The sequence below is a fragment of the Podarcis vaucheri genome, assembly GCF_965113315.1.
Source record: "Podarcis vaucheri genome assembly, chromosome: 2".
In the NCBI taxonomy this organism is placed as follows: domain Eukaryota; kingdom Metazoa; phylum Chordata; class Lepidosauria; order Squamata; family Lacertidae; genus Podarcis; species Podarcis vaucheri.
The window spans coordinates 42371661-42611799 of record NC_138760.1 but is presented as its reverse complement, the minus strand read 5'-3'; the positions used below and the strand labels follow the sequence as shown (position 1 = coordinate 42611799).

Here is a 240139-nt window from a genome sequence, read left to right as displayed (position 1 = left end):
GGGGCCTGGTGCATCGCCCGCAGGGGGGGTTGAACGCATTCTGGGGTGGGGTGCGCTGCCTCCGGGGCACCCAGGGCACCCAGTGCGGGCGGCGGGGGGGGGGGTTAGCTGCGATGGAACCCCACCGGGCTCATACTGCTGGGGGCGGTGCACTCCCCCAACCCCCTCTTCCTCTGCCAATGATTATCCAGAGATCTGCACTGATTGCTGATTTGCTCCTGGGCCAAGTTATTTTCTGTTACACTAAATAAAGCCCTTAACAGCTTGGGACCAGTTTATTTGCTGGATCATCTTACCCCATAATAATAATAATAGCTTATACAGTGATACCTTGGGTTAAGTACTTAATTTGTTCTGGAGGTCTGTACTTAACCTGAAACTGTTCTTAACCTGAAGCACCACTTTAGCTAAAGGGGCCTCCCGCTGCCGCCGCGCCGCCGGAGCACGATTTCTGTTCTCATCCTGAAGCAAAGTTCTTAACCTGAAGCACTATTTTTGGGTTAGCGGAGTCTGTACCACTGTACATATTTTGCATTAGGGTAATGACAAGGACTTGCCTGAGCATACAGTCTGTGATCTGAAAACAAATACCTCAGAATTCAGTGAATGCATTTTCAAACTACTTCAGCCACACTGGGGTTGTGTAAACTCTGTTTACAGCTGTACCTGTAAAGCACACTTGAGACATATTCATCCCCCCCCCAGGAATTCTAGGCATGGTAGTTTGTTAAGGGCTGCTGGGAATCATAGCTCTGTGAGGGGTAAACCATACAGTGGCCGGGATTCTTTGAGGGAAAGAAGGTGCTTTAAAGGGGTAGTGTGTATGAGGCCTAAGAAGAGCCTTGCTGGGACAGACCAAAGGCCCAACCAGTATTAGTTCCATGCCACCCCACTCTCCCTAGCGTTGCAAGATACTAGGGGCTCCAGGCACTAATCCACGGTTCAGTTTCCTTGGAATGAGGGACAACAGAGATGGTGCTGTGTTTATGATTATGGCTTATTTACACATATATGCAATCTGAGCCTACAATGGAGGGGCTCACACCATCGACACCCCAGAAGGCCTTGCTTCTCCCGTAGTCACAGCAGAATTCAAACATGGCTCTCACTCTCTGGCTTTTGCCTGCTTCTTCTTCTAGCCCAGCTCACACACAAGTCTTTCTCACCACCAGCCAGGTGAGGGAGGAGGCCCACCCATTTGCCCCCTGGCACAGAGCCACTTACTTTCTTATGCAAAGGACCGTGCTTAGGGGACATTGTGGCTGTTGCCTGAAGGAGTTCAGGCATCATACAATCAAACTGCCCCCCTCGCCCCAGAAGAACAAGATGCATGTTCTAGTAACCAGCTAGATGCCAATGGGAAGCTCAGAAGTAGGGCTGCTTCCAGATGATGTGTTTATTGAAGAGTCACCCTAATTTGTTGGCACAAAATTTGTAAGTTAAACAGTGCCAGCTATTTATCAAGCATTTATTCTGATTTGTTCGCTGGAAAGTTAGATGTTGTGTCAAGCAAATGTCACCCTGCACTTCTCAGTACATTTTCTGACCACTTTCCTTATTGCAAAATGTCTGATTTTGTGGGGGGAAGTGTTTTCATTGTGCAAGAGAACTGCACAACCGGAATTTTTGGGGACGTGACTGAATCTCATCTGAAAATAGTGACAGACTAGAAGTGCCGTGAGCCATGGGTGCAATGAAATTCTCCAGGGTTTCTCAACATAGGGGTTCCTTCTGAGGTGTGCCTATCTTGAAACTTACCTGTTGCTAGGACCAAGCAAAGCTTATTTAGGAAGTTCTTCTGTAGCTATCCTAGTTGCCTAGGGAGTTAATTTCTGTTTTATTGTGAGTTAACTTTATTTCCATAGCCATGGGAATACACAAAGTTTCAAACAAAACCCATGCACAAAACAATATGAAAATTCATTATCCATAAAAATCATAAACATTCTCATCAATAGTTCTTGTTGGCATCTCATAGCCATTAGAGGAAGTATAGCCACACTACAGGAAATATCTTTACTCATTTTAATTATATTTTTTTATTTCTGCTGTCTGGCAGAGAAAAACAATTTTATGCAGGGGTCCCGCTGTTCAATGACTGCTACAGAGTCTTTAAATTTTACATGTACTGACTATGTTTTAATTTAATGATGCAATTTTGGCGGCGGGGGTGGGTAGTCTTACTATCTGTAGTGGCACCAAACTAGGTCTACCCAACTCACCACGCACCCGGAAAGCGTGCCCGCATGACACACGTGTTTGATGAATTCACACGCATTTGGTGATTCAACACCCTCCCTCTCCCTCTTTCCCGTGTGCATCACAACCATTTCACCGGTAAGTCCGACGCCGGATTCCTACCGATACAATGCAAGTGGGCGAGCGAAGAAGCGCAAAAATCCTGCTCGTGTTTGCCAGGGGCGGCGGGGAGAAACAACGGGGGCGAAGAAGAGGCGGAGGCGCCGCTGCCCCGTCCCGTCCCGTCCCCCTCTCCGCGCGTGCAGAGAGGGCGTGCAGCCTTGGCTGGGACTCCGGTGTGCGTGCGCGTGTGAGAGGGCGGGCGCGGCGGCGGTCCGCCTGTCCCAGGGGGCGGTGCGGGGAAGCGAGGCGGCCAATCCGCCGGCCGGGCTGACGGGGAGGGACGCGAGGGGGGCCAGGCGAGCAGGCAGGCAAGCAGGCAGGCTCGCTCCCGGCAGCCAGAGGCGCTCGGCTCAGCAGCACCTGTGGCGGCCAGAGCCGAGTTAGTTGGGCAAGTCGCTGGCTGGCTGGCGAGGGGATGCCGCCGCCCGGGCAGGAGCGGGCGCTGCCGGTGCTGGGCGCGCGCTGCAGGACCCTGTACCCTTTCTCCGGGGAGAGGCACCGGCACGGGCTGCGCTTCGCGGCGGGGGAGCTGCTCACCGTCCTCCAGGCGGGGCCCGACGGCGGCTGGTGGGAAGGGGAGACCGCCGAAGGGCTCCGCGGCTGGTTCCCGGCCAGCTACGTCCAGCTGATCGAGGTGAGGGGCAGGGCAGGGGGGGGCGGTCGGTCTGCAGTTTAGCTAGGGGGTGGTGGGCTCGGGTGATGGCAACGGGGCTGCCCCGTAGGGCAGTGGGCAGACTGTGGCATGTGGAGGGGAGAAGGCGCTGGCCCCGAATTCAGGTCTTGCCAAGTTTGCTCTGCGGTGCTGTTAGGCGCCCCGGCGACGGGTTTCTTCACCTTGTGGGGATCGGAAGAGTGTTGGTTGGGGAATTGTTGGGGTGGTTCCATGAGGTGCCGGCGTGGGGTTACTTGATGGTTGCTGCTGCTGCTATTATTATTATTATTATTATTATTATTGATCACGGGTTTGCGTGGGGTGTTTTGAGCTTGGCTGGCTGACTGCCTTGCAGCGAGGGAGGCGTGCATCCTGCCTGGTGGCCCTCGCTGTGGAACTTGGCCGAAGGGGTTCCCTTTGAAGGGGCATGTGGAGGTGGTGTGGCTTGCAGAGTGGTGCAGCCTCTTGTGCAGTGTGCAGAGCTGCTGCTGTTGTGGGATGTGTGTAGTGTTTGTGGGGTGCTGTGAAGATGCTCCCTTTGGTATAGCTAACCAGAGTGCCTGTTTTGTGGGTGTCTCTTGTTTACAAGCAGTATGGCCAGCAGTATGGTGGGATCCTCTTAACTGCTTCTCCAGCGTGAAGAGGAGCTGCCTCTTTCTTCCACTGTGTGGTTTCCACCTCACAAGAGCCCTCCACATTCTTAAGCTTTGTTTTCCCAAGGTGTGTAGGTGGGCTGCTTTCTGCATGAAGTGTTTGTTCCATGTATGAACCATGGGTGAGAAACATGCGCTGCTGAAGACCCATTTCGTCGCATGATGAGATGAGTAACTTACTCATTCCCTCCCCCTCAACCCAGTGGGAAGGGCTGCAGCTCTGTGGTGGAACCCTTCATTGGTAAACAGAAGGTCTCAGGTTCAATCCATGGCATCTCTAGGTAGGGCAATTCCATCACCTGAAAAACCTTGGTGAGCTGCTGCCAGCTAAGAGCAGATCTTGACAACACTGATCTTGATAGATTAATGTCAAAAGCTGCCTGTGAAAATGGGCCGCTTCTTCACCATATTTCCAGCCAGATGTGGATTCTTCTTTTTCTGACAGGATTGCTGCCTGCATACCATGTTTCCCTGTGGTTGAGTATGATGAATTTTTTAAAAAAATATAAAACCCCAACAGATTATTCTATACTAATCATAAATTTACTGTCTCCAGACTTTTATTGGAAGATAGCAATGTTTACATAAGAGGAAACTTCGGTAGACCACACCACTGATGAGAGAAGAGAAGAGCCCTCTGTTTAAAGCTATGCTAAGCACATGTGACATACCGTATATGCCAATCAGTGTGCTTGAACTTTTACTTTGGCGGGATTTATTTCTTAAATAATCAGCTCAGCTCAATGCAATTTGGTTCTAGGATGTGCTCTGCTGCCCAAGTGCAGCGGAATGGTGTTGATGTAATATGGTCCCATTGCACAGCTGAGCCAGGATCATCACTTACATGTTTATTAATTTGGTGTTGTCATTTATTGCTTAGGAAGGCTGTTGGCAAAGCTTTAAGCTTGGTATGGGGCAGTCTAGTGACACCCTGGATTCCAGTTAGGAGATGTGCCAGTTGTTGTCTCTATACACCATCTTTAATGATGCTTTGTAAGCATCTATGGCACAAACAATCTGTCAGGATTGTGTTTTGACATATGGTTTTCAGAATCCTAAGTATTTCCAAGTAAACTTTCAGCACCACAAATTTCCCATCGGTGTTGTTCTTTAGGATGTATCACCAAAAAATGCCAAACTCTGCTGCCAAGAAATGCAAGATTTGCTAGGCCTCTATGATCGGACTAGACAAGCCAAATAAAATAAATTGATAGATGAATATATTTGATTTCTTCTGACTGCAAAATGCAGATTAATTGGCCATCATGCAGTTTGCAGTATTTTCCTAGGGATAAAATATAATGGTGGTCAATGTGTGTGCTTTTTTAGGGAAGGCTCTGTAGATATTAGGAAGTCTGTCGCTTTGTTTTCCTGTCTGCTGTATAAGCACACAAGGAGAAGGGCAAGTATAGTGGGGGTAATTTAGAACAGAGTGTAAATAACCACTTGTGTGGTCACCTGTGGTGAATTAGAATCAGGATCCCCTCCAGGAAACTTGACAGAGAATCTTCTTGAAACTGTTTAAAGGGTAAGTCCTTTATTCTCTTTGGCTGTCAGTATGCTACCAATGACTTGAAAAAGGTATTTGTGAACAGGTGTTCCTGTAGAATATTGGAAGTCTGGCTCAGGTGAGTCAAAAGCTTCCAGCACATTTACGGTTGCATCCTGAACATTCCAGCTTGTATTGTCAGTACTGTACAGTCCTCTTGCACTAGGTTTGCTAATAAGGACCTTGAATTGGTTGGCCAAGCTATGGAGAAGAGTTCTGGTGTGTATTTTTCTGTAATAAAGCCTGTCGTTTTGTAGAGCAAATACTCAAATGTGTGCATTTCTGCTACCACGGTCCTTCCCCAAGTTTCTACCTTTTTGTGGAGAAATATGCTGTTGGCATTGCTGCCACCTGAAAAATGATTCAAAGGGTTTTCCTTGCTGCGTGTAATCTAGTCTAGACGAAGTTGCTGTGCCTGCTCTTCAGAGTCGTGGGAGGCTGTGTTCTCATATGTGCCTCAATCCAGCTGATATGGGGGAAAGCAGAATGGATACTGTCCCATTGGCATTTGGAGATGTATCCTGCAAGTAACAAACTGCTGGTTGGGACATGCACAGTGATGAAGTGGAAAAGAGAAATTTCATCCATACACAGTTTGGCTTTGCTTTCTCAACCCAAGTTCAGAAATTCCATTCTTTTTCTCTTTGCTTATTTTTGTGCTTGCATCCATGCAGTGAAATAAATGTCTTCTGCACAATTACTAGGAAGAAAAGATCATTGGTGTGTTTAACAAACCCTTGGAGTGGGGTGTTTGTTGTTTTGGAATGCAACCTTCTAACCTTTAGCTGATGACAGTTTGCAGAAACATGTATATTTGAAATAGAGCTCTCTCTGGGCTCAGATTTAGGTAAATGCTGAAACAGTTGTAGCTTTATACAGTGTTTGATTTAAAACACACACACACAAACACACCACCCCATATATTTAATCATCTTTAGGTCCAAGTTGTAAGGGATACTTAAGAAAGTACATAGGTTCTTTCGCATATGAAGGGCACTTTTCCGAATAATTTGGTGTACACTGACTGTTCACTCCCTTTCCTGTTTTTAAAGCTTAAAACCCTTTTGCTGTGGCAGTAATATGTATCTCCTTATTACTGCTCCAGGCTGGCGCTGTTTCTGAAGTGGTTCTTATGTGTTGTTTGTTTCCCCATCAGAGTGTAATTCCTCTCAATGACTTCATTCCTGTTAGGCCGGTTTGAGATGACAGGGTAATAATGACCATAACCCTATTCATGCTATAAGGCCTCCAAATTCATATATAATTTGATTTGCATCAAAGAACTAGGGTATTGGACAGAAGGAGGAATGTATAGCAAGAAATATGGGGTGGGGTGGGAATTTCCTTTGCCAAATATTGGGAACTGGACTTGGTTCAAGGGCAGATATCAGGAACCCAAACTCTTAGTTGATGAGGTGAACAGTAGCTGAATCAAAATTGTGAGGAGCAATTTGGCACCTGGCTTGCAGGAAGAATGTGATGCCTATGGCAGAAATATGATAATCCTAGATATCTGTTTATATAAATTTCTAGCCCTCATGAGAGCAGGGAGTATCTTGTAAAAATATCTGGAAACAGAAGAAGGGAGAAAGGCAGAATGTTCTTCCAACATTATGCAGATGAAAACTAGGTCTTTTGTGTAACACTCGTACTCTAACAAGTTGGGTTTTTTTTTGGTTGGCATCTGTCTGTCTTGGGAGACAATGGAAGAGTGTACCTTCGGAGGTGAAGTCAAACCATTGGAGAGTTACAGCTGACTACAGGCACCAGGCCTGTTGGCACACCAACTCAGTGTTACAAAGACGTCTGCAAACATGACATGCAGCCTGGCAGCGTTAACACTTACAAGTATCGTTCTCTACGTGAAGTCTTTTCTCCCACTGTGGCACATAGACAAAGACTGTGTTCCACCTGCTCTGACAAAGCCTGTTCTGAGCTGAGTTGAAAGATTCACAAGTAAAACATGTTTGTCCTACAGCTGCTGTGTTCAGACACAAGGCCAAACCATGGTTCAATGCTATGAGAACATGTGGTGAGCGTCAGGTCCGCGTGCCCTTCATCCTTCATGTACAAGGGGAGAAAATCTGAAATGAAAGTACCTTTAGTGTTCAGTGCACATAACATGTAATTGCATGCCCCTAAACAGGGTCCTATGGGACGCGGGTGGCACTGTGGGTTAAACCACAGAGCCTAGAACTTGCCGATCAGAAGGTCGGCGGTTCGAATCCCTGTGACGGGATGAGCTCCTGTTGCTCGGTCCTTGCTCCTGCCAATTTAGCAGTTCGAAAGTACGTCATAGTTCAAGTAGATAAATAGGTACCGCTCCGACGGGAAGGTAAACGGCGTTTCCGTGTGCTGCTCTGGTTCGCCAGAAGCGGCTTAGTCATGCTGGCCACATGACCTGGAAGCTGTACGCTGGAAGCTGTACGCCGGCTCCCTCGGCCAATAAAGTGAGATGAGCGCCTCACCCCAGAGTCGGTCATGACTGGACCTAATGGTCATGGGTCCCTTTACCTTTAAGCAGGGTCCTGCTGAATTGCAGTTTTCTCTTATGCACCTTAGGTGAAGAAGGGAACTGACCTGCAGGCCCAGCTGCAGGCTTGGGGGCAGGGTGCCCTGGGCAAGCTGCCCTTGATATCACTTAGTAGTTGATGGGAGGAGGTGCTGAGCAGAGCCCTGGACTCATATGGCATATCTGTGCTCACCAGTGCCACTATATTATGCTGCCCCTATCCAGGATGTATGTATGTCATGTGGTAAGTTCTCATGAGGTGAGTACAACTTCATGGGCTGGAAGCTTAAGATGACTGCATAGGCCCAACCACCCTCCTGTCCCTGCTGCTACTTGGCTGTGGTGCTGCTGGCAGCCCGTGGCAGGAGCAGTAGGCTCCCTGGTACGTGTTGTGGTGGCACCAGGCCTCCTGGTGTGCAGAGAAAAAGGAAGGCAGTGTGTGGATTTGGCCTTCTCTGGAGAGACATTTTAGCTTCTGCAGCAGCCTATAATTTGAAAGTGACACATAACCTTATTTCACCACCTGTCCTTAATTTACTATATGTTGTTAATGCAGCGCAACCCTACACATGTCTATCTGCAGTTAAGTCCTATTGTGTTTGTTGGGTCTTGCTCCTTAACAAATGGCAATAGGATTACAGCCATAATAATAATAATAATAATAATAATTTTATTACTTATACCCCACCCATCTGGCTGGGTCTCCCAAGCCACTCTGGGCGGCTCCCAACAGAATAATAATAATAATAATAATAATAATAATGAGCAATAAAACATTAAACATTAAAAACTTCCCTGAACAGTGCTTTATTCTGATGGGAGGGCGTTCCACAGGGCGGGTGCCACTACCGAGAAGGCCCTCTGCTTGGTTCCCTGTAACTTTGCTTCTCTCAGTGAGGGAACCGCCAGAAGGCCCTTGGCGCTGGACCTCAGTGTCTGGGCCAAATGATGGGGGTGGAGACGCTCCTTCAGGTATACTGGGCCGAGGCTATTTAGGGCTTTAAAGGTCAGCACCAACACTTTGAATTGTGCTCGGAAACGTACTGGGAGCCAATGTAGGCCTTTCAAGACCGGTGTTATATGGTCTCGGTGGCTGCTCCCAGTCACCGGTCTAGCTGCCACATTCTGGATTAATTGTGGTTTCCGGGTCACCTTCAAAGGTAGCCCCATGTAGAGCGCATTGCAGTAGTCCAAGCGGGAGATAACTAGAGCATGCACCACTCTGGTGAGACAGTCCGCGGGCAGGTAGGGTCTCAGCCTGTGTACCAGATGGAGCTGGTAGACAGCTGCCCTGCACAGAATGGACCTGCACCTCCATGGACAGCTGTGAGTCCAAAATGACCCCCAGACTGCGCACCTGCTCCTTCAGGGGTACAGTTGCCCCATTCAGGACCAGGGAGTCCACCATAAATCTTATGTTCCTTTACTCCTGAAATTCTGTAAAGTTTCAGTATATTATACCATTTTTAAAAATGGACTTAACGTGTCAGCTGATAGGTGTCTGCATGCCAAGCCTAGGGTTGAATAGTGAGTTGACCTAGTATGGCTCACTGTTTGCATTTGATCCTGGAATGGTGACACCTGCACATCATTAATATCTTGCAAAGGGTTATTTGGACATTATTGGATGCTTGATGTTTCTTTGACTGATGGCTTTGGGAAATCACTTATGCAAAGAAGCAGCAGCCAATGTAAATTTTGCTCTTCTGAAAACTGTCAGTACTTTTTATAGCTACTGTCGCCTCCCATAGTTGCACATCTCTCTTGCGAAGCATAATGTCTCATTCCAGTGCTGAAGGAGACAGCTTGGGAATTGGAACTTCTGCCAGCACCCATCCATTTGCTGAGAGCTGCTGTTGTTTTCAGTGGGTATCAGTTTTATATATGGATTGGGGGGGAAAACAGATTTTCAAAATAGTTTTGCTTGTCAGGCATCTAAGAGATCAGTTGTTTCCTGTATGTCGCCGGCATGCTCACCTTAGCAAAGTATGCGTGTTTGTTTTGCGATATTGGGGTGACTCATTTGTTACTCTTTTGCAGGTACAGAATGATATACCACAGTGGCTGCCCAAAATGGCAAAATAGGTAGTCCAGGGATTCTCTTGCACAGTGATAAGCAATATGTGTGGACCACTGTCTGCAAACGTACTGCATTTATTCCCTGTGTAGGGAACTCCTGTACAGTGAACAGGTGTGGAAGTGGAGCACCAAAGAATGATGTGGTATCCTCAGTATCCTGGAGAAGAGAATCATATTTTAATATGCTGTATGTTCAATTTTCATCTTTCACTTTGGCCTTGAAATTACAAACTGGCCCAGGGTTGAAGAGAGTCAAGGGATTGTTGCGGCAAGGCAAGTGACCACATAAGTAAACCTTTCATACTGTTGTATCCTGTGTGTGCAGGGTCAGTTAACACTTCACTCCCCTTTGTGTCTTGGCTTTGCACAGGTTTGAAATCTGAGCTAAATGAGGGAATAACTCTGGCAAGCGGTTCTGTCTCCATCTACACTGTTTTGGAGCCCTTTACTAGGTTTGTGCCAGAAATCAGTGGGAAGAGTTCATGTTGTTAGTCCTTGTTTGACTTAGAAAATGCTCCCTGTTGAAAATTAGTCATTAGCTGGGGCTCTTTTAAGCTTTGTTTAAAAGTCATCATAAAGTGTGGTGGTTTCGTGGAGGCTAAAGTGGAACAAACAATCCTGAGAATTCACTGTGGTTTAGTTAGAAGTAGTGGGATTCAAGCCTTGACTGAACTACACCCTTTTCACCTGAAAGTCAGGTCCCTTAATCCCAGCTGTTTAGTGTAGGTGGTGGCTCCTGAAGGGGAAGGGAAAGTCAGGTGTGCATGTTCAGAGGCATGACTTGAGTTGTGGGTACCTGAATGACAATCTTTTCCCCCTACTCACATGCTAAGATCTGGAAACTTTGCTCTGGGTGCCTCCAACCTTCTGAAGCCTAGCTTTGCTGATAGAAAAAACATGTTCTATGTGGTTCATTTTTTGAAAGAAAGTCTTGTGTGTGAGCTTCTCCTGCTATATGACACAAGGCAGCATCATGGGATGTGGTTTCCTGTTGCAATGACACTGGCGATGTTGGTGGAAGCCAAGGGTGGGAAAAACTGGCATGAGGAACTGGGATAAAGGACATGAATGCACAGCTTTGATAACTCACGGCTGATTCAAACAACTGTTTTTCAACAAAATGAAGTCACTGTATGATTTGGCTTTCGGGTGGGAGATACTTTAACAGTGAAGCTAGGATTGTGAATGCTCAGACACATGCCAATATTAAGAACATTCATATAGCCCCCCGCCATGTGAGGCCAGATGCCCAGCTCTCTGTGTCCAACAGTGGGGAGCAAAAAAGCACAGAACAAGGTTATGATGGAGACACCTCTCTCTCTCTCTCTCTCTCTCTCTCTCTCTCTCTCTCTCTGTGTGTGTGTGTGTGTGCAACCATTTTTGCAACCATATATGCAACCATTTTTAAAGGTACAAACTGGTTTGGGTGCTGGTGGCGTGGGAGTTGCTACTTGTCACTAGGCTAGTAATATTGCAGGCACTATCCATTCAGGCAGTCATAGTCCACAGAGCATTGCTAGGGAAGTGCTAGCTGGAGAGAATTGCATTTTTCTAGCAACAAAACATTATGGCTTGAGTGCTGGGAAAATGCACCCTGCTACTTAATTCTAAGATATCTGGGCTGCATCATCTTCAACAACTGAGGAACAAAAGTGCTGTTTTCTGGAAAGGTGTATTGGCTTGGATTCTTTACAAAAACAAATAGCTGTGAAGCTTTGTGCTCAAATCAGTAAACTGGTAAGACCCCCCAGAGTGGTTTGTTTGCGATACATTTTTTAAAAATAAAATTTCACACCATTTTCCTCAATGAAAACATTGCAGCTCCAAACAGATTCTTTTATTGTATGTATTGTCCTTGCATGTATTTTATACAAAGGGGTTCATTTGCTAAACTCTATAAATCTAGAAGAATCCAGGAAAGAATAACACTGAGAAGAGGTCCCTGGGAGAGGTGCATAGGAAATGCCTCTTATTTGGTAATTGTTTGGATCAGAGGTTTCCTACCCAGTATTCTATGAACCTACCTATTCCATATAGTAGTAGTATTTGGAGGAATGCAGTGTAGTCCCTAGTCTGGTCCAGGAGTATCTGGATTGCACAGGTTTGGGAATGCTGGTGTAATGTGTGAAGTGTGGTCCTAATTCTTTTTTTATACCCTTCCCAGTAGTTTTTTTACTTGTATAAAATGTGTATTTTCAGTCAAAAAGAGAAACAGATGTCAAAATCTGGTGTTTTGCTAATAGAAAGCGCTGTTTAAGATACCTTAAGAAAATGAGCATCTCTTCCATCAAACAACTTGCACAAAACATGGGCCAATTGCAAACCATTTGGATGGCTTTGTGTGGGAAGTTGCTAAGGGCTGGTGTTGCTGCACCTGCAGGTCAAGCATGCACTCGTCCCTCTCTTGGTCCTAGCCCTGGTAAGGTTTGACTGAGATTAAAGGTAAAGGGGCCCCAGAAATGGAAACAAGAGGAAATACCGATGATAGAAGAGTGGAGAATGAAATTGACAGACTATGTGGAATTGGATAAATTAACTGGGAAAATCAGATATGTGCGAGACCAAAAGTTCATCGAAGACTGGGGAAAGTTTGTAGAATATCTGAAAAGTGTATGTGATGTACAAACAACGCTAGTGGGGTTTCAAGAGGCACTGTAAAAGTTGAGATGTATTGTCAAAAAGAGATAGAAGGGGGAGGGAAGATAAATGGCAATACAAATGAAGGGAATGCGTATTGAAGAGATAAATACGGATGATTGCCAGGGAAGCTGAAGGAAATCCAAAAATTTGGATAAAATTTTGGATAAAATGTTAAAATTTGGATAAAAATGTACAACTGTATTGGAAAATTAATAAAAAATTATTTTAAAAAAAGAGATTAAAGGTAAAGGGACCCCTGACCGCTAGGTCCAGTCGTGGACAACTCTGGGGTTGTGGCGCTCATCTCGCTTTACTGGCCAAAGGAGCCGGTGTACAACTTCCGGGTCATGTGGCCAGCATGACTAAGCCGCTTCTGGCGAACCACAGCAATGTATAGAAATGCCATTTTACCTTCCCGCTGGGGTGGTACCTATTTATCTACTTGCACTTTGACATGCATTCGAACTGCTAGGTTGGCAAGAGCAGGGACCGAGCAACGGGAGCTCACCCCGTCATGGGGATTCGAACTGCTGACCTTCCGATTAGCAAGCCCAAGGCTCAGTGGTTTACACCACAGCGCCACCCGCTGAAAATTAGGCACCCCCTGAAAAGAATGTGTACCTTTCTTGTAGGTAAGGAGATAAGCATAAGGGCAGGGCGTTTGAAAGAGGTGGGGATCATAGCTCAGTGACTCAGGGATTCTAGTTTCAGTCCCTGGCTTCTCCAGGTTAGGCTCTTAATCTCAGGGTCGTGCATTCTAGTCCCACGTTGGGCAAAGAGATTCCTGCATTTTGATGTTGTATGTCTGTGTTAAATGAGCATGATGGGGGTGGGGGTGAGCACACTAGCACTTGCATGGAGATTGGACAACTACAGTGGGAAATGGAACCCTTTATTTTTTCTTGGTTGGGGAGAAAAAAACATTTCTGTTTTCTAGTAATTGTGTACAACTTTTGGCCTAAGCTGTGGGCTTGGTTTTGCAGCTTCAGAAATTAACTTTGACTGCTGTTTTGGGCTGTGTGTGTGTGTGTGTGTGTGTGTGTGTAAAAATACAGCAAATGTTGGCTGCTACTTATGTTCCCCTTCACTTACCCTCGGCCACAAGCTGCCCCCACGCCCACATGCTAGGTGTGGCTGTCTAGAAAGAAAAGCCTGCATGTGTCAGCTTTCCATGTGTTTGGGAATCCTGCACAACTGGGGAACTTCCAGAACACGTGGAAAACACATAGGTGATCATTTGCAGACATCTGCACCTACATTACCATGTGACCTCAGGGCCAGGGGTGTAGCCCCACAGTCCCACTCTCTGTGTGGTACTACTTCATGCAATGCATAATGGAGAGGCCTTTACTTGGAAGATAATCCTGTTTATTTCAGGCCAACCTTTTACTCCCGATGTTTGGTTGTGTATGGGTGAAGGGACAGGGAAAATAAGATTTGACCTGAAGCATGAAACGGTTTAAGGGGGATAGAGTGCTTCCTAGAGTCATGTTTGCATGATGGTGAGAAGCAGCTATGTACAAGCATCAGCTAATCCCTGATTTTCACTGGGGGAACTGCATATGTTTGAAGTACCTCTTGGACAGTGGTGTTCATCTGATCTCTGGTCAGTGGAACGGCTAAGGGAGCTGGGCATGTTTAGCCTGGAGAAGAGGAGGTTAAAGGGTGATATGATAGCCATGTTCAAATATATAAAAGGATGCCACATAGAGGAGGGAGAAAGGTTGTTTTCTGCTGCTCCAGAGAAGCGGACACAGAGCAATGGATCCAAACTACAAGAAAGAAGATTCCACCTAAACATTAGGAAGAACTTCCTGACAGTAAGAGGTGTTCGACAGTGGAATTTGCTGCCAAGGAGTGTGGTGGAGTCTCCTTCTTTGGAGGTCTTTAAACAGAGGCTTGACAACCATATGTCAGGAGTGCTCTGATGGTGTTTCCTGCTTGGCAGGGGGTTGGACTTGATGGCCCTTGTGGTCTCTTCCAACTCTATGATTCTATGAGTGCTGCTGCTTACTGAAAAGAAGAGAGGAAGGGGCAAGGCTGGTACAGAGCCAGTCCAGCACTCCTGCGGCTTGCTGCTGCCCCCTCCCTCCAGGTAATCAGCAGTGACACCCCCCCGCCCAATCTCACCATCTGATACTGATGTACACCTTGCAACCAGAACATTAGGCATGTACCTCTAAATGCCTTGATGCAGTGAGAGAGCGGCAGCCATGGTTTCCTGATTCTGTCATTTGCATACCTGTGTGTTACACCTAGGGCAGTGGTGGGCCTTGGGGTCTCAAATTTCAGTGGTGCCCTGTGCAATGCCAAAATTCAGCACCTCACTGCCTCTCACCTTCCATTCTACATAATAGTTGTGGAGCTGCCTGCAGCGCCCCCGAAAATTCCACGACCAGTACAACTGGTTGTGCTCCCCTAAATCTGCCTTTGGCTGGAGTTCTGCTCACTAAAATGGATGAGGGAAGAGCGGTGGAAAACAAGATTGGGGAGGGCACTGGCAATACAGGTTTGCAGTGGCTGTATTCCCTACTGGGAAGCTTGAGTGGGTGCATTCTGTGACCAAAGGGCAAGGTGGCCTCTTTTATTGCGCTTGAAGCTACAGAGATGTCTAGAGAATTTTACTGATGAGCGGCCACATAAACTTCAATAATTATAGCAGTAAGTATTCACACCATTAACAGAAGCCTGAGATGAAGTTACAGTCCTAAACCAATCAATCCTAAAATTTCACATCTCAGACTATGTCCTGGGATTTTTAAGAAGCCAAAAAGAGGATTTCCTCTTCCGAATATATTAAGGGTCTGTTCAGTTATGTCAGTTTCTTGAGTTGGTTTAAATCTTATAGATATGGAACGTTTAGTTTGCCAAGAAATGCATTCTCTTGATTTACTGTCAGCATGTTTTCTAGGGCAGAACTTCCTTTATGTTCACTAACCAGCATTTTGCTTTTATGGGAGTACAGTGCTGTGGATTGTGCTGTCTAAACTGGCAGTATAGTTATAATTGCAGGTATTTTATTAGGATCTACTCTTTATTTGTGCTTATAAATATGCATCATAGTAGTACGGGATTATACCTTACTTTGATTGGCACTTTGGGATTTTGCAATTCTTTTCACTTGGAATGTAACTAGGCCTGTAACTCACAGATACGAGCCTCTCTTGTGCAATAGAGCTATGGGTATGTATTTCTTTACAGCAGACAGAAGCTTGCTTAATAAACGAGTCTGTATGAGCTGAAATGACAAGTACGGAAGTTACTCAGCATTGCTAATTTGATCTTCCCTTGATTATTCTTTCCCCAGCATCTAGTGTGTATATATTTGGCTGAATGACTAGCCGGATTGGTTATAGAGCAGCAGAAAATGGGGATTTATTGTGCATCATCTGGGAACTGGAACAAGCTGTGAATTTGAAGATGGTGCAACAGCTCTGTTTATAGGGAACAGAAGCTAATAGTTAAGTTGGGCTTCTTATGCTGTGCTTTTATGTGGTACACTTCAGCATCACTTCTAATGTTTAATGGGATATTGAAGAGATGTGTTTGAGAGACCTAGGAAGATCACCACCAAGCATGTGAGTCAAGGGTGTGTGGGCACATTTTGCATTCTGTTCATGATAGGCGTGGGTGCTTGCCTACACAATAGACAGAATGCACTTATGCGACTCTTTCTTCAACGCAGAAGGGTGTTCCCAGCAATTGTCCCATCACCCCAGGCATGTGGCATATTGTTGTTACTTTAGCAAGACGTGCCTTTATGAGTTTGTGTGCTCCTAATCAAAGCACCTATAATGAAGTCCAGTCCTGGATTAAAAGTATGTAAATAATTGCATCATCCACCATAACTGTGGAAGGGTAATTGCAATGTTTTTAAAAGTATATTTTGCTTTGCAAGAGTGTGCTGTGCTATAGCATCATGGAAGTATCTGAGACATTACAGATAGGCATTTTAGAATATTTTCTTGAGGTAACTATGGACATCAGGCTTGATGCTTTGTAAAATGGGATATCACAATCTTAGTGAATAGAATTTAATTATTGGGGGGGGGGGCAGAGCATCAAGTGTATTAATGTTGGTGTGTATATGCATGTCTGTCTATTAGGTAACATGGCTATTGTAAAAAAAAAAAATAATCTTATTAGCTCCTTAGGATGACCCAAACCCAGGGATTGGAAGACTTACAATTGTGAACAGTTAATGAAAGCAGTTCTGTTTTCTAGGAATCTCTTACAGCACAAGTTTGCATTGTGATATATTTTTAACAAACACAACAATCTGTATTGTGTCATTTTGTGTACCAGTACACGGCAAGGGCAGAACAAATGATCTTCTTGTTAACGGAAGCATCATGATCAGTGATGTATAGCAGAAAAATGCAACTTTTCAAGCTGCATTGCAGTGTTCATAGACTCTGACTCAGTCCAGCATCTCATTTGAAAATGGGCAACAATGGAGCTTCAGTACAGGGGGAAAGTGTTTGTGAAGTGAGTGTTCTAGATTCAAGCAAAACCTTCCTATTGATTCTCAAAGGTTTGACATGTGCTATGCTCCGAAATACAAATTGTGCTCTAAGTAGTGTGTTTTAAAATTATTTTCTAGTTTTAAGTTTCTGGGTATAAAAGGTAAACATGCTTTTTGTGCTCACCCCGCTGCACAGGCTGAGCATCATTAAGGGTAGAGACTTAGTCTGGAACAGTCTTAGTTGCCTCTAAGGAGTTGGGTTAGGTTATCACTGGCAGTCTCAATTCAGATTCTATTATCCATGAGTGGCTTCATTATATTCCTTAGATAGTCCCAGAAAAGTGGAAATTAATTAGTCTTCACTATTGCAGGGCAGCAGCAGCAGATATATCATGGATCTGGCTTTGGTGAACAGATGACTGGTAAATGGTTTGTGTGATGGCCTGGGATTCGGATTCAGATGCTGAACCTGAGGAATCCCAGCCTGCCACAGGATTCCCCGCCTCCGGGACCAGCTGAGCCAGGGCTGGGGCATGAGCCTGAAGGGTCCTCACCTGTGCTGGATCCTCAGGTGCAGGCACCAGCTGACTCTGCTCTGACTCCTGAGGGGATGGAGGACCCATTGCCTGCAGGTGCTCCACTCTCAGCCCCGTCAGAGGAAGGTGAAGTTGCCTCTGGGTCCGGTAACCCTCCAGCCTCTCCTGAGCTGCAGAGGCTCAGGGCAGAGAGGTGGAGGGAACTAAATTCCCACAGGAGGAGTGCTAGCCTCCAGGCCAGGAGAGGTGAGTCACCAGAGGATCGGGGCCGCCTTATGCCTCGGGGCAGATAAAAGCCAGCCAGCCCAAGTCCCAAGTTGTGGGAGCAACATCGTTGGTTGTCAGTTCCTGCCTGAACCCTGTCCTGCTTTCCTGCCGGAGCTCCTGACCTCACCCGACTCCCTGCCCTGCACCCAGCTTCAACTTCTAAGGACTGCCTCCCTATTGCACCTTCGATCTCGGACTGGACTCGGACCTTGCCTCTCGGTTAGCCCATGGGGCCAGCACAGTTTGGTTGTGGTGGTTCAATTAGCCCATTGTTATGGATTTAGGCTTTTGGTAGCAATGACTCCCTTCAAGGTATAGGTATAGTGGGTGTCTGCCGTGGAATCTGTGGGATTCCTGAATGCTTTTGGGGATCTCCCAGTTAGCATGACTGGTGCTCTTCCATAATCTTTGTCTGTATGTGGAACAGAGAAATGGAAAGGGTCATTGTGGCCCATCTGTTCTCATGGATGTAAGAAGGCCTCCTTGATTTTGGGGAGAACTCCAGTTGACCAGACAATAGCAAGTATTGTACCAAATGCATTTAGAATAGTTGAGAGTGCACTTTTGTGCCTACCATGTGGCAGTGATGGTGGTGAAAAAACTTGCTTCTCCAACACCTTTGCATCTTCAAGAAGCTATCTGGGAAAGCTTTCCCCAGTGATGAAGGGGCTGCTGTGATCATTCCACAAAGGCACCAAGCAGTTGGAGGCCTGCTGCTGTAATAGACAGAGTCCTGAATGGTTTGAGACTCATTTAGCAGAAAGACAGTACAGTATTGGAGAGATGCTCTATGTGTTGGAGGGAGGCTCTGTTAGTAGAATGGAACATTCTCCCTCTTGAGATGAAATGGGCACCGGCACTGAATGGACTCCAGTTTGGGGTTACAAAGTTTATCTTTCATTGAATCTTTGAGCAGTAAGAATGGTTATATAATGGTCAGATTAAGGTTCACGTATATTGATTTTTATCAGAAATGCTTTACTCTGGGCATATTGATCCATATTGTTGTTTGTACGGTATCTGTAAGCCATTCTGAGAATGTGTAGTGATGCATGGGATATGAATCTACTAAATGAATAAATGGGACTTGGTACAAGTTAGAAAACCTTATCGCCCACCTGTATTTACCGACCCATGAAGACACATCCCAGCAGTTCATACAGCCATGATTTGTCCTGAATCTCCACTTTGAACCAACCGCCTGTTTGTAGCTGGACATCAGTGTCAAGTTGGAGTTATAGAAAGGCTGCTAAGTCCATATAAGTGGTTAGAACAAAGCAAATGTTGTTTACTGCAGTTGCGGAATTGCACTTAGATGAGTGGATTACAAGATGATTTATAAGACTTGGCAGACACGGCTCGTGTAATGTGAAACCTTAGGTTCTCGAGCAGACGATTCCTGGGGTCCCTTACATCCTCCCCCTCCCTTTTGGTGCATTTAGTTCACAGTGTAACACTGTGTAAGATGTGAGGCACACTTATGAGTTGGCATGACATTTTTGCACGTAGTTGCAACCAAGACCTGCGATTCAAAACAGGAGAGGGGCTCTTTGCAATCTATGGTGTCAACAGCTTCTGACTTCCTGTCTTGCGCCACCTGTGTCCTAATAGGACTAACTCTTTATCTTAAGCCAAGTAATCACTTTCAATAGTGAAATCTTGGCAAGAGTTCAGACTCTGTCCTCTTGCATCCTGTGAGATTGGGTTTTACAAATAGTAACCTCTCAATAGGATTGTGGTAAAGTTATTAGTGCTCCTGTGATGTACACAAGTGAGTCCTAACAGTACATGCAAATGTTTGTTTAATTGCTCATGTCTGATGGAGTCTGTGCCTGTTATGGTTCAAGCTTAAAAACATGTTACCATTGCTAAAAGTCATCTCCATCTCCTAAATGTAGAAATGGATAATGACTTGCAAATGAAAGTCCTGGGTCTATTTCCTTATCTACAGTAGGTCTCATTTGTAGCAGATTGTTACTGTGGTTTGCCATATCTCTTGACTGGTTCTGTATTGTTCTTTACATATCTGCTGGACTTACATGCTTCCTTGGGACAATAAACGTGGGATACTTTTAAAGTTATGTTAAATATGTGCAAATACTTTAGTGTACTCCCATGTACCAATGACTTACATGCGTGTAACAAAAGAGGAGAGATGAACTCTGAAAAGCGGTAGTATTTGTTCCCTCTTGTTGAAGCAGCTTTCACAGATAGGCCTGACTGTAATCTTCCTAAACAGCTCAGAGATCTTTTAATGACTCCTTACTAGGGACATTGGAGAATTTTGATGGGAATGGGGGGAGAAATTGTCAATGTTCACTTATTCATCCCTTAAATCAATCCAGCAAACATGACTGGCACTGCTGCTGCTGTTGCTTTCCATCCACAAATGATACATCATTGATTTCACATGCACCCTGTTTTGCATTGAGTTCCCTTTGCATTTAAATGAATGGGGTGGAATACCGTACATAGCACAATTAATTGTGTAGGTTAAGCAACAAATAGTGTAAGTTAGGTAATTTTGCCATAGTGGACTGGAAGACAAATGGTGTGGTTTTTGGTAGAAGGCTAACTGCAGTGAAATGGAAACAGTGCTGCACGCAATGAATGCAGTACGGAATGAGGGCAGGGGAGGAAGCCTTCTTACATTCCCAGCCTCTACCCTCTTTTCCCCCTTGGATAGTCACTTTTCTGCAAAGGGTCGGAGAGAAATGTTTGATTCTGGCTGGCACTTTGATTCTAGGCCTAAACTGTTCTCACAGCGCTTGCTGAGATGTTGTATGTTCCACAGCAAACGATTCAGCATGGGGCTTAATTCGTCTTCCTCTCTGGCGGCTGCTTGCCTAAGACATATGAGTCCTGCACATCTGGCTCACATGGTTCTGACATTGCAGCTGACACACCATGCCAGGTCTTTCCAGATGATCATTTTTATTGAGATGGAAATGTTTAGCTTGGTGGCTTTAGGCGTTTTTCATACCTGAAGCAAAAAGTCAAAATGACAGCTCTTCGTTACTAACTTAAAAAAACAAAATAAAAAGCTTGGGTATGATTCCACATGATGAGTTAGGGGAAGAAAATTGTGATTTCTTAGGAATTTGCTGCACAGAGTGAGTGTTCCACAATGCTTCATTATAAGGCTGTCTCTGGGTGTTACTGAGTTGGAGTGGTGGTTCCAGATGACATTTTCCAATGCAATTGTGATGAAATCACTTATTATTTAATGTTTGGGTGCTGGAATATGCTGTTATTCCCTGCCAGTTACTTTCCTTTCAGTCACCGCATGTGTGATACGCTGTGATTTGGTCTTCATTTGGCCAACCTTTGCTTTGAAAGCCTTGCTATAGGAACACAGGACTCTCTGCCTTATGTTGAGTCAGACCATTGGCCCTGCACTGAAGGGCACCAGCTCTCCCAAGTTTTCAGGCAGAGATTCTTTCAGTTCTTAATCCTCCCCCCTCTTAGACAGAGAGCTCATGTAGTCTTAGGAAACTCCTGAGACCTGGAGTGCACACCTTTTACAAGCAGAAAACTGCAACCAACCAGCCATCCCCAAGTGGAGCAATCGTTCGCAGCAATTTTTCCACAACTCCCCCCCTCCACCCCCAGGGAAATTGCTATAGCTTGGTGGTAGAGCTCATGTACTGCAAGCAAAAGGTCCCAGGTTCAATCCCTGGGATCTCAAGGTTGGGTCGGGAGAGATCCCTGTCTGAAACTCTGGAAAGGACCCCTGACAGTTAAGTCCAGTCACAGATGATTCTGGGGTTGTGGTGCTCATCTCGCTTTACAGGCCGAAGGAGCCGGCATTTGTCTACAGACAGTTTTTCCGGGCCATGTGGCCAGCATGACTAAGCCGCTTCTGGCGCAACGGAACACCAAAACCAGAGCAGCACACGGAAATACTGTTTACCTTCCCGCCAGAGTGGTACCTATTTATCTACTTGCACTTTTTTGGGCGTGAGTTTGAACTGCTAGGTGGGCAGGAACTGGGACCGAACAACAGGAGCTCACCCGTCGCGGGAATTCGAACCACCGACCAGCAAGCCCTTCTCATAGCAATACCTTGCTTGAAAAACCAAGCGCCGGTGAACTGCAGTCATTTCTTTTCAATGCGTAAATCCAGCTTAGAAGCCTCTACAGTTAGCAGGAATAAAACGAGCCATTGTGTATCCGGCACATTATCTGAATGTGAGATTCACCATTCTATTGTTTTCCAGCAACCTCCTGACCCCCAGTCCTGTTCACACTAAACATTGCAGGGGAAGTTTGAACTTGCGATGGAAAATAAAAGCTTTCCTCTCCCTGCCGTTTAGGCGATGAGAGTTCAATTGCAAATTGATTTCTTTTATATTTGCTCTGCCGAGCAGCCCCTGACCACAGGTTTAGCTCTGCTTAATTAGTAGCTCAGTGATGGCTCCTGTTGTGTGAAAATGGCTTCACCTTGGTTTTGTGATGCTGAGGTTTGTGTTTCCTTCAGCCGAAGGAACAAAAAAATGGGAAAGCCAGGGCACTTTTCTATTCATTACTCAAGTGCTGGAGAAAGGTTTCTTCCTGGGTGGAATTACTTGGTGTATTGATTATTTAATGTTTATGCCGCTTATTATGTTAAAAAATATCTCAATAAGCAGCGTACAAAAAACCCCTGAAGCAACAGACAATCTAAAGAAAATACTACACAAATGAAAGAGTGTCTCTTTGTGTTGCTCTGTGTTCAAAGCAGCCTCAGCAACTTGCATCTCTGGGCCAGGTCTGATGCCACACACAGAGCTATGGAAGCCCCAGCAACCAGCTGCTTGTTGGCAGCCCAGGCAGTGTTGCAGGAGTTGCTGGTGGGCAGTGTCTGCAAAAACTCCCCTGAGCAGCTGTATCTGTACTTGTTATTTATGTCATGGGTATCCCTCCCTTCCTCCCGAAGGAGCTCAGAGCAGCAAACATACAAATGATACAACAATTAAAACACATCTGAAAACAATTCCAGTATAGATGCATGCTGGGAAAGATCTTCAGTTGGTGCTTAAAAGGTGGTGGCCCCTGCCGAATACGTAACAGGAAGTCAGTCCAAAGAAGATGCCATGGCACTAAAGGCCTGGTTTTAGCCCTTGGGGGGGGGGGAAGGCAAGTCCTGGGTTTCACAGCTCCCGCTCTTGGTGGGGTGGGGACAAACAAAGGCTAGTCAGGCTGTTGCTTTTTGTCTCTTAACAAAACCATTGGCTGGTTTTTAAAGTGTACTGGGGAGAAATCTGGAGCTCCTTGTGGCTCTTTGTTTTAAACATCTTGGACAGCAGCTGCCTCCATCAAGCAGGGATTGATCTGTCAATTTCAGTTTCTCTCTTTTTTCATTTTTCTCCTCTTCAAGTAAGTAGTCATCAGCATTTTAGCACAAATTTCTCCAAATGCACACATTTTGAAAAACAACTTCCCCTGATATAATACCTTTCTGTGCTCATTTTTTGCATACAGTAAGTGGCTAAGGGAGCTGTAATGAAAGATTTGGCTAAATGCAAATTTTGAAAGATGGGTGTGTTTTGGTTTGGATATTGTTTCAGAAAGTTTGGATTAGGGAGCAATTAGGTACTTGAACTGAATCAAATTTCTTGCCCATCCTTGTCTTCAAGACAAGCTGCTGCTCTTTCTCTTTCTTTCTTTCTTTCTTTCTTTCTTTCTTTCTTTCCTCCTTTCTGATAGGAAGAGGGGGAAAGAATTTTCATTGCTACATGATTACTTACTGAACCAGTTTCTGCCTGCACTGCTTTAAAATTTGCAGAAGGCTGGCCAGGATCCTGACCTCCTGAGATCCTGACCTCAGAGGGATAATGTAGCAGGCTGCTCTGCCCTTCATGTAGGTACAGTGGTAACTTGGGTTACATACGCTTCAGGTTACAGACTCCGCTTCAGGATGAGAACAGAAATTGTGCTCCGGTGGCGCAGCGGTAGTGGGAAACCCCATTAGCTAAAGTGGTGCTTCGGGTTAAGAACAGTTTCAGGTTAAGAAGGGACATCCGGAACGAATTAAGTACTTAACCCAAGGTACCACAGTACTTGGTTAGGCATTGAAACAAGGCAGTGAGGAGTGATGGGAAAGAAACTGTTGAGAGTAGCTGTGGGAGAGCAGTTGTTCCAGGTGGGGACAGTGACCAAGGTGGTAGTGGGCTATTGAGAGCACCTCACCCAAGTCCCTCAAAGCATAGCTACTGAAAAAGAAGCCCTGCTGAATGTTTTTATACATCACAATGTAGATTTAAGGTAACGTTGCAACTGATGCTAAGAACTGTTTTATTGCCCCCTACCTCACCACCGGAAGTCAAATTTGTGAATATGGTTAATTGGCGATCACTTTTTCAAATGGTCAAAGTGGCTACTAAGTTCAAAAGACCTGCTGTACAAATAGATCTGGTTCAGGTAATCGTATCTCAACTCACTAAGTGGCAATGAATTCAAGCTCTTTTCTGGTATAGAGAACCCCTTCACTTGAGCTGTGCTTAAACTTGGAAGTGTCTAACCAATCATTAGTTTCCCATTTCATCCAAACTTGGAAATGATGGTCGCCAGTTTAAGAACATCTGCTGCAGCTAGTGGTTAAGGAGGAGAGAACTTAACCGCAAGCCTGGGATGGGATGCCACACTAAGCCATATCTTGGCTTAGCTGCCACCCAACACTGATTTAAAAGGACCGGAGAGGCGCAAAGCGGCTGCAATCTCATCCCTGGTAGCTTGCATCTTCACATATTAGCACTAAGCTATGGTTTGGCTTGCCATTCCTTGCAGATTTAGCCATTATGAGGTATACAAATAAAATAAGCTATACTGCTTTTTGCAACCTTGACTGTAGATAAGGGTATGTCTCTTAAAGCTTTCAAAAATAGTACCCTGTATGTGTTTTTGGCCTGTTGCTTGACATTTACAATAGTAAAAATATGTAGGAGGAATAGAGATGTCATATGCATCCTGAATCTGCTATGTGGCCCCATGAAGACAAGGGGAAATATCCGTGTGCACTGTGAGATTATTGTACTGGAAAACAGCCTGTGACCTCTCCCACACTAAGAAAATGGTGCATGAAGCATTACTAAGGGCATGAAAACATCAATATATGAATGTGCAAATATTAGCATTGTGAGTCATCGCTACCCAGACCCAGGAAACTTAAGCATCTCACAAGCAATATTACCCTTTCCAGGTGCTTTCCCTAGATGGTGGCATGTGCTACTCAGCATGTGCTGCTTAGCTTAGATACTGCAGCTTTCAGGAAGTGATGGCCTATGGTTAGAACTTAACTTGAACCTGAATTTATAGAAGAAGTCTGGAAAAAAGCGGCAGGAGATGCAGGTCACCAGCTGGACTGAGGTGGTGGCACACCTGTGATAAGAAACCTATGAACTATATTTCGGCAAATCTGTTAATATAGCAGGTAAGGTGCAAGGCTGTGGAAAATCACAGTTCAAAGGTTGGAACTGAGGCAAGTGTAAACTGCAGGCCTAAGCATGCTTACTTGGAAGTAAGCCTCCCTGAACTCAGTTGGAGTTACATCCAAGTAAGCATGCAGTAAAGCCAGGTAATTGGAAGCAATTTAGCAGAAACTCAAGTGTAAGCAAAGAGAGACTTCTAAGGGACCAGCTGCAGGATTCAGAAGGAAGTGACATTGGCTGTTTTGCCTGGATACTTCTGAAGAGCTGCCTGCCGCGGTTCCACACAGAAATGGTCAGTAAATCAAGAAAGTGACATGTTGGGCATGCATTTTTGATAAGGTTCTGACTGCAAGAAATTCCTTGTAGCTGGTTTTATTAGAGTGGGGGACGAAAGTCTGGCATGATGGAATATCCTTGAAAGATGTTGTTGCATATCTGCTGGATGCTGTGCCGTAATGTACAAATTGATAGCATGTTCTTTTTCTTTGCCCTCTCCCCCACGTCTGTTTTCCTTGATCAGGCAAACAGCATTCACTTTATCAGACTGTGTTACAGCAGAGATTAATATTGGTCCGCCTCCCTTTAAGCCCCATCCCTGATTTACACCAGCAAGCTTTTTCTTCTCTGTTGGACAATGGACAAGAAGAAGCATGAAGGTACCTCAACTTCCTTGTGTTTAATCTTTTCAGGACAAGAATATCCCAGCCCAAGACCTGTCACTGAAAAGCAGCTTCATAGCCCAGCCCTGGCTGCTGAAAGAATATTCCTCCTCTGATGTTTACATCTTGCTTTTCTTTTAACTAGTAGGATGCATTCCAGACTGTCCCTTTTTAAGAAACTGGTAACCTTTATAGAACTAGCTACAAATCTATATGCTTTAAGAAGCGAAAAACACAGTAATCTTTAGAGGACAATATTAGCTGTGTTGCTATGGTGCAGTGTGGGGGCGGCTAATTAGACACAGATACATACAAAGTTTTCTGGTGTCCATGGCAACTATCAGGCATAAGAAGAAGAAGAAGAAAAATACAGTAACTTGAAATGGTTCCCCCCACACTTTATCCTTCCTGGATAGTGTAGCTTTTGTGTTTTGCTTCTATTGTGAAATTTTGCAATGATGTTTGAAGGGAGAATTCTGCTTTCATTTCAGTAAGAGCCTTTCGACAGATGGGACAGGTTTAGCCTGTATACACTTGTCACCTCCTCCCTGACAGTTGCAAGGAGACCTATTGATTACAGTAGAAAGGTAAATTTGTGACAGAGGGAGGTGACTTCGATACAGTTGCACTGGATAAAATGCAGGTGAAAAGGGAGATCCCGGACTGGGGTTGAGATAAAGCCAATTCAGGTGAGATTTGTGTCTATGTGGGGGAAGAACATTTTTTTGTGTTTGTGTGTGTGGTGTTTTAATTCTAGTGGCAAATTATGACCTGTGTTCCTGAAGGTTGGTTCGTTAGGCTGCTTCATTATGCAAATAATTCTGTCCAGCCTGCAAAACACCGACTCATCATGCACCCAGTAATGGTGTGCACTGACCCCAAGTTGCAATGAACGCTTATAAGTGAGAAGGCAAGAAAATGTTTTCTTCCTTTGCTGCATGCATAGGATCTATATGGAGATATAGGATTTGTTCCCTATTTCAAGCATGCAGAAAGTCTTAGGTAGCAGAACTGGGAAAGAAATGTGCCTGAGGCCTTAGGAGACCCACCGTTGGTGGGAGTTGACAGTACTGGGTTAATACGTTGACAAAGAAGTATTGTGAAACTGCTGTGTGGAATTCATTAGTGGATTTGACACTGTCAGACAGGCTCAGTTGAGACTGGGAGTGGCCAGCTCATCACAGAAAGTTATTGTCTCTCTTTCGTTGTCCATATATACTTGCTTTTCTAATTCATTACCAGTCAGGAATGGGTCACACCCACTTTGATTGGATCTTTTCCTCTTTTGAATGAATCTCGTTTTCCTCTGTGTGCTTTGTAGTAATGGGGCACACCCATCTCTCGCATTGCTGGGCCTCTGACCTCACTTTGTAATAACATCCACCACTTTCCCCTGACCCCCATTGCCTGTACCTCTGTGCATGTGTGTGTGTGTGCGCGCATGCTTTTATATGCCAACTGAGGATAGCCATATGTGTCTCATGGAATGGTCTGTGGCTCACATAAGCTCTCGGAAAGAAGCTGAATGGCATTTAGTTCCAGATGAGTTCCAATGGCTGTGGATCCAAAAGTTGCATGATTTAACACTGTACTGTCACTTAAAATAGAACCAGCCCATTTCTGTGGGATCTCTTTGTGCTGGAATTTTTTAAAGCATATGTTAATTGTTGGGCTTGTAAGGTAGCTTTACAGATAATTCTGTCTCCTCCCCCCCAAAAAACCCCCCGCCTTAAACTAGATGGGACCTTTTAATATCTTTGCTTTATGGAACTTTAACCAAATAATGATTGAATATACGCAGGAACCACCCTTTAAGGTATAACTGTAATTTAAATTGATAGGATGATACGGTGTTCTTGATTGGTCAGTCTGCAAAACTGAAATCCTGGACTTATTTAGGAATAATAATGGAAATGGTACCATGAGGACTTGAGCAAATTCAGGCAACATCGTAAAATATACATTGCCATTCATGGCTACTCTTTTTAAAGACAGGTTCTGTGCTGGTTGGCTCTGTTCAGTGTTGTGTAAACCATTGTGCACATTCTGATACATGAATGATCAACGTTGCAGTTAAGTTGGAAATAAAGCAGCCAGGCTGTGCTCACCTGGTAAAAAGTAAAGAGTTCTGGTTGAGCAGAGCTGAGTGTCGGAGACTTAGAGGGCAAGAAGTGAGTGTGTCCATTAAAGCATGCCATTTCAACATTGATTTCAAAGATCTCCATGTTCGGCTTATATGACCAAATAATCTTGTACATTATGCTAATGCCATGTGGCCTCTGCAGGTTGTGTTCCTCTTCAGAGAAAAAGTTCCTAGTTTACTAGGAAAGATGTGACAACACGGTTGCCTTTTTGCTAGTTCTCTCCCTATTCTAAAGTTGTACTTGATGATAAATACAGATAGGTAGCCGTGTTGGTCTGCCATAGTCAAAATAAAAAAATTCCTTCCAGTAGCACCTTAAAGACCAACTTAGTTCTTGGTATGAGCTTTCGTGTGCAAGCACGCTTCTTCAGATACACAGATACTTCAGATACTTCTTCAGATACTGTGTATCTGAAGAAGTGTGCTTGCACACGAAAGCTCATACCAAGAACTAACTTAGTTGGTCTTTAAGGTGCTACTGGAAGGAATTTTTTTATTCTGATGATAAATACTTCAGTGGAAAATGAACTGAAACACAGCTCTTCTTTGAAATTTGCACTTGCTCAATTTTTGTGATACAGTTCTCCAAACATATACTGTGTGCATAAGTTGTGTACATTTAGGGAAAGTGTGCATAAAATGCACATATTGGTGAATATAACATACAAATATGCATATTTTAGGGAAATTTATATACTATCAATCAAAATGCTTTGGTATTTTTGTTTTGGATGGAGTCAAGTAATTGGGACCATTTTAAGGTGGCACATTTTTGTTTCTTTTCAGCCAGAACAAAGTGATACTTTCTTTTCATCAAAGTAGGAAGGTTCTAGTTTGGTATGGTTATCTATGAAAATTCAGCGCAATTTTCTTTTAAGTTGAAGACATTCATCATCAAACCAGGAATTGTTCTGTTTTTAAGTGCCCTGACGTTTGGTGGAGTGTTAAGCTCTTTTGAAGATTTTACTATATACTTGCAGAATGTCACTATGAGTATTGATGTTCTTTAGATTAAAGAGTACCTGGCTTCTAAAATCAAATGCAAGTTTTTGCCCCACTGCTACACTTATTTCCTGGGACCATTTTAGTTGGATCATTTGCTCCTATTGACAAAAATGAGTTTTTATCAAGAGTATCTCTTAGAGTGGTGAATGACACTATTTAGCGGGAAGAAACTCCAATGAAAATCCTCATTATTACATATTTTTACATGACTGTTTATTTGTATATATTTTAAAATTTTATATATGGCTGTTTTATGATGTCCTATGTTTGTAATGCCTAATAAAGGTTTGGCGAAGTAAAGTATGTTTCAGTGATTTTATTGTATACAGCAATTATATAGTTGGTTTAGAAATACCCTTATAAATAAACAATGAAATGAAATATTAGTAGAAATGTGCACTAGAATGCTGATGAATTCTCGTGGGGATTTTTATTTTATTTTTTAAATTGCAATCAGTTGTGGAAATGTGGCAAACTGAACTTAATACTGAAAAAAATGATAGTCTGAGAGAACCCCAAAACTGACAGGTTTGTCTTTCACTAGATGGAAATAGATGCTTCTGTCTTCCTTTAAAGGTGTGAAAGAAGTGTAGGAAGTGAGGATCAGGCAATGGCAGCATTGTAGGGGATGGTGGCTGGAGGAACACGTGGCTGCCTTGCTCGTTAGATTCTGTGCAGAGTGTCAGATGTTGCAAGCATGTGTCTGCCTCAGCCCCTTAAGGGACTTGGCAAAGACTAAGCAGGCCAACGTGCTTGGAACATATCTGAGGTCATAGGTTTGTGAAATCTATGCATAATGCGATGCAGGCCTTGTTTGGGCTCATGCTGGTGTCATCTGGAGTTAAATGTGAGTTGTAAATAAAAGCTTCCTTTCCAATTGGCTTGTTGAACTGTGTTTGGTGATAGCGGTTTTGCGAGGCTCTGCGTTGATCTGAACTTTTGGATGCGTTCCCAGGCCTTCTCTCTTTCGCCTCTCCCACCCAGTCATGTTGTGTAGATCCTCTGTGAATCAGGCCTGTCCACTGCCTCAAAGAGCTGAATGCCGAATGGAGCATTGTAGCAAACCATGGAAAAGGACTGAACATGACTATGCCATCATTATAGAATGGTGGTGGAGAGCTTTCGCTGGAGATTGTCAGCATGTCTCTCTGCTGATCTCACAAATGCCAGCGTTGTATTCACTCCATAAAGGAAAAGATGATCTCCCCCTTTCTTTTCTAAATCCTGAAATCCCAGTGTTTTAAATGAGCAGGTATTGTGCTACAGGTGGGGACCAGCATGGATGTTTTGATTTTTAAACAATGGGGCTGGTGTGCTGGTGTTTAAACTGTTCACAGAAACGGTTGAATGCACATCTGTTGGCACATCAGGTAAATAGTCCCCGCTTATCTGGCTATCATTCACATTTTAAAGGGCTGTTTCCTGCCTTTAAGATACCATGACAACCATGTTAGCAATTCAGAAACAAGCGAGGTACTTGCGGGTGGGAACTTTGGCTTCTCTGGGTAGCTTGTGAGAGCAGCCGCAGAGCTAGTAGGGACTCAGAGAGTTGTTCAGTGCAGCACAAAGGCAAGGTCAGCTTCCCACAGGAACAATATGCAAAACCCTGGTCCTAGAATGTGCCAGGAGCAGGTTGCTCTACAAAATGCGAGAGGAACTTTATACGTTGTAAGCTAACATAAACTTATGAGGTGGGGCAGGCTTTGCATTTCAATACTTTGTGCGAGGAAATTCCTTTTGGAGCTGCAACAAACCTGCTCCCAGGGTCTCTGAACGTTGATGTTGTTTCCATAAGCCAAATAGTTGCTGAATATTCAAAGCCAGTATCTGTGCATATTTGATTTCAGCATATCTCAGGATATTTGGCAGCCAGCAACTGATATGCAGTGGTATTTAGTGTTGACATATCAGTTATCAGTACCTGACAGTGGTTGTCAGTATCTGATAGTTTACACTTTATGGCATTGTTGTTTGACATCTTGATGAGCAACAGGGAAGTCTAAAGTACTTGGATTTAAAACTTTGATGGATTTCAAAGATATACAAAATTTCAGCCCCACAGAGTAGATTCTGTTCTACCCTTAATCCAAATGATTTATGTTGCTAGTTGATGATCCACCTTCCAGAATCACTGTGATCAGCATTGCAGGTACTCCGTGCCAAAGGGAACAAAATTCTCCTCCAAAACAAACTACGAAAACTAATCAGATTTGCAAGCATTTATTTAATTCAAATAGATGGTGAAGTTGTTCTTTAAAAAGCCTGCGGGTGTTCTGTTATGGATGTGTGGGAAGAGAAGGCATGTTAAGTATTGTGGCTACAAGAAAAAGGCAGAATGATAGAGACACATAATATAAAACTTTTGATAATCCAGCAATTCAGTTGCATGACATTCTCCATTGCCCTAATGGCTGTAAATGGTTTAGATAAGTCACTGCAAGTTAAGATGCTTGGAATTCCAGATTTCTGCAGCAGAGTCTGTGCTCATGTGGGCCAGGATCAACCTGAAGAATATCCTGAGATGGCCATTGAAAACTCCTAATGAATTCTCAGAACATCAGAGAAGGTGGCTGCAGGAGGAAAACTAATTACACTTCCTTGCTCACAGTTTTGGGGTTGCAGGGCATTGTGTAATTGAAACAGGCCTAAATATAGAGCAGGAGAAACTCTGTGCTTGGAGACAAGAGCTGAGCCTCCTTGCAGCTGAGCTTCACTGATGTAAAAGCTCTGTCCATCTTTCAGCTGTAAGTAGAGCACTCTAATGGTACCTGAATCAAAGCTAGAGTTTGCTCTTGTATTCCGTTCTAGATTTCTCCCATTCTGTTGTATTCAATCATTGACTGCCAGGGTCAAGGCCTAACAATGGGATATAAACCATTTGCAAAGTTCTTACTGCTCCTTTTCTGCGAGCAACACTGGCTCTTGAACTTCCAGTAGGGTTTTTATTTTTTAAGTATGGCTCATTTTTCAAACTGGGTGACTTCAAACCTCATGAACTGGTTTGCCCTTACCAGCTAAGTCAAAACTTATCATAGCTACAAAGTTAATCTAATTATTTCCCATGTTTTAAGTGCAATATAAATATCCTTGCGGTCTGTGTAGGGAAAACTTAATTATTATTTTTTTTAATGAGGCGAATTGAATGCTGGTAAAAATTGTTGACTCTGGAGATTTATACCCAAAGTAATCATCCTACCCCAACTTTTAATTTTTTTCTAAGTCAATCTCTCTCTCTTTCTCTCTCGGTTAATATGTTGGGTATAGGTTACTACATTGAACAGTATGGCTTGCAGAGCTGTTCTCATTGCAGCTACACCTGACATTCACACTGGGTGGTATCCAACTACAGTAACTAATTTAATCAGTGCATGGATTTCCGCTTGCACAACAGAACTTCCCCCCCTTTCTTTCCTCATGCACTTCCTAGATCTGTTCTGAAAGTTCCTCCAACACCCCAGAGTAGGTTTTTTTTTTGGGGGGGGGTGAGTGGGACGGGAGAGTTTCATTGTGCAAGCAGAAATCCTTATGCTGATGGAACAAGTTAGTTGGATACTTCCTATTTATTTATTTTTTGTAGTAAATTTATTGTTTAGCAATAAGCCATAGCAGCAACAACAAAACAGGAACCTTCAGAGTTGAGCCAGAATTTAGCTCTTCATTACCTTGTTACCAGTGCAAATAAGGGAACAAAGTAACATAGTTTTCAGATAGCTCCCCCCCCAAATACCTTGTAAATTTTTAAAAGTATAGCAATATTCTTCCTGACATTAAACTCAAATATTTTTCAAAAGGATCCTTACAAAGAGGACTCTGAGTAAAATAATGAACAATATCCTCTATAACTGTTCAACAAAACAGACAGAAATGCTGCTCCAAGGGTAATTTTTTATCGTGGCCATCTAAAAATGCAGAGGGCATGACTTTAAATTTTAATTCTGTAAACATGTTCCTACATGGAACTAAGGTAATTCATTCTAAATAGTTACCTTTCTGATGATCTGGCTTGACACCCACATTGGATACTAGTTCTTTTCAGGTGTTTGTTTTAGCTGATAAAACAAATGACTAAGAATAAGTATACCTGAGAAAACATCTCATTGCTTGTGTCCTGTTAGCTTCTCTGAGGTCCACTGGAGGTGCTCTATTAATGATGCCAGCTGTGCTTCAGGTTTAGACACCAAGTGTTCAAAAGAAAGACATCCTTAGTAGTTGTACCCCAGCTATGGAACTACTCATTGCAAGCTTGTCAAAGTTGAACCATGGACATGTTTTGGACCAACGTCCTTTGATTGGCTTTGGCGCCCACAGTTAAATGAGCAAGGGGTGGAAACATGTCAATGGTGTTCTAATAGGATGTCATATAATTTGCTGTTTTCCTTTTCTTGCATTGCGTACTCTGAACTTCATGATCGTGTGTGTGGATTATAAAACAAAATACAGTGGGATGAACTTTCTGGCCTGAAGGGCAGCCATGGAAGCCACAGTGGTGTGCTTGTTTTGTAGAAAGGTTATTTGTATAACACTAAGCCTAATTTATGAAGGGAATGGGTGAACCAGCCATGTGATACTACGTACTACCAGCATCATTGCTATTAGGAATTCCAGACATCACACAGTTTGTGGAAAATGCCACAGCCAATATGTTTGCTGAACATGACATGAAGGACAACCGATTTGAACTGTATCCCTCTTTAAGACACTTCAAAGCTAATCATTGGAAAGAGCTCCTGAAATTCTAAGAATACAAAGATTCCAGGGTTCCATGCTTTGCATGATGGGATGTTTATATGCCCTACCACCTTACAGAGCCGAACCTTTTTTGTTTAAAACAAATCAAGATGTTTGCATGAAGCAACAAATCTTTATGGAATCCTAGGTCAACTATTTAAATCAAGAAGGCTGTCACTCTGCACACGCTCAGAACGACATCAGCATTATTTCTCGGTGTGCTATTTTTTCTTCTTATTGGACATGGCAAATGAAGTCCATCATACAGTTGTGAAGTTACTGGAGCTAAAACCGGATTCTTTTATAATGTGTTGTTGCATGATTGCTTCTCTCTCTCTCTCTCTCTCTCTCTCTCTCTCTCTCTCTCCGTGTGTGTGTGTTTGTGCAAGGACACATGCTCTCCAGCTGCAGGGTGGGATGGGTCATAAATGCTATAATTGTTTTTTCCCCAAGACCTCCCTCCCACTGAATAGTTCTATTTGGCTGATTTTCCCCCGTAGCTGCATTTTTCCAAGCTGAATCTCATTTTGTTATTTCCTGCCCATATTTCTGACCTCTTTAGTTTCCTTTTGCGGCTTGCCTCTTGTCCATAGCACAGTTCTCTGTCTGCAGCTTTTAGTATCATCTCTGTGTACTGAGTTGATTTTTCTTAACTCTCTATGAAAATATGAATAAAGCTTGACAGCTTCCCTTAGTCTGCCCCCACTTTGAAGACTTTCAGTCAGTTTGTACCTTGGCACTGTTTCCTTATAGTTTAGTTTTAAAACAAAGACCATAAACAGGAGTAAAAGCTCCTATCAAGTACTGCAGTGCGTGTAACTGCAACTTTCTAAGCAGTAAACCCCATTGAACAGGGGGAATTATTTTTCAATAAACATGCATAGGATGCCAAAGATACTTTTGGTGCTCGAAAGTGCTTAGTTCACTCTAATCTTTAAGAATGTGGCTTGTCCTATCAAAGGAAAACTCACCAGGTATGTTTTTAGGGTAGGGATGCCCTTGAAGTTTTGGGTTGGAGCCAGTTTTGATTAACTTGCCAAATACTTTTTTTTAAAGTCACCCGTTCCACCTTGCATAAAGTTCCATGGCCAAAGTTAAAAGCAACAAAAGCAAAGGAAACTTCTGGTATTCTGTTCTTTTCAGTTCTGATCTCAGTAATGTCCCAGATAGGTACAGTATTAGATAAATCATGAAACAGGAGTACAGTGGTACCTCGGGATGCGAACGGGATCCGTTCTGGAGCCCAGTTCGCATCCTGAATGGAACGCAAGGCGCGACGGCGTGTCTGCGCATACGCGGGTCGCGTTTCGCCGCTACCGCACATGCACGTGACGTCATTTTGAGCGTCTGCGCATGTCGAGTGGTGAAACCCGGAAGTAACACACTCCATTACTTCCTGGTTGCCCCAGAGCGCTGTTGACTTTTTGCAGTATAGTAACGCTGCAGAGAGCTTGCTGGGGAGATCATGCATTAAAAAGGAAGGACTCAAAAATAACTTAAAGAAGGTTTTAATAAGAAAAACAAAAACTCCATTTACACTAAATACATTAACAAACAAACATGACCCAACCACCAACCCATCCCCCAGGGTAATGGAAGAGCTAGGTGCTGTTCCTTATATACTCTACCCAAATGCTGACACGCCTTAATCAAATACAACTCAGCAGCACCTGCTATGTTTCACAGCTGTAAAGCTGGGTCTCGTTATCTTGCTCTGGCCCTTGCTCTGGCCCCTTAAAGACATACACATGGAGTGGAACAATGATGAACCTTTACATTTAAAGAAAAACCATTCAACATTTCCCCTGCGGTTCATCATTGTGGAACAAAAAACATAAAGCATACTTTACATGTTTTTCATGTGTGATGTAAGCTGCAACCTATAATGTTTGGTATGTTTAAGGTACATCACCACTCTCTTAAGAGCAGAGAAACATTGCATAGTGGGCTTTTCCACACTGTGAAGCATCTTTTAACAAAAGCTTAACTGTTTCATATTTTACACTTGGTGAATAACACAAAATATAATCTTCGCCTGGAATTTGTTGAAAACACCTAGCAACTAATCTCGCCTTGTACCTTACAACTTCATTTTTGTCATTCCTTTTAACTCTATAAACCCATTTTGAATCAATAAGTCTCATATTTGGGGTTTGTGGTACAAGAGACCAAGTGTTATGCTCATTTAAAGAAGCTATCTCAGAGTTCATAGCTTTATACCAATTTACAGCTTGGTGCTTAGGTAAATTCTGAACATCACTGTAGCTTTTTGGCTCAAAAACCACCTTATTGGCATACACAGTATTAAAATGTTCATCTGTGAAACGTTGTGGCTTCTGCCTCTTTCTATCTGAACGTCTCAGTCCGGAAGGAGAGTCAGACTCCTCAGACTTAATGGGACTAAGTTAACTACTAGTTTCAGGTTGTAAATCATCATTGTCAGACTGAAGAGGTGCCTGTAGGCTAAGCTCACGGTCAGAAAACTCAATAGAATCTAACCTCCCCTCGGGTGCCTTTGACTTTAAATCATCAAACAAATTATCAGATTCAACAGGCTTTTTATCTTCTTCCATTAATTCAGAAGCACCATTTCCTGCTATTGCTGCTGCTGCTTCCTTTTCTTCCTCAGTATCATTTATACCATCAGTATCTTGGAAAACAGCAACTCCATTCCAATTTACAGTTTGTGTCATGCTTCTGGTAATATGAAATTTGCCAGTTGCTGGTATGTAAATTCTGTACGCCCCCTGCTGGTAGCCCATTAGTTTTCCCTGAACACTACGTTCACCCAATTTCTGCTTAGCAGGATAATGCATCTGAACCCCAAATACATAGGTATTTCAGATTAGGGCGTTTTTTAAACAGCTTCTCATAGGGGGTGACATCTAAACCAGAATGATAACTGCGATTTCTAACATAACAAAAGGCATTGAGTGCTTCAGCCCAAAACGCTTTGGGCAGATTAGCATCGTGCAGATAAGTTTTAACCCCTGCCTGCAGGTCACGCTGCACAACTTCAACAAGCCCATTTTGCCAGGTACTTCGGGGGCAAGATAACTCATGAGTAGTCCCCTGCGCTTCCAGGAATTTCTCAAAATCCTCAGAAACAAATTCCCCGCCCCGATCAGAAAACAGATTCTTAATTGGTTTGTTAAAGTGCGTTTTTACCCAGTTGCAAAAAACCTTGTACTTCTCAAATGCTTGGGACTTCTCAGCTATTGCATAAGTCCAACAATATCTACTATACTGGTCTATCAGAGTAAGCCAGTACTTAGAACCTCCTAATGATGGTGGGAGTGGCCCAACTAAGTCACAATGTACACGCTCAAATGGCTCAGTTACTTTCCTATCTGAGCACCTACCCTTGCGTGCAACCTTAATCTTATTCTTGCAACAGGATAGACACTGCATAAAGAATTTGCATGGTTTTAAGTTGAGGCCATTGACAATACTCTTTGTCTTAATTACATCAGCAAAATTCAGGTGTCCCAGAATTCTGTGCGCCTCGTGGACACACCCAGAATGTGGTCTTACATTCCTCAACCCCTGGCTTGACTGTGCTGCTCTGCAATTTATAGGCGATTGGGAGTAGGTGCGAAAATACAGTCTATATAAACCATCAGATTCCCGGGCATACAATAGACGTTTGTTCCCATCGAAAAACTCACACATTGAATTTAAGAAACGCACAGTTATCCCTTGATGAGCAAAGCACCTTACTGACAATAAATTGTCCACTGACGGGCAGTAAATACAGTTCGCTATTGTAATGTTTAAAGAGTCAAGTTTAACAGTACCCCTGCCAAGCGACTGCAGGACTTGTGAATTGGCTAAATGTACATTACCAATTTCCTCTTCGAAAGAAATAAACAAGCTTCGATCATTGCAGACGTGCTGAGATGCACCTGAGTCGATAACAAAAGACTTCCACTTGGCACCTTTAATTCTTTTACGATCTGTAGTCCGAGCGTGAAAAGCTCGCGGCTCGTTTCTGTCCCTACTATACAATGCCGGCTGCTGGGCTGACGACCGTGACTGACGAACAGAAACAGGCTTGGGAGTACTTTGCTTTCTTTTGGCTCTGCAGTCCTTTGCAAAATGTCCTTGCTTATTGCAGAACCAACAACGCTTTGCAGCTTTAAATGCAGTTGTATCACCACAGGTTTGCATATGGCGTTCCTCATTCTTTCTGGAAACAGGAGTGCTTATGGCACAAGCCTCCCTTCTATCCAACTCGCCCATTAATCTTGCCGTTACCCCTTCCACAGTTAATTGTGCTGGTGGAACGGCAGATATCTGGCTAGCTATACCATCAAAGTCCTCATTAAGGGAACATAGAATGATAAAAATATACTGAATATCAGGTACCTCCATGTCCCTTTGAATTAATTCGCCGCGTATTGCCTCCAGACGTCTCAAGTGTGCTGCCAAATCACCACCAGGCTGCAACTTCGTCTGGTACAACTGCTTGAAAAACGTCAATGCAGACGCTGACTCTTTTCTAACATGCACTGCTGCAAGACTGTCCCACATTTCTTTGGCAGTTTTCTTATTTCTTATATAGACTACTTGCTGGTCGCTGACTGCCAAATTAATTATCGCCCTGGCTTTCGCATCTCCTTTCGACCAAGCATTAGTTACAGGGTTAGGAGGGTCATCAGTTACATAGGTCCATACTTCTCTAGAGGTCAAAAGCGCCTCCACCCGAAAAGACCATAAACTATAGTTCTCATCTGTTAGCTGTGGGAAGACCAGAGCCTTCTCAGCTTCAGGAACCTGGTCAACCATTCTGGAACTCTTCCAGACCCACAAAAACTACGCTAACAGGAGAAGGAGTTTTCAAACCTTTCTCAGAGTCCAAAAATATGCAGTCATCCACTCAGCAGCTGGGCCCATAACCAAAGATGTTGACTTTTTGCAGTATAGTAACGCTGCAGAGAGCTTGCTGGGGAGATCATGCATTAAAAAGGAAGGACTCAAAAATAACTTAAAGAAGGTTTTAATAAGAAAAACAAAAACTCCATTTACACTAAATACATTAACAAACAAACATGACCCAACCACCAACCCATCCCCCAGGGTAATGGAAGAGCTAGGTGCTGTTCCTTATATACTCTACCCAAATGCTGACACGCCTTAATCAAATACAACTCAGCAGCACCTGCTATGTTTCACAGCTGTAAAGCTGGGTCTCGTTATCTTGCTCTGGCCCTTGCTCTGGCCCCTTAAAGACATACACATGGAGTGGAACAATGATGAACCTTTACATTTAAAGAAAAACCATTCAACAAGCGCAACTCGAATGCGCTCAACCTGAAGCACATTTAACTCGAGGTATGACTGTATAGAATTCTGTATGGCAGGGGGAAAATGGATCTCTCCCTTTCCCTCTCCCTCTCCCTCCCCCTCTCCCATATACAGTGGTACTTCAGGTTACATACGCTTCAGGTTACAGACTCCACTAACCCAGAAATAGTGCTTCAGGTTAAGAACTTTGCTTCAGGATGAGAACAGAAATTGTGCTCCGGCGGCAGCGGGAGGCCCCATTAGCTAAAGTGGTGCTTCAGGTTAAGAACAGTTTCAGGTTAAGTACGGACCTCCAGAACGAATTAAGTACTTAACCTGAGGTACCACTGTATATGTGTGTGTGTGTTTTCATAACTAGAACCTTGAGGTCACTAAAATGGTGCAGATTGATGGCGACAGCTCAGCCTTCAAGCAAGAAGAAGTACTTCTCCAAATAGTGCATTGCTGAACTATGGAGTTTGGTACAAGATGTAAAGATGGGCACCCGCCTTAGGGTGGCTTTAAAGGGGTTAGAGTAATTCATAAATGATAAGGCTGTCCACTCTGAAGGCCAGTTACTGGGAAACATGAGTGGAGAGAGTGCTGTGGTACTCTTAAGCTATGTACACATAGTATATTTAAAGCACATGACTCCCCCCCCCCCGAAAAAAAAGAATCCTGGGAACTATAGTTTAAGGTGCTGAGAACTGTAGTTCTGTGAGTGGTGATTGACAGTTCCCAGGATTCTTTGGGGTGAGTCATGTGATTTAAATGCATAGTGTGTATGATATGCAGCCATATATTGCGTGCGGGTTCCCATAGGCACCTGGTTTACTGCTATGGGAAACATGATGTGGGTCTAGATACACCTTTTGTTTTTACTTAGCAGGGCCTGTTCTTACGATCGTACTGTTTGTTTCATTAAATTAACTCTAGTGCACCCCCCACCCACCTTACAGGACTGAGACTTCTTTTTTTTATAACCACCTTTTTGCAAAACGAAACACAAAACCGCCCACCACATCTCCATTTGAATCCTGTGTTTAAATAGTTAAATCAAGAAATCCCTTGACACAATGCAGTTTCTGTCTCATGTGGTAACTTTTGAAACCCATCCAATCATTTTTCGAGTTTTAGGAAATGTTTGTTAACTTAAAAGGGTTTCTTTCTTTTTATAATACATCCTGATCTTGTTTCATCCTCATTAAAACTCTGTTAAGTAGTTTAGACTGTGACACAGAATGGCTTGTCTAAGGCCACCCAGTGAGTGTTGTTTTCTCCCACGTCCAACCTCAACATATTATTTTCTACATACTAGACTGTGAGTGTAATGCTTTTTTTAAAGGTTCGTAGAATTGTAGAGTGGGAAGGGACCATGAGGGTCATCTAGTCCAGCCCCCTGCAAGGCAGGACTCTTTTGCCCAACATGGTGCTCGAACCCACAGCCCCGAGATTAAGAGTCTCATGCTCTGCCCACTGAGTTCTAACCAGGAATTCTGTTTGGGACTTAAGGGCAAAAGGAGAGTCTTATTTCAGTTCCCTCCCCTGCTTTTCTTTTCTCCAACCCCCCTTCCCCAAACAAGGGGGGTGCTTCCCCACCACTGCTAATGCCGCTGAGATTTACTTAAGCCACCACAAACAGGTATGGGAAGGTTTTCACCTAGCAAATGTTCAGTATCAGCAAGCGTTCCTGAAGCATTCCTTAAGTGCTCGAAGTGGTCTTTAGGGAGAAAAATGCCTCAAGTATAAGTCAGGAGAAACTAGTCTTTGAACCAGGACAAAAGCAGGTGGGGCACGGTGGGAAATATATAGGCAGCTGCTGGGAATACCTTTTTGAAGGGGGAGGCAGATTCAGAGGCCTGTTTTTAGAGTTATTCAAGATTACAGGACAAAATTCACTTAATATAAGAACAGAGGTTTTGGTTGTCGTTATATATACCTCAGGGATGCAGGTGGCACTGTGGGTTAAACCACAGAGCCTAGGACTTGCCGATCAGAAGGTCGGCAGTTCAAATCCCTGCGACAGGGTGAGCTCCCGTTGTTCGGTCCCAGCTCCTGCCAACCTAGCACTTTGAAAGCACCTCAAAGTGCAAGTAGATAAATAGGTACCGCTCTGGCGGGAAGGTAAACGGAGTTTCCGTGCGCTGCTCTGGTTCGCCAGAAGCGGCTTAGTCATGCTGGCCACATGACCCAGAAGCTGTACGCCGGCTCCCTTGGCCAATAAAGCGAGATGAGCGCCACAACCCCAGAGTCGGTCAGAACTGGACCTAATGGTCAGGGGTCCCTTTACCTTTACTTATATATACTTCATATATAAACTATAGCAATGCTACAAATGAAGGCCAAGCAGACAGCACATACAAGTGAGGGCGGAATTGTATGTTAAAAGACATATGATTCCTAGCTTGTTCTTGCCTTATAATGTTAATTGGAGGCATATGAAGGAGAGAATCTGCTGTGGGGCTTAAACCGTCTTCTGTCTGCTAATTCCTCCCTCCCATATGCCCCCCCCAGCTCTTTTTAAATTATGTTCCCCCCATCCTCCCCATTTTGATTTTGAGATTAGTGGTAATCCCTGCCATGGGGAGAAATTACCTCTGCAGGCTAAGAAGGACCATGCAGAGATGCTCACCCACATCCACCGATTTTACTCTATAAATAAATGCTTTCCCACCCTTCCCCAGTTTGTTTCAGTTGTCATTGGAATTGATGAGAAGAAGCGCTGTTACTAGCTCTTCAGTCCCTGTTCCTTTAAAAGTACAGTGGTACCTTGGGTTACAGACACTTCAGGTTACAGACGCTTCAGGTTACAGACTCTGCTAAGCCAGAAATAGTACCTTAGGCTAAGAACTTTGCTTCAGGATGAGAACAGAAATTGTGCGTTGGTGACGCTGGGGCTGCAGTGTTTGTGCAAAGCATATGCAAATTTGCAACTGTAATACATATAATTGTGCAATAAATTTATTGATATGCTTTTTATAGGGTAAAAGCACACAAGTAAAATTCATTTCTGGGCATCCATTTGCTCATGGAGCAGCATGTTCTCATAGATTTACAGTTAGACTAGATGGCCTTTGAGTCCTTTTTAACCCCTTGCTGTCAAGAAACTACTGTGTTGGTATACACCAGTTCAGAACTTTAAAGCAAGCTGGATTTGGGTAAACATTGAACAGTCTTCCGAAGTTTCAAAGGAAAATAAGACCCAAAAAAATAAGCTATTGAAACTTGAATGAACAGTGTGTGCTTGATAATAAAGCCTATACAGTGGTACCTCGGGTTAAGAACTTAATTTGTTCCGGAGGTCTGTTCTTAACCTGAAACTGTTCTTAACCTGAAGCACCACTTTAGCTAATGGGGTCTCCCTCTGCCGCCATGCAATTTCTGTTCTCATCCTGAAGCAAAGTTCTTAACCCATGGTACTATTTCTGGGTTAGCAAAGTCTGTAACCTGAAGTGTCTGTAACCCGAGGTACCACTGTAATATTATTCATTTTTGCACGGGGTATCCGTTTTCTGCTCAGTATATTGCTGCTGCAGCAGCATTGTTTATACTTTCTATTGTAGGACATCCGCATACCAAACCTCCACAGAACAAACCCACGCAAGCCAGATCACAGAGGGGCTACAGTTGGAGAAATGTTGCATTGCAGAATGGTGCCGATGGGACAAATAGTTCCAGATGGTGCCAGCAATCCAAGCTGCACATTATAGGCACTTTTTCATCTCCCACTCTTGGTCGCCAAGTAGGCTAATCTGGGGTGTGTATGTGTGTGTGTGTGTGTGTGTGTGTGTGCGGGAGAGAGAGAGAGAGAGAAATTGAAGACGATGGTCTTTTCCCACTGGTGTTCCCCAACCACTGAGACTTGGAGGCACACTGTGACTAGTAGCCCAGCAATGAATCTGCATGTCAGGCATGCTCTTTTGATTTGAGAGAGATGCACTGGAGGTAGAGGTGACAGAGAGCCAGGCAGAGAGAGGTCTGTGTGTAGTGTGTGGTTTTTGTGTATGTATGATCTGCGTGAGAAATAGATGTATACTGTATATGAAGTTCATATATGAATGAGAAAGAGATGCATGTTTGTGCATGTGCTTTGTGAGGGAGAGAGTATGGTGGGACCAACTGGCATATTATTTTCCCCTGGTACTGTAGACTGCTCCATGTTGGATTGTAACAACACAGTTGTATATGTGTGAAATCAGTATTATGTGATCTCCGGGCAGGAACGGTGGTGGACTCCCCTTCATTGGAGGTTTTTAAGCAGAGGTTGGCTTGGGACTTGTCTGTCAATTCCCAACAGCAAGGAGTGGCAGGCTGGGCTCCCTCACCCGCTTGCTTGCTTACTCCAAGGCCACCACAGCTCCTCTCTCAGCCCCACTCACCTCACAGAGTGTTTGTTGTGGGGGAGGAAGGGAAAGGAGAATGTTAGCCGCTTTGAGACTCCTGAAGGGGAGTGAAAAGCGGGATATCAAATCCAAACTCTTCTTCTTCTTCTTCTAAACTGGCATACCCTGGTCAGCCCCAGAGGCACCATTTGCCTGGGGAGCTTGTAGCCAGGGTTGCTGCAACAAACAGCTCCACAAGCTTTTGGGAGGCAGAGACACCAGAGGACCTAGAGGAGGGAGGGAAGGAAAGAGGGACATAGCCCGCAGCATCCCTGACCATCATTCAAGGCACCCCAAGGTGCCATGGCACACTGGTTGAAAACCACTGATTTGACTTATAAAATGTTGATTAAGAACTCCCAGAACCATGTATATTTTACGTCACTATGTGGTGACTTTGCCTTCTGAGGGATGTGTTCATAGTCACGTTCCTATTTAGTTATTTTTGTTGTGTCATAAGTTGCTCTCTATCCTCCTGAAGTTCAGGAAGCTGAACATACTTCATGCCGTGGTGTGAGAGTAACATCAATACCCAAACATAGCACTTTTCAATACATTCACTCTTTAGAAATAAGATGTGTTGTATTTGAGAGGATATACTCCCGAGTATGTACTCCTAGTTATTAACACCATTCTCAAAATTGAAACCCGTGTTAAGATGCAAACAAGACAAATAATGATAGGAACGAGGCAATTTGGTGCTTGGAGATTTTTCAGAATGCTAAAATAGAGCTTATATTGGAAATCTTCCCAAAGGTACATAAAAATAATTTCTATATTGAATCTATGCATGTTTAATACTACTGATTTTAACAGCTGCACTGTTGGTATTGATCCAGGACTAAATATAGCCAGTTCTAGCCATCATGTGCATTGTGCTTTAGAAGAAAATTTCATAAGGATAGATGGGGGAGAGTGAATTCCTTAACTAGACTGAATACTCCCATAAACCATACTGTATATCCCTTTACTTGCTTCCCATCTAATGTAACTTCTTCTAAGGCCAGAGGATCAAGATAACATAGGGGAGATGGCTAAATAAATTGGGTGGGGTTTTGTTTTGTTTTGTTTTTTACTATCTTTTGAAATTCTGGTTTAAAATTTAAAATACAAGGGTATAAAGGCCTATATATACAATATCTTAAGCTGAATCATGAACATCTATCAAACAGCTGCTGTCACATAGAAAAAAAGAGAAACATGGGGGCGGGTCGTAGGGGGTTACGACCTTCTGAGGTTAGCGGTACAGTGCTTTAAATATTTATTCAGAATTAGTCTCACTTAGTTCAGTCAAGTAGGTGGGTATGGGATTACAACCAGGCTGAGCAATGGATTCTTGGACACACATAACATGCTCTTTGCTAGTATGTACTCCCGCCCCCTCCGAGCTTTCTGTGGTTGTAGGTGCTGTCTAGCTGGCTGGTTTCCCTCTGGACCTGGCAGAGGGGTATTTAATCTACTTCCAATAGCTGCTCAGCCAGCCTTTGGCTGACTTCAGGATGGCTGCCTTTAGCATTGTATTATTTATTTATTTGTTGAATTTACAACCTGCTCTACAAAGTGCCTAGGGCAGCATAATACTTTATACAGTAACAGCACAGTTCTCTATATGTGCACTCAGTAGTAAGTCCCACTTGTTTAGGGCTAACTCCCATATGAAGACTTAGTCATGAATTGTCTTCATTGCTGTGGGCTTCTTCCCAGGCATTTCAGCAGAAGCATGAGAGTATACCATGCCAGGATATTCTACTGAGCCCATGTAGGTGATCTTGCACTATTTTATGCCTTCCAATTACCTGAGCTCTGCAGTGCATTCAGTTGCAAATTATAAATTCTTATGAGTTAATATTATGAGCTGCTCCGATAGTCTTCAGACTGACAGAAACAGAGAAAAATACTTGTAATAAATAAATATGACTCTACCAACTGAGCAGCAGAGATACTAACATTCCAATTTATAGAGGCACCATATTTTCCCCTAGTAACCGTCAGCTTGTGCCTCTGAAAAATCCTAGACTTAGCTGCATTCTGTGTATGGTTACTCAGAAGTAAATAAGAGTGCATAGGATCAGTGACGTTGGGCAGAAGATTTGCCAAGATGGGATATCTTTTCCAGTGCTTTATTGTTCCATGGAAAATTTTCTGTTTCATAAGTTCGTTAGTAACAAATGATTGAATGCCCTTTGCAAATACAAAATTAGGCAAGCTTGGCAGTTTCGAACGTGCAATTAATGTTTTTCTGCCAGTTCTCCCAAGCATTGCCTTTAATTATTTACAAGTACTACAAAAACATTTTGACATAGTATAACATTCAAATCATATTAAGCTTTCTTTAATTTCCCCCGCCAAATATTCCAGGTGTACTGGGACAAAATGTTAACATGGGGTACTTTTAAAGCTTTGTTTACAAATCACCAGTAAAAGAAACATACTAAATTACATCACACTTTCTAGCGCATCTGGAGATTTTCCAATGCAATTCACATTAGCCTAATTTGTATAGGATCACCCCCCCCCGGGCAAAAAAACTCAGATTGCTGCATAGGATTGCAGGCCCTTCAACCTTCAAGGATGTGATGTTGCTTACTGATATCCTTGTGTATACAGTGGTACCTTGGGTTAAGTACTTAATTCGTTCCGGAGGTCCGTTCTTAACCTGAAACTGTTCTTAACCTGAAGCACCACTTTAGCTAATGGGGCCTCCTGCTGCTGCCGCACCGCTGGAGCATAATTTCTGTTCTCTTCCTGAAGCAAAGTTCTTAACCCGAGGTACTATTTCTGGGTTAGCGGAGTCTGTAATCTGAAGGGTATGTAACCTGAAGCGTATGTAACCCGAGGTACCACTGTATACAGAAGGAGCCAAGCAGAAATTTGTCTCTTGTCCGTAAGCAGTTATCATTCTGCAGTTCATGTGAGCTGTATTATGTTCCTAGCTTGTATAACCATCATATTCAGATGCAAACCAAAATGTTTTTATGTGTTAAAAGAATCCACCAATAATGCAAATTTCTGCAGGAAATACGTGAGTTCCAAAGTGGGAAACTTAATTTAAAGCTGTTATCTAAATTAGCCTCCACGTGTGATTTTAAATCTGGAATTTAAAATCAATCCACAGGGAAATATCAAAGAAATGAAATAAGACTTTTAATATTTCCAGGAGGTGCCCTCAGAAATTTATTCAGCTGATATAGTAGTTTTGGTATCTGTTAGCTGGGCAGTGTTGTTAACCTTGTTCAAGAATGGGAGGCTGGTGGCATATCTAGGAGTTCTGTTTTTAGTACAGCTGTTGATTCCCACTTCAATATGGTACAATATGTCCTTTCTTCTGGCAGCTCAAGCTCACGAGCAAAGGTTGCTAGGTTCTTAGCTGGGACAATCAGAATAAGGTCCATTATCTCAGTGTTTTTCAACCACTGTTCCGCGGCACACTAGTGTGCCACGAGATGTTGCCTGGTGTGCCGTGGGAAAAATTGAAAAATTCGAAAGATTTTTTTTTTAAAAAAAAGTCAAATTTTCGCCCACTAGGCGGGCGCTGGACTGTGTCCACCCTATTTTCCATCCATCCTGGGTGGGGATCAGATTGGATGAGAGCGGACAAGCAGTCCGCTCTCATCCGATTCCCCATAGAGAGCAGCGGGGCTCTGACATCTCCCTCTCCGCACACAGTGGTGGTGTGCCTCGTGATTTTTTTCATGAAACAAGTGTGCCTTTGCCCAAAAAAGGTTGAAAAACACTGCATTATCTGACTGTTGACTCAGGACCGCAAACTGTGCTTTTAAATTTAATTTTCACTTTCTTCTGTGTACAGTGGTACCTCGGGTTACAGACGCTTCAGGTTACAGACTCCGCTAACCCAGAAATAGTACCTCGGGTTAAGAACTTTGCTTCAGGATGAGAACAGAAATTGTGCGGTGGTGACGCTGGGGCGGCAGTGGGAGGCCCCATTAGCTGAAGTGGTACCTCAGGTTAAGAACAGTTTCAGGTTAAGAATGGACCTCCAGAATGAATTAAGTTCTTCACCGGAGGTACCACTGTGTATTGTAATGTTGTCTTGTTGCCATGGCCATTGGCTGAGGCAAATAAAGTTTTTATTCTATTCTATGGTACAAAAAGAAGTAACATCCATTAGCACACCTCTGCCTTATGGGTCAGTAGTTGCAACATCAGAGTGAAGGGTGAAGTGTAACATGGAGTTTAAAGTATTATTTTTCTCTACCAAATCAATGGACAGATGTAAGTAAGGCAGTGACTAGAAACTACTTTTGACATGATTTGTTCACAACGATTCCTATCATTGCTGCACCTCTTCAAATTACTTACCGGGGGCAGTTTCCAAGGGGCAGTCTGTTACAGCAAAAACAACAGAGTCTTAAGATGGAGCAAATTTATTGTGCCATACACTTTATGCCAACTGCAGTCCACTTCACCAGAGGTATAACGTATCACCCTAAATTCTAGAGGGCGTGACTGAGGTCAGTAGATTTCTGTCATCTTACAGGGTTTGCCGATCAGAAAATCCCCGCAATGGGGTGAGCTCTTGTTGCTCGGTCCCAGCTCCTGCCAACCTAGCAGTTTGAAAGCACGTCAAAATGCAAGTAGATAAATAGGTACCGCTCCGGCGGGGAGGTAAACGGTGTTTCCGTGCGCTGCTCTGGTTTTGCCAGAAGCAGCTTAGTCATGCCGGCCACATGACCTGGAAAAACTGTCTGCGGACAAACGTCGGATCCCTCAGCCAGTAAAGTGCCGCAATCCCAGAGTCGTTCGCTACTGGACTTACTGGTAACTGTCAGGAGTCCTTTACCTTTTTTATTAGATGCCATGAGTGATTAGGGAATTGGGTGATTATAGTGTGGCTGCAACTCACGATGTCTAGCCAACTTGGATGCAACACCCATTTACTTGAGGGGCCAAGATCTTCATGAAGCCAGTGCCCGTATCCAGTGTGAATTGGACTTATCTGGACCCCGTACCCCTCCCCCACCTCCAGGCACCAGTAAGTTCAGTGTGAGCAGGACAAGGGTGTGCTTTGCATTCTTGATTTGCATACTTTAGCCTGTTTTGTGCTAGAAAGGAAAGCATGCAGTAGGTGTAGACAACTTTGGGCCATGGCTTCATCGAAGGCACTCTGAAGCCTAGAAGCCTGGGGCTTGAATCCCATTTTTCTTGCAACTCCCACTTCCAAAATTATGGGGAGTTTCAATTTATGTGCAGCTATGTTGCAGGGACAAGAAGTATGGGAAAATGTAAAAAAAAATGAGACTACTCACTTTTTAAAGTTGCATTAGGCAATGTTAGTTACTTAAAACAACAACATGAGGAAACTTCCTCTTAATTATGTGTTGTGCCTGCCCTTTTTGTTTCAAAGGAACCAAAGGTTTAGTCACTCTCCCAGACTCCTTCAGCTTCACTATTATGGTTTTTTGGCAGCTGTATCGTATATATTGATCTCCCAGGAATCCTTTTTGACATTTGAGGGGTAATCACATTAAAATTTTCTCACCAAGATCTAAAAATAGCTCTTTTAGTTTCTGAACTCTTGCTGACTCCTGTGAATTTTCTGCTGCGGCTTTTTTCTTTTCTTTTCTTTTTTGGTTGCAAACTTCACCATTGCATTTATGGAAGCTAAACTGAAGCCAAAAATCACTGAACATGACAGGGCTTCCACTTCGCCTTTCCCACCTGTCAGGGCTGTTGACACACTTGGGATTTGTGTTCATGATCAGTTGCCTTCCGATAATAAACCATGAATGGGCTTCGTCCTGTCATTTTGTTTATACACCCAAGAATCAAATCAAATGCTAAAGTAAATTGAAAGAAAATCATGAACCCCTGTGAAAATCTGGAAACAATCTTTGCTTGTTTCTCAGAAATAGTAATCATGTAAAGGAGAGTTGTTAACCCTGGCAGTTTGGGGTAGCTATGGAATTCCCATATGGAATTCAGTTTCACAGAGTCTCGCAAAAGGCAGCACTTCTAGACAGTGCAATCCTGTGCGTGTTTACTCAGAAGTAAGTCCACAACTCACTCACTAATAAAGTAGGTTTAGGATGGTAACCTAAAGCTCATTGTTCACGTAGACTGGGATGTTTGCAATAGAGGTTAAATAGATAAGAGTTGTCATATTATTTGGAATCCTCTTCATATTGGAGCCACAATTGTGTATAAATTGGGGAGGGAGAGGGGAAATTCTGACTTCCTCTTACAGCAGCATCATAAACTGAAAGTAGGCTGTTGTGTTCTTAATGATTCTTCCTCTGGTCTCCTTCTTCCCCAGCTCACACAGCAGTGAATCCCGTTGCGTATCAGTTGCCGCACTCAAAATTCATCCAGGACAGACATCTAGTTTGTCTCATCTAGTCACCACGATTTTAAACAAGTGGTGCCTTCCCTGTTGTCTTTTTGTGCCATACACATGTCTGTTCAGTTGAAGCTGAAGCCTTAAAGAAACAAGCTTGTATGTAGAACTCTATTCTAGACACTGTTTTACCTTATAGCAGGAGTGGGGCTCCTCCAGCCCACAGGGCAATTTTGACTCATGAGGCCATTTCCCCCAAGCCATGGTCACCTACCCATCAGCTTATGTCACTGGTGATGTCAGCTGATGGGTGGGAGGACAGGTTTGAATCCTGCATTGGCAGCCAAGGTAGCAGGATTTAATCCTTCCTTTGTTACCGGAAAAATCCGAGGGCTCCCTTGGGCAAAAACAAAGACACCAACCAGGATAACTTGGAGCAAAACAGCAGCCTGTAGGCTTGGCCTTTATTGAACTGTTGCAACAGGGTGTTCCCCTCACTCGCAGGAGAGAGGAAAGACCCAGAAAGATGGTGTGCCAGACCTTATAAAAACTTTTGAAATTCCCCTCCTCTAGGTCAAGCCCACCCCCAGAAACATCATGCATACATTACAGAAAGCAGGGGTTGACATCATGCATACATTACAGAAAGGAGGGGTTGAGGGAAGAGTTGTGGTGGTAACCTGAGTGTCCTGTCACTTGGCTTTCCCCCTGCCCATGAGTCACTTCCAGGAGACAAAGGGGAGTTTGCAGTTTCCTGCCCCCAGAGGGAAGATCTGATCATTGTCCTTTGTTTCAGTCCATGCTGAATCCACTCCCATATGCAAGTTCTTTGTGATCCTGATGGTCTTCTGTCTTGGATCATCAGGGTTGATATAGCAACTGGGCAGGGCTCCTGTGGATGTGCTGGGATGGTGAAGGGATTATGGCTGACCAGAACCAAGCCACCCCCCTCTGATAGTCCTTGTCATATGGAGTAAAATAAAAATGGAACAGTGCAAATCCGATGTATGGTTGATTCTTCTATGAATTTATAACAGAAATGTGGCATATGTAGTGTGTGAGTGTGAGTGTGTGTGAAGTTTGTACAAACAGAATGATTGGGGTGGGGGGGTTCCTGCTACACCTTGTTGGCTGAGTGGGAATTAAACGCCTGTGCAAATGCTCTCTTTGAAGTAGCTTGCTTGTGAATTTGCAGGGGCTTTGAGAAGTCCTGTATTCTGGTTTGAGCCTCCAGCGTGGGGGCTGCCTTAAAGCCTTTGGCAAGCCTGCTCCCTCCTTCTTTAAGTTACTGATCTCAGAAAATTAAGGAGAAAGTGTGGGAAGACTTGGAAAAGATTGGGGGGGGGGCTTAAAAGGGGAGACTGGCAAAGTACAAGGAATTTTGAAAGCTGTCGTTTGTCTCATTGCTTTTGTCATCTGGAGCCATTGGCTTGCATGAACCTCTAGTTTCCTCTGCTTTCTGCTTCTGGCGCTTTTGAATCTTGATTATTAGCTCTGCCACGGGCCATTAGGCTGTGCTGCTTGCTTGACTCTGCCCTCCAAACCCACCCGTTCATGCACAGAAGTGTCACTGCATTTCCTCTGTAAAATATTGGAAGGCAGGCAGCTGCCTCTTAAGCCTAGCCTGTTTTAAAGTGATGGATAATTCCTTCTCCATATTCTCTTCTCCCCAACACCCACCCCAATTTACTTTCTCTTGCAAGCAATCTAATAGAAAACCGCTCAGCTTTTTCCTCTCCACTCCACTTCCCCAGTGGCACAGTCAAATGAGGGAAGCAGTTGGCAATCTTCTTAGGCAGACCAAGGAAGGAGGGAGGGAGGGAGGGAGGAGGAAGACGGAAGACCCTTCCTTTAATAAGGGCTACTACAGGGTGAGAAAGAGAGCAGTTGCACAGCAAAGCACTGCTGGCTGGGGCAGAGAGAACCAGGCCCTCTGCAGCCATTCAGATTCCATTTGTGCTCTTGCTTGAGGCTTGTCGGCGACACTAGGAGAGCTACTGTGCAGCTGGCCTCGCTCTCATGAACAGTAGATGTGGAAGTAAGCTTGAGTCTGGAGTGCAGGTGGGTGCTAAAATGTTTCTTTGGACAGAACTGCAAGCATGCTAAGGGGTAGCCTAGGTTACTGAATCCTTCCCACCTTTCGATCTCTACCTACAGTCTGAAAAGGTATAGGCCTGCAATAGATATATTGTGCTTATCAGGCTTATCTCTCAAAAGAGGCAGCCCTGAATTGATCACCTGTCTTTATTGTGCAAACAAACCCCCTTTCCTCTATATACCGTGCTTCCAAGCCACTTTTAATGTTTTCATATGGATTTTTGATGTGCATAAAACCAAATTTGTGTATGCACTGTTGCACAACTGAGAGATCCTTAAAATAAAATAAAATGTGGGGATGAAGTCTTGCATATGAAATGTCTTTGCATATTGCTGGATGAAATGTATATAAAAACCAGGCTCTTCCAAGCATACAGTTCTTTAGAGGCAAATGCTGTTTCACAGAAAGTGGACTCTTGAGACTCACCTCTGCATCTGGTTCTTTTCTCTGGAGGGCCGGTTGTATCAAAGTTTAATCTTATGCAACTCTTTCCTGTTGGGGTTACCAGTTCTGTTTAGATACACAGACAACTTTGAACCGGAGTGGAGAATCCAAGCAACACCAATTCCAAGCAACACCAATAACTTGACTCTTAACTTCCTATTCATACTCATCCATCTCTGTGTCCTGGCCTAATCTGTGGAAGGGAGACATAGGTTGGGTTCACCTTTGCCTCCAGTGAGGCTGGATGTAGATTTGGTGATGCCTGACTCTTCCCTGTTACAGCAGCCTCAGGGCTTTAGTCAGGCATAAGGGCCACATTCTTTAAAGGGCAATCTGTTGGGGGCCACATACTGGGCCACTCTATTTTCTCTCTTTTGGCTATCTGTCTTCTCTTTTACTGCTATGTTCTCTCTCTCCTTCCCTACGCAGCAGGCTGTGTGTTGAGGGACAGGTTGCTCTTGTCAGGTGTCTTATTCCTTGCAGAGGACTTTGCCCTCCCCCTCTTTCTAGCCCTCCACGACTTCCCTCTCCTCTCCCTAAGGGGTCTCTGCTCCTGTGCGCACCAGCACTGCATACAAATTGTAGCTCTGAAGCACATTCAAAACACATTCTTCCCCTCAAAGAATTCTGGGCGCTGTTGCTTAGCCTTCACAGCATTACAATTCATAGCAACCCTTAACAAACTGCAGCGCCCAGAGTTCTTTGAGGGGAGGCAATGCATTTTGAGTGTGCTTTAAAGGTGGGCACAGCCTAAATTGGGCTGAGGGCCACAGGTTGCCCACCTCTTAAGCAGATCAATAGTGCCCCAGCTGTACCTTATCATTGATAGAATATGTCCACACGTCTTCCACAGCAATGTGTGGGACTCTCAGTAGAGGAACTGTAGAGCTGCTTGCCATTCCTTAACCACTTTCACTCTGTGTGCCAAAACCTGAGGGAAAATAGCCCGCAGACAATGGGCGGCAAGCAAACACTCTTACACTTTATCTGCAAAATAGGGGGTGCTTCCACGCACAACAGAGCACTGTGCTGCAGTGAGAGCCAGTGTGGTGTAGTGGTTAAGAGCGATAGGCTCGTAATCTGGGGAACCGGGTTCACGTCTCCGCTCCTCCACATGCAGCTGCTGGGTGACCTTGGGCTAGTCACACTTCTCTGAAGTCTCTCAGCCCCACTCACCTCACAGAGTGTTTGTTGTGGGGGAGGAAGGGAAAGGAAATTGTTAGCCGCTTTGAGACTCCTTCGGGTAGTGAAATCCAAACTCCTCCTCCTCCTCTTCTTCTGCGCTGCATAGGCTGCTGGCCTGGAGGCATCTGCTGCAACAAACTTGTGCGAGAGAGGGTTGGCCCTGCCATGCAGCAATGTGAAGTAGTCGGCTTTGTGTTGATGTTTTGCACCAGCACTGGCAAGAAACGAAAAGTTAGCACTCAAAGAAATGAAAATATGGAAAAGTCCTGAGGAGAGGCTGCAGGTAAAGAAAACTTGAAGTGGAACAAAGCCCCGTTGGTCTCCAGGGACTTGTAGGGCCTTTGAAAGCTCTGGCATTTGGGCTTGCGATCAAGTGTGTTTGTTATAAATGCAGGCTTAGTTTAGCGTCCATTCAGTTACTGAAGAGGACCATATAGAAAGCCATGTGCATCTAACTGCAGGTCTCCAGACCCGGGTTAAGTTCATCAACTTATGAAGCCTGGATGTGCCCCCTGTTGGGTGATGCTGTGGACTCCCTGAGCGTGTGACACAAGTTTTGGAGCTCTCACTTTGCAGCTGCCCTTGTCTCTCTGCCTTGTGACGCTGACCGTCCAAGAACTGCTGAAAATCAACCAACAATGAGCCTATTCTCCAGAGCTCAAGAGGACAACAAAGCCCTTTAGAGGTGTCCTGCTAACGCCATAGAGTGTGTTTGTGGCGAGAGTGGTATGTGCAGTCTGGGCTTGGTACATCTCTCATTCATTTGGGCAAGTGACTCTTGAAAGGGTCATCAGGGGCTAAGCTGCGCCATCATGTTTGCGCCTCTTGGGTTCTCTCCAACTGTTCAGCTGCTGAATGCCACCCAGTCATAAACACTACAGCAATGCCAGGCTTCTGTTTCTGTTGCTCGTCTTCAACATTGGCAAAACAAGCAATATTCATCCCAGGTTGGGTCCGCTCTCTGGAGCTGAGATTCCTAACAGGGTCATTTTGTTCAACTGTGAATTCTTCTACCAACTGAAAAGAATCTTGATTTGAGTAATTGTAGATAGAAGTTGTTGGTTGCTATAACAACACGAGCATATCTATTTGGGTGCTCACATGATCCCTGTTCCAGTTTCTAAATATAAGCCCAATCTCACACGGTATATCTGATGCCATGGAAACCAAATGTTCTGTAAAGATGCAAGGAAGAACCAAAATTTCAGCAACATGAACATTTAAGGGTGATTGACTTGGGGGGGGGGGAGAGCTGGTCATTGCCACAATCGTAAACTGCATGGTACATACAGTGGTACCTCGGGTTACTTACACTTCAGGTTACAGACTCTGCTAACCCAGAAATAGTACCTCGGGTTAAGAACTTTGCTTCAGGATGAGAAGAGAAATTGTGCTCCGGCGGCGGCAGCAGGCGGCCCCATTAGCTAAAGTGGTGCTTCAGGTTAAGAACAGTTTCAGATTAAGAACCGACCTCCGGAACGAATTAAATACTTAACCTGAGGTACCACTGTAACAGGACTGCCCATGGTTTGGGCATTCATGTTGCATGAACACACTTTTCACGATATTGTTGTATAATTTCCAAGTGTTTATCTTTTCTCCTGACCTGACCAGTATGCTATTTTATATGGAATCAAATAATTCTGGATGTATGTGCTTCAGGGATAGGAAACCTGCTTCCTCCTAGACATTTCAGACTCTCATCAGCCGCAACCAGCATAGCCAGTGGGATATGATGGGAGTCTAACAGTTTCCGGAGGGGCCACAGGTTCTCCAAGACTATGCTGGCAGCAGCTCTCCAAGTGCAAAAGGTCTTTCTTTTGCAGTCCTGGTCCCTGAGGCCCTTTATTCAAGGGGGATGCTGGGAACTGAAGTTTGGATCTTCTACATACAGAGCACATGCTCCCTCTCTGTCCTGTGGTTCTGCTTAGCCCATTCAAGCACTTGGAATTATAGGCTGCAAAGGAACTAGGTCATTTAGTGCAGCTGTTTGACCTGTTTCCATTTTTCAACATCTCTTAGCAGCGCAGCCTGTGTCAGCTACATTGAACCGTGCCAAAGAGAGGGAGTTAAATAGAACCAGCTTTATCATGCTAGAATTCTCTGGAAGACAGTAACAAGTTATATGTAATAAAAAATATACTCAAGGTTTGCAGTCATTGTTTTGCTGGTAAATTGCAGCTAACACAACCATGCACGATTTTGAAAGGTGTTACATTTGTCTGTGGCCTTTTTTGTAACACTGTTTTCTTTTCTTAAACAAAGAAAAAAAGGTGCCTGTTACAATGACTCATATTTTGCTTTTATTGTGCTTCTGTTATTGTATATACAGTAATACCTCCGCGAACGTCCACCTTGTCTAGTGTCCATTCCAGTGAACGTCCGCAGCAAACTCAGAAGTACAGACATGCACATAAGCGCTAAATCGTGCTTCTCACGTGCGCATAAGTGCAAACCGCTCCACACACAGATGCGGCGCTTTGCCCTGCATCCTTTTCAGCTAGGGGCTGGGGCTCCGGAACGGATCCTGGCCTCAAAACAAGGTACGACTGTACCAGCCAGAGATCTGTCTGCACCAGAGGTAGCCAACCATCAGAAGTTACCTGCAATCATTTTATTTATTTATTTATTTATTAAACATGTGCCCCTTCCTTCCTCCCAGAGGAGCCCAGGAGACATCAAAATATTGAAATTTTAAAATTTGTGCAATTTAAAATAAAATAAGCATATCTGTTTTGAAATGTTTTAATCTAAAAACATTTAAAAGCAATCACCTTCACAGTTAGCTAATTTCAAGGTTGCCGTGGTTAGTATCTATTAGCAGTCCAGTGCCTGGGTAAATATCAATTTATTAAAATGTCTCCTGAAAGTGGCTTCTGTGCTGATTGTAGGGCCTGGGATGGTTGATCCTTGACATACTTCAGGGGCTATGGACTCAAGCCGTTTAAGGTGTTGTGCCACTAGCACTAACACATTGAGCCGGGCTCACTGGCAGCCAGTGCAAAGCTGTCAGGACCGGTGACACCTTATCCAGCCAGGTTGTCCTGCTTTCCAACCTAGCAGCCGCCTTTTGCAACTTCAAGGTCAGCCCCATGTAGTCTAAGAGGGAGGTCTCCAGAGCATAGGCAACTGAGGCCAGGCTCAGTCCTTCCCCTCAGTCTTAGTAATTAGTTCTAAATTTGCAGCATGCACACAAAAAATAGCTAATAATAATAATAATAATAATAATAATAATAATAATAAATTTTATTTATATCCCGCCCTCCTCAGCCAAAGCCGGGCTCAGGGCGGCTAACAACAATCATATAATCCAACATTCTAAAAACATTTCACTATAAGAATTAATTAAAATCAAATAGATGGCAACCATTAAACAAAAATTATGTGCAGATTGCCAGAGGAGGGAGTCAGGCTGCGCCCTGACCAAAGGCCTGGTAGAACAGCTCTGTCTTGCAGGCCCTGCGGAAAGATATCAGGTCCCGCAGGGCCCTAGTCTCTTGTGACAGAGCGTTCCACCAGATTGGAGCCGCAGCCGATAAAGCCCTAGCTCTAGTTGAGGCCAGCCTAACCTCTTTGTGGCCTGGGACCTTCAGGATGTTTTTATTTGCAGACAGTAAGTTTATTTGCAGACCATAAGCATATGAAAAGATGTGCCCTCTTAGGTCTCCTTTCTTTGGTGATGCACTTCCTCTTTCTTCTGCGGTGAGTGAGTGTCCCTCCACCTGTTAGGATCATTTTCACAAGTTATGTAGACCCAGCACTAAGTCTGCCATGGACACTCAGTGGGGAGCTGCCATCTTACCTGATCTTTCTGATTAATGTATTTGTCTCTCTCTCTCTCTGTGTGTGTGTGTGTGTGTACACACACATGCATTTATGTGTGTTCACGTGTGTGTGCATGCACATTCCAAACACCTTTTTTTGCATTTGCACTTCACGTTTTTTGACGTAGCACATAAACCCTTTAGTTTTACATATTAAATGCACAAGGAGTGAAAAGGTCTTTTCTACAGGAAAGTTCTTCCTTAGGAGAAATTGTCACAGGAGGACTGTCGTTCTGTACTTCTAGATTTGTTTGGGTTCTAGCAAAGTTTCAGGATCTGGACTTGCTAGTGAATAGTGCAAACTGTACCCCCTTTGCACGAATAACTGTGTCAAGTGCGCAGATGTTTCCTCATCAGGATCCCTCTTTTTGGGGGGGTTTCCTGCAGTTTGTAAACGAGAAGTGGTTTTCTCTGTTGAGTAAGGCTTGAACTTTCGCCATGGACATGCATTCTTTTCAGGATGGGTCAGGAAGTCATGTGCTGCTGTCTTATGTTTCCGCAGGCAGCATAAATCTGCGGTGTCAGCTTGTGCCACCCTAGGCATCTCCATAGGTTCACAGATGGACCACGTTCACAGTTTAGCTCAGCCAAACAGTGGCTGTGTGGAAAGATGTATTATACTTTAATGAGTGTGTGTGTGTGTGTTTGGGTGTGTCCATGAGCCTCACTAAAATGTTAGCTTTGCTAGGAAGAGCTAGAATTCAGTGTTTAAAAACTCTGGGCCAATATAATTCTCATCTATTAAAGGTAAAGGTACCCCTGCCCGTACGGGCCAGTCGTGTCCGACTCTAGGCTCATCTCGCTGTAGAGGCCGTGAGCCGGCGCCGTCTGAAGACACTTCCGGGTCACATGGCTAGCGTGATGAAGCTGCAGCTGGCGAGCCAGCACCAGTGCAGCACACGGAAATGCCGTTTAACCTTCCCGCTATAAAGCGGTCCCTATTTATCTACTTGCACTAAAGAGTGCTTTCGAACTGCTAGGTGGGCAGGAGCTGGGACCGAACGACGGGAGCTCACCCCGCCGCAGGGATTCTCATCTATTAGACCAACATAATTAGATCTCCTTAATGTTAATCATTAAAATTACAATTCAGAATGACTCCTTTCTGGATGTCGATTTTGATGTCACGCGCATGCGCAGACGTGCCGTCGCTAGTTATATTTGCTTCTAGATACGAACGGGGCTCCAGAACGGATCCCATTTGTATCGAGAGGTACCACTGTATAAAAGAAGGTGGGCAGGCACTGAGGTTCACAGAAGCCAAGCTATATATGGTTTATACCATTGAAAGTCCAGTCCAGACTTCACTTGTGTGAGAGACAATCCTCACATCAAGCTTTTCCCTGGAAGATCTAAAGGCTCAGACCAGAGTGTAATGGGGAAGGCATCCTGGGTATCCTGGTCCCAAATTGTTTAGGGCTTTATATACCAGCAATAAAAACCATGAACATTGCTGGGTCACTGACAAACAGCTAATGCAGTTCTTTAAACATAAGGCATGGGTGAGCATCCCTCGGGTCACCACTGAGCACCCTGGCTGATGTGTTCTATACTAGCTGCAGCTTCCGAACTGAGCACAGGGGAAAGCCCACATACAGAGCATTATAGTGGTCTAACGAGGAGGTTGCAAATGTATGGACGGCAGTAGTCAGGCTATTCATTTTTTCTTAGATTCATATCCCACCTGGACAATCCAAGGCAGCGCTTATATGGTTCCCAGGCCATCACCCATCCAAGCACTGACCAGAGCTACAGAAACCAATCCTGTGTCAAATATTCTCAAAACATATTCACATGGAATTGGGGCATTTGTCAGGGCTGAAACAGTCCCTTGCATCCTCCCCTACATTGAACATGTCCTCTGGTTTTCACCTCCACTCTCTGCAGCAGTTCTTGTGTCACTTTCCCCTGCTAGTGGCCTCCTCACATTCCTGTGATTGTAATACACTGCCAGTGCCTCTGCACCATGCACACAGCCAACCAGAGCTGCCTATGTAGTGGCATCACAAAGTCAATTCAGAGTGAATGTGGAAAGGTACTCTCTCTGTTGAGATGCTGGAGGGAAAGCTGTGGTGCAAACATTCTTGTTCTCAGTCTTGCCCTGAGAAAATGAAGCATTTGTTTATAGGGTGCTGGGGGTGCAGACGGGGAAAGAAGTGTTCATGGACCCCCCCCCCACTCTTTAGTTCCAAACGAATAAGTACAGCTTGTCCTCTATATGCCAGATCCCACGTCCTCACAGTGCCCATTTGGTCATGTGAGTTTATGTTTCACTTTGTAGCCCTGAACGCAAGCCGGGTCAAGCTGTGTACAAAGGGTTGGCTTGATGTAAGTTCAAGGGAAAAGTTCCCCAGAGAGACAGAAATAGGGGACACGGAAGGCTAGAGAGGCGAGAACTGAACCAAGGGAAGCTTGACAAAGCGGTCCTTGTTTGTCCTGTCTGTGCATGAGGAGCTGTTGGTCAGTGGTACAGACCCTCGCTTTGTGCTCCCCCATCACCTACACAGACATTTGAAAGCTGGCAAAGGAAACGACTTTCCAGAAGCTTCACATCTGGAAAGCCTCTAGAATGGGTCCTTTTGATTTCCAAAGAACAAAATTGAGAGAAGGGAAGTGCTGAAGTGTTACACACACACACACACACACACACACACACAGGCCCCTTGCAGTTCTTGCCCTTCCTCTGAGTTTTGACACTGGACACTGGCTCATTACTCACACACAAAGCAGAACAGGCAGTGGGTAATTTCCCCACTTCATCTCGCAGAGGGAGAACAAGTTCGTGACCAGCTCCAGCTTGGGACTTAATTTCTACAAAGGACTTGGCAAAATCACCTATGGTAAGATGACATTATTTGGAGAGGAGCCAGGTGCACTGATAAATGTTGATATTTGCAGATATAAATGTTTTACACCCTTCCATTTTGAAGCTTGGCCATAATTATATCTTTGGTCACCTCCATCCTCTTGAGCTTCCCTTTGACGCTGAGCGAGTCTGGGAAGGGCATGGGGAACTTGATGGAGTTCCAAGATTGGTCGTTATGTAACTCTTAGTGGTTTGGCTGAAAGAAACCAGAATGTCTGAAGGGGCAGGATATAGCTAATTTTCTTAATCGCTAAAAAGGCTCGCACATAGAAGAAGAAGGCATCTCCCAGAGCAGCTTTAATGAGTGCTTAACGCTTCATCCATTAAATGGTTACAATGCAGCCAGCCAAGCCCAGAGAGGGTAAGCCCTGGCATTTGAAAAAAGAAAACGAAACCGCGAGGTCTTGCTAAATGAAGGTAAGGGAGAAATCCTGAGAGTGTGTGTGTGTGAGAGTGGATTTCTTTTCTTTTTTTCCATTTTGGGAAAAACACAACCTAATGTTGGGGCGGGTGTATTTATTAACAAGAAGCTGATGATAAAGCAAAAGATCTTCTTGGGCTCCTAGTATAACTTTTTGACTGGGAACAGTGAAGAAGTACCAGCTTGTATGTTTTTCTGCAACTGTTATGGCTGCCCATGTACAGCTAGCCGCCACGATTCCATAGACCTTATCTGTATAGGAATAGTAGCAGGGCAGAATATAAATGTTAAAGTAGTCATAATAATAAGTACGTAAGTGTACCAACACCACATAACATATCCCCTGCAGTGTTTCACTGTGAGCATGAAAACTAAGCACACTGCTGGATATTTACATGCAGTAACCTGCACAAGAGCCCACTTCAGGCAAGTAACACAGGAATTGCATGTACAGTAGATCTACAGTATAGTAGATCTTCACAAAACAAAAGTGCATGTGGTTTTGGGCACTGGGGTGCCACATCACAGTTCATCCTTCCTTCCAAACTCACTGTATTCATCTCTGCTTGTGTGAATTCATTGTCTGTATCAAATTACTGTAGGCAGCACCTGTTGGTGTGTGTGTGTGTGTGTATGTGTGTATATATATATATATATATATGCAGGTTTTGGTGTCTTCGGGTGTCTTCCCGTGTAAGAGTCGGGGTGTCTGTGCGACGTTTCGACGAGGTCTCACTCGTCATCTTCAGGCTGGTGCTTTCGGCTTCTTGTTACTGGAACAGAGCAGAGTCTGGTGTTTGAGTTCCTATAAATACTGTTGAGGGGTGTGGTGTATAGCCTCCAACGTTCTGGGCAGAGAGGAAGTTCCTAGATTAGTGTGCCTTTTCTTCTTTTGTTCCTTAATTACTTGAGGGATATCTTGGGTGATTTCATGAGGGATATTCTGAATACCACTGGGTGGGTCATTAAGTGTAGATTAGTTGCTAAAGCTTTCGTGTCTTGACCTCTTGAGCTTGTGAAGAGTTTTTCTGAGAAGATGGCTGTGCTGCATTTAGTTGTGCTCTGGCTTGGCTTCGTGTATAGGGGCGAGCTGTGGTTTTGTGCCTTGTGCCAGCCAGATCTGTGTAGGGATTGCAGGGGGGTGCAGCATCCGGAGGTGCCACTATAGTTTGGCTACTGGATGGAGTCTGTAATATGTCTGTGGAGAGGGTCTGGGTTTGGGTCTGGTGTGGTTGATTGGTGACGGCGTTCTGTGTGCCTCTGGTTCTGGTGTCGGTTTTTGTGGGGAGGGCTAATTTCCAGATGTCTGGCAGGCGGGACGTGTCGTCACGCTTGTTCATGTTGTGAGGGTGTTTCTCTATCTCGATGGCTTCCATGATTATTCTCTTGTGGTGATGTTCCATGTTAAAGAGCAATTTGGAATCTGCAAAATTAATTTCGTGTCCTGTTTCTTTCATGTGTTGGAAGAGAGAGGAAGTTTTTTCTTCTTTTTTGACGGCATTCTTGTGTTCTGCGATACGTGCATTTATTCGTCTGTTTGTTTGTCCAATGTACGTGGCTGGGCAGACTTTGCAGGGTATTTCATAGACCCCTTGGTTTTCCAGCTGGATTTTGTCTTTTGGGTTTCTGAGGATATTGGCTATTTTTTGGTTGGTGCAGAAGGCTGTTTTGATATTGTGTTTATGGAGGATTTTGCTGATTTTGTCTGTAGTGCCCTTGATATAAGGAAGGAGGGCCATGCCATTGTTTTCTTCTGTGTCTTGGTTTTTGGGGGGTGTTTCTTTTTGGATTAGCTTCGTAACCCTGTTTTTCTGGTATCCATTGGCGATTAACACATTTGAGAGATTCTGTAACTCAGTTGTCAAGTGGTCTTTGTCAGCCAGGCGTTTGGTTCTGGAGATGAGAGTCTTGGCTACGGAGTTTATTTGTGCAGGGTGGTGGTGTGATTGTGCATGTAAGTAGCGGTTGGTGTGTGTTTTTTTCGGTAGATAGTGTGTCCTAGGGAGCCATCAGGTTTTTTGTAGATTAGGACGTCAAGAAAGGGGAGTTGGTTGTTGTCTTCTATTTCCATAGTGAATTGTATTTTGGGGTGTAGGCTGTTGAGATGTGTGAGGAAGCTATCTAGTTTTTCTTTCCCGTGTGGCCAAATTACAAAGGTGTCGTCAACATATCTGAGCCAAAGTTTGGGTTTGTGTTCTGACTTGTCTAAAGCATTGGTTTCAAAGTGTTCCATGTACAAATTTGCGATGACCCGTGAGAGGGGTGATCCCATAGGTGCTCCTTCTATCTGTTTGTATCTTTGTCCATTGTGGATGAAGTACGTGTTGGTTAGGCAGTGGTTGGTCAGGTCCAGGATGTATTTGGGGGGGTTGTATTTGTTTTGAATGGCTGTCAAGGCTTCATTAATGGGCACTTGAGTGAAGAGAGATACAACATCGAAGCTCACAAGTAGGTCATCGGGATGTAGGTATTGTTTCTTTATTGTTTCTATGAACTGGAAGGAGTTAGTAACGTGTGAAGCGATGGATTCTGCATAGGGCTGAAGTTGCTTAGCGAGAAATTTAGCGAGATTTTGTAGAGGTGAGCCTATGGAGCTGACTATTGGTCTGAGTGGTGTTCCTTCTTTGTGTATCTTGGGGAGACCGTAGAGTTTGGGGCATCTGGATGATTTTTCTCTGGGGATGATTCTTAGCTGGATTTCTTCACTGATAGGAGAGGCTTTTATTTTGGATTTGGTGGTTTTTTCCAGATAGGTGGTGGGATCTGTTTTTATAGGTTGGTAGGTAGGGTCTTGGAGTAGATTTGATAGTTTTGCTTGGTAGTCCGATGTGTTCATCACAACAGTGGCGTTGCCTTTGTCTGCTGGGAGAATGATTATGTTGTTGTCTTTCCTCAGGTTGGTGAGTGCTTTCTGTTCTTCTTTGTGTAAATTGCTTCTGGGTGGTTTGCTGGAGCAGAGGATGTTGGTGACTTCAAGTCTGATTTTATTGGCTTCATCTGGGTCGATTTTGGTCAGGCTAGCTTCGACTCCGCATATGATGTTTTCCGTGGGGATGCGTCTCGGGGCGACTGCAAAGTTGAAACCTTTGGAGAGTACTTTGGTTTCAGTTGGGGTGAGGATCCTGTCTGATATGTTATGTACTGTTTGTTTCATGGGTTGTTGTGGAGGGTGGCTGGGCTTCTGGCGTTTCTCTAGTTTGTAGAGTTTGTTGGTGTGTCTGTCTGTCTTATGTGAGGTCTCAGTTTCAGCTCTCCAGACGGCTAGTTGTTTGCATTTGTCCCAGAGTGCAGGGTGGATTTTGTTACATAGTTTGAGGTGAAGAGTGAGCAGATCTTTGTTGGTTTGGTTTAGTAGGTATCTTTTCTTATGTATTTCGTTTCTGATTAGGGATAGTTCAGTTCGTTTCAGGATCCTTTCGGTAGCTGGGGTTTTAGAGTGGAATTTAAGTTGGAAGCATGTGGGAGTTAAGTTGTTGTCTCGGCAGTTGCGTAGGAACAGGAGATCACATAAGATGGTGGCTCTTCGGATTTCTAGTTTCTCGTAGGTTCTTGTCAGCTGGAAGGTTTTCTCCCCGTAGAGGTGAGATATTTGCTTTCGTAGATTTTCACGGGTACAGGAATGCAGGTTTTGGTGTCTTCGGGTGTCTTCCCGTGTAAGAGTCGGGGTGTCTGTGCGACGTTTCGACGAGGTCTCACTCGTCATCTTCAGGCTGGTGCTTTCGGCTTCTTGTTACTGGAACAGAGCAGAGTCTGGTGTTTGAGTTCCTATAAATACTGTTGAGGGGTGTGGTGTATAGCCTCCAACGTTCTGGGCAGAGAGGAAGTTCCTAGATTAGTGTGCCTTTTCTTCTTTTGTTCCTTAATTACTTGAGGGATATCTTGGGTGATTTCATGAGGGATATTCTGAATACCACTGGGTGGGTCATTAAGTGTAGATTAGTTGCTAAACCAAGGGGTCTATGAAATACCCTGCAAAGTCTGCCCAGCCACGTACATTGGACAAACAAACAGACGAATAAATGCACGTATCGCAGAACACAAGAATGCCGTCAAAAAAGAAGAAAAAACTTCCTCTCTCTTCCAACACATGAAAGAAACAGGACACGAAATTAATTTTGCAGATTCCAAATTGCTCTTTAACATGGAACATCACCACAAGAGAATAATCATGGAAGCCATCGAGATAGAGAAACACCCTCACAACATGAACAAGCGTGACGACACGTCCCGCCTGCCAGACATCTGGAAATTAGCCCTCCCCACAAAAACCGACACCAGAACCAGAGGCACACAGAACGCCGTCACCAATCAACCACACCAGACCCAAACCCAGACCCTCTCCACAGACATATTACAGACTCCATCCAGTAGCCAAACTATAGTGGCACCTCCGGATGCTGCACCCCCCTGCAATCCCTACACAGATCTGGCTGGCACAAGGCACAAAACCACAGCTCGCCCCTATACACGAAGCCAAGCCAGAGCACAACTAAATGCAGCACAGCCATCTTCTCAGAAAAACTCTTCACAAGCTCAAGAGGTCAAGACACGAAAGCTTTAGCAATACACCACACCCCTCAACAGTATTTATAGAAACTCAAACACCAGATTCTGCTCTGTTCCAGTAACAAGAAGCCGAAAGCACCAGCCTGAAGATGACGAGTGAGACCTCGTCGAAACGTCGCACAGACACCCCGACTCTTACACGGGAAGACACCCGAAGACACCAAAACCTGCATATATATATATATATATATATATATATATATATATAGTATGAATCTAAATATATCAAATGGTTTGCAAATTCTGTGGAATGGCCATACTTCTTCTTTAGTTAGAGCTATTGAATTTTATATTAAGAAAGGAGCCTTTTGAATAGTCATACTTCTGCACTGATATTTGGTATGCATCTTGAAGAGGAAGGTTACGTTTGGGCAGGCTTACACAAAAACTTTTTTTGTGGGCTACAGAAGCAAATAGAGCATGGTTTTTAAGGTGGCATATGTGATTCTCAACCACCCTGTCTAAAAAATAATAATCTGTGATCTCTGCTAGACTGCTTCTAAGAATTAAGCTGCTTTAACAACCGCATGTGAAAATATCATAGCAAATTTATATTCAGCCATCACAAATCCTTGTAAGATGTTATCCTGAAGTTCAGGACAAAAGCTAGAATTCTTTTTCTGAGTTCATTTCAAGCAAAAGCATGGCTATTCCCAAGGGAGATGAATGTATCGGTGACTAAATGTATATTATACAAAGCTTTCAATATACTCAAGGGAACATATGCCTCAGAACAGAGCTGAAGCTTATTTTCAAAGTCAGGGTTGAATCAGGATCATTTGTGTAGTAGTTTTTTGGGGCATGTACAACATGTCCTTCCTGCACGCTGAGTACCCACAACCAGCTTCTGAACGTGAGATTAGAAGATACAGGCTTTCTTGCTCAGAAGAATTTTCACATGCAGTTGAGCCCCAGAACACTTTGCTCTAGACTTTCGGAAGTGTAGCTGATAAATGCATCCAAGAGTAACATTCTTAGGAGGAACCACCCAGTGGAGCAGCACTGCCTCCTTTCCCCCTGGCAACATGGTGGGAAACAAGAATGTTCAACATGACATGATCACTTACATAGTTGAACCTTCAGCTTATGAGGTGTTGTTCTGTTGCATATTACTGTGGTAGAGAGAAAGAGGAGAATACACAGGGTTGCTAAGTAGCATAGCTAAGGTACACAGGGTAGCTAAGTAGCAGGGAGAACCCGTCTGGTGCCTTCCAGATGTTGTCGGACTACACTTCCCACCATCCATGACCACTGGTCATGCTGGCTAGGGCTGATGGGTGTTGGAGACCAACAAAATCTTGATGGCACCAGGTGTAGTTTCTACCTTGATTTCTTGCCATCCCAGCTGTTTGCACATTGCTTACTGGATTCCTCCTGGAGCAGAAATCCTTTCCCATGTCAGCTTGGAAGTTGTACACAACTTCAGTAGCAATCTCTGAAACAGAATATTTTCTCTTAGCTGGCTGATGTATAGTTCAGCTATTTGGCACACAGGCACAGCCCCCATATGGTGCTTTTGGGAAATGCATCTTACACATAGATGGAGCTGTGTGCAAGAGAGAGAGAGACAGAGACGGATGGAGACGAAGGGAGGGAGGATGGGTTGGAGGAACTCTCACACACAAGTATTTTGTACAGAAAGCTAGATTGTTCATGGACAGATGTTCACAGATGGGTGCTAACAAAGTACAAAATTGCCATTGCTAAATAAATAGACAAAGATTTATTTTTGGTACTGTAACTCGCCTGTGCTGTAGCTTTTGTAGTGTTGGATTACACAGATTTTACTACTACATGTTGTCTTGCAGCTTTGTCTGTTCAGCTTGTACAAAGCTAGGATCCTGAGATACAGGACCGTGATCTTGTTGCAGTGGGCTCCAGGTCACCGTGAAAATGTTACTGAGAACAGTTCCTGTCACTTATTTCCCCCTATCCCCACATGAGAAAGTGGGTTTCCCTGTTGTGCAACCCATGGGTCAACCCTACTGCTCCTGTCTTCTGCTGTCCTTGCTAGTCAGTCCTCTGCCAAAGAACACAGTCCTGGTCTACCAGTTGCCTCCAGGTGCCCAAATATTAATTAGTAGGTATTTTTCTCATCGTTGGCCATGGCAGTCTGTTTAGCCTCCAGCTATCCTGCTGTGGAGCCTCAAAGTTCTCCCCCTGCAGTTCACACCTTCCTGTTTATAACTGCACCTAGTGGCATTTGCATGTTCAAGATACTTCACTCATAGAAGAATATACCTCACCTGATGAGTTGTAGCTGGCCAGGTGAACTGACTGCTGAATAGTGCCGTGCTTGAGGTAGCACTGTGCTGAATTTTCGTGAGGGGAGGAGCTGTAGCTTAGTGCAGGGTTTCCCACACTTCGGTCTCCAGCTGTTTTTGGACTACAACTGCCCTCATCCCTAGCTAGCAGGACCAGTGGTCAGAGATGGTGGGAATTGTGGTGCCAAAACAACAGGAGACCCAAGTTTAGGAAACTTGGCTTAGTGGAAGAGGACGCATGTTGCACGCAGAAGGTCCTATGCTGGTGTCTTCTGGTAGGGCTGGGAAAAACTCCTGCCTGGAACCTTGGAGAGCCACTGATAGTCAGAGACAACACTACTGAGCAAGATTGACCAGGACCAGTGGTCTGACTTGGTGATAAGGTGGTTTGATTTTCACTCTCGAAAGTTGTGTGAAGAAAACCTCACCTTCCATTCTTTCATGCATTTGCACTACGCTGACCTCCCCACTGCCTTGCCCCTCCTCCCCTCCCCTTCCTGACAAGTAGCAGCTGTCAGGAGGTCAGAGAAACACCACCACCCACCATGTTATTCACTGTTATTTGTTTCGAAACACAGTTTAGTGACTTGGGCTTACCACATTGCTCAAAGGTCTGTGTGGCAATCCCCAGGACTTCCCTCCAAAATGCCACTGAAGTACAGTGGTACCTCGGGTTATGAACTCCACAAACCCAGAAGTAGGTGTCCCAGGCTGCAAACTTTGCCCCCGGATACGAATGCAATTCCTCTTCTGTGGCCACAGGAGGCCTATGTAGGGAATGCACGCCTCGGGTTAAGAACGCTTTGGGTTAAGAACGGACTTCCGGAATGAATTAAGTTCATAACCCGAGGTACCACTGTAATTCATTCTTACATATGTCTGAGGTGGAGTTTGAGTCTAACAACATCTGGAGCTCCACAGGTTCCCCATCCCTGCTGTAGATGAACTGACTCGCTGTAAGGTAGCTTCCAGCGTACCTGTGTATTTCAGACTGACTGAATAACAGTAACTTCCCAAGCCTAAAGTTTCAACCTTTTTTTTTTTAACCTCTTCCTTTCCCACTTCATCAGTGGAAAGAGTATTGAAGCTGTCAGCTGGGGGCTCATTCTTGAAGGGTGACTCCCTGCCCTGCCTCCTAGCTGTTGCCAACTTAAAGCAAGGAGAACGAGCCTCTGGTGTTAGTAAAGTGTAGCCGAGGCGGAGAGGTTCAATCATTGCTGGAAGTTGAAGGCCAGAGCTCAAGTTTATCAGAGTCCCCACTTACTGCAAGGGGAGCCCCAGACAGCGGGATGTAGCCTTGGCAAGAGTGAACTATCCAATGGTTTTCTGACTTAGGTGTGGAAACCTGAAAAACACCTGGCAATTGTATGGCGGCATTGTGTGCAGGAACAGTGTTGGCTTGTGTGTGGTGCATACTTTTGCAATGGGTAATGCTGTTATGCTACTATGATAATGAGACTTAAGGGCTTTGGTGTTACCTCTTTGCTGTTCCGTCGTTGACCTACTCATTTGGCAGCTTCATTCCCTGAGGCATATTGTTGGAGCAGGGCTGCAATACGGCGTACGTCACCCCTGACTGGTCAGAGAAGAGCTCCTTCTAAGATTCCCAGCTGTGTGTACATGGCCAAAAGCTATTCATGCACAGCTGCTTGTCATCGTCTTGGAGCCTTGCCCAGGCTTCTCTCTGCTCTGCACCTTGCTGTTTCTAGCCACTGCGATTGCATAAGGAAGTTTATAGGATGGTGAGCTGGAGATCTAATTGGGTTGCCTCCTCCACCCGGTTCCTGCTAAAACGAGGGCGGTGTAATGAGAGTGTCATTCAGATTTGCTCCTTATGACACTCTGTCCCCATGTGACGAGGGCAGAGCATCAAATGTGTAGCTACAAGGCTAGGGTGCGGTGGGAACTGTGGGTGTCAGAGACCATTAGCTGAGGCTGTGTGTGTATGTGTACACATGTATATATACCGTATTTTTCGCCCCATAGGGCGCACCGGCCCATAGGGTGCACCTAGTTTTGGGGGAGGGAAATAAAGAAAAAATATTTATTCCCCCCCCCCAGGCGCGGGGGAAGCCCGAGCTTCCCCCGACCCCAGCCCCCAGAACAGGCTGCTATCCGCAAGCCTAGGGAGCTCGGCGGGAAGTCGCACCGGACTCCCCAGGCTTGCGGATATCTGCCCGAAGCCCGGGGGCATACCCTAGGCTTCGGGATGCAGGCAGCTCTCTGCAAGCCGTGGGAGCCCGGTGCGACTCCCCGCTGGGCTCCCACAGCTTGCGGAGAGCTTCCTGAAGCCTGGAGAGCGAGAGGGGTTGGTGCGCACCGACCCCTCTCGCTCTCCAGGCTTCAGCGAAAGCCTGCATTCGCCCCGTAGGACGCACACACATTTCCCCTTCATTTTTGGAGGGGGAAAAGTGCATCCTATAGGGCGAAAAATATGGTATGTACACACAGCCTTCTTGAGATAAGTGGTTCTCCTAATTGCAGTGCTTTGCTTTTTTACCATAGAAGTTGTTGTTATTTGAATTTATATACCTCCCTAGTCCCAATGGTCTTAGGGCAGTTCCGGGGGTCTCAGGGCTGTTCAGTGGCATAGTGCTGTTTTCCCCTGAGGTACGGTATCAGCCTTCCCCAACCAGATGTTTTGAATAGCAACTTCCACCAGCCCCAGCTAGCATGGCCAATGATGAGGGAAGATGGGAGTTGTAATCCAACAACATCTGGAGGGCACTGGTTGGGGAAGGGTAGTGTAAATATTTGACTGTGCCTTCTGTTGGTGGTTTGCTTATTCCTGCTGCAGCTGTTCTCAGTTCGCACTGCCTCCCCTTCCCCTTCCATGCTTCTCTGGCCATCATAAAAACTCCCTGGTGGTCATTTGAGAAGCCATGCCTCCAGGGTCATTTGCCACAGATTCCAGAGTGTTGGCTGGACCTAGAGGCAAAATGCCGAACTTAATCTCAAGATTTCCCCCAAAGCTTGGAGCTCTAGAATTTTAAATCTTTGTCCTTTATTGCTTCTGCAGGTTTAATTACTGCAAGAAAATTAAAATGGCAAGGTGGAGTCTGGAGTGCTGTTTTGTTTAGGAAGCTTTGGACACACATTTGGTTGATTTGGAGAGGCTTTTTTTAAAAATCCCCTTCCAGAAGCCAAAAGGACACCTTACCTATGTTGACAGCCAGTTGTATGTTTATAGGATTGAATACCACCAGCTGAATATACTGTATTTTTCCGTGTATAAGACACGGGGTTTTTTAACGAACAAACAAAAATAAGATTTAAAATTGGGGCTTGTCTTATACACGGGTAGTGCTGAGGGGTGTTTTCTTAATTTGGAGTACCCAAAAATAGGGAGCGTCTTATACATGGGGGCATCTTATACACGGAAAAATACAGTACATTTCACGGGTGATAACGTAATAATGCTGGACAATCATCATAACTGAGGAGCACCATTAGGTTGTAGGGGGAAATTCCATTTGCCATAGTATGTTTTTGCCTTTGCTGATAATTTTCATCATGCATGTTCTTACAGATGTGTATTACAGTCAAACCTCAGTTGTTGAACATAATCCGTTCCAGAAGCCTGTTAGGCTTCTGAAATGTTTGACAACCAAGGCGCAGCTTCTGATTGGTTGCAGGAGCTTTCTGCACTCAAGTGGAAGCTGCGTTGGACGTTCGGCTTCCGAAAAAGTTCGAAAACCAGAACACTTACTTCCGGGTTTTCAGTGTTCGGGAGCCAAAATGTTCCAAAATGGAGGTGTCCGGGAGCCGAGGTTTGACTGTATAGATGTTCAGTTGGTGTACTGGTGGCATGTTGTGTTTATAATAATGATTTGTACAGCATAGCTATATAACAGAATAGCTGTCTGTCTATGAACCTAGTATGGACACAGAATCTGCTTATATGATTAATTCTCCTTGGAGACAGTGCTCTGTATTTCTGTTTTCCAAAAGTCACATGCAATGATATGTTGGATTGCCAAAGCTACAATACTGGCTCCACGACATTCCACCATCTTCCCTGCCCTTAGGGAATGTCTGTGCTTTACAGAAAATAGTCTGAATACATTTCCCAGGCTGAAGCCTTATTTACCTAGGGATCCATTAGCCACGCCATCCCCTGGACCTCGGAGGGAACAAAAGTACCAGGAAAGCAAAAATCTTCTTTGGAGAAAAGAGTTTATTGAAAATCTGTGCACAGAGACAAGGTCTGTACTCAGAGACAACCAGCTGGATAGTTCCTGAAAATACACTGGCTGTAAAGCAAGTCACTTCAGCACACTTTCTTATACCCGCAGACTTCCCCAATTGGCTAGCAAATATTGCTTGCTAAACACAAAATATTGCCTGCTAGACATTCCTGTCTTTCTGCTAACCAAGCACTCCCTCCCCTCTCCTTCATACACGTGTCTCTTTTGCTAGTTAAGCATTTCCTTCGTATCTCTTCCTATTCTTGCATTAAGCAGAAGTAAAGCAGGAAACATCTTGCTAGTGGTTTTCTAGTTAACAGCAGTTTCTGGCTAGGCAGGAAGCGACCTTCTGACCTGTAGCTAACATCAGCAGTTTCAAATAGCTGGTTAGGCAGGAAATGGACTTTTGCCCTGCCAGCCAAATTTAGCACAGTCACTGGCGGCGTGCTAACTGTCTGGCCAAAATTTGCAGAAGTTGCAGAAGTAAGATTTCTTAGGTACGGAATACAAAGCACAGAAAATATTGAGAGAAACCTTTCCCATCTCCCTTTACTTTTGGTGCAGAAACGTGTAGTTAATATGAAGATTAACCCTTCACTCCATCCTCTTCTTATGAACAATCTATTACTTAGATTCGTTCTGGGGTAGGGGTCTATATTCTCTCATTACAGCAATCACGCGAGGTCCCATCATGCGAGACATCATCTTTCTCATCATATTCTGCAAGCATTGCATCAAGCAGGGAATACAAAAGCAAAGAAGCAATAGAAGCATTATTGGGCCTATTCTTCCCACAAATACGATACCGTTCATGCCAACAGAAATACGAGAGCATCCATATGACAAGGGCGGTACATATCACTCCTACCCACCAAACCGAATATCTTCATGGTTCCTCCCACCAATATTCAGGGGTGTGCTCATTGTTGAAGAGCCCACTGATATTTGTACCCGACTACCTGTTGAGCCTCAAGGATGAGAGCCCACCGGTGAGCTGATGCTCCCACTATGTGGGTCAATTTTTCTACTAGCCCTGTTGGGTGGATTGAACTCTCGTGCTGCCTCCCTAGTGACCAGAACATATGGAAGCTGAAATCCTGGGGTGGCAATTCTTACTGGCACTTGTTTAGTAATTTCAATGCACACCTGGCTAAGGCTCCCACCCCTGCAATACTTGCATTAAGATAGGTTCTGTCTCCTCTATCACCTGGGTTAAGAGTAGGACCTGTTCTATCAACTGAGGTTGGTACAGTGCTCTACCTTCCGGATAACAGTTGACTACCCTCCCACAACAGCAAGAGCGGTACAGAACTAGATAGATTTTCGATCGTCTCTGCAGCTTCCCGTAAGAGTACTGTCCACGCGTGCTGGTCAGTGGTGTGGGAGAGGAGCCACAACGGGGTAGTGGGGTGTCTCAATACGGTAATCTCATCAAACCCCAGTTTCCAATAGCCAAGGAGCACGCCATCTCTTACTACCGGCAAGACGAACCAGTCGTAGCAGAGGCCAGCAGGCCAATAAGGGCGGTATGGTTCGGTAGGGTCAGGGCAATAAGACATAGAGCAAGTCAATAAAGAATATAAGAGAGAAAAGAGAAAGTCTTTGTAACTGTCCTTGTGATGATTAGTCGTTGTCCGTGGCCTAACGCTTTTTCTCCTGGTAGCGTCAGACACAAGGTGATGATCAACTTCAGAGGGTCAGCAGGATTTCTTTTGCAAGTCCAGACACCTTTCTTCAGATGCGTGTGATGTACCCAGGGGATCACCTCGATTACTTTCACTGCAGTTGGGGATGAGGGGGTCGCCAGACGCTGTCACTCAGAGGAACTGGTGAACCGGCTCAGCGAGACTGCCGCGGGACTGCAGGTGTACGCTCGAGGGAATACCTGGAAAGAAAGCAAACACACACAACAAACACAGGGATTGCACTTGTTCTTGGGTGATGTGATCTCCCATCTGCCCCAAACTGGCGAGGATGCCTCGGACGAAAGGGGTTGGCCTGCCATATAGAAGTTCACAGGGTGATAGCTCTCAGTCTCTTGGTTGGCGCACAGGGCACATATTGGGATATAGAATATTCTCCCAAGGTGTGCTTTAGCAGCTGGGCCTCCCAAATGGGTGGACTCGTGGTAATTCTTTACAATTGTGCTGGCCAGATGTTGGGGCACAAAAACATGGCTGTCTGGTCCTTCCTGGAGCGTTGCTCCTTTTTGGCTGGTCCACTGCTGTTCATCAAGGGTGTAACGTGGTTCCACATCATCTGGAGTGAGTTCTGGTACCAATATCAAAAGTTCTGGTGGTGCCTCTAAATTGGCTGGAGAACAAATGTCTACGTTGGGGGCGCTGCCTGCGGGCGCCCCTCCCATCCAATTCTTCACCGTGCGTAGAGATATCAGCCTCTGGAGTGATATCAGCAAGGCAGTCGTCACTGGAGGGGATCCTCAGGATGCTGAGACACAGTCCAATCTGAAGCAGCTTTCCTCCTTGAATGTGGTGGACCCAAGGGGTGGTGCCAGCGATCTTCACAGCTGTGGGTGTGGAGAGCAGATGGGCCCTTCCAGCACGGTTGCAGTGGTGCCTGGGACCAGTCTTATCCACACCTCGTCACTTGGCTCAAACTGGTCACGCAAGGAGTTCGGGCCTGGGTTGAGAGAGAGAATCTCGAGAGAGAGACTGTACATAATTGTTCAATTCCACATCTTGAGCAGGGATAGGTGAAAGCATGCACACATAAGGAACCGGTCTCCCAAACATCACTTCAAAAGGGTGACAAGTGAATACGTTTCAATGGGAGGCTACAGACTCTAAGCAAAGCCAAGGGCAACATGAACACCCAATTAGACCCTGTTTCTTGGGTCAGTGGTTTTTCAAAGTCCTTTTCATCCTTTCTTTTTTTCCAGAACTTTGGGGCCTATATGCAGTACCTACCATCGTCCTTCTTCACTGGCAACAGTGGGGTGTTTCACTGTGATTGGCATTGTTTCAAGATTCCATGTTGAATCAATCGCTTCAAATGCACCCACTCCTTCAGCTGCCTGTCGTGGGATGGGGCATTGGTTTTTATCCTCTGCCCATAGTCCAGGGTCAACATCATGAAGCAGGCTAACAGGGAGGATTCCCTCCTCTTCTTTTACCATCATCAAGCGCCAATTGTCTCTCAGGGGCATTTCTAAAGAAAACTCTCCTGCTGGTCCAATTGTTATCATTACTTCCCCCATTGGTTGGAAGGAAATCTGGGCTTGTAATTTTGTTAACAAGTCTTGGCCCAAGAGAGGAATGGGACACTCTGGTATATACAAAAATTTGTACTGGACTACTTGGCCACCTAAACAGCAGGTAACAGACTGCATTGTGGGTTTTGTTACAAGCACAGGTAAGGCTGAGTGGGCGGCTCCCTTGTTCTCCTTCTCCTACCTGTAATAAGGTAGCTGGGTTAAGGGCTATGGTAATAACAGCATCTGGCACTTCCTCATTTTGATAGGAAATAGGTGCCTTTCATGTCAAGCAAGGCTGGGACACAGTGGTTTTATTATCCCTACAGCTGCCGCCCCTCTTTAGGAGGCTTGGCTTACATTCTACCTATCAGAGTTACCATAATAAAACCACAATACATGCAATTATAATCAATAATATTTTTCTTAACCATAATCCATTAGGCAACCAAGAAAATAACCAATCTCATGGATCAAAACCTTCAGGCAGATCCAAAGGATTATGGGTTATCATTTGGTCCATATCAGTTATATACATACAACAATGAGAATGAATTAAGGCACAAATTCCACCTTTAGAGGCAAAGATTACATTTAAAGCATAAAAAGTTTATAAAACAACTTCTCTTATTTCTGACATTTCTGTGTTAATAATTTTTAAAGCCAAGATAATAGAATTAAACAAGGCTTCGGTCGAATTTGCCAGTCTATCCAAATCACAATAATTCATCCCTACACCTAAAGAGGGAAAAAGAGAAAAAAAAAAATATCTAGAGATGGCTGTTCCTGTATAATGAGAAATAGGTGATTATACTTCCCTTCTGTTATCAGGGGTATCAGTATGCCTAGAGTGTAGGTTCCAGAAGAGGCAAAGGGGATTTCTTTGTAGGCCCTTGTGCCACAAAATAACCATATATCAGATTGAGGCAAATATGCAGATCTACTGCTCTTTCTCATCCTGTTGAACCAAACATAAAAATCTCTACACGCAGCCTGTTGTTCATAAGTTTTATAGGTTGTGACATTATTAACTAAAACTTTTGGCCTATCACTCATAGTGGTAACATTAAGACAACAAGAAGATCCATTAACATACTCATATGTCCAATTACAATATGGATAATGACCTAAAAATATACTTCTATTATGATTAAAATAAAAACAAAGAAACGCTATTTCAAGAAGCGATAAAGACATAGGAGGTGAACTTGTACGATTGTCCTTCATATTATTGCTAATCTTATATGAAGCATTTACTGGATTGCTAAAATATCACCACCAAAGGAAAGGTTTAAAGCTTTGAGAAGCTTTCTTTTAAAATCATTTTTCTCAGCAGCTAAAAGACACCAGCCAAGCATATTCTGCTTGCTATAGCTAAAAAGATTGCAACAAGGTCAAGAACAGAGCCCATTATCTTCGCAGGCCTTGCTAAAGAACCATATTGCGACTTGCTTTCTGTCCGGGAACCATGCCAAACAACTGGAACACACTGAAATCCCTCTCACCCCCTCCCCTGCCAAGAGTCCAGAATAGTTCCAAGACAGCCCTCTGTACATGCTCAGGGGAACACATCACAGGGCAGGACTCCTGAGGGAGGAGAAAAGAGAATAATAATAATAATAATAATAATAATCAGGGGGGGTACTTTGGCCAAACCACCCTGCAGAAATTAATCATCATCAAAGGTGGGATTATAAGTTTTAAAAATCCCTTCAAACAGCTTTATGATCTTTGCTGGATTTTCCTCAAAGGATTGAAGGGGTACAGTTAGGGTTACCCCAGAAAGCCCTAAAAACTGTTTGTGAATTCCCCCCACACCAGCCAGCATTTTAAAAACTGCATTTTCCTCTAAGACAAAATGCATGAGCTAAGCAGTCCTCTCTGTAACAAAAAAACGCTGTAACAAACTCAGAGCTGAAAACAGTAAAGCTTTTCGCTTCCCAGATCCAAAATAACCCTGTCCTTGTACATTGATTTGCAACATACTTCCGGGAACAGAGTCAGAGAACGAAAAGCAACATTTCTATATAAAAATCTGTGAAGGGGGAGAGGAAAAAGGGGTTTGAAAAAAAGGATAAAACCTGCTTGTAAAATGTCTTTTGTGAACTGAATCACACAGGTGCCTCTGCTTGTCCAGCTGGGACAGGGGCTGGTGGATCATAAACCCTCCGAAGGGGCATTACTCCGGCTGCCTGATCCTTCCTGGTTTTCTCATACTGTCTGTGAGACATAACTTTCTTCGCCGCCTGTCCCCACTTCCTCTTTTCAGGGGTGCAGCATTTCTGCTGCCTCATCTAACAAGGACTCACATCCAACTTCTCCCTCAAATGGCTTTACAAACTGCTTTAGTCTCTTTTTCTGTTTTTCTGTCCACATTTTTTCCTTGATTCATATCATCTAGTGTCTTCCTAAACTCTTCGTTATCTTCCTCATCTTCCTCTTCTGCAGGTCCTCCTCCCCCTACACCAGCACCTCCCTGTGCTTCTTGATTTTGGCCTGGGGGGGGGTTGTTGGAGGGGCTGTTGGTGGCTTAATCACTCCCATCTTCTGGGTCTTCTAACACCAGAAGCTTCACTGTACCAATCCTGTTCTGTGTGTTGCTGTCACAGCAAGACTTTAGCCATGGCAGATTCTTTTCTACATTGGTCTTCCATGTAGAGATATAGGGGATCTGGTTTGGGTGGACATTTAATATATTTTGCCACAGGGGGTTGATTTGCCACAGGGGGTTGATTAATTGCAAATCAAAGCCACGCAGTTCCCTGGGTTGGCAAGTCCACCTCACATAAAGTTCTGAGTCTCTGTTCTTTTCAATTTGAATCCCCAAATCATCACTCTTCTCGTTCCTCCCTTTCTCCATCTTCGCCCAGGTCTAACAATGCATTGTCCACGGGATTGGGGGCTGGGCCATCTGTTCCCTGTGGCGGGGGTGGTGCCAGGGCTGTTGCCGGGGCATTAAAACTTTATCTTCTTCCTTCTCTGAATCCTGGAGGACTGGGGGTTGTCCTCCTGTCTTCCTGACTGAGCAGATACGGCTGCCTGAGACTTTTGGCAGCATGACTTTAGCCAAGGGGGGGGGGTTCTTTTCCACATTGGTGTTCCACGTGGAAATGTAGGGGATTTGATCAGAACGGTCATTCAAAATGTCCTGATATTATGGATTAATGAGTTGCAAATCTAGATGGACGGCCAATTTATTCCTTTGGGTAGGCCAGTCTAATTCACAATGTCCTCATCTTCCCCTCATCAGCTTGAATCCCCAAAAGCCTTCCAAGTATCTGACATGCAACATAGCAATAAAGCCTTCCAAGTATCTGACATGCAACATAGCAACATACAACATACAAATCACATCAATATAATTTCAACATGTAACACACTAAACACACCAAATTAACTTCAGCATGCAATACACCAAAATAATTCTGACATGCAACGTGCCAAAAAAACACACACAATTCCCTCTGCCCCATTCCCTTTCCCAAACCTTACTGGCGCCCCATTCCCTCTTCTGTTCCCAACTTCTGCTGGTGGCACTCTCCTGCACAAGCAGTCCCCTTTTATTCCTGGTGGCTGGCACTCTACTGCGCAACCAATCCCCTTATTCCTGGTGGCATTTTATTGCCTGTGGCACTGTACTGCCAACTACCAGGTGAGGCTGATCAGGCCCCTTCGCCCTTTCCATCGGGCCCCCTAGCCCTTTCCCTCGGGCCCCTAGCCCTTTCCTTCGGGCTTACCTTTTTCCGCTGCGGACCTGTCCCCTCGGCGCCGTCCTGTCCTCTTGTTCTCCCTCAACTAGATGTCTCCACTCCAGAACAGTGTGGCTGGCTCCCCCCACGAAACAGGTGGGGTGCGCACGGGAGCCTGCAAACGCTGCTGAGTTGTTCATCTTGGTTGAGCCTGGCCCTCCGGTCCATATTGGGGAGGGGGCTTATCCCGGACGAGCCCCCAGAGAGATGAAGCCTTATTTACCTAGGGATCCATTAGCCACGCCATCCCCTGGACCTCGGAGGGAACAAAAGTACCAGGAAAGCAAAAATCTTCTTTGGAGAAAAGAGTTTATTGAAAATCTGTGCACAGAGACAAGGTCTGTACTCAGAGACAACCAGCTGGATAGTTCCTGAAAATACACTGGCTGTAAAGCAAGTCACTTCAGCACACTTTCTTATACCCGCAGACTTCCCCAATTGGCTAGCAAATATTGCTTGCTAAACACAAAATATTGCCTGCTAGACATTCCTGTCTTTCTGCTAACCAAGCACTCCCTCCCCTCTCCTTCATACACGTGTCTCTTTTGCTAGTTAAGCATTTCCTTCGTATCTCTTCCTATTCTTGCATTAAGCAGAAGTAAAGCAGGAAACATCTTGCTAGTGGTTTTCTAGTTAACAGCAGTTTCTGGCTAGGCAGGAAGCGACCTTCTGACCTGTAGCTAACATCAGCAGTTTCAAATAGCTGGTTAGGCAGGAAATGGACTTTTGCCCTGCCAGCCAAATTTAGCACAGTCACTGGCGGCGTGCTAACTGTCTGGCCAAAATTTGCAGAAGTTGCAGAAGTAAGATTTCTTAGGTACGGAATACAAAGCACAGAAAATATTGAGAGAAACCTTTCCCATCTCCCTTTACTTTTGGTGCAGAAACGTGTAGTTAATATGAAGATTAACCCTTCAAGGCTGCAGATGGGAAGATAATTGGGGTGTTTGAGTTTTTATAAGTGTTTGCCTCTCTTATTTCCCATATCTTACCACCAGGAATAATAAAAGATACCTCAGAATTTCGTACTGTACCTGTTTTGTCCAACCTTTTTATCATTCTTTGGAAGCAAGTTTTAACAGGATTTTTCTGTTGTCCTTTCATCAGAAACCTAGGAAGGTCATTCCTCAAGTCGGAGAAGACGCTCAAAATGGCCACCTCCCACCTGGCTGGCAGAGTTATATGTCTCCCCAGGGGCGAAGGTACTACGTGAACACTTTCACCAATGGTAAGCTTCATTTATGTGATCCTTTTATGCATAAATGTTTATCTCCTCTGAATTCTCTAAAAACTTAGGGCAGCTAATAATTTTTACTGAATTAAAAAAAAAAAAGCTTGATATTTCTCCAGTTTCTCATTCAGATTCCAATCCTGACACATTTCAGGCCTGGGTTTCTAGTATTTCCTCTTCTGCTCTCAAGTGACCACATAGTCTTAATTTGGATTCCGGAGAACAAAAAGTTCACTTTTGCTCAAGAAGATAACCCCAGGGGATGGAAGTTCATAAAAGTTCAGGAGGTTTTTAGCAAGCAATCATCAACTTGAAACAGCAGTTACTTTGCTGCTGCTGGGACAGTCAGGACTTGGAGCTGATTTTGATAGATTTTTGCATTCTTGTGGACAGAATGGACATGCTAGCAGTCCCTGGGAACCTTGCCTGGACTGAATAGTGGCACCTTCTCTCCATGCATCTACATTCCTCTGTTCTTTGTAGACATAGGAGCAGTCTGTCCTCTTCCTTGTCCTTCTCCACCACCACCTCCTCCTTCTTCATTTCCATACTGCCATGTCCACGTCCACCTCCTCCTCCTCCTTCTCAGCCCCCACCCCCATGGTAGATGCATCCACCACTTGGGGGAAATGAGCCAAAACTCCAAAGGAGGGTGTGGGTGAATGGACCAGAGCCAGGAATTTAGTGGGATAAGTTTTGGCGATACCGTATCCCAGGTTTTTGGAATAAGCAACTTTGGATTCTGACCTGGCTTCCACATTACAAATTAGCAGAATGACAGACAAATGGGCTCGCTTAAATCAAAGGTTTCACTTCACTTGGCCCCCAAACCTGGGCCTTGTTAAGGTATGTCTGTGGGAACTTTGAGTGTTGGTATTTCCTCTGGGACGGTTTCTCAACACTGTGGGCAGTGATCTGTGCAAGTTACTTTGAGTGTGTGTGTTTCATTGCTGCCTTTGGGCATTTATGGGTAGGGAATTCATTCCATCCTCAGAAGGGACAAGACTATGGGCTGGAATAGCCCTAATCACATGGAAGTACCAAATAAATAACACTACAGGCCATAGACCTGAAATAATCATTAAAATGTCTGTGGGGCTGTGATGTTTTGCAACCATGGGTGTACTTTTGAAATATGGCCTGCCGCTTTTAAAATAAAGGACGTTTGGAAACTTTGACTTCCCCAAGCATCAGCGCAGGAAATCCGTAATGCCTTACGTGTCCATTCAGGGGGTTTTCTTTGTGGTTTAGCTAAATCTTCATCAGACCAGAAGTGACTGACTGACGGGCTGATCCTTTGCTATGGAAATGTGCATCAGACAGAAGCAGGATTTAAAACTGTTGCAACAGGATGCAATGCCACCTCACCCGCCCACCCCCAACTCTGGTTGGGCTTGTTTGCCACACATTCCATGAAGAATTAATATCGCCCAAATAGTGAGAATTTCTGCTTCAAGCTGTGCCCTTAGCAGCTGCTCCCATTTTCCAAATGAGTAGTGCCTGGGATTGCATCCTACAGGGTGGGAGATGACAGCTAAATTAGGTTTTGAATTTTACAGGAGCCCATGGCAAATTATTTATGTTCAGACAATAAAGCTCTCCTTCTAATTGACAGTTCAGCTTGCATTGTAGCATGTCCCCTTCTCCCCATACTTTCACAACCAACTAATGTACCGTATTTTTCGCCCTATAGGACGCACTTTTTCCTCTCCAAAAATGAAGGGGAAATGTGTGTGCGTCCTATGGTGCGAATGCAGGCTTTCGCTGAAGCCTGGAGAGCCCCACCGCCAGCCCCACAAGCTCGGGGGACAGCAGGAGAGGCGCAGCGCGCCATTCCCGCTGTCCCCCGACTTGGTTAGAAGGCTGGCGGGGGGGGAGCCTGCTCCTCCCCGTCGCCAGCCCCGCAAACTCGGGAGACAGCGGTAGGGGCGCAGCGCGCCTTTGCCACTGTCCCCCGACTTGTCTAGAAGGCTGGCGGGGGGGGGGGGAGCCTGCTCCTCCCTGTCGCCAGCCCCGCAAACTCGGGAGACAGCGGGAGAGGCGCAGCGTGCCATTCCCGCTGTCCCCCGACTTGGTTAGAAGGCTGGCGGGGGGGGGGGAGCCTGCTCCTCCCTGTCGCCAGCCCCGCAAACTCGGGAGACAGCGGGAGAGGCGCAGCGTGCCATTCCCGCTGTCCCCCGACTTGGTTAGAAGGCTGGCGGGGGGGGGAGCCTGCTCCTCCCCGTCGCCAGCCCCGCAAACTCGGGAGACAGCGGTAGGGGCGCAGCGTGCCTTTGCCGCTGTCCCCCGACTTGGCTAGAAGGCTGGCGGGGGGAGAAGCCTGCTCCTCCCCGTTGCCAGCCCCGCAAACTCGGGAGACAGCGGCAGGGGCGCAGCGCGCCTTTGCCACTGTCCCCCGACTTGGCTAGAAGGCTGGCGGGGGGAGAAGCCTGCTCCTCCCCGTCGCCAGCCCCGCAAACTCGGGAGACAGCGGCAGGGGCGCAGCGCGCCTTTGCCGCTGTCCCCCGACTTGCCTAGAAGCGCGCCATCCCGCTGTCTCCCGACATGGTTTGGAGGCTGGCGGAGGGCTTCCTCCTCCCCCAGCCCCGCAAGCTCCCAGAGCGATGCCAAAGCTGCGCGCAGCTTCGGCATGGCTCTGGGTCCCGTTCTGGGGGAGGGGGAAGCTCGGGCTTCCCCCGCCCCAGCCCCGCGCCTGGCGGGGGGGGGGGATAAATTTTTTTGCCTTTATTCCCCCCCCCAAAATCTAGGTACGCCCTATGGACCGGTGCGTCCAATAGTGCGAAAAATATGGTAAATGAGACACTCTTGTATTACTTGTATTGAGCCACGTGGTTTCTGCTTCCTTCTTTTGAGGATCAGGTACGTAGCCAAATAATGCATTTGTCTTTTGGTGACACCTCACATTCCACAAGGGCTCTGATCTCTTATCCTAATGCTTTCTAGGCATTAATGAATTGCAACTTCTGTTCCAGGCTTTTTTGTTATTCTTTGTCGTCAAACATAGGCGGGCATGGAACCAAAGTTTTGTTTTGTTTTTTGGTAGAAGAGATTTCCTTTTAATCAAGCAAGTTAAATGTTGTTCTGTAATGTATTTATTTGTTATTCTTATACCCGCCCTTCCTCCTGCTGGAGCTAGGTGTGAGGTCATAGGGTACCCAGGTGTCCCAGGTGCAAGTCAGATCGAGAATGAAAAGTAGCTATCAAAGAACATGATGACAGTAATTAGAATTGCATTACGTATGGAACAGCTGCATATTCCTGCACTGCAGGGGGTTGGACTAGATGATCCTCAGGGTCCCTTCCAACTCTGCAATTCTATGATTCCATGATTTTCAGCATGGAAATACTGAATAGATTTTCAAAGCAGTAGAAGAAAAGATGTCACCTTACTTGGAGGCTTAGTGGGGGCAGCTGGACAAGCAGAGCAGCACTGCGGCAGCTTCTTATTACTCCTGCTGAACTTAGCAAATCAAATTCAGCCCTTGAGTAGTCTTACCTGAGAAGGAGAAAGCAGGGAGGATGTGATCCTGGCCATCTGCTGCAAATCTGATCATAACAGCCAGCATTTCTTTATTTATTTTACTTTTTTGAACAGCAGCTCTGAGCAAGAGCAGCCTACCTGAGCAGTAACAACTAGGGAATTTCAGCAGCAGTGCCCTTGAGGGTCTACAAACCTGCCTTAGATATTAGCAAACTTCATTTCTCCCAGATGACCGTGTATTGCTAGTTATAAACATAGCTAAAGCACTAATGAGTGCAAAGGAGGATTGTTAATATACACTGAAGTACTGTGTACAATTCTTTCTCCGATTCTATATTAACTGACGAAGCCAATGACCCTTTTCAAATTTGTTTGAATATACTATGCAAATTGAACACAGTTTAATCAAATTCACCTCAGATATATGGCAGACCTGCTTCTGATATACCCAGCATCCTTTGATGGGCTTATTGATCGATTCAAAAACTGTAAGTCCAGGGCTTAGACTTAAGGTGAGAATTCTATTGGATTTGGGTACAGCATGGATTCCCATCCCACCCCACCCATGCTCACATTCTTGTGAAGACATCACCTTCTAAGAGGTTTTATTTGGTTATAACCTGTAATTATTATTATTTTTAAAAAAGTGATTCAGTCCGAAATTTAAAATAAAAAAATTCCTTCCAGTAGCACCTTAAAGACCAACTAAGTTAGTTCTTGGTATGAGCTTTCGTGTGGTATCTGAAGAAGTGTGCATGCACACGAAAGCTCATACCAAGAACTAACTTAGTTGGTCTTTAAGGTGCTACTGGAAGGAATTTTTTTATTTTGACTATGGCAGACCAACACGGCTACCTAGTTTCCGAACTACCTGTATCCGAAATTTTATTGAGACTTTCTGTTTGTGATGAGGAACAGAGAAAATCAAAACTGCAAAGAGCAAAGAGCATCACACTTGATAAAAATTTCTTTGTCAAAGATTTCTGAAACAGAGGTGTTGACATTCGAAACAAAAATCATCAACAGAAAAAAGAAGCACTGTGATTTTTGGAATGTGCTGCAACATACACCCTTATGAAAGTTCTCAGTTGCCTCCTTCACTCTCGCATTTTTTGAGGTAAACTTCTTTTCATTTCATAACAAACGTGTACTGTACTTTCTTCAGATTTCCAATTTCCAGCCATAGCTAGGCATTCCATTTGCCAGTTCGCTGTATATTTACATGAATGCAGGTGCTGAAAGAGGAGAGTGGACAAATTGTACATAAAAGAAGCTCCATACACACTAGCTGCTTCAGTGAGGTCATCTCCCCTCTCCCCTCACGCTGCTCTACACGCCAGAGCGGTGAAGACGTCTTCACCTGATCTGCATTACCTGCTGGGTTTCCCTGCAACTGCAGCCCCCTTGAACTTTTATTCATGAAGCTGCCATCTGCACATACATAACAGCTATCTCAAAAAACCAAAGTTTATGTTTTCAAATCACATGGAAGCTGTTTTGAAGGAAAACATCAGGCAGAAGTATTCCTCCAGAGACAACAGGATAGATATGGATTGTGGCTAATGTCATGTATGCATGGCTCCAGTGTGCTTCCTGAGAACATTTTTCTGATGAAACTTGAACTTTTGAGGTGTGTTTTTTTAATATAGATTTTAATGAGAAAAAGCAAGTTGGGGTTCCCAGCAATAACAAATTGATACTTTCCCTCTCCCGCACCTGTCCTCTCTCTGTTCCCGTATTATGAGTTCCTGTAGATTAAATCTTAAAGTTTGGCAAACTAAGCCAGGAATTCAACAAACACCCACTGCATGGTAGCCACTTGCGGATTTACCTTTACCATGTGACCAAGTGGAGAGCTTTTGGCCTCACATTTAATGGTATCCAGGAACCAATCCAGGGAATTTTACTCTCTTGTGACCAGAGACTATGGACCACTAGCTCTCCATGAGGCTTGAGCTGTCACTCAGTAAATATTCACATGAGTTCACTATGAAGATATGTATATTATAAAGATCTGGAGTGTGTATGGCCATGTTGTTAGGATTTTGCCTCCCTCTCCCCCAAACCTTTTTAAAAGGGTGACACCTATTTTTATTATGAACAACCAATGTAAAGGTCATGGAAAACCAATAGCATATATATTATTGACTGGAAAAATTGAGTTTTGTAGGGAGGAGAGCTTGAAGCAGAATTGTAAAGTTGGGTGTTTCTTTAAAGGGGTCTTTTTGAAAGATGGAGTCATTAAAAATGGTGCTAGGGGTGTTCTGAAAAGTGCTCTCAATTGACTTAACCCAGGGCGGTCCAATGTCTCAGAACCAAGTGGGCTGCAAGAGGACTTAGACACAGAACCCAGAGGCTGCACATTATATCAGAGTGGCCCACAGAGTAATCCTGGTAATGCATTTGATCTTGCTGTTCACAGCAAGCGCTGCGAGACACCCTGCCTTTCCTCTGCATTCTAATCACGCAGTGACCAAAATAATAAAATGAAACCTCCGAAAAAACAGAACAGGCTCCCATAACTTGGTGGAGGAGCGGCCTCTGCTAGTGTGAAGGGAGTGGGGGAGGGCTGCTGCTAAAAGACCCCCATGAATAGCGGGTGTGGCTAGGCTACTGGTGTGGCTGCCCAAGGAGGCTCTTTGGCTTGCACCCTCTCGTGACCCTGCCATCCCAGCTCCTGCTACCCCGGGTGAGCTTAGAGGGCCAGCAGGCGGAGGACTGGCATGTTTGGCCTTACAGGGGCTGAGGGATGCACACCAAGCATCTGTCTGATCTAAGTTTATTACCTACTGATAGTGTGGGGATTTGTTTTTGCACACTCCTAGTTCCTTAGGCATTGAGAAGAGAGGGTTTTTTTGCCTGAGGGTTAAAGGCTGGAGCTGTCCCTCACAGCAGGCAATGGGTGTTTAAAATGATTGAAAAAGGAAATAATTGAATGCATTTTTTTCTGTTCCTTGTTAATCCAAGGTTGTTTCAAACTTGGCAGTGAAGAATGGACTGTAGCCTCTCCTTTGACACAAGATATAAATCCAAATGGATGAAATATACCGAATTGCTTGTCTTCCACAAAACCTTATCCAAACAGGATATATTTCTCTTTCATTTCCTTTTATATACAAAAGCAGTGAAGTCAACTACTAAAAATCCCTTTGTTTCTAATACATTGTTCTGTCGTTTTGGAGCATAACGGTAAGCATTGGGCCTGAACTGCCTTGGGTATCTCGCAGTCTCCAACAGTGGGCTCTTTGCAAGCCTTGTGTCCCATTACTGGGAGAGGACAGTCTTCTCAGAGACGTCTCAGGGTTTCTGGTGGCCTGGTCACCTGGCCTAGTTTATTGCTGGTGGCATTTAGTCGTTTAGAAAATCAGTGGCTGTCAGCGATGTTTTGTCCTTCTTGGAGGAGAGTAATTGTAGCCTTTTAGGGAAATTGCCATGTGGCTTTTGTGTAGTGTTCAAAACATAGCAGAACCTGCCTATTGTGGGGAGAAAAGTCAACACTATCCTGTCAGCTGTCCCCAGCGCACAAAAAGTCCTGATAATCTCCCATTCATGTTTAGTGTCTTGGTCATACATGCTATTGTTTTCTTGTTAATCTCACAGTCTGGTGGGCATCCCTGATGGTTCATATGATCAAGTTGTCCTCCCCCCCCCTTCCCTACAAGGAAGGATGGTGTTTGTGCTCTTCAGTGGAAGGCTGCGGTACCAATTCTTGATTTGTTCTTTTAAAAAACAAAGCTATGGAGAACCTAGAAGAACTCCTCCTTGTGAAATTCCCATAGATAAATGTGTTGTGATATCAAGGCCCGCCTTAGCATGACCCCTGCCCCCAAAGCTGGAATGTACCAGCTCTTTTAAGCATTTCATGCCTGCAGGATTGGCCCACCTCTGTTTCAAGATGTTAGGCTGACAAAGCTCCCATGGAATTCTGATTGTGCAACATATGCAGGGTGGTGGCTCCAGGTGTCTGTAGAAGAAAAGGTTGCTTGCAACAAGCCGGAAGGGCCATTCTGCCGCAGCTTGTGAAAAAGCTCCTGTTAAAGTAGGCCCTGTGAAGAGCCAAGATAAAGTCTCCTCTACATCCCAGGTACCGAACATTTTGGAGTGAATCCAGTGTTAGTCCTACTGAGAGGAGTCTCATTGAGTAACTTGGGTCTATTGATTTTGGTAGGTCTGGTTTCATTATAGTTCTATCTGTGTACAAATTACTGGTTTAAAACACAGTGAGGGGGTTTGTTCTTATCTCACGTTTCAAGTCAAATTTGCCCATCACTGTACACACCAGCAAGGGCTGATGTGTACCGAAGTCACCCGCTGTATGTGTATACCAGTGGGAGAGACCGGACAGTGATATCTTCGTCTGATAAGAATTGGTCGTCTGATAAGAAATCTGGATGGAAAGGAAACTTTCACAGATGAGACTTGAATAAGGAAACAGTGCTCAAGTTGCATTGTGGCTGGCTTGAGGTAAACTGCATTAGAACACAGTATTTTACCAGAAACTACAGGATTGTTCTGGATCCTGGGTAATGTCGTGTGCACATGGTTTCAAAAATGGAGCCAGAGTGAACAGTACTGTAATGTGTACACAGCCCTAATTGGATGAACCTTTTGTCTCTCATAAGTATATTACAGAGTATTAGGGAGGGAAAACACCCAATGGAGAGTCAAAGTTGAACTCAGGAACTCAAGTTCTTGTGGGAATCATTTTGTGAGACGCTTCCCCCTTCTATGATAAAAGTGCCCACCATGCATCTATCGCATCTTGAACAGTTTAGGAGGAAGGGACATAGCTGCCCTTCCAACTTCCATCTTTGCCATGTTCTTCCTTAATGCTTACATGCAAACACACAGGAGATCCCATACATATGGCAGAAGCGGATTGTCTCAACTTCTGTTCTCCCACCTCACTTTTAATTTACTTCTCAGAAACAGAAATTGGAAAGATTTTCTAGAACTGGTCTTGCTGTGCCACTGAAGTTGATCCTGGACTGTCCTTGCTCCATAGACAAGGGAGGGTAAACTGGGAAGATACCTTGTTTCTGACAGTGCCATCTCTGAGTAGATGTGACATAACTTCAGAAGCTGTTGCCATAATGAACACTGTCTTTGTTCCAGTTCACTATGAAGAGCCTGTAATAGTCTTCCTTTTTAATTTTCAAGAGTCCTGTATTTCCCTGCCTCTCCCTAGTGCTTTCTGGCAGTTGTTACATTTGACTGTAATCTGTGTGGGAGGGTTGTGTCTGGTAGTCCGATATTCTCCTGCATGGTGCCCTCCAATATTTTGGGCTACAACTGCCCAGCCAGCACAGGGGCTGTGTTGGCAGGGGATGATGGGAATTGTAGTCCGAAACCCTCAGCCAAAAGGCTAAGATAGCTATTGTGTTCTCTTTGAATATTTCCTCAGCCATGACTACTCTTAAGGTCCTAGTGTGTCTAATTTGTTTGGGCAAAATAGATCATCCCCATATTTTACAAAATATCGCAGTATTCAAATAGAATCTTTCGCTATACTGGAATTTCAGGAACTAAATATCTTTGGGCTTGTTCAGATTGCGAAAGCTCATGTTGTGAGCAAATCGAGATTGACGTGTGCGTAACACAGTGGCAGGAATGAATATAGGAAGAGTTTGTCTGAGACGGAGTTTAGATACTTCATGATCAGTGCTGATGTCTGGATTCAAAGGCAACTTATTCCAACGTATGTGAATTGTATACAAGGGAGAGAAGCAAGGTAAGCTCAACGGAGACGTTAGCTCTTCTCCCCCTCCTCACTTCCATTGTGTGTTGTTGTTTTTTATGCCCTGACCATTAAGTGGAAGAAACAATTGGACAAGTATCATTGGTTGTTTCATAGACCAGTTTCAGTACGGAGTATCTTTTGTACGTCACTTAATAGCCCGAAGTGAATAAGTGTAAATTAGTGGCTGGTGTTGTATGCAGTGTGCTTGGAATCTAATCATCAGTTTTTGTTTGTTTGTTTTGAATGGGCACAGTGATTCCCAAAGTAGATGCAGTGAAAGGATTTGAAATGTACCTTGAAATTTTTTGCTATAATTGTTGGAGGCAGCAATTATGCTTAGTCCTGTGGAGTGGGAAAGACCATTCCTTCCTTGGGAATACAGTGGTACCTCAGGTTACATACGCTTCAGGTTACATACTCTTCAGGATACACACTCCGCTAACCTAGAAATAGTGCTTCAGGATAAGAACAGAAATCGGGCTCCAGTGGCGCGGCGGCAGCAGGAGGCCCCATTAGCTAAAGTGGTGCTTCAGGTTAAGAACAGTTTCAGGTTAAGTATGGACCTCCGGAATGAATTAAGTACTTAACCTGAGGTACCACTGTATATTTGCAGTGATATGGTGATGAGGTTGATAGCAAGATGCACAGGAGTCCCTGATACAGACTATATTGTGTATAATAGGGGTGGTGGTAGTATCCCTGTTGCCTCCCAAACACTGTCCTATGTCTGAACCTAGGGCTGGACAGAGAGAAGGGTGGGACCCCAGGAGAGTTATCCTGGTTTGTTTGTTTTTAAGAGGACTATCCTGCAGTTGCAAGAAGCATGCCTACCCAGTCCCCTTGGAATGGACTAGGAATAATAATATCTTTCTTCGATGCAAGAGTGAATTGAGCATCCAATTTTAAACTGGGAGGAAAAAACCTGTGTACTGGGTATCAAAGGTCTTGGAAGGGCTTAAAATCCACAGAAAGAGAATCTGTATAGTGCCCTAAAAGTTCTTTGCCAATATTTATGTTACCCTGTGAAAATCTGCTCAAGGGGATTCTGTTAACTTAATGATGGGGAAGGCTGCAAATGGAAAATTTTCTTAGTAAGATACTGATGTTTTGAAAACTGGTACAATGCCACTGGCTGTAGTGTAAACGCTGCATTGATGTGATGCGCTTACATAACCTTCATATTTCACCTCCCCTTAAACTGCCATTGAAAATGCTGTGTATGTTGGATATTAGTTAGGGCTGAACTGCAGTGCACCTCCACTCAGAGGTGGAGAGAAGTGGGGGCATGTTGGTAGTTCTGGGGGTGGGGGCTGCAACAAGCACTGGCGTTGGAAGTGTGTTTCCTCACGACCACTGGCTGGCAGCTGCCATTCGTGCTCCCCCCCTCGTCTTGCCTACATCACAAAATAGCATTGTTCTGAAGAGAAAAATGGGGCCCACAGTATTTTCACAGAACTCCTCTCAAAATGAGGTTGCCTCACCTAGAGGGGCTTTGTGGGGGAAATTACTGCTGCTGGCTGATTGCCTCAGGAAGAAGCTATTGCTAGAAAACAAGTAGTGACATAAAAGGTGAAAACTGTAAGCGGCTCTTTCTCAGTCCCAAGCTACCAAAAATCCAAGCCTAGAGTTCTTGTGGAAGGATTTTTGAATCAATTATGTCAACCGGCAAGCTGTAGTTGGAACAGCCCTTTCAGTGTGGTGTAGTGGTTAAGAGCGGTAGTCTTGTAATCTGGTAAACCAGGTTTGCGTCTCCACTCTCCACGTGCAGCTGCTGGGTGACCTTGGGCTAGTCACACTTCTCTGAAGTCTCTCAGCCCCACTCACCTCACAGAGTGTTTGTTGTGGGGGAGGAAGGGAAAGGAGATTGTTAGCCGCGTTGAGACTCCTTAGGGTAGTGATAAAGCGGGATATCAAATCCAAACTCCTCCTCTTCTTCTTTCAAGCCAGATGAACTTCTGTAAGCAGCACTTGTTCAGGGTCCTCCAAGCCACTGTTTGGATGATGGTTTGAATGTAGTCAATAAGTTTACCCCAGTTCTTAAAAAAAACAAAAAACTCTTTAAAAAAGAAATGTTTCCTAAATTGATTGGGAAATGTCTTCCTTGTCCGTGACTCCCTTATGAAGAATGGTTGCAGTGAGTAAGAGATTACATGAATATAAATTTATAACAAAATAAAAATAAAGTATCTGAAGAAGTGTGCATGCACACGAAAGCTCATACCAAGAACTAACTTAGTTGGTCTTTAAGGTGCTACTGGAAGGAATTTTTTATTTTGACTATGGCAGACCAACACGGCTACCTATCTGTAACATAAATTTATAACGTTATTCATGACATAGAGGAAGTGGACACAGAAAAGTTTTTCTCCCTCTCTCATAACACTAAAGCTTGTAGACATCCAATGAAGCTGGATGTTGAAAGATTCGGGACAGATTAAAGGAAGTATTGATTCAAACAGTGCATAGTTAACCTTTGGAACTCATTCCCACAGGAGACAGTGATGGCCACCAACTTGAGTGGCTTTAAAAGAGGGTTCGGTGAATTCATGGAGGAGAAGGCTATTGATCACTGCTAGCCATGATTGATGTGCTCTTCCTGCACAGCTGGAGGCAGTAATGCATCTGAATACCAGTTGCCAGAAACCTCAGGAGGGGGAGAGTGCTCAGATCCTGCTTGCAGGTTTCCCACAGACATCTGGTTGGCCACTGTGAGAACAGGATGCTGGACTAGATAGGGCATTGGCTTGATCCAGCTGGCTTTTCTTGTGTTCTTAATGCTTCCTCTGCTTCAAAGCGGTACCACTTGTTCCGTAGAAATATGATCCCCAGTAGGCTATTCACAAATTCCCTTTCCATATAGATGCTATAAGTCAATCAGCTTGACTAGATGCTAGTCATTGCCAGCTCAGTGTGTGATAGCCCTTTATTTTTCAGTCATGGGGAATCTTTTAAAGAGTGCTTCAAGGTGTTGCTGAAAGTATTGCTCAATTAATTTACTTGAGTTGTACTTTGTGGGTTTAAAATACGCTTTTCATTGTTTACCTCATCCTGTACCCCTTGATTCAGGCAATATGTTCTTAAGATTTGCAAAGGCATAAGTGATGGGTTATGCTATGAGATTTATTTCATATCTGGATTAAGATTCAAATTGGTTATTTTAACATGCAAAGAAATTGGCCATCTTGCTTGTTTTGAGCTGGGGCTTCATATTTGCTATTGGGTTGCATTTGTGTGTCTCCACGAGGGGTATCTATTTTCCCACCAGATGCGCTGGGCAGAGCATGGGAGTTCATGTTATGACCGATCAGCTTGTGCCAGCCATCACTGCTGTTAAACAGTACCATGAAACTACATCACCCTTGCCACCCCATGAATTAGTTCAGACAAACACTGGTGGCAAAAGCTGATCTAGCCACTCTCCTTGTTGAGACCCCCCCAGCACAGAAATTTGAAGTAAAACGGGATTTCCAATGAAAACAGAGGTGGCTTAACTCTGTATGTTGTATGACTTGTATGTGTGTGCTTGGAAGAGAAAGTACCTTTGCTTTCTCCATGAATTAACCTCTTCTCTTGTGTACAGGAAGTTAATGGTTAATTAGGCTACTCTAAACTCATGTCTGAGTCAGTCCCCAAGCATCCAAAATACCAGTTAAAACCGTTTCAGAAATGCAGCGTAGCTGTGTTTTGCCACCACTGTTGTGAGTGATTATTTTTTTTTGACCTTACGCAATTTAGGAAATTAATTGGTTAAAGTGTACTTTTTATGACCAATGTGTTGGGAAGCTGGCTAAGGTTTCCAATTGTGTGGGTGGTGTATTCAGCTGGAAGGCATTTGTCAGCCTGTGAAGGGCTTTCCTGCTGTTGTTGCTGATGCAATACAGCTGTGATCCTTTTCTCTTTTCAGTTGAGGAACAAGCCCTCCAGAGACCTCATCCATTCCACTTTAGATGAATTTGCATTTTTCCTGCCACTGCCAAAGAACTCTCATATTGCCGTCTGAGGTCTGGTTTACCGGATGCTTCCTTTAGCTCCGTTTGAGTCAGACAAGCAGGGGCGACACATTCTGTTCTTGCCACTCGCAGAGCATCTGCAACTCTTTTCCGAAACTGGAGAGTGGTATTCACAGTATGTATGTGACCTGAGGAAGTATCTAATCCACGTCAACGGCTCACTCTGGAAAGACCACACTCGCTGTGCTGAATCAAGAGTGACTAACTCAAGTCCATGCTTGCCGTAGGGATCTCCAGATGCCAAATTTCCTCCCCCCGAAACAAAGTTCTGCTGTCCTGTGCCTTGGCTGCTAAACTAACCTCCCACCCTCCACCCCAAAAAGTACCTGGCTGGAGGCCACCAGGTTGGCCAAGGCTGCTCTTCACTCATGCAGCCCTTCCCTAACCAGAATAGTTTCCCATTACCAACTTCCAAAAGCAACGGTCATGATTGCTAGGTAATGAAATACTAATGCCTGCAACAACTTATTAAAACTCTTGCTTGTTTTTCATTGACATCTTTTCTTTATTTTCTGCATTTTACATAATTGTTCCCTTTGTAAGGCCACCTTTCCAGGGACTGGGTGGTTTCTTCCTGGAACAAGTGAGGAATACCTAAGGGTGAACAAATTAGCCATTATTTGTGGCCATGCGCTTCACTGCGTCCTTTTACACACATAGGGGAGAGGGAGAGAGAGAGACGATTCATGCTCTCATTTCATGCCAGACAATGGGTTAGGTCAGAGAAGAAGGAGGGAGGGAGGGGGACTCTGTGCTCCTGACCGCCCTCCAACCTGGCATGAAGTAAAAGAACAACACCGTTCCTACTTCTCTTAGTCCTCCAAGGGACTTTGCCTATTCAGTCCCTCTTTCCACCCACTCATGTAAACATAATTTGGTACAGATTGTTGTTTTGGAGGCTTGTAAGCGACTCTGCATTTTCCTGTTGACTGCTTAATGTTTGCATTGTACATTTCTGAGGAGTGTCTGCTTTTGTTTAATGGTTTGTCTTTGGGTCTGATTTAGTCTGGAGAATCATATTGCAAGAGGCCCTGCTGCTGTCTAGTAGGAACACAACAGGGTGTTCCCCTTACAAAATCCTGTTGCATAAACTCATGATGTTCCAGATGTTGTAACCTGTTGGTAAGAGTTCCGTCCCACCCCCACTCCAAATTCAGTGCCTCACTCTTCAAAAGCAGACTTTTCTTTCTACCGATTTTGCAGAATGCCACAGTAAAATGCTGCTTCCTATTGCAATGGGTTCTCTTATTTTATGTTTCAGTGTGGCCTTGGTGCAGAGCTTTGAACAGCCAGCTTTGACAGTAGCAGCCATCTATTTTAGGAGAGAGGTACAATGGTACCTCGGGATGCGAAAGGGATCCGTTCCGGAGCCCCGTTTGCATCCTGAATAGAACGTAAGGCACGTCTGCGCGTGTGCAGGACGCGTTTTGCCGCTTCTGCACATGCGTGTGATGTCATTTTGAGCGTCTGCCCATGCACATGTGGCGAAACCTGGAATTAACGCACTCCGTTACTTCAACCCAAAGTATGACATACTCCAACCCGAAGTATGACTGTAGCTGGATTAAATCTACACCCTTTCCAAATACATGATTGGCACTGTCAAACCTGGCTGTCTCAAATGGACTCTCCAAATGGACTCTATTGACTAGAGGTTCATATGACACAAACTAGCAAGAGGGATGGTGTGCACTGGCTGCTCTGTATGGGGATCCTGCAAAAGGAACTGCATGCACGGCAGAGGCTTGGACTAGGTGACCCTCAGGGTCCCTTCCAACTCTGCAATTGTTTGATTCTATAATTTAAAACCCTTTCCCCCATACCGTATGATGTTGCATGGAAGTCTTCTAGATCTTCCTTATAATACTATGCCTCATCCCTTCCACTTTCTGCCCTCTCCTCACCTAAAGAAAACGTCCAAGCCTGCTTTCATCTTAAATATTAATTCTTGCCAGTTTCAAATGGTACTAGGCATCCTGTAGCTAAAGTCTGGGTTGAGTTCTCATCAATATTTCTCATGTCCTTCGGATATATGTGATTTTTTTAAAAAAAAAATCTTCTGGTTACCAGTGTATTTCCTGTGCCCCTACCAAGCCATACACCCTTCACCAAGGAGTTCTGTTGCTTCATGCTAAGAGTGGGGAGTATCATGGGATGTTCCTATCATATGTGGGAAAGTGCCCCCTACATTTATTTATCATTACTTATTGTACACCCAAGCTCTGTATACTCTTAGGCTCTGACTTTGTGTTCAGGGACAGCGGAAAAGCCAGGATCCCTGATGACACATACAATGGGTGGTAATCAATTGTATGCATGTAGGTTCTCTTAGAACCTATGCTGAATACACACAAAGGGGGGGGGGTGACATCAATGAAATACTACCCCTGTAGAAGCATGTACAGTACTGTCCTGTGATGTAAAAGGGAAGTCTCCGGTCAACAGCCCACTTCCTAGTGTGTGTTGGATAGGAAAATAATTGGTGCGTTCTGGCCTTGATCAGCCGACTAACTAGTGGTGTGAGGCTGCTTTTCCTAACAGTGTAGAGCAAGGAGAAGGGAATAGCCATTGCTTTTGGTCCATGCCCCTTGCATCCCTCTATGGCAACAGTACTACCTGCCTTGGGCATGATATATCCCATTCCTCCTTAATGCATGCACTATTTCTGCTGAGGCATTGCTGGCACAAGCTTAGTTCATTATAAGATACTTGAGCACTTACAAACCAGGAAGTTTCTGTTTCCCCTCTTTAAGAGCTCTCTTAATTAAGTCTATTGACTCATAAGAGTGTGGCCTTGATGTTCACTGTGAAGATATTAAGTGAAGGGTTGAAGTCTATTGTTTTGTTACACTGTGACTGGTTCTCCTCCCATTACTAGGGATGGTGGTCTTGTGAGAGGTTTGTGTGTGCCATCTTGGATTTTCCACAAAGCCATTACTTAAACCGGGCAGCGTATTGTCCAATAGCTTCATGCCTGTTGCTAGAATGTGCTCCCCTCCCCCTTTTGCTCTGTACCTCACTATGTACCTCACTACGCCGAGACCATATAACACCGGTCTTGAAAGACCTACACTGGCTCCCAGTACGTTTCTGAGCACAATTCAAAGTGTTGGTGCTGTCCTTTAAAGCCCTAAATGGCCTTGGTCCAGTATACCTGAAGGAGCGTCTCCACCTCCATCATTCTGCCCGGACACTGAGGTCCAGCGCCGAGGGCTTTCTGGCGGTTCCCTCGCTGCGAGAAGCCAAGTTACAGGGAACCAGGCAGAGGGCCTTCTCGGTAGTGGCACCCGCCCTGTGGAACGCCCTCCCACCAGATGTCAAAGAGAAAAATAACTACCAAACTTTTAGAAGACATCTAAAGGCAGCCCTGTTTAGGGAAGCTTTTAATGTTTAGTAGGTTGTTGTATTTTAGTGTTTTGTTGGAAGCCACCCAGAGTGGCTGGGGGGACCCAGCCAGATGGGCGGGGTATAAATAAATTATTATTATTATTATTATTATTATTATTATTATTATTATTATTATTATTATTATTATTCAGAGAAGTATATGTGCCATAGTGTTGTCTAGCAGGAAGACAACAAATATACCTTTGTGGGATTTAAAGCGTGAGCAGTGCTTGCAAAGTTTGGCAGAAAGGTAAGTGTGGAGAAGCCTTAGCTGATCAATGCACTTTTATGGCGAGTTTACCCCACCAGACAACACAAATATTCGTCATAAACCTCCTTCATTTCCAGCATAATATGTCTTCTCTAGATTTTATAGCTATGTGACGAGTTTCAGATGCCTAACATGGCTGCTGGCCTGGCATTCTATAAACCATGCAGTAGTTCTTAGCAGTAGACTTGTCATCTACTCATGTGGTCTCATTGTGATGATCTGATAAAATAAAAACAGGCCACATCTTGGGATGGGGCAAAAGAGACAGCAATTATTTCTCTTGAAAAGAAAGCAAGTGAGCCTTCTCTAATTAGTAGTCTAAGGAGAAAAGAATGCACACTTTATTTCTTGCACAAGACAAACTCGCATATGTTTTCAAATATGATACTAGAAAATACTGCTTCCACTTGGTGGGCGGTATAATTACAAATCTTTAATGCCACAGAATGTTAATAAGGCCTAGAGTTTAGGTAGGTGTCACGGAAAGACTTGATTTTTCTTCTTTATGGCTGAGGGCTGCTTTATGCAATTTATTTCTGCTCCAAGTGAAACAAGGCATAGTCTTCCGTGGGCACGTGTGTTTACATGGAGAAATGTGAAGTGTGGGCGATGGTTTACAGATATTATCAGTGGCAGTTCCCGTGTTTGTGGTGACAGAAAAAATTGCTGCTGAAATTCTAAGAATTGTTGCTGATTATATTCGTGATCCGTGCACATTTTAATTTCTCTGTGTACCTGGTTAAAGTCAGGTCTACTGGCACAGTGGAACCTCGGTTGTTGAACGCTTTGGAAGTCGAATGATCGAGGTTCCACTGTATAGCAATAAAAATTAATTATGTGAACTAGCTTTAGATTTGTTCAAACTTAAGATGCCTTTACAAGTCATGAATAAAATAAGTCAGTGGGTGGTGCGTGAACTAACATCTGCCTGGTCTCCTTGTTATGGGAGAGCATATGTTTCTGTCAGTTGATAGGAGGCCAAACTGATAAAAGTGCGGCAACTTATCCATCTCATATCACTGGGCAAACTCAACACATATTTACTGTTTGCATCTTGTGGTCAATATCAAGATTTTCCAACTGTGAACTTGTGATTACAACTAAGACAAAGGGTGGGATTCCTAACGAACTTGTGCAAAAGAGCTCTCCCCTCTCTTTTTCCTCCCATGATCCCTGAAATTGGTTGGGGGCAGGTTCAGCAGAGCCCCTGGCAAGCTGAAATACTTTCACACACAGAATAGTTCTGCCTTATATCTTTCTTTGGAGGTATGAAATAATAATTACTGCTGCTTTTATGCTGCCTTTTAGTTGAGTACCAAGAAACTATTCTGGTGTGCACAGTGTTTTCAGCAGAGAATGGTAATAAAATGATGGTGCCTTTGTAGCATAGATAAATGTTTACTGGTTTGACATTTCCCTGGCATATCTTCACACTGGAGGGCTGTGGAAACCTAGTTAAGCCAAATGTGTGAAAATCCACTGTGACCTATTGAGAACTGAGCTCAATGTGCACTTAATGCAAATCTCCCCTGTGTGAATATATGGTGGGATGCAACTCAGCTTATACTTGAAGACTGGAGGTTTGCATGGGAGAAAGTAGATAAGAAAGAAGGATGGGGGCAGCCTGTCCCCTTTCACTGCTTGAGGCAAAATGAGAAGTGCCTCCCTGCTCTACCTGCCCCTCTGCCACATCACCACACACCAATGCTGCTGGCAGAAAAGTTGCACCAATTTCCAGCAAGATTTGGAGAAAATCAGCACTGATGCTGGTGGGGCAGGTGGGGCACCTGTGGTGTGCTGCCTGGGGGGCTTCCACTGCCTGATGCAGCTGCTTCACCTCACCTCTTGTGTGGGCCGGCCCTGGAGAGGAACCATCCATTCCTAGAGTGTCCTTTAACCTGGCTGACCATCCCTCAGGTGCTAGCATGATACTCTCAGGGTTGCTGACCTCACTTCCTCCTCCTCCTCTTTTATCTTGGGAGAAGAGACATTTTTGGTCTGTCTCTTCTGCAGAGATGAAAGAGCAAGCTAGTTAGCTCAGATCATGTATTTTCTTTAATAAACTTAGCTTACATATGTATCTAAACTCAGAGGCTCGTTGTGATTGCATCCAGGGCTAAAGCTCCGCCAAGCAAGGATTCATTGTTAAGCTCAACTTCTGCTGATGCATCTGAACTCCAAATGCCATCAAGACAAGCATGTATAAAGCAGGTACAGATCAGTAATGTTTCTCCAGAGCTCTCTCTCACACTGCAGTTTTCATAGTAGTGCACTTGGAGAATAAAGACCTCCTTTGATCTATTCTAACTTCTTTTTTTTGGAAGAGTTTCCAAGGAGGTGATTGGGTTTTTAGTTCCGAGTTAGGAGCTCCTGGTGGGGTTCTTCAAATTATGCTTTCCTGTGGTTTTCTTGTAAAAGCAACTTCTTTAAAAACAACTTTTTAAAACAAGGGTAGCTTCAGTGTAATTACTTACATAGCATTCCTTTCCAAGGAGTTCAGGAATGTTACTTTAGCTGTCAGAGGTGAGTACCTTTGATCAAAGTCTAGTGGTGGCTCTTGCCATATCAACTCTGACTAAACCAGTACTGTGATCACACAGAGAGGGAGGGAGAGGGAGATGGAAATCTAGCCTGCTGTCTAGTTTCAAATATGGGGACGATTCCCCCCTCCCCCAGCCTTCTTGAGCTTAAATCCTCAGACTGCCAATTAATTAAAACAAAGAAGACTTATTGTTTGCCACCAATCCAGGTAAGATTCCCTTTAACCCTCTAGGCTACCTTGATTTCTCATATAAAACCAAAGAAGAACAGAACGGGTTAGGCATGTAGGGCTCATTCACACAGGAGTTTATTATGGATTTGAAGCTGCTGCTCTCTCCCCCATTCTCTCAGCAGCATCCTCCCAATGTCCTCATCCAAATGGCAGCCTGCACTTTCCCCCTATTAAATCCAGATTTTCCAATTTGCGCGATTTGTGGATAACCCCAGTAAGAGAAGAAAATGGCATGTTACCTGGCTGTGGTGCAGTCAAGCTGTTTGTTTGTCATACCCTGTGTTGATGTTTCACTGGGTGCCATCCAACGCTGCAACACTTATTTCCATTTTGCTTCCCGAAGGAAAATATGTAGCTTCTCTTTGTTTGTAACAAAGAAAGGCTACATCTTTTTGTTTTGCTCAGGGTGGCTCTTGCACAAAACAGCTGTATTAGAAATAAAATAAAATAAATTTGCCTGTTGCAGGTACAGGAGACGGGAAAGGAAAGGGGGAGTAGATGGAAGCAGGAGCCTTTCATACTAGTTCCTTGAAATCCTTGCCTGGCTTGGAGTGAAACACTTATTTATTTATTTATTAAGTTATTGACTGCTGTTCTTTGGTATATTGCATTTTTTCTTAAGTGTGCAATTTTTTAAAAAGACATGCCTGCACACATGTCTACAATGGACCTTGGTCAGGAAGTATTAATTGAGGGAAGGAGACTGCGTGAATGCATCTCCTACATCACCACCCATCAGTGTGGATGGGGAAACTTTGAGATAGAAGTCACAGGCATAAAACTGAAAGCACTAAATGTGTGGGTGAAGGTGCACAGGTGCACACATGGAGGCAGCAACCTCCATACTCATTAGTGCCCTAGTGTGGATACATCCATAGACAGGCATTGTGGGTTTAAATTCATAAGCACATTAGAAAACAGAGGGGGAAATTGGAATCACTAGGTCTTCAAACACTTTTAGAAATGCCTTCCTAGAAAACGTTCAGTGCTGTAGGATTGAATAAAGTAGACCAGGAACATGCTTCCATAGGTTATGTGATTCTAATAGTTCTGAGCAACCTCTGTGAGGTTTGGGCACAAGCTAGCTAGAGAACAAGGAAGCTTACTGGGCAATCCTCCTCCTTGCCATGTCAGTGGCCTTCGAAGTTCCAGTTTGTGCCCAGATGATTCAGATCCAAAGCCCCATTCTTGAATAATGAAAAGCTGCCAGCCCTGGTCGAAGCATTTTCCACCTTATGATGATGTTGGCCAAGTAATATTGTATAAGAAGACAAGCGGTGAGAGCTTGTGAAAAAAAATCAATCTGGGATGTTTATACCAATAGCAGGTTTCCATTCTCCGTACTAATGCAGACTCTCTTATTCAATTAGTTTTCTTGGCTAGTAAACTTACTGACCATTTATTGAATCTGTTTCTAACCCACCCTTCATCAGCTGATCTCAGGACAGGATACAATGCAAACAAATATTCCATTAGAAGAATTTAAATAAAACTGCATCCAATAAAACAAATAAAGGCCAGGAGAAATACCATAATTAAAACCACCAATCTTTAGAGGTTCACGCAGAGTGGGCATCGCACTTCTAGCATTAAAAATGACTGATTTAAATCTAATATCCTATGGATGCCTGGATGAGCAAATAAGTTTGTAATTGGTTCTGAAATGGGGGAGGGAGAGTGTTAGCACAAAATGTATATCAGAGGGAGGACGTTTCAGAAATAGGGCTCATGGACACTTAAGTAGAGCTGCAATCCTAACCCCTTTAGAATAATGGAATCATAGAATTGTAGAGTTAGAAGGTACCCCCTGGGTCCTCTAGTCCAACCCCCTGCGGTGCTACTTATCTGGTAGTAAGCCCATTGAATTCAATGGAGCTTATTTCCAAATATACGTGTTTTGAATTGTACTGCTAAAGACCTAACCTATCATGCACATTGCTCATCTCCCTCAAATAGGAGCTTTCAATGGAAGGGTGGGAGCCCCATGGGAAAGATATGTGGTTGTCAGGAGGTGGAGCTCTCCTCTAGTTCTATTCTCCTTGACTTGACTGGTGAATCAGATTATGAGGTTTTGTCTGTTCTCTCACTGTGTTTTTGTGCTGGTGACTAACTTACAATGTCCCAGTGGGTTCATGAGAACCCATGATCTCATAAGCTGCTGAGAGTGTTGCCCTGCCACAATCTTTACATCTTAACTAAAAGCAGAAGGTTTGAAGAGGGGAGAGAGTGACAGTCTGGTGATGATCTCTTTGGTACAGGGCGTATCCACGCTTCTTTAAGTGGAGCTGGCAGACTGCCCTCCTTCAGAAAGAGGCGCTTGGCTATATATAACAATGGGCCTAAGTTCTTCTTTCCTTGCAAGCTCTCTCAGCTATGAGGGACGAGGGTTTGAGTACAAATTGTTTCTGTTGCTGCTGCTGTCAATAATGTGTTATTTTATTGAGTCGCTGTAGCACCTCCTAGGGAAGAGAGAGGAGACCTTTGATACTTTTGCACGCTTTATTCCAGCTAGTAGCTATGCTGGTGTGGCCTCCGTTTGCCATAGGCCACAGGAATAAAGCTGATTCTGAAAGGTAAAGGCTTTGTGCCTTTGCAGACTAGGTCATCTCATATTAAAAATCATTATTCATAAAACGCCTCTTGTGATTTGTTGCTGTTGCTGTTCTTACTGCCCTTATTAGATGTGTTTTCAAAGCAGCTCTGTATGCTGTAATGCTGAAAATTCCCCAATACAGGCCAATATAAGCCTTCATCACTTTTCATACAACTTCAAATTATTTAGGATACAAGCCTGCAAGCGGAGTTCCTTTGTTAGGAATAATACTGCACTGATTGTTAAAAGAGTTCTGTAGAGCAGGCTTGCACTCCCCCTGAAGACTCAGGTTTGCAATGTTGGTGTACTCGCTCCTGGATGCCCAGTTGGCAACGCTGTTTCTGTTTGTTTGTTTAAAGCCACATTCCTACCTGGATAAGGAATGTCCTAGCCATGGTCATTCATACCTCAATCAGGCTAGATTATCATAAAGCTCTGTGGGACTGCCTTTGAAGTTTTTCTCAGAAACTGCAAGTGGTATAGAATGTGATTGCCAGATTGTTGACTCAGGTGTTCCTGAATGAATATAATGGGGCCTATTTCACAGCAACTTCACTGGCTCTTGGTTGGTTTGCAGGTCCATGTCCAAGTGCTGGCATTGATCTTTTAAAGTCCTTTGTGGCCTGGGTGTAGCTTGGTCCATAACCAATCTACCTGTACTGTGCTTTTAAGCACCTTCTCATATGCCCTGTTCCAAGTCCATCGACTATTGGCATTAAAGCAGAGGGCTATACAGGACCCAACCATCCTGACAATGGAACGAAGAATAAGGAACTTCCACCTGGCTTGCTATACCTCCTCTATATACATCATTAGAGACTAGACTTCTAATGCGGTGGTTTTTTAGAAAGCCCTTTAGGGCTCTTAACTTTGGTATTTTTGTGTTTGTGCTTCATTGGTTGTTTCCTGCTGCTGGATCTAATTAATTATCAGTTTCCTGTTGTGTTCCACTATTTACTTTATGTGGTTTGGTTTATTTACTTCTGCAGCATGGAACATGTTAGCAGACCAGTAGACACGATGTAAATTTTTTAATAAATAAAAATGCTTGTCATAGCAAAAACCTACAGCCAGATTGCAGCCTCTTCTGTAATATAGCCTTCAGGGCTTAGATGCAATATATAAATTAAGCAGGCCATCTGAACTTTTTTAAAAACAAAAGGTGCAGTTCAACAGCACAACTCTATAACAGCATGGGGGAACAAACACCCATTGTGTTTGTCAGATCTGCAATACAGAATGCACTCCTTTTCTTTTTATCCAATTCTCTGCAAAGCACCATGTATATAATGGCATATGCTTTTAGTAATATTTATATTAATATTTGTATTTTCCCCAATTGATTTATGCGAAAATGCTGTGGTCCAAATTGGATGTCATAAATTTTCATTTTTTATCACGGTGAACTGTTTCTTCAAATTATTATTATTTTGGAACTTTTCTCCCATATATACGTTGTAATCGTATTTTTGTGCTGATCACTGTGGCTTTTGGCTAGGACTGTAAAGTAAAGTGGGGTTGGGGGGAGCAGATATACATAATAAATAATGATGATAGCATTCCAGTAATAACACACTTTGTTAAATAAATAGTTTATGAAATGCTAAAATATGTGCATACTCATGAATACTGCCAAGCGCAGTCCATAACTCGGCTCCTGCCTGTGATAAAACTGACAGAGGAATTGACTAGCTCAGATTTAACAGCTAAGTTGTTCTGCCCAAATTGTTTGTCTCAATGGGATGCCAGCTTTTTCACCCATTTCAGCTACATGGTCTTTCTCATATGCCTTTTCGGCTAGAAACCAGAACTAATTAACAGGTATGATATTGTATTACAGGTTTCTTTCTTTGTTAAATTTTGGCCCAAAAGAAAGAAAGAAAGAAAAAGACCCAGACATGCCTTACAAAGAATACATGCAAAATTTAAATGATACAATAAAATACAACTTACAACAAATTTAAACAAGCAATAACGTTTACAGCTAAATACCTTACACACAAATAATGCAACTTTCCCTGGACCTAAAAGCAAACATCAGTCCCACAAATATTCCAGAAAGAACCCTTGCCCCCAATTTACCTGGTAGAGAAGTGGGCAGGTATAGTGGAAATCCTCACCCTTGATTGTCACCAACAAACAGCAGCTCCTTATATGTTTCTCAGGCAAGGTGATGGTGCGGTGCAGGGCCCATCATCCCAAAGGCAGCTTTATAAACCTGTATCTGAATAAAGAAAAATCATACCTAACATTGGTCTAACATTGCAATGTAACTGCTACAATTTTAGTGTATAAAGCAGTGGAACATTTCTGCAGGTTGTTGGCTATTCGCACATCATGGTAAACCACAGTTTATAGTTTTCCTTCCATACACCAGTCATACCCTCACGTAACATGGAAGAGGGATGGGAAAGAAGCCACAATCTATGGCTTAGTGTTGAGTCTGAACTGGGAATAATGGTTTGTTTTGCTCCAAATAAACCATGATCTGGAGGCAGGAATTATTCTTGACCTAACGATCCTGGTTTGTTGGAAGAAAACAAGTCACAATCCCCAGTTTGAATGTAATGCTAAGCCAAGGATTGCAGTTCGTTTCTGCCCCATGCTAGCAGAAAGGAGCGAAATAGGCACAACCAGTTTGTTCATGGTAAACCATGGCAGTTTTGGAACATGCCCTACATACTTGCTTTTCTTCAGTACTCAAACACTTAGCACCAACAAGGGAGAGAAAAACCCTTGGCCATCCCTCTGGAAGAAACACCTCTGCTATAGAGGTATATTTCTAGTACCTAGTGCTACAAAAGCACTGAGACTCCTGTCAGACCCCTGCAACCCTGTGCTTTTGAAAGCTTTTGAGTGGATAGACTATGATGATGATATCCTGGAGATGACATACATGGACGACAGCCTTGTGATGAGAAGGTATTACAGAGCGACTCAAAGACCATGCTCATTTGACAGAGAGCCCCTGAGAGGGAGATAGGTCAGACATTATGAAAGAGACAGATGTATGTAGGAAGAAGAATCTTAGGCCCTCCAGAGATGGATAGGCGGCGTGATCTGTCGAGGGAGGAGGTTGTTAGGAAGCCCAGAGCCAGAAGGGAGTGGGAGTAGAAATATGGAAGAGAGAGCTGGGTTAAAGGGTTCCACGGTGACGATAAGCAATATGTGAGCAGGCTCTGTCATTCTTGGGCTTGTCTTCCTGCTGTAGCTTTTCTTGCCATCACAGCCGTGAACTCCAGTGATATGTAGACAAGACAGGGACAAATGACACCTAAATGCAAAAAGCTGTGGTCCCTTAGACGGGGGATACATACAACCCCACCCCCAACTTAGCCAACGTTAGAGGAGGAAGCAGAATCATGCTAGCTTTTCGCACTGACCAGCCACGTCCCTTCAGCAGCTCTGCTTTTGGCCTCGGTGTCAACAGGTCCCATATGAGTAGGACTCTTCCTTGGCCAATCAGAATCCCCCTTCAGGTAGAGCAGCCATATGTGCAAAGTGCCTGTTCTTACTGAAGCCAAGTGTGCAGCCACCAGGCTGGCTGGCGCAGCTCCTCTCTTCCCCTTTCCCAGTTTGTGCATAGCGTTGTGTGTCTGAACACCCTTATTATATCTTGCTTAGGAGCTGCTTAGCCTCCCATAGAGGTGCATCTTCTGGAATCCACTGTATCAGTTGTTTTCCGTTCCATCTTACATAGTTATTTTCTCGTAATTTTCTCATTTCCTGTGCTTTGATACTGCCCTGTGCCCGAGTTCCCTAGGAGTTAAGTAGCATCTGAAATAATTCACAGGCTTGCCAGATCAGTTGAATAGAGCTATTAGTATAACATGTATTGACTTTGGGGAGAGGGGAAAAACAAAACCAGCCACCAGCAACCTGTATTTGTGCCAATTGTCTATAAGGCTTTTTTTCTGGAAAAGCAAACTGATTGACTTCTATTCTGAGAACTGTAATTGTGGACTGCCTTGTTATTTTAGTTACTGCCAGTATATGGCAGTGTAACACTGCAGGGTTGGCAAGGATTCTTATGTTACATAACAGCAAGTCAGGGATGCCAGTTCCTTTCATCTTTTCATGTGTAAGAATTAAGGATGGATCAGCTGTATGATTTCCTTTCTGAAAGCATGAAAATATAAGGCTGTGGGTGTTGGTTTTTTTTGTGGCAAGAAAGGATGATTTTCTGCAACTATTTCGCTGCCTGCAACTTACACAAAGAAACAGATTTGCTTTTGTTAAATATTTCTAAATACTAAATCAGTAGTTTTATTAAAATCAGCCATATCAGATTAATATGCCTCCCTCCCCAAAATCTGGATTTTGCATCATTGCTTGGTTGTTGTTTTTTAATATTGACTGTAAAGGATAAGAATGTGCAAATATTTAGCACTGACAACTAAAACACAGAAACTTAAAAGCAGAATGTCCATGATTCATTTGTATTTTAATGAAATTCAGCTAACATGATTTTCACAAATATTGGAAACATGACACTAGTCCACAGCTGATGGACATATTGCGCTGCTTCTGTGGAACCATTTGTGAAGCTCCTACTGCAAACTTGGTATCTTTTATTGGAGATGACTAGTTGTTTATGAAAATTTTAATTGACTCTCATCATATTATAGGTCAGCAGGACAATACCTGAAAGTCAAGTTGGCATAACATTTTTTTTCATTGCACTATGTTGGCATACCTGAGTCTTTCCAAAGACTTATGCAGCCTGTTGCTGGAATTCTGGCAGGACCATGATATATTTATTTATTTATAAAACAAACCTTTCAAAACAGTATGTTTTCAATAGCAAAACAAAATCCAAACTCTCTTTATCAAGCAAGACATTTTGGATTGTGTAAAGCAGGAGTGGGGAGCTTGTGGCCCTCCAGATGTTGTTTGGCTGCAGATTCCCCATCCCTGGTCTGGCCTTATAGGAGCAAGTTCAGATTATGCCTATGAACCCACTTTGGGGGAAGGAGGCAGAGGATGTTAATTATTAGAGAGGAGAGGAATTGCTAGGTCCCATTCCAAAATGGTTTGACAGTTGCCAAACATGGGAGTTGAGAGCAGCCTGGGGGGGGGGTGTCATCCTGGGCAGGGCCAGTGCAGCCATTAGGTGGGTTGAGGCTGCCGCCTCAGGCAGCAGAAGCCCCTGAGGCAGCACCCCTGGGGGCACCCTGCCAGTACACGCCACCTCTGGCTCTGCTGTGGGGCGAGTTCTTGGCGATTCCGCCAGAGAGCTCACCCGAAATTGCTGAGATATTGGCTGATATCGGCGTTCCTTCTCTGCCAGCGGTGGAGGTGGAAGGGTGGGTGGTGCAGGCAGCAGGATCAGGTGCAGAGCTGTCTTAAGCATATGCAGCACTGGGGTGCAAAGATCTGCCACGCGCGTCCTCTCCCCAGGTTGCCCAGTCCCAGGTGCGCAGGAGGGCGGAGTCGGCCAGACGCCTCAGCATCTCGCTGGCTCGGTCGCCCCCAAACTCGTGGCTCAGAGCCGCCTGCAGCAGAAGAACCTGCTGTGGTGCTCCAACCGACGGGCGGGCTCTTCCTCTGACTCAACTCTCGGGCCCCGGACTCACCGCCTGGCGCCCCTGAGAGCCCGGCGCCCAGGTGCCCCACACCCCTAGCACCTATGGGTAAGACGGCCCTGATCAGGTGTTGCAGTGCTGGTGGCGGCCATCGCTGCAGCAGCAGGGCAAGGCAGTACTTCCTTTTTCACCTCAAGTGTTGAAGCAGGATGTGCCACCCCTGATCTGTGGTCTTGACTAGGCCTCTCTGAGTTGTGGAGCTGCGCTGAGGTGAGCATAGCATGGAATAGAATTGGCTAGGAAGGCTCCTCAGAGAGTGCAAGCCATTACCTTTGAGTACCACTTCCTATGGAAGCCTCTGTAGTTGCTTCCTTGGAGCAGCAACTCCATGCACAGTTTGTAACTTGGGTCATGGCTCCTCACTCTTCATGTGAAACCTAGTGGCTCTCATGGCACCTAAACTGCACTTCTTTAAGAGCATGAAATACGCTAAATAAAATGTAAAAGTATATTTAAACATTAATTACAAATATGTCCAGAGAGACAAGCTTCTAGTTGCTGCACCTAGGGTACCTAAGTATATTTTAATTTTTGACAGTTGGGGAACTAGTGTCAGAATTAATTGGGAAAATAGAAACCATTGACATTGTAGTAAGCAAAATGAAAACTTTATTATCTGGGCTTAGAAACAGTATGTAGACTTTGGATTTATCGTGCAGAAACAGAATAAATTCAATTTTTAGGGACAGAGCTCAGAGAATAAATCTTTAATATAATTAATGCGTCAGCAACACATTTGGATAATCAGACTTTATAATATTATTGAAGAACTCGGTCATATTTCATCGTTGTATACAGTAATTGTCATAGTGGGGGGAAATTAACCATCCTTATTTATTCATTAGTTTTCCATCCTGTGCTGTCCCAGTAAATAATACATTTTTGAACATTCTAGCATAACTCATGTTGAGTGAATGATCCTTAACTTTTTTTCTGAAAAAGAAAAAAACTTTATTGATAGTTTGCACAAATAGAAATAGATGAGATGGTAAAGGTGACAATGGCAAAATGGGTCATAGATATTGGTTACAACATAGAATTGTCCGTATTTGAAAAATTATGGGGGGAAACCATAAATTTCTCTACCTGTTATCTTATTAAGGAAAACCTACAAAAGATGATGTACTGTTGGTACTTGACACCCAGCGAATTAGTGGAAATGTATTTTTAAAAAGGGTCTAATTTATGCTGGAAGTGCCACAAGATGGAGGGAACCCTGATCCATATGTGGTGGTCATGTAAATATGTTAGAGAGTATTGGGAAATGATCCACACAGAATTTAAAAAATATTCTAAAACCCACATTTCCCAAAAGACCAGAGGCCTTTCTGTTAGGGATAATAGGTAATGACATTCCAAAAAAGGCACTCAATATTTTTCTGTATGCAACTGCTGCAGCTAGAATAGTATATGCCAAAAAGTGGAAAGAGGAAGAAATAACCACAAAGGAAATTTGGTAGAACAAATTGATAGAATACAAAGAATTAGTAACCATGACCGCAAAACTAAGGATGATTTAAAGACAAGAGAAGAGTGGAAGTGTTTTGGAGATTATTTTAGAGGATACAATATACAATTTAATCTACAAGTAGGAGTTAACATATGAGCAGTAGATAGCATCACAAGAGGAAGACTTGAAGTGGTAATGGGTGAAATATCAGGATATGCAGCAGATCAAGATTTCCCTAGAATACCACAGAGAGATGGATTGGGAAGTTTTAGGAAAAGAGATAAGTGATGGATACTGTACGATGTGTGCATAAAAGCTGTTAAAATTTCATAAATAAAAGTTTGAAAAAGAAGAAGAAGCTTTCGGTGATAAACCCATATACCAAAGAAAAGAAATAGTGTTTTTTTTTCCAATTTTTTTTTTTACATATCTGTTCCTTGATTTTGTATGCGTGCATGCGAACAATCTTCAGTTTCATTCATTGATGCAGCAGGTAGAAGAATCTGAGGAAAGTGAGATGCTGGAGAAATAGAAGGCTGTGTTATATAAAGGCTGTGTCACCATTTTGCAGGAACAATGTCTTTGGTAGACGGCCAGATTTCACACCTGTGGCAAATGCCTGAAAATGTTAGTATTCTTCAGCACTTGAGAACTCTTTATTTCCAACATTACATCTTAGGAGCACCGCCTCTTTAATAATCTAGTCAAATACAGTAAAACAGCTATAATCACTAACATTACTAGCTGTGACTCTTTTAGCCACAAGACCTGAAGCAATGTGAATTGGTTGTTTAACAGTGTTACTGCAAATCACTGCTTTTAAAAAGCATTTCATTCATCATTCTGAAAAAGAAAATGTTTCATAAGAGCTTTTCTCAGACCATCTCCCCTCCTGCAGTTCCTAGTTTTTCTCTATATTGGGCCTCTGGATTAAAAAATGTGTGTTCAGAACAAAACAGATTCCTCATTATTCCACACCTCCTGAATCTCATATCTCTAGGCATCTTACAATAAACTGTCACATGGAGCAATGCAGAGCATTTAAAATTTATATTTAGTTACAGCTTGACCTGTTGGTTTAGCTTAAGTGTGTTTGGATTGGGATCACTAGTCATAATGGTGCAGAAAGATGATGCTGTGCACACTTCGTCATGTGGTTTATTCATCAGCAATTTGTCACTTTTAAATTTTCCACCTGGGGTTTTTCCCCCGCGCATATTTTACCGCTTTTTGTTGCAAAGCCTTGAGTAACTAATACCAGGGAAAGTATTATTATTATTATTATTATTATTATTATTATTATTATTAATATTAATATTAACCTTTCTCTTCCCCAAGGCAGAAACTGTACAGGCATGATATGTGCATGTGTGTACTGAGGGGGTGAGGGGAGATGTGACCCTAGAAATCAGCAATTTCCTATACAATTGGTCACAATAGCATTCCTATTTCTTAAAGCAAATTAACACCTGTTTTCCCTGAACCTTCTGGGCAGGTACTATCTGAGTTCTGTACAACTGTGTTTGGTAGCAGTTGCTGCGCTCCCACATTTCAGAGAAACCATGACCGATATTCCATCTCTCTGGATATGAGTTGTTGGGTGCCTTTTCCCTTTCCTCCTTCTATTGCAGAATGCACACACAAAGTGCTAATGCTTCCATGGTTTAATCAAACAGTTGTGTACTCTGCACTGCTGCAAAACCCCTGATGACTCACTGTTGCCATCCTCACATTATGCAGACATTCCAAACAAGCATAAAATAAAAGCCATAACACAAGACAGCAAAATAGGAGATGGGATGCTAAGTAAAATAGAACACAAAAAATATTATACTTGCTAATTGCCTGCCTTCAATGCTGGTTTATATTTTTAAAACCTCATCGACTAATAATTTGCACTTGAATCAACACAATTTCTGCACCACTTAGGGTGATGATTTTTTAAAAAATGTGAATATTCAGTTAAGGGAATTCTAGGAGAGAAGGGGGAAATTATATATCTTTTCCTTTTCCTTTTGGTAGGAGAGCCAGGGCGAGGTGTGTGTATGTGAACCAGATAGCTACAGACTAGTTAGCTTGTACAACATCCAGGCCAGTATCCTTGAAAAGGGCTGCAATTAAGAAAACTATGCATGGAGACCATACTTTTTATAAGGAAAATGCTTGCACACAAGCAATTTTGCATTAGTATTTTATAAGGACTACAAGCTTAATTGGTTACTTACTATGTAGATGAATTCAACTTTGGGGTCAATTTGCAATTTATGTTACCGTCCTTATGCAGCCTTTCTCAACCTTGGGACCCCACAGGTTCTTGAACTACAGCTCCCATCATCCCTGACCACAGGCCATGCTGGCTAGGAATGATGGGAACTGTAGTCCAACAAACACAAGGTTGTGAAAGGCTGGTCCTATGTGTGACTGGTGTGTCTTGCTACATGGATTGCATTGCGTTCCTGTTTTGACTGATCTTTGAACTCCAGTAAAAGCTGTGTTTTATGCAAAACCTTCTTTATGTGAGTAGAAAGCTAGCAAGTACAATTATGACACATGATGAATTGATTGATGACTCATCCGCCACAAATATGCTGTAGTTTGGGAAGGAAATGAACACATCTGATCCGGAGGATTTTGTGAATCATCCCTTAGGGCATAAGGTGCTTTGGAACCCTGTGAAAGGGATTCCGTTAGGTGACTGGGACAAGCTGTAATGATGTCGTGTGATTGACAGGTGAGCTGCTCCACCCACCTGCCAGAGTTGGTGTTACGGGAGTCACAAAAGATTCCCCAACCCTGTGTTAGGGAATTTCCAGGTGGATCTTGTCTTTCAGTGCCATATTTGCTTTAACCTTGATTCAGTGTCAGTGATGTTTTGGCTCGATTAGAAGGAACTTTGGTGCTGATGATATCAAAACTCATGTTTATCATATTAGATATGGAAGAGGCCTTAGCTTAGTGATAGTGTCACTGCATACATGTTTCTTCCCTGGCATTTTTAAATAAAAGGATTTGGGGCCCCAGAGAGCTGTTTCCAATCACGAGTACTATGTACTGGAGAGATTCATTGCTTTATTTATTTTACTGCTTTATAAAAATGCATTTATGCCATCTCTATGCCCCTGCCAAGGTGTACACTATTGAAGCATAGTACAGAAGCAATAGAATTATTGGTATAAAGCATCTCTTAATTAAATGTAAAGAAAAAGATGTGTGTAAAGAAAAAGATGTGTGTTATGTTCAAGCCTCGAGGGAAGTAAGAGGGACACAAAACAATATTGCTGTAGGTATTAAGGTAGCCTTGCTAGTAAACATCACTTTTTTAAAAAAGTTAAAATACTATGGGTATTATAAGGAAGAGGAGCAGAGGTGGAGAAACCACCGGCCGTGGAAGCTGAGCTGTCGCGTGTGATGGTGCCGAGTGGTTGTGCCACGTCGGAGGAGACAGGAATGTGGTGGCAACTCAGCTCCTCCCTCTCCTGCAGTGGAGGGGGAGCAGTCCCTGGCCCACGGTGGTGGAGGCAGGAAGAGGAGGAGCCACTAGTCATGGAAGCCAAGTTGCCATGTGATGCCCAGAGACCCTGCATGCAACGGTGTCACGCCTGATGTCTGGGCATTGCGTGACGTTGTTGTGCACGCACGGCCGGCCCATCCACCCCCATCTCATTTCCAAGTCAATGCTTCTGCAAGGAATTGATAAACTAGGATGGCAAACACATTATCACACTTGCAAGAGTGCAAAGAAGCAGTGATATCCCTGTAACTAATGCTGAGCTTTGAGAAGAAGCACCTGAATCCTGTGTCGCAACTGAGTGAGAACTCCCCAATTACCGTGCACACCTACATGCAACTATCAATTGCAAAGCGTTCTGATTTTTAAAGAAAGAATTACTACAGCATAAAATCAGTGGTACACAAATGAGAATGTTGTAATGGTATCACGAGGCAGCCTGCAGTGCAGTACCCTAAGCTGGCTTTGCGGGCTTCACAGATCGGCCATTGGCACAAATCCTTTAGTGAGGAAAGAGGAATGTGTAGAAAACAGAATAATCACGAAGGGTTATACAAAGAAAATTGGTAGGAAAGGGCAAAGAGGAGTTTAGGGGGTGTAGTGACAATCTGCCCCGGATGCCTGGTTTGTAGTTTCAGGTGTTGCTGCTGACCGCTTACCCCCACCCCAGCCCTGATGTCACATGTTTCCTTACCTTTGAAACCCTATTCTCGTGGGGTCTAGGTGAGGTTTGACCCATTAATGCCTTATTATTTTTTAATTTCTCCATGCTGCCTCCCTGTGCAATGTGTCCCACAGTGTAAGTTAACGTAGTTTCTGAGAATCGGCTTGAAAATTAGCTTGATGTGTTGCTTGCAGTGCCCCTTCTCACGTACTTCATGCTTGACCTGCACAGAGCCAGAATACAGAAGCTGTAGGCATTAGAGAAATCATTTTTCTACCTGCAGTCATAAAAAGAACACAGCACTGCATTGCTTGCAGCCCAGCAATTGTCTTTGCCTTGTCTGTGGTTTTGCCTCTAAGCAGAGCTAATTCAAAGTTACAGCACCACCTACCGTTGGAGATTATCATTTGAAAGTGGCTGCTGTGATTCCTTGTTTAACTCTTGCTTGTTGCCCAAATCTCCCCATGCATCATGAAAACCTGAAGGATGCAAAACCTAAAAGAGAATCTCCTTCCTTCCTTCCTTCCTTCCTTCCTTCCTTCCTTCCTTCCTTCCTTTTTTTTCTATGTTCATGCTGTATATCTAAATAGAAAAGTAAGAGACATTTACTCAATCTGCAATCCATTTGTTGAATGGATGCAATTCAGTGTAGGGGGGAAATACGTTCCGAATAAAAGGAGTCCAGGAGAAAAGAAATATGACTTCCAATGAACTTTGTGTGTACATCTCTTTTATACTGGCAGCAGCAGTGTACACTGAAAAACAGTCATTCTGTTAACCTCCAACATGTATTAAACCCTGATTGTAGTTACTTGTGGTGAAGGGAAGATAGATACTCTGTATGTGGTCAATCTGCTCTTTACTCTGCATATTCCATGGGTTGTAAAACAAAATTCAAGGCCTTGGCTCTGATGAATAGTGACTCAAATTAATGATCTGCTGCTGTGAGCCAAATGTAATGTTAACTGTTAAAGCCCTGTACAGCCAAGGGCCTGGATACTTGAGGAATCTCCTTTTCCCACCCATGGACCTGTCCATACATTGAGATCTTTAGAGAAGGCTCTCCTGGTTGTGTGCTACAGCCTCCCGAAGTTCACGCCATGGCATTCTGAAGAAACCTCTCCATAGTGGGGCCTAAATTATAGAATTCCCCTCACCTGTGAAAAAAAGGAGGGAGCACTTACGGATTTTCAGTGCCTACTAATGTCTTATCTGTTGACTTTGGGCAATTGATGGAAATTAGTACTGATCTTGAGGTCATAAGTTACCGTCTTCTGATTTTATTGCTGGAATTTCTTATTGTGTTTTTAATATGCCGATAGTATCACAGCCCTCTCTTGGATTTCTTCTAGCAATGAATAATGGATAATAAATACTTTAAATGAAATAAATGCAAATTAAGCCTCTTCTGATAATAAGGTTGCTGAGTATCATATAGGCACACCGAAATGGGACTTTCAGCTTTTCTGACTATCACAGACTGGGTGCTCCAGTTGTACACACCTGATAGGTATGAAACCACAGTGGTGTGTTGCTGTGGAGTGGCTTCCTCCAGTAAGTGTGAGGATTGCCCGAGGGGAAAGCTTCCAGCTGAGCACGCTCTTAAGTGATGCCATCTGAAAGGATTGCCCTTAAGTTGGGGAGCATTATATAAAGCAGCACAGAACAGGAGTTAACCATCTCTTATCTGATAAGGGTGGACATTTATTTGGTCCACTTTTGGGGGGGGGGCAGACAGGAAATCTTTCTTGTATATATTTGTGATTCTGACTGCACTCACATCAATGTTGTTTTTGAACAGAGACTACTTGGGAGCGGCCAAGCAGTGTGCCCGGGACACCAAAGAGCCCTGTGACACAGAAGAACTCCTTGCCTACAGGTAGGGGGCAAATTAGGCGGCGCGCATTAGATTTCCTGAAATAAACACACATACACTCTTCACGGTTTGCACCGAAGTGGCTAATATCTGTGACATCTCCATTGACTGGTATTTAAAGTGGTGCTTGGAGGGTAGTGCATGTTCAAGTTATGGCACATGAAGGACATGTTTTTTTCCCTATACTTCTGTGCGATCTCTCCTGGCTATCAACCATGTGCTTATATAAGTCTATGATGCTGATCTTTGAGAGCCAACTGCAGATTTTAGCAACGAGAAAGGCGAGGGGATGCTTCTAGATCAGTCATTAATTTCTTTCTACCATGCAATTCTGGTTTTGTTTTTACAAATGGTGTCACAGCATCCTATCCTTTCTGAGTAAGAGAATGGTAATAAACCCAAAGTCCCCTACAAAATGTGGTGGTGGGGGAGCCTGATAAGCTAAAATTGATGAATTACAGGTTGGCGGCTCGAATCCCCGCAACGGGGTGAGCTCCCGTTGCTCAGTCCCTGCTTCTGCCAACCTAGCAGTTTGAAAGCATGCCAGTGCAAGTAGATAAATAGGTACCGCTCTGGCAGAAAGGTAAACAGTGTTTCCATGTGCTGCTCTGGTTTCGCCAGAAGCAGCTTAGTCATACTGGCCACATGACCCGGAAAAACTGTCTGTGGAAGCGGACAAATGCCGGCTCCCTCAGCCTTTAAGGTGAGGTGAGCGCCGCAACCCCAGACTTGTTTGTGACTGGACTTAAAGGGTCCCTTTACCTTTACAGTAATATGAATGTACTAGAGGATGCTGTCCCCACCTGCTCTGCTTGCTAGCCCTTGGTCAATCCCCTTTACTAAGCCTCTTTCCCTGTCCCCACATTTTACCCAGTCCTTTGCTCAGCTTGCCCCAAACACACACCCCCCCCGTTCTGTCACAGCTTGTTAAATGTTTAACAGAGAGGTGGGTGCTTTACAGAGCCATTTGCCAAACCGCTCTCTGAAGTACCTCCCACCCTCTTTTAAATGTCACTCCAGATATTTGGAGGGGGGTAAAGTTTATTTCTATTTCATTTTATAATGTATATAAAACAGAGAGAACAATTATAACAACAGACAAAAAGTAAATGATGAAAAACGAAACTATAAAATAGGCACATAGAGTGAGTGGTTGTACATGAGTTAAAATAACAAAGTCCCAAGTAAAGACTATCAACTTTTATCAGATCATAAAAGTACAGTTCCAGATTTCCCAGGCTTGTGACGAGGGCTGCCTTGAAAATGACGGTTCCGCTGTATATGCCATAAAGGAATGCCAAATCATATAAAAAGTGTCTGGAGGTTCTAGTCCTTGTCAAAATCTCAAATTATGTCTGATTTTCTACATTACTGTATACCTATATTTCAGAGTGAGTAGTACCAAGCTCCCAGTGTAAGATTTTGAGCTGTTCTCCATTGAGTTGCATTTTCTATTTGTGCTGCCAAGACCAAATATTTTGGCAATATATTTACATTGGTATCATAAAAAATACTCAGTAACACAAAATTTGGACAACATACAATTGGTTCCTTAATAATATTCATCATTTCTGTCAGAAATAAATTCCAGAAATCTTGCACCAACTGGCAATTCCCACCATAAATGATAATACATACCAAGTTCATTGCATCTCCTCCAACAATAAGGTGATATAGAAGAAAACATTTTTTTGAGATTTGTAGAGGAGTGTCATACTACCTGTTAAGAGGTTTTCCATAAGTAAACTGTGAACAGATTTTAAGGGGCGCAATTCACAGATATTTTTTTCCCAGTCTTTGGGAAGAATTTGTGTGGCATCATCTACTCCCCATATCTTTTAAAGGGGTTCCATATATCCGTAAGCTATATTATGCAATATAGAATACAGTTTAGAGATTCATCCTTTCCACTCTCTACCCATTGTTTTCCCATGTTGTGTTAAGGCTCTCAGAGCTTTTGTTTTGTACATGTTCTTTTATAATACTCCAGAGATGTATAATGGCAGGGAAGAAGGCTCAGAGAATGGTTTGCCAAGCCATCCTTCTGCAGGGTCTTTTACCCGCCTTTAAACATTGCTCCTTCCTCATCTGCTCGCCTGACTCGCCACCACCCATGCTGCTTGCTTGTTCATTCGCCTGCCTGTTGTTCTGTCATCATGCTGTAGTTGGTATGACTGCCTATTGGCGGCTATGCAAACTACAGCGTGATGACAGTTTTACTTTCAAAAATATAGAGACATACTGAATTTTATTGCATAAATTACTTGAGATAATCAGATATTTCATTTAAAGTGGAGTTGCCTGACCTTGCTGCAGAGTTTACAGAGGCTCGTGTTTTTACATAAATAGTTGATCTATCTCAATAATGTCTTTGCAATTGATGTGTTCTAGTTGCTAAAATTGCTGCCTGCTTGCATGTATTTCTGCATAGATTGATCAATCGATATATTATGTATTTCTGCAGAGTGTGTTTCATGTAGACTTGTTGTATTTGTGGTGACATTTTGAATTATACATTTACACTTGGTCATGTATGCCAGGTAAATTACTTAATTTTGAAGAAGAGCCTCAGAGATGGTAAATCCATTTCCCCCCATCTTTTTGAATTACGCCAGCTTCTTCTGTACCTTTTCTTTACAGTGAATGGGTATCACATACCAGGAACTTTGGTACCCCAACTAGAACCAAGCCACATGAGTCTCCGCAAAGTCAGCAGTGACCCCCAGGTAAGCACAGGAAATATTCCTGGATGTAGATGAAGGCTTTTATTTTCTATGATTGTTTAGAAATAGTGCAGTGGGATGAAGGACTGAAAGCAGTCTTCGTTCACTTAGATGTGCAGCAGTGGTAGTTCAGTCTTTTAGTCCAAATTGTGCTGTGAACCTCAAAGTCCTTGTATTCCTGAACACACTCTCTCCCTCTCCCTCTCCTCCCCCCTCCCCTTCTATTTTTATCACTGGAAGGTCTTATTGATCTTTCTCAACTTTAGCCATCTGTGATCATTTTGTAGTATGGAGTTTTTTGGGCTAGGTATCCAACGTGCTTTCTTTTTTGCCAACATTGAATTGGAATTTGTTGCACTTCTTGTAGCTGTTTAAGTGAGCATCCTCTTGCTATTGTACCATGAGACACTATAATCAAGATGATTTTTATTATCCATGCATTCTTTCCTAAATCTTTGAAGATTAGAGCTATATTTCATAGCAATGCATTCCATGCTTTCTCAAAGTCTCCTTTACCCACTACATTACTGGAGAAAAAATCACCAACTTGTTAGAAGTTTTTTTGGTAGGGTTTTTTTTGCAGAAATATGTGAGTTAAATCTTAGGTCATAAACATTCTAGAGCTTTATTTTCCCACTCAGTTCAGATATGCTGAATATCTGTATAGCTCTACCCCTCTTGCCATTACTATATTATTGAAGTCTGCATTAAAGCCTGTTATGTAATTCGGGCTGCTTCCACACTGGTCACTTACTGTGGAACAACCATGCTTCGTTCACTCATTGTTTATGGGATGTCTGCATAACATAGTGATCAAACGTCATCTTCCCAAGTTTTCTCTATTCAGTTTCCATTTTGGGGGGATTGTTTTTTAAAAAAAACCTCAGAAAAATCTGGTTGTTTATTTGTTTGGGTTTTTTTATCACAATGTAAGCACTGTGCAACATATCCCATGTAGGTGATCCATCACACAGCTGTTCTGGCTTATACAGGCCAGTTACGGCCTTCATAGATTTTGTTCTAGCAATTTCCTTCTCCATAGTCTGTCTCATCTCTCTCGGAATCAGCTCTATCACTTTAACTGTTCCCTTCTCAAATAGCATTGCTTTTGTATTCCTTCCCTCTCTCCATAACCCTGCACATCCCAACTTGCAGTGCATCCCACACAATGGTCCCAATGAAAATTGCTACACACAAGATTTGGGGTTGGGGAAGGAGTGGCTTCCCACTCAGCTATAGAATGTTATTTGGATTCCAGACATTGCTGTCCCACCTACAGCGTAAAGCAGAACAGCACTGCTTGCATACTGCTTAATTGTCACCATCTGTAAGCACTCTTGGCTACTGATGCTTTTCCGCTGTCTAAGAAAATCTAGGGATTTACCTTAGCAAACAGCATTTGTAAAGTACAAGCTACTGTTCACTGTAGCTTCCAACAACTAATTAACATTATTTGGGGTCCTCTAGAAATCTAAGGCATGACAGCAGGGCATAGCTGAATTATGAAGGGTTAGCATGTTTGAGTGAATGCAGTGTTGAACCTGAGATCCAAATCTCTGTTAAGTCATTCATGTATGTTTAAATAAATCTGGTCATTTAAAGCCATGAGCTCGCAAAAGGACTTTGGCAAGATGCTGTTTCAAGCCTCAGTTTCTGTTCTGTAAAAAAGTTTATAATAGTCATAGTATAGCTGTGAGGCAAAGCATACTGCTACTCATAGAATATTGCTTTCTACCAGTTCTCTGTACTTTAAGGAATCACGTAGGCCAATTTCGCAAATGATGCTAAAATTGATTTTTGCATTTCTCCTCCCTCCCCCTCACTGATTTTTTTGCATTTCCTGTATCTGTACATTCAGTTTGAAAAACCACATTAAGTCTGGGTTGTTGTTTTAAAAAAACAAAAAACAGCTTTCTTCACTCTTATTCTACACTAAAGATGATTAAAAAATGTTCCTGGGCAGGGACTCACACATTTCTGTTCATCGCTTGATGACTGTAATATCAAGTATTTTCTTGTATTGTGCAAACAGCCATCGCAGATCAAACGGCACTTTCATATCTGCTGACATCATTTCAGCGCAATATGTTCCAGCTGTGTTTGCAGCTCATAACATTTATTTTGTTTTTATCCCACCCATCCTCCTGAGATTTGAATAAAAATGAGCACGTGCACAGCAGCTCTGTGCAGGGGGGCTGGGAAGACAAGATAGTGACTTGCTCAAGACAACCCAGGGAGGAATGTAGCTGGGCAGAGATTAGAACCTGCACCTTCCCTGTATAAACCCAATACTGGAGCCACTGCCATGAAGTCATTGAACTAGCCATTCCATGGGGAAGGGCTGTAGCCCAACGGTAGGGCATCTGCTCTGCATGCAGATGGCCCCAGGTTCAAGCCCCAGCATCTCCGGGTAGGGTTGGGGGAAAGACCCCCTACCAGAATCCTGGACAGTTGCTGCCGGTTAGTGAAGACAGTAGTGAGCTAGAATCTAGATGACCTAGAGGTGTGACTCTCTAGAGGTGTGAGAGCCAGTGTGGTGTAGTGGTTAAGAGCTGTAGACTCATAATCTGGGGAACCGGGTTCGCGTCTCCGCTCCTCCACATGCAGCTGCTGGGTGACCTTGGGTTAGTCACACTTCTCTCAGCCCTACTCACCTCACAGAGTGTTTGTTGTGGGGGAGGAAGGGAAAGGAGAATGTTAGCCGCTTTGAGACTCCTTCGGGTAGTGATAAAGCGGGATATCAAATCCAAACTCTTCTTCTTCTCTATAAGGCAGCTTCATGTGTTCCTATGGGTGAGATGTACGTGCATGTGTGAGAGAAGTTCACACAAAAGAAAACCTCTTAAGGGCTGACTAAAAAGTTTTGCAAAATGTCAGAGGAGATAGTGTGCATTGATAAGACAATTATTTGTTACGTGACCATAGTTCGGAAAATGTTTCTGCTTTCAGTTCACTGAGCCCTGCTTGAGTCAAGCAGGTCATATGTGAGAACATGGAAAACTTGGTTTTAAAAGCTCTGAGGACCTTGTAGACTCTGTGGGTGCTTTTTCCCTCTTCTTCTTCCCTGCTCATTCCCCTCACTTCCTCCCCTTAATGATGCCACCAGGAAAGAGGCGAAGAATAAAACTAGATTTTGCATCGTGTCTTCACAGTCTCTAAAATAAGCATATGGCTGGAGTGGGCACACCAAGAGAGTGATCTTCTGAAATATTCTCTTCCTCCCTTGCTCTCTCTGAGGCTGAGAAGCCAGTTCTAAATTGTTGACAAAGTTGTTCTCCTTTGCCCCTGTGAGTAGTTTGTTATCACACAGTAGTGTCTTTATGAAGAGAGGCAGAGGTAGTTGAGGAAGTAATTCACCTCTGCTTTTCCTAAGCGAGAGTATACAACACATATCCTGTAGTGTTGCATATCTCACTTTGGAAACTCTTGGACCTTGATCTGTAGGTGATTCTTGCATGAATCCACCTTGACCTGTGCTGCTGCTTCTTTGTAGTACTCTGGGTGGTCATCTGTTTTGAATACTGGATCAAGAGTATCTTTAAGATCCTACTGATCTTTTATAGTCTTACTTGAGGGCATGGCTGGTGGGTCCAGGGAACAGCTACTCTCTGACCTAATGGCTTTGCAGGTTCATAATTGGCTGCTTCAGCAGTTGTTGGGCAATAGGCCCGTAAATGAATCAGCAGCTTACAACACAGGTGAGTGCTCTTGTATTGGTTGTAGAGTGATCAGTGGGGAACCTACTGGGCCCCCTGGAAAGCATGGAGCTGAGTGAGACCAAGAATGCAGGAAAGTTGAAAGAATTTAAGATGTGCCAGTGTTAACCAAGAAAACTTGAGTGTTAGGAAGCTCAAGGACTTAAGATTTGCTACTGTGTCTAGCAGTTTATTATGAAAGTGCATTGTAGAGGGGAACTCCATAACACATTTCCCCCCCTTAAAGATCAGGCTCAGGGGAGTTACAAGCAGCATCATTTATTTTGGAGAGGGGATGGTGATTTAGAGTTCTTCATTACACAGTTCTTCTTTCCGCAGGTACTAGCGTCAGCTCTTCTTTTGCGGCTGGACCAATGCCAATCTGCTGTTTGGGGCATACTTTTTTTCTGCTATGCGTGGGCAACTAATGCTAACAAAGAGGGATATTTAAAAATTTATTTACTTGCCTTGTCAGCATGAGATTAGAACATCTGAGTGAAATGGACTCATTTTCATATTCTGGATCAGCAAGAAGCTTCCTTTGAGGGGTATTGAAGGATTCCGTTTCACATATGTGAGGATATTTTAAAGAACAATAGCAGCTGTCTGGGGGGGGGGGACATAAAGAGAAAGGCAAGAAGGCTTGTGTTCAAATTGCACCATAGCACGTATAGACTGGTTTCCGGAAGAGATGTCATAGCTGGTAGAAAATGGTGCCTAAAGAAAATGTGGCATTTCTAGATCTTTGGAGTTTTGCACATAAAAATTAAGGACACGTGGGGGGAACTGTTCTCTATCAGAGAGAGTTAAGGCAGAATAAAGTTGTTGTGCTATGTTTGTCCTTGTGGTACTTTTTTGTTACTCTGTGTAAAACTGGACAATGTGGCATAAATATTTCTTTGTGAGAGATAACCCTGGTAAGGACTACGAAGGACAAAACCCCCATAAATAAAAGCAATAAGGTTACAATGAATGGTGACGCAGGACATGTTCCATCATGTTGTTAACTGTTGCACAGTAGCCTCAGACAGAATGGCATGCCAAACAAACACTTTAAAATAGGTGGCTGCTGACTCCATGTGCACTATACTTCTGTTTTGGGTCATTCCATTCACTGTCAGTCTGATGCAGGTGGGTTTTTTGTTGTGTTGTTTTGATGCTTTTGCTAATTTGCAGATGGAGGCAGAAGGAAGCCTTGGGGATGCCTGCAGAGTGCTAGCAACAACACTGCAGAGACTTCCTCCTCACCTTGCTTCTTGAGTCCCGGCTTTTAAAGCTGGTGTGTGTGTGGGGGGGGGCAGTGGGGCGAGCGGATGAGATGTGTGTGCAGTTGCGATATGAACCTAGCAGCAAAGGAAGCCTTTGTGTACAGCAGCTGAACAGCATGCGAAACGTAAAGCAGAGCTTCGAATAACTCTTTTAGGCACAGTAGCTAAAGAGCCCTGCTTCGGAGTTGGCACGCAGTGGAAGAGTTAATTCCAAAGCTAGGCACTGATTGGAAGGGGAGGTGTCTCTGTGTTTCGGATGAATTATCTGGCTGTACAGAGCTCGTGTGCTGCTTCGTGAGCACAGTGCAGGAGCCTCCCATGCAAGAGTTGAACTGTGACACCTCTGGGGCATGGAAAGAGGCTAAGCCAGAAAGCAGGGCAGAAAGGGAATCTCCTCCAATTTGGCTGGCACAAAGCACTGAGCACCCCTGCTTCCCACACACGCACACACAAGCACACACATACACCTTCCAGTAACTCAGAATACATACCATGTCGGATGTGGAGTGCAGTTTTGACGATGCCTCTTGCCTCTCTCCTCAGAGTCCTGGGTCCCCCTCACCTACTCGAAAGCAGAACAAGGAGACCACGTTCACGGTAAGTAGAATCCCACCGTGAGGATCACCAGTCCAGTTGCTATGGTGATCTAGTCACCAGAGCAAGTAGCATTGCAGGGCAGGAGAGCCGTCAGTCCGTCTGTGTATGTGTTGGTGTGTTGAATCCGTGTGAAAGGGTCTGCCTCATGTTTTCCAGATGTAAACACGGTGCCTGCTTTCCACAGCAGTAGCTGCATTGAAGCCATTTTTAAAAGGCTGGAGCTAGCAGAGAGCCTGTTAAAGAGAGACAGGAAAGAAATGTCAGAAAGCAAAAGGAGAGGGTGGGGGCACTTCTTTCTGCTGTGATTTGTAAATTATAGTTGCAGCAGTGTTTCCTTTTGTTCAAAGTTGCTTCTGGGTAGATCAAGCAATTAATAGCCAATGAAGTCATCTTAAGAATGGAGTGTTCCTGTGGGCAGCACACACAATGATAAAAAGTTGACAGCGAGGGTCCCCCCCCCCCCAAGGCTGGCTTCCTTTGCAGCTTTGATGGATGACTGAAGGGGCTAAAGATCCATAGAAAGAAGAAGAATATTTTTTGAAAAGATGCCCCGTGAAGTTGTCGTAGTATGCACTTTGGCTGAGGTCGCGAACATGCTAGATATTTCTCAATAGGAGAGGATGAGATGCAAGCCTTTGAATCCTGGCAAACCTCTTTTGACTCTTTAAGTCCAGAAACTTATCCATTATTGCTCAGAAACCTGGCCCAGCCACCCGGGCTCCACGGTTAACAAAATATTTGATTTGATTGCAATGATTTAAGAGAGAGAGCGGGGGGTGGGGGACATTTCCCTGTGGAAGTGTGAGGTTCGCTCTTTTGCTAGCTACAGCAGTGGAAAGGAATTTGTTGAAACAACATGACACATCTCAGTGTGAATTAGAACACCGGGAGTGGTGGTGGAGAGAACATTAGGGGGACTGGAATATGAGGTGGTGATTAGTGTCAGTGCTGTTTTCTTTGTGACAGGATTGATGTTTGGTGCTGCCACTCAGTTTTCCCAGGTTTGAAATTTAGTTTGAATGTTTCATCAGTGTTTCCTCTGCCTCCCCCTTTCACGGTTTGGGTTCTCTAAAACGAGAGAGAAAACACAAGCAAAAACTGCTTATTTGGTATGGGTGTTGAACTTCAGGCAGGGTTTTTTTCCGGATTTTGCACTTTATGGAGTGGATCGCAAGAAATAATGCACTCTCTTAATGGCTTACACTTATTCTGAGTTGAAAGGGATGTAAAGCGATGTAAGGGATGTAAAGGGATGTAAAGTGTTTTTCTATATGGCCCATCTCATCCAAGTGGCAAATGGATTCAAATGTTGCATCTGCCATGCAGTGTCCCGACCACAGTGAAATTATTTTTTGGCAGAACCATGCCACTGAGCTTGACCTGGAGAGGCAGCAAAGAACACACACCTGCACGTACCACACCACAGGTTCTCTCCCACTCTTTTCCTCAAGCCCAGCTCTTGATTTTTGAGAAGGGATTTCTATTGGCTGTCACAAAGAGTTCGCTTAGAATCATAGCAGTGTAGAGTTGGAAAGGGACCCCAGGGGTCATCTGGTTCAAACCCCTACAGTGCAGGAAAATGCAGGCAGCCTATATGGGGATCGAACCCCCAACCCCATCACCATGCTCTAGCCAACTGAGTCAACTGGAGTTGCATCTTTCTTCTGAGAAATATGTTATGAAGTGCCCTTTTCAGCTGACTGAATTTACACATAATGCCAAACTTCAAGGACTGCTTGGTTCACTTCTCGCCTCCTCCTCTTCTGTCTTCCCCCTGCGCATCACAGTCTAGGACTTCTGTCTGTAGTTTAGAGGCCAACCAAAGTTGGTCTCAATGTTGGAAATGCCAAATTATGGTTTGTGCTTCCAGTAAAGCGGGATTACCAGATTTGCAGGACAGCACAATCAGTCATTTGACTTTTCTGACACCGAGGCAAACTGTTGTTTGTCAATAAACCTCAGTCAAAAGTCCTTCACAGCACATAGGAGTAGTCATAAGCTTGAGGGGCTCATTCCCGTTTCACCAAACTATGTGTGAACGCAGCCATTTTTCTCATGGGTAATATACAGAAGTTACTAGCTTTCTGGGGATAATGGGTGAGAGAGGAGAAATGTTGATTGTGTTTCACAACTGAAGTAATTTTTCTCAAAATTGGGTTCCCAGCTGTTGTTGGACTACAACTCCCATCATCCCTAGCTAGCAGAGCCAGTGGGATGATGGGAGCTGTTGTCCAACAATAGCTGGTGACTCAAGTTTGAGAGACACTGATCTAAAAAGATAGGCATGTAAGACCATTAAGTCCGAGGTCTAAAAATTACCTAGCTTCTTCCTGTGACACAAATGCTCCTTTATATGCTCCTCTTCCAGTTTTCTCTGCTGCAGCACACTTAAATGTCTGTCTCACATATACACTCCCAGTGCGGCATTTTCTCCTACAGCAGTTTGCATGAGAAATTGTGCTCTTAAAACTTGGTCACATCCAGTGGAAATACTCTGCTAAGAAGTTTTAGCAGAAATTCGAAACATCTGGAAATGTCTCCAAACCATGTTGTAGGCAAGTGATAATCCAACATGCAGCGACACCCTTCAGGTGCTAAAATATATATTTAAAAACCCTCTCTGCTGAAAATGAAGCAACTTGACCTTTCTGGCAATTGACAACCTCATGAGAGGCTTAGAGTTACATATGTTGGATGTGGTTCTTTGCATTCCAGTGTCTCATAACTTCTGTGATCCAATCCTACGACTTGAATGAAACACTCTTTCTTTTGTGTTACCATTGCAGTTTTCATGGATGTTCATTTTCCTCCCTGCCAAAAAATAAAATAAAAATTCTGCTTGAGCAACTCCAGTGCACTCTCTTGTTAGCATTACCAGCAAGGACACTTCTTTTTCTGTGGTGTTCCTATTCAGGTTATGACCAATTTCTGGCCACATTTGGATGATCATATCTATCCCTAAGGAAGCCAAGTTATGAGCAAGCCTCTTGCTCACACACCCAGCACCTTTGTTCCTTTTCAGTGAGCCACAATATAAACCAGGAAGTCTCTAAACTTAGTTTTTGGTTTTTATTCATTCTGGGAAACTCTGGTTACTAGCATTAGAACAAGCCAGGGTATTCAACTATGAATTGAAGTTTGTTTAATATCCTGGCTTGTTCCAAGGTTTTCCTGGTTCAGACTTAACAGGAAACTGTAGTTAGTTAGAAGCTTCCTCATTTAATTATAGCTTGTACCAGACGGAGGGGCAAGAAAGGAGGAAAAGGCTCATTCATATCTTGGTTTATTAAACCGATATACGATTGTCTGAGCAATTTCAGTCTTCATATTACAGTGGTGCCCCGCAAAAGTTCTTAACCCGAGGTACTTCTTCTGGGTTAGCGGAGTATGTAACCTGAAGTGTTTGTAACTCGAGGTGTTTGTAACCTGAGGTACCACTGTACCTTTGACTGTCCCAGTTGTCTGTTGGGCAGTGCCCGTTGCAAGTTCACACATGCCCCTAATCTGGATAGCTTTGTCTGGGCAATTGAGCCAATTAACACAAGTAGGTGACATGGGGCTGTTCACAGCGTCCCCACTCACAGTGTCCCCTTCCCTGCCTTACCATGTCCTTGGCCTTACTGTTTTGGTTGGGAATGGCGTGAATAAGGCTTCCATCTGTGTTCACTTGAACACGTGGCGCAGTTCAGGCGAACGCATGCAAATAGCCCCCTTTATACATTCTTCACTCTGCATGGGACAGTTGGAAACGGTGAAGCTGTGGCCAGTGCATGGGGTGATTATTGGGACTGGGATGGCATGTGCAGCCCCCTGCCTTCTGCTTGTATTAATATTTCTTGCATGGGTGTATTTAAAAAGCTTATTTTTTTTTTAAAAAAATTCTTATATACAGTGGTGCCTCGCAAGACGAAAAGAATCCGTTCTGTGATTCTCTTCGTCTAGCGGTTTTTTCGTCTTGCGAAGCAAGCCCATTGACGGATTAGCGGATTAGCACTATTAGTGGCTTTTAGCGGCTTATCTGCTGATCGGATCAGCTGATAAGCGGCTTAGCGGCTTAGAAAAAGGGGGGAAGGGGAAAAAACCAGCAGGAACTCGCAAGACATTGTCCCATAGGAAATTCGTTTTGCGAAGCACCTCCAAAACGGAAAACTCTTTCGTCTAGCGAGTTTTCCGTCTTGCGAGGCATTCGTCTTGCGGGGCACCACTGTATATGGAAGTAGGTTTGCTCATCCACCCAAGCCGTTGTGTGGTTCTATAGAAAGGAGACAAGTCTAACCTCTCCTCCACATTTCTGAGAACATTTAGTTAAAAACACATTTTTCTTTGAACTGTGTGTTCTTTACCCATCCATCTCCAACACTAGAGCAAGCATCTTTGTTTCAAAAAGAGAGAAGCAGGCTCTTCCTCTCCCCTGGCAGGAAAACGGTGACATTTGAACAATGCTTCCCCTCTTTTTCTTCTTCAATGAGTGAGGTTATTAAGGTACCCCACAACAGGACTGGGTTTAGTGCCACCATAGCAATAAGGAGATAGGCACCTGTACATTCTTGATTTTGTCCTGGTGTTATTAGGGGAATCACACACACGTGTCCCAAGTCCCCTTACAGGGCCAAGAGATTCATAGCTTAAAATAATTGTACACAATAACTTGATAATCTTTTCCCTCCCGATTTTTGTGAGCGCTTGCAGATTATATTTTAAATGTCCCCTACAGCTTCTTGATAGTGCTTTCTGTTTGTCAAGTACACTGTCAACAACACAGTAAGGGCATTTAAGGAGGTCTTTTTGGTCGCTCTCTAACTAGGAAGCTTCATCAAAGCTCAAGCCCACTAATCTCTCTAAACCGTTGAGAACTTTGCATTTTGGCATGCACTATAGTATCTATTTCTTGTCCCAAGATGAAGCAGTTGGATGGATTATAAATTTAAATAAATGCTTTCTGTCAGGCTTCATGAATTAAATTAGTGAATTATGGATCCAGAGAGGAATAATTTTCAGTTGCGCTTTTTAAAAAATATGCATTGAAGTGCAACATCTGAATATTAGTCTAATGATTTTATTATTAATCTGGTTTTCTCTCCATTAGCTTCACTGGGACTTTCTGTGTACTTCTGGCATAGGCTGTTGTGTAAAATTTGGTTTTCCATTTGTAAGATCCCTTAGGCAGCTTTAACTCATTTAATGACATCCGGTCCAAGTTAGAAATGGTTTTACCTAGAGCTGCTACTAGATTTCACCAAAAAGTGAAATGGTAAGGAAAACATGGAGGTTCCTATTTGGGTGAAACATTTGAGGAATTTCCACAGAGGCAAACATTTTTAGTGAAGTGGTTGCCTTTTGAATTTCATCACTAAAGTGAAATTGCAAGGCAAACATGAAGGTTCCTGTTTAAGAAGGAACATCCAAACAATTTTGAGGATAGTAAGATTTAAACTGCAATCCTAGCCCCACTTCCCTGACCATAAACCCCATTGGATTCAATGCATGCTTGGATTTGGGCTTAGAAGTAAGTCCAGGTAGACATACGTAGTATTGCACTTTTAGTCTAACAATAAGTACTGCACATTCTTAGTTTTATCCTCCCTCTTCTTTTAAATAAAAGAAGGAGGCATGCAGGGTTTGATGACCAGAGATCCTGTTTTGCTTAGAGTCTGCTTCCTAGATATTGCAGCGACTTTCAGCCACACAAAATCTCTTACATCTGCGTTCTATGACATCTCCTGGTTAAAGCGAGCATTACATTCAGCAAGAACCTAAGCCAGCTGTGTTGCATTTATGCAGCTTTTGTTTACATGCATCCATGTTCCTGAACTGCTTTGCACATCCAATGTATTCCTCTTTCCTTTTTGTCAGATAAACTGTGTGACGTTCCCCCACCCTGACGCAATGCCAGAGCAGCAGCTGCTGAAACCTTCTGAATGGAGCTACTGCGATTATTTCTGGGTAAGTGAGCAGCCACCCATATGCTCTTTACTGCAGCAACCGGGATTCATACAGTACGTAGCATATTGCTAAAATCTCTGTTGGCAAACATGGTTAAAATCCAAGCTTGGAAGGAGGTGCATAAGATGTTGGAGAAGTTGTTTCCCCACCTCCACAACCTAATTGGATTGCAGCCGTATTACGCAAGACTGGGTGACTACAATGGGCTCCTATGTTGAGTCATATTCTGGGGCTTGTAACCCCGGAAGCCAGCATCATACAAATCTGGGCAGCATGTATGTGCTCAAGCACCATCTTCCTGATTTGCTGCCATCCCACCTGGTCCTTCCCTCTACAAATCCATCGTGTTAAAGTATAGCCCAGGCATAGGCAAACTCAGCCCTCCAGATGTTTTGGGACTACAACTCCCATCATCCCTAGCAAGCAGAACCAGTGGTCAGGGATGATGGGAATTGTAGTCTCAAAACATCTGGAGGGCCAAGTTTGCCTGTGCCTGGTGTAGCCATTTCCCCCCTTTCTTATCTTAAGGAGCAAGACCTTTCCAGAAAGGGGTCTGGGGTCCCCAGGATGCTGGGATGAGCTCTCTTAATAAGTTGATTGTTGATTGGTTAGCCTGGAGAGCTGGATAGTAATAAGGTGGTAATAAATTATCTGAGTATGGACTTTAGCTTTGGATTACAGTACTGTATACACCTCCTTTAACTTTTGTAAAAAAAAAAATGGAGTAGATAAATTTTAGAGAAATAAGAGAATTCCCTGCAACTTCAAATGTAATGATAACTTTAGATGAGAATAGTATAAGGAACAAGATGGCCAAACTACTTACACTGGACAAAACTCACGAGTAATCATCACCTGAGAACCCACAGCCCAATTGGACTGGAGCCCTGTTCTGTAATAAGCATAATTCGGCTCCAACATGATTTGCTTCATTCAGACACAAATGGCTGAAAGGGGAAGGGGAATTTGCAAATATTATATAAGGGTTGGATGTAGTTTTCCTACAACTAGAATATTTGTGGTTGAGGGGCAGGTGTATTATTATTATTTTTTGTAAACAATAAAATTAGATGATTTAGACTTTCTTGATTAAAAAAATGTGGTTGTCTTCACAAAGAATGAGGGCAGAGGGGAGTTCAATTGAGTTCCATGCATCCGAGGAACCATTTTGTTTTCTCTTTTACAGTTCATGTGATATTTCCAAGTGCATGCAAAACGTTAGATATACAGCATCAGAATTCTCTTGCACAACTAGAGGTTGCCAGAAATGCAAATCTTGCAGCACCCACTGTGAAATATTGCCCTGCAGGGATAAAGAAGCAGTAGGGAAACAACAAATAAGTGGGGGAGGGAGAGAATGGATAGAAAAGAGGTAGGAACTGTCCCAGGGAGCAAGGCTTCTGTGGTAGGCCAGGAGGTATTCTGAGTAAGAGTCTGGGGAAGAGAAGCCTATATGCCAGTTTGCAAAAAAATATGTGGCTAGTTCTGACCTTGGTCATTTGTCCCTGCCACAAGCATGGGTTGTTTTCTCCCTTATATTAATACTGTCAATTCCTATTAACACAGAATCTGCTGCTGTTTAACTACCTGTTTCATATATGCCAGAGCAGCCCCTAGTGGCAATGATCTGGTATTTGCTGGAAATTCTGCTAGCTCTATTGAAGTTGTCTTTGAAGCTCTGCTAGCAACTGTTGTATTTGTTGCATTAGGCAAAAATATCCTGAATAGAATTGCCAGCTTGTGACTTGGGGGCGTTTGAGGTAATTCTTAGCCCACTTTCCGATATCTGCTGCGTGCCGGAGCTGCTAAGTGCTTTGGCACATCTTCTGACGCCTCTAGTGTGGCATATATTCTAACTGCACGTTTCCTTTAGACTGATAAGAAGGATCCTCAAGGAAACAGCACCGTCTCGGGATTTGAAATTCTTCTTCAGAAACAACTGAAAGGAAAGCAAATGCAAAAAGAGATGGCAGAATTTATTCGGGAAAGGTAACTTGGAAATTAACTCCTTCTTTCCTTGGTTTCTGTCTCCATTAGTGAGACACCTGCTTCCGTTAGTCCCTTAGTAAATAACTTGCTTTCGCTTGACAATCTTGACAATTGGGAAGGAGAATACTAGCATGAATGGGTTCCTTGGACTGTTCTGTCTTGACTACTTTATATTCCTACAGGCTACCAGCAGTATCTTATTCTCACTTTCATAAGCTCATTTATCTAAAGCTTTGCAAAAATGGTTTATCCAAACATGAACACACGGCAGTTATATTCTGCAAAAGGATCGACAGCTAACAAGTTTTTTAATCGGCATTTTGTATGGGGTTCTGGGCCAAATTCAGCAATTTGTGGCTATGTTAGCACCGTAGAAATGCTCAGTTTTAGAAACACATACGTTTATTTTTGTAAAATTCATGGTAAAATAATATATGATATCTGCTCTAGATGTTGTGGTTCACACAGAGAAGATGCTGTATGCCTGTAGAGTTACCTGCGCTCCTTCTCATGCTTTCTGACATGCACCTCTGCCCAACACTTGTCCACAAGCTTGTGTCACCATGGCAGCAACAACACTTCATGCTTACGGTATATCTGTCATAGGTGGTTCAAAATAAGTCAAGTGAGTTAGTGTGTATTTCTCAATAAGATGGTTTGAAATATTCAGTGGCTGCAGCTGTTATTTTTATAAATTCATGAACAGTAAGAAGCTATTGAAGTGATGTACATTAAGGTAATATGGGATACAATACCAAAGATACTGAGTCTGGCGCAATTAGTGCCAGCACCATCCGTTAAGAGTTTGGGTGTAATCTTCAACACCTCCCTTTCCACGGAGGTGCAGATTGCAGCTAGAACAAAGGCGGCATTTTTTTCATCTCCGCCAAGCTAAGCAGTTGGCTCCTTACCTCTCTCACCCTGACCTAGCCGCTGTGATCCAAGTGACGGTCAACTCAAGACTGGATTATTGTAACTCACTCTACGTGGGGCTGCCCTTGAGACTGACCCAGAAACTCCAGCGGGTGCAGAATGCCGCAGCGAGACTCCTTATGGGGTCTTCGCTGCGAGATCACATTCACCCGGTGCTATACCAGCTGCACTGGCTCCCGGTGGAGTACAGGATCAGGTTTAAGGTGCTGGTTTTAACCTTTAAAGCCCTATACAGCCTAGGACCCTCGTACCTATGGGACCGCCTCTCCTGGTATGTCCCACGGAGGACCTTAGGGTCTTCGAACAAAAACATCTTGGAGGTCCCAGGCCACAGGGAGGTTAGGCTGGCCTCAACCAGAGCCAGGGCTTTTTCGGCTGTGGCCCCGATCTGGTGGAACACTCTGTCACAAGAGACTAGGGCCCTGTGGGACTTGACATCTTTCTGCAGGGCCTGCAAGACAGAACTGTTCCACCAGGCCTTTGACCAAGGCACAGCCTGACCCCCTCCTTTGGTAATCCTCATAGAACTCTAGCCCAATGGTTGCCATTACGGTAATTTGATTCTGAATTGATTTTAGAATGAATTGATTTTAGAATGCTGTGTTTACTTTTACTGTTGTTAGCCACTCTGAGCCCTTCTTCGGCTGGGGAGGGCAGGATATAAATAAAATTTTATTTTATTATTAGTATTAAAAACAATATTCCAGTCAATATTCCAGTAAATGTTCCAGTAAATGACTGGGTCACACTTCAAGGAAAGTCTTATTAAATAAGAAGGCAGTAATAGCCACCCACACATCAAGTAGGTGCCTAATTTCAGCTGGCAACTAGTTCCAGAAGGGTCAGTTGATGTGTCTGATCCAGTTTCCCAGCCATACAGTTCTATAGCTTGGATCCTATCTTTCCTTCTGTGAAAGGAACAGAATTCACCCTCATGGAATGGGACTTTTACATCTTCTTCAGCCTGTACCCATCAAAAAACTGCTCCTGGTGATTGGAAATGGTGTGGGAAATGTTGCAAATGGAATAGAGAGACAGTAGAAGTCCCTTATCATACATGAATGGAGGAGCAATTTCTATATGCCCAGAGCTGCTCTTTATAACATTTGCATATATGCCCGGAGTTGCTCTTCTTAAATGGAAGGACTTGAGAGAAGGATCTTAGATCTAGTGAAGTCTTTGGTTGCAGAAGGTGGGGAGGTGATTTTTTTTAAAAAAAAATCCCTATACACACACACACCTTGGACCCCTTCCATGCTATTCCAGAAAGTCCCCCTACCCTCTAGAGTGGATTTTCAGAGTTCACAAGGGCTGTATTGGGAAGGGGGGGGATGAGCAAAAATGACCTCTCCTAGTATTTTGCTGCAGGATTGTCCTGTAAACAAACAAACAAAATGCTCACAGGATCTCTATTTTCATCCCCTGTGTCTCCAGAAATCATAAAGCTGGGTTGTCGGATTTAATAAATTTTGGTTGCAACCTAGCAAGGCATTTAATTTTTTCATATTGTTTGATATTAGTACAATCACTGTATTTACTAAGGGTCCATTTTAATCTTCACTGTAGAGACTTAGGAATCATAGAAGTACAAATCCTCTTGAGTTCTTTCTACTTCACGATCTTCTGTGACTTTAGCACGTCTGGGGGTGGGGATCTTTCCTCACCCCATCCGGTCTGCCTCTGCTCTGCTAGAACATAGTTTAAATAACTCAAAATATATGCAGGACATGAAAGGAGAAGGCACGAGAGAGAAAGATAAACAGTTATTATTTATAGCTGCTCATTATTTATAACTACTCTTAGAAGAAAAAGAGCACTGTTATAAATAGCTTTCCGAATAATAATAATAGGATGGAGATTTACTTCTCTATGGCTTGCAATGGAGAACTGGAACACTGTGTTCCAAGAGTGGACTTTGCCTGGTCAGAGGACAATGAAGGCGCCACTACCATTACCCATTTCAATTGGACAGTGGTGAATTGGTAGGAAAACTTTATCTTGTGCCAGTGGAAAATCTTAAGCATAAGGAGAAGTGGGAATCCTTTTGACAGAGTATAGATCATCAACAAATCCACACAGCTCTTGAGTACAGAAAGTAACCTTTGGCACAAAATGGCAAATATACAAATATGTGTCCATAAATACATTACATAGCCATATTGGATATCTTCCATGGAAATGGGAGAGCAGAGGCCATTCACAGCTTTACAAAAGAAACAGGAGTTTATATTTTATATAGATTGATATCGTTCTCACCTCTTCTTGGAAAATGTCTTTATCAAGGGGGAAACTTGGAAAAGCCCCTTTGATGTGCTGCAGCATGAAAGTCCCCCACCCCGCAGTTTTTATCAAATAGTACAACTCTGTTTTTGCTTGACACTGAGATGTTTGGTTTGGTATGGATTGGTTGTTGTTGTTGTTTTAAAAACACACACAATAACAGTTTATGCACCTGTCTTTTTGTCTTTTCTATGGGTGTATTTGACGCCCTGCTTGGGAGACTATTCACAGCTCCCCACAGTGTTGGGGGTTTTTTTGAGGGGTGTGTGAAGGTATTTCAAATAGATACGATTTTAGTATAGTGCAGAGGTGGCTCCACAGACCAGAGCTGCATCAGCATCTGCCTTGAAAGGTGGATGGGGCTGCCCACCTGTCAGTCACGTAATGTAACAAATGACATCAAGTGTTTTGGTCAGAAAAAAAGCCTTCCTTTTAGCAGTTCCTTGCTGTTTGTGAGGTGCTTTGAAGCCCTGACTTTGGCACTTCAAAGAGCAGCCAAACTGAGAAACCTTAGATGCACTCAGTGCTTTTTTTCTGTAGGTACTCAAGGGTAGAGAGTATTGGCATCTTCCTTTTTCAAATGTTAAAAGTGAAAAAGCACTGGGTGCACTAGAGAGTTTGTTGCAGGGAGGAGTTCTCTCACACATCTAGACCAAGCTGGACTGAGCTCCCCACATATAATCCAATGTATGAGGGGTTCAGTCCAACTTAGCACTGAGTTTGGATGCACAACAGAGTTTTTTGCAAGGGGTGCCTTTGCCTATGGAAATTTCATGGAGGGGATGGTATGGCCAGGAGGAAGAGTGGGGGGAGCCTGAGGATTTGGAGCTAGAGGAGTCTGTGAATGATCCCAGTAGGGTGGAACTGGGGTCTCAAGAAGTGTCTGGTGCCAAGGAAAGGCTAGGAGACCTGGAAGGGGAAGATTCAGACCCTGAGGAAGACCAAGCAGATTGTCAAAGGGCTACTTGTTCATCACACCTTATTTATCAGCCTGTTTGTATTGATGGGGCTATGTAGAACAATGGAATATCTCACTGTGAGGAGTAGCAGAGAAAGATCCTCTTGCAGGTGGATCCTCTTGCATCATAAATACATTTTTTGACTTAATGAAAATTGAAATCTTGCTTTGGCTTCTGGTAAGAGCTGGGCTAGATTCAGCTGTTTTGACAAGTCGGACAGAGCTGTCCAACCTGGTTCCACATGCCAGGGAGGTGGAGCTGCTTTGTTCCGTTACACACAACCTATTCTTTCCATCATCACAGGTATATGGGGTTGGGGTTGAAGACAAAAGAATTGACCTGTATTACCTTGGTGAGGATTTTCAATAATGACTACTCGGCTTGTTGGGTTTTGCAAGTTGAATCATACAATGTGTGAAAACATCTATTGTAATGTGAGATACTGTTTTTTTAAATGATGTATTTCTGCTGGTGTTCTTCCTTTCTCCAGGATAAAGATTGAGGAAGAATATGCTAAGAACTTGTCCAAACTATCACAAAACTCGTTGGCTGCCCAGGAAGAAGGGTAAGGTCATATTCTTACCATTGTGTGAGTGGATGAAATCCCATGTAGCTATAAAACCTGTGCCTTTACTTAAATAATTTCTCCGCTCTTTCCTGCTTTCTGTTTGGGATCGACATTGGACCCTGGGCCCATCCTGTCTGGTTTCTTTCTTTGGAAATCAGCAGAAGAATGAAAGGTTGTAATTTGTACTCTGAGGGGGAAGAAGGTTGCTCACCTATCCATTGAAAAAATGAAAAGAAAAAAAGTGTATTGATACTTCAGTAATGTGTTAAGTGTTTAGAAGTTAGAAGAGAAAGTAAGGATCCTAGAGAAATGTACCTCTTCTCTTTCCGTGGAAGTTTCAATCCAGCACAGCTGTATAGCAGGCCAGCTGTCAAGTAGCAGCAAGCCATAGTTAATGGCTTATTGAGACAGAGCAGTGCACACTGCCTAATTACCCCTGCTTTGTGCCTCACCAGTGGGAACAACCAGCCATGAATCATTGGCTTGTTGTTAGGTCCAAACTGGGATTCTGTTTTGTTTCTCTTTAATAAACCAGATCAGCAAGCCAACAACAAACAATGAGTAGTCATGGTTTGTTAGAGTGAAACAAACCACATCTCAGGTTCAGGCTTCATGGCTTATTTCTCCCACTAGGGGACAAGCTGGAGTGGAAGCGATTGGGCAATGTTCTCTAGCGCACTGTTCAGTCCAAATAAGCCTTTAACCATGACTTACTGTTATTTGCAAATGAAGTCAATGAGCCTATATAATGCAGCCTTTGGATACGTTTCATTTTTCTTGCGATGGAGATTTGACCACATGTCCTTTCCAACTCAGAAATGTGATTCGCATTTTATTTTACGTCTTTGCGGTTCCATCCATTTTAGATTCGCCGTGGCATCTGGTGAGGTGGACTCTAGTCTACAAAAATATATCCCAAAATAAATGTTAGCCTTTAAATAAATTTGTTCATCTAAGGAGTCTCTACAGACCCTTTGATGTTTCTTGCCACAGAGTATAATTGAATCGCAAACATCTGATAACTTAGTTTGCTCCCTTAACAAATTCCTTGTTCCTTTTAATGTTTGTGTCCTCCTGGAGGAGAGTATATTGATTGCAGGAATTCACAGTTTATTCGTTTTCTACTCTGGAGGACAAGGGGAATTTTAATGGGGGCATGCCTGCATACCAAATAGTGAATTGGGTTTCTGCTTGGATGCATTCAATTCCTGGTTCCAAAAGAGATGTAGGCAAAATAATTCCTGTCTTGTACAAATACTTTGGATTTCAGCATGTCCGTCTATAGTATTAAGATGGCTTTCAGACACTGTACGTTTCTTATGATTCAGTGGCTATGGAACTTATTTAATTTTTGTGATATGGGGGGGGGAAACATGTAGCAAGGCAGATTAACTTTATTTGTCACCTGGCATTCATTAGATTTATATCCTGTCTTTTTCAATGATGAAACTCGTGCAAACTTCCAGCTCATTGCCTAAACTGATAGCCATTATGTTATTATTCCCTCCACTAGACTAATTCTCACAAGTTATTGGACACTTTGCTTGGAGGAGCTACTAAGAGTTTGGAAGACATATTTGAAAAGGCTATTAAAAGAAATCACATTGTTTATTTTCTGTCACCTGAGAAAATTAATTCAATTCTCTGTGTTGTCATGGGCTCATTTCAATTGTTTGACATTTTGAGGCTTAAGAAACAAACAAACAACTCATCCAAACGGCTCCTCATTAGGTAAAACCTTCCTAAATGTAATTGGAGTCTGATGGGAGACACTCTGGATCTAATCAACATTTTATGGCTACTCTACATATTATGCTTCAATTTATGGTTAAGCTATCCCTTTTGGTATTTAAAAAGTATCAAATTACACACTCGAATCAGTAGCTGAAGAAGTCATTAGTTACCTCTGCTGAATTATTATAACTACAAGTAAGAGCACAGGTAGAAAAGTTGCTAGTTTGTCTCAAATGAATGGTAATTATGAGCCTAAACAGCACTAAGGGATTGTGAGCGTAATTTATTCCAGGGGGTGGATGGGGGAAATGGGATGAGATTTTGCTGAAAATAATTATGCTCATCTTCCTTCCCCCGAATGTGAATCTGAACATGAGTCTAGAGAGAAAAATTATGTAAGATAATTTACATTTTTTTGTCTTTTGAGTTCAGCACTCTGAAATGCCACTGTTCCCATTATGTGTAGTATTTGGCATGCTACTGCTAACAGAAACGTACGTTTGTAATGATGAGAATTGGATGCTAATGAATGAGTAAATTTCTTACCCGTCACATATGTTTCAGGACGCTTGGAGAGTCTTGGTCTCAGCTGAAGAAAAGCCTGGCTGATGAAGCAGAGGTTCACCTCAAGTTTTCCTCCAAGGTAATCACTTCATAAGGAATCTTCTGTGTGGGGTTGAGACCAGCAGAACATGTTTTCTGAAAACTGGGGTGCAGTTTTACATAAAAGCTGCATTTGCGGGATTTTCATGGGTAAACTGGATAAGATGTCTGGGGAACAGAAGGATCCCAGTGAGTTGCTTTCCCCCAAAATCAGAAGCTATTTAAGCAAATAACTGTTGTGGCCCTCTAATGCTTGATGATAGGAAGCTGCTTTCCATCAGGACAGACTGTTGTTTACTCTTGCTGGCAGTGGTCTGTTACATAATCTGTTCTGCAATCCTTTTTTTAAGTGGGGATGCCTAGGTTTGAACTTTGAACCTTCTGCACTCAAAGCATGTCCTCTGCCATTGATCTGTGGTCCCTTCATTGATTCATAAGAAAGCACCATATGCAAACTTTAGGCATGAACCAGCCAAAGTTGTTGTTGTTGTTGTTGTTATTAAATGTTTTCCGTTTTCAAAAGTTTACAAATACACATCTTACAGTCTTGTACTTCCAATACAAATACATGTCAGACCCCCCCTTTTGTGGTTTCTTATTTAATTTTTTAACACTGTATTTTCCACTATACTCCATTTTTAAATTGTTCTACAATTAATCTTACTTATACTTTTAACTTCTTGATTTAAGTTAACCCTACCAATGCTTTTAGTTGCATACCATGATTTTTCAAATATTCCACAAATATTCCCCACTCCTTAATAATAATAAAAATTTATCTTGGTTTCTTAGCACACCTGTTAATTTTGCCATTTCAGCGTAATCCATCAGTTTAGTTAACCACTCTTCCTTAGTTGGAACAGCATCCTCTTTCCATATCTGGGCAAATACCATTCTTGAACCAGCCAAAGTTAATCTTTTTCAAGTCCTATGAGTCAAGTCCATGGGAAAGATTAAAGCATTAAAATAGTGAAATTTGAAAGCTTTTATCATTGAATTGCTCTTCCAATTAAAAATAATAAACAGCCTTATTCAAAGGTTAGCAGCTTAGAAATAAGCAGAAAAATAGGTTAGCACATTGTGGAATTATCACTTAATGGGTGCATATCCTCTGATAGAAACAAGTTCTGCAGATAACTTTTTTTCCATTTTCATCTGATAAATGTGCCAGTTTCCTTGGAATCACAATGCTCAAGGCTGCAAGCTCAGTTAATGTGGGTGGAGTTTAGTGTATGGGTTGTGTGATTACTGCATAATACGTGTGCTGGGGCAGTATTCAGTTTGAAAATCTGGGAAATTAACTACCTTCAATGCTATCACAGCACTGCTTTAGAAAGAAAACTATTAGTTCAAGTGACCTTTTTTCATCAGTCCATGCCTGGAAGGAATCCACAGCAGTCCCAAGACTATTGATTCAGCTGAGTAACTGCCCTTCTCATGATCAAGTTGTTAAGAGATTAGACAGCAGACAAATTTTGCCTGCTTCATGGTTTCAATTGTTGCAGACATGTTGAAATATACACTGAGTCAGTGTTTGGCTGGTTATGTAGTACACATGCATCTAAGTCATGACTTGGGGTGGAAATGTCCTTCCCCTGATTGCCTTTTTCGTTCCTGCAGTTGGTTGAGACAGAATAGGTCTGCTTTGCGGACAGTACTGATGTTGTTGTGTTTGAGAGCCAAAACAGATGTGACCGGGAAATGCATGGTCAAATCTCCCAGCTCTTTTCTCTCTGTTAAATTGGGATGTGCAGCATTTTGGCTGGCACACCGTTGCTGAGGGGAAAGGCTATTTAACACCTTATTTTTTGAATTCCCCACCCCCACCCCACCTGCACTTGCTAGTCCTGTTGGGGGAAATACAATACTGTTACAAGCATCTGTCTTTTTCTCTGAGGGGGGATAAGAGCAGTTTCAAGGAGGAGATTTCAATCAGGAATACAGAACTTGGAGACAGGGCTAAAAATACTTTCTGCCCCGGTGCTGTTACTATTCCAATTGATGTCTGAAGTATAGTGCTCCTGGCATCCTGGAATCACCAGATGCTGCGGATAAGAAAATATTTTTAATTGTAATTGGGTTTTTAATATTTTTTTCTAAATTGTTCCATTATGGATGGCCAGCATGGACTCCTTCAGAAGGATGGGTGGGATTTAACTTGAATGAATGAACGGACAAAAAAATAAAAATAGAGTGTGTCACCCACACTACGCAAACTGGGAGTTTCCTATGTTGAAAGAATTGTGGTCAAAATAGAGGTGTATCAATTATCAGCCGTTAGTCCTTCCTCAACCAAATTTCCCTTGCCTTTTGTTTCAGCTCCAGGCAGAGGTGGAGAAACCCCTTCTCAACTTCCGAGAAAACTTCAAGAAAGACATGAAGAAGTATGACCATCACATTGCTGATCTGAGGAAGCAGCTGGTTAGCCGGTATGCATCGGTGGAAAAGGTAAGTCAAAGCAGAAGAAGAAGAAGAAGAAGAGTTTGGATTTGATATCCCGCGTTTCACTCCCTTTTAAGGAGTCTCAAAGCGGCTAACATTCTCCTTTCCCTTCCTCCCCCACAACAAACACTCTGTGAGGTGAGTGGGGCTGAGAGACTTCAGAGAAGTGTGACTGGCCCAAGATCACCCAGCAGCTGCATGTGGAGGAGCGGGGAATCGAACCCGGTTACCCAGATTACGAGACTACCGCTCTTAACCACTACACCATGAGTTCATTTGAGGGGGTCAGTGGGCTGCCTGAAGGTTAGGGATAACTTGGCAATTCCACCTTCAGAAACAGACGGCAATAGCTTATGTTTCTTCCCCGGCCAAATCTATTTTGGTTTGAAGAAACAAGTGCATGTAGTTCATGCAGCAACTTTTTAGCATGCCCTATATTAAGCCAAAGTAGCTGACCTCTCAGACAAACATAGTGTTGATATTAATATTATTAAATGTTCTTTGCTCCAGCATTCCTAATGATTTAATAGTTGCCGCATCTGAAGAACTACTCTGAAGAGCACCTTTAATCTTCTCTGTGGTGCTAAAACTATCACACAGAAGAGGAAGAATCTCTGTGTCTCATGGTTCATGTTCCAGGTTCATGGCCTCCAACAAGGGCATATGTTCCATATTTCAGTGATTAATTCTGAAAGGAGGGGAGGGATATGAGAAAGAGGAGGCAAATGGGTATTGTTTTTCTGCTGAGGAGGAATTCATGGTCATTTCTTTTTGTTTCAAGGCCCGAAAAGCATTATCGGAGAGGCAAAAGGATTTAGAGATGAAAACACAGCAGCTGGAGATAAAACTCAGCAACAAGACAGAAGAGGAAATTAAGAAGGCTAGGCGGAAGTCCACCCAAGCTGGTGAGTGAGGATAACGTGTGTTAAGAAGACAAGGAACAGTGGTGTAAAAAGAAAGTTAGGTGGAAGAAAGTCCCTGCTGTTTTAGCTAACGAGAAAACTTAAGTTCGGGAAGCACTGTTTTGTGAGAGGATAAAGAGAGCACAAATGCTGACTGGCTCACTCCACTTCCCCAATGTGATGCCCTTCAGATGTTGTTGGACTACAACTTCCATCAGTCCTAGCCAGAATGGCTAATAGCCAAGGATGACAACAGTTGTGTTCCAACAGCATCTGATGGACACTAGGTTGAGGAAGGCTGACTAACTCCCCCAATCTTAACATTTGGTGTTGATCAGGACTGAATTCATAACAGTTCCTTCCTTCTGGTTATATCGCAAATATTTACTACAGACACCCCAAAGTTTAGGTGCTATTGATAAGTTCCAGGATTTAGCTTCTTCCACGCCCCCCCCCCCCCCACAACATACATCTGAAAGACAAGAGGAGGAAAAGTATGTAGAGCAATTAAGGAAAAGTGACCAATTATGCAGGTCTTTGTAATGCTGGAAGAGTCAGACAGGAGTTTAGTATATCAAATTGTCAACACTCCTTGAAGCTGGTTAGTTCAGTGATGTGACGTTCTGTGATTAAATTTGTCCATTTCCTCTATGTTTCCTTGTATTAAATATGTGACTAGCAGAAAGTAGTGCTGGAGGTGCTCTCTACATTCAACACTTCGTGATTCCATGTAAATTGCATTTTATAAAATACATACTCTCTGATTTGTACACTAGATGGCAGGAGAGATATTCACTACTACTTGACTCAAAAACCTTGTTTAAAAAAATCATATGATTTAAAAACAGCATTAGCCTGGGTCTGCTTCTGCATTTGTTCTACTCGAAAACAATATTTGGGGTCTCAGGTAGTAGCAGCATTAGAATGATCCATGCTGAAACTGATAAGAGGAGCAGCCTTTCCTGCTGCTTTCCAGTATGCTGCAACGTGAGGGTAGCAGTGAGGGCTAGGCAGGGGCGCTTGATTGGCTCTGCTCATATGACATCATTGCTGCCCTGCTGCACCTCCGCACCATTCTGGTACATGGCAGCAATTCTGCTGCAAGGAGATCAGGTATATGGTGCTCCCTGACAGCTACTCCTGACCAGGAAAGGGAGTTTAACAAAGGGAAGCCATAAAACAAGCATGGATTGCCCATTTGACATAGCAAATAAATATCCAAAGCTTGGGGCAAAAACTCCATTTTGTTTCCTCACTGAACTGTACTTTTGTTTCTCAGTCCAATGAAATTGAAATTTCAAGAAGTGGGAAACACTATTTTTCCCTTTGTTCCATGACACAGTTTCTGAATATTTTGATGACTCTTGGCCTCAGTGGCCAGGGAGACTTGGGGAGATTTCCTTGAAGGGAGAGGAGGACACACCTGGGAGGTAGGAAATCAATGGACTGGTTTGTTTCTCAGTGTTTGTCTTACAAACATGCTCCATTGTGAGGCATGCTGTCCAGCTGGATGAGCCCGCGGTATTTGTTTGAGAACTGTGTTTCACTCCTATTAATAAGGATGGAGAGATCACCACTCACTTCTCTCCTAATGGGTTTGATTTAGCTACACTACATTCTCTTCGTTCTTAACACCTTGCATGTAGAAACTTGTAGATAACTGCACTTTCACTTCTAAGTACCCTTTAGGGCGAGTGAGTGGGCTTGCAAAAAAAAGTTACTCACTGTTCTTTGCTTTGCTTTGTGTGTTGCAGGAGATGACCTCATGCGCTGTGTGGATCTGTATAATCAAGCCCAGTCAAAGTGGTTTGAAGAAATGGTGACCACCTCTCTGGTATGTCATGTTGGGTCTCTCCATGTTATGTTTGCAAAACTTCAGTGATAAGTGCCCATCTGGTAAACGTTATCAAAAGTTCAGCCCATGCCTGATCTTGCCACAACATTCTCAGGTCCAACTCTGGACGGCTTCCAGCATATATTAAAACATAGTAAAACATTAAACCTTAAAAGGCTATCTTGGCAAATTCAGCATACATTGTGTACGCAACAGTTTTCCTGGTCTGTGCATCGTTACAGTGGCCCCTACATTCTGAGAGGGCTCATTAGAGACTATCGATTGGGTATTCATAGTAGGAGCTGTGGTAGCAGGTAAAGCCCACATCTGCTTCAGCTCTTGTTTGATCCATGTTTTCATTTCAGATGGATTCTTTAGAGAACAATAGTGAAGTTCTTAGTCACTAAGAAATTCACATAAAGCAATCTCACCTTTCATTTGATGTTCAAGTATACTGCCTTATCCCCCATCTTTTAATGAAAATCTTTTATTGTTTCCTTTCAGGAGCTTGAGAGGCTAGAGGTGGAGAGAGTGGAGATGATTCGGCAGCACCTTTGTCAATATACACAGTTGCGGCACGAGACAGATATGTTCAACCAAAGCGTGAGTTTGCTTGGCCTTTTCTCCTTTCTGAAACAGTATTTCAGCAGGCCCTTGTAAACCTTAGAGCTTTAGAGTTGCACTGAGCCCGCCAAACTCTTGCCCTCCAGTGTAGACAACGGCATAAGTACCACAGCTGACTTGAAAAAACAAACGATTAAAACGCATTGGCCTCCTTGATGTAATATCTGTGGTCTGCTCTTCTTTCAAAATGGTATCCTTGGAATAGCTCAAGGCCTAATTGGAAATGTTGTCTGAACACAGTGAGGAAACAAATCTGAAGAACTGGGAGAAGGAGGTGGAGAAGTGGTTCAGTTTTGCTAGGGGGTCTCATTAGGCATTCCTATGTGCTCTTATGGTAACACTGCTGTTGTTTCTGTGTCTTTCAGACAGTAGAACCCGTGGATCAGTTGCTTCAGAAAGTGGATCCAGCCAAAGACAGGGAACTGTGGGTAAAAGAACACAAAACCGGTAATATCAGACCCGTGGATATGGAGATATAGACTGCTGTTACTGGTTGTAAGTGGTGGGCTCCTTGTCCCAGCCATGTTCGAGAGAGTTCTGTAAAGCCTCAGGAGTAGGGAAAAGAGAGACGTTCTGCTGTCAGCTTCCTTATATATTTATTATTGCCTGTAGGGACTATTTCTGTCATGTTTGATCATTATTTCATTTCCTGTTGTGCTTTGCCTTAAACATCGAACATTCCAGGTTTGAGAAGCCACGCTTTATACTTCCTTTCAGAAATGGGCTGCCAGCAGCCAAGCAGTTGCCGCACTCGTGATAAGCTGCAGGGGCTGTTTTCTGGTACAAAGAGAGTTTTGCTATTCTATTGTGATTGACTATCTCATGCTACTCTCCTTGCATGATGCTCTGTTTGTACAGCAATGCTAAGACACAATATGCCTCTGCCAAACAAACGAGACTGGTGAATTTGAACACGACTCTGGAAGGAGTGAGATCTTCCTGAATATTGCCACTTAATTGGATGGGAAGGCGGGGGGGGGGGGTTGAGGGAAACGCTCCTGTCCTCCCTTTACAATTTATGAAATGGCATTTATAAAGCTACCCTACCTCACAGGGGTGTTGTGAGGATAACAGTAAAACCTGTACAATATGTATTTTTTAACAAATCCTGACTCCCATGACTGCAGACTGCTGTTGTGAGGCCATCTGTGAAATTGTGTCTTTTTCAGTACAAAAGAAAATGAGGTGACCTTTTGAAAAGGTTGGTCCTTCTTTATATACCCTCTCAGGTACTCACTGACTGGAGTCCACAAGCCACTTACTCTGAAGGGGTGGGATTCATCTAATAAACCCTATCAGTGGAAGCCCTGCAGGAGGGCTTCTGCTTTACAGCAGGGCTTTCCCCCCATCTCCTCCTCCTGCACCCCCCCAAAATTTGGTTCTTGGGAGGCAGGAGGGCCCCCCAGAACAACACGGTAGGAGGTGGGGGGATTGTTCCATCTGGCAAGCTGATTTGCTTGTGTAGGCAGAACATTTGTAACAGCGTGACAATGAATCCCACCCGTGGTCTCCTTGACTTTGCCAGGGACAATTCCTGAGGAAATGTTCTGAGAATTGCAGACGTTTATCAGCACTCTCCAGAAGAAAATAACGTCCTCCATTGAATAGATAATAAGGCTACAGTGATTAGGACCCTGATGCTGTAGTCTTCAAAGAACTTTCTGAATGCTTCCCTTGAAAGATTGTAGCCAAATCGAATTAATTAAGGCATTGCTTGAGCTTTACTTTCCACCAAATAACTTACGAGTTTACAGACTATATAGATGGCAGAACTTCCTAGCTAATGTGTCTTACCTCAAACATGAGTTACCCAAAAGGTGGATTTATCCAATTGCTCTCTGGTTGCGTCACGCCACAGCAACCTTCAAGTGGGACTTGCTCTTTGGGGAGGATTTAACAGGCCTTTGGCTCCTGAACTCCTCCATCAGGGCAGCCATTTTAAAACAAGGAATTCAGTCTGTGTCAAATCTTTTCAGAAGACCGAGTTCCATGTAGCTCCCACCATGTGGTGATAGCCAAAAATCAACACGAGTAAATTAGAAACGACTGTATAAATCCAGCCAAATATGCATTCTGAAGCTAACATTCTGAAGTGCAGCTCTTTTCGTGAATGACGATGGACCCAATTGATCCTGAGGTCCCAAATGTTGAGAACTGTTGGAGAAGAACCATGGTGTTCTTTGTCCCACTTTTTTCTTCATTTGTCTTGCCTTGTCTTGCCTTGGTATTTATACAGAACAAATATTTCCCCTCTGAATTTATCTGATCTCTTTTCGTTCCTCATACTGCCAAGTGTTTTGTTTGATCAGCTGTCATAAGCAAATGTGAGGAGCAGATAGCCCTTTATGTCCTTCCTGAGTATTCCAATATTCTTTTTACTGGAATGCATAAGTCTGTACTATGACCAGATTTCACTGGATAAATGTTTTTATTTTTTGAATGATGATAGGTGTTGCAGATAAGTGGAGTTCCATGAGCTCACTTTGGCCTGGGTGGGTTGAGGTGTAGGTGGGAGAGGAGACATTTGTTTTGTTTGGTGCTGTTAAGCAAACTATCCCAATAAGTTACAACACAACTTCAGCTAATTTGAACATTCTTGCGTATTCTTCCCTTACTTTACTTCCAGTGAAATATCATTTCCCCCCTCTTTCTGTGTAACATCAGGTTTCTAATAGGAAACACATTTCATCTCCCCCCCCCCCCAAGAAACTGACCATCAACGTTGCAAAAAAGAACGATTTATCCTGTTGGTATGTGTGGGGAAATTGAGACTTGGACACATCCCAGCATTAAAAAGATTTCCAAGGCATCCGTTCAATTCTTCTTCCTGTTTTGAAAACCAGAGTCATATTTCCATATTCTGTGCATCCTTCAACCAGCTTGCCATTGTCTGGAGCATCCCTCACTTGCCTTTTCCTGGCCTTCTCACATGTCACTGTTTAGCAGTCTGCTCCCTGCATGATATAGACCTTGTCTTCTCATTTTCCTTCACGTGTGTTCTCAGGTATCAGCCAACATAAGTGAAACTGCCCACACAAATTGTGAAAAATAACAGACCCTCTCTCAAAATATATTTTAAGCCATTGCTCCATAAATACTCAACAGCACCTGACAGATTTTGTTCTCGTGTGTCTGCTGCTTTGCACCAAATAAGAATTGTCTCATTTTTCTATGTTCTGTAGTGACCTACGCTTTATCCTCCCTCTCTGTGTTTCTGGTGTCTTTCTCCTTTTTTCTTCAGAGTCTGGAGGTATCACACTGCACTCTGCTCTACCAATTTTACTTTGAGGAGCCACCTCATTTAAAGCAAGCTCTCCCAGACATTGCTAAAGATTATATACTGATTTAGAAGTCTCTTTTTATAATGTGGCAGATCTATAAGGTAATTGGTAATATGCTTGTGCTAGGTTTGTTTGTTTGTTTGTTTTGCTATTTTTATACACCAGATACCTTTTTCTTCTGGGCTGATACAGCCTGTTTGCACTTTAAAATTTCTGTCTTGCACCAAGTGGCACCCATTGAGTTCTAAGATTTGAGTGGCCGGTTCCATTAGGTTCAAGCCATTACTACTACCCTCTAACATCCTCATTTTTCCTTCCTTGTTCTCCTTAAAGCTCTCTTTTGCCATGTAAAGTAGATAGAGATATAGGTGGCTTCAAACAGGAGGGGGCAAGCAGAGTGGGAGAAGCGGTTGTTGAGCCCTTTCCTTGCAAATCCTGAATAGGCAATTAGTTGGCAAAGAACAGATTAAATGGCCTCTTTCTTTGCCCTTCTGGTTCTCTGCATAACATGATGCAATGGATAGTTGCTTTTCATGACTTAAGAAAGCCTTTCAGGGGAAACAATCACAACAACCATTTCACTGTAACCGTACAGCCATTTTATGTGTAACATGTTTCTACTCAGGCTTGTCCTCAGAAACTTTCTTTGCTGTACTGCTTTATGATTTGTGCTTCGTTCTCATCTAAACTTATGGGCTCAAAACTTAAAAGGAGATAGCTGTTCAAATGATAATAGTCTTTTAAAAGGAGACCAACAAAAAAAGTTCAGCATGCCAATTTTGTGATGTTCTTTCTCTTTAATTGAAGTTCAAAACCTCATTGCCTCTGTTGAACTCCTGTGCCATCTCAGTGTTCTCACTGGATGTCCTTGCTTTCTGGGTGCTATTGATCACATTCCTACTATTTTTATATTTTAAAAAATGACATTTGTTATATGACTTGCAGTCATGAATCATAGAATCATAGAATCATAGAGTTGGAAGAGACCACAAGGGCCATCGAGTCCAACCCCCTGCCAAGCAGGAAACACCATCAGAGCACTCCTATAGAATCAAAGATGAGATGGTCATGAGATGGTTCGCAAGTGCCATTCACGCTTCAGGTGGTTCTGTTATATCAGTTCATATTTAACTTGAATTTTCATTAGATTAGCCATTCATGAACAGCCAATTTTTGTTGCATCTGTTTTCTAGCTGCTTAATCTCAATGTCATTTTAACACACAGTGCTCATGGCTTAAACACTTGCCAACACTCAACAATATGAAATAAGTCCTAACTGATTTGTTCAGTTTTCCAGTTTCACATAGGCGATCAGCCTTCTTTATGGTCCAGCTCTCACTTCCATACATCACTACTGGGAAAGCCATGGCTTTAACTATACGGACCTTTGTTGGCAAGGTGATGTCTCTGCTTTTTAAGATATACTCTGAGCATATCCAGATGCAAATCTGTGTTTTTCAGCACAAAAGAAAATGAGGTAATAGGTCTGGTGACCTTACGAAAGGGTTGGTCCTTTTTTATATACCCTGTCAGGTACTCACTGACTGTAGTCCACAAGCCACTTACTCTGAATGGGTGGGATTCATTTAATAAACCCTATCAGTAGAAGCCCTGCCTTTACAGCAGGGCTTTCCCCCCCATCTCCTCGTCCTGCACCCCCAAAAATTTGGGTCTTGGGAGGCAGGAGGTCCCCCCAGAACAACACGGTGGGAGGGGGGATTGTTCCAACTGGCAAGCTGATCTGGAAATCCTTGATCTGATTGGATGCTGCAATTGAATACAGCCCAGTAAGTTAAAAGATTACCCATAGTTTGTGAATAAAACCTAAGCACAGTGCTTGTCTTCCATGCCAGACATCCTTGTGTAGCCATCTGCTGCTGCTATATTTCACACACACACCCTTTGTTCTGCTGGGACACCTGTCTCTTCATAATTGTTGTAGAATCTCATTGACTTTATTCATGGACATACTAGTTTTGTATGCCACCTGTTCCTAAGACATAGCTTTACTCTCGCTGCTAGATGTAATCTTTTACAGAACAAATCTATGCATTTACTCAGAAGTAAGCCCTTTGTAAAGTAGGGCTTACTCCATAGTTAGTATTATTGTTTTGTTAAGGTTGCAATGTTTTCATAAACACAAGGCCTCCTAAGCAAGACTTGCTAAATCCCTGCTTCAATGCCTGCCCTGGTGTTTTTAGGCATTCAGGACTATTCCATATGCTTTCAGAGTATATCGTCCATAAGCTCAATTTTGTGAACTGTGGAGAAGCTCAAGTTCTCTACAGTCATCCTTCTATTTTTGATTTCCCCACCCCCTTCCCTCCCCTACAACAGGGATGAAGTCACTATTAAAATTCTGAATTCCTTCTCATACATCTGTTGTTCTGTCGTGTCCTTTTTCCTACATCCAGTTCAGAATTTTGCCAGCTGCCCGGCCTCTGTATAGTGTGAAATGGGAAGGGAAAGCAAAATTTTCTGCTATTTTCTGTCACAGACAATGCAGGCTTGTTCTAGGCTTTGCTTAGCAATGCTGCTTGGGCTGCCTTCACAGCTGCATTCTGATCCAGTGTTCCATTATTAGCCAGGCTCTGATGTGAAAACAGCAGAGAAGTGCCATCGTAAGGATGGCTATGAGCACAAAAGGGCTTACATTCCCATTTTTAAAAGGTGGGAGTAGGGGGAAATGTGACAGGTGGGCATAAGGGCACGAAACTGAGAATACAAGGACGAAAGAACATCTGATGAAATGAGCAGGCAACCATTTTGAAAGGAGCGGGGGGGGGGCAAAATGATTCTTAAAACTTTGTGTAGATTTAGTTTGCACAGCTACATGGCATGAGACACTTGGGATACTGATAACTGATCTAAGTTTGTTTGGCAGTTGCTGATCATAAGCTCCCTTTTGATTCCCTCCCCCTCCCTTTTGTCTTTTTCCCCCCTTACAAATTAATTCAGCAGACCTATAGAATTTAGAGGCTGACTAGGATATTACTATACGATACAGTGGGGCATGGGGAAGTGTAGCATAGATGTATCCATGATGCCCCAGATTTGTTATGAAGCAGGGAAATAACAAAATATGCATCTTGCAAGGATTTTCGCCCCCTTAGCTGCAACAACAGTTGTGGAGGTGGGATCAAGCATCTAAAATAATCCCTCATTGGGAAGTGTTGAGTGGGAAGCTTCTACACATGGTACATATTTCCATTAGAAACTAATAGTGATTTCATCGTGCTAGTTTAAAAGTGATATCTTCTTCCAAAGAGTCCTGGAAAATATAGTTGGGTGAAATTATGGCGAATTCTCTGTTAGAGCTATACCTAGTCGTCACCTCAGAAGTACAGTTCCCAGGCTTACCTAGGAAGAGCAAATGACGACTGTCAGAGAGGGTGAAATCTGTAGTGCAGATATGGCCTTGATTTAGGAGTGTCAGTACTTGTGTATATAATGTGGATAAAGATATGTGAATAGTGTAAATAAGTAGACTTTGTCCAGTCCAATACCTTGAGCTCAGTATGTCTCCAACAGTGAACATTTGTTGGTTGCATGAACTCGGAACTGATTGTGCTCTATCAGTACTTGCACCAAAGGTGTTGTCTCTCAGATCCTGTCCGTAAATCACAATACATAGTAACTAAGATGTGTTATAGTGGATTTTTTTAAAACCTCAAAGGCATAGCATGCAGTTGCATCTGGCAGGCAAAAACTTAAAAGGTTCCCAGTAATTTGACTAGTGTACACGCTCACATTTAGCATTATGTAACCATACACTGTGCCTGGAGGTGGCACTGCATGTATTTTACATTTTGCTGATCTTGCATGGGGTTCTCCTGCTTGACTTTTGTGTGACTCTAGTTTCCTTCACTTTTCGTATAAGTCAACCAATGTGTTTGTAGAACTAATGGTTGTGTACGTCTGTTAAGGTGATGTTTTGAGAGTCTTGCGGCCTTTGTTCATTGTGGAGCAAGACAATAATTCTTTTATCCCATAATTGCTATGAAACAAAGAATACTGCACCCCAAAACTTCACATTGCCATATGACTGGGACTTCAACTTACATGGCAGTGAGTCTTCCTGATGTTTAGTTTGATGTCCATTCATTCTGTGCCCACTCATACATGCTTAAGAATATTTCGCTGTGGTCTAATTTCAGACAACAATTTTTGTCAGATTTCTAAGTTGGGGTTTTGTCCCTACGCCTCCTGAAAACCTTCCACCTGCTATCAGGATTGGTACAGATACTTTTTTTAAAAGTCGATTTAGGTAACTACAATTTTTTTTAACTGCTTGGAAATTTACTTTACAGCAAGCCTTTCTTGAGCCTCTGCTGTGTGTTCTACATAATTCATTGTGATATGGTGGCTCCTTTCTATGATATGTTCTCTGCTCAGCTGTCTTGGTTTGGTTATGGTGTGATCCAGAAAACCAATGGTATGCCATTGATTTCAGCAAGATACATATCTTGCTGATACTTTCTTAGTCCTTATGCACTCCACGGTGCCAAATACTGTTGAAATCTAGCTAAATGCTCTTATTCTAAATAAAAATAAAAAATTAAGAAGAACCTTATTTGGAGGGGGCGGCGGCAGGAAGGCCAATGTTTTGGAAGCACAGAGAATTGGAAATGAAGAGAAATAGAAATAGAAAAAAATTCCCCAACTTATATTGGATAAGATTGGTTTTAATCTAGAAGGGATGTAAAGAACAGACATATTTTCAGTTGTGTTCAAATACTCAATCTGAGATATTGGGGGAGGGGGCATATTTTCCTTTGCTGCTCTTATCACAAGCAAACTCCAGGAAGATCTTGCTGTAAGTCTAAAGCACAACCAGTTTGGGCATTTTGAATACCAACAGCAAAATAATATTTTAGAGATTACAAATCCAACTCAGATTATTAGATTTTACATTTCTGAGCTCATAGTCCACTCTTAATATAGTCCACTTTTAATATAGAATTTTTTACAGTATTAATGCTAGTGGAAGATCACATAACACTCCTTGAAAAAGTGGTGCAGGGCCTTTTTTTGCCCTAGGTTGTGCCAAGTTTTGAGCGAGTGCCCAGTAACATTTAAGCAGACCGATTCCAAGTTTGGCAGCATTTGTTTCAAACTGATGTTCTTCTCTAGTGGTTCTGTTACATAAGCATTGCAAGTGAAGAGGATGCTTTTAATGGAAATTGTAATGAACCTTTTGGATGTTTGGGGTTTGTAGACAGTAGTAATTTCACTCTGCCAATATTTTTAAATCGGTTGACCCTAATGTGCATTGAATACGGTTAGCAGAAAAACTCAGGACTACCTTCAGTGTTTGAGTACCCAATTCATCATGTCTATGTAGTAGCAATAATGTTTATTGCAGAGCAAGGAAGTGAAGGTGGCTACAATCTAATGAATAGCAAAGTGAATTGGTTGCAATCAATGGAGCTTGCAGTTTATGCATGTTTACTCAGAAGGAAGTTTTCCCAAGATATGTGCATAGGATTGCAGCCTTAAACATCCTTAACTGTGATTGTTGACTTTGATTTCTGGCAAATATATCCTTGTGTTCCTTTCCAAAATTGGTGTACACTGAAATTTCTGTTACCTGTATTTGGTTGTCTATTTTCCCAGTGAATCTGAATTCACTGTGTGTCTCCCATGTCAGAGTAGCCTTATGAAAGCAACACTCCCTGTTATCAAAACTTGTGTTTCCAAACACTGTAGGCTTATCACAGGCTATATGGATAAGCAAATTCACAATGTATTTCTTTTTACCATCCATGAGTAAATTGAAAGTGCACAATTCAGTTTTGCAGATATAGATTTGGAGGGCAGATCTGGCCAGCAACTAGCTCTCCCCAAAACAGTTTTTTTTAAAAAAAGAGAGATTTTAAAAAATGGCATTGCTTATCTCATCTTTTTATCCTGTACCTTTTACTAAACACTTTCTAAATTTTTACAGTCAAATGTGTCCTCTACCAGCAGTAATGGCTTTGAACTTTGTAATAATACTTAGCTGCAGATTTTTGGGCTGACTAGACATTTAAAAACTTAATTCTACTGTAAGCTCTGTGTATCAATAACAGCAGTGAGCCTTTAATCATTGTGAAAACTGTTAATGTGGCTTTTTTGTCCCATGCAATTGTATGACTAAAACACTGCAGCTGAAGAGGTAAATAAATACTCGTTAAAATTTAAGGGCCTTGTTGTCAGTTCAGGTATGTCTCCTAAATGTTAATATCACTGGAGTTGCACTGATTTACCCCATTTACAGATCTAGCCCTTAAATGTTGAAGGTATTTGCTATACATTCCCCCCCCCCGTCTTATGTACAAACATTTCCATAAACTTTGTACTTTCCTCTATTTTAGCAAGTTTGTATTATGCACTTGAAAAGCTTTGTCTCATCTCATGTAAAATAAACTGTACAGTCCATTAAATGCTGTGTTGCTGAACTGTTATTTTCACTAATAAGGAGCAGGATTTCTGTGACCACTTCACACTCGAATTAATCCACATGATTATGTACATGCGTACATCAGTACATAGAAAAGGATTAACATGCATCGGGATGCAAGAAGGCAATATTTCAATGAATAGGAACAGGCACACCCTCTTGGACCCTATTAAGTCAATTGCTGTAACGATACCCTTTAACCATCTTCTGTGGTGACACTGCAACACAGCAGAAAGCGTGCTATCAGCTCCTTTTTTCTGTTACGCTGACCCAGTGGTGTCACAAAATAAGGTGTTGCAGTCATAGAATCATAGAGTTGCAGAGTTGGAAGGGATCTAAAGGCAGGGGTGAAGCTAGGCTTTATTTCACTCAGGTCACCAATATGTCAGTGCAGGAATCACAGCTAAAGAATCCCTGACAAATGGCCATCCAACTTTGGTTAAAAAAGACCTCCAAGGAAAGACAGCCTTTGGTCTGAAATCTCTGGCACCTTAAAAAGTGACTGCTGTTTCCTTGCAAAGGCGTCTTTGCTCATCAAAACTTGACCCTGCCTACAATGCTCCAAGGGAAGGCGCCACCCCAACGTTGAGAACTATTGTACAGAAAACTCAGAAAACAGAAATCCACGGTAAAGAAAACTTCCTTTTCCTGCCACATAGAAACATGTTTCAATGTCTTTTCGCATTACAGTGTCATCTGCAAAACCCACCTATACTTGATGTATACATTGCCTAGTATTTCATCTATATTTTGGATATTTTAGTAGTCATTCCATAGACCCACCTTGTTAAGAATGTGTTAGGGTTTCTTCAGGTGGGGGGTGGGGGGGTGAATAAAAACTGCTACCAGCCCTGTGAGTAGGTTTTAACTAGCAGCAGTTTCTAGAGCAACCAGGAAGGCAAGGGCTGGCTGAGCAGAGGGTATTCTTGTTCTGCTTTACCTCAGAAATTCTTAAGGGTAGATTGTTGCCTGAAATATGAGTTGTTACTCATAGAAACTGTGGTATTCACTGGTCGGGTGGAAAGCAAGGAGACCGACAGTAAGTGGAACCAGAGCCAATGACCAGTAGAGTCATCATATTCTAGTTTTGCCACCGTCTGCCCCCCTGCTGAGTTTAACAGGGAATGACATTTCTCAGACTGGGTTGTTTTTGTTTTTGTTATGTATTTTGTGTTTTCATATCCTGTTTTTATGTTGCATCCACAGTGAGACCTGCAGGTATAGGACAGTTTACAAATTTTAATAATAATAACAATAAGGCAGCAAATCAGTAAAGAACACAGCAGCTGTGCTTCTGTAGAGTATTATCTTGAAATTAAATGGATTATGAAGTTGCGGTGAGAAAAGGATGTAAGGTAAGTTCAAGTCTGTCTGTCTGTCTCTCTCTCTCTCTCTCTCTCTCTCTCTCTCTCTCTCTCTGTGTGTGTGTGTGTATGTGTATGCGTGCACACAAGACTTCCTCCGGCTTACAGCCAATTATTCCAAACTGGCAATTCTGAAGTAAATTCCTTAGAGGTCTCTCTCTGCGTTTTGTCAAATATTCTGAACAGAGAGTCTGAAGAAGGAGTCTTCTGCCCTCCAAAAACTGGGAGTAATTGCTCTTCCGATTATTATATTTGCTGAGGGGATTGGTACCCTGACAGTGGGTTTCTTACCCGGTGGCTTCATTGTCTGTTACAATTCACAGTGTCAGTTGGGGGCCATCATGTAGTGACCACGATTCACATTAAATAGTGTTCAACAGCAGGGGGCGGAGAACTCATTTTGCAATGGCCAAGACTCATGTGGTGAATTCTAATTGAGGATATGGATGGGTAGGAGACATTTACTAGGGAAAGACTGGTCCCTAAGGTGCAGAAAGCCATCCACAGCTTCCTGATAGGATTTGCTATTAAACTGCTCAGCTAAAAAGGCAGGATGACAAAGAGCAGCTTAATTTGCCACACTGGAACTGGGACGGTTGAAGGTCAGTCACAGATAGTGATTTAGAACTAGACTCCAGAGTACAGGCCGGCGGGGGTGGGGTGGGGTGGGGACAAGTGGGGCACTGGCCCATGGTTCAAACTTTCTGAGGGGCCCAGAGATCCACTGGCCGCTTCTAGGACCCCAGGCAATTGTACATAGAGCTGCTGCTACATCAACAGAGCAACCAGCAAACATTTGCTACACAGATGTTTCCAGAAGCTTCCAATAACCTGAGGTAGATAATTTTAACATTTGCAATATTGGGTTGCTCTGCTTCTCTTCTGAGTGTTACAAAGGAGAATTCAAAACATGTCTAAAGTATTACTCTTCTGCATTCATGTTCTCCAGTTTGAATCATCCTCGATATACGGAATTACTAGAAGTAATTGCAAATTCTCTTCTCACCCTCACCAGTACTGAGTAGAACCTTCTTTCATTTACTGTTGTACACTGGGACAGCTTTTATATTTCTTTAAAAACAGCCCTTTCAGTATGTTTATACCAAAGTTGCAGATTCCTGTGGAATTAGACAACACTTCTTTCTGTTTGTAATAATTTTACTTTTTCCATGCATGTCATTTAAGGTATGCACTTCTAACTTCAGTTTGGCTATTTGTGCCCTGTTTTCTAACTTTGCAAACCAAATGCTCCATCTTCTGAAGATTCAGTATAAATTGTAACTCTGTTTACAGATCCATGACTTGATTTTGGCATTAGAGATAGATTATGCCTCTTACTTTTAAGGAATTGTTTGTGGAAGGATGCCTAAATTACTCCTTCTAGTATAATTTGTTTACTTGTTTGGCCTTGGTGACCTCATGTTGATTGTAGCAGCCTCATAGCAATGATAGACTTGAGGTGCCAAAAGCATCCTAGAGACCATGTCCCAGTCAAAGATAAAATACTATGTCCCTTCAGATGCAGCCACATGGTCCAGGTTGGTTCATATGAGGAGATCCCTGAGGTTACATAGAGTGCAAAATGAGGCAATTTTGAGTTTTATGTGCTGATTTTTTATCTTTGCAGTCTGAATTAATCGATCTAGGCAGTAAAAGTCATCAGACTCTGTTGGTATCTGCTTAGAAGATTGTTGATTACTACAATCAATTAGAACTTTTAAAAAAACTGTGAATATAGTTCGCAAAATGTTATCTTGGTTCCTGAGCCATCAATTGGCTCCGGGAAATTGTCAAATCCTGAATTTGTACAAAATTTAGAATTTGTGTGATATTTCAGTTTTATGCAGGAATTATCTTTTATTTTACAGCACTTTGTTTTGCAAGTGTTTTTACACTTAATAATACAAATAACAATACTAAATAGTTTTCTGAAGTAATATGTTGCATGGGAAGGCTTTTACCTTAGGTATCATATTTGGTATCTATGATGGCTTTACCTACATGGATTCAGTTGTTATGTCACTTGGCCTGCCATGGAAGTCCTTTTTGGTGGTATCCTATGATAGCATGAATGTATGCTCTTGGAAGAGTTACATACATCATAAAAAGGCACCAGAGTTGGGTGGATCTGGGGCTGTAAAGTGGGCTGCATTCCATAAGGCTATGGTACTGTTTCATAAAGGTCATTGTGTGAAGACCTGTATGACACAGTATATGGCACTTCATGCAGTTTCCTATACAGAAGTCACTTCCATGTGGGAAATTCACCTTTTGTGAAGTCTTGCAGGTGATATGCAAAGCAAATAAAATCAAGGTTGTTCCCCCCCTTCTTTATTATTCTTGCTCTGAGTAGTAAAGAGCAATTTTAAAGACCTAAAGTGTTCTTGGGGCAGATTGTATCTAGTCCATGAGTCAGAGTAAAGAGGACACTACAATTTTTCTCGCCCTAAAATTCTGACCATACAAAGAATACAAAATGAGGCTGTTATGTGCTGGTTTTGTACCTGTTTCCTTAAAGGATATATCTGCTATGGGATGATATAAAGAAAAATGAGTGCACCATTTTATTTTCTTGAAAAACGAATGAGATGGATGGTTGTTTGATTTGGATAGGTGGAGCCCTCGCTCTAACAAGATAAACATCATCAGTCTAGTTCATGGATAAATAACAGCAGTTTCAAAGATTAAAACTGCTGATTTATACAGTTGCAGTTTTTTCCTACCGTACAGTCTGCAATCAGTTGAAGTAGCCCAAAATATTATTTTCACCTGGCCTCTTGGATTTGATTATATAAGGTCACTTGATTTCCCAACTCCAACCCCTCCCAATAAACAGGGAAAGATTACAGATGCATGAGAAAGCAAAAATGCAGCTCTCCAGAGAGTCTAACAGCTTCTGCTAAAGTAGCAGTGTGGAGCTTGTGACCCTCTGCAGATTGTTGGACTTCAACCCCAGTCCCTATGAAATCAACACAATCATCTATCTAGTACAGCAGGAGCAGGGGATCTGTGCCCCCCCCCCAGTTATTGGACTACAGCTCCCTATAGGCTATAGTGGCTGCAGCTGATGAGAGTTGGAAGATACCCATTTTCTGACGCCCATGTTACAGCACCTGTTTACCTCTGTGACCAAGCGGATGCCTCCCTCAGGCCCACAACACACACACACAGAGAGAGAGAGAGGTGGAGAGAGAGAGAGAGAGAGAGAGAGAGAGAGAGAGAGAGAGAGAGAGTTGCCTTCCTCCCCGAACATCTAGCATTTTATGACATGCCGCAGTGCTGCTGAAGATGGATGTTCCACTTAGCCAGAATGACTGTCAGACATTGATAGCCTCGGTCCCTGTGAATTTGTCTAATCTCTTTTAAAGCCATCTAAGCTGCTTGCCATCCCATCTCATAGCAGTGAACGCCATAGATGAACTTAACGTTGTGTACTTCCTTTTGCTTGTCTTGATTTTTTTGCTAATCAATTTTATTGTGTCAGCTCATTTTACCCATCTTTGAAACTTGTTTGCATTAAATCTTATTTGCCTCCTGCCCCTACATTTACCTAGTTTGGAAAGTCCCTCTTGGAGCCTTTTGTAGTCTGCTTTGGTTTTCCCCATCCTGAATAATTTGATGTCATCCTTCACTTTCTCCCTGGTTATCACAGACTTGTTTATGAGCAAGCTGAATAGCACCAGATAGGGGCAGCTGAGGCAATTGCCTCAGGCGGCAGGATCGCCAGCAGCAGCTGATCCCACATTGATCTTGATTTCCCCCTTGTCCCTGATGTAAATCTGCAATCACCCCTTCTTCCAAGGAGGGACGCCATTTTGGGTTTTGCCTGAGGTACCAAAAAGTATTGGGCTGGCCCTGCCAGATGCAGTACTGATAATCAGCTATTGTTTTCTTGCCTTCGTTGAGAATTGTCCATCTGCTCCTGCCTTCCATTCTTTAGCCAGTTACTAACCCATGAGAAACCACATACTTTTATTCTATGACTACTAAGCTTACTCAGGAGCCTTGTTGAGGAACATTGTAAAATGCTTGTATCAAAATAATACACTTTCCCTTTATCCCAGCAATCACATATTCTACATTCTAATCAGACTGGCACGGTTTTGTCAGTTACCTTTTCATCTTCTGCATCTGCTGTCTACTTTTCAAATAATGATCTCCCTTTCAAAAAAAATTCCACATGTTTTAATTTATACATTGATTTGACAATTCAGACAGAAAACCCCTCTAATCAGGCCTGTGAGGTCAGTGACCCTGAGTCCAGTTCTCGTATTATTCCCTTCTATGGATTATGTTTCAATATTCTACAAGATAATAATCTGGTGGTACAGCCTGTAACTGAATAGCTAAACCCTTCTAATGCCATTTTATTACATTTCCTAAAGGTGGGCGACTGTCTCACCTCTACCTCCACAGATTCCAAACCCCCACACAAAATACCTCCAAACACAATGCCTGGAGGCATTTACTTTTAAAGTCCCTGTTGGTTTTTGTTACGTAAAAGAAAATGGTAAAAGATGTATATAAGAGGCTGTGAAGATAGAACCTTATATATATTTGAGAGAACTATCTTCTAACAAAAATAAGTAACTTGCATCAGCATCCATAATAGAAGAATGGGCAGTAGCCAATATAACACCAATTTTTTAAAAGGTTTCCAGGAAATTTAAAGCTCTTAGTGTACATCTGTTTGAGGAAAACTGGTGGAAAGCATGATTCAATATAAAATCATCAAGCATATAGAATAGGAAGTCCTGCTGAAGAAGAATCAAAATGGCCTCTCCAAAGTAAGTCCTGTCTCACAAACCTTTTAAAGTTCTTCAAGACTTTGGTATATTTATACAAGTGACTGGTATAAATTGTGCACTTAGACTTTTAAAAAGCTTTAGTAAAGTTCCTCTCACCAAAGATTCCTTAGTAAGCTTAGGAGTCATGATTAGTTTGAAGAGAGCTAAACCATCGGGCCAGGTTAGTACAACGCCACATCAATTCATTAGCATGGTTCATCAGCAAAATAAGCAGAGAGGAGCAAAGTGGTTGCAATCTCTTTTCTGGGAGATTTCACGCTTGCACATTCGTGCTAAACCATGACTTGGCTTAATGTAACATGTGAACCAGACCTAAATCCGTAAGATTGTTTTGAAGTCATAAACTTCGATACCTGATACAGAACTTGGCATTCAACTTTCATTTTTAAAAAATAAAGTTTCCACCCCTTGGATGTACGGAAAAACTTTCTTGGTTTCAATGTTTCAATGTTTTCATCTTAACACAAGAATTGATTCCATCTTTACCTATTCTGTCTCTCTCAGGTGATAATTAAAGCACATTGCAACCTTCATGTCTACACAGAGTAATAAGTAATAGTCCATTGGGTAATATTACTGCCTGCCTATTTGGTGTGTTCTTACAAAAGCTGTGTGCCAGAGGGCTTTGTGTACAAACCACTCATTCCCTCCTAGAGTAAAAGGAAAAGTTTTGCTTATTATCTGGGGAGTTGTCTGACCAGCATAATGATATGGAACAGGGACGTGCTGGGCATTCTCCAACTTCCTTTGTGTAAACATTAATTCAGCACGTCAACACAGCGATGAATCCCAGAGTGCTCAGGCTGGTCTCAGAGGAACTGCTGTTTTCTAGCATGTAGGCTGCATAAGTGTAAGTGCAATTATATGGAAAGAAGTTCCATTAATTTCAGTAGGATCTGAGTATAACTTTCCCTGGATTGCATCCAGCAGTGTTTGCAACTGGGTGGCCATTTTAGGTTCATCTCATTCAATGACACAGTGTTATTCCCTACCAAGACCTGGTCCTTGTTAGAGACTAGGAAAGAACATTAAAGACAGGAAGATAGGTTAAGACAGCTGAAATTTTGTTTTAAAAAGAGCTAACTTTGCAGTATAAAGGGCATGGTCTTTGTGTCAATGGAATCCTACAAAACATTTGAAAACACAGAACATCTTAAAAGGAAATAATAGCAACCCTCATGCAAGAAATCTGGATACGTACCATAAAATATACTTTGAAAGATGACTGGTCTTAAAAGAATTGCACAAATGGCCGCAAAAATCCACTGTCAAGAAGCATAGTCTAGAATGAATGGCATTTTACCAAGCCACGTTATCGCTCTCAAGGATATGGACAGTATATCAACCAGGTTTCTTGAATGATAGCTTTAGTTGATCTCTAACTTGCTTGATAAGGTCCTGGAGTTTTATTTACTTCAGGATTATTATTATCTACATATATATATTGGAAAATGGCTCATCTCTATAGGTGTGGCCACCTCCTGAGACTCAGCAGGAGGGATTGCAGAGAACGCTTGCCTTTCAAAGTTATGTATGGATTTGATCAATGATTTTTAAAAATATACTTGTACACTGCTTAGAAGTCATTGTACATCAAGCAGCACATAAATTAAGAACTAATTACACGTGACAAAACCAGCCTTTGGATTTCACAGTGGGTACAATATATAAGGAAGGAAAACAATTTGGCAGCTTCCCATTTTTAAATCTGTGAAAATACATGTAAGATCAACAGCTTGTGAAATAAAAATGACAACAGGTAGCACAGCAGGCCTGGAGCTGTGCGGGTACATAGCTTAGCAGTTGCTTGTGATTTCAAGACGGTGTGAAGCAGCTTCTGGTGGACCTAGGGTTACCCATATTTTCTCCTCCATGGGGAGAAAAGCAGCTTGGTGGAATTCTGAGGAAAGGCATGGCTGGTGGTAAAAGGAGGAAGCACACCACCCATTTGGTCCTCCACCTCACTCCCCAGGCTGCTGCTTCTTAAATAAAAACGCTACATTGAAAAAATGTTACATGGATCTGGTTGCAAATTCTAGCTTGGCCCTTTTCTGCTTGCTTACCTATTCACTTGTTCTCTCATTAACTCATCCTAAATTTGTAAAACACACCATACTGTCTGGCTGTTTGACAAATAGATGCATTTGGGTAATGTTGCCCCCGCCTGCCTCCCATTTTTTTTCCATCTGGTGACTTTGAAGCTTCTCAGATTTTTCATCTCCAGTCATATCAGTTTTCTCCCTGTTAAGAGGTGGTATAAAGATGTTTAAAATAAATTTGCAAAGTGGAAGTAATAATGACTCCTTTTGCAGGTCTGTTGGTAGGATAATGGAAGAAAGAACCACAACTTTGTATATTACATGTATTAAAAGATGCATTAGCGGCTGTGCCCTAAAAACAAGTCCGTTCAGCATTTCATAATTTTTACAGCAAAGCTTAGAAAATGTGCTTATAAATATATACAATCGCACACGTTCCTAAATGTCAATCCTGTTCATTTAGTCATTGTTGGAATTCAGCTTCTTGTTTAACAGTATCACTTAAGCAATTGTTGTCCTTTCTGAGACGCTGCAAAGCAATCCCATGGGATCAGATTGATGGCTCCAATAGTGGCAGTCAATGTTGGGAAACCTAAGGGAAACAGCAGGCTCTTTCAAGGTGCTCAGTCTATTCCTTTTATTCCTGATTTCATATCTGGTTCTTGTAGGACCAAGGAGAAGCCATTTTCATGCAATTACCAGGCTTGGCTGACTTTAATTTTGGCAGCGGGGAGTGGGAGAATTACCTGGGAAGAGTCAACCTGGAGGGAAATGCTAAGAAGCTATTTTCATCTTTTTCTTTCACGGGCTCCCCCCCCCCCATACTTCCAGTGGCTCCCACATGGCACACAACGCAAGATCCCTCATTGATCTAATCAGGTATCTCAGTTTTTACTTTTGTTACAAATCGAAATCTCGCTTTCTTCAAAGACTTCTTCGGTCGTCTCCCCCATTGTGACTTCTCCTTCACTGCTGTCTGAGAGGCTTGCTCTGGGAATATGCTTTAATGCAAAGCTTAGCTCCACTTTGCCGCCTGTCCTCTGCTTTGCCACTTGTGTGCTCTGAGGCTGAGTCACCTCCAGGGAGAAGCAATTATTGTTTGAATGCTCTTTCTTGGAACATCTCCCCAGGTGCTTGATGTTCTTTCCGAGAAAGCACGGCATGCAGACAAAGGGGGATGCCAGCAAGAAATGGGACCACTTCTTGCGCAGTTCAGCTTTTACCTGGAAAAGGAAGGAAAGCAAACAGAGCAGTTGAGATGGATTGCAGGATGTAGTATAGATGCTTCATTGACCCGTCCTAGGGCTTCTGTCCTTTCAGATAAGCCTGGAACTTCTTAGTTCAGGTATGCTGTGGCTAGGTTACCCTACAGCAAGAGCAGGGAATCTTTGGGCCTCCAGGTATTACAGAACTCCAACCAGCAACAGCCCAAGCAAGCATGGCCAATGGCCAGGGATGGTGGAAGTTAAAGTTCATTCCCCACACCTACGCAACAGGCAGAAGTCCTGACTGCTCGAGTAATTACAAGTAAAATATACTCTGATACCTGCAGCACAAAGTACAATCTTAGGCCTCTCTGCAGTGTTTAGCACAGTACACCTGCTCCTAATGCCCCTTTCAAGAGGTCCTGATCTACTTTACACCTTTCCCCCTTACTGTCCCAATATGTTCACACAGAACCCTGTGTGCATTTTACACAGAGAGCAGATTTCTCACTGATGTTATCACAATACAGTGGTACCTCGGGTTACATACACTTCAGGTTACATACGCTTCAGGTTACAGACTCCGCTAACCCAGAAATAGTACCTCGGGTTAAGTACTTTGCTTCAGGATGAGAACAGAAATCGTGCAGTGGCGGTGCAGCGGCAGGCCCCATTAGATAAGTGGTGCTTCAGGTTAAGAACAGTTTCAGGTTAAGAACGGACCTCTGGAACGAATTAAGTACGTAACCAGAGGTACCACTGTACTTGGACAGCGTACACAGATACTTACGAATAGTTGCTATTTAAATGACTTCAGCATGTTTTTTACAGTGCAGCAGCTGATTATTGCGAATATCACTCTATGCTTCTGCCTCCTGTACTCCACATATCTTTCTGCTATCCTTTCTTCCTACCAGTTTCTGCTCCCTGCCCTCAGTGGAAAGGGGAGGAGAACACTTCCTGGAAAATGAAAACCTTCATGTAATGGAGTGTTCCCCCTTCATTTTGGGCTCAGCTCTACTCCAATCTGTTGCACATCAGGACTGGTTGGTACCCCTCCTCATAATTAGAGGCACAAGGGTAGCATCCTGGCCTTTTGCTTGGCATGCATGGGCAGCTTATTGCAAGTCGATCTGTTTACAAGTAGGTACCCTATACTGCTGTTTCAAGGAGCAGGCTGAAAGGGGTCGTGTTCCCTGCTTGATATCTCCAACTACTGCAAGGAACACAATGGAAACTGAATAACTCTTCAATATATACTAACTGATATAAAATGCCAGGTGACCACCAATAATGCCATACAGGACTAAGTGCAAGCTGCACCAGTCAGTCTGTTCTGCAACATCTTCCAAGAGAAACAAGTGGTTAGAAATGAAGGTCAAGGAGGATATTTTACCTCTCCATTAGAAAAACAGTATAAAAGAGCTACAAAGAAACCCTGGAAGGGAAAAGAGAGAAGGTAAATTAGATCTGGATGAAATTTGCCAAGGTACAATTCAACTACAAGCTTATGCAATCACAGAATATTGTTCCTAGAAAACACCTGAAACCTGAGTCATCATGCTGCTAAATTGAACATTAACACAACTAACTTCCCCTTGCTCAAAAATCACCTTTATCTCTCAGGCATCATGTGACAAGGCACCAGTACCCAAAACTCTGTTTTATTTTGCTTAGAACAATTTTGCTTGAGGAAATGTCAGGCTTGCAATTTTAAACCATGAAATATATCACTTTGACCTAATCTGTGCATTTCGCATTAGGTTGTGCAGGAAATATTGCAACTGAAGTTTAGGGCAAAATTACACGTATAGCTTGTGAACTTAACCCTCCCAAGGATGTGATTGTGAGACCTTGTAAGAGTAGTATCAAATTTAGCCAGTTTCCCAAAAGCTCAGTAGCTGACTCCCCAACCCCACTTAGTATTGACATGCTAAAAAAGTAGTAATGCAAGAAACATGCATATTGGACTGATATACATCTGACTTCTTGCACCTGGTTCCTGCTGGCAAGAATTTAAGGACATCTAAGACTCAAAGCATTTCTCCTCAGATTTATATATGAAGATTGAAAGACACTGCATAATTTCCCATTTAAAAAAACGGACCTAATGGCAACTCTTTACTTAGTCCAAATATCTCATTATTTGGGACCAACAAATCCCCAAGCAAATCTGAATTTGTATTTAATAGTTAATGAACTAGCTGCAAAGTTCTTTATTGCATTTGTAGAATAGTACAGAATATGGTATACCACATGTCTTAAGAGTGATGATCATTTTTAATTTCTAATACTTGCTATTCTGAAAGTTGTTTCCTGAATTTCCTCAGCTAACTCATCGAATTACATAGTCTGTTCCCCGAATTTTCCAGCATTTGTTTGCAAACCCTTACCAGCTATTTATATTCAAGAACATTTTCCACAGAGGTCTTCTTAAGAACCATTTGTCAAAGAGTGCTCCCTCCCTCCCTCATTTGCTAATATGTCCAGCAACCATGGTTTACTGATGTGACTCTAGATGTCTAAAAGTTATACGCAAGCAATTTGGAACTTTCTCAGGTAAATAAGCATTATATTATAATAGTTGCAATATTCAACCCTATGTTGTCTTTTTCTTTGAAGATTTTTTGCTCTCTGCTCTATCTATGGTTTTAGTATGAAGATTATTATTTCTTTTCTTTTCATCATATATATTCATTAATGCCCTTTGTTTATTAATTAGTGGTAATAAATAATGCCCCTTCCAGCACAAGAACTTACTTGGAAGGAGCCCAGGGTCAGCTGAATGAAGACTTTTATGTGCCTGGAAAGACCATCAATTCTTTCATCCACAATGAAGTTAAAAACAATCTCATGAATCCCAAGCAATGGTATTAACACAAGGGTTGATCTTGCCAGTCTAAAAATACAAATAACCATAAGAATGAATTCAATCCTAGAGATAAACTGCATCAAGAAATCTCAATGGAATCATGATATTCTCCACTCACCTCCATTTGTTTGGTGCTAGCATCAGAATGATCAAACCTCATACATAGATATTGATATATTAATGCAGGGGTGGTGAATCTGTGGTCCTACCAATGTTGTTTGTCTGCCATCAATCCCAGCCAGTATGGTCAATTGTCAGGGATTATGGAAAAAAAAACATGTGGAAGGCCAGTTCCCCCACCCCTGTGATTAAGGATATATTTAAGGATTTTAGTCAAACCTCCAGCAACATGAAATTGTTGAATTACAATTTTATCAAGAAGCTCAATGTCACTTGTGGACTGAATTGGAACAAAGGCTTTTTAACTGTACTATGTATTACCACTAACTATGATAGACTGTACTTTGCCGAATTTCACTTCCTTCTGACTTTACTGCTTACAGCCCCTGCCCTCCAAACATGTAGATAAGTACCTGTAACTCAGGATAACACTTCATTCTTCTGAAGAAGCAGATTGTTATTCATAAAATCTTATGTCATAGTAAACTAACTTGCTAGTCTTTAAGGTGTCATTAGCCTTAACCTTTTCACCTTCTCCCTGACATATTAATTTTATGGGCATAAGTATGTTGCAGTTGTTTTGGAGATGACAATTCACCTGAAGTGGTACAGCCCAGACACAGATTTATTGTCTTAGTGAGTTTACCATTATTAAACAAACTAGGCGCTTATCAGCCTTTTGTTTCTTCAGTGACCAACCCCAGCAAGCCACTGCCAGGCTGGGCTCATAAGAAAGCTAGTTGGTATCGTTTCCAGCCCTTGCTAAAGTAATGAATTGATGAGTTTTCTCAAATTCTAACCCTTCACTGATTGTAGAGATTATGAAGGGGCTGCCTCCCAACTCATAACAATAGACACATGCTCTCTAACTACTATTGAAACTTTGTAAGTAAAACATTCACATGTGCAAAAAACACATGACTGTGATATATTCTAGCCTAGGTATGTTCATGGTGAATGCTTGTTTAAAGGTGGGTGAGGCTGCCCATGGTAAGATGTAACCAAGCATAAAAGTGCCTGGTGCAATCAGCCATTGTGCAACTCTGCCAAGATAGTTAGAATCTCGTCCAAACCTCTCTCTCTCTCCAGCACATGTAACAAAATAGACGTGTAGGAAATTATTGTGTAGAGTGAACTGTAACATAATCAGTGGATTCTTCTTTCAGTTTAAAAAGTACTGTGGAAGACTAAGTAGATAAGTACAAATCTGAGAATGTAATATTTACCTGAATTTATAATCACGAAAGCTCATTTGCTGGGCTTTAAGTTTGGAAAGTAGCAGCTTCACAATTTTTAGAAAGATGCAGAAGTTAACCTTCAAAGAAACACACCTCTTGGTTAGTTTCAGTAAATGCAATGAACATTATTTGGCTAGCAGCGGGGCAATCACACGAAGTTAACCACAAGCAACAATTCACAGCACAATCATAACCGTGTTTACTCAGAAGTAATTCCTATTGAATTCAGTTGAGTTTACTCTCAGGTAAATGTGTTTAGTATTGGAGCCTCTGAATGTGTGAAGACATTGTTTCTAGAGATTTTCTACCCATCACATTTACACAATTTTTCCTGCCATTTCTCTTATCTCATTCTGTCCCCACCCCTTTCTTTAGGTCAGCCTTTTGATCCAAGATACTTTTGATCTTTATTAATGGTTGCTGGAACAGGGAGCATCAGTAGCAGATGGAAAAGAACACCAAGGACAAGTACCCTTGCCAATATCTTATGTCAGTGTTTCCCAACCGGTGTTCCGCGGCACACTAGTGTGCCACGAGACGTTGCCTGGTGTGCCGTGGGAGGGAGGCGGGCGAGTCGGGCGGTGAGAGGCGGGGCGGCGGCGGCGAGGAGAGGCCGCCCAGCGCGGGGCTCTCGCCGTCTGCCTGCCTGGCTGCCTGCGTGGCACTGACGTCACGGGGCTGTAACGTGCCCCACATAGGCACACGCGGGGCGGCGAGCGAGCTCCCTCCCACATCCCATCGCCGCTCGCTTCGGCCGTCCTACTGGGCTGTCGCAGGCGGAAGGCCTGCGCATGTGCGAGGTTTTCGCGCCTTCGGGATTCCCTTCACGCCTTCCTCCTCCCGGGTCCTTGAGAGCGCGGGAAGCGGCAGCGCGAGACCGGCGTTGAGCCTGGTAGGTATTGCGCTTGCCAAGGCAGTCATTTGGGAAATGAAAACTTGCAAAGCAAGCAACCAGTTCAATCTGAAGTACGTGTATGCTTAATATCCTGTATCTGAAACCTGTTCTGCCCCCTCCCCCACACTTGGTGCCATTTTCATCTACACATGCAGCAGAGTAAGTTGACCCAGAATAGTACCAATTCAGATGGCAGATGGGAGAATGACAGTGCTGAATGCTTTCCTATGTAGAACAGTCCCTGCAAACAAAAACCTAGCATATTTGGAAGAGGGATGCTAGCCTAACCATTACCTTCTATGCTGTTACTATTTTTTTATTTTTTTTTACATAAGTAAAAAGTGACCTTTCCCCATCTGGCATGGTGGTGTGCCTCGAGATTTTTTTCATGAAACAAGTGTGCCTTTGCCCAAAAAAGGTTGGGAAACACTGTCTTATGTATCACACACACATAGCACCTGCATACATGTTTACATGCTCTCATGTATTTGAATGGGTATCATAGCATGTGATCTCTCTTTTTAAAATATAAATGCAAAAGCATTTGCCTGTTCATGTTCCCAAGACTATCTTGCTCATATCCTTCTCTGGGACACTCTCTGGTTTTCATTTTTCTGATCTTCTGAATTTTGAAGCTGATTTCAGTCCAAGGATTGCTTCAGGAAGTGCAGATTCAGTCAGTTCACAGTTTAATGCAAACTTCTCCCCCACCTTTAGTCCCTGTCCTGCCTTATGCCTTCCGCAGCCATTTTTGTTCAATCAATCCTAGCTTTAAATTATTTAGGCTTAGTCCTTATTTTGTAAAATACAGAGAGACACAAATCATGGAAAGGGTCAAGTCAGTCTCACCCTGCTGTGCACCAGGAGATGTTTCCCCTTGCAAATAATGTAACAGAAACATACCACCACAACTGTATAAAGAATTAATCAAATTTATGCCATGATGCTTACAACAATGGAAAACAAAATGGGCCCGCGAATGATCCACCAGAATGCCATGTTGTGATGTGTTGCCCAGCATCTAGGGAGTAAGTCAAAATTATTCTGTCAGCTCACATAAGCACAAATGGCAAGCCACATTATTTTTAAATAGATTTGGATAGGACCTGGCTGCTATTTTTTGCCAAGAGGAATAATCAGATTACTCATCAAGATTACATTTTTCAAAATCAACTGTAAACAATAATCCATTCCTAAACAAGTAATCCCAAGGCATGCATTTTCCCATAACACAAAACCATTATTCTAATGGTTGTGGCTGTAGTGGGTTGTAATGCAATTTCTTATTTTTATAATGAGCTTGCTAATGGAGGCTTAAGCAACTGATACCTATGGAAGCAAATGATGATGACTCATTTGTGTTCCACTAGGTGCATCTAAACGCCAGGTTAACTTCATTTAATTCCTTTGGTTTAGCATTAGGGACCAACAGGATATAGCATGAGGTCTATTTATTAATTATACTTACATCCCACTCTTTCTTTCAAAAGCTCAGAGCAGCTTGTATTAAGTTCTCAGTGGCCTCTTGTTCAAGCCATGATCAGGCCCACATCAGCTAAGCTTTCCTATACCATTCACAAGACTGATCTTACTATGTCCACATAAACATCAATAATAGGGGGATTAGAAAATCAGAAACTGGTGGTGCTTGGGTGTGTGTATGTGTTTTAGCAAAGTCACCATCACTATCTGGCTATATACTTTAGATCACCATCTCCACAGCCTGTTTACAAATGACCACCACAGAGCAAAATGTTTGTCTGTATCCATCCAAAGACCTTTGTTTAAACCAGCAGGCCATGCCTTCCATTGTCTTGGCAGAAACTGAAGCAACAAACCAAGCCAGAGGAGCATTTGGAAACAGTCACTTACCCCTCATACTCCAGTTGGTATTTTGTTATTCCCCAGGAAGCCACAAACAGAACTGGAAAACCTGGGAAAAATTGAGATGCAGGGACAATGTGACTTCGCAATGGGCAATATGTAACAGTTCTTGTGCTTGTGGACTAAATAATAATGGAGGAGCTGGAATATAGGGATGGGAGGGAATATTACTAATTTGTGTACAAGGCAAAGGCTATTGATCACAGCAACTTTTTTCTCTTGTTGATCCAGTCATACATTTTTGTAACCCTCTTTATCCAAGGACAGTCTCTGAGCAGATAAAAGCAGCAACAAAGTTAAAAGAAGAGTATACTTATAATAATCTGACGTCAAAATGAAGGGCAGGGTTTGGATCATTTCTCAGATGGCGATTATTATTTATTCAGTTTATTGTACATTTATATTTTGCCTTTCCTCCCAAGGTAGCCTAGGGCAGTTGTGACATAGAGAGGGGTGGCTTATCTTCAATATAGACATGGTCTTTGTGGCTGCAGCTGCCTTGATGACATGGGTTTTAGATTGATGCTAACCAATCCTGAAACAAGCGCTGCTGCGGGGAAAAATCTGTATATTTACCCCATCCAATGAAGATGTATCTCAACAGCAGATGTTTCTCAGAGAGCACAGTGGCTACCAATAATCTATGGAGGTAAATCCCTTCCACTAAAATCCAGAAGAAGTTTGCCCCAACAACATAATGCATCAAAAGCTGAGCCATCCTGCATAGGAACAACTTCTGTGGAAATGAGATAGTGAGAAGAAAAGTTAATATTGAACAACCGTCAACAGCAAATTAAAACTTGGTACTACCAATTATCAAAATACAGCTTGGTACATATAGATATGTGGAATTTTTGTTAAGCAAGTCAGATACTTGTTAGTCAAAATGAATATTTGAAAAGCCCTATTCTTCTAAAGCAGTTTTGTTAAATGTTAATGACTACAAAGCTCTGTGGCTGGGTGGTTCTCAAATGGAGGACACTAGCAGCAGGGCCCAGATACCTTCCTTCTGCACTGCCAAGCTAGCCTTCAAACGAAACAAGCTGCTAACTTGGTCTCTGCTGCATTAGCAATGCAAAGGCCCAAGAGTCCAACAGGGTCAAATTAGCCAAAGTACAATCTCAAAGTTCTCAGAATTCTATGGGAAGAAGGCTTGATTGTTAAACTACTCTAGCAATTGTAGCTCTGCGAGGAGCATAAAGGGCTCTCCTAAAAACTACCTGCAATCCATGGCTGTCAAAGTGGTATAATTATGCCTTAAATGCATCTGTATTGTGAGTGGTATGTGCTGGCTGCAGGCCATCTGAGGAAGACAGCATACACCTGTGTAAATCTTCCGGACATATCCATCTTTTGTTCCTCCAGTTGTTTTAACTTCCCATTTACCTTGTTTTTAGATGTCTTGTTTTATCTGGTTTTTAACTGGCATACCACTTTAGGTTTTTTTGTAAAAATAATAATCAGTCTATAAGCTTTATGAATAAATAAATAAATAAACGAAGGAATTTTTCTAGCTATTTTCATACTTGTGTGCCAGTTACCAGCGAACAAAAGAAAGTATGCAGAGCTTGAAACTTGCTAGCAAAGGATGCTCAGCATGGAATGCAACGCTTTGAATGAGTTCAATCAACAACAGTTTTCTAGCAAGCTTTGCAGCTACAGAATTCAGCCATGAACACATAGAAACTCCAGGTATCATTAGATGCTCTTTCTTCCACCCACTTGCTTTTAACAATGCCATACCTCTGGACTTGAGAATGATATCCATCCATTTAGATCACTTGGCTTTTCAGAGTCCACATAAAGAAATACATAAGTGCTGTGGGTTGTTCTGTCTTTGATGAGAACTCCTGCAGCTCGCAAGATGAACGCAATGAACAGATTCATATGGATGTAGTTCCTTGTGCAGTGCAGTTTCCTGTGGAAGAAGAGAAGCATCCTCTTAGGAATCCACTGAAGTTGGTTTTATTCTGATCTGAATAACAGCATGTTCTTGCCCTGCTGTAAATGTTCTTCCTTCCTAGTGGGGACTTAGCGGCTATGGGTGCTAAGGACACTTGGATCAGCTAGGCCTGCATGTTGTTCCAGTAGCATAATTTCTGTCTCTTATCCTACACTGGGCTGAGCACACCTGACAACCAAGAGTATAGGGGCTCCCATCTCTGTTGCTCATTTTCTGTGAAGCAAGAAAGGAAAAGAGGCAGTGGCAAAGTTGGTGTGGTATTGTGTGGTTTACAACATATACTCTCTGCAGAGAACTGGACAGCTGGGGATGCTTGCTCCTAAATAAAAAAATTTGTGTGCCCTATAGGGCTGATGAGCAAGAGGACCTCACTGCTGCCATTGCTATTAGATGGCCTCATGTTGCAGCAGAAAAAGACAAACACTACTTAGGGTGGAACTACATCTCTCATCCCAGTCAATAATTTGCTAAGAATGGGAGTGCTGAGACTAGTGGAACACTTACAGGAGAAGATCAGCAGAAGGGGGATGCTTAACTCATGCTGGCTACAAAGATTCCCACCCACCTCTGCCATTTCCACGCTAGCTGGGTTCATCGCCAGTTTTGGAGCACAACTGCTTCGCTGGGGAGGCTTAGAAACTGCTTGTGTGAACATTTTCAGGGGAGAATCAGTAGGCAGGCAAGCATTAATAGGAACCATGTCCAATTAATTTATTTCTCCTGTGGGTGTTGCACATTTGTTGCAATACTTTTGCGAAGGAAACATTAGATTTGGAAGCTTGTTAGTCAACATCTAGTTTATTCCTTGCACAAGGGCCTACTTACATTATGCAATCTTTTGCCTTCTTTTATAATGCTCAGGTAACAGGTGGCCCACTGATAATATCTGATCACCACTCTATCCCTCTCAGCTGCCATGATACACAATGCAATTAAAACTGTACAGATTTCATGGTCTCATAGGTGTGGTATGACCAGGGCAACTTCGGCATTATTATTAGGTGAGCAGATCCTTTGATTGATCTGGGAAGAAGCAAGTTTCTCTTACTTTGTCCAGGATGACACCAGCCATCATTTAACGTTAGATTATAATGCAAACCCAGGTCCAAATCCCAGCTCCTGGCAATTGGAAAATGTACCACTGGGTAATTCCAGAACACCATGTTTTACTGAAAGATAGATTATACTGACCTGAGCAACATCAGTATGAAAAGTGCTAAGACAAGGGAAACAAGAGAAAAAGTATATCCCACAGTATAAATGTACAGGGTGGAGATCCACAATGTTTGTTCTTCATCCTAAGAACAACAGAGAAGCAAAGGAGTTAAATTTATGTAAAGTCTGGGAAAGAGATCATGCCAGGAGAGAAAATTCTGTAGAACAGCAATGAGAAATTTGTGGTCCTCCAAATTTCGTTGGACATCAACTTCCATCAGCCCCAGTCATATGGTCAGTGGCCAGGGATGATGGGCGTTGTAATTCAAAAACATCTGGAGGACTACAGGTTTCTCATCTCATCTGCAGAAGATCACTCTAGCACATAACTCAGGGCTCATTCAGACTTCATTTTGTGCCATGTTTTTAGGCACAGGTCCAGGCTTTAAAGCTCTGTGTCTAAGCATGGTGTGGTTTTTTTTGTTTTTTGTTTGTCTTGGTGCTTTCCCCAGGAAAACCTGCATTTTACTGCTGAATCAGAACCAATCGGCAATTGGGCTTTCCATGGATTGCTGTTTGCTTTGATTCATACCTAATTAACATATCCTCTCCTATCTTTCTAAACATTCCTACAAGCCCTCACTGTTTTGGAAACCAGACGTGTTTATCAGACATTTGTGCCGACCTATTATTAGTCATTACTTAAATGGAACCTCTGGTTACCTGATGCTGAGGCCAACCAATATGACAAAATTATGATCTCCTTTATGCTGTCTTTGTAAGCTTACAAAGGTACCTAGGTATGGTAGGCTTGATAGTCTCCAGTGGTAGTCCCCATTCCCTCAAAATTCCCAGGACCAGAGAGGCCATCCAGAGCACCACACCTTAAGGTGCTGCCAGTGAAAGGAAATTCCCCTTCCCTTGTACATATGGAAGTGCATTCTGCTTGTACAGCCAGGAAAGAGAGAGAGAGAGAGAGATGATCTGCCTATTTTGTTTTCCCTCCTCCTGGATGGACTTCCATGTGGGAATGTTGAGGGTGGCAGGAGAGGATATATTGTTTATTAATATCCTTCCTAACTTGTGTTAGCAAGTTTTTTACTTAGCAGAGTTTACATTCCCCTTCTTACAGCAGAAAGCTGGTTGCAGCCTTGTTAGAACCTCTTACTATTATGCAATTCAATCTGCCTCAGATTGAATTGTATATTGCTGGTAAGATCCCCTTTTAAATCCCTCCTAAAGGAATAAAGACACCACAGTCTTATTCATAAGTAACAAAAAGTAGTTTTACTTACGATCAGTGTGATCCCTGAAGGCAGGCTTTAGGCTTAAAGTTACAAACATATACAAACAGGTTTGCCCCATAAGGGAGATGATCTGGAGGACTGCTTGGCTGGCAGCCAGCAGCTCAGTCCAGGAAGATCGCAGGATGAAAGGAAGATGGAAAAGAGGGAGGGTAGCAGCATGCCTTGGCCTTTTACCAGGTCTGGAAAGGTCAAGCCCACCCACTAGTCACATGCAAGGAAGGATGCTCCAGCCAGGTGTAACAGGAAGTTTGACTGGCTGGACCAACATCCCCTTGCATGTCTACTCTAGGAAAACAAGGAATGTTATATTTGACTGCTCCCAGTGGATTACATCCCACATTCCACACTTACATTCTGTGAATCATTTTGGGAAATGTCCCAGATGTACTCTATCTGCGACCTAGATTAAAGGTTATACTCATTGTTTTGCAGAGTTCCATATTATGTGCATGTAACTCCTATCCATATGTAACTAGTAGGTGGAAAGTGTGTGTGTTTAAAAAAAGCTAAATTCCTCATGAGAGTTCATTACATCTCAGAGTAGTTTTATGTGGCTGGAATAGTCATAGGTGCAGATTCCCATATGAATTTGTATGTACCATATGGAAGAAAAGGTGAAAGTGAAAATGATTGCTCATTATATTTATATAGTGCCTCTCTCTTCTAATGGCTTGACTCATTCTCCTCATATCTTTTGGAACCAGCTCTGCAGTCAGAAATCCAAGAAACGTTGGGGGGAAGAATGTGCTCAACCTAAGCATCCAGCCTGAGTTGACCCAATTCTCTCTTCTAAATAAACACACAGACTACCCATTTTCAGGTGAAGTACTCAGTGGAAACAATTTGATCAAGAGGATTTCCAGAGGGGATTAAGCAGGTTACTGTATTAAACCATAAAAGGCATCTCTACTCACTTTTCTCTCGTAGTGGCTGTCCCCAGAACATTCAGTGCGGTTATCCCAGACCACAGTGGAGTTTTCAACTTTTTTCCAAATCCCATGGTCCAAGCAGATTCTGTATACGTTTCTTGCACTTCCTAAATGTAAACAGACGCAAGCTCAAAGGTCAAGCCACACATTTCATTTTTCAGACATGGTTTGTGCCGTCATCCTTTCATCACTTGCCTAGAGACCCCTGAAAATGGAGACTTGGCTGGATGTCTGTGGCTCTTTGTAATGTCTGTTTATTTGGGAGGTAACTGTAGAAAGCTTAATATTTATCAATGGATTAACACTGTCAAATTCTCCTAATTCCTTGTTTCTAAAGCCCCTGTCAGTGCTTAAACCCAAGGGATAAGATTGTATTTCACTTAATTCCATTTTACATGCTTTCAATTATTTGTGCTTGGGGTTGAGAAGCAGTCACTGATATTGTATAATTAACCAATTCAGGACTGCAGATTCCAAAGGGGGATTAAGTAAATCTGGCCACCTTCCCTCTTTCATTCTTGTGTGACCTCATTGGCTCCTTTAAAGCTTGCTTCCTTGCCTCCCAATATTGTCTCCTCCTTACTACTGTAGGAGTCTGCTGACGAAATCATGTTTCTACCTTACATCTACCTTATAATCCATACATCATACTATGTATGGAGTGTGGCAGAATTGGATTTCTGAGTATGTGTCAGGAGAGATTTGATTCAAGCATTTATCTAAGAAGCTACCCTACGCCATCAGTGTTGAAGAGTCTCAGTTAGCAGTTTCTTTTCATGACAAGGTACCCAGTACAGAACTCTAGAAGGAAAGAGAAATCTTCTCATATATATTACAGCTTTGCAATGTGCATATATTGCCTTACCATTTTCTATCCATGGTAAATAATGTGGACAGGGAACCGAGACTATTCCTGGAGGTGAATGAGGCCAGCAAACAAATTCATCAAAACTCCCATTGCAGTATATTCCTGAGAGAGAGGGAGAGTCTTTTAACATTCACTAAAGGATGCAGGCAGCTGATCACCAAGGAATGCAGTGTGTTCAAACCAAGCCATATTGATGTTGCACCTAAGATACATAACTCTGCACATCTTGTAGCATTTAAATTAATACCTCTAAATGAAGTTTACAGCTTGATCATAAGCAGGGCTCAAAAGCAGGAGGGGATGCAGTTCCACTTCTTTGCAACAGACATAACAGAATCTGACCAAACTTGAAATGAAACCCTTTTTCTGCCACTTTGAGCACTAAACGTAAGACTTACAGTGAAGCATGCCAGCAGCCATCCTTATGCTAAGCTGCTACTTGTGCTACTTAGATAAGCATTTCAGCTAGATATAGATGGTGATTTAGATTGCAAGCAAAGTTCTCAAGAACATTTATCAATCAAACTTTGGGGACGGGGGCATGAATGGAACCAAGGCATCAAAATTACTGAAGCGAGCAACCAAAACAAGCACGAAGCTGGCTGATTATCATTTTGACCACATCATGACCACATATATCAACAGGAAATGAATGTAGGTGAGTGAGAACAAATATAACAAGATGTTCCCAAGAGGCCAAATGGTTAGTTGAAAGGATTAGAAATGAATAATCAACAAAATAATGATGATAGCATTCATACAGAATACCTCAATAATTTTTATGACAACATATAAATATTATTATCTTGGCCAGATCACATCCTCATACCAAATGTCAGCAGGAAATGAATTAAGATGACTGACAGAAAATGAAACAAGATGTTCCCAAGGAGGTTCAGTAAATATTAACAACAACAAACAGACATTTGCATAAATTATCTCAGTAAACAGCCACCTTAAGGTAGTAGTAGAAAAGTACTATTCTCAGGGCAACATATCCAATATTCCCATCCCCACTGCCAATGAAGCATTCATTGCCCTGAACCAACTGATGGCAGAGGCCAAATGGGGGCCTTTCAGGGGTGGTTCAGGGGTGTGGAGGGAGACTGAGAAAGTGACTTGACACCAAAGGATCCAAAAGCTGTTCTGATCCCGCAATATGCCGTTTTAGCATATTCAATAAAATACATCTCATTCTTCTCCCAATCCTGCTCACCAAATTTCCACCATTTCTTGCTCTTTATACTTGCATCCATTTTGGTGAGAAGCCCTACTACTCATGATCTTTTAGTTATCACTGGGCAGTATTCAGCTAACACATCCCACCAATGCAAGGATTTCCACTTGCAAATGGGACTTTCATTTCTCCCCTCCCCCATGCACCCTCCCAAAATCTGCTCCACAGGGTTGAGGGAGCCCCTAGAACAGATTGCAGGGAAAGAGGGAGGGTGAATGCTCCACTACACAAGCAGAAATCTTTGCAGACATTAGGCTCATGTACTGCTGATTTGGATACAACACATTTCTACAAGCTTTGCAAACTATTATTTGTGCGTTGATGGTGGTGAAGGTTGCTTTCTTACCTGGGCTGATCGCAGATTCGTGCAACATTTTCAAGCATGCTTCTTTATAGTTAAGCAAATTCACTCTTATTTTCTCATAAGATCCTTCAGCCTGCAAGCAAAGAAAACATTGTATATGAACCATTTGAATATGGAAGTTAGTTGCTTCCCAAAAGGTGCGTTAAGAGAACGAGGTCAGCATTTTATATCTGTATTCTGGCAACAGCTTGCCCAATTTGAGTGCCCCAACACCACACAGTAACAACCCACACTTCTCCCACTAAGCTATTCTCTTGGGGAAACATTTCTTCCAACACATTTCCCTTAACAAAGTAAATAGGACATGTTAATTGCCAGTTACACAATGTTTGACATGTCAGCTCTTAGGCACTGTGGCAGCTTAGTGAATGGCTGATTTTTAACATTGGACATGAAACAAAATGTTACCGGATGACAGATTGAGACAGCTAAAGTGGAGAGGCTAAACTTAAATGAGAGGTTGTCTTCAGGAGTTGCATCCAGTCAAATATAATAACCCTTCCCTTAGTATGTGAGGTGACACATTGTCAGTTTACCAGTGGCCAAGCAGTCCAAAGGACACAAGTTCATATTGGCACCTCCATGCTCTCTTCTTACCCCGTTTTTTATCTCCTAGCAATGTTCTTTAGTTTTCTTTATTTAATTACACCCTGAATAAAATATGGGGGGGGGGCGTGCACGTAAGCCCCACCCTGCATAATCAATCACAAGACACAGTGTGCACACACCATTTGAATGGCAAAGCCCATCAACTCCCCCCCCCCGTCACCTCAAATATGTTACTGGGAGGGCCAAAGGTACCTTGGCCCCTAGGAGTTGGCTTCTGCACTCTTTAATCATTCCTTCAGGTTCTTGCTTACCTCCATACTGAGAATGGGTTCTGGTGTGGTGGGAACATAAGAAGAGGCATGCTCAATCAGATCAAACACTGATCTAGCCCAGCATCATGCTTCACACAGTGGCGAACCAGATGTTTATAGAAATCCTACAAGCAGGAGTCTTCTCCCACTTGTGCTAATCTGTGGCTGGCAATTCAAGGGGCCATTGATAGGCAGATTCATGGAGGGCAAGTCCAGTTGCCTTTGAGAGCCATCTACTCAGCCTTGTCCAACTTGGTAACCTCCAGATAATTTTGGAGTACAATTCCCATCATCCCTGACCATTTGCCATGTTGGCTGAAGCAGATGGGAGTTGTAGTCCAAAATATCTGGAGGGCACTAAGTTGAGGGAAGGTCAGAGTAGCTGAAAGTGACGGCTGATTCTCGTTGTGAGGAATGCTGTGGAAGAGGACAGAAGATGGAATTAGCATAAGGGATATCCATATTAATGGTGTTTATAGACTTGTTATAATTTCTGGAATGTATTGAAAGACTGGAATGTATTACTGATGCCTTTGGGCCCCTTTTTGTTTCTGCTTCAATATTTCATAGCTGTTTTCTGTGATGGTTTTGTTTTATTCTTGATTATGTATTTTAATAACATAAAAGAAGAAGAAAAATGAACATATTTTTTTTAGGACACTTAATATAAATCCAGTTTTCTAAGATCTCCCAAACACAACTGTAAATAATTGCATCCGCTGTGGCTTTGCTAACTGCTGTATTTAGATAGTTGAAATCATCCTCTAAATACTAACTAGAGGTAATTCACCAGACCTAAGCCAAAATGTCAGGTGTAAGTGGAGCCTACTTTTAGACCTCTGGCAGTATTGGTTTAGTCCATGAAGTCTTATTACACCACAAAAAATGTGTCTGCTTTTAAGGAGCCATGGAACTCTTGGATATTTCTCCTGCAACAAACTAACATGGCTACCCCTCTGGGAACAGTTGTATTCAGGCTGTAATCCTACATGCAACTCTTACCTGGGAATAGGTCATCTTGGATTTAATCCAGTGAAGTTTCTGCACAAGCAAAATGACTTCCACTCACACAACAGAACACCCCTCAATCCCACGTACCCCCATATCTGCTCTAGATTTTTGGGAGAATCCCCAGAGCAAATCTGGGGCGTGTGTGGGGCACTAGTGGATAGGGATAGGGAGGGGAAGTTCTGTTGCATGAGTGGAATCTGATTCTCATACACAATGATTTAGTTGGATACAACCCAGTGGGACTTACATCTGAGTAAGCGTGTATATCTTAAAAAGCAGAGACATCACCTTGCTGACAAAGGTCCATATAATTAAAGCTATGGTATTCCCAGTAGTGATGTATGGAAGTGAGAGCTGGACCATAAAGAAGGCTGATCGCCAAAGAATTGATGCTTTTGAATTATGGTGCTGGAGGAGACTCTTGAGAGTCCCATGGACTGCAAGAAGAACAAACCTCTCCATTCTTAAGGAAATCAGCCCTGAGTTCTCACTGGAAGGACAGATCCTGAAGCTGAGGCTCCAATACTTTGTCCACCTCAAGACTTCCTGGAAAAGACCCTGATGTTGGGAAAGATGGAGGGCACAAGGAGAAGGGGATGGCAGAGGACGAGGTGATTGGACAGTGTTCTCGAAGCTACGAACGTGAGTTTGACCGAACTGTGGAAGGCAGTGGAAGACAGAAGTGCCTGGGATGCTCTGGTCCATGGGGTTATGAAGAGTCGGAAATGACTAAATAACTAAACAACAATAACAAGAACAAAGTGTGTGCAGGATTATATTGTTAGTATAGCATAGATATAGAACAGTAATTGAACACTACCTATTTTCTCCAGTTTAAATGCTGCAAAAAAAATTAGTCTGTGCATACACTCCTATAGTCTTCTTTTTCACATCTCTCTCCTATTCTTGTGTTTTTCTGTAAGGGGGAAATCTGAGAAAAGCAATTTCCTACTGTATCGCTAACCAAGTGCACCACGTAATCCCATACATTCTAGAAAATGAGATAAAACAATGGATACACTTGGAGAGACACAGACCATGCTTAAAGCAAGGAAGGAAGAAGCAGGCAAACTGTCCCCAACCCCAACCCCATCCCCACTAATCCCACTAGCTCACCACCCACTTATCCACCACACAGCACAAAATCTCCAGATAAAAACCTGGCAAGCCAAAGGCCTATATGGCCTAGCAGACCTCTACAAAAATAACAAATCCATAGTGACACAAGAAATTCAAAACAAACTAGGGGACACCCAAATACCCTGGCTAACACACCACCAACCGCACGCCTTCCTAAACAACCCAGTAGTAAAATCAACAGCCACTAGGCCCTTGACCACCTTCTAAAACCGTCTCATAACAACAATGGGACATGGCAAGGGGATGGTATCCACAATATACAAAACTCTGCTCCAAAGCCCCACAAACCCCCTTGATGCAATCAAAAAACAATGGGAGGACAACCTAGACTATGAAATTAACTCCACCCAATGGACTAGATTGGGTCTAAACCTCCATTTAAATCCATATCGCAAAAAGAAAAGAACTCACTCTGAAACTCACTTACAGGTGGTATCTAACACCATGGAAACTGGCGGTGATACGCCTAGGAACCTCACTAAAATGCTGGAGAGGATGCACCTCCACAGGCACATACCTCCACATGTGGTGGGAATGCCCCAAACCCAACTCTTCTGGACAGCAGTCATATAAGAAATAAGCAAAATAACTAAGCAGGTACTAGAAGTCATCCCAGAACTGACCCTACTGAACATTTTCCAAAATAACAATGCCCACTCACACTATAAAAAGCTCATAACCCATCTACTCTCAGCAGACAGAGACATCATAGCCAGTCAATGGAGGGACCTGTCAGGATTAAACATGGAACACTGGTATCAAGTAGTATGGGAAACAGACTTAAACAGCTAACCAATAGACTGAAACTGACACAAATACAGTGGTACCTCGGGTTACAGACGCTTCAGGTTACAGACTCTGCTAACCCAGAAATAGTACCTCAGGTTAAGAACTTTGCTTCAGGATGAGAACAGAAATTGTGCGGTACCTCAGGTTAAGAACAGTTTCAGATTAAGAACAGACCTCCAGAATGAATCAAGTTCTTAACCCGAGGTACCACTGTAGAAGAAGACGCCTTCACCCCGGTATGGCTCCCTTTATCACATACACAGCCCAACAAGACAACAACACGAACCCACAGACAGCATACAATTCAATATGGCTAACTTAACCCAACAACCCCCCCTCCCGGAAGAAAGAGACAATGCATGTGCTTTTGTAAACGAGGAAAATCTTTAATAAAAATTATTTTAAAAAACAAACGTAAATGTGACACATCTGAATGTGACTCTTTGTCACGGGAGGGAAACTGGCATTCCCTCCACTGTTCTCATGAGACAGACAAGGGAATTTTGATCAACCTTGAATTGAAACTTACTAGTTTCACAAACTGCTGTTCCTGATATAAGTCCCTTTCATCACTTGAGCATGCAGAAACGCAATATATTCACCACCTTCCTCAATATGACGTGAAACAGAAATGCTGACCTTGGCAATAAACTTTAATGTCTGTGAAACATCAAAACACACACAAAAAACTCTGCAACTTCCCACTTACATTTTTCTTTCTTTCTTTCTCTCATATTGGCCCTCCTCCCATGTTTTACCTTTTCTATCTTTCATTCCCCTTCTATTTTTCAGCGCAGAGCCAAGCTAACTGCTGACATCTTTGGGGGGAGACAGAATCTTTTCTGTTACGCACTTGACATCTTCTGTTCCTGATCAAAGCAGTTTTGGTGTGTTGACAGGTTTTATCTTATTGCTGAGGCATTGCTGTCTACTGAAATGACAGGCGTATAATAGAAACTCTTCTCTACTGGCAGCTCCAGTGCCGTTGCAAGGTAGAATATTCAGAGACCTCAGACGTATACATTCCTCTTTCTCAACAACTGGTGCCTCCCCTCTCCTGCTGATGTTGGTCCCTTAGTAAGTCTGCCCACTTGAACTCACAGTAATCTCATGTTCAGGGTGAGAGCCCTTCCCAGAACAGTAAAGCAAAATTTACAAATGCAGGAGTGTTGATTAAAGCTGTAATCCTAAACAAACTTCCAAGGCAGTAAGCCCCTTTGAGATCAATGGAACATATGACTAGGTAATCATTCATAGGTGTGCTGTAAGTGATGCTAAAAAGTGGTTCTAAAGCCAAAGGCAATATTTTGATGTTTATGTAACTTGATAATTGCAAAATTAGAGTCATCAGCCCATTTTTGCCTACCCTCTAAAAGTGCAAGCTAGAACAATATAACCTCACTTGGTACCATGCTAGTTGATTTATATTTAAATGGGTACTTCTTTCCCAACTTTCTAGTCTGTTGAAGGGGACAAAGTTGGGAAACGTAGATTTGTGAAAGTGCAGACAGAGCCTCATGCACTCTAAGGCCATATATTTATCATCAATATAAACTGGTTTAGCTTCCACAGCTTCCACTCAAAGAACCTTGGAAATTTACTCTAGGGATCCTAAATAAACAGTTTTTCATACACTTACAAAATTTCCCACCCTCCAGACATCCCTGATAGCATCCACTACTGTTAAGCACAGACTTAAATGTGAGGAGTAGGCATGCTTTAAAAAACCCCACACCAATTATTAAGGATTTTCTTAGGTTACAATACTACAAACATTGTTCCTACTTCTATTATCATAAAGTGCTTTCTATAGATTGGTTATGTTCGATGTGAGACTTTAATGTTGTTGAGTAGGCATGCTTATAAATTGTTGGAAGATATCCAGTTTTAAGGGCTGAATTCTCCTGCATCAAAAGGAAATCAAATTGATTGACTTGAGTGACGATACGTCTGCCTACCAACTGACACTTCCTGAAACTGGCATGGTCTGGACGTGACGCAAATTTGATGGTAGAAGGCCCCACTTAATAAAGTGAATGGAAATTGGTCATTTATCATCTCTATAATATGTAATTGTATCTTGCGGCAGCAACGGTCCTGCAGGGTGGATGAGTGATGTTTTTGGTTAAAATGGTCCATTAGCGTTCTGTTGTCACTCTGACTCCAGGTGTCATAACCTCTGGTTCTAAACAATGAAATATGACTGATTGTCATTAATTGGCTTGAGGGCAGCCGCCTCTGTTGCAACCCAGTTAAGGAAAAGTACTTGAGTTGAAGATGATGGAAGGGATGTCTGCAATCTAATGCAATTTACTTTTTAAACCAATTTAACTGCTTTCGCTTTCCTCTACAATATTCTGCAGATTACAGCTGAGTGAAGTTGTTAAAGATCCATAGTCTGCCCAAAGAACTACCATTCCTTATTATAAAGGTATGGCCTCTTCACAGTTGACACCCTCCAACACACACACACACACACGTATGTGTACACCTATGGAGGGGAGGGGGAGTCATGGGAAGGTGAGAAAAGCCCTGCTAGATCTGGCCAATGGTCCACATAGTCCAGACCCTGTTCTCATAGTGGCCAACTGTCCCCTCCTGAGGTTTCTAGCAGCTAGTATTCAGTATGGAGGCAGAGCATAGCAATCATGGTTAGTAGCATGGAGTGGCCCCAGAACTCCATAAAAAGAAAAGGATCTTCAAGCACTAAAGTTCCTTTGAGGATTAGCATTGACTGTTCAACCATGCCAGTTCATACGGCAGGTGTGCCACTATTTCTGTTGACATACACAAGGCCTTTGATTCTTTGGTTTAACTGGGATCTGGAGTACGTCGCCAGTGTTGATTGCATGTGTCATTTAATTTTTTTTCATACTAAACATATTTTTTTTTTGCATCCATATAGGAATTGGAAGTATCCGAGAGAACCTTTGGGATGATCTTAGCCAAAAATGGAAGATGAGTTGCTTTTGGACAATTGCCCAAATGGCCAGGTCAGCGTTTTGAACAGATGCCCACCCTTGCAATCTCCCTTGAAAGTGGCTGCCCATACAGAGAAGTGTTCCAGGGAAAAAGATGTTTGTCACGGAGCTGAATTAATGCCCTTCCCACATGTGTGCGATGTCTCGAGCTGTTAACAACTTGGCAAATGTCCCTGCACTGGCAGGGAGACACTGAACAAAATGCTTGCCTTAAGCTTCAGTGAGGAAGAAACTTCATTCCAGGATTGGTTGCTAAATTCTTCAAGAGAAGCACAGAATATGAATAGAGTTATCTTTTCCTGTTTTCCATCCAATCATTCCCTGAGCTTCGCACTGTGAACTTTTGACCTCTTTGGCCAACTGTCTGCAACTTGATCATTCTGTGCCCTCCGTTTGGCAGAAACACAGTCTCCTGCCATGCTCTTGTGCAGTCCAGTGGGATTTGCGCAGAAAAAGTGTCCAGCAGTTTGTGCCCTGTGTGAATGAGTGGGCATGTGCATTCAATTTAAATGATCTTCCTCAGGCATTAAAACAAGCCAATTCTCAGCAGCTTTCTGTCTCCATCCTTCATCATGTCCCAACACTCTTTCTGACTCTCTTCCTTCTCCCAGACTCTCTGAACCAAAGCCATCCTTTCCCAGACATCAAAACCCACAGCTGGGCAAGGCCTGCATTAGGACACACCAAACTGTCACAAAACAGCAGCAAGCTTTTGAGTTCTCTGAAAGTCTTCACCAGGCAAGATGAAATAGTGGGTGGTAGGAATGGAGGACTAGGGAAAATACCCCCATTATAAAAAAAACTAGTCTGGATGTTGTAGCCAAAAGGTCAGCTTGAATATGGCTGCATGCAAACTATTCATTTAAAGCACATAGCTTTCCCCAAAGACTCCTGGGAGGTCTTGTTTACCCCTCCCAGAGCTACAATCCCCAGGACCCTTAACAAACTGCAGGTCCCAGGATCCTGTGGAAAAGTAATGTGCGTTAATGCACTGTGTGTTTGCAGCCTATGTCTCTGCTACGTGCTACAAGCTTCGCAGTTTCCCATTCTCTAGTCTGGCTGCTTCTCTATTTTCTAGCCACAATCCCCACTGCTGTTTCAGTTTTAAGTCTTCTGTCACATCATCTGGGTCAGAAAAGCCACAGCACCTCCAGATTTGAAGGAGGGAAATAAATCTCCCTTGCACCAAAACAGGCAGCGTATAAATCTTGAGAACTGATCAGAGAGGAAAACCGATAACGCAGAGGGTCGATTAATGAGCCCAGTGTCGAGAGCACAAAGAGTCACTTGATGATCGTTCAAGATAAAACTATTTACAAAAGAGCCATGAGAGAGGAATTCTCCTTTAGGGACAGGAACCAAATGGATTTTCCCCACCTACTCTTTCCCCCTCTCTGCTTTCCCTCCCCTCCCCAAATGTAAGCGATGAGAGGAGGTTTGTTGGTCAATGAACCTTGTCTTAAGAGGCATGGAATGGGGATGACGCAGTTGTTTTGTGGAAAGCTCGCTGGGCTCCGAAAACAGTTTGGCTTTCAAATGAACAAGGGGGATAGCAAGCAGCCTTGAAAGGGCAAATCAAGAGTGAGCCTACAGGTGCTCTTCATCTCCTCGGGCTTAGTGTCAAGATGCATGGGATGTTCATTGGCCATGTGTAGTGTTCTCCATGACGGTGTCTGTGCGTGGGTGTTCACAAAGTGCAAACAATTAATTTTTTTGGAAAATGTGGCTGTAGAGGCCCTTCTGTGGATGGGGGGGGGGGAGGGAGAGGCTCCTTAACTCTATCCCATCAGTGGAAATGGGCATTGGCAAGAATTTTTCCACTGAATGCAAGGAACAGGTTAATTCTTTCAAATAATTGGAAGAATGGTGGGGATAAATTGATGTAGCACTAGGGAGATTGCTCTGTCAGCACAAACATTTTTGCTTGGCTAATGGAACAACCTTTCCTCCCTTCATGTGCTGTTCTGTAGTTTCTCCCACTCCCCCCTAAACCAATTTGGGGGTGCATGGGGGTGAGGAGAGGGGGGAAAGCCCAGTTGTACTAACATAAGTCCTTGCATGGGCTTCTACTAGCAGAACCAGTTAGCTGAAACTGGGCAATCATCTAACCATTTTGCTTCATATCTCAGGTTCTAAGTATGTTTAAAATGTACCATGTCGGCTTTTTAAAGCTGGGAATCTGGGGGTTATTCAGTGGGGCAAATTTTCCCCTCCCCCTTGTGGATGCCCATGCTGTGGAGACTCCAGTTTGAAGCGGTTTGCAACAAACAAACAAACAAACAAACAAAAATGGGGGGTAGGCTCCTTAACCTTCTCCCCTCTAGCATTTTACATTTTAAACCAGGGCTGGGAAACTCTTGGCCCTTCAGATACGGCGAATAGTAATGCTGTTCTCACTTAGACCTTCAAATATGAAGTCCAATTAGACTCCCCCCCCCCTTGTGCCTAAGGAATTATTTAAAAGACTTGCATAAGACCAGAACATCAAAATCAGGCATTACACATCATTGAAGGATGGAAGTAATGGAAAAGTAAACCTGATAAACAACTAAATATTAGCCAGATGGTATAAATAATAATTATTATTATTATTATTATTATTATTATTATTATTATTAGAAAATGTTAGAGAAGTTCTTCATAAATGGTGGCTCAATATATAAAATTTAAGTATTTATAGATGGAGTAAATTTATAAACTGAATGTTTAGGTAATCATTTGTCAAAAAAGGTTAGGTGGAAAATGACGGGTAACAGCCTTATCCACATATAGTTTTATCACTCATCCTAAGTTTCTTTAAACTCAATATATGTTAAATATAATATTTCATTTTTAAAGTAGTCCAGAAACATCTGGAGATTCCCCATCACTGTGCTAAACATTCTTCCCCAGTAATTGCTTTCCCTGCCTTTTAAAACATGGCTGCTCTGTATTCATTTGTTTTATTTTTAACACAGAGAAATGTCCTTACTTGCCAGGTTGCAACCTGGAGGTTCTCCTTTTTACTTTTGATATGTGTTGCTGAATTCTACTCCTTCCTCCCTTGGTGCTGCTATCTGCTTCTCTCACCTGTCCACATGGGCCACGAGGGATAGGAGAACGTGCCCATTTCTCATTCTCTCATTTTCCAATCTTAAGTTCAGCTCTGCACATTTCCACATCAGTTTTTGATTTTCTTTTTTATTTTCTTTTTTAAAATAAAGCCCTTTTGAAAATTCACCAGCATTTTAGTGCCACTTTCTCCCAATATACACATTTTTGTGAAGCAATTTTTTTCTGAACACAGCACATTTTTGTTTGTTATCTTTGCATTTTTGTGCATTTTTATAACCTAGTACATCTGTTTTGTACACATCACTTGGTTGGGGAAATGCATTGCAAAATTCAGAGAAGAGCGATTCGTCCCCCACCCCCCAAAAAAGTGCAAATCAGGTAGTGCAAATGTGAATGGCATCAAATTTCTGCTCCATCTATATGTACCACCCAGCAGAAAGATAGGGGGCTCGAGAGCAGGGATGAAGGGGAAATGGTTACTGCCCTAGCCTTCCAATTCTGAAGCAAATCCAAAATAAAGGAGAGCTCTTCACATCACAGTCTGGCAACCCCACGCCAGCTTCAAGAGGGTTTCTGTATTAATGAAAAACACACCATAAGAATGGGAAACAAAAATCTTGCAGGAGGGGGAACCCATTCACCTCATTTTAAAAGATTTCTACGCAATAAGATGCAGCCTTTTCTCTTTCGTCTTCTTGTTCCTCTGGCTCTGCTGCCTACAGAGGCTAGTTTCTCCACCAGCCATCCTCCATACAGCAATATTTTCAGTCCTGACTATGGCCCAGCTCTGAAGCTTCAGTTAAATGTCTAGTGCTATAGCCTGGGGGTGCAGAAGGAGCCTGCTGGCGAGGAAGCAATTTCTCTTATATTAATTATTGTGATTATGGCTATCACCACCATCACTGATTTATGAATCACCTTCTAAACAACCGTCTCAATGTGATTCACAGTAAAGATTTCTTGAGGTCAAAGGCAGAGAATACCAAGTTCTTAGGGCGCTTCCAGATGAACCTTTTACTGAACATGCGTCCCTATTTGGTTGCTGGGACGCCAGATGACGTTGCACCAAAGCAAGTGTCACTCCACACTTTCCGTTGCATTTTCTTGTCACCTTCCTTGCTGCAAAAAGTCTGAGTTTCCCCCTGCGAAGCAGGTTTGCTGCACAATCTGCATGACCTCAATTTAACACTGTGTGATTGAATCCCAATCCAGAATAGTGACTTCAGAATATTCAAGGGGCCTTTCTGGGTGACGAAAGTAAATAGCACTGCTGCTCATGCTATTCTTAGCACTAGAGCAACCCTAGCCTGACCCTGAGAAGCAGTGCGCTCTTCTGTACCCTTGCAAGACATGTGGTCAGGTTCTTCTTCCTGTATGGCAGAAGAACTAGGCTGCAGGAGTCTTAGCTGCTCAGAGCATCACACACACACACACACACACACACACACACACAGAGAGAGAGAGAATATATGAGTACTCTAGCACAGCCTCCAGCTACACTTCTTTAAAAAGAAAAAAAAGGATGAGGAAAAGTGTCATGAAGTGATGGGGCAATGCTGAAACAGCAGCAACCAACGTCTGTGGGTCCTGGCTGGCATTTCCCTCCCCATATTGTTGTCCTCCTTTCCCCATATAACATGAGTACATCTATTGCGATGAGTCTGGCTTGGGTCATTCAGTACTTTCTGAGTCCAGATCTATCCACTTTAGCCAAGGGGTTCTCTTGTGAGCACAAAACACAAATTTACAACTGATATGAAGGTGTTATTATTTGGGGATAAATTGCTTTTGAAGGAGGACGAGGAGGAGGAGGAGGAGGAGGAGGAGGAGGAGGAGGAGGAGGAGGAGGAATGAACTCTTCTGACAACTACTGATCACTTACTTCTGTGTCATCTATGTTTTAGTTGGCATTGGTAGCTGCCTCCTAAAACTTGAGAAGACTCATTAGCCCTGTGCAGGTGATCAAGGTAGGGGCAATATATGCACCTAGAGAATGGGGGATCAAGGATTGTGCTTGCTGGCCATGCCCAGTCTTCACACACAGCTCTTAATTTGTGTGTTCAAAAATGTTCAGTTTCTAAGCATACTGTGCATACCCTCCATTTTCGCATTGTGGAGGACATACGTCCATATTGGGGTCAGGGGACTGCACATAACATTTTACTGCCTGAGGCAAAGGACAACATGACACTCCCCACCACTGTAACATTCTAGATACAAAAGCTGAGCAGACTGGCAGCTGCATCTTACTTTGACAAGGGCAACGGTGGGAGAGCATCCTCCACTGCACCTGTGGGCAGCAGACTAGCTTATGGGGCTCTACCATGGGGGCTTCATGTGATGACAAACTCTATCCACTTTCCTGCCACTATCATCTGCCACCTAAGGCGGCTGCCTCACTCTGCCTCATGGTGAAGCCGGCCCTGGATGGGGAGTTTGTATATAGACCACTTTGTGGATGTTCCTGTCAATATGTGGAAGTCAGGTTATAGTGGCTCTTGTTTTGCCTGTGTAGCAGTGCCCATGCTGCTGCTACAGAACAAACACCGTGGGTTAACTTGTGACACCAGGGAGCATCTACAGGTAAGCTTGGATTGGCATGACAGCCATTACACCCTGTCTCAGTTCACAAATACCACATTTGCCAGGATAATGACTCACAGAACTGGCCTCTATGTTAAGCCTGTTGTCTGCCTTGCTTCTAATCAGCTGGTAGCTCAACAGAACAAATGATATAAATATGATGGTGCCTCCCTACCTAGGAACACTAATCGACAATAATAATTTTCCTTCCTAGGTTGAATAACTGTGTGTGTGTGTGTGTGTGTGTGTGTGTGTGTGTGTGTACCTTAAAGCACCTTGCATAAACCAAGAGATGCTTTGTAATGACATCATCCATGCTGAATGTCTTTCAAAAGGCAACAGAGCTGACTGAAATCTAGCCTTTTGATTCAACGGGTGACGAATTCACTTGGTTCTCCATGAAAATATGGCTTTTCAAAATTTGCAGACTGGAGGCACAAAGTTATCTGAATGAGACTGTTATCCAGAAGGTGGTTTAAGGCATGACACTTAAGCAGCAACATGAATGGGAAAATGTGCATCCAGAGGGAGAACAGAGGTCTGATTAATGGTAAAATAAGCCAACAGTTAAATGTTCCGCACGCATATGCTGATGCTATGCATTTATTGAAGCTATGGAATACAGCAGACTTTTAATAGGTTTTTAGAGCACCTAGGAAGGTTTTAGTGGTGGACACAAAAAGATATGTTTATAGACACTGTTTCTTGTGTCTCCTCTGTGAAGTCCAAGTCGTATAGGTGGTAGAAGGGGGGCGGGGAGGATAGCAAAAGTGAAATGAACAAGTTGGAAATGGACAACATTTAAAAAATCAACCTGTGCTGAAATAAATGAAGCTTGGTGTAGAAAATCTGAAATCACACATATAGTGTCTCCAATTGCAATTGTACAGGAAAAGCAATAGCCGGCAGGGAAGAGGTAAAGAACTTGCCATGCAAAGCCCTATAAAAACAAGTTACATGCTGCACAACATACCGTGAAATAAGCTCCGCTCGTGAACATGCCGCACTGTTTTGTGTATGCAGAGATGTCAGCCCAATGGAACATTCATGTTTTAAAATGTATCATTGCTAAAATGGCAAAATTTCTTACCTGTTTGATCAGAAACAGCATTGTGATTGCAAAGACGGGTGTGGGACATGTCCCAGAGTACAGCTTCATGGTGCAGAATACTGGGTGTTCCAGTGTGATCCAGGGTGGCAAATTTGTATACTCAAGCAAGTCACTGACTCTTGCAACCCAGTTAGCTTGTGATCTCCTTTAGCAATCTCGGTCACACCCGCTGTGTTCTTTGAAAATATCTCCACTTTCAAAGAGTGACTCTTTACCCATTAGAATAAGTTCCTGAATGTCAGCAAAAAGCAACAGATAATCAATCTGCTCCAACCTGCAGAGTTCTTAGAATCGGGTTTTCTTTTGCTTCTTCTGTGTTGAAAGAAAAAAAGGGGGGCAGTGAGAATTTAGTATAAACTTTACAAGCACATCTGCTTTTTGTTGCCAATCCTCTCAGCCAATGAGGAATAAGAAAAGCATCACGAAGGACTCAGGATTGGAGTTCTGTTCTCATGACACTCCTAAGTGCCCACTGATTTGGAAAGGACTTGTGTCACTGGGAAACTTTATCTGGAAGACGGTTGATGAAAAGGTGGTCCTGGAGCAAATATGAGCATGGAAAGCCTATTTCTGCAGCAATCTGACAGGCCATTTCCTGAACAGCTGCCAATATGCAGGCAGCTGAGCGATATTCTTTAGCTCTGCCCCCCCCCCCCCCGCCGCCCCGAGGTGACTGGACAGAGACTTGAAATATGTCAGCAAGAGGAAATTAAGCCCTCCCACTCTCTCCAACCCGCTTGGGGCTGAATGAGAAGAATATATAGGAATCAATCCTGTGGACTTGTTAACTTTCTTGCATGAGACCAGCTCAGTCTACAGGGACGTTTTTCCTACATCTGATTGTTTACAATTGGCTTGTCCCAAGAATGCTGAAGGTGATTAAACATCCTGGTTGAAGGACCTGAATGCAGCAGGCAAGGATTTATGGCCATCAATGTATACTAACTGGAAACCAGGAAGCTTATTATAGTTATTTTAAAAATATATTTACAATATATATCCTGGAAAGTAGTGACAAAGAAAAGGATCTGAGTTCATGATGGATAACCTTGCAGAAAATACTCTTTGATCACAATGCTGTGATTTGAATTGTTGGTTCTACACTTGTGTGTAAGTCTTGCAAATCCGAAAGACTTTGAGCAGGACTAGGAGACCTTTGACCCTCCCGGGGTTGTTAGACTCCAACTCCCATCAGCCCTAAGCCAGTGTGTCCAATGGTTTCCCACCCCGAGCTCTTTTTTGCATTAGCATGGGTCTGCAGTTCAATTTACCATTTATTGGCTGTGCTTCAGAGCACAATCAAATCCACACAATGCAGTGGGCACCCAACCCATACACGGATTGCTCACAGATGCAGAGCTGTTGGTGTCCGAGTGAAATCTGCATTTGCCACTGTGGTCTTCCAGCACATTTAAGAAATCTGACATGGGTTCATCTATAAAGATGAGTCTAAAGGACAGTATAATTACCAGTTCTCAAAGACAAGCACCCATGATCTGCTAGAGACTGTCGAAGGAGATAACCCAAGAGTCAAACTAGACATACAACACGTGTGTGTTTGAAGCTTGATGGCCACTTTGCTTATTGAAAAGCAGCTTCAGGAGGGAGTGATTTAGAGCATAGAAGGTTTTTTTTGGGGGGAGGTTATACCCACAGGCCAATTTTCAGCTCCAAATCATGCTCATTCAAGGTGTTGCCGCTCATGCTGTGTTCCAGACCAGCAAACTTTGCTGCAAACCTGAACATGGAACTTGAAGTGGGGGCTGGTGGGGTTGGCTTTTTTTGGAAGATTTAGAATATTGTCCAAAAGAGCCCATCCCATTGCTTCTCTGCTCAAAGTTTCCCCATCCTGAAGCTGCTGAAGTAGAGTCTAGCCTTCAGCACAAGTCCATCATCCATTGCATATTGACTGTTTTCTATCAAATTATTCCACAGACCAGCATGATCCCAAGTATGATCAGAGTCAGAGGTCCGGTCTTCCTCACTCCAGCCTTAATGGCAGCCAGCCACTGAATTGCTCCCCACCATCAAACTGCTGCACACACCACTTTCCTTGGACTATTAGCAGAAAGCCCAGCTGCAGGCCTTCGTTAAGAAGCCCTGCCAGGCAGGTGTATAGAACCCTGCTGAATAAACATTGCTAGTTTCCAAAAATAACATTTAAGTACTCTTAAATTTTGCAAATCAAGTGTATCTATGCAAACGTTGGGTAATTTGTATAATGTAGTCTGATGAGATTTTGGTTTTGGCGAATGCAACAAAGTGTAGAAAGTTCAGTAGAGAACTCTGCCCTACGAATTAGTCCCCCTATATCTGTGGGAAGTCTAATGAAGCACAGTATGTTCTGTAAGCTCTTGATATGTGTCACAGCCTTAACTCCTGACTCCAAAAGGTGGGGAAAATAATTAGGTAGCAGCTATTTTTGCACTGATCTTGACTAATAGGGTGGAATTGGTTGAAAATGGAGGCTGATTGGCAAATGGGGAGAAAACATTCATTACGCGAGTTTTCAAAAGAAAGGGAAGGCGTGGGAACAATGTAATAAGGAAAGCGGACATGAACAAAGTCTTTAAATGAGCGGCGTTTGAATTTCAAAAGGCCAGATTAAGGTGGTCGGGGGGGGGCATGGAGCAGTTCCCCCAAATAAGGTCCCCCTTCTCCGAAAAGGAACACCCAAAGTAAAATACAACAAAAGAATAATATTTTAATAAAAACTAACAAATTTGTAGGAAGCACTACATTTCCCTATTCCAGCTGATTTATATGTCCTTCTGTCTCTTCACAAAAAGCCGTGTGGGGTAGGTCAGGCCAGGCCATGGATGGTCCTGTGGTTTAGAACTGGAAGCTCCCACTTTCATCTCATTACTTAAATAAGGACAGTGAAGGAAGACAATCTAGGCATCTGTAGGCAACCTGCAGCTCTCAACCTAATGAGCCAGAGGGGAGAGGCATGATTTTTGCATGCTCCTCGGCCTGCACCCTTGGCAGGGGCCAACCTAACCAACCCCTAGGTATGCCCCTGAGGGTGACCAGGAAGAGCACCTAAAACCCAGCTACCCACTTCCTTTTCACTATCTTAAAATGTCTTCCTGGAAAGACATCTTGGCCTGAGGCAGGAAAAGTAACATGGGTGCTTATGCTCACATCTTTTCCTGACTTAATTTGGGAGTAACTGGAAATCAGCATAAGGAGATCCATCTTGTCACTTGCCACTTGGTTGGTGGACACGTTCTACAAGGTGTAACCAGGGCAGAGGTACTTTATGTCTTGTAGGGTTGCCAGCCTGGCTGATGGTTAGGAAAACTAAATGAAAAAGCACCCACGGAAAGCATTGTCTTAATGAGTCTATGTTAAAGATGCAAAAGTGAGCATGCTTTTATGCAAATGAAAGGAAGGGAAGGGGGGGTAGAAAGAGACTAATGTGGCACCACCAGGAGTTTTGTAACGATAAGGAATCTCAGGGAAGACACAGAGAAGCACAGGCATAAAACGAACTGCAATTAGAAAGAGTTGTTAGCATTAGGAAGGAGGATTTTCAAAGGCACATTAAAGGAGGCTGAAGAATTGGGTGCAGGGAAATTGTATCAGATATGGCTGTGCCTCATTTCTCAAATGTTCCGGAATATGTGTTTGGTAAATCAGTACAGAGAACAGGAGGGTCATTTATCTCATGCTGTACACTGCCGCAAGCCCCTATATTGAAGGTTGAATTCATATGTTCCACAGGTCTGGGACATGTTTTCCTTGGTTTGGGGAAGGGGAAGGCAGCGGCCAAACACAGCTGGTTGCTGTGTAATCTGCATAACCCACTGGGAGGCAGGGGTATTCATGTGATCGGCATTGGCAATAGATCTACAGTGAGATTGTTATTATTCTAGTATTTATTTATATCCCTCCTTTCCCCCCCAATTTGGGATTCAATGTGCCTTACACAAATTAAACAAGCTAAAACTGTAGAAAAGACAATCAAAATGTCATTGAACCCCAACAGAATTAAAGTAATATTAAAAGATCCACAATAAAAACATCACAGCAACAGCTCTTTCCTCAGAAACATTTGGTTCCCAAAGGCCTGCTGGAATAGAAGGACAGCAAGGAGGAAGCCAGTCCAACTTCTCAAGGACACACAGAGAAGGGCACACAATTCCCCCCACACATCACAATAGCTTGGGTGAGATGTTCTAGACCTTAATAGCACTTCCACGATGCTAAATGCTCTCTGCACAGATGGCTAAGATCAGGGATGGGAACCTATGACCCTCCAGATGTTGTTGGACCACATCCTAACCACTGGCCATGCCAGCTGGGAATGATGGATGTTAGAGCCCAACACCAGCTGGGAGGCCACTGGTCCCTGCCTAAGAACATCAAGGGTATGCAAGATCTCACATACTTCTTTCATGTACCATGTAGTCATACAGAAACATAAGTGTGATACAATCTCTTTTTCTAACCAAGGCAATGGCTCACTATCTTCCTTGATTTATCTTTGTTTGTCAACTGAAGATCACCCATACTGCAGTGACCTCTTCATCTGAAAACCACAAAACAATCTTGCGGCATCTTAAAAACGAATAGAATCTGTTGCGGCTTTAAAGTTTCACAAACCTGTTGCTTTTGCTACAATAGTCATGGAATTACCCCCTCCAGACATTTTGTCATTAATTTTTTTTTAAAGTATATTCTCACCTTTATAGAGGATTTCAATTTGTCTCTGAGACTGCCCAGCTTCAGCATTGTGAGAAAATCAAGTGATCCCAGATCTGAGTAGAATTGTCACGTGAACATAATTCAGGCTTCTATATAGCCACTTCCTGTTCACCAGTGGTGAGTAAAAATAAATTCCAGGTGACCAAGTGGGGGGAGGGGCAAAGCTTTGGGGGTTTTGTCCTAATTGGAGTAATTAGCCACTCATGGTTAACAAATATGTGCCTGGGTTGGTACTTTTGTGGCTTTGTTTGCAATGCATTAAACGGAGGCACACTGAATTAATTGTGCACACTGAATTAATTGCACCCGCTGCTGCAGACCTGTGTTAAAAGCTCTGCCAAGAAACTGAATATAACCTTTTAAAGGGCTAAATGGGCCATACAAACCATAAGATGGAGAGGTCGGAGGGCTGATGAGCACATGGAGAGGGGAGCAAAATCACCGAACAGCCATTTCCCCTTAGCCCCACTCCGATAATGAAAGTGAAGTGGTCTAGGGGCAGGCCCAAGATATTTTGCTGCTTGAGGCAAAGGACAAACATGCCCCTCCCTCAGTTCCACACACAGAAATTGATTGGCATGAGCGCTGAATCTTACTTGAGCACTGGGAATGGGACATTCTCCTTTGCCAGGAGGACAGCTGATTAAGTTAGTGGAGGAAAGGATAGGCTGTTTAGCATACACAACCCTGTTCTCCAACACCTTAATGGCAGCACCACCATCACCCGCATTTGATGCCTGAGGCAGCTGCCTCATTTTGCCTAAAGTGGAGGACTGGCCTTGCTTGGGGGGAAACGGCTAAACGCATCCCAGAGTAGAAAGGTCACATTGGGAGGGAGTCAGATTTTACTGCCCCATCCCTTCTATTTGACACAAAAAGTACACAGACACTTTGTGGCCAAACAGATCAATTCAGGGAGATCTAGTCACTGCCCCCAAATCAACTAAGTTACTAGAGCAAGTATGTGGAGGCTAAACCAAAGTTCAACACACCACAGTGCCTAAATTAGCTAAAACAGCAAAAAAGAAAAGGAAAGAAAAGTTTATTGGCTCGGCATTTAATCTGAGCTCCTTTCCCCCTTTTCTTTTGGAGCAGGTTTTTGTTTTCTCCAGTGCCTGTACTCACTCCCACACCACCTCCAAGTTTAGGCCGTATATAACTAGAAAACATCATGTTTAAAAATATAATGCCACGGCGAAAACATGGGCACTGTACATTACTACTGGATCAGGGAGAAAAACAGTGTTTGGTTTGTTCAAGCCGTGATGTAATACTTACACTAAATGGATAAGTGCAGAAGGAAAAGGGGATTAAACAAAAATCCCAAGGAAATGAATCTGTTATGAAGAATCCCTGATCGTCCATTACTTGCGGTGACCTTGAACAAATCAGTGTCTCTCAGCTCCGGCTTTATAAAATGGGAATAGAAATGTTATTGGAAAGCCTGCAATAATTAACTTGGCCCACAATCTTAAACTGATGTTTGAGGGTTTAATCAAATGGAAGCGCCATCTCCTCCTGTAGTTCTAAAATCCAAGTGCTCTGACTGCGCAATTTTATGTGTATTTACTCAAGAGGTACAGTCCATGAAATTCAATGGGGCTCGCTTCTCAGAAATTGTGCAGCAAGGCAGATCCACACCATACATTTAAATAGGACATCCAGTGCACACTGAAATTCCATGGCTCCCCCTCACCTGGGAACTGTAGTTTCCCCCTCACAGAGCTACACTTCCTAGTAACCTTAACAAACTACAGCTCCCTGGATTCTTTGAGTGAAACCGCATGCTTTAAATGTGCACTGGGTGTCCCACACCCCAACTCCTACATCGCACTGGCTCTTTCCCATGCTACTTCCCTGGGCTCCAAGGTGTGCAGCACTACCAGGACTTATGCAGATGGTGCGAAACTTGACTTTCCAAACAAACAAAGCATTGGCACCTTTCCCAAGATAGTCAGGAAAGCAAGTCCTCCGGTGTTCACTTTGCACTTAAGTAAGAGAAGTGTGCGTGTGTTTTCATTCTTTGCTCCCCTTGCCCGCATTTCCTTCCTCACCTTTCCCAAGCCTGATCCCTGCCTCTGTGTGGTTTTGGGTCTCAGCTTCCCAGCGCCGTGGCGCGTGACTTGATAAAAGTGATTACTCGTGGGGCTGGCGTCTGTTTGCAGCTTTTCACCTGGCGCTCTGTCTCCTTATCCCATTCCCCCCGTGCTTTTTTTTGAGGGGGGGGGGAGGGTGACTGGGTTCCCATTGCTCCGCGGGGAAAGAAATACACTCTGTATGCTCAGAGGCATTCTTGGAGAGCCTCCTCGCGCTGAGCTCCGGCAGAGGCGGCAGGTTTTTGAGGCTCAGCCCTCTTCATCCCCGGCTCCCATCCTGCGCTGAGAGAGGGGGCGGGAAGGAGGCGTCTTGGCAGCTCTGCCCACCTGCTCGCCTCACCTTCAGAAACGGCCAGCGGCAGCCTGGTGACAGGCTGGATGCTGCGAGGGGAACCGGCGATTTGAGAGCGGGGTTTTTTTCCACCAGCAGGGGCTTAGCCAAGAGGCGCGCGGCAGCAGCCCGAGGGTGCCTCTCTCTCCCGCCTCCCTCCCGTGCGCCCCGTCCCGTCCTCGCTCGGCGTCGTTGGATGCAGCCTCGGCAAGGCGGCAGTCCTCAGCGCGATGGGGGTGGACCGGCGGCAGCGAGCCTCGGCGGCGCTCTCGCTCAGCTGCCTGTCGCTCACCTTCTCCATCACCGCCTTCAGCAGCAGCTACTGGTGCGAAGGGACCCGCAAAGTGGCCAAGCCCATGTGCAGCGAGCTCCGAGGGGGCACCCACTGCATCCGCTTCAACACCTCCGGGGGCCCCAACGACAGCAACGTGGTCCAGTACATCTGGGAGACCGGAGACGACAAGTTCGTCGACCGGAAGTTTCACGCCGGCATCTGGTACTCTTGCGAGGAGCTGCTCCTCGGAGACGGTGAGTGGCGACCTCCCCGTCGGGGCAGCAGGGACTAGTGGTGAGCCGGGGGGGGGGCAGCTGGAGAGGAGGACCGTCTGGTGTGTCTTAAGGGAGCGGAGGCTCCTTTCCGAGGCGGGGCTGCGCCGGGGATGGGGAATGGGGGTCTTTCAATGACATCCCGCGCGGCCACCGGCAAGTCACTTTGAGCCTCACTTTTCCCATCTGTAAAACGGGAACAAGAGCTTACGCGCCCTGGGGTATTGGAGCGCAAACAAGCTATGTTGCTTCTGAAGCACAATTTGCTTTAAAAGAAATGGCTAGTAATGAAGTGTAATCGTCAAAGGCTTCTTTGTGGGTTAATAGGGAGGAGACGACCCGTTGTAGTGGTATGGCATTCTTTGTTGAGTTGTTATCCCCCCCCATGTCACATTTCTGTCCTAAGCTCGCTTATCACAATTCCCCTCCAATTCCGATGGGGTGGGATGAGGGATGACTCCCCCCCACACCGTCTGTCTCCCACGCCAGCACTGGCTCATAAAGGAAAGGTTACCCCAACAATATAACACAGACCGAGGTATTTTGAGCCAATAGTAGGAGGAACACGATATTTAAAGTGTGCAGGAGAAATAGTTAAGCAGAACTCATGTGGCATTAACTCTGCTCCCTTTAAAAAAAAAAATCAGTGGAAATAGGTTTTTAAAAGAAGTAGTAATAAATGATTCTGTGATAAATAATAGTAAACTCATTAACACGCACACAGTAGTATTCTGGAGCAAAAGGGAGTCTTAAGACAATGACACAGATAAAGGAGAAAACGTTTTACTTACTCAGAAGAGTTTCAGTGTAGAAAATCAGTGCTGGTACAGCAGCAAAGGATCAGCATCGTGGCTGCGTTAGGAAATCAAAAGTTTGCAACAGAGTGGGAAGATATATTACTCCTAGTTATTTCCCCCCCCCCCCTAATATAATTGCTGACCCAACTAAGTCTGTCTTGATGAAAAACTGCCTCTTTAAACTCCACATACCTCACCAAAACATTACTAGAAGGAGCATTTCACCAGAACTGCATATTGTCCTAGGGTGGAATTAAACTTTACAAGTGCAATGTGGGATTTCCAACCCCATGGTTTTTTTTTTTCAACTGCAGGAGGGATGTTTCAGAGACCTAGACTAGTAGGGGGTGTTTAACCCTAATTCTCTCCTAAAAATGACCCCCTCACCTGGTTGCTGTAATCATTTTTCCTGAGCGAGAGGCAAAGTTGATTTGTGGGAAGATGTCCAAACTTCTAGGGGTAAGGTTGTATAAATTTGAGTGATATCCCTTATTTCCAAAAGAAAAGGAGGAGGAAGACTATTTACAGGAAGCTTGTTTTTTGAAGTCTAATGGTAAAAGCTAACATATTTGTTAGTTGTGTGCCATTTTTTTAATAGCACTTCCTCCAGCCACAGGAAGTCCACTCAGTTTCCTTGTTCTCATGATGACACCTTTCCTGTGGGAGAACAGATTCTTTCCTGTGGGACAATAACTTGATTTGTTGCATAGAAGCGATAGTAAGCACCCTGTGCATGCCATCAATCCCCCTTAGACATCTGTCGAGATGGCATTTGTACAATGGCATTCATCTTCAGAAACACCACCAGTGTAATCTTGTTTTTTCTTTAATTTGCTTGAAATGATGAAGAGAGCAGCAGCTCTTGACAACTACTCCAGAAACCAAATTGAGGCTTCAGAAAGAAGCATGGGAGGGGAGAGGGGGGGGAAGAGCAGCATCTCTCTATCAAGAGGAAGATGCGGAGAGGAAAAGTGAAGGATCATCTCCACATCCACACTGAAGCATCTTTAATTTCCAAGGCGTCACTGTGCTGTTATTCTACTTAAAAGGAATTAATGGCTACTAGTCATGGTGCTTATGTTCTGATAAACAGTCCCTGAGAATCACAAGTGAGGAGGGTTATCAAGTCTTGCATGTGGGCTTCCCATAGGAATCTGGTTGGCTGTTGTGAAGACAGGGTGCTGGGCTAGTTAGAGCTTTGGCCAGATCCAGCAGGGCCCTTCTGTGTTCACAGGACAATAAATAAACACCTGCTGTTTTTATTTTGAGATTCTGTGTTGCACACCTGTGTTTAGAGTGTATGAGGAGTGGCTGGTGGTTTTAGATAAAATGGGCTGTTCAAGAGACAAACCCTTCTCTCCCCCTCTTCCTCCCAGGTGAATGTGTGCACAACATTTTGTGGGTTGCTATGCTTTCCTGAGCCTCTCTTTCATCTTCCTATATGGGGAAAGAACCAAAGCACAATGTGTGCTCCCCATGGAGACTGGACTGTGTGTTTGTTGTTGTTTAGTCATTTAGTCATGTCCAACTCTTTGTGACCCCATGGACCAGAGTATGCCAGGCACTTCTGTCTTCCACTGCCTCCCGCAGTTTGGTCAAACTCATGCTGGTAGCTTCGAGAACACTATCCAACCATCTCGTCCTCTGTCGTCCCCTTCTCCTTGTGCCCTCCATCTTTCCCAACATCAGGGTCTTTTCCAGGGAGTCTTCTCTTCTCATGTGGTGGCCAAAGTATTGGAGCCTCAGCTTCAAGATCTGTCTTTCCAGTGAGCACTCAGGGCTGATTTCCTTAAGAATGGAGAGGTTTGATCCATGGGACTCTCAAGAGTAAGACCAGCCAATTTGCTGAACAGGGCTGCTTGTGTCCATCAGTGAACTCTCATTCCTACCAAAAGGGTCGTGCATCACAGAGAAGCACCCAGGAAAGCATTCTCCAGACTTCTACCCCAAACCAACAAGAAAGTCAAAGGCACCCCCCTCTCCATTGAAATCCCCATTGTCATGATTCAAACAGAAGATGGGTCATTCAGTAGAGCATGAGACTCTTTATCCCAAAGTCACTGGGCAAAAGATTCCTATGTTAAATGATTCTTCTGGTCCCCTTCCAACGCTACAATTCTATAATTCCTGTTTTCTTCCTTGGCACCATCCTCTTGCCTCATTCTCCCTTAATATAAATTAATAGTTGTTGTTAAATAAGTGTCCCCCATGACACTCTTAGTTTGCAATTCGGTACCCAAGAGAAATACCAACTGAAGTCAATGGGGCTTTCTTCTGAGAGTCCATATGCTTTTACCTTCTCCTAGTAGTTTTAGTGGGGAGGGGAATGAAAGAGAGAAGGGAGGTCAACTGGGAAGCCTAGACAAAACATTACCTTCAAAGGAGAAATGAGTTGGGGAGAGAAACAATGGTTAACTCTACCTTGGATATTACAGCAAAGCTGTGGAATAAGAGTTGGATTCAGCTGTGCAACAACAGATCCTCTTGAATTCACACTATCTTTTTCATAGGATACCTGTGGTTCAGATACATGTTTTCACCTGATGATGGAAACATGGTTTTTATTGTTCCGTGAGTGGGTTTGGATCTGATGTGTAAGTTGATGGCGTTTTCAGTAGCATTCTGCCTAAAAATTATGAGGGTTCATGATTAAGACCCATGTTTTTGTGCCATGGCAATGCTGAGAAGCACAAGATCCATAATTTTTACAGTATGATCTGTGAATTTTGCAGTGCAATCTGTAACCATAGACGTGATCTGTGATTTAATGATGTTTCAGAGGAGTGGTCCCTTGTAAAAATAATGTAAATTCAAGGGGATCTTTTTTGTTTTGTTTTTGTTTAGTAGAGCCAATGTTATGGACAGCTGTGCACATATAATGTGGATGTGCTTTTTGCAGAAAATTTAAAACCAAACAATCTACGCAGCTTTATTCACAGCTGTGCTGCTGAGTACGTGTACACTTAAAAATAACACACACAAAATGAAGTGGCTGACCATTCAGCCTCAACAGCAAAGATCAGGAAATGTAGAACAATTTCTTTATTTTTATCCACAGAGCCACTCCCCCTACCTGAGGTGATGGTGGAAGTTGCCAGAACCAATTCAGCCACTCCCACCAGCCAAGAATTAAGTCATGTATGCGTTGCTGGCTTAAAACACAGTGAGGCTGTTTTTTCTCTCACTGTGTTTCAGATTGAACTGCATGCTGCTATATATATTGGCATAGTCTGATGTGTATTGAAACCTCTTGCTCCATGTACACACCAGTGGGTGGAGACAGGGCAGGGATATCTTAACCCAATGCACATTACCAGTATTTGCCAACATTACTGGGGTTGGCAAAAATGTGTAGTCCTTTCCTCCACCTTTGTTTTTAGTCTGATTTGTGCTGTTATAAACTTCTGTCACTGGTTTTAAGTAGCACTGTTCTCTGTGTACAGGTATGCATAGCTTTAGAGTTTTCCTCTATTTCTCAGTGTTTTGCACTGAAACTTACCTAAAATGTGCTCGAAATGATCCTGTGCTTTGGCAACCATTTTGGACGGCATATGGATCCTAGCAGATCCTCAGCTTTGCTGACCTTTGTCACCAGCTCTGCTTCCAGTGAATTCTTCTATTTAAGAACTCAGGCCAATTCCAAACAACTTTCTGCTTCTGCAACTGGCAGGGAAAGCTTCCCCCAAACAATCCTCAGAAATGTAGTTTACCCCTCCCAGAGCCACAATTCCAAACACCCTTCACAAACTACAGTTCCCATGATTATTATGTTAAAGTGGAACGAGAGTGCTTTAAATGGATGGTGTGGATATGACCTCACATAATTATAGGTACTTCTTCAAGTAAGTGCTTTTTGTTTCTTTCCTGGGCTTGCAGCTAGACTTAAGTTTGGCTGCATTTATACAACACCTTCAAATTAGAAGATGTTTCACATGATGCTAGAAGTCAAGGTGCCCTGAGAAGCTTACTGCCTAAGCATTAACAGTGACAGTGATGGGGTGGGAGGGGGCAAATGTTCAGAGCCATGTGTAGTGGTGGATTCAGAAGGATTAGAATTGCCCAAATTGTGTGGCGTGCCACTTGCACGAATAATTTGTCACATGGTACTCTACCCACACTGTTCCATTTCCAGCATCCACCTACGTGGGTAACTAGCTGCACAAACTGGGCCAGTGCAATGACACAATCATAGAGATGGCCACCAAGAGAGAACTCCTCAGAGGGATAAATGGGCAAAATATGACTGACACATGGGCCGGAGTTTTAGCGGAAGGGGAAATCGGAACTCAGAAATTCTGGTGGGAAATACAGCAAGATTTGGCAACAGCCTGGCTCTGAAGTTAGAAGAGAAGGAAGGGGTGTAGAAGGAAGCAGAACTTGCCTCTGGCAGTCAGGTTTGGTAGGGGGTATTGGGGATCTAGGATAGTAGTCAGAGACAAAACTAGAAATTTTGGATTGGAATAAAGTGAAGTGTTAGTGGTGAAAAACAATATTTGGGAATCACTTGAAGTCAGGTCCAATGGCATTTATAAGAACATTTAGGGTGGATAAAAAAGTTCTGCAAATGTTGCCCATTAATAGTGCTCCTGAAGTTTGTGTGTATAACTTGTGTTGCGCTTCCATAGACTGGGAGGTGATCAGCTAGACTGAGAATTTGAAAACTGTTGGATTTCAACTTGACTCCCCCAGTATTTGACCAGTGCAAGAGATGTGGCTCAGCTGGTAGTGTAGGAAACCCTTAGTCTTAGGTTCGTGGGTTTGAGCACCACATTGGGCAGAAGCTTCCTGAATTGCAATGGATTGGACCAGGTAACTCTCATGGTCCCTCCCAACTCTATAGCTGTATGGTCCTATAATTCAAAGTATACAGACTGCTCATCTCTTTTTAAGATACATGTGAACAGTGATGGAGTGGCTGAGTGTGCATTTTAAAGGGACAAGTGGTGTAAATGAGGGGGGAAAGGTGGAGATAGGCCATGGCTCAGTGGCAGAGCATCTGCTTTGCATGCACAAGGTCCCAGGTTCAATCCCCAGCATCTCCAGGTAGGGAATTCCTCCTGTTTGAAACCCCTGAGAGCCTCTGCAAGAGCTGGATAGACCAATGGTCTGGCAGCTTCCTATTTTCCTTGAAGGCACAGCTTGTGGAGCATGCACAAATACGAAAATATCATGCAAGAAGCAGCCCTGCCTCTGCTTTGTTTTATAGGCACAAAGTGGGATGCCTGTTCTTTTAATCCCCCCCGGGGGGGGTTGCATTCCAAATAACACTGCAGCATTTTAGCTCAGCGCGCTGGCTTCCCCTACCATCTGCTTACAGCTCCCTTCTTGTTGCTTGTGGGAGGCTGTGTTCCTATAAGCCTTGGGAAGGTGGGAAGGCTAAGCTGGCTGATGAGATGCTCAGGTTTTTTTCCCCTTCCAAACTATAATTTGAAAGTGTACATTTTATATGCCTTATAGGTGAGAAATGTAGAAGTTTTATCAGCCTGACACCCCCGGCGGATCGAGGTAATTATATGCTGTCACTAATTCAAGTTTCTGCTCTTTCTATCTTTATGTTCGGTGTTCTGAGTCATGGGAAACACAACCCTAGAATAAATATATCCCCGTTTCTATGGGACAAACAGTGGCTCAAATCCACGTATTCTGAATGTTTGCCAAATTTGGTATCTGCGCGTATTTGTGGTGGGATTATTTATTCCAGCTCTAGTGCATATTACCTTGGATAATTCCCAAAGAAACCCGAACTCAGTTTAGAAGCTGAAGCCCAAGGTGCTTGAAAATGTTTAGGAAATGGTGGCGTCCTCCGCAGGGTGGTGGGGAATAGTTTTGGGAAAGCTAGCACCTTTTGCTTCCATTCATCCTTCTGGAAAATGACTGTAGCTCCTGTCTTCTCTGTGTCCAGTACACTCCCACTGCTGGTTTTGAAAGAGATATACACACAACATTAGCTGCAATCCTTGGTTATCCTGTGCCTATCCTGTCGTTTCTTAGGAAATGCTATGCTTGGATCTGTTTTTCTCCAAACCAGCTTCAATCCGAAGTGAGAAAAAGAGCAACCCCACTCTATTATAAGCAGGGACTGTGTAAGCAGCCTCTGTCTTGGACAAGAAGTTGTGTCTCCAGGCTGAGTTTAAAGTAGTCAAATTTTGTAGGCATGGGGATTTCAGCGAGAGGAGCTGGCATGGCAAACTACACCTGTTGAAATTCTTTCTTCTGGCTCACTTGGCTAAGGAAATCTACAGTGGGGGATGGGGGATGGACCTGGCTGCTCCCCATAGCCTTCCTCAAGTTAGCATACAGCTCAGGAGACTGAGGCTGTGTACACATTACCAGCTAGGTAAAGTGCAGCTAGGTCCTTCTTTTTCTCTATTCAGATTGAAGCTTGTTTTGGGGGGAAACTCATCAAAACACAGCATTTCATAAGAAACTACAAGATAGATACGAATTGTGGCTAATGTCACGTGATTCCCAAGGTGGTAGTGAGAGCACCCTGGATGAAGAGTAACCAGGAGTGTGCATGCAACTGTAAGTGATTTGTGCTCATACTGTATTGTGATGGTCATTGGCTATAAACAATAAAATTTGTTGATTAGTTGTTTGCAGCTAGACTTCCTGCTTAAGGTAGGTTGGGATGCAAATAGAGGATCTGACATACTCAGCCCCACTATGCTCATAATGCAGCTGTAACTGTACTGGAGCTAGTTGCTCTGTTCCATTGCACATATCCTGGCACATACCTATGGACTGGGGTTTAAGGATTCAAAATGAACTTCTCCTGCACCATCTATGAAAACTCAGTGATAACCAGCTCCAATAAAAAGCAGTTGAAGCCACAATAAAGGGCAGGGCCGTAACTGTTTTAACTTTATGTGCATATAAAGTAAAGGTAAAGGGACCCCTGACCATTAGGTCCAGTCGTGACTGACTCTGGGGTTGCGGCACTCATCTCCCTTTATTGGCCGAGGGAGCTGGCATATGACTAAGCCACTTCTGGCAAACCAGAGCAGCGCACGGAAACACTGTTTACCTTCCCGCCGGAGCGGTACCTATTTATCTACTTGCACTTTGACGTGCTTTCGAACTGCTAGGTTGGCAGGAGCAGGGACTGAGCAATGGGAGCTCACCCCATCGCGGGGATTTGAACAGCCAACCTTCTGATCGGCAAGTCCTAGGCTCTGTGGTTTAACCCACAGTGCCACCCACGTCCCTTTTATGTGCATATGTTGATAACTTAATGGATACAGAATGGGGGAGGGGAGGTCTTGGGGCATCTAGGATTCTCAGAGCTGCCGACCTTTGTTGTTCCAGGGGTCCTGTGGCTCTCCATTGCGGCAGAGCTCCTCTACATTGCTTTGCTTCTGATGGGCGTCGCTCTCATGTTGATTGAAATTTGCTATTCCATCAGCATGCTAGATGGGCTGAAGCTCAATGCGTTTGCTGCAATCTTCACCGTCCTGGCAGGTATTTTATTATTATTTATTAAATTTATATAAGCAGCCTTCCTCCCGAAGGAGCCCACATCTATCATTGAAAACATCAACAACAGTATACAACCAAAACTCTTAAAAACAGTTCAAAAACAACCCTCTAAAGATCGGTTTAGAACTTCTAAGCAACAATCACTGAATGTAACAGCTAATAATTTCAGGGATGCTAGGAAACAGATCTTTCAGCCAGAGTAAACAAGAATGTTTTTAGGTTCTTCCTAAAAGTTAGTGATGAAGTAGGCAGGTGCACCTGAGACCTTGGAGAGCTGCTGCCAGTCAGAGGAGACAAAACTAGGCTAAATGGGTGACTAGTTGAAATGGTGTGAGGCAGCTGCCTGTGTCAAAATCTAAGTATGTCACTAAGTATCTAAGACATCTAAGTATGTCACTTCCTGGAATATGCCCCAAGCAGCAGCTGCGACTTTGGGCTTGAATTCTGCAATCCTTATGGTCCACTTCTCATGGTGTCCTTCAGTTTGTGCAATGGCCTCATACCAAATAAATCCAGTTGGGTGGATTAGTTGTGTGCCCCTCACCTGCCTCCGTATGAGAGGGGCTTTATCTTTATCTTTCTTATTCAGTCAAGTATGAACCATCAGGAGCTAAGCCTTTTCAGGCAGGAAGGCTTAAGGTCTGGAGAAAAGGTGAAGCCTCAACATTATTTGTCACAAATCTCTATCTAATGACAACAGAATTCATTTGGTATTGAGCAGCTGAAGAGATTACTGCCTTTGAGATGTTCCGTCAACCGCTCCCTGCCGCCGCCCCCGGAATTTCACCTAGTGCTTCTACAAGCCTGGGTATACATTTGAGTTTTTAAAATGTTTTTAGATGTTCTTAACTGTATTTGTTTTATTTTTATTGCATGGTATGTGTTTTTTAACTGTTTGCTCCTTTGGGCTGCTTTGGGAGGGGAGGGCAGGAAATTAACCCGATGGATCTGCAAACGTGAATCTAAAAGAGGTTCCCGCTAACAAAGCTTTGTGAAATATTTTAGGTCTCCTGGGAATGGTGGCTCACATGATGTATACAACTGTATTTCAAATGACCGTCAATCTTGGTCCAGAGGACTGGCGCCCACAGACCTGGGATTATGGCTGGTCCTACTGGTAAGCTGGGGGGGGGCAATGGGGGGAAACATAACAACAAATGGATGAACATGACCCGCCAATCATTCTGATTGTTTGGTTAAATCTGGGGCTAGTTGTGCAAAAGAGAAAAGAAAAGGGCCTCTGACCCTTTCCTGCTTTACACACATTTGCTTTTCAAGCACCAAATAAATATGGAACAAGCTAACAGAAGTAGTTGTGTAGAAAGAGCAAAGTATCGTGAGGAAACTGTCCTAGTCAAGACACTTATGGTTCCCTTTCTGCTTAGTTGATGAGGCATTAGTGACCAGGGAAGCACAGAAGAAAACGACCACTGCAGTCCTCCAGATGAGAGAGCCCGTGAAATCTTCTCCAGTTTGTAAAGAGACAGCACACAATAGAGATTGCCACAGGCCTGAGGTTTCAGACTTCCAATGGTATCCCAAAGTACCTTGGGCCAGTGTGAGTATTTGCCTGTGCAGTCACTTTAGAGGAAGAGCGCAGCCAGTAATATACCTGGTTGGGAATCACCCATGTGACCAGCGCAGAAAGCATTGCAGCTTGCATTCTGATTGGCTATGTAGCAGAAAATAGACACATCCATTGTGTGTTCTCTGATTAGGTGGGATCCTGCAGTGGGATCCTGCATTTAGAAAGAAGCTCTAAATGATAGAAACGGCAGCAAAGGAAACGGCAATAAAAAGGCTGACACTATGGAGGGGTAGAGGTGTCTGTGGACAGGGTTGCAGGTTCAGCCTCCCTTCTCAGAAGCATGTCTTTCACACTGAAATGTTGATGGGTGTACGAGAAAGTATTGACTACAAAAGCATAATGAATGCAGTGCTTTTGCATGGTCCTTGGGAAAGGGCTGTGGCTCAGTGGTAGAGCATCTGCTTTGCATGCAGAAGGTCTCATCTTTGGCATTTTCAGGTAGGTCAGGGATAGACTCCCTCCCTGAAACCATGGAGAGCTGCTGCCAGTCAGTGTCCACCGTACTGAGCTAGCCTAGATAGACCCAGTGTGCTGACAGCTTCTTGTGTCTGCTCTTTTGAAAATGCTCACCATACCCAGCAACAAGTTGTGTGCTGGTGGTGATGTTTTTAAACAGAAGCTCCATTTTCAGTCTATGGGCTGCACAAAAACAGTTACGCAGCTACGTGTGTGTAGTGCAGAAGCACTTTTAAAAGCAAACAAGGTGTGCGAGTGTGTATGGGCATGTACACATTACCAGCTTCAAACACAGGAAGGTTGTTTTTTCTCTGTGTTTCCATTTGCATGTCATTGCACACACAAGTTGCCTACTGACTGTCCACAGCAGCAGATGGAGTGGGGGCATGGAAGTCTTCACATGGCTTATGTGTTTTCAAATCAGATAGAGGCTGGTTTGGGTGAAAGCATATCAAAACAGAACATTTCTCAAGAAACTATAGGTGTGGGTTGTGGTTAACATTGGGGCTTTACAAACCAGTGTTGGGAGCACTGCCATTTTGTTCATGATCTTGTTGTTTTCTTGACAGTCTTGCCTGGGGCTCATTTGCCTGCTGTATGGCTTCCTCAGTGACCACAATGAACAGATACACAAAAACTATTCTGGAATTTAAGTATAAACAGAAAAAACTGGAGAGAAGTTTAAAAGCTAAATCCAAGTCTTCCGATCCAGAAAAGGCTTGGACAATGTACATCAACACCATCCACAGCACAACCGGGGACTTGATGCATCACCTGACAGACATTCACAGTCCGACTACTCCTACAACATTTGCAGAATTAAATAATATCCCCATGGCACATTGTGAAGAATATTGCTAAACAATGTGACAGAGGGTTCCCCCCTCTTATTTGCTTCCAATTTTTCTTTTTTCTTTTTTGGAAATAACCAGTGTTTACTTGATGCATTCTTCTGTATGTCAAGGATTGATGTTCTAACTGCAGGACATTTTGGTGACTTGCCAAGAGAAGGCCAAGAAGAGAAACCTTCTTCCTTTTCAATTTCCTTTGCTTCTGTCTTGATTGAGAGTAACTTCCAGAAAGCACTAAAGTTCCACTGATTTCAGTGTGGGCTGATTTAAGCACATGCTTAACATTCCCCTTGAAATCATGCTCTAAAATTGTAAGTTTGTACCTAGTGCATTTTGAATGTGTTGTTGTTGTTGTTGTTACTACACAAATACCAACTTTTGTACTTTTTTGGAATGTAAATGGGGAAATTATTAATGTGATTGTTCATAAGAACAATGAACAGTGAAGCTGAACTCTGCAGAGGGGTTTTCTTTTCCCTTTTTTTGAGACAAACATTTCTATTTTATCCGTTAAGTGGTTGTACCTCTTTGCTTTAAGATGCCTTTAGGGGTTTTTGCATAAGCCTCTATTGTTAGGACTAAGTTTGATAAACTCTGAAAACAGTTTCACCTGGTAAACTCCCATGCACTTTTTAATAACATCCTTTGAGACGCCTGAAAAAGTTCTCAGAGTGAGATCATTAAGGAAACTTCATTTTGCATTCTAACTTCCTGGTGCCAAGCAATCCCATGAGCAGGTAATTATTATCTGACTGGTAAACCTTGCCAACTGGGGTTTATACTTTTGGCTTCAGGCAAAAGTGAAGTAAACAAAAGAAGCAACTCTACATTTGGGAAGATTCAACAGCCCTGTTGTAAGGACAGCATTTCTTGCCCTTGCATGAATAGCCTAGGAGCTTGTGCTAGGTGACTGTGTGACAGCAGCCATCACATGGCAGGTAGGACAAAGATGCCAAACTTTGCCATGTATCTCCAAAGCCTCCTCCTCACAAGATAACATCCACCCAGGAGAAGTTCTTCTGATCTTGGCTACTTACAAGGATGGTCCTTCTATTAGACCAGAGATAGGGAAACCTAGTGCCCTTTTGATGTTGTAGGACACAGGCTTCCACCAGCCCCAGCCAGCCTGGCCAGTGGTCAAGGATAATGAGAACTGGCATCCAACAACATCTGGAGGGCCACATTTTGGACTACCCCTGTATTAAACTAAGGCAACCTGCTTCAGGTAGTAGCAGCTGGGTCATCATTTCAAGGACATCACATTGGCAGTTATTTAAGTAATTATATTTTTGCTAATATGTAGAGCACCTTTTGGGCTTTCTTCCTCAAGCACAAAACTATATGCTACCTCCTCTGGACCTGGACCAACAAGTAAGCTCCAGAATGTCACACATGGGAAGGGAGCCTATTTATGCTTAGAAATTGGTCCACACACTTCACATTTATTCATCTCAGTCATCTCCACAACAGGTCTTTAAGGGAGGCTAGTCTTATCATCCTTATTTTGCTGATGACTTGGCATAACTACTGCTTATACTGGATTTTTGGTTCTTGTCGACAAATAATAAAATTAGATGGGATGTGTACCAGGCAAACTAGTTCCAAAGCTGATTTATAAACAGAGCCCTACCAGGTAATCAGAGATAGGAGTACCATAGCTGATGTTAAAGTTGCTTAGCTGTTGAGAGTGTGATCTTAGCTGCTGTCCGAGGTCCTAGCAACATGGAGAGTAGCCTTACAACTCTAATAACCCTCTCCCTCAGCTCTTGGCCAGTGACCTTGTGCCAGTCTGTTCACCCCCTTGCTTGCTGGCTATTGAATTCTCTTGCAACCTGAGCAACAAGGTTGCTTACTTAAGGAAATTGCTGTAGGCAAACAAACAAACTTTCCCCAGAATTTTGTGCATGGAGAGATGTCTAAACATGGCTTCATGAATTGCAAAGAAGAATATGTGTGTTTTTCTGTTATATCTATCTATCTATCTATCTATCTATCTATCTATCTATCTATCTATCATCTATATCTATCTATCTATCTATCTATCTATCTATCTATCTATCTATCTATCATCTATCTATCATCTATCTATCTATCTATCTATCTATCATCTATCTATCTATCTATCTATCTATCTATCATCTATCAATCATCTATCATCTATCATCTATCTATCTATCTATCTATCTATCTATCTATCTATCTATCTATCATCTATCATCTATCTATCTATCATCTATCTATCTATCTATCTATCATCTATCTATCTATCATCTGTCATCTATCATCTATCTATCTATCTATCTATCTATCTATCTATTTATCTATCTATCATCTATCTATCTATCTATCTATCTATCTATCTATCATCTATCTATCTATTATCTATCTATCTATCTATCTATCTATCTATCTATCATCTATCATCTATATATATATCTATCTATCCACCTATCTCTATCATCTATCATGTCCATACTATTTGGCAGACAGCTGTAGACCAAAGGTTAATTAGGGGAACATGCTGCATTCTGGTTCTAAGCAAGATGTGTGCATGTGCATATTTAAACCCCTCCCACTCTGTCAAAGCAGTAAGAGTGAGAAGGGTGAGCACAGCATGAGGATGCCTTGATAGTCTATTTTCAACCATGAAGCAAACCCACCCATTATTTAATTCAATATAATTTAATTTAATATAACCTGTTATATAGGCCTTATAGTTTATGCCAAAGTGCTGGTGGAGCCGTTTGGGCACTACTCTCTATATTTTCCAGACGAAAGCACTCGTGGATGTGTAGCAGGGAGCTCCCCTGGCAAGTCATGGCTATACCAAAATATGGGTTGCAGAAAAAGGCAAAGTGTGGTAGCACGGATAGATCTTGAAAATGACAACAGTGTAGGTATTCCCCAGTAGGGAAGTAGTAGTCAATGTGGTGCCTTCCAAGTGATGATGTTGGACTGCAGCAATGGTGGGAGCCGACCATTGGCCAGGCTGGCTGGCTTTCTGGGAGTTGGAGGCCAACATCTGGAAGTCTCCACATTGGCTACCCCTGTTCTGCAGCAAGGCTAGTTGCTAAGATGGCCATGCCTGTCATCCCAGATGGCCCTAGAGAGGGCAAACTTTTAGGACATGAGTGTTAACAAGAAATGAGGCAATGCACCACTGTGCTGTGTTTCCTTTGAAGCATCTGTTATTCTGCAGCAGATGATGCACTGGCCTGAGCCAATCTGATGGAGTGAAAGCCAGAAGAGACTACTTGATGTCATTGTTTATACATACTTTCCCCACACACTATAAATCTAGTATTGGAAGGCAGGAGGGGGAGAACCATGCCTAGTAAATAGCTCATCTCATATTCTTTCTGATTTCTATCTGTTAATTCTTACCCCTGTGAGAACTCCAGTCTAGAAGTTTGGGGAAAGGTCCCCCAAATGATACAGTGTGCCAAGGGAGAACCTAGTGGTGACATCTCATTATTTGTCATGCCCATGGAGATGAGGGGTGGCTAACCTGTAGACTTCTAGATGATGTTGGACTCCAACTGCCATTTGCCCCAGCTAGTCTGGCCAGTGGTCAGGGGTGGTGGAAGCTGTAGTTCATCAACATCTGGATGTCCACAGGTTCCCTGGTGCAGACACTGCAGCTCATACTAGAGCAGCAAGCCATAGTGTCCTTTTGTGTGTGTGTTGACAGGTCATGGGAGTAGCATGGCTTCCACGGAAAGAACAGTTGCCGTTTCAGCTTTGATGGATGGCAGTCTGACATCATATGTGTTTATTTGCAAATAGTAAGTTCTGTTGGGCTTATTCCCAGATGTGTGTCTCTGTGTGTGTTGCCTTTGGCTATAATCCTTAACAGAATGACTTGGGAGCACATCCCATTGAAAGCAGGGTTGCTTAATTCTGACAGTTAAGATCACATTGCAAAAGTCTTCATTTATACACGAGTCTTTATTTTAACCCTAAGAAAATTCCACATTCCAAAAACTGTGCTTCACTATCTCCCCCACCTCTTTATTCGTTTTAACATTCTCAGCACCTTTTTTCAATCAAATGATCTCCAAGGCAGCTTACAACAGGAATACTAACGGATACAAATGTACTTAATTTAGCTCCTTTATTCAACTGCAAAATCTGGGGTTTTGCATAATCTGGAATTTACTACAGTTAAAGGAAAAGAACCCAATAAGTGACTGGCAGCAATTTTTTTTTGGGGGGGGGGTAGAGGGATCCTCAGAATAAAAAGATTTTACCTTTTGATAGAGCTGGAAGGCACCTCAAGGGTCACTGAGTGCAACCCCTGCAATGCAGGAACTAAACGTCCTGAAACTCTGAACAAACCTATTTTTGCTTTCTGAAACTACAGCACATACTATGTGATCCCATCATCTCTCTGTGCACCCCGCCCACCCTTACAACCACATGGATTAGAAACTCAGGGTAGTTTTCAAAATGGGAATTGGGTGGCTCAGCCTGTCATGTATGCCATTCTTCCAGTTTTCAGACACAGAGCCAGTGTGGTGTAGTGGTTAAGAACGGTAGACTCATAATCTGGTGAACCGGGTTCGCGTCTCCGCTCCTCCACATGCAGCTGCTGGGTGACCTTGGGCTAGTCACACTTCTCTGAAGTCTCTCAGCCTCACTCACCTCACAGAGTGTTTGTTGTGGGGGAGGAAGGGAAAGGAGAATGTTAGCCGCTTTGAGACTCCTTCAGGTAATGATAAAGTGGGATATCAAATCCAAACTCCTCCTCCTCCTCCTCTTCTTCATCATCATAAAACTGCTTCTCAAACTGAATGCATGTGACCCAAAACTCTGTGGGTGTTCTAATACGAACAGCCTACAACTGCAATGCAAGCAAGTATCCCTCCATTTGTTTCAAAATCAGGTCATGTGGGGTGGACATTCACATAGGAAAGCGAGCCGCAGAAGCAATGAATGCATCAGAAATGCTGTCCTTGCTTCTGCTGTTTGCCGTAATCACTGAATGGCTGGGATGGCGTTTCTAAAGCAATTTGTATACTTCGTCACTAGCAGAGAACATTTGCAGATAAGGACTGAATGTTCTATACCAATGAAACGTATTTTGTGTTTTAATGTATTCAACGGGTTCAATGCAGTGCGAATTGCCTAAGCCAAGCTTTGGGTTTCACCACTGTGGCAAAGTCTTCACGATAGCCACAGCTGGTGTCACTTTGCTTGTGATGGGCGGGGGTACTTTTTCAGCCCAAGGGCCACATTCCCCAATGGGCCACATTCCAGGGGCCACGTCCCAGGATGGGTGAGGCCAGAGGAAAAAAGTGGGCAGTACAAGGGATGTGACCGTAAGCTACATTCCAGCTTTGCAAATGTGAAAGAGAGAAAGAGAGAGATCTCCATCCAGAGCGTAGATATATTCAAGCCAAGCAAATAGCACTCAGAGAGGAGGGGCAGTGGAGAGGGGCTGGTTGGGGAGAGGGGGCATGGCTTGGGGAGAGGGACTTTGTGATGCTTTTATTTAAGTTCCTTTTTTGTTGTTTAATGGGAGCAAGCTTTAGGTCTGGTTGCAGGTTGTTTTTTTCAGGCAACAGCATACAAAAAAAATATTGATTTACAAAATGCCATAAACCTCTGTAGCATTTGTTGTGTATCCTGTACTCAGTCACATCTGGGACGTGTAAATGCAGTCTGTCTATCCCTGGCAGCCTCCCTGTGGATCCCCAGGTGCTAGATTGCTAGACTGATACTAGTCTAAACATGTGAGGCATGCAACAAAGTGTTATATGGTATCCTCACCTCCAACCAGGATTGCTCTTGTCCAAGGTCTTAGCCAATCCGTCCTGCCCTTCTCCTTGATATTCCATTCCATTATCTCCCCACTCTCCTAATTTCTGCTGTTCTCTGCACGCCCCCCCCCATAGTATTATGTGGCTACTGAGTATACTCAGTCACTAGGCTGTGTTTTTGTTTAGTTTTTTTGTCCCCATAGGTGTTTTTTTAAAGAAATATAGCTATTACTTCTGCAGACCTCAGAGTTTCCCCAAGTACAGTACATTGATACTTCCTTCTTGTTCCTCAATAACCCTATTCAGCTCCACTTTTATCAGCACACTCCACCTGAATTTGATGCCAGAAGGGGTGATATAAAACAAAGATAAATGTGTGTGAGGACCAGAAGGGCTTTCATGGTCAGACAATCCCTGCAGATGCTTTCTTCATCCATGCACCTGCCAGGAGTGAAGAGAATGGAAAACCTCAAAGGTGCACTTCAAATAGTTTATTTAAGGCTGCACACATTTCAGGTTCTTCAGAGGAATGTATAAAGCTGATGTACAATCCATATAGTGAGAACTGCATCATTTTTTTGAGGGAAAAAAATCCACATCTTTGAAACATGAAAACGACATAAAAGTCAACAGCAAAAGAATAATGTATCAAAGCCTATAAAATGGCACACAGTTATAGCAGAACAATAACATTATTTTAATCTTATTTCCCATTGAAAACACCAATTCTGTCACAAACATCGTAAAATATGTTGTGCTTATCTCCAAGCACATTTTAATGTCATGTCGGTTTTGAAAGAGTTTGTGCATTTTTAGACTTAGGGGACGTGTGATGTGCTAAGAAATGGGGTTGCATATTTGTTTTATCCTTGCCTGCCCTAGAGAAGAATATTGCAACTTGAAATGACTTGCTTAAATCATTTCAAGCGCAGTGATCTATAGTTTTTGGCTGGCTTTGGTAACCAAAAATGATGGTCACCTGGTTTCTGCCCCTCCAGCTTGGCCTCTAGAAAGCTTGGCCTTCAGTCATTGTGTAGTCGAGTACACCTCTACCAACATTGGAACTAGTGAGAGGATGAATATCTCCACACTGTTGTCAAGATAATTCCAACACACCTCTGCCTCTTCAAAACTAGCCATTTGGTCACACTCTCCCGGGAGGTGATAACCCATTCAGACACAATTCCAGCAAGCAAAAAATGTAGAAGCCTGCACTAGAGATTCCCCCTTTATTTCTGACTATTCATTCTCTTTCTTCTTTCCTCATGACCTTCTTGGCCAGATGTTTTGCAAGAGGTATGGCACAGAAAGCCCGTATCAGTAGGGTCTGGTGCTGAGAGACAGGGAGCAACTAGTAAACTTCAGCCAAGTGTCTCCATAGACATACACAGAACAGGGCCGTTCCTCAAGCAAAAGTACTCTAAGCCCACTTTTAGTAAAAGCCTAAGCAGAAAAGATCTGAAGAAGACTTCCCAAGTTCCTCTAACCTATCAATAAAATGTTAAAGCTATATAAGAGGATACTGCTAGAGTGGCTTTGGCTTTTGACTCAGAGTAGAGTTTGTGTTTGTGGGTGCAAGAGAGGCATGAAAATGGAAACCTGTAGTGAGAGTCATGTTGTGGGTGAGAATATTTTCCTACTCAATAGTTTTTTCAAAGCACCCTTCACCTCCTTGTTTCGAAGGCTGTAGATGAGAGGATTCATCATGGGGGTTACCACAGTGTAGAAAACAGACACTGCCTTATCCTGGCCTGTGGCTGAGCTGACAGAACTGGGCCTCATGTAAGCAAAGAGAGCTGTGCCATAGAAAAGGCTCACCACCACAAGATGCGAGGCGCAGGTTGAGGCAGCCCTGCGCCGGCCCTCAGCAGAACGTATCCGCAAAATGGCCACCCCAATGCGGGCATAAGAGGCGGCGATGAGGACGAAGGGCAGGAGGAGCAGGAGGGAGCCAAAGACAAACACAACCACCTCTGCCTCTGTGTAGTCGGCGGATGCCAACTTGATGACAGCAGGCACCTCACAGAAGAACTGGTTGATACGGTTTTGGCCGCGGTAAGGCAGACGCAGAGCGAAGGCATTGACTATCAGGGAGTTGATGAAGCCGCTAGCCCAGGCAGCCCCCGCTGTCCAGCTGCAGAATCGCCAGCTCATGATGGAGGTGTAGTGCAATGGGTGGCAGATGGCCACGTAGCGGTCATAGGCCATGATGCCCAACAGCACACACTCTGCCATGCCGAAAACCAGGAAGATGTACATCTGAAAGGCGCATCGGGTGAAGGGCATGGCCTTCTGCCTGGAGAGGAGGTGGGCCAACATCTGTGGGACTGTGACTGAAGAGTAGCACAGGTCCAGCAGAGACAAATGGAGAAGGAAGAAGTACATGGGGGTGTGCAGGCGAGGCTCAGCTGCGATCAGCATGACCATCATGCAGTTCCCCACCAGGGTCACCAGGTAAGTGGCCAAGAAGAGAACGAAAAGCGCAGTTTCTGCCTGCACCCCCTCTGCAAGGCCCAGGAGGATAAACTCAGCCACCGAGCTCTGGTTCCACTGCTCCATCCAACATGCCAGCCAGGCGGCACCTGTAGCACTAGGGGAGGGAGGGCAGGTGAATGGAAATGACAAGAGGCTGGCGATATCAATGCTCACAAAGGCAACTGTAGTTTTGTACAATTAAATCTCATTTCACTCTGACAGTATTGCTCTCAATAACTTTAGAGGGCCATCTGTATATTATTGAATACATTATCTGGTTATTTTTGGAAATGGCAATCATCCAAATAAAGATGCATTTTAATTAAATAGGGAAACATCTTCACATGGGCAATAAAAAGCTAGGGATGCTTCTGAAATGCTTTTACGTTCAAATTCCCCTTGGATTTCAGATTTCTTAATTGCCTGGTCTTGTTTCTGAAGTTGGTCCTGTAAGCTTAAATATTATAATTGTTGGGGGACAATAAACAATTCATGTTGTTGTTGTTGTTACAATCTACTACATGTGCATTCTGCTGTATTCTTCTTAAGTATATTCTATACTTCAGCACAACAGCTTGCAACAGTCTGAAAGAAATTTGCTGAGAGACATTTGGATGAACTCCCACTGAACTGTGAGCTGAATGTGAAGCTAACTGGCTCGTTTTGTAAATGGATGAATGTGCCTTTTGGACAAGTTGAACTTGAGCTACAACATGTTCCCTTTAAAAATGAATTTTCAAGCTCTAGACCATAGCTATGATAGTTATTATTTGGTGATTTACCAATACAGATGAGCACAGAAACAATTTTGATGTGATCATACATATAACTCTCCCATTGTGAAAAGCGGGCACTAAGTTTGTAGCAGGGCATCACACACAAGGCAGGAGCCAAAGGTTAATGTTCCACTCCATTCCTATGTAGAGTCCCAGTCCAGCTCAGCGTCACCTTCCCCAGACTATTTAATTTTTTTTTTAAATTGTGCATATCATGTCCAAAGATGGGAATGATTACACATCCACTCAGGTACTTGAGCACTCGGTCATAATGGCCCTCTCTTTAGCCTTTGTGCTATTGTCTGCCTTCATCATAAAATAATTTGGCCACCTTGACCATTGGACCCACTATTGGTCTTGTCTGTTCAATCCACTGGAGCCTGTCTTTGCATGCAGGAGAAGTCCCTAATTCACTGAGGGTTTGAGGCCCATCGGCTACCCTCACCTGGTTTAGCCAGCCAGTCGACGCTGTTTCCAGGGTGTGGCCACTGCTGCATGCTGACAGCTTCTAGGAGCCACAGGTGAGAGCTAAGTTCAGGGTAGGGACCAAAGGTGGACAAACTACCCCAGAAGCAACAAGACGTGTCCCCCACCAAAGGTACTACCCCTCCTCTAACACTCCATACCCCACAAGTTACCATGTAGATTTTAAGTACATGAGAGGATGGGTGCATATTATATTTAAATAAAATCAGCCCAAGGCTTTCCCAGCAATTTCACCCATTAAGAACACTTCCTTCCTCTTGGAGTGTGTTTACAATTCTTTTATAGTAAATCTCCATATTGCACTGACTGAGGGCAAATGCTACCATTGGGGGAAAGTAGTGAACCAACCTTTCTCCACATCTGGGGGTACTTAATCACCATGAACTTCCTAAAATTTTCAAACTAGCCCAACAGGGTAAGGAATGGCACAATGGTAGCTGTTAGGGGAATGTCACTCCTATTGCTCCGCAGAAGGAATTCTCTTCACAGCTTTGCAACCATAAGGCATCTCCCCCTGCCTTGGGTATGCTACCTTTCTGCATGGTCATCCTGTAGCAGAGAAGTCTGTGGACTGGACTGCTTGTGGCTTATTGATTTCTGTCACTACCTGAGTAACAAGGTTGTTTACTTAAGGAAACAGCTGCAGGCAGGCAAAACAACCCCTTCCAGAACCGAAGCTTAGCTGACAGTTTGGCACAGAAGAATGTACATGGAGAGACATCTAAAGGTGTGTCAATGTACTGCAATGTATTGCAAAACCAAATATCGGTGATTTAAAATTTTCATCCAAGGGCATGCAAGTACCTGCAGCTGCACTGTTTGTAGAACAGTTTGTTGCACTAATGGTCATGGGGGGGGGATGCACAGTATATTCTGATTTCTGCATGACCTTAATTAAATGCAGTATGTGCATACAGATACATATGTGAGAGAGGTCTAGATGACTTCAATGCTATGACCACATTGGAGTTTGTTGCATTAGTCCCCATAAAGGTAAAGGGACCCCTGACCATTAGGTCCAGTCGTGGCCGACTCTGGGGTTGTGGTGCTCATCTCGCTTTATTGGCCGAGGGAGCTGGCGTACAGCTTCCGGGTCGTGTGGCCAGCATGACTAAGCCGCTTCTGGCAAACCAGAGCAGCTCACGGAAAAGCCGTTTACCTTTCCACCGGAGTGGTACCTATTTATCTACTTGCACTGGCGTGCTTTCGAACTGCTAGGTTGGCAGGAGCAGGGACTGAGCAACGGGAGCTCACCCCGTCACGGGGATTCGAACCGCCAACCTTCTGATCGGCAAGCCCTAGGCTCTGTGGTTTAACCCACAGCACCACCTGCGTCCCTATTAGTCCCCATAGTTCATCATCATCATCCTTATTATTATTATCAGTGCTGTTAGCTTAGGTTGTACTAGGTCATATTGTTCCAGCTTCCCAGGGCACATGGACCAGTCATTTTGCTTGCCCCTTTCTACAGCTTCTTCAGGTCTACCACAGATTTTTTTGAGATGGGGTGCCCCGAATAGTGAGAAGTATATTTCGAAAGCAGATGCACCATAGCTTCATATAAAGATGTGGCAATATTTTCCATGATATTTGCAACCCCATTCCTAGTAATTCCTAGAATGGTAAACTAGCTGAGTGTCTTCTCCTTGTCATTATTGCCATGCTCCTATTAACTACCTGGGGGTGGGGGAACTAAAATTATGCCTGTACATTTCTTCCTTCTGTGGTTTATTAAAGCTACTTTAGGGGGTGATTTGAGACAGGGATTTAATGGTGGAGGAGGAGAAGCTTAGACTCCCCATCCCCTGTCATGTAGCCCTGATCCAAATCCTCATTTTTAAGAGGAGGAGAAACAGTTGACTGAATTCCCATGAAAAAAGGAATTTTTGACCCATAACCAGCACCGCTTTAGCCCCTATCTGTGTGTATGTGAAACAGTGGTATAGATGTGGCCAGAATAATTTCTTTTTAGATGCATTGAAATGAGGATTGTTGAGGTCCCAATCCATCTCATTTGTGGATCTATTGAGTAGCCTTGGTAAGCGAATATATGTGATCCAAAGTTCTGTGGGTGCTCCAATATGGACATTGCTATACAAACAGATGCCCCACATTCATCTCAAAGTCAGAGCAGCTGAGATGAAGATTACATATAGAGATATGGGATGAAGATTCACATATGGAGCTGAGCCAACTATGAACAGAGATGCTGTTAATCGCAGCAGAGAATGCCTGATTTCGAACAAGGAACTCTCAGGCAGTCCAGTTCAGTCCAGTCTGACTAGCAGGGACAGAAGGATCTGAGCATTTTAGTTCTTTGTTTTTCATTTTGTTGTGCTTCACATTTCTGCATCAATTTTTGGATTTCTTTATTTGTAATCCTAATGAAAATTCTTCAGAATCTTTTTTGCTAGTTTTTCCTAATTAGAACCTTTTCGTATGCAGTTTTTACTAATGTACTCATTTTTTTGCAAGCATTTTCACTAATATATACATTCTATGCACATTTTCCCCTAATATATGCATTCTTGTAAACATTGTTTGCTTGGAAAACTGCATTGCATAATAATACTACTAATAATACATTTTTATTTATATCCCGCTCTCCCCAGCCAAAGCCAGGCTCAGGGCGGCTAACAACAATAAAATAAGACAACATTTTAAAATCATTTCATTAAAAAATTACTTAAAAAATTACTTTCAATAATTCAGATAAGGGTGAACTTTGAATGAAGTCTGTCTTTTGGTTCTCATATTGCTTTGGAAAATGAGAGTTTGATAGATTGGTCTTTATATGTGAACTGAATTAATCCCCCCACCCCACTCTGCTGATAAGCTTTGCTGTGACAGTATGTGTGCTGCTTAGGCTAGAAAATGATAATCCTTTCTATTTCAATAATAGGGTTCCATTTCCCCCCTCAAAGTATCTCCCTTCCATTTAATAGTTGCAATGGAGCACTGCACATGATTGATCATTGGTAAACTCAACATATGGGCAACTGTACACCCAGTCTGTGCTCTGCATTTCTCTGGTTTAATCCATGCATTTACTTTTAAATTCACCATGTGTACAATCATTTGCACAAACATCTGTACATGTACACAAACCCCTTGTACCTGTGTGCAGCATAACATGTGAACAGCCCTCACAACTCCCTGGCATCCCTTATTTTTCAAATATTACCAACATAACCAGTATATACAGAACGAAAGGTGGAGCATTAACAGAGCAAAGGGTGTCCTCCATAAACAAAAATAACTGTTGTTTACCTGCCGTTTTGTCACCTTGCGGGTGCACTTCCTTGCTGAAACCAAATGATTTTCCTGTCAAAGAAGTTTAATCTGCCGTGCATTAAAAGCGAATGGAGTGGCAAAGGCTTCCATGGAGCAGGGAGTCTCCCAATGTCAGGCGGAGCCTGTTAAAAGCTAAGGTGCTAGGCAGGAGGTCCCAAAGCCCAGTGAACGGAAGGGCTGACACATCTCTTGGGAGCCATAGACACAAACAACTTCTGATTTTTGTCCTGCTGGAGGCAACAAAAGCTAAAGAGGGATTTGCATCTGATTTGAACTCAATAACTGGAAAGTCTGATTGGTGTATACGGACTTTGGGACTGTGGTGCAGGTGCTTATGGAAACATGTGCAGAACTATTATGGGCTTTTCCCATTTCCTGGAGATGTATATAGTGGGAAAGAGAGACTGCTGCTGCTGGCAACTGACAGTTTCCCTGATGGAATCATTCTGCATGACTTCTGGGGAAGGGTTCCACTCCACTGTTTTGTCTTAACCTCATTTCATGTTGATGCACACAAATGGTGGGACTGTTTGCTTGCAGACCACTTGCAACCACGGAAATAAGCAATTTAAAGCAAATCAATTAAGTAACCAACAAATGGGGAAAAGTTTAATGAGCCAAACATGTAAAATCAGTTGCCAACCCTGCCACTCCAAACACCAAGACAAGCCACAGCACCATGCTGTCATTAATGAACATAAAAATAGTTTTCACCTGGAACCTAGATGATAATAGTGCAGGTGCCAAAGAGGCATATCTGGGGAGGGTGTTACAAGGATGGTGTCCACCCCAGAAAAAAGCCCTTTCCTCAGTTGTTACCATCCTAGTCTCTGAAGGTGAGGTTCCTTGGGCAGGTTCTAAGAAGTTCTAAGAATTTATTGTAGTAAATTTCTATCCTGTCTTTCTTCCATAATGGAACTCTGGGCAGTGCATATGGGTTTTCTGGGTGATCCAGGCATCAACCATATATAACTACTCCAGGAACAAACTGAAAGCTATTTCAGGACTGGTGATATGCATTTGTTGTGGTGACTCCCTTTTAGCAACCTGACTGCTGAATTAGTTGAAGGTTTTGAATGATCTTCAATGACAGTCTCACATATAATGTGTTACGCAGTCCCTGGAAGCAAAGCATGGAAGTAACAGAAATGGCAAGTAATCTCTCTCTCTCCCCCCCCCTTTATCTGGCTCATCCTTATCAATACAAAAGGCAGATGCTCAAGTGTCACTGATTTTAAAGATTCTTCTAAGGCTGCACACACACCAGACCTTTAAAGTAAGGTTGCCAGATTTTTTTCAAAGAATCCAGGGACACTTTTTTAAAAAAAGAGAGGGGAAAAAAGTTATTTTAAAAAGTTTTTTTTAAAAAATAATATTAAGAAGTAATATCTTCTCTGCTGTGGTCTCTTCTGTCATGCGGCCTTCCTCTGGGCCCCGGTCTGCTCTCTTGGAGTGCTAGCTGCCGTGGAGTAGGCTCAGGTCAGGCCTGGGATCGGCCACGTGTCCTTGCCCTCCCGGTGCTCTCCTACCTCTCCTTCTCAGAGGCAGAGGCGGTGGCAGTGTCACCTCTTTTTTCTCCTTCCTCTTTCTCTCTCTTCCTTCTCCTTCTCCTCTCCTCCTTATCCCTGCATCAGCTCCAGGGTTTTCCTGGCCCCGGAACACCGCTGGGTAGTCGGCCGGGTTGCCAGGTGCTATTGCTCCTGGCTCGATTTGGATTGGGGGGATCATCAATTCCCCCATTTGATCCACCGGGCATCCCCGGTTCCCCCTCGGCAGTGGCAGTGGAAGCGGCAGTGGCAGTCTCAGCAGCCCGGAGCCAGCCTGGTAGTGCAGTTGGCTCTGGCTGGCTTCAAGAGCTGCTCCCTGCCGTGGCGCCTGCCTTTTTGTCTCACCAGAAGTCCCCATATGATGTGTCTTGTGCTGTTGAACCAATCACACAACATTCATTCCCTACTAATAAATCTACAACACTTAAAATATAAATCCGGGGACATTAAATAAAATCCGGGGACATTCCAGGGACGGATTTTGTCCGGGGACAGATTTGTAAATCTGGGGACTGTACCTGGGAAATGGGGACATCTGGAACCATACTTTAAAGTGCATTCAAAGCACGCACACCTACACACCAAAAATTCTGGGGAAAAAGCCCTGCTTATAAGAATAAAGCACATGCACAGTAGCTGGTAAATTGTAACTGAAATCATACCAGTATTTTTAAAAGAAACAATTTTATCACACATAGAAATGCTATTGACCATTTAGACTGGATTTCCATCACTAAGGCTGCAATCCTGTATCTACACTTATATGAGAATCATGTTCAACTTGAGACTTCTGAGCAGAGCTGCAAGGGTTGCTCTCTTAGTGACTGCAGAAGTCGTTGCACATTAAAAAACAGAAACAGATTAATTCAGTCTTGTAACATCTAGAGCCTTTTTGGAGCAAAGTGAGCTATTACCTACATTTTGCCACAAAAATAAAGAAATGAGCAATGTCTCTTTATCATTGAGTTTGTCCACTCTTGCAGGCGGTAGAAAGACTTTGAAGCCCTGTGAAACTAAATAGGTCAGGTATGTGGCTGGGGCCATGGATACTATATTTACTTTTTAAAACTCTGTCATGCAGCTGAGCTCTATACATAGCTGCCTTTGCTCAAGGCAAAAGGCTTCGGCGGATGGAGGGCTTTTTCCTTTCCAAAAATGCCTATGAGTTTAATTAAACTTCAAGTATAAACCAGCTGGTGGGAGATACTACCTTATCAACTTGTTGACGGCTTGCAATTCCAAGTAAGTTATTGTCTTTATTACAGAACTTCTGTTGGATGTTAAATTGGCACTATTTCTTCAGAAGCTTTGCTTTAGTCTTTTTCCTTTCAATAAGAAATATGTCACAATTCATTCCTCCCTTCTTCTTTTTCTTCTTGCATCAGGGAAATAGAATTGACTGTTGCAAACATTGGTGTGGAACAGCACTGCCCACAAATCTGTCCATAATATCTAACAGTCAGTAAAGAAATGAACCCCCCCCAAAGAATTCTTAATGGATTTTGTCATATTATGTTTGATTTTGCAATTCAAAATTGCTTTGTGTGGAGTTATTTAAAAGCAGAAAATTGCTTTGTGTACACTTTGGTAAATCTCTCTGTGCATTGATAGATGCTGAATAAATAATAATATAATTCAAATAATGGCTGGGAACACCTTACATGCTACAGGTTCTGCTTGATTGCATTTTGTTAATGGAGGGGGACCTTTGTTAATGGAGGGGGACCTTTGCTCATGTTTGCTGTAAAAGATATTGACAATCTCCTCCATTGCCCAAATTTGTTCTCCTTTCTGCCAGGTGAAGATGGGTGTCCTAGCTGTGCTAATTCTCCCACTGCTGGTGGTTGGAATCAGTGGGATTGTATATATTTATCGGACAGTTACTCATCTGATGTCAAAATCTGCCGTGCGGAGCAAAGTTGTAGTGATCACTGATGCTCTCTCCGGTGTCGGCAAGGGTAAGCAGGTGCAGCAAATGATTAATAGCCTGTTGTGTCACACACACACATTAATAGAAATCTGGGTTGCTGTGATTGCATTGTGCCATCCAGTTCTCTGGCACGTGCACCTTGAGGAACATTCAGAATCTTAAAGAATCCAGCTGCCATTAAAAAGAAACATAATTTCTAGACCTTTTGGTTGTCAATGAAAGCTTGAAAATATGACAAGCAATTGGCTCAGAAACCAATTGGACAAGAGTGAGGGCTTCAGCACTGAGAGAGACATAAAATCTATGTGTATTTGAGCAGAATGGAACCTCTCAGTGGTGATATTAATGGAGGGAATTCTTCAAATGGCCCAGTTCATTCCCATCATGGATGCTTTAGCTGAGATTCCTGCACTGTTGCACTAGATGACTCTTAGGGTACCTTCCAACTCTACAATTCTATGATTCTATTATTCTATGATCCACCTGTGTCCACATTTTTCCCATTCTTTCCTAAACTGCCTGATAAATCTTCTGTTGTCTTAGTAACGGAGTACCCTGTGGCCTTTGCATTCTTTCCCCTCAACTGCACCTTGACCTGAAACAAATTCAAAATTCTTCAGAAATCAAAACGTTGCAATTGAACCAATTTAGTAAAGCTAAGTAAGATAGCTAATTTTGTTACTGTTTGCATTCTACTAACCCTTGTGGTGTGGAGCAGGGCAAAAAAGTGCATAAACAAATTATAGGTATTGATAGGTAAATTAACCACCACACCCCTTTTGCCTAATTGGTTCTGCAACAGAAACTGGGTCTTTTTTCCTTGCAAAACTTAGGTTTGCTTTCGGTGCCGACTTCTGGAATCCCAGCTGATGGCTTTATATACACCAAAATGAATTAGCAATAAAAGCAATGCACTGTATTTATTTAGAGAATCAGTGTCCGTATAGCATTCTCATCATAATACTAGAGAAATGTGGGCTAGGAAGAATGACAGTCAGGTGGATCCAGAATTAGTTGAAAAGCTGCTTTCCTACAAACACTAAGTCTTAGATGAAATAAATGGGTCTATTTATAGCCGGGTGGCTGTGCTGTTGCAGTGAGATCTAATTGCACATACAGTAACTATCAGGTGACAGCAGGGCGGTATAAATAGATTATTTCTATAATCCATAAGTTATGCACCAGTGCTGAGCTTTAAGGTTTGAGACCAGTAAGAAGGCATGCAGAAGGCTCTCTTGAAGTGAAATTGCTTACAGGCTTTGGGGCGCTCAAGCCTTGAGCAGGCAGCCACCGCAGCAGCCGTCCAGTTAACGGATGGGCTCATAGCAAAAGAAGGTATCAGAGGGCTGGAAAGTGATCCATTTCAGCTGCATGGGGTTCTCTGATCAGCTTGTTGCTCTGCTGCCTGCCAGGCTGTGGAAACAGGATATGTCAGTTGAGAAATCATCAGGGGCTCATATGCACCATTTGGCAGATGCACTTGGGGAAGTTCACAAAGATGTTGCTGGAGTCTGGACTCTTAACTCCCATCATCTCTGACCATTAGTCATGTTAGAGGGGCAACTCAGCTCTATCTGGAAGGCCACAGCTTCTTGGTCCCTGTTTAAGACGGTGCATAGGTGAGTTCTCTCACCTGACAGTTTGTTCCATAGCATGCACCCAGCGTGTCCATTTCTGTCTGACATTAACAGCTTCCACTGCAGGGGGAGGTGGAGGGTTTGCTAATTGAAACATCATGGTTTTCTTACATCTTCAGAACAACTTCACAACCAGTGAGACTGCATTGGCTGACCAGTTTGTTTCTATAAGAAAACTTGGGTGTATTTATTTGTTTGCACAGTTTATGGGTTTCAGACAATATACAATGGTGCAATATACAATATACAATGGTGCAATTTCTCAGCTCTCTGAAGACCCAGTATTTAAAATATAACCAATGCCCTGTGTATGTGTGTGCTGCAGTGTTAAGAGAACATCTCCCCATTGTTTATTTCAAATTAACAAGAATACAGGTACATGCTTTATATATGCTTTAAGCCAAGCATAGGCAAACTTGGCCTGCCAGATGTTTGGGGACTACAACTCCCATCATCCCTAGCTAACAGGACCAGTTTGCCTATGCCTGCTTTAAGCCACCCAGAGTGGCTGGGGAAACCCAGCCAGGTGGCCAGGGTATAAATAATAAAATCATCATCATCATCATCATCATCTAACCTGCATTATTCACTGGTTTATCTTTCAGAATGCTCACGAGTATTTCACACAGGTGGAGCAAGGCTAGTTCTGTGTGGTAAATACCTGGACAAGTTAGAAGCTCTCTATGATGCTTTAAACAGTGTGGCTGATCCTAGAGCAGTAAGTACCCTGTAAGGGACTGTGTAACGACAGCAGGATTTTTCCCTATGAAACAAGAGAAACAGAAGATATAAGCTCGTACCTTTTCCTCATTACTTTTGAATTAGGCTTTGCTGTCTGCTATGCAGGGCCAGGGTGAAGCAATGCTCTCTGGTGGTGGATTAGCTTCTGGTAAAAGCAATTGTGCAGCAAAAATGGCTACACCTAGCAGGAAGTTGGGGATCTAGCTCACTTTGAGATGACACAGGTAACTCCCATTAAGAATCTGATTAATGAAGACTTGTAGATGAGAAGAAGAGATATTAAGGTCAACAAGGCAAACCCACCACACTGAAGGTAGCAGCGAGCCTACCCCGCCCCCCAAATAAAACCCATATGTAAACAAATAGATTTAAATAGAGCTTCTTACCTTCTAGGTCATACGGTGTGCCATAAGCAGAAAGCATGCATGAGATCAAAGGTGCAACTAGAAAAGGATTAGCTTCAGTTGAATGCTTGGTGGTTGAAGCCTGTTGATGTACTATACATGATGGAGCAGAGGGTTAAGCAATATTTGGTATGGCTATCACATTGCAATTGAAAATAAGTTTTCTATGACAACAGTGTACATATGTTCTCCCCCACTGTCTTCTGAAATGGGCCCATTCTGACCATGCAAATAATCCCAATCATCTCTGGGTATCAGCTCAGGTGAATATACTGCACAAAGTGCCTACTGGACAATCAGTCAGTAGCAATACCAACAACCTCTGAACTGGATTAAGCTCCACTTTTAATAAATTGCTACTGATTATATTCATAATTGCTTGACTCATTCAGTAGCATCCACAGGAGTGAATCCCTAAATTTGGGGGTCAGTTTCCACAGCAATAATCCCCAGTTTGCTTTGCATTCATATCATCTGGTGAACTCTAGTTCTTCTGTTGTGATACTGCTATCTGTTTCCCTAAATGATCCGTGAACTAATCCTACCATCTAAAGCTTATGGAAGTTGTCCCATATTTCTATATTTTAAAAATGCCCTTCAAGAAAGGGCAATAACAATCGTTTGCTTCTTTTCAGACATTTACGCCAAAGCTTGTCCTCCTCGATCTGTCTGATGTAAACTGCATCCAAGATGTAGCTAAAGAAATCCTGGATTGCTATGGATGTGTGGATATACTTATCAACAATGCTAGCACAAAGGTGAAGGGAACAGTGCAGAACATATCACTGGAAATTGACAAAAAGGTTATGGATGCCAACTATTTTGGGCCTATAACACTCACCAAAGGTATTTGGAACTGTGCCTCCTTACAACCCTTGTATCTTCCTGTAGAGTTGGGGCAGGTGGGGCACACTTTTGAAGCATTTCTCTTCTTGGAGAGGCTGATCACACTCATGGCATCTCCACATTACAAACTTGCATCAGTTTTGTGCTGCCTTCAAAGAATCCAGGAACTTGATGATACTGTGGAATATTATCTGTTCAAGAGCTGTAGCCTCCTTGCAACACTACCATTCCCAAGATTCCCAGGGGGAAGCTAATGATATCTGTAGTGCAATATAACCTTAATGTCTAATAACTCCCACTACTACTCCTGGACATGATCTGACCAAATGTAAGCACATATAACCCCATTCATGCACATGTATTTATCTCCTGCTGAAATGCTTAATATTTCCTGTACTCATTCATACTAAGCTGTCTTAACAGTTACAACAGTCCGCTACCCACTGTATAGACACAACTGCAGCTAACACGATTATCCCAGTAGATGAATAAGGTTGCATGGCCATCTTTTCAACTAGCAGAAACTGATGCAGAGCACAATGACATCTGAGTTTGATGTTGGTGACTACTAGTTCTCCATATATGGGCTCACTTGTGGAATGATGATGTTGACTACAGTTCCCATTGTACAGTGCCACACTAGCTGGGGCTGATGGGATCTGGGGTCCAACAATACTGGGAGGGCACCTTGTTGGCTACCTGCACAGTAGGGAATGGAAACTAGGTGGCTGCACCTTAGTTGTGCGGCTTAAGAGTTTATTTTTTTAAGAGATTGGGAATGAGCAGTAGGAATTTTCTCTTTCAGTATTGGCTGCCAGTAGTAGGAACTGTTCATGGTGTTGGGATATCGTTCTTTGAACTTGTTTTTCACTGATTCATGTAGCCTTAACTATTACACAGGCAGGGAAAAGAAACGTTGGAGATGTGTTTAGATAAGGATCACTGCCCTGGTAATTGCATGTCTCTAAAATCATTCATTTTCTGCCGTCTTTTCACCCTTGCAGCCCTTATTCCTAACATGATCTCCAGAAGAACTGGGCAAGTTGTGCTAGTCAATAACATCCAGGGGAAAGTAGGAGTGCCTTTTCGTGGAGCCTGTAAGTTTTACACATTGAGAAAATAACCATTTGTTGCAATGGTGCTGAAGCACTGCACTGCCCTGTGGGCCTGATCCAGCAAGTTGAGCCTTTCCAAGTGGCCCATCAGTTCCCAACCTAATTTTCTGGTGGCGGCAACAGCACTGTTTGTGGGGGAGGAATAAGTTCAGAACACCATCAGAGACTGAACAGTTTTAATCCTCATCTAGACAGAGATATTACAAGCTCTCTGTCCAGCCCAGTACCATGATGAAGAATCAAATTACCCATTCTTTGCTCATCAGATAATTGATCTGATGAACAGAAAGGGGCAATTTTAAGAGAGGTTTCGAGCTCTCCACTCAGCCCAGCACTGTGCAACTTGCTAATTGACCACACATCAGTTCAATTAACTGATGAACAGGGATTTTAATTCTTATTGCATGGACTGTTAAATATGTTACTACAGTATCGTTTTTAACCCATTGAGAAAAAGCTTTTAACCCATTGAGAAAAAGCAGGTGTCAAATCTGCCCAGTGCCATTCCATTTCACCATATTTTTCAGAAGTAAGAAACTGACGTGAGGATCCCACCCATAAGCCCAACGACAACTCTGAGTATTTCAGCAAAAACTGTCCTTTCAGTCAACACAATTTGCTTCTTCTTTGGGTTTCTGGAAGAGTTGAAAAGCCAACATTTAAAATAAAAGGCTCACTATGAAACAGGATCTGTGCTATTGTTTGGTGCTGAAATGATCAGGAACTGGGTTTCTAGGAACCCAAGTTTCCATATATTAGAACTGAGAGGATAATATACTGTGGGGAGCAGGGTTTATTTGTTTATTATATGAGGTCATCTCTTTTTTTCCTTCTAGACGCTGCTTCCAAGCATGCTGCTCTGGGCTTCTTTGATTGCCTGAGGGCAGAACTGCAGGAATTTGGTGTTTGTGTCAGTACCGTGACTCCAAGTTTCATACGTGCATCCCATGTTCAACCACAGGCTAGCAACTGGGAAGCCTCCGTGTGGAAATGTAAGATTAACCTAAGTTGGGGTGGGGATGGGGGAGCTGGAATGAAAGGTGGAAGAAGAGAAGAGTGGAGCAGGCTGGTGTGGTGGGAACCTGGAATGAGATGCAATATGAATTGCATACTAGTAGTGGGTGAAATGGGGCATGGAGGGAGTTTAGACAAATTTAGGGGAATACATATATATCCACATTTCAACAAAGGGGACTGAGGCATGCATCTTCTTGCTGTCAACATTTTTTAAACGCTCGCTTTCTAGGAACAGCAAGAGACTGAGGAGGAGTATTATTCCAGTAGGAGTCTTGAACTGGTTTAAGCATTCTGTATCATCTAACTCTGATGTGACAGTGGTATGAGATGGTTTGTGGTCTGCATCTAGGAAATCATTTCTGAGTCCACCTACCAGATGCTTACGGGATGTGCTGGCCCTGATTTGAAATAATAGGTAAATAATTTCAGAGCAGGGTCAGTGTGTCTCGTTTTACCACTTGAAGAGAAACATTGTTTCCCTCTTTCAGTCTTTTTCAGAAAACTGGCCAATGGTGTCCACCCTGTGGAGGTAGCGGATGAAATTCTCCGGACAGTGAGCAGGAAGAAGCAAGAGGTGTTCATGGCAAATCCCATTGCAAAGGCAGCTGTTTACATTCGCACGTTCTTCCCAGAGTTGTTTTTTGCTGTTGTGGCCGCTGGAGTGAAAGACAAACAGAAAATAGAAGATGAAAAATGATTTGTATCCTGCTCATCTAAGTTGGCCGTAGGGTTGCCAGAAGCTCTCTATTATATGGGCTGATCCATTGGGAAGCTAAAAGCAGGGATGTTAGCAGAAGATCATACAACTCAAAAATGAAACAATGAAATGTTTCTGGTTTGAGGATTTGGAGGCAGTGGAGTTGGGAATGGTAGTCTTTTCAACTACTATTAAAGGTGCACTCCCGGGCTCTGGAACTACAATCCCCAGGGTGCTTTGTGAGCCTTCGGAAACACCTGTGCTTTGTCTCCTGGGAATTGCAGTTACACAAGAAAGTTAATAAAATGGAGGAAGAAGCTATGCTCTGCATGTTGGCTCTTGTAGTCAGAGAGGAGTGGTGGAAGTAGGGAGACCTAAATAGACACAAACAAAGAAAATGAGGAGGTTCAGGCACCAGGGATAACTGGAGAAATAGTTGGGGTGAGTTTATGTGTTTGTTAACAAAGTGTTGAGCTGGTAGGAAGCAAACTTGATTTAGTGAAGAGGAAATCCTTGGGAAGCAAAAGTGAAGTGCCTTGCCAATATTTGCACAAGAATTATCCCTCTTCCATTTACCTTTCTGCTGGAGTGGTACCTATTTATCTACTTGCACTTTGACGTGCTTTCGGACTGCTAAGTTGGCAGGAGCAGGGACCGAGCAATGGGGATTCAAACCGCCAACCTTCTGATTGGCAAGTCCTAGGCTCAGTGGTTTAACCCACAGTGCCACCCGCGTACCACAGCATTTCCGTGTGCTGCTCTGGTTCTCCAGAAGCGGCTTAGGCATGCTGGCCACATGACCTGGAAGCTGTATGCCAGCTCCCTCAGCCAATAAAGCGAGATGAGCGCCGCAACCCCAGAGTCGGTCACGCCTGGACCTAATGGTCAGGGGTCCCTATCCCTCTTCCAACTTAAAAACCCCAAGATTATTTCAATAGCTTCAAGTAGGGTTGATTCTGATAACTTGTAACTGTAAAGAATTATGGGAACACTGGGTAAGCAGGGAAGCATTCTGTGTTTCAAAATAGAGAAATCTGTACATCTCCAGGTTTTGGGGCAACTGGATGATTTTTGAAGCCCCAAATAAGGATGAGGGAGAATTCAATTTTGTTTGCAATTTAATGAGAAACTACCTAATCTGTAAGGATAAAATGGGAAGGGGGAGAACCATTTACACCACCTTGAGCTCCTTGGAGGAAAGGTGGGATACTAATGTAATAATAACTTAAATGGATAGTAAATATTTAAAAATGAGCATAGCAAGGTCAAAAACATGTTAGCTCATGTTTTGTGTCAGCCCGTGATGCATTTAAAAAGAGGAGACTTTTTTGTAAAGTTCAATTGTAGCAGAGCTGGGGTAATTATTAGAGGACAATGTTGGAAGGAAAAACGAGAGGTGGTCAGTTACAAGCATGGTTGCACTTGCACTGATTTTGGGCTTAGGTCTGTATATATAATATCTCCTGCAGTACACACTGTGCTACATCCTGGCCCAAGCCCTGCCTGCACTGCAGGAAAGCATGTTTGCAATGCCAGCAGAGCAAGCACTATCTGTATAGTTGCAAGAGCAATGCCTGCGCAGGGGATAATATCATTGCATTTGTATTGGTTGTAGCGGGAGTGTGTGGAGGTTTTTAGATTGTTTGAGCAACAGGCATGCCTCACGCACTGCTTGATGGAAACTGAGATGAATGCATCCATTCTGAAAACATAGTGTGTGCATGTGAACGAGGGGAGGGGGCCGAACTGAAAAATGGCTGCTGTTAGGCTTGCATTTGCTGTAGAACTTTCAGCTGTTGGGGCCCAAACAGTGCACATAATGGAGGTGTGCTTGTCTCCTCTTCCCTGTCCCAGTGTAGGGATGGGAGACAAGCAAGGCCTTCCCTGACTCCACTGCCTCTTCCTTTATTTCTTCTTGGCCCACCAGCTTAAATTTATAGCACATGTGCTCCCTTCAAAAAGAGAATCCACTTCCTCAAAACACCATCCTAGGTGTACACAATAGGAAAAATATATGACAAATGCAATTAGGAATATTTGAAAAGGATATGTATTTGCATTTCCCAAATTTCTAGGTTTCAAATCAAGCAACCCTACCCAGAAGTGATATAAATAAAGTCCTTGTTTCAACTTTGTTCATTGATTTCTTGTCTACCTTTTGCTAAAGGTTGGAAATAATGATTACTTTAAAAAACAACAAAGCTATAGCAGTGACAAAATATTAGGATTAAATTCCAAAATGGAACAATCCTTTCATGAGATTTGCATTCCAGTGCTACACAATCAGAGGGAGAAGTTGCCAGCATTAACCCAGATGAAACAAAGACAAAGAAAGAGGGAGGTTGCTGGGGTGTGTTGCTGCCCAGTGTGGGTCCATTGCTCAGTCGCTGTTACTGCTTTCCTCCTAACTTCAGGGTGAGATGTGTTTGGGTAAGCACTTGTTTGGACCTTTCCAATAGATCATTTGAATCCTTCCTCTTTTTTTGTAACCTAGCACTTGTGACATCCTTTAGGAAATGAACAAGAAACCTCAGAGTGGATAAGAAAGGCCCTGGAGCAGTAAGAAGCCCTATGGCTTCAGCAGACGAGGTGGCCGAGTGGTGAAGGCGATGGACTAGAAATCCATTGTGCTCTGCACGCGTGGGTTCGAATCCCACCCTCGTCGGCCTTTTGGCCTCCCATAGCAGATTCCTGGAGAACATAGCTGGCGCAGTACAGAGGCGTCAGATCCTACTCCATGCTCTACACTACGGTCCATGCCATGCAAATTCCATCCATCATCCTTTGTTTCAACTTGCTATGATGCCAAGCCTGGGGGGTGGGGGTGGGGAATTACTGGCATGGGATCCAGATGAAATAGATGAAGAGAGCAGGGGCCTGAAGAAATCTGGGGAAATGAGCCTTGGCTAAAGTTGCTGCCCATTTTCCTCCTCATTGTGAGGTGAAATGTCCTTGGGTAGCTTCCCATTTAAACTCTCCGAAGAGGGCTGGTTGTTGTGTAGAGTTCAGTGACAAAAAGGATAAAATGGAATGAAATAGAGAAGATTAGCATGGCCCCTGCTGAAGGATGATACTGAACTTTGTGAAGTGTTCCATTTCCACACATTTTATCTTTCCATGAAGCTGTTTTGCCATGTGAGACAAAGCTCTTGGGTGAAGGGGAGCTGAGAAAGCTGCTTCATGGTTTCTGCCTAAGCTGCCTAATAGGTGCTCATGGGGTCTGGAGTTTGTATCTCCTGGGGCTCCATGCTGCTAGGGAAAGGTGACCCTTTAGAAATTCCATAAACTTCTGGGGGATAAAATGTTCCACAACTTGGCCTATCCTATCACAAGGCTTGTGATGCAGAACACAACCACACTATCATCCTTCAGGTAATGAACAAGCAGGTGCTGACTGGAATACAAAAGCCCTATAAGAGTGACAGGTCCTGCCACTATTACAGGTGAGGTGGCCAAGTGGTGATGGCTATGGACTAGAAATACATTGTGTTCTGTATGTGTGGGTTCAAATCCCATCCTTATTGGCCTTTTGGCCTCACACAGCAGAGTCCTTCCTGGGGAAGAACATGGCCGGCCCATTAGAAAGGCCTAGTCCTCAGGCTCATGCAGTACAATTTTGTGCCATGCAAATCCACCACCCCCATGACAGGAGCAGGTGTAGGAACTGGTCAACAATAAATCACATAGAATAAGTGGTGTTAACTCTTTATTAGAAGAAACAAGGGGCTGTGGACTGGCTGGACACAGAAGAGTTCTGGGAGGCACCAGCTGGAGAATCCTCAAGGGAAAAAGGTTCAGAGCCAGGGTGGTGAGATGACAGTGAGTGGTCAGAGGGAGCAGACTGAGAAGAGGAGATGTCGGAAGCCAGAGAGTCAACAAGGTTTAGTGAGCAGGAAGAGTGTGTGGCAGAGAGCAGTCCAGAATCAGAGGCTGGAGAGGAGGGGGACAAGAGGCAGTGAAGCAGTTATGGGGACTGAAATTCCCCAGTTCCCACAGTTCCCTAAGTCTGTTCCTCCCCTGGGCCCACAACACTGAAGGCACAACTCCCTGTTGACATTAGTTGTGCTTCTGGCCCAAGGAAAACCACTAATAGTGCACTCCCTGATTTTCTTAGTGATCACCTTGTGGTGTACAGGACATACAGTATTAGGGTGGTTCCTGTGCAAGGATGACAAAGAATATCCATATTTCTTTGAAGTCTCATTACAACGCACGATGAGGTGGCCGAGAGGTGAAGGCGATGGACTTGAAATCCATTGTGCTCTGCACGCGTGGGTTCGAATCCCACCCTCATCGGTCTTTTGGCTCTATAGAATAGAATGGGGGGGGGACTTGGCCATCGGAGCACTGACACCTCCACTGCTGCTCTGTGCAGTGCACCTCTCCCCCATCATCCTTTGCTGTAACTTGTATTCCGATGTTATACTATCAAAGGAAGGAATTACTGGCATGTGGTCCAAATGAAACAAAGGCAATGGAAGAAGGGGTCTAACAGGAGCCTAGAGATGGGCCCTATCCATAGTTGCTATCTACTTTCTTTTTCTTAGATGAAATACCCTTGAGTAACCTCCCATTTATGCCCTTCCTAGAGGGCTGCTTTCTGTGCTCACTTTGGTAATATACAGGAGTTGGAATGATACAGAGATTAACATGGCCTTGACAAGGAAATCCATGAAACGTACCATATATATGTATGCGCATGTGCATATATAACCATTCTTTGAAATCTCACTGCAGGGTTGGGCAAACCTGCTGAGCAAATAGGAGCTTGTAAACCTTTTTTCATGGCTGCTGTCATGAAGTGTTGGTCTGCTGTATTGGATTCGAGTACCCTGGGGCTCCTCACTGCCAGAAGAGAGTGGGCCGACATATCTTTCGCATTTACCGCAATCTGATTTTTTTTAAAAAAAACTTCCCCAAGATTCTTCCCCTTATGACCTTTCTGTCTTGTGACGGAGGAAGCAAATGTTCCAACATTGTTTATGAAATGTACAAACGACTGCAGAGCATACAGGAAAGACCAGAAAGGAGTAAGAGGACTTGCTGCTATTGTCACCAGTTGTCTAAGGTGGCCAAGTGGTGAAGGCAATCAACTAGAAATCCTTTGCGCTCTCTCTGATTGCATAGGTTCAAATTCCACCCTCATGGTGTTTTGCTGCTGACGAGGGAGGGCTGATAGCCTGCATGTCTGGGACTCCTGGTCCAGCATGGCCTGTTTGGAAGTCATGAAAAGCATGGACGAGGTGGCCGAAAGGTGAAGGCGATGCAATGGACTTGAAATCCATTGTACTGTGGACGCGTGGGTTCGAATCCCACCCTTGTTGGTCTTTTGGCATCACATACTAGATTTTTGTTGGTTATGTGTGGGGAAGGGGAGGGAGAGATTTGGGAGAGGTCAGGGTGTAGGTTGTCCATGGTTGTTGTTCCCTTTCCTCATCAAAAGGTGAAATTTCTTTTGGTGATTGCCCTACCCGAGAAGGCTTGTTCTTGGGTGAATTTCAGTGACACTAAAACTGAAAGAACACACAGAAAATGAGCATGGTCCCTGCACAAGTACAGAGAAAGTTGTGCACTACTTCGTCATCTGCTGCTCCCCATTTCTGCAAGTCCTAGCCCAAAACATCCTATCTGAAACTCATGAAAAGCTGCTGGTGTGGATGAGATGGCTGAGAGGTAAAGGTGATGGACTAGAAATCCATTGTGCTCTGCAAGCATGGGTTCGAATCCGTCCCTAATCAGACTTTTGGTCTTATATAACAGATTCCTAATGGACAGCTCCCGAACCCCTTCACTGCTGCAAAGAGGTCCTGCCATTGGGCAGACAGAGGTGGCTATGAGGTGAATGCCAAGGACTAGAAATCCATTATGCTCTGAGCAAGTTGGTTCAAATCCCAACCTTGTGTTTTTACTGGCAAGGAGGAAGGAGTAATTGTCTGTTGCCCCTTCTATCTGGAAGCCCCTGCCCAACATGGCCTATTGGGGAGTTGTGAAAAGCCACCAGTGTGGACAAGGTGGCCGAGAGGTGAAGGCGATGGACTCGAAATCCATTGTGCTGTGCACGCATGGGTTCGAATCCCATCCTTGTCGACCTTTTGGTTTCACATAAGAGATTCCCGGGTGAGAACTTGACTGGCACATCATGGAGGCCTTGTTCGTGGTCCTGCACTGTACTCCTCTGTGCTGTGCATGCCCCACTTCATCATCCATCAGAGGAAGGAGTTACAAGTGCAGGGCCCAGATGAAAAAAAGATGCAGCCGAGAGCCTGGTGTGAGACAGGGGCAGTCCCCCTCCACAGTTTCTATTTCCCATTCCTTCTCACTGAAAGGGGAAAATATTTGGATACTTGCTTATTTAAACTCTTCCAAGGAGCCTTGTTTCTTATATTAAAGGTAAAGGGACCCCTGACCATTTGGTCCAGTTGCGGACGACTGGGGTTGCGGCGCTCATCTCGCTTTACTGGTTGAGGGTGCCAGTGTACAACTTCTGGGTCATGTGGCCAGCATGACTTATATTAATTAATATTTATATTATATTATATTATATTATATTATATTATATTATATTATATTATATTATATTATATTATATTATATTATATTATATTATATTATATTATTATATTATTATATTGTATTATTTTCTTATATTAGATGGCACACAAATTTGTGAAGTGTTTCATATATTTAAAAACTTATTTTGCTGCTTTGCTGCTAACTGGGAAACATCAGCTGAGGGATAAAGAGCTTATTCAGAGAGCTTATTTGTGCCTGGAACCTCTCTGGTGTGTCTCAGGTCTGGAATAGAGTCCTCTAGGGCTCCTTGCTGTCAGAAAGCAGGATGTTGTTCCTTAAAATCTGTCGCGTTCTGGGAAAGTGTTTCACAAATTGATCTATCACAGATAGACCATACACTGTCCTGCTTTGTTATGTGCTCCAAAATCCTTTAGGAAACACAAAT

The 240139-nt window shown here is 43.3% G+C and overlaps 5 protein-coding genes and 1 long non-coding RNA gene across 16 annotated transcripts; 4 read left to right on the top strand and 2 right to left on the bottom strand.

The window, feature by feature from the left end:
- Nucleotides 1-2683: 2683 nt before the first annotated feature.
- On the top strand, nt 2684-153806 carry GAS7 (growth arrest specific 7). 6 transcript variants are annotated; one of them, XM_082204149.1, is made up of 15 exons: nt 2684-2995; nt 79544-79664; nt 114931-115008; nt 117646-117731; nt 123235-123288; nt 129142-129231; nt 131105-131220; nt 135883-135957; nt 138259-138337; nt 140617-140745; nt 141521-141644; nt 143396-143475; nt 143980-144078; nt 144465-145284; nt 148859-153806. In XM_082204149.1, exons 1-14 carry the CDS (start codon nt 2777-2779, stop codon nt 144576-144578), a joined length of 1464 nt encoding a protein of 487 aa, XP_082060275.1. In that variant the 5' UTR covers nt 2684-2776; the 3' UTR covers nt 144579-145284; nt 148859-153806. The 6 variants fall into 6 exon arrangements, with proteins under 6 accessions (XP_082060275.1, XP_082060274.1, XP_082060277.1 ...); XM_082204148.1 differs by having other exon boundaries at nt 144465-148115; nt 148745-153806; XM_082204151.1 differs by lacking the exon at nt 2684-2995 and adding an exon at nt 16226-16264 and having other exon boundaries at nt 144465-148115; nt 148745-153806.
- LOC309521768 (olfactory receptor 2D2-like) lies at nt 77067-219159 on the bottom strand. Of its 2 annotated transcripts, none has more exons than XM_082204613.1 (2): nt 215197-219159; nt 77067-77141 (listed from the first exon to the last, which is right to left on the bottom strand). In XM_082204613.1, exon 1 carries the CDS (start codon nt 218773-218775, stop codon nt 217828-217830), a length of 948 nt encoding a protein of 315 aa, XP_082060739.1. In that variant the 5' UTR covers nt 218776-219159; the 3' UTR covers nt 77067-77141; nt 215197-217827. The 2 variants fall into 2 exon arrangements, with proteins under 2 accessions (XP_082060739.1, XP_082060738.1); XM_082204612.1 differs by lacking the exon at nt 77067-77141 and adding an exon at nt 212449-212543 and having other exon boundaries at nt 212931-219159.
- GLP2R (glucagon like peptide 2 receptor) lies at nt 159788-200347 on the bottom strand. 5 transcript variants are annotated; one of them, XM_082204040.1, is made up of 14 exons: nt 200075-200347; nt 191580-191912; nt 178054-178144; nt 176468-176572; nt 175588-175709; nt 173403-173509; nt 171992-172166; nt 170825-170984; nt 170237-170297; nt 169316-169385; nt 167458-167546; nt 166000-166138; nt 164636-164677; nt 159788-163257 (listed from the first exon to the last, which is right to left on the bottom strand). In XM_082204040.1, the coding sequence occupies exons 2-14, from the start codon at nt 191646-191648 to the stop codon at nt 162919-162921; spliced, it is 1569 nt and encodes a 522-aa protein (XP_082060166.1). In that variant the 5' UTR covers nt 191649-191912; nt 200075-200347; the 3' UTR covers nt 159788-162918. The 5 variants fall into 5 exon arrangements, with proteins under 5 accessions (XP_082060166.1, XP_082060165.1, XP_082060164.1 ...); XM_082204039.1 differs by lacking the exon at nt 200075-200347 and adding an exon at nt 197589-198262; XM_082204038.1 differs by lacking the exon at nt 200075-200347 and adding an exon at nt 196290-196305.
- On the top strand, nt 172567-185401 carry LOC309521983. The gene is made up of 4 exons (XR_014214805.1): nt 172567-173212; nt 175378-175493; nt 182664-184302; nt 184777-185401. It is a non-coding gene; the product is annotated as an uncharacterized lncRNA (long non-coding RNA).
- GSG1L2 (GSG1 like 2) lies at nt 198347-210912 on the top strand. Its single transcript, XM_082204668.1, has 5 exons — nt 198347-199265; nt 205538-205585; nt 207389-207541; nt 208565-208676; nt 210173-210912. The coding sequence occupies exons 1-5, from the start codon at nt 198968-198970 to the stop codon at nt 210462-210464; spliced, it is 903 nt and encodes a 300-aa protein (XP_082060794.1). The 5' UTR covers nt 198347-198967; the 3' UTR covers nt 210465-210912.
- A 6716-nt stretch (nt 219160-225875) lies between the features above and the next one.
- Nucleotides 225876-235315, top strand: DHRS7C (dehydrogenase/reductase 7C). The gene is made up of 7 exons (XM_082204653.1): nt 225876-226036; nt 226593-226752; nt 228967-229079; nt 230142-230352; nt 231357-231449; nt 232304-232459; nt 232973-235315. Exons 2-7 carry the CDS (start codon nt 226599-226601, stop codon nt 233179-233181), a joined length of 936 nt encoding a protein of 311 aa, XP_082060779.1. The 5' UTR covers nt 225876-226036; nt 226593-226598; the 3' UTR covers nt 233182-235315.
- The last annotated feature ends 4824 nt before the right edge of the window (nt 235316-240139 follow it).

Excerpts from the sequence above, each read along its gene's own strand:
- GAS7 (XM_082204149.1), top strand. The coding sequence starts at position 2,777 with ATGCCGCCGCCCGGGCAGGAGCGGGCGCTGCCGGTGCTGGGCGCGCGC. Across the intron at positions 79,665-114,930 it reads CGTGAACACTTTCACCAATG|AGACTACTTGGGAGCGGCCA; the intron begins GTAAGCTTCATT and ends GTTTTTGAACAG. Across the intron at positions 117,732-123,234 it reads AAGTCAGCAGTGACCCCCAG|AGTCCTGGGTCCCCCTCACC; the intron begins GTAAGCACAGGA and ends CTCTCTCCTCAG.
- GLP2R (XM_082204040.1), bottom strand. The coding sequence starts at position 191,648 with ATGAAGCTGTACTCTGGGACATGTCCCACACCCGTCTTTGCAATCACA. Across the intron at positions 172,167-173,402 it reads TTCATACTGATGTTGCTCAG|GAAACTGCACTGCACAAGGA; the intron begins GTCAGTATAATC and ends CTTCTTCCACAG. Across the intron at positions 170,298-170,824 it reads ATACATCTTCATTGGATGGG|GTTTTCCAGTTCTGTTTGTG; the intron begins GTAAATATACAG and ends AATTTTTCCCAG.
- GSG1L2 (XM_082204668.1), top strand. The coding sequence starts at position 198,968 with ATGGGGGTGGACCGGCGGCAGCGAGCCTCGGCGGCGCTCTCGCTCAGC. Across the intron at positions 207,542-208,564 it reads AATCTTCACCGTCCTGGCAG|GTCTCCTGGGAATGGTGGCT; the intron begins GTATTTTATTAT and ends GAAATATTTTAG. Across the intron at positions 208,677-210,172 it reads GATTATGGCTGGTCCTACTG|TCTTGCCTGGGGCTCATTTG; the intron begins GTAAGCTGGGGG and ends TTTTCTTGACAG.
- LOC309521768 (XM_082204613.1), bottom strand. The coding sequence starts at position 218,775 with ATGGAGCAGTGGAACCAGAGCTCGGTGGCTGAGTTTATCCTCCTGGGC.
- DHRS7C (XM_082204653.1), top strand. The coding sequence starts at position 226,599 with ATGGGTGTCCTAGCTGTGCTAATTCTCCCACTGCTGGTGGTTGGAATC. Across the intron at positions 226,753-228,966 it reads TCTCTCCGGTGTCGGCAAGG|AATGCTCACGAGTATTTCAC; the intron begins GTAAGCAGGTGC and ends TTTATCTTTCAG. Across the intron at positions 231,450-232,303 it reads AGTGCCTTTTCGTGGAGCCT|ACGCTGCTTCCAAGCATGCT; the intron begins GTAAGTTTTACA and ends TTTTCCTTCTAG.